At 41.3% G+C, this 288,358-nt stretch overlaps 2 protein-coding genes across 3 annotated transcripts; one reads left to right on the top strand and one right to left on the bottom strand.

Moving 5' to 3' along the window:
- Nucleotides 1-58,334: 58,334 nt before the first annotated feature.
- Nucleotides 58,335-60,119, top strand: BHLHE22 (basic helix-loop-helix family member e22). The gene has a single exon (XM_086742380.1). It carries the CDS (start codon nucleotides 59,201-59,203, stop codon nucleotides 60,116-60,118), a length of 918 nt encoding a protein of 305 aa, XP_086598506.1. The 5' UTR covers nucleotides 58,335-59,200; the 3' UTR covers nucleotide 60,119.
- A 7,236-nt stretch (nucleotides 60,120-67,355) lies between these two features.
- CYP7B1 (cytochrome P450 family 7 subfamily B member 1) lies at nucleotides 67,356-191,865 on the bottom strand. 2 transcript variants are annotated; one of them, XM_086740873.1, is made up of 6 exons: nucleotides 191,734-191,865; nucleotides 89,650-89,786; nucleotides 82,673-83,269; nucleotides 82,020-82,226; nucleotides 75,732-75,910; nucleotides 67,356-71,757 (listed from the first exon to the last, which is right to left on the bottom strand). In XM_086740873.1, exons 1-6 carry the CDS (start codon nucleotides 191,826-191,828, stop codon nucleotides 71,461-71,463), a joined length of 1,512 nt encoding a protein of 503 aa, XP_086596999.1. In that variant the 5' UTR covers nucleotides 191,829-191,865; the 3' UTR covers nucleotides 67,356-71,460. The 2 variants fall into 2 exon arrangements, with proteins under 2 accessions (XP_086596999.1, XP_086597000.1); XM_086740874.1 differs by lacking the exon at nucleotides 89,650-89,786 and having other exon boundaries at nucleotides 191,734-191,859.
- Nucleotides 191,866-288,358: the final 96,493 nt, after the last annotated feature.

Below are 288,358 nucleotides of genomic sequence, written 5' to 3' on the forward strand. Positions count from 1 at the left end.
ACAGCAATTAATCTAACTATGAACATTTTTTTTTCTGTTGAGAAACCTCTTTCTAGTTTCAAAAGCAAAACACAGATCTCATTTTGCATGTCACAAATGGACCTGGACTGGGAAGTGAGGAAACAATAAAAGACCTGTTAGTAAAGAGTACACATAATTTATCAGCTGAGCATTTCCTTCCAGGGACCCGTGTCCCTCTGCTACCACCAGCACAAGCAGGAGTGCAATTACTCCACACAACTGAAAGGCAGCTATGCACAGCCTCTGCCTCTCAACAAACAAATACTTCTGAAATGAAAGCTTGAAGGCAAAAAGCAAGGAGTTTTCTGAAAACACCTGTGCCATTTGCCATGTTACCTTCTGGTAACCAAAACTGCTGAGGCAAGAGCATCCTCCCTAACTCCAAAAGCTCTGTGTCCCTCCTGATATGCGTGCAGGAATCTGCCTGGCTTGAGGGACCTGAGGGCATTGCACAGAGAAGAAACAGCATAGGCCAAGTTCTTTAAAACTAATTGCAGCAGTCTGGCAAATTTTTGGCGTGCAGCCACCCCCAGCAGCCATTCAAAAGTGCCAGGTGGCTCCATCTTGCCAGCAAGATGATTTGGCAGAGATTTTGAAATGAAGCAATTCATAGTGAAAATCATCTGCCCTTTCCAAACAGAACTGTCTCAAACACTTGATTAGATTTCAGTCCAAAACAGATATTTTTCTGTTCAAATTAACTGACTGCAAAATAAGTCCTTTTTATCCCACCCTGTCTGGCTGATCGTGCCTTGTAAAATCTTTGTGATATTTCTGCATGTTACCTTTGGTCAGGTGTGAGCCATGTTATGGAAAATGGCAGGATATGTTGTAAATGAGAACTACATTTTGGTAATCTTGGTTAAAGGTAACTTCATGTTAATAAAAACTCTTTTAAGCCACAATGTGCATCTGCCCGCAGCTTCTTGCCATGTGATATCTCATCTTCAGCAACAAAACTTACTAGGAGAAAAAAAACCTGATACTGGCTGCTAAATATGAGCAGAAGTCGTTGAGAGGCTGTTAACAGATTTATTTTTTATTATAAAATACTGAATAACCAAAACTAAATCTGAGCTAGTTTTATAAATTTTCTAATCTCAGAAAGATTTCCTATGCTGAAACTACTCTAAGATCTTATTTTTCGTGTGTTTTAGTGACAAATTACTATATTCAAGAGTTTAAAACATATTTTTTGCTTGGGAACTTGATTTTATTTACACCACAAAGAATTTAAAAGTTTTAAAACAACTTACTCCACAGTACCATACCCCTCTCAGTGCCCAAGCTAATGAGATTTGCTGGAGGCTGCCAGCCCATTGGCGAGCAAGGTCGCCCCATTGCCCTCTGGCTTGGTGCTTGGTCATCTCCGAGTGGGCTCTGCTGCCCATGGGATATGCCAGAAGAGCCTAGTGTGCACACGTGGTATTCAGAAGGAGAGCCACCAAAAATGGCAGGGAGGAGACATAAAATCCCCTCTGGGGATGCCCCAAGACATCCAACCACCATTGGCATTTCATCCAACAAGGTTATTTCAAAGATGGCACGGTCACCCTTCCTATCTCCTCCTAACTTCACAGCCCACCCTACAGCAGGCAAAGATGCCTCGCAAGCCCTTGGGTCCAGAGTAGTTCATTTCTAGTCTTGGCCACTTTTCCCTAAGAAGAATTATCCTGCACTTTTGTCAAACTCAGCCCCCTACCTTTACCAGAGAGGCCCTGGGAGGAAAGATGTAGGATTGTGATTGCAGGCCTCATCCTCCTGCCCCTTACGTTAGGTCACTCCTCGGGACTCACCTACCCTCTTGCATCACAGTTCAGTGACGGCACCATGCATACCTACATGAGTCAGTCACCCAGGTTTGTTACATACAACGTATGTGCTATCCTTTTCTTCCTGCCTTTTTACACACAGACATTTCAGAGCTGTAAGACAAGGCAGAGAGGATCGCAAGGCAGATTTCCTGCATTTTTTTTCCTACACCACCAACTGACCTTCTGTGCAATCTCAGAGGAAGCCACTTCAGCTCTTCTACTCAGCTACCTGCCTGTAAAACAGGGGTAGTCATGTCTGGAGGATTCAATACAGGCTGAACATTGTTAGCTGTAATCCATGCTGTTACAAGGAGCTTTTTGCAGTCCATAGCACCAAGGTATCAGAGATTTACATGACTTTTCCCATGCCACAAGGCAAAAAGTATAATTAGCTCAACATCATCATAATGGCTTTCACAATTACTGTAAGACTGGAAAAACATCTTCATAGCTGTTTCAGGCCAATAGGGAGCTCTCTAGGCTTGTCTTCTTGCATAACAGTTTGTGAAGTTTTTTCCTATTAATTCCTACACCAAACTCATTCAACCATGGTTTAGATGAAGCAATTTTCATCCTTTTTGACTTGCGCTTTTCAAGGAGAGGCGTTAACTTCTGTCAAGCCTCCAGGCAATAAAGCTGCCTTTTTAAGCTCTCCTTTGAGATCTCTTAGAAACAGTCCACAGAGACCAACAGACTCCTGATTAAATTGATTAGAGCTTATTGTGCTCACTGCTTCAACTATTTGCATTCCCATCTCCAAAGAGCTATCTCTGCTCGTGCAGACCCAGGCGACCCTAAACAGAGCAGCAGAACTTCTGACCAGATGTGCTGTTTGAGGGATGGGGGAGCTGGGGAAGGACATTTTCCCTACCACTGGTGAAAGGGTGCCACCCTCTGGACAGTGGTCTGAATCGCCTTTTCCAGACCACCAAGATCTTAAGATAAAACTCTGTGGTGCCAGTGGGGTCCCATAGTTTGCAGACCCGAACCAAAAGCCAACTGTACTCATGTAATACTGAGTCCTGCTTAGCCCAACCAGGAGCAAAATGTAAGCTGCTTATTATTAGCTCTATAGCCCAGTGCTGAAAACAGATCTGATCCTGTGACATCAAGCAGGATGACAACAATTCATTTTCAAATATTAAAAGTCTACATAATTTTCTTCTGCCCTAGGACTACTGCCCTTCTTTCCATTGTGCTCATTGCAACTAGCAGAGACACAGGAGCTGCAGCACTATCCAAGTCAGAAGGTGTGCTAGCAGGCAAGGCTTTTTCCATTAAGGCCCTGTCCCTGTCTAATTACGTTTTCTACTTTTCAGTTAATTATTTTGTCAATTTTAAGGTTGACATGTTGCCTCAACTCCCTTTTCTGTCTTGAAGAGCACGAAGCTAGACAGCACCATGCAACAGAGGGTCAGTCTCTTTGGGAGACCACACAGAGTATGTTGGACTCTACCTTGCACTAAGAAGCAAGTCTTTTACAAAGAGTGGCAAGGCAAAATGCAGCAGGAGGCCACAAAAACACCTGTATGAAGAAAGTACACTGAGTCTCCAGACAGAGGGCTGACTTGTATTGTAAACTCTTTCCACCAGGAAGACAGACCTGTAGTCATAGAATCACAGAATAGTTTGGGTTGGAAGGGACCTTTAAAGATCATCTAGTCCAATTCCCTCTGCAAGGAGCAAGGATATCCAACCAGATCCAGTTGCTCAGAGCCCTGTCCAACCTGGCCTTGAATGCTTCCAGGAATGGGGCACCTACCACCTCTCTGGGTAACCTGTTCCAGTGCTTCACCATCCTCATTGTAAAAAAATTTTTCCTTATTTATAATCTAAATCTACCCTCTTTTGGTTTAAAACTGTTACCCCCTTGTCCTATCGCAACAGGTCCAGCGGCATCTCTCTCTGTCCTCTTCTGCTAGCTTGAGGTCCTAAAATCCATAAGCCCACTAGACTGATTTTAACTTTTAGTATTTATTAGTGTTCCCAGGCCAGGTCAGACTATTCCTTCTTGAGTGAAAATTCTGGGTTTTGTTATTAGATCCTCGTAATGCCATCTTACTCATAATTCTTGGAAGCAATGTGCCTCAGTGGGCAGTTTTATACGTGATCAGATTTTGATGGACTAAAATGTAATGGAAGTACTGCATAAACTAGGTTAAAATTGAAAGCCTGCATTTCTAAATGCAGCTTATCTAGTATTTGATAGATGGGGAAAAGACGTAAGGAAGAGAGATTCCTACTGAAGAGAGCTTTGTCAGAAACATTTGTTCTCACTGGACAGTAAATTGACCAGCAGCCTGTAGCAGAAGCTGCCTTCTCACAACTGGGCTGTGAGATTAAAAATTGTGTTAAAAGAAAACTAAAATTAGAAAATCAAAGCACTCAGTACTTTACAGTAGGTAAAAAGCTGCCTGTCCAATTTCGTCCAACTGTTTTGTCTATAAGCACTGTGTGATTAAATACTCCATTGTATGACATAGAGGACATAGTGTAACACCATCATATCCCAGGCCCATTCGGTGTGCAGAATAGCTGATGTGCAAACTCTTATTCAACCCTTCTCTCAAGGGATGGTCCGGGCGTTACTTGCAGTGCCACAGCACAATGTTCTATCAAGTATGAAGTTATTCATTACCTCCTGGAAGTTTCTGTGATGATGTAATTTCACAACAATTGATTCGCAGTCATTACAAATTTACCTCATCTGTATGCCCCAGAGATGAGAGCAAGTACGCTTCGCAGAAGGGAAGCTGAGGCACAGGGATATTTGAGTCCAGTTTAGCTGATTGTCCTTTAAGTGGTTTTCCAAAGTGTTTAACATTTTACAACATGGTGTGGCAGAGAAATCTAGAACAATTTTCGTACATGTAACTCCTGCAGCTGAACATCTTAGCTCTGTAGCAGAAATAGACATGCCACCTTGTTCTGCAAGTGTTCTGGTTTTGTTTAGTGAGGGGGGGCCTAAGGTGGTGGCTTCTGTAGGAAACTGCTAGAAGTCGCTCCCCTTTGTTTAGTGGACTTGGCTGGGCCTAGGGCAGACCCGCTGCTGGCCAAGGCTGAGCCAATTGGTAGCAGAATGTCCCATGATAACACCTCTGTGATAACGTAGAAGGGGAAAATAGAAAAAAAAAGATGAAGAAGATGTGAAGCAGCTGAGCGGGGGCAGAGGCGCAGAGGGGGAGGCACAGGCCTCATGGGCCTTGCAGGCCTCACCCTCTGGCCTCTTGCCAGGCGGCCAACTGGGCCCAACTCGGCCCAGCCCAGCTGCAAGAAGTGGAGAGGAGATGAGATGGATGATGTGAAGAGATCCTAAGAGGCGTCTGCCTGCCTGTTGTGAAGAACTTTTTCTTGTGAGAGGAACGGCTGCAGACGCCAAGGTCAGTGAAGAAGGAGGGGGAGGAGTAATGCGGCTCCTGGCCAAGATCCTCCTGCAGCCGGTGGTGACGACCATGGTGTAGCAGGTTGTCCCGCTGCAGCCCATGGAGGTCCACGAAGGGGCAGAGATCCACCTGCAGCCTGTGGAGGACCCCACACCGGAGCAGGTGGAGGCCTGAAGGAGGCTGTGGCCCATGGAGGGCCCGCTGGGGCAACTGTTCTGGAGAGACTGCACCCCGTGCAAGAGATGACCCACGCCGGAGCAGTTTCACGAAGGACTGTGGCCCGTGGGAGGGACCCCACGCTGGAGCAGAGGAGGAATGCGAGGAGTTCTTCCCCCAACGACGAAGTAGCGGCGTAAAACATCACGTGTTGAACTGACCGTGACCCCCATTACATCTTCCCCCCGGTGCCGCTCGGAGGGGGAAGGTAGTAGAGATAATGTTAAGCATGGGAAGACGGAGGGGTGGGAGGAGGTTATCTTGTTCCCTATCTCATTCTCCTGCTAGTTTTAGAAATAAATGAGTGTTTTTCCCCAAGTCGAGTCTGTTTTGCCCATAATGGTAACTTTAAGGATTTCTCCCCATCCTTATCTCAAACCTTGAGCTGTTTTTCTTATATCAACTACCTCTATTCTCTCAGAGGGTGGAGGGAGTGAGAGAGAGACTGTGTAGTCTGGTCCCAATCGGGGCTGAACTACGACAGCAAGTGACATTCCTGAGATGTTCTGACAGAAAAACCATTTGGTGGCCATTATTAGAGACTCCACATCCATTGGTGACTGAATTAAGGTTGCACAGGCAATGCTGGTTCAGGTATTTCCCTACATTAAACTTAATTGCACAGAACTGTATTTTTCATTGTGCATGAATTGAAGCAAAGCTGAGGGTTTCACATTCACTATAGACGTAGCTAACAATTGTGTCCCATATCCCTCATATCTGCCCTGTGTCACCTGAGCTTCTCCCTCTGCCATCATCATCTCTTTGCTGCAGACTAGTTCAGATCCTCAGTCCCTACCAGCTCTTCCAAACAGTTTTTTTCCATCCTCTACCTTTCCACAATTTCTTCAGCAATCTAGAAGAAGTAGCAAATCCCTGTTAACCATGCAGGCACTTTGAGAGGAAGCACCACGAGAGCAAGACCAGGTGTGTAACTTCTTCAGCTATGACCAGCTGAGAGCCAGAAACTTATAATGAAAAGTGTTAGAGAATCTGAAGTAGACAGTACTGCTAGCAGCTCCATCTTTAATGGTTGTGGTGGTGGCTGCCAGAACTGTGTCTTTTCATTTTAACACAAAGATGACAATTACCTCATTGTTACTAGGCACTTGCCTCAGTTATAACTCATGACAATGGGTAGCAACAGTAGTGCCGTAAGGTCTGGTATGTACTTCAATGCTTTGTCTAGGCAGTTGCAATAGCTAAATGTGCAGAGAAAAAGAAATGTGCTAGCAAAGAAGTTACTGCGTGTTTAAATGGTTTCTCCACCAAGAAGGCGCACAAAGCTCCCTACAAGACTTCCTAGCGCAGACCCGTACCATTAGCACGCTACGGAGTCAGTCACCAAGCTCTGTAGGGTTTCCTTACCTCACGATCCCAGAATAATAAACCCCAGAATAATCCTGAGAAGCACTTTATGGTCATGTCTGTCCTCTGGTTTTGAGGAAGAGCAAACAGCGTGTAACAGCTACACCAAGAACAGGATTTGAACTGCCTGCATAACTTCTTATCAATAAATTCAACTCTCTTCTCTACTGTGTCACCAGTAAATCACATAACCAGGCACTCCTCTTTTTGTAGCATGCATTGTAAAGCTTTCCTTTTGGCAAGCTCAAATTTCTTCTCTTTCGGTCTCAGTGACAGAATTTAATCCTTTAAATAATGGTGATCCTTTCCAGGTTAAAGCAGGGCCGGGAAGATCTGCCATAACTTTTTCTTTTTAACACTGTGCTGCAGAAAGAAAAGGATGAAATGAAAAGGTTAAACAAACTCTATGTCAAAAGATTATTCAGTGTCTGACACTCAGTGGTCAAAATCTAGTACTGCAGTTATAATCTGGCTCTAGAAATCAGTACTCACTCAAAAGTAGCCCAGTTCAAAAGTGATCCCCTTCGATACACCAGTAGAAATATTACAGGACACATCATCTGCCATTTTAATATTTTATTAGCATGTGTTTTGAAGCTATGAGATGAACACAGAATTAAAACCAAAGTTTCAGTTGTAGGTAATTAAACCTCAAGAGAGGGCAAAAACCCAAACACTGTAATTTAATTATTTCAGAACTAATGAAATAATTTCTGTCTGATCATAAATTACTGAGAACAGATTTTTTTTTCCATTTTTTTTGTATCTTGAAAAATACCAGTCACACTACTGATATATTTTATTAAAACTCAATGATATTTTAAGCATATTACTTTGGATAATTTTAGAAAAAAACCTAAAATGTTAATTTAATCCCTTAAAAATATATAGAATCATAGAATAGAATCATAGAATAGTTTGGATTGGAAGGGACCTTTAAAGGTCATCTAGTCCAATCCCCCTGCAAGGAGCAGGGACATCTCCAAACAGATCAGGTTGCTTTTGATGAATGACTTGCAATTGTGCTAAGTGTCGTGTATCCCCAAGCTCTGATTGGTAAAACTGTTGTACTATTCTACAATGTCCTGTGTGTAAAGAACAGATGTAACAAAAACATTTACAAGAAAATCTTTACAAATATTTCAGAGAATTTTCAAATGTCTTCTATTTGTCATTTTTTTTTTGTATGTGAAGTCCAGTTCTTGCCTTTAGATAACTATCTATTCAAGTAGAGTAATTTTTTTTTAAAGGGCTTAAAGTCTAAAAACAACAAAAGCAACTCATGTAAAAAAACATAAATTAAAATGTCATTAGGTAGGATTAGTTAAACTTTTTCTGTGTTAACTTTTTTGATAAATCAGACATGTTAATGAAAAGTCAGGGGCCAATGCCTAGGTATTTTTGAACAGGAAAAATGTAGTCAAGCAAAATGCAAACAAACAAAATTTCATTTATCACCCAAAACAGGATAGAAAAGCTTTTTAAAACTTTTTTTTTTTTTCTGAACTTTTACCTCAGATCTCTTTGAGGGCAAAACCCTGATATTAGGCATCCCGTGGCAATGCTAATATCTTTTTGCGCATGATATAGCATCCTGTAGTCTGTTGGGTCTCAGGCTTAGGGACTACCGCAGGCCTCTAACTCTTAGTGTTGGGAAGTATAATTTTGAATACAAAGTTTAATATTTTGAGGAAAGAAACAAAATCTGTAGCTATTTGAATAGATGCCTTTCTGTACTCTTGTCAAGGCAGCTGGAGTATTGGCTAGGGAAAAGTGAGATGATGAAAGGGAATACTGCTTCACATCATGTCCTATTCCCACATATTTACGTGTTAAAATCAGAGATACATACATACCTTAACATAGGCATATATATATTGTATTTCATGTATCCAACAGTAGAAAAACAACCTTCCTCTGCATTAGGAGTGAAAATGCTTTCTGCAAATCAAGCTACAGCCTTTCCAGCAACTATTTGAAAATAATATGACTGAAGCTACACCTAGACCTCTAGTTACCAGCTTTTGTGTCAAGAAAATCAAGGCTGCTAAAGTCTGTCATGGTATCATGGGAATATATTTGGAGGATGCTCTTTCACCAGTAGCTTTTCAGTGCGAACTGGTATTTCTCACTATTCATACCATCAGTGTCAAAAACTATAGCAGGTTTTACAGCAAAGTTTCTACGTTTGCCTTAAAGGCTGTCAGTCAGCCTGTGCTCTCAGCAGTTAGGCGGGCGCGTCAGGCAGCAGGGCTCCCAGCGGCACACAAACACAGTCTGCACAAACACTCGTGTTAGACGCCTAACCATCCTGACAGCAGCTCTGCTCAGAGGAGAGCATGCTTTTCCCTACACAGCTGATGCTTTCCCTCCCTGTAACTGCAATAGCTTTTCACTGGATGTAGGAGTTAGTGTTACTATGGTAGAGCGTTTCTGCTTGTGTTTGTTGAAAGGTGTTTAATAGTAAGCACAGGGTTGAGTGAATGTGTCATCTGCCAGGCTCTGTATGCATTGAGTAGAAGAGAGGGGAAGCTGAGCATTCAAGCTGTTCTCAAAGTGTGTCCCCTGATGATTACGGGGGGGTTGACTGGCTGCATCGTCTCATCTCATCTCATCTCATCTCACCTCATCTCAACACCTTGTTTTGAATTCTGTCCTTTGGAAGACAGGTTCCGAACGCAGGAGACGTAACAGTAAAATAGATATCTCAGTTTTCAGACTGGATCCTACAAATAAAAGATCATCCTTGTTTTACACCCTAAAAAGGTGTAAAACAGCTCATGACAGAAAGGATTTCAGGACATTTCTGTTCTTTGTTCTAATGTTTTTGTAAGTATCTGTCTATTTCATCTCTACTTGGATAGTGACAGATGCTTTGCCTTTTAATTATTATTTACTTATTTTTATTATTTTCTAAGCATATCGTTGTTCACCACAATCTGATAATGAAAACACCATATAGGTCCCAAAAGGGCAAGGTGTTTTGAGCTTGCACCTTTAAATGGGAAGAATTAGGAAGATGACCATTCCAAGATTTGAAAGTGAAACCTCATTGTTGATGGCACTAAACTTTAAAACCCTGAAAAACTGACTGCAAAGTTCAAGCTGATTTCCAGGTAATGAAAAGAACCACTAATTCCAACCTAAATCCTGTGCAACAAAACTCGGTTCTATCACTTGTACGACTCACATTTGACCATTTCTGTGTCTGAGGATGACTAAATGAGGTCCCAAACCGTAGATGTACTTCTAACACTGCTCCAGACAGAAACTTAGCTTTCCTCTCTGAGCATGAAATTTCCAGTGAGTTGAGTCCTGTAGTCTTCCACTCACCACAAACACCTAAGGTGGCTAGATATCCACCAGACCTTTCTCCAGTACAGAGAAGAATAAAGTATATACGGCCTCTACCATGGTTAATCAGAGGAAGAAAAATAAATGGCTTTCATCCTATAATTAGAAGTAGACTAGCTCCAAAGAAATTAGCAAAAGAGAACTAACGTGATAAGCAAGCAAGATTAATTTGCTTATAAGCTATCCATCTAGTCGCCATATAAAAGGAAATTAATTTTCAACATTTTTTTTCTGGTGAAAAGTGATCTGAGGGGAACAAATGGGAAAGAGGAAGATCCTACTATCAGTTTGGAAAATCTGGAGGGAAAGGTACCTTTTTTGTTCCTTCACCACCTTCAGGAGTAAAAAGAAGGGGAATGTACTCAAGATGAAGGAACATGTCCAACTCTACTCAGTCCAAGGCTGCTGAGGAGTAGATCTACTCAAACTGCAAATGAAAGTCAAATTTCAACACAGCTTCTTCCACAAGTCATGTCCAAATTGAGGAATGTTCACAGTATATGTTACAGTCGTTAAAAATCACACTCTTCAGGAAGTAGTTTGTTGTGCAAGTTTCCCAGTCTCTCTGGTGTTCACACTGGTGGTGCTGAACCCCACCATTTAAAGAACTCAATAGAAAGCCCCAGAATGCACAAGCTTGAGGGCTTCAGAGGATGTCCTGCGTGCTTAAGAAAGTGTACACAGTATGGCTGGAAAAGGAAATTCATTGATTTTTCTTCCATCTCATTTTTGTGATTCCAGCATGAGAGGAGCAAGATTTTCATACAGGAAGAGTGAGGGAGTTAAAGTGGTCTCTTCCAGCTATATTTGTGCTCTTTGTAGTACACTTATGTCTTTCCACTCCTTCCTAATGCTACAGATCTACAATGCCAAAGTAATGAATGACCTGAATTCACCTTTAAATCCCAGGACACTTGAACAGCCTCTATCTATTCAATAATCTGTTCAACACTGTTATTGCAACAGCTTTGGGTAATAAACTCCTAACTGGACTGACAGAAGTCTAGTCTTTGTTGAATACCTCCTCTAATCATCTCAATAGAGAACAAGCTGTTTACTTTAATGTTTATTTTCTGGAAACACAACAAGACTTCATTGTTGGAATTACTGCATAAATACAGAGCTGAGAAATAGTCACTGGTGAACATTATTCATGGATGTAGAGGTCTTAAATGATTCAGACTCTGATTCACTCACATCCTCAATAATTATTGCCACAAAAGGGAACACATTTTAAAGAACAAGATGTGAAATTAATGTTCTGAAGAATTTGTAAAACAAAATCTCTACAGATTTTTTTCAAGTTCACTATGAATTGTTACTGACTTCTAATAGCTCAATCAGGAGTCTTTCATTTTTAAACAACCATGGTACATGGTACAAAAGATAACGGTTAGGTAAATGAAAACTTTTTGAATTATTTTAGATCAGTTTAGACTCATTAGTGCTGTGCTTCTGCTATAATGTCAATATATGGGGTTTAAGCCATTTTGTAGAAAGACGAGCAACAATCAACATCCGTAAGTCTTCTGTGAGCATTGAGCCAAAGTTTTCGGGAGATTTATTGTAAAATTCTTTGGGACATCTATTTGAAAATTAGAAGTAGGTTTTTCATTCTGCTCTTGATTTTAATCAGCCCTATAAGAGAAATTTAAAGTGTCTTTAAAAGCACCATCACATGCAACCTAGAAAGCATCAAATCTGAGATCTGGATTAGATAACAAACATTTCTGTCCTCAGGTGTAGCAAAAATGTTCTACAAAGATCAGCTCAAGAGCTCTTTGGAAGTCTTAGGTATTTGAACAAATGCTGTGTACTGCAATTTTGTCTCAGAATCCCTGAGTTTGTTAATTGACTGGCCCAAGTGTCATTACATTTTCTTTGCCATGTGGTGTATTTCTACCTTAGGTTTTCAGTCATGGAGTCACGAGTGTTCACAATACAGGGTGGTATAAAACAATCACACAACAAAAAGTAAGTTAAGAGAATTTGTTTATATTAACTATTTGATTAATATTTCTGAGTAACAAGTACAGTTGTGCAGATGAAAATGAGATCCCAAACCATTAACTGGTGGAGAAAGGGGCTGACATTTTGACAAATGCTATCAGATAATATCTATTCACTTTTAACTTTGGTATTCATTTGAGCCTTTGAATGCTTATAAAATGTTTTAACAAGTTTTCTCAATCTGCTTAAGGTGTGCCCAGGTCTAATGGAGTGATGCTATAATTAAGGTTTGCCTCAGAGCTATAGGAGATTAATCTAAACAATTAAGTAACTATCTAGCATTTTTGGATATTTGCTTGAATCATCAGGAAAATAGCAACAAGAAATTTTATTTACCTCTTTTAAAATGCATTGAGGAACAGGTTGGATTAGATGAACTCCAGGTGTCCTTTTCAACCTGCATGACACTTTGATTCTATTTCCAGAGAAGTCATGAGGTGCATAATAGCGGAAATCTTGCACCTGGATCAACATTTGCGTAGAAGCCTTCTGTGTTCTTCCCTAGGTTTAATAATGTTCTACCTGATTTGCACAGGTTGTGTAATCATAGAAAATGGGGCTAAAAGAAGAAGGTGCATGTAGTCTGTTTCCCTCATATGGGTCCATCTAGTCCATGATAATCATTTCATTATGAGGCTGGCATCTAAAATAATTCAATAATGCAAGTTCTGTTAGTATCATAGGACTCCAAATTGGCAATTAAAGAGAAAGTTTATTCCATGTAGAAAATGTATCCATTTAATTTCTTACATTTTGGCAGTATACATCTTGATTATGAAAAGCTTCGGATGATACAAGACTCGTTTATTCACTAAAGATTATTCCCTAGGAACTGTCCTATCACAATTCAAGAGCGATAATGCTGCAGCTACTTTTGTTGAGTGGACAGAGATTTCTGATGACTGAAAAGGTGTTGGTTTTGGGTGGGTTTGGTTTGGTTTGGTTGGGGTTTTTTTGCTTTCAGAACATAGTCAAAACAGAGGGTAGAAAATACATGTAATGATAAAGAGGGAGGCAAGAGAGTAAGAATATGTAAGGCCGAGTGCAGTTAAAGGAGAAGAAAACAGCTGCAATTGTTCAGAGGAGAAAAGTGGAAAGGGAAAAAAGGTGGTGATAATGAAACTCAGATAAAAAAGTGTTGTGAAAAATTTAAACCAATGGATGTAAAAAAGGCTGCTCTAAATCTTTGGCAAGGCATCCAGTCATTACAGTATATCTAATCATCAGACAAAAATTCATAAATTCTCTTGCCTGACCATATGAGTTCTATAATTTAAGATATTTTGTTTTTCTTCTAGGTTTTCTAGGGCTGGCACACCACTGGGACAATGGATCCTTCCTGAGTGCATCTGTGTGTTTTAACATTGTGTTCAGATGCAGGCAGATGTCATCTGTCATCCTGCTGTCTATCAAGGCAAACAACACACAGGAAGATGTGATAAACTCAAAATTTACAGAGTGAACAGTATTGCTCAGCTTCAGTTCCTCACCAAAACCATAAGCTATCCCTTTCTCTTGTTTTTGTTCCCTCTTACTGATCCAAGGGCTCTTTGTTTCATATGAAGCGTACATATGTATTGAATTTGAAAGCCATTCTAAATAGCTATTCTGCTTCTAAACTTCTTAGTCTCACCACATCTTGAAAATAAAATATATACAATCTGCAGCCACTCTTCCAGGGATTAGAGAAAGGAAAAACATTCAAAAAACATGGGAGACTTCTCTGAAAATCATGTCAGCTTGTTCATGGATATTTTTAAATTCAATTCAGATTCATTGCTTAAAAAAACTCTATTTTTTTTTTGTTTGCATATAACTGTTGCCTTTATGTATGCTTCTATTTTAATAACAAAACTGCAATGGATCAATAGCCATAAGGTTTAACAGATTCCTAACAAGAAGTTATGTGTTCTGTATTTTTATCCAGAATTCCCAATCTGAGTACATCCAGAAAAGATGCACATTTGCCAAGTTTCCCAAACCAGAATTGCAGACTTGAACATTATCTAAAGTTAGATCATCATGGTATATTCACTGCCCCAGATCTTGTAATCTTAGAATCATAGAATCACAGAATAGTTTGAGTTGGAAGGGACCTTTAAAGGTCATCTAGTCCAACCCCCCTGCAAGGAGCAGGGACAGCTCCAACCAGATCAGGTTGCTCAGGGCCCCATCCAACCGGGCCTTGAAGGTTTCCAGGGATGGGGCATGCACCACCTCTCTGGGCAACCTGTTCCAGTGTTCCACTACCCTCACTGTAAAAAAATTCTTCCTTATATCAAGCCTAAATCTTCTTCCCTCTATTTTAAAACCATTACCCCTTGTCCTATCGCAACAGGCCCTGCTCTTCACTCTATTCCTATTATGAGGTAGCTGAACAGTAATTCCAAATCTGAAGTGTTGGAAAGTATGTAATTTACATCTAATGACACAGTTCAGTTCTTCTTTGTGTAAAGTCAGAAATTTGCACCTAGACAATGTGGACTTCGAAAAATGTGAAGATTTTGGCTGTGAAGGCTCTTCAGGGTAAAATGTTGATCCTTAAGTGAGCTAGTTGCCCATCCCTTTAGAGATCTTGGAAGAACCCTGGACTTGTACTGTTTGCTCAGTTAATGTAAGTTGGAGTATTTTATTCAATTTGTTCGAAATAAGTCTTATCAAGGTGAAATAGGCCACAAAGTGACACAAAAGTAGGTCGGGATAAGAAGAAAGAAATTGAACTGAACAACTCACCTATCCAAGTTCTGTAGTATATTTAAACTACACCTATCTGTAATAATATGACTGTTCCTGTTGTTACTGAACATTCACATATCCCATTTTGTCAGTAAAAGAGCAACAAACAGGATCTTCCCCTGGTTTTCACATCTCCCTCATACCTAGCAAGTCTGAGGGTTGCTTTTCCCCTCCCATCGCCACCCAGGACCACTCTCCACACAAGCAGGCTGTTCTGACTCTCGAAGCGGATACAGAACTAGGGCTGTCAAGTGTGCTTCCACCAGTTTCTTCAGCTGACAGACTTTCAGCTGTGATTCAGCCTCCAGCAGATGAAGTCAGATTTGCCTGGAACCTACCTTCCCATTTATGTTATCTGTTGTGGGTTTTTTTTTTAAAAAAAATGACAGAATTTGAGGTAAAAGTTTCAGAAGGGAGCTGTACGGTGGGACAGCTGATGCTACCGTCGTTAGTCTCTGCATGACAGTTTGTGCCTCACTCAGCCCTAGATCGTTTTCTTCCACAAAGCTGCAGCTAACAATTACTTTTGGTGTCTCTTGCAGAGCTGTCAGCCTTACATCAGCTGTCAGGAGGCTGAATTTCACTCCATCTCTGCCTTATCCCCAAAGCCCTGACTGACAGGTGTCCTGCAGTGTGTGCATCTGACTGACCCTCAGTACCAGCTCCCCAGTTCCTCCCCATGGGACTTCTTCCCAGGACTAAACCTGCTTGCTACCTCGGCTGGGCTAATCAGCAGCATTTAGTAATGGCAATGCTTGCCCCGAAAGCAATCCTGCCTTTGGGGCACACTAAGTGGAGGGATGTGGGTGCTGCTTCAGTTCAGCAACAGAGCAATGAACCGAAATGTCGTTACAGCAACAAGGAGAGGCCCAGCTGTCTGAAGCACAGGGAGCCCAAAACTTCAGAGCAGAATCAGCCATTTCATTCATTACATGTTTCTTTTTCTTTACAAGTTAGGCCCCTCCTGCTCTGAATCCCTGCACCCTTTCACAGCTGTCAGCATTGGCTCACTCTCAGCTGCTTTTGTTCTCCTCTGCGCTGCTACAGAGCGATGTCTGGGCACCTCAGATCCACAGCTCAAGTGGGAGAAAGAAATTAATGGAAAGTGCACTCCCTTCGAGACTGTCGATGATGGACACTACCCCAACACACACAGCATCGGCCGCATGGGTTGTACCCACACCCCGGCTGCTTTCTCAGGAAAGGGGGAAAGAAGCCTCTGTGCTACATGATGCCACTGCTTTCCTGCCTGAGCAGCTCTTGCACCCAGCTCTTATGAGAGAGGATGATACATGTCCAACCAGAGGTGCACAGTGCTCATCCTTGTCTCTCACTCAAGCTGACAACCCAACACTGCCAGGACAAAGCACCCGGCCGTGCTCTCCTCTCTGTGTTATCTTGAAGCTGTATATCATAGCAACATGACAGAATATATTTTTTTAGAAATAATTTCAGCTTTTAAAAAGATCCAGTATTAAATGTGTGATGATACCACGATGAAGACAATACTCTAAATAAATGTACACTGTTAACATTAGAGTTAAATATTTCCCAGTAACCATTTCTGATGTAGTCCAGTTCTTTGAAAAACACTAACTACTTTCATCTTTGAGATGAATCAACATTCTTTTGCAACTCTACAGAAAATATCTGTGGACTCTAAATACTCCTTTGCACATAAAATCTTCAGTATCAAGTCTAGCTACACATATTTTAAAAAGCCCCATACATTATTGGCTTCTAATGCAGATGACAGACCAAAATGACCGTGCTGAGCCGTGCTACCTTCGTGACTCAAGTGACTCCTGACTGACTCAAGAAATTGATGTTGCTCTCTATTTTTCACAAGCAGGTTTCATTTGGCAGCTAACCAGCCACAAAGTGAGATATTAAAAAAAAAAAAGCCATCCAAGATGATATAACGATGCTGCCAGCTTCTTCTCCTTTGTTTGTATCTACTGTAATCTGAAGCCAAGATACAAAAAATGTTATTTTTCCTTTTTTTTTTAATATGTAAGTGTATACATACACATATAGACAGATACACATAAATTTCTTTAAAAATTGTAAAATGTTAGATTACTTCTGCAAGTTGGTCATTAAGTACTTAAAAAGAAAAAAAATAGTAAGACAGTAAATTTGTCTTTTACAGCACAGCAGAATTAAAGGACATGGACAGGTCCTTCTCTAACCCCCTAAGCCTCTCTGCCTTATTCTACACCAACCTTTGGAATTACTGTTTTCCAAAATCAGCTTGGCTGTTATAAGAAAAGAAATAATTCTGTATTACCAGACGTAGTTTTGATGCAATTATTTCTGTAGTTGTTTGAAATAACAGAAGAGGGCCCATTTTTAGCATTTAGTTATATTTACTCATTATTTTCCTAAGAAAAGAATGACAGTAGCAATAAAAAAAAACATATTGGTGCTGAACATTTCCATTGTCTGGATTTTTTTATCCCTTTCAAATGAGAAAAGTAAGACTAAAGTTGGGAAGAACACTGAAGAAACAAGATGTTTTCTCTCAGTTTCTTTTTCCTGTGTGCATGAGTGGGTGTGCAAATTACCTTGCGCTCTTCTTTAAATCACATTTTTTCCTCTCCTTTAAATGAAATGGGAAAAGCATTAAAACAACTGATAGGAGGGGAGATATAAAAGCACTTTTTTTTTTTTCAAAGGTAAACAAGAGTGAAATTTGACTTCACATCACAAAATCTACGATGCAATAGCGATGGGGACAGTTCTCACATGAGATAGGAGTGGGACATGCCAGGGCTGGGCAGGTGTGATCAGATGGTGTAAAACAGAATGGCTTTGCCACCCTGGGTCATGACACCTCCTGGGGACAAACCAACCATGTAGCGTCACAGCTAGGAAAAAAAGGCCCAGCTTTGCCAGCTGCAGCACTCTGAGTCTGGTATAAGAGGGTGAAAAGTAGAGAAGTCGCAACAGTGGCCTGGTGGGATAGCAGGAGAAGGACCTAAAGCTGCTTAGAAATCCACACTTGATGCACAGGTGAAGGGCTGATTATTTTCGCCTTAAAAGAAAACAGTCGCAATGGAAAATGATCTGGGACCTCCAGGTTTTTGGGGAAAAAAACGAAAAAACAAACAAACATGCAACCTGTTTGCAGCAGCCCTTTGGTGAATAAAAGACTCTTGGTGTGAACTCGTGTTTGTCTGGGCAGCTGAGCTACTGCTGACAGTGAGGTGGAAGCGGTTCTTAGTCCATGCCACTTTCCCAGCTCTCGCTCATCTTAATACCTGGCTTTTACAGTGGTCTACATAGGAGTGAAGCTGTTATCTCATTGTTGGAGAGGGGGAAAACAAGGCATGGGTCCACGCTCACTAAGCAACTGTGGTAAGATGTGAACAGATGAGAAGTTACAGGCTCCAAATGCAACTTATGATCCACAGCATCACTCTGCCTCAAAAGGAGTTAGATCTTATGCATCATTTTGAAGGGAAGGATTAGGGTTTGCTGAACCCACTCATAGTTCTGAAAAGGAATGAAAACCATGAGCCAAAAGTATACTGTCCCAACAGAAGTAATCTCCAATTACACTGAAATAGAAGGAATATTTTTATATATATATAAATGTATATGCATACATACCCATCCGTACATATAATACATATTACATAATATATACACAATAGATACAATTATATATAAAGATTATATCATATATATTGTATTATAGATCATGTATGGTGTATATAACATGCTATATATATGCTATATATACAGCATATATGTAACACTATATATATATACATAACAATGATATAATATAAAACTCTGAATATGTTCGTCAGTGAGCTGGGTAAAAAAAAAAAGTTTAAAATAATTGTTAGGGGTTTACTTTCCCACTAATCTGTGAATATGTATGAAGGCAAAACACAGTGATAAGAGTGTCTGAGTACGGCTCAGTGCTGCTTTTAAGACAGTCAAATGCAAGACCATGTGTCCTAGGACACAAAGCACAGGCTAAGCTCAGAGGCCTGGATTACAGAAAACAGACCTTGAAGAAAGATGACTGGAGATAACACGTTGAAGGCGACTGAGTTCAATGTTATGGAAAATAGCTAGATTTGGATCTGTAGTGGGAATAACACAGGGGCACAAGGAAATGGCCCATACTGCGTGCAGGGCTGAAGAGGGCTCCTGCATCCCAGGTGCAGCAGGGCGATGAGTAGAGGAACAAGACAGCTCTGACCAACCTAATGTGCACAGCAGGAAGAAACGGCAGCACACAGGTATAACTCTCTGCTTGGTCTGCTGGACCATGCTACTGTTAAGATGCTCCTAACTGGGTGGATCTAAAGGACTGAAATCCAGTGCTCGATGGCCAACCTAGAGCACCTGTAGCTTCCCTGGGGCCAAGTCAGGGTGTCTATGCAAAAGTACCTGCCCTCATAATCTCTGTGCACCAGAATAATAGGGATGGTGGTAAGAATGGCAGAAAAAAAACCCAGAGTATTTGGAGAAAAGTAATAGGAATGACCAACATTTCCTAACGCCTTACATGAATGGAGTTATTTTATTCTTGTGCAGGCAGGCTTGTGAGACCAGAACACTTGTCTGGTTTCTCTAGCTATGCTAACTCAGGCCCTTGCAGCTGTGCCACCACCAGGCTCACTTCTCCTCTTCTTCCAGTTTAAAACAGCAAAAAAACCCACCAAACCTTAGAAGCCCTGAGGCAGTGGTGCCCAGAGCAGCTGTGTTGGATGGATCTGGATCAGAACTGGACAGAAGAGAAAAACAGGACAGAACAAACTGAATAGAGCGAAGGCTTTTTTTTTCTGAAAAAAAACCTTCACGCAAACTTGCATGACCTTACTTTTACATTGCCCGGTCAAGAAAATTTAACTTACAGTTTGTTGGACAGCTCTAGGCTAAAATTATAGCACCAAGAGCTGCAGTCCACAGTGTTGACAGAGGGGAAAGATTTCATGGAATGAGGTTGTGGCTGAAAAAAGTTACTTCTAATTAAGATCTTCTGAGGGTGAACCGGGAACAGCAGGATTTCCCTGGGGCTCCACAGCTGCCTTCCCATTTGGTGAGCCTGTGCACCAAGCCCTGTGAGGCCACCAACCCACAGCCCTGGGAAGCCGGGCTGTAGGCACCCTAAACCACAGAGGAAGCCAGGCCACCACACAGCACCACAAGCCACCAAGGGGTAGGGCAAGACTGAAGAAAACAAAACAAGATCCAGGAACATGAGTTTTGGTGGCAACAAGCAAGATCTGACAGGTCTGTAAATTAATCAGCATAATTCACCATCTGGGTGAGGTCTCAGCTTTGCTAGATATTTCATTGCTTATTAAAGGAGGTAAGAAAAGGAGCATTGTAGCAGGGGTGACAGTTTGTTCAAGCTCCGGGAGTGACTTGCGTTTGGGAACTACCATTAGTTTTGTTCCCTCAATAAAGAGCAAGCCAAGTCCCCGGTGTGATCCGGTTGCTCTGAGATATTAAATCAAGATTAGGTGTTTTTCTTAAAAGGGACAACCAGTTTCCTTGCAGGCTAGCACAGAAACTACTGGGTGAAATTCTGGACTGGATAGAGAAACCGATCCCAAAGATGCCTTGGTGTCCCTGGTCCTCTCCTTCCTGACTTTGGCCTCTGGAGTTATGCCCTGGTTCTCTCCCAGAACAGAAAGAGCAGGACATCTGCTCAGCAGCTTCCAGAGGCAAACACTTGCCCTTTCCTCCAACTGAAGATAGGAATCTGAAGTTCAGTGCCACCAGATGCTGAAAGACCTTTGTAAACAGGGCAGAGACAGGTCTGAAAGGAAACGGGGATGGGAACAGTGCGGCTTTGTAACCTCACAGACCTCTCCCTGCCAGAGCCACAGAAGAGGACAGTGCCCTTCCCTGTGCTCCCAGAGAGCTGAAACAGGAAAATACCTCTCAAAAACTCTGATCTGTGCTTTTCAGGCAGTCTGCTTCATTCTGGGTGGCTTAAATTCCTTACTATAAACAGTAAAGGAAAAGTATTATAGACAATACCTCAGGTATGGAGTTTATATGTCTTTGCCATCAATTTGCCAAGGACCTTTGTTAATTATAATTTTGACTGGAGTTCCAAATAAAATTGGGACTACAGGTTACTCTTACCCATGGTCCATTCCCTCCCCATGTCATCTTCTCACCCATGGCCTCTAGAGAGTAAATACAAAGGTTTTCAATACCGAACAGAAAGAACGAGCCTACAACTTTGCTCCTACATCAGGAGCAGTTTGTAATTCCTGTGTAGCTTTAAAATGGCAGGAAAAAAAGAGACTGCAAAAAGGTAATTTAGAAAGTCAGGTATCTATGCTGCAAACACCTGATAAAGCTGCCTCGCTAATTTGCACTGGAAGAGGTAATCTACAGCATATGCCAGAATTCCCTAATCTCGGTCTGGTTCCAAAATATTAGTCCTATTTATAGACTGCAAAATGAGAATGGACCAAGGTGATTGTTTCGTCTGATATTCTGTGTAAGAGAGACTTTAACATTCCCCTGCATTAATTCTTGATCCAAGTCCAAGAGTCAATTTAGCTAGTCCATTAGTTTTCAGCCTTTTACAATTTGCATACCCTTAAACTTTCCACTAGGTTTGAAGATGTTGTACAGAGATTTAATGCCTACTGACAATAAACTTGCTCTTTTTAGTTACCTTTCTTACATCCCTTCGGAGTGACCCATGGACCACCAGGTGTTCTCAAACACATAAAAAAGAACATATACTTTACAAGAAGCATCTGGTCTTAATTTTAAATAAACGAAATTACATTTTTTAATTGAGGAAGAAGGAGCCCTCCCCAATGCTGAGTAATAAATTACCCTCATGCATAAATCTCACCATTTCTTACCTGAATTTCTCTGTTTTCAGCTTCCAGACAGTGTCGTGTTTGTTTTCCACGTAGGCTGAAAAGCCCTCCATTACTGTGCTTCTCTCCCGGTGTGGACTCTCAGAGAGCAATCCCTTTGCCCTTTCGCCTTCCCGTTGATAAGTTAAATGGATTAAGCTTCCCCCAGCCACACTATAGGGTGTATTTCCCCACCCATTAATCATTCCCCATTATAATGTAAACAAACCCAAAAGGTATTAAGTACATCCTATGTATTTCTCTGTTCATACTTATGTTACTGCCTAGTTTAAAAGACAATTTTATCTAACTAAGTTATAGATCATTAAGCTGAAAAAAAGTTTGCCCGTTACTGCTGTTTTACCATCTTGCCCCATCTTGTCTCATTAGCAGGAACTGATTGAGCATGAAGGTGTTCCCTGGCTGTCAGTAGATAAAGTAGGTGCTCTTGGCTTTCATCTGTTCTGAATTCTCCTTGTCTCATTATCTTCACAAGGTCAGATTCTTTGACACCGGGACTGCTTGCTTAGCACTCCATTCTGGTAATTACTTGCCTGGCAACCCTAACCATAAGTAGATTGCATGTATATGGCAGCAATGAAAGTATCAGCATACAGGCCAACAGCCATATATCCATATAACACAAATACCATTAGAAATGTGTTCATTCTACTGATGTAATTGTTATGCTTCTATATTATGGCACTGCTGCAAGCACAACGTACACATTAAAATGCACAGTTTATACTGCAGCACTGAAACCAAAGTTGCAATTCAGCGCTCTTTTAGGGCCAGTCCCGTAGCCCTTTTTCCACTAAGTTCGTGAATAGCTTAATCGGAAAAGGTTAAGTTGCACTTCTCTGAATCTTCTTTCACCCTATATCACAAACATACTCAGCTCCTGAAATTATAAAGTTGGGAGAAGAGTTTGGGGAGTTCTGGAGGGTGACATCCATTGCTGGTCCAAAGACTATCCTCAAATCAGTGCACAGTCTTCTGCAAAATAAATGCTTCCCCTTAGATCTGTTCATTGTGAGAAAGCAAAAAAAAAAAAAATGCAGCCTGTGGTGAATGCCTCATACATCTCTCCTTTTTTTCCATTTTACGTTCACAAAATTACTTCCTCTGTGACAAATCTTATCTACACTGTTCATCAACAATAGTCAAATTGTATTTGAGTCACTTACTTCTGCAAAGTTGTAACAATAATATATGTGTTGTTTATGTTCCAAGAAAATCCAGAAAAAGGATAAAAATGTGATTGCCTCACATTTTGGCAGAATTCCTAGACAAAAATACCTTCATACCACTGCAGTTCAAACTCATTTATACCAGATTTAAACATACTTCTTCTGCTAATGCATTTCATCCTCTGATCACATCATTCTTCTTAATGTGTCAGCAATATTCAGATTTACGACAAGGCTTTCAAATCACCTATTCAATGTGATTTCAAAGGTGGTGGAGTATCTAAATAAAAATCTGTCCATGAGGCACTGGAGGTAGGTATCATGTCGCACTTACATCCTGAAATTTATTGATAGTGGTCACATCATCCACATTTCACAGATGGAAAAACTGATGCCCTGAGAAGTTAGATGAGTTGGCACTAATCATACAGCAAGTTACAAATAAAAATTAGACCTGCTGCCTCTTAGTTTCATAATATAATCAAACTAGCTTGTTGAGCAACCTGATCTGATTGAAGATGTCCCTGTTCCTTGCAGAAGTGTTGGACTAGATGACCTTTAAAGGTCCCTTCCAACCCAAACCATTCTATGATTCTATGGTCCTATGATTTTATTTTGACCCTTCTGACAGCCACAGCCCCGTGCTCAAGTACAAACCTACATACCTACCTTTCCAGTCAGGAAGCCCTTGGTTTGCTTCTGATCCTCGGCACACCTCACAGCCCTGCCTTCAGGCTCTGACCATTTCCTACCACCCCCTTCCTTGCTCACCACCTGCAGCCACAGAAAATCCGTCCTTGGCTCGTAGCTCTCTTAGCAATGGGGATCTTTCCTCAAACAGAAGTCATGCCCTCTTTCCACTTGATTTAAAAGCCCATTTAAAGGCAGCTGAGGACATCAACCCAAATTACCCCACAGTCCAGGTTTCCTCCCTTGTGGCCCTTTGGCTGCACCAACACTCTCTTAATGAGGCTCTGCTTTATTTACCAGTATAGAGGTGCCTACAGGAGCTGAGTCTCTTGGTTCTCAATATACAGGCTGTAGCTTTTCATCATGCCTCTACTTTTCTATCTGGAAATCTCTCCCACTTTAGCACAATAAAGATCAGGATCAACCTTAGCACCTGAAGCCCCAGCCACAATTTAGCAGAACAACCTTCTCAGCAGCTGCATTCACTGGAACATGGTCTGTCCAGGGCAGCATGAGTCCTGACATCCACACTACCTGGTCCACCCTTTAGTGTCTTTTACTGAATGCACTGGTGCTGCAGAGCACAGGGTGCTTATCTGTGACACAGAGCACTGCCTCTGTCTTGGATTGAAAATGTGCAAGTACCTGTTACATATTCATAGAGACACTAACATATTTAAGGACATTTTTCGCCTTGTTCCTGTTTCTGTAGCTTTTAATATCTAAATAGGGAGGTTTGAATTTACTGTTATAATCATCAGTACTGAAAGGATGAAAGCTGATATACAGGAATGTTCAGCAGACAAGTGAATCGTGGCAGGGGAAAACTATCTGTCTTTCCTTTCACCAGGAAAAGCAGCTCTGATAGGATCCACTCGTTGGTTGAAGATGTCCAAAGAGTCAGAGCACTAGCACTGAGTCTTAGGCTCTTGCTCAGCCTCTCACAGTCTATAGTTTACTGTGATAAATATATCATTGAATCGTTGAATATTTTTTGTTGATAAATAAGCAATGGAAAGAAAGCCATATATATATATATATCTACATTTATCTTAGGTCCAAGGTGACCTCCACGGTACAGCTGACAGGGTGCAGCATGTTCACAATCTCTTGGCAGATGATCCACCTTCCACTCTGCTCTTTCCCATGGATCCTGGGGAACTTTCTTCCTTCTGTACTCCACCTCCTTTGGAGACTAACTAGTTTCAAGCCTTTCCCACATTCTTCGTTCTTGAAGGATTTCTCAGTCCTTAACTCAGCTGGGAAGGAGTTTCATTTTTTTCTCACAGTAGATTATCATCTACCATTTCCTGCCTTGGAAAGCTGGTGCACTGGGCACCTTTTCTATTTTTTTTTTTTTTTTCCCCACTGAGTAAACAAAGTCAGCTAGTTACTGCTTGGCAGTCCCTTAGGCAGTCTTTTCCCATCAGTCTAGACAGCAGCCAAATCTCAGTGTGAATTTTTTTCTTATTCTGAACTTTATCAAAACATACACCTTGCTGACATATGACAGCCGCAAGAGGCGCCAATGCGCCTAGTGCTTTACTGATATTAGGTGGGATGGTGACCCTTGGGGAGACCCAAAGGCTGAGAGAAGGAACTAGGATGTAACCAGAACATACTAAAAAGTAGTGAGTGACTTATATTAGGAAGAGAGATTTGTCAGGGACAAAAGGAGAGAAACTCAGGGTGGCAGCCAAAGAAGGATGCTTTAATAGCTGCAGTTTGGCTGGAGAGCAGTCATGGAAAAAAAAACAATGGAAGATTTACAGTAAATGAAAACAGAAAGTGAAAAAAATAATGGCTCAGCATCTCAGATGCTGAAACCAAGATGAAAGCTTGAGATTTCAGACTGTTTGGGCTTAAATACTATAATCTTAATTTTAAGTATAGGAAGCAACATCCCAGAAAGCTCCCATGAAATGGAGCCCAAGCCTGCAGCTGCTATGAGGATTATTGTGGTAGACCAATTCAAGTGAAATGTTTTACCAGTTTTCCAGGACCTCTCGACCACCACTCTACTTGATGTCATCAGCAAACTTGCTGAGGGTACACTCAATCCTGCTGTCTATGTCGTTAATAAAGATATTGAACAGTACTCACCTCAATACAGACCCCTGAAGGACACCACTTGTAACTGATCTCCATTTGGATACTGAGCCATTGACTGTAACCCTCTGGATGAGGCCATGCAGCCAATTCCTTATCCATGAAATAGTCCATTCACCAAACCCACTTCTCTCAAATTTAGTGACAAGTATGTTGCATGGGACCATGTCAAAGGGCTTACAGAAGTCAAGATGTTCATATTTAATTCAGAGCTGTGCAAGATTCCCTGATGATAGTAACAAAATACACTACTTTCTGCCTCTCGGTCCTTTTAGTCTAGACCCTGTTTCAATGCTTTCCCTGAATTACAATCTTTGCAGCAGTACTGTTCTCCACTCATTTTGGGAAGTTCATGGTGTCTCCCCAAATGCATACACTTTACAGAGTAAGAAATGATAAAGAAATCCAAAGAAGAGGTGCAGTCTGATGACAACATCAACACAGCTTTCCCTTCATATCTCAAATCCAGTTTTAGGAAAGACAGTAGCCAAGCCCACGTTCTAGTTCAGCTCCTATTGCCAAGGTAGGCAAAAAAAAGAGAAGCTAGCTATGATGTAGATACTTGTCCATCAGCAAGTAATGGAATATCAACAACTGAGGACTTTGATCCCAAGAAAAATTATATATTTTTCACCTCTGAAAATGAATTTTAATTAGTTCACACTAAAATTGTCTCAGACAATGGAGGCACAGATTTACAGAGGAAGAAAGGTGTGATTAGGTCCCATAGTGAGGACTTTACACCTCCTGCACCCACTGGTTAGCCCTTGTCTCCCATTCCACTTTGGGAAACTGAGATCAATCATATTTGTAGTGCAGTGCTGAGCTTGAATGGCTCATTGGCCATTCAAGCAGAGGGAGACGAGTGCTGAAGAACCTCAGTGCTGTAGTTCTAAATACCATCACAAGCTTTCCTGTGAGAAAAATATCTATGATCAAAGTGAGGGTTTTTTTCTGATCTGAAATGAAAACTGCAAAGGTTGATACTGTGAGGGAAAATTGTACAAATAATTAATTTTAGAAAAATATATGCATTTCAGTCAGATATTTTTCACTGAGATAAAGAATAGTACTCTTTCATCAGTTAAACTCTTGGCTATTTCTAGGAAAGTCAAACATCCCAATGAATTTTTCAGTGTCCAAGTCAAACCCAACCTCAAACCAGAGACCATTAAGAACTAACATGTTTGCAGGTCTTCTTCACTGCTGCATCACCAGAAGGCTGGAGCTGTGAAGACCGTGGTTTGCTCTGTCCAGTTCCCTGAAGCCCTGGCTTATGTGAAAATTGTGTTCCAGAATCCTACTGCAGAGACAAGATCTAGCCCTGGCTAGAGATGCATATCCCAGGACCTCTCAGTGCTATGCTTGCTCCCTCATTAGCTGTAGAAAGGTTAGGTGATTGGGCTGCCCTGATATTGCAAACCCTGGAAGTTGTGAACTTGTCAACTCCATCATAATCTGAGCAGTAAATCTGTCACAAAAATTCAGTTCCTGGGAAGCCTAGTCTTCCACACAATCTGAGCAAAAACCACTGACATCACCAAAAGCAAAATGTTTCCATGAAATGCTTCATGGAGGTGGCATTTTCCAGCAAAATCTTTTTCTATCTGGAAATCTGCAGCCAGTTCTGCCCTGGAACAGCTAAAGTAATTGGGATTTGTGCAACACACTCAATATCACGTTGAGTTCATTGTAAGTTTGCCTCAGTAAAAATGAAGGGTGTATAAAGACAGAGATTGGATTAACCTTACTCATAGTGGTTAAAACTTAGCTTCTGTGAAGAGTAGCCACATCAGCCTCATGCACCGCTAAAGTCCCATCTAGGACGCTTTGTCAGACATAAGTAAGTGATGCATGAGCCTTCTGGTGGCATTCTGCACAAGGGTCAGTTCATCTCACATAACATTGATAAAGTGTGGCGCTGTATCCCTAAGTTTAACCTAGAACTGCAGATCCAGCTATCTCAGCAGATTCCTGAGGTGCTGCCTCTGCAGCACGTTAAGAGTTTCCCACCAGTACTAAAACCATTGACCCAACTCAGGTTGTTTTATTTCCTCATTTACCCAGGGAGAAAGACACTGATTTTTTTTTTTTTTTTTTTGTGAAGGACAAAGTATGACAAGTCTTACTGGGTCTTCTTCAATGTAAATAGGCAATAATTCTTAAGGTCAAACAAGTACAGATTCTCACGAATGAATAATTAATAGGGATATACAAAATGTCAGAGCTCAAGTTTCTGGGATTTGCTAAAACACAGACAAATTGGAATCTGACAAAAACAAATTGTGTTTAATAACCCTTAAAGACGTGATCCCTGAAGCATTCTGCAGTACCCAAGTCTCCCCTTGTCCGACTTCTTTCATCTTCATTTACAGCAGACAAAGACTAGTGAAAATAATGTTTGAGCTTTAAGTAACAATATTAGTTATAAAATCACTTACTTTATCACACATTAAATGCTTTTCTCCACTCTTGTTTTTTTCAGCCTTCCTGACTATTTTTAGTGACTGCAGTTTCCAGCTGCACAGAACTACTCCTCCCAAAGTAGCCCCGTGCCATGAGGGTGGTACCTTGCAGGCACAAAAAGAAGCACGTCTTTTGCCCTCTGCTCTCCAAGGTGATGCCAAACCTTATGACTGCAGATGACAACACTGAGCCCAGCTACTGAGCCAGAGACATGAGATAATATATAGACTCTAGCTAATTCAGTCAGATGGATTATAGTTGACTCAGAGCAAGGGCAGAGTGGGGTCACATATAGATAGACCTTATGGGGAAATCACAGATCAGTGTATAACTCTTAGTGTATGCCTCTTATGTCAGTCTTTAAACTTGTGATTTCAGTTTGACATTGGCATCAGTCTGACTTTCTCATCCGTCCATAAAAACTGAATTCTGAATTATGTCAATCCCAAATTATTCTCACTGAAAGTGCAGAATCAGGCCATCTACCAATAATGAAACAAAGGGAGAACATAAATTGTTGTTATTCATTCCACACTGGCCTTCTGGACACTTCTTGGTCAGATTTATAGATCAACCTAGACCTCTAAAACAAAAAGATCCCAAATTGCAGGCAGTGGGCAGTGAATCTGAGTATGTCCAGAGTGAAACTGAGAAATAATGAGGCAGGACTCTTCAAAGAGGAACTCTATATGTGGAAGTCTTCTGCTTTCAGGAGGAGAAAAATATACACCACAAGGATGTCAAGTGACGCAAGAATTTTTCTGAATTTTCATTTGCTCCTCAACGTGTGCAATTTACCCTGGCAGTGCATTTAGGCACCTCTGTTGTACACATGGCATTCAAGGAAAAGACATTTTCTTGTGAATATCACTTAGCATATGCATGGGAAGTATTTGCAGTGCATACCAGGATTAACAAAAAGAATTAATAATTGCCTCAACATAGAATCATTCAGAATATATAAATATGCAGAACATTCAGAATATCTGAGTTCCAAGGCATTTTTCACCACATGACATTGTTCTTTGATGAGCTGGGCAGATTCTACAGAGTTTACCCTGTATTTTTACTGCGGTGGCGTAAGTGGCAGAAGGGACTCAAGCAGCACCCTGGATACCAAAATCTCTTACTGCGGCGAACAGACACAGCTGGTCAGCCAAACAGCCAGCCAGCCAGTCGATCACATATGCAACTTTATATATAGACAGGAGCAGCCTTAGACCTTGAACTGCAAAATTGGAGGCTCCCAGGCAGAAAGCTCAATGACATCCTTGGAGACTGAACCAGGCATGGAGCAGTAGCTGCTGGTACTCGCTCTCCAGTGCCCCACTTCTAAAATGTGGACTATAATTGCCCCTAAAAATGTCTCCAGCAGAATTTATTTCATTTCAAAGATTAAGTAAAAGTTGAGGAGACACATAAAGAAGACATGAGAGGTGAGGTCGGTGGAAAGAGTATTTGCCTGTCCTGGACTACTTTTCATTAGAAGCAAAGGCTTGGCTTAGTCAAGCTCTTGCCAAAAGATGTGGGTTTTTTCCACATTCTTCAGTTTGCCTTAGCGTGTCAAATTAGCATGAACTCCCACTGCCTGCAGTGGCTGTACATGCAGTGACAAGTCAGCTGTACCCCTCAGAGACCTCTCTGTACCTGATCTGGATCCCCAGGAGAATTGGTATCCTCAGCTTGCAATAGATATCAAGTTTCTCATTAACTCTTCTCAGATATGTAAGACTTCAGACTGATATTTCATGTTTAGCAATTTGACATTTTTGAAGCAAGAAATTCTTCCCTCTTTTCTTGTTCAAGTGCTGGTTTCATACCTTCTACACTTACAACAGAAAACAAGGAATACAGTATTTCCTCTTTTTTGGGTCATTCAAAATTATATAGGAATTCATGCGCCAAACTGAAAAATACTCCTACTTGATATAAATATATAAATAAAGAAGACTTTTAGTTGGCATGATCGATTACATTATTTTCTTTTTTTTTACCTAGCTCAGGTAATCTTTTTCTGTGTTGTACTTGCTAGCTTGATTCATTATCTTGACATTCAGATAAAGGAAATAAACATATTGACAACAGTAAACTTTTCCCATGCTGATTCCAGTCAATGCTCTTTCATGCAGTTAAACTGGCCAGAGATCTTGCAAGGCTGCTAAATTTCAGATATGGATAAACCTTTTTTTTCAGATATGTATGCAATATAAAGAAACAGGCTAAGTTTAAGTTCAAGAGACAAAATGTCTGAAGAAAAAGAATCATGTCCCCCCAAATTATGTATTTTTAACTATTTATAAGTCTGGATATTGTTATATCTATAAACATCCAGTCCTGGTTAAGTTCCTAGTCTCAATAACACCCCATTACGAAGAATAATGGAAACTGTCAGTATCTAGGTTGGGAGCAGTCACATTATCACCCCAAAGGTAGTTGTGTTTTATGTGCACTCACTCAAACTATGAGGGTTTAAAGAATGCTTAGAGATGCAGAATATGGGATGAGTCTTTGATTTGAACCTTGCTCAGCCTGAGGCATGGGCTAACAACTTCTTTAGGGATTAGCCGATTTCCAGTTTAGCAGCTGGGCTAGTCCTAGTCACCACCAGCCATGCCCAGGGGACATTAGCATTTCCAAGGCAGGGGCAGCCCTGGTGTCCTTTGAGTGCTCCTCAGCAGTCCTTCTTGGAAGAGCTAAGGAGTAGGAAGCCCTAGAGGAAGAGAGAGAAAGAGAAGATTTCAGTCTGAATGGGATGACCTTGTGGAAGCCCCAAAGAAGGGGTAGCATCTGAAACCAGACTTGCCTTCCCAAGTCAGGGCTCTTCTCTTTCTGCTACCTGGAGGCAGAGGTATGCACAGTACCACATGGGCTTAGGAAAGCATCCACAGTTTCAATGCTGAACAAAGAGATGGAGAAAGATCTTTTATATCTGACCCTGTAGACTAAACACGACTTGTTTTGCTGCTTCTAACCTCTGACTTTATAATGGTCTGTTACATAATTTTATTCCAGTTTTTGCAAGCCCCACTTGATTTTCAGCATAGTTAGCAAAGCACCAAGGCCTAGCAATACTATAGGAGTAGCAAACCTTAAAGCCAAGCTGAAATCCTCTCTAAGTACAGTTTATTCGGTTTAACTAATTATTGTAACAAAAAAAAATGCCTCTGCTTAGTTGCTGAAAGCCCTTCGAGAGCTGGAAATGCCTGCTTCTTTATGGAAGGATTGTCTTCTGATCACCAGCAGAAGCCTGGAAAGCTTCCAGACTGTAGCAAGAATTAGTGTGGAGGAAACATGTTGTAAGAATGGGCCACAGATGTGAACGCTCACTCCCCCACTTCCATAGGCTGATCAATTAAAGGTAGTTAGCAGTTTCCTGACTGGTGTTGTGTCCTGGTCTTGACCATCTGCAAATGGCAAATGCAGCTGATTCCTATCATCTCCTTCCCTTAGAACGACCGAGCTGCTGCTGCCACAGTCTCATACAAAAATCAGTCATCAAAATGGGTGTAGCATTAAACACCTTAGTCTGAACATAGTTTTTGAGAATCAGTAGCCTGTGTGTTGAAAATATATAGGCCAAAAGCAGATTTTAATTTGAATGTTTTGACATTTACATGTTATATTGAAGGCATTAATTCACTGCTCCAGCGAGGTGCTCCAGTCAGCAAGTCAGCCTCTTCCAGGGCCCAGCTTAAGAGCCTCTAAGCTAACACGTGTAGCATGGAGAACAAACAAGAAGAGTTAGAGATGTGTGCACGTTTGCAGGGCTACAACCTTGTTGGCGTCACAGAGACATGTTGAGATGGCTCCTACAACTGAGGAGTTGGAATGGAGGGATACAGGCTTTTTAGGAAGGACAGGCAGGGGAGACGAGGAGGGGATGTTGACCTTTATGTTGATGACCAGCTGGAGTGCATGGAGCTCCACCTGGGAGCTGACAGAGAGCCTATGGGTCAGGATTAAAGGGAAGGCAGGGACAGGTGACATTACAGTGGGGATTTGCTACAGGCCACCTGATCAGGAGGATCGAGTAAACAAGGCCCTCTATAGACAGATAGGAGCAGCCTCATGGTCACAAGCTCTGGTCCTCATGGGGGACTTCAACCACCCTGATATCTGTTGGCAGGATGACACAGTAGGGAACAAGGAATCCAGGAGGTTCTTGGAATGTGTGGATGATAACTTCCTCCTGCAAGTGATAGAGGAGCCAACAAGGAGAGGTGCTGTGCTGGACCTTGTTCTCACCAACCGGGAGGGGCTGGTGGGGAATATGGAGCTCAAGGAGCTGCCAGGACCATGAGATGGTGGAGTTCAAGATCCTTAGGGCAGTGAGAAGGGGCAGACTACCATGGGCTACAGCCCTGGAAGGATAAGGAGCCCAAGAAAGATCATTAATATTCAAGGATCACCTCCTCCAAGCTCAGAAGTGATGCATCCCAACAAAGAGGAAGTCAGGCAAAAACACCAGGTGGCCTGCATGGATGAACAAGGAGCTCCTGGACCAACTTGAAAACAAAAGAAAGCCTACAGAGGGTGGAAGTAAGGTTAGGTAGCCTGGGAGGAATACAGAGAGATTGTCCAAGTGGCCAGGGATCAGGTTAGGAAGGCTAAAGCCCTGACAGAATTAAATCTGGTGAGGGACGTTGAAGGTAACAAGAAAAGCTTCTTTAGGCACATCAGGGATAAAAGGAAGACCAGGGAGAATGTGGGCCTTCTCTGTAAGGAAACAGGAGATCTGATTACCCGGGACATGGAGAAGGCTGAGGTACTGAATGACTTTTTTGCCTCAATCTTCAGCAGCAAGAGCTCTAGCCACATCGCCCAAGTCACAGAAGGCAAAAGCAGGGACTGGGAGAACGAAGTACTGCCCACTGTATGAGAAGAGCAGGTTTGAGACCATCTAAGGAACCTGAAGGTGCACAAGTCCATGGGACCTGATGAGATGCATCCATGGGTCCTGAGGGAACTGGCGGATGAAGTTGCCAAGCCGCTGTCCATCATATTTGAGAAATTGCGGTAGCCTAGTGAGGTTCCCACTGACTGGAAAAGGGGAAACAGAACTCCTATTTTCAAAAAGTGAGAAAAGGAAGACGCAGGGAACTACAGGCCAGTCAGTCTCACTGCTGTTCCTGGCAGGGTTATGGAGTGGATCCTCCTGGAAACTATGCTAAGGGACATGGAAAATAAGGAAGTGACTTCACTAAGGGCAAATCATGCCTGACCAGTTTGGTGGCCTTCTACAACGGAGTTACAGCATTGGTGGATGAAGGACGACCAACTGACGTTGACTATCTGGACTTGTGCAAAGTATTTGACACTGTCCTGCACAACATCCTTGTCTCTAAACTGAAGAGACATGGATTTGGTGAATGGACCACTTGGTGGATAAGGAATTGACTGTATGGCCCCACTCAAAGAATTGTGGTCAACAGGTTAACATCCAAGTGAAGACTGGTCACGAGTGGCGTCCCTCAGGGGTCAGTATTGGGACTGGCCCTGTTTAACATCTTTGTCAGTGACACGGACAGTGGGACAGAGTGCACCCTCAGCAAGTTCGCCAGCGACACCAAGCTGTGTGGTGCAGTTGACACGCTGGAGGGAATGGATGCCATCCAGAGGGACCTTGACAGGCTGGAGAGGTGGGCCCGTGCCAACCTCATGAAGTTCAACCAGGCCAAGTGCAAGGTCCTGCACATGGGATGGGGCAATCCCAAACACAAATACAGGCTGGGCAGAGAATGGATTGAGAGCATCCCTGAAGAGAAGGACTTGGGGTACGGGTGAATGAGAAGTTCAACGTGAGCTGGCAATGTGCTCTTGCAGCCCAGAAGGCCAACCGCATCCTGGGCTGCATCAGAAGAAGCATGGCCAGCAGATCGAGGGAGGTGATTCTTCCTCTCTGCTCTTCTCTGGTGAGACCTCACCTGGAGTACTGTGGCCACCTTTGGGGTCCCCAGCACAAGAAAGACATGAACCTGTTGGAGCAGATCCAGAGGAGAAGTACAAAAATGATCAGAGGGCTGGAGCACCTCTCCTGTGAAGAAAGGCTGAAAGATTTGAGGTCTTTCATCCTGGAGAAGGGAAAGCTCTAGGGAGATCTTACAGCAGTCTTCCAGTACTTAAAGGAGGCTTGTAAGAAAGATGGGGAGAATCTCTTTAACAGGGCCTGTTGTGATAGGACAAGGGGTAATAGTTTTAAAATAGAGGGAGGTAGATTCAGACTGGATATAAGGAAAAAATTTTTTACGAGAGTGGTGGAACACTACAACAGGTTGCCTGGAGAGATGATGGGTGCTCCATCCTTGGATACATTCAAGGCCAGATTGGATGGGACTCTGAGCAACCTGATCGGGTTGGAGATGTCCCTGCTCCTTGCAGTGGGTTTGGACTAGATGGCCTTTAAAGGTCCCTTCCAACCCAAACTACTCTATAATTCTGTGATTCTATCATCACCTGTAAAGTTGCAAGCAGACAGATGACCCAGAAGTGCTGTGCTTTTGGGAGGTTGACTTTTTAAGGCACTATTGGAACTAAATTATCAGTAACTAGAAAAGCATCTGAATCATGCAGACAGTTTTCACAGTTGCTGGAAGGCATTATATTACTGCCGCCTGTCTTTGTAGTAATGTCAGCCCTACGTGTAAAGCGGGTAGTGAGAGATCTGTTCCCTGGCTCAAAGCGCATACAGTGCAATACCATATGCTCCCATCAGATTGAACCGTGGGTGCTCACAACCGATCAAGATCAGTCTCTCAATTAGGCAGATCGTAGGGTTCAAAAACAAAGGGGAAGTGGTAACTCCCAGTGAGGCACTTATTCTCTTAGCCGTGTTGTTTCTGTGTTGGATTATTGCTGAAAGGCTTCGGTGGAAAAAAAACGTGTTTCAAGGAGGAGGTGTAGCAATATGTCATCTAAAAAGAGTGAATTATATTGCATCATACGCATTTATAATACAACCACGTGGACAGGTGCAGATACACGCAGGCTGCTTTGCCGGTGCTCTCAGATGGCTGGCTACACGCCAGCTCTAGTCTCGAAGCTGTTTAGACACAAACCGGTAATATACCCAGCCTGTCACCAGGCCTTCTTGACTTGAGTGTGGTGCAATGTTAACACAGTTATATAGACCAGAAACGGCTCACGTCTGGCCAGCTCAGAGGATGGGGAGACAAATGTCACAGGTACTTCCGTCCTCAGGAGGATGCACCCACAGATTTCCCTGAGCTCCCCTGACTTGTTAAGGAAGATGCCAACATCTGAGATACAGCCAGTGATGGGGCATTTTAAAAGTCAGACAGAATTTAAAATAAAGTCTTTGCTGTGAGAATAAATATCTATATGGGTCTTATCTCCCTCTGAGGTTTTTGGGCATAAATATCTGTATAGGGCCTATCTGTTTTCAAGATTTTTCTTGAATTTTTACAATGTGAATAGATACAGTGATAGGAAAAAAAAAAAAATCAGTGTTGCATGTCTTTCAGGCATATGGCTCTCCTTAGAGCCAGCAAGGCTTTGAATGAAAAATGAATATGAAATCAGGGCAAGATTTTTCTGTACTAAAGTAAATTTCCTCCAACACTATGTACAACAAATAAAAAGAGAAAAGAAAAAGTGGAAAATCTGTAAGGTGATCAAGCTACCAGTGAGCTCACTCAGGTCCACAGGCTACCTCAAAGAAAAGACACAAAACAAATGAACAAACAAACAAAAACCGTCCTTAGAGATCGCGCCAGTCGGCTGGCCAGAAAAAAATGGCAAAGCAACAGTGTGCTGGTGCCATCTGGCTACTTCTCCTCCCTCCGATGGCTCCCTGCCATATTCCTGACCAGGATATTGGAAGAACCAGATACAGGCCACATCCAAAAAAAAAAAAAAAAATTCCTCACAGGTTTTATACTGGGCCCAGTGGATGCTGGAACAGGTTTCTGGGAGTCAATGTTATATAAATGTCACGTAGTGTGAACATGCCTGAAACAGCTAATAGCTAAGTACCAAACCTCATGATGTTAAAGTCGCTCTGGGACTTCACAGAAGTAGAAGCAGCCCCACGTTCAAGATACTTCAGGTTAACGGGGCGCAGCGTGCAGAAACACACTGGGTTTTCCCCTCTGCAGCTACTTTTAGTTTCAAACTTCCCTTTCAGATCCAAAATGAGATTGTTGCCTTGAAGAAGACAAGATCTGAGGTCAGTTTGCCAGAAACCAATCTTTACCTAAGTTGAAGAAAGCCAGGTTGTGATTATCAGACAGTTGTATTTATTTTGCTTGATATAAATGTAATCTAGGGATTGAAAGCAAAACACTACATATTCAGAAGATAATTCACAGTTTTAGATATCAACTGAAAATCAAAATATGCACCATTTGCAGTCAGCAACATTCGCGAACCACATGTATGGGGTATGTACAGCTGGTGTAGAATTTAATTTGAATGCTATTTATGTGCTATGCGTGCTGCATATAAAGCAGACTGTCAACTGTTCACTTCCAAAAAAGGAAATAAAAGATACAAAAATTAAACCTACAAACCCTAGTAACCTCAAGTTTTCAGAACAAGAACAATGGTCAGAATAAGGTTTATATCCAGTTTTACTTTAATGGGCTTTTGCCAGTTTAACAGAATCTTTCACTCATTTGGTGTATTTCTCTAAAACATAGCGCAGTTTGTAATTGTTTATGTGTGGTTATAAAACTCATCTCTCTCTGAGGCACAGGAATGACCCCTGCTTAGTAAATCTATGTTCCTTGGATTTTTTCTGCTTCTAATATTTTAATACAAATAATTTATATCTGAAATAATTTTAATGCTTTTTAAAAGTGTGAGATTGATAGATTTTTAAAGGAGAAATGTTGTTTATTCATGCAACATATACAGTACAGTCCTCTGCGATGCAAGGATCCTGACACTGCCTTAATAAATAAGCAAAACACAAGACTTCAGTTAGAGTTTGCAAACTTTACTTCATTTGATCTGAAATAATACTACAGAAAACTGCAGCTTGCTGTATTACAAGCTAGCTCAAAATGACCAAGGAAGAGCTCATGCAATTCACTTTGATCTCAGAAAAAAAAAGATAATAATAAAACCTGAATCATTCCTTCCTCCAAATTCTTTCCCTTTCACCTTCTCTACAAGCATGAATTAAATTTAGCCCTGTGCAAAACCAATACCAGGGTCACCACTGCTAAAAGCAGTGATATGGATAGTAACAAAAATATGTGGAAAGGCCTCTGTTTAATCTAAAAGACTTTGGATGACCTTCTTTCAAGACCTACACAGAGCTTGACAGTAACAATAATACAGAGCTATGCAATAATACATTTTACTTCTGTCAGATGTGCTACATCTGTGCCAGTAAATAAAATAAATCATGGCCATTTGATGACCCTGAGAGCAACTGGAATAGCACAATTTGCATCTATGTGCCCAAACTCTTCTCCATCCAAATTGAGATGGCCCATCCACATTGCCTATTGAGAGTCCTTGCCACCTGCCAAGAGATGCTAGACATTCTCTGCAAGAAATTACATGTCCCATGTAGTGACCTCAAGGTGAGAAGGATCTCTGAAGCAATATGATCCCTCCACTGTCCTGTGATATTCAAGGAAGTAAGCATCCTTTCCATCACCACTGACAGTGGATATCTAATAACGTAACAAAGGTATGGAACTAATCTAAGCAGGGATAACAAGGTACTCAGATACACTTCAGCTGTCGGACACTCCTGTTTTGCTTCGAAGATAATTCTAAAATGATCCCTTTTATGTCCAAAACAGATGGCAAAATGGATCTTTTTTGTCCCTCAGTTGCAAAAAGTATTTTATAATTTGAAAAGTAAAAATGCATTAAGTTGATTTTAAGGAAATTCTACTTTGGCATAAACACAAATACAATATGCATTTATAGCCCAGAAATGGAAGTTACTTCCTTGAGCAATTATTGAATCTTGGCCTTTCTTTCCCCTCAGTTATTCTAAGAAGTGTACATTAATTTGGTACATCTCCATAGGAGTTCACACTCATTGGGGAAGATGAGTAGCACAATAAAGACTGCTTTTCAGGAGAGCAGACTTCAGCTTATTCAGGCATCTTAGAGGTAGGATCCTGTGGGAGGCAGCTCTGAAGGGTAAAGGAGATCATGAAAGCTAGCAGGTCTTTAAGGACAACATTCTCCAAGAACAAGAATGGTTCATGCTAATACTCAGGAAAAAAAAAAAGAAAAGTAAAGTAGATGTATTAGGGTACAGGGTTGGCTAAACAGGGAACATACAACAGAGCTCCAATGCAAAAAGGTGTTATATTAGAGGTAGAATCTGGGACCAGCTCCAAACCAGAAATGTGTAAATGTTGTCTGGGCATGCAGAGATTATGTCAGCAAAGCCAAAGCTCACTTGAAGTTGACCTTTGCAAGGGATATCAAGGGCAACAGGAAGAGCTCCTACCGCCACGTTAGTAGTAGTAAAAGGCTGAACAAGGAAAATGTAGGTCCATTTCTGAATGGAGTGGGAGATCTAGTGACGGTGGACACATAGAAGACTGAGATACTCAATGCCTTTTCTGTTTCAGCCTTTCTCAAAAAAAAAAAAAATATGTCTTCCAAGCCTCTTTTTTCTTGGGAAGTCTGAGAAGGAGAACTACCAGAAGTGATTGAGGATCCAGTCAGGGATTATTTAAAACTACTTGACCCATGTAAGCCCATGGGACTAATCAAGCTGCATCCAAAGATGCTGAGGGACTTGGTTAATGTCCTTGCAAGGTGACTCTTTATAATTTTTTCTGAAGTGGTGGAGACTGGAAGAGATCCATAACTTCTGGAGAAAGGTAAGTGTTGCACCCATCTTCAGAAAAGGTCAAAATGGCCATCCAGGAAACCACAAGCCAGTTAACTGCACTTTGGTTCCTGGGAAAATCATGGAGAAAGTCATCCTGGAAAACATTTCTGGGCACATGGAGAAGAAGATGATTGGGAATAGTCAGCATGGATTTACTGAAGCCTTTGTCCCCAACAGACCTGACCATCTTTTATGATGAAATGACTGGTGTAGTCATCAGTGTGACAGCAGTGGATGTCATTTATCTCTACTTTAGCAAGGCTTTTGAAACTGCTTCCTGCAATATTCTTACATCCAAGTTAGGATATTTTGGTCTGGACAGCAGACAAGTAGATGTGTTAAAAGCTAGTCAATGGTCGGGCTGGTTAATGGGGTGAACTCCACCTGGAGGCCAGTTACAAGTTGAATACTGCAGGATCTGTACCAAGACCTGTTCTGCTTAATAACTTTATCAATGACCTGGAGGCAACGTAATGCACTCTCATCTTGTTTGCAGATGATACTAAACTGGTGCTTGTCCATATGCCCGAGAGCAAGGCCAGCATCCAAAGGGACCTGGACAGGCTGGAGGAACAGGCCAACAAGAACTTAATGAAATCTAATAAGGACAAATGCCAAGTCCTGCACCTGGGAAGGAAGAACCCATTGCAGTGATACAGGCTGGAGATGCACTGGCTGTGGAGCACCTCTGCTGGAAAGGACACTGGGGTTTTGGTAGATAACAAGCTGAACACGAACCTGCAGCATTCCCTAGCAGACAAAAAAGCCAACAGCATCCAGGACTGTCTCAACAGCAGCAAGGCTAATACATCAAGGGGAGTGATTATCTCCCTTTGCTCAGCACTCCCTAGATGGCACGTAGAGTACTGTTTCCAGTTTTGCCCCTGGTAAAGGAATGTCAATGGTATGTCACAAATGTCAATTGCTTCCTGGTAAAGGAAGACATTGATCAGACGGAATGAGTTCAGCAGAAGGCTGGAAACATGATCAGCAGTTGGAGAAATTTTCCTGTGAAGAAAAGCCAAGGGTCCTGTGTTTGTTCAGTCTGGATAAGGCAACATTTCATAGCAGCCTTCCAGTACCTGCAAGGAGGTTCTCAAGAAGAGGGATCCAGGTCTTTACATATATGAGGGACTTCAGAGCTTGAGTAGGAGTTTGAACTGCAAATCTAAATTATTCTGTGGTTCTATTTTGTCATCAATACTGATTTAAAATCTAGCCATTATTATTTAATTTTAACATGTGTATGTGTAGGCCAAAATTATTCCTGCAAGGTGAACAGAAAACTTGGCAATCCTTTGAATATGTATTTCATAATCTCTTTCCACAGAAGGACTTACCCTCACAAAATACAACAGACTTCCTTCTCACTTCTCCTTGGCTACAAGTATTTCACAGCTTCTCCATCCCTTTTTGACAACAGCCTTCATATGCTAGGCTTCAGAAGTTTGTACACAGGTGCGTTTCTTCTGCGCTGTCATTCCAGGCTGGCTGATGTCTCTCCAGATTGCACTGAGCAAATGGGATATTGTCCCAGCTCACAAAGGGAGCCCTCTCAGTCTTTTAAATCTTTGGAGGTTTAGGGGTAGAGAGGGATCCCTAAACAAACACAAAGTATATGTTTCTCTCTGTTGTGTATGGTTCCCCACATTCCTCACTCATAAAGTTTAAGTCTTTGGAATAATGAACAAAGAAGTGTGGTAGGAATAGTAAGGAGATGTTATTATTTACACAGTACACAGGATTAGGGAGGCCATATCTGGATGGCTGCACCTAGCATTGAGATCTCTACTTGGAAAAGGATGCTGATTAGGATACAGATTGAAAAATGTTCAGAAAGTAGTTACAATTCATGGTCTGGAAAACCTGCCTTCTGAGAAAATAACACAATTTAATATAGTCTCTACAAAGAGGATACTACAGTTCTGAGAGCCAGGGAAAGATTTCTATTAGTAAGAAATCTGTTCTGTTGAGTAGTCAAAGGCATAACAAACAGGAAGAGTTGGAAGTCTGTGTGAAGTTACAGGGCTATGACGTCTGGGACAGAGGTGGGATGGCAGGATGGCTGACATGGCAAGAGTACTGCAAAGGAGCAATACAGGCTCTTCAGAGACAGACCTGGGACAGACCAGGAAGACAAAGAAGGGGAGTTGCCCCTTATGTGAAAGGTCAGGGTTCAACACTGGTGCCAGCACTGTTTAGCCTTTTCATTAATGACCTGGACACTGGGACAGACTGCATCTCAGCAAGTTCACCCATGGTACATAACTGGGAGGAGTGTCTGATACATCAGTGCTACCATTCAGAGGGACCTGGACAGGCAGGACAATTGGGCACAGAGAAGCTTTGTGAAGTGCAACAGGGGGAAATGAGAAGTCTTGTGCCTAGGGAGGAATAATCCCAGCCACCAGTACATGCTGGTGGGCAATCAGCAGGAAAGCAGCTCTGCAGAGAAGGGCCTTGGGGTCCTGTGGACAACAAGTTGACTATGAGCCACCCGTGCAGCAAAAAAAAGCCAACAGTATCATGGGCTGCACAAGGAAGCGATGGGCTGAGGGAGATGATCTTTCTCCTCCACTTGGCACTGGTGAGGCACATGTGTGGTAATGTGTCAAGTTCTGGATTCCCCAATATAAGAGGGAGATGGACTTACTGGAGTGAGTCCAGCACATGGCCACAAAGATGATTAAGGGACTAGAGAATCTCTTGTGTGAGGAGAGGCTGAAAGAGCTAGGATTGCTCAATCTAGAGAAGAGAAGGCTCTGGGTAATCTTATCAATATCTGTAACAAATATACGATGGAAATAAATGAAGGAAAGGGAGCCAGACTCTTCTCAGTAGCACCCATGGACAGTACAGGAGGAAATGGGCATAAATTAGAAACAGGAAATTTCATCTGAGCACAAAAAAAAAACCTGCACTTTTTTACTGTGAGGCTGGTCAAACATTGGAATAGCCTATCCAGAGAAGTTGTGGAGCGTCCATCTGTGGAGCTACTCAAAAGGCAACTGGAAATGGTCCTGGGCAAGGTAGTACAACAGACCCTGCTTGAGCAGTGGGTTTGGAACCAATGACCTCCAGAGGTCTTCTCCAACCATTCTGTGATTCTGTGAAGTTCCAATAGCCGGCAACAGACACTGAATACATTGCATTTAGAACTTGTGCAAAATGTTAATGGTGAGGGTAATTAGACTTTGGTGAAATTTTTCCATCAATCTGATACCTTCTCATCAGTTGAAGTCTTTGAATTAAGAGAAAATATCTGCTTCAAAAAGCTGCTCCAGCTCACGCAGGAATTAGATGTTATTTCTAACAAGCACTGAAAAAGATTCTGAAGTCTAAGTCAGGCGGAAGTTAGATCAGAACGTACAACTTTGGTAATCGGTCAGGCTGTTTCGCTTTGCTTCTTGCACTGAATCTGCTCCAGCATCCTCATAGACAGACCTAGATTAAATTATTATCATGATGTTTCCTGACTTTAAAATATGTGAGTAGCTTAACACTAGTTTTCTGGTCTGCAATGTATATTTAAATATAAGTTTTAGCATATTTGAAGTGCACATGCAAATTCTTGTAGATATAGCAGGTGCATTTAAATGAATGTGAACTCCCTGTCAAAATGTAGATGAGAGTTACATGGTAAGAAATTTTGTATACAAGAGTTCCAGAAGACTTGACAAAGAATCTCACTATTTTCTATTATCTGTGAAATACCTGAAAAGTTGAAGATGACTAAAAGGAAAGTAGTACCATGCCCACATCTTAAACAAAATTACTGAGTTGACTGTAAATCTGTTAGCTTGACAAAGAAAGAAGGTTTGTTATATTAAGGGAAAAAATGGCCAATGAGCTGAACATCATTCCAAGTGCAATTCCATGGATACTGAAATCTTTGGATACATAAACAAGAAATATCAAGTAGGGGAAAAGAGTCTGATATTCAGGCTCGAAATTCAAGCAGCCAATCAAGCACTGACTCCCTGAATGAGTGCAGTTGGAACACAGCATCCAGTTCTGCTGTCCACTCCTCAGGAAGGCAGCTAACAATATGGAAAGGGTTCAGAAATCATAGACTCATAGAATCACAGAATGGTTTGGGCTGGAAGGGACCTTTAGAGATCATCTAGTCCAACCCCCCTGCAAGGAGCAGGGACATCTCCAACCAGATCAGGTTGCTCGAAGCCCCTATCCAGCCTGACCTTGAGCGTCTCCAGGGATGGGGCATCCACCACCTCTCTGGGCAACCTGTTGCAGTGTTCCACCACCCTCATTGTAAAAATTTTTTCCTTATTTCCAGTCTGAATCTGCTGCCTTCTATTTTAAAACCATTACCCCTCATCCTGTCACAACAGGCCCTGCTGAAGAGTTTCTCCTCATCTTTCCTATAAGCTCCCTCTAGGTACAGGAAGGTTGCTATAAGGTCTCCCCAGAGCCTTCTCTTCTCCAGGATGAACAGCCCCAACTGTCTCAGCCTGTCCTCATAGGAAAGGTGCTTCAGCCCTCTGATCATCTTCATGGCCCTCCTCTGGACCTGCTCCAGGTCCAGACGAGGGCCATGTCTTTCTTGTGCTGGGGACCCCAGAGCTGGATGTAGTACTCCAGGTGGGGTCTCATGAGAGCAGAGTAGAGGGGCAGAATCACCTTCCTCGACCTGTTGGCCACACTTCTTTGATGCAGCCCAGGATGTGGCTGCAAGCGTGCATTGCCAGCTCACATTGAGCTTCTCGTCCTTCTCCTCAGGGCTGCTCTCAATGAACCAGAAAGAGTCACTGAGGGGTGTTTTATGATGATAAACTTAAGGAACTAACTTTAACCAGTGTGAAGTTGATGACTCAGTTGTATTAGTAAAAGTTATATTCAGTCCAGCTGAGGAAGGTATAACAGTGCAATGCCAAACCTGAAACTAGCCACATTCAAACCAGGAGAAAGTTGCATGTTTTAAACAGTGAGAACAGCTATCATTGGAACAATTCTCTAAGTTCATGGTACATTAACACAGGAAAATGAAACATTAAGATTTTTCTTTTCTGTAGACATGATCTAGTTTAAACAAATTAATTCAGTGCAGTCTTCTGTGTTGCACAGGAGGTCCAATTAGATGCTCACAGTGATTCCTTTGGGCCTTTTAACTGTAATCTGTACTTTACGCCTCTACCACCCTCCTCTAGACTGTCACACGCATGTAAATGCAGCTCACACAAGTGCACGTGCCTGCAACAGTTATGGGAGGATGAGCCGCACACTCCTTCCATGGCACTGTAACCCACATGTTTTATGTGGCAGCATTTGACTTTGGCCCAAAGAAAGAGAGAACAGCTGTTGTTTAGACTCATTAAGAGCCAAGGAGCCCGACAGAGGTCTGCTCCACGCATTGCCTGTGCGTGAGCGGATCGGCACGGCGCTGCAGGAGCACAACCCAACAGTAGTTTCCAAAAGGTATGTGCCAGCACCATCTTTGCAATGTGCCTTCCCTTAGCAGGCACACGCCATCACAGTCTTCATCACTTTCCTACGGTTAACACAGCAAAGACCTTCAAATACTTGTAAATGAACTATTAACTTAAAAACAGAATTTATGCTGAATTAGAGTCACATATTTATCATTTGGACCTCTGAATCTACCCTGACACAGCCTTTTCCTGACTGTGCCATATTTTGGGACTCAGTCAACTCTACCTGCTGGTTGTTGCCTGAAAATGTCTTGTGCAAAACAATTGACTTAATGCCTCTTGTCTGCTCTCCTCTTGGCAGAGCGTGTGTCCATCTGGAGTTACAACCTCCTATGACCACCAGGCTACCTGTCATGACACAACCGATATCCTCACAGACATGCAGACTGTTTTTATCAAGTGGTGGCAGCTCCTGGGGCATTCTGGTTTTGCCTTACCTCCATCTTTTATTTTTGCAAGTATCGATCTCTCCCCATAACAGATTTTTTTGTGTTGTTCTCGCAAGCAAAATCTAAAGTCCTGTTAACCCTCTTTCATTGACACTGTTCTGCAATAGAAGTACTAAACATAGGCAGAAGTTGACTTTGTAGCTCTTTTATTTTTTTCAATAGGTACTTTATTTTCAATAGGTACTTTCAGTAACAGTTTCCAAAGAATGAGCTGAAAAGAATGGGAACTAAAGGGTGCTCACCACAGCCTGCACTTTAATGCAAACTGCTAAACCCATGTCCACATAGCTGAGACTGTGACTATAAACTGTGCCTGCTGTTTCAGACAGAGCAGCAAAAATTACCTGAAATACAAAAATCTCCTGTGTAGTTGTAGCAAGGATGTTTCAGGGAAGTGAGAACAGGGACAACAGTGAGGTTTCTCAAACACTTCAGTGAATCATCTGTGTCAAGTTTGATTTAAAGGGATAAATCTTCCCTGCACCAGCTGTGTCACCTGTGGGGATAGTTAGTCTTTATGCCCTTTTGCTTTAATTGATCTATATGTTTTGCCTAAATGATAATCCTTAACAGTATTTGAACACTCAGTTTCTTTGCAGCCATTGTAACATCCCTTTTACATTTGCCTTGGATTTTCCAATTCCCAGATGATTTCTTTGTGGATTTATTTTTCAAACCTTTTTCTATAACTGCTTAAGAATCACAATACAGGCTGAAATAAAATCCTGTGAAATTGTGAAATAAATATTGTGAATATTGGGAAATACAATCCTGCCTGTTCTGGTCTCTTCCTTCATCTGACAATAATTTTTGGAAATAAGCTGTTCTGGCTACCCTATGCTAATCCTTTTCTTTTTTTCTTCCAGTGTTTCATTCCAGCAGCAGTTCTGGCAGCTGTTGTCCACCTTTTATTTGAAATTGGATGGGTTTCTGCTTTCCTCACAACATAGCATAAACATGATCTAGCACTTGACTTTGTTACACTGAATTTCTGTCAACTACCAAAACTCAGTCAGGTTTGTATTCAATCTGCAGAATCACCGATTTGAAGCAGAAAGAAAAATTTCTATAATCCCAAGGTAGAAGCTGCTAGGTCCTCCTTAGTGATGGCAGTAAGTGGTGTATGGTCAGTCTCTGACCATAAATGTCTTTACCATTGATTGTTACAGTAAAAAAAAAAAAAAAAAAATAAAATCAAGAGCTGAAACCAATGACATTGAGTTTCTGTTTGTCCCTAAAATTTATTGACCTTCTGTACCACCTGGTTGAACGGTTCATTAAAACAGACTTTCCTTCATCATTTGGCATCCCAGAAAAATTGTGCAACCTTCACTTGTCAGCTGAAATGGTCCCAGGTTGCAGCTTTCAGGCTATATCCATGCTCCTAAGCAAAGCGGGTGGGGAGCAGTCCCTAGTCCCCAGGGCAAAGCGGCACAGACTGATGGATACCCCCATCACTAAGGCCAGACCCCTCCTCAGGACACTGGCTTCACCCAGAGCCCAGAGCATTTGGCCTGTGTCTCCTCAAGCCCCTGGTGGCCCTAAGATATCATTATTAGTTTGTGTTTCTTTTGTCAGTTTACAATACCTAAAATAATACGAGAAATGTGACATAGGCAGCCCACAGAGTGTGTGCACCACCAAACTAAGAAAAACCAGAACATTCTGACAGACTGGGCATCTGGAAACACAAAGCCTTCCAGGATAGCCTGAGAGGACTAAGTAGCATGGAAAGAAGCAAACCTGATGCAGTCTGTATTGTCCTTTGGGTGTGAACTGGCATGAACTTCTTTCAGATTTGTAGAATTACAGAATGGTTTGGGTCAGAAGTGACCTTTAAAGATCGTCTAGTTCAACCCTTCCTGCCACAGACAGGGACATGTTTCGCTACATCGGGTTGCTTAAAGCCCCGTCAAACTTGAACACATCAAATGATGGGGCATCCACAACTTCTCTGAGTAACCTGGCTCAGTATCGCATCACCCTCATTGTGAAAAATTTCTTCTTTATTTCCAATCTAAATCTATCCTTTTTCACTTTAAAACCATTGCCCCTCATCCTGTCACTACAGGCCTTGATAAAAAGTCTCTCTCCATCTTTGTTATAAGACCCCTTTATATATTGAAAGGCCACAGTAATGTGGAGCCTTCTCTTCTCCAGTATGGACAGCTCCAACTCTCTCAGCCTGTCCTCACGGGGGAGGTACTCCAGTCCTGTGATCATCTTCATGGCCCTCCTCTGGACTCACTCCAGCAGGTCCATGTCCTTCTTATGTTGGGGGCTCCAGAGGTGGATGCAGTACTCCAGGTGAGGTCTCACAAGAGCAGAGTAGAGGGGCAGAATCATCTCCCTCAACACGCTGGCCACGCTCCCCTTTATGCAGCCCAGGATGCAGTTGGCTTTTTGGGCTGCAAGTGCACGTGGCTGGTTGATGTCCAGTTTTTAATACACCAGGATCCCCAAGTCCTCTCTGCAGGGCACCTCTCAATTCCTTCATCCCCAGTCTGTACTGGTACTGGGAATTGCCCTGATCCGGGTGCAGTACCTTGGACTTGGCCTTGTTGAACTTCATTAGGTTCACATGGGCTCACTACTCTGGTCTGTCTCATCTGAAACTCTATTTTGGAAGTGGTCAACTGGAATAGTGGAAAGTAGAGGCAGGATGTATATCAGCAACTAAATAATGTGCACAGCCCATGCTCAGGCTCACTTTCTGCCATTTATTTTCCTTTACCTAGAAGCATGGTCTACCTGCTGAATCTATAGAGAATATATCTTTTACTTTTACTTTTTACTATATTGACATCTTTCTCTTACAAAAGGGAAAAAAAAACGCACCTTCATAACTTTACAGTAGTGTTAGGTCTTTTATGTGAAAGCTCTTCAGGTCCTGTGATCTATCGTTTACAAAATATCTTTGAGCACGATGCAGTAGGTGCCCCCCAGGCTGACTGCGGCCACTAGGATGTTCCCATCTGGCCTACCATCTTTTATGTAGCAGACGGAGACCAGATGTTCAAGGAATTAAATTCACTGGGACAGCTGAATTGCCTCTCATGCCTTCAGAGCCCAGTACAGGGAGAAGCACACCACTACCCTGCCCATCAAAGCTGGAGTGAGGACAGTAGGACTGTTTCTGCCCATTCTCTGGTTTCTTTGTTAGTGTCCAGTTTAAAGTCTTAATTGTTCCCCCTGCTTTCTGATTGAGCTTCTGGACACACAAGCAAGTTAACATGAGGCAGAGCACAAACCACAATAACTCCTTGAATGCCCACTTGCCGCTGGTTGAAGCTCCCAATCCCACAGTACACAGGCAGTAACTTACCCAAACCCACATTCAGCACAGGGTGAGGTATTCGCAGCATGTGAACGCAGAGCTGACAGGATCCAAATGTGTACATGACCTTTCCCTACAGTTTATTCTTTTGTTGTTACCTTTGCAGTCTATTTGTCTCCTGCTAAGGAATTGCCCACTACCCCATAGCATTTCTGCAACTGCTATTTCTGCTGCCCTTCTCCTTGTCAAAATATCTTCAAGCATGATGCCCATCCCTCTTCTGCCCTGTTTCTGATGTGGTATGACTTAACCCCAAAGGAAGAGTCCTAGTGAAGCTCCTCTCTCTGCTAACCAAAAACTAGTTATACATTTAAGTGTTTTGAAAGCCAGGGCTGTCATTCACAAGGCTCACTGCTGCGTGCCTTCTTTCTCCTGCTTCTGCAAACACAGAGTTTAACCTTCTTCAGCTGCCTTGGGAAGAGCTGCAGCTGTGCTGGGGGTTTTAACCAATCTTGTCCAACTCAGGGTCCTGGGTTTGCCGTAGCTGCTGCATCCTGTGTTGTAACTGTGTAGTAGGGTCCTGACAGAGCCCTGCTCCTTTGGGGCTTGGGTCCAACTGCTCCACACACCGCACCGGGAGCTGCTGTACAGAAAAGCCATGGGCTCCCATGGGCTTATGCCAGAGCCTTTAGATATAGATTCCCTCTGGCAAAAGGCACAGATTTTGGATGGAGTGCTTTGTGTGTGGGCAGCAGGACAGGGCAAAACAGGTAAAAGGGCTCAGGAATATTCAGAAGTAAAGGATGAGGCAGGTTCTGGGTGTGTCTAATAGCGACTTCTAAACATGCCATACCTGGAGTGAACCTCTTCATGAGTAAATCCAGGAAACGCAGGACACAGTTTCTCGGTCTCCTAGCCCATGTGCCCTACCCACAGAGCAAAGTGCAGCCACATCTCCTTGCTGAAGGTCCTCAGATGAGGAGTATAAGCACGGGCACCAGAGGGAAATATCCTCCCTTGGTCCATCCTAGAACCAACTCGATAATGGATGGGTCACAAATGCAATAAAGTACACTTTTTTTTCTGAAGGAAATGCTGCCAGAGCATTAACTGAATGTCATTGAGATCAGCAAAGCTAATTAGAAAGGCTCAGGGAACGTACTATGTTAAGTGTAAAAAATAAAGTGGCTTAGGGACAGATTCTGATGTGGCTGCCCCAGGGCGATTGCACCAGTGCCACTGAGATCAGATACTGGCACCAGCTGAACAAGCACCATTTGTGCCAGTTTCCTGGTGGGAGTGATTGATTAGAGCTGGTTGAGCTTGCTCTGTCCAGAGCAGGTGTGGAGCAAATTTGCCCTGACTCAGTCAATTAACTTTATCAGAGAATCAGAATCAACAGCATGAGTATGATAACAATGTGCTGCAGGCTCCATGCTTCTCACTGTGCCTGGTCTCACACTGCCGGCACAATTCTGAAGTTATCGCTAAAAATGGTGCCCAAATCTTTGATGTGTGAGCACTTGGGTCCAGATTCTTCCCATGCATGAGCAGAAGGTTAGCGAGCACAATGAAACTACACTCCTCCGCACTGTGGGCTTCATCTGATACACAAGAATATTGCTGCTGACAGAATCGGAGTCTTTATTTTATCTTTTTTTTTTTGTTTTGATTTGGTTTGATTTTTACTTCAGGTCAGCACTACAGCAAACCTACCCTAAGAAATGGAGGAATCCTGATGGTACAAAGAAAGGAGGCTAAATTTAGAAAAGCAGAACATGGACCAAGTGGCCAGATGCCTGGATACCCAAAGGTTAAATCTGATGCGTATCATGGGACACAGGACATGGATCTCCAGAGTGAATTGGGTCTATCAGAGCCATCATCATTGTTAGAGCCTCATCACCCATCCTTCTGCCATTTCACTGGGAAATTCCTGCGTAACTTCCTGCAGCTACAGTTAAGAGAGGGAGGAAGAGAACATCCCATGTGTGAAAAATGTGTCTCGGGGAACTTTTGGCAGTTCAAGCAGCATCCCTCCGAGCCCAATAGCAGGTCAGACTACCATAAAGTGAACTCACCTCTCGGAAAAACTGCATGTCATTCTTCACTAAGCTCTTAATTGAGGGTTATTGACAAGAAGTAACCAACCACTACATTAAACAAGGCTCCTTTCCTCTGTTAAGATGCTCTGATGCTACGTGTAGATGTGCACAGGGCCAGGGATGTGAAAAGGCTGCCTGTGCCCTTTCCCTGACAGTGCCTCAGCTCACAAGTGCCCAGATGCGATTGTTCACGTTCTGTAGATCAGATGCACCTAGCCTTGCCTCAAGCCACGCTGTTTGTTTTCGCGCCCGTTTAAACTCAAATAAATCAAACCATTGTCCAAGCGGTTGACCAGTGAGAGAAATGAGAGAATAATGAAGTAAATCAGTTTGAAATATGTTCAGATCTCCGTGTAAAATTGCCTCTTCAAAGATGACTGTCACCTTGGTGGATTCAGCCTGCAGGTGCATGGAGCTCCTTGCCTCCAGCCAGGCTCTCCTGGAATAATCAAATAACTCTGCAAAGGAAACGTTGGTAAGTCTCTGTGACAGGCTCAGATGTGCCTAAGGAAGCTAAAAGCTTTTGTCAGCCCTCAAGCATCCTCTGGTCACCCAGTCTTACCCTCAGAAAGGAAGTTGTCTGTAAGCTTTGTGGTACCTGGAGTCTTCTCGGTAATTGAGGCTGTGTTGCAAAATAGTCTGAAAGCCAAAGTTCCTCACAAAACTGAACCGTATTTCTTTTTTTTCTTCAAAGATAGCATTTGGCCTCTGTCCTTAGCCCACCATGGTTTCTGGCTGACTTCTGGCAGTGGGTGTGCTCATCCTGGGTTTGAATGAAGAGCTAACCGAGAAACCAGCACAATGCAGAGCAACACCAAGGCTGCTGTAGGCACCTCCGGATGTCAGAGCTCAGCAGTTGGACCTCTCAGGAACATGGCAAGGTCCCTGCCTCACCTGCTCACGCCTCCCTGCTTTTCCTTCCCTTGCCTTTGTGACTGCAGTAAGGTAGAGTCCTTCAGTTTGCACCAGCAGGACTCCGCCCATGAGGAATCAACAACAGGACTGGGGGCATAGCTGGCAGCATCCTCTTCTCCAGAGCAAAAAGCAAGTTCAATTCCCATTGCAACGGTTTGGTTCAAAAATATTGTGAGTGAGTGTCACAGCTCTAATCAGAGCTAGGCACTGTTACAAAGAGCTTTCCTCTTGGTCGTGATCTCTGCTGTCATTAAAGCGTTCTGCCACTTTTAAGATGAAGCAAGGCCATATGGTACATGAAGTAAGCAAGCAAGCAAGAAAGCAAAAGTAAGCAAGCAAGAGAAAGAAAGAGGTAAAGAAAGCGAAAGAGAGAAAGAGAAAGAGAGGAAGGAAGAGAGAAAGAGAGAAAGAGAGGAAGGAAGAGAGAAAGAGAGAAAGAGAGAAAGAGAGAAAGAAAGAAAGAAAGAAAGAAAGAAAGAGAAAGAAAGAAAGAAAAGAAAAGAAAAGAAAAGAAAAAAGGAAGGAAGGAAGAAAGGAAGAAAAAGGAAGATACAGCCAAATGCCAATGAGCCATGCTGCTTCCCCATTTTAGTCAAATGCTATTTCCCCAGACCCAGCCTGTAGCCAGAGTCGCTGTATTGTACTCCAGCGAAGGCAAATAGAAATAATACCCAGGAGAAAAAACGTGATCTAAAAAAGGGAAAAGCTCTCCTAGCTCATATAATGTGCAATTCCAGGCACTGTAACAGTGAAACATGAGCTGATATCTCTGTTTCTGTGAGCATGCTATGTTTTAGAGGATGTTACTTTAGGAGCTTCTAAACTTTGTGACATAAACAGCAAACCTAATTCCGAAAAAAGCGCCTACCACACCTGATTACCATAACCAGGAGCACACACCTTTAAATCAAAAGTCAGTTGAGTTGGAAAAGGTTTAAGTTTTTTCAATAAATTACTTTTTATAATGACTATAAAAGTTATATAGTACACAGAGACTTGCTAGAGGTAGATACTTTACTGTACCTGAATTGCTGGGAATACTTCCTGAGACATAAAGCTGACAATCAGACATCTGAGTGTGTTTGAAAAACATCATCTACCAAAAGATTAAAGTATGAATTTAGTAAAGTAATCCAGGAAGGAAATTCTTTGTTTTTTCTTGTCACTTATCATGTCAACTGAAGGGATTTAATGGGAAATGAGCTTACATTTAATTCAAAAATAGTTGAAATATAGGAAGAGTTTGAGAACAAAATTATTTTTCACTGTTAAATATATGGATTTTGACTCTCACTGAACTGTATTTCAATACATTTTTGTGTTTTATGCCCATGATAAGTTATTAAACATATAAAATTGCCTTATTTATAGAGTACAGCAGCATTGCTAGTGATGGTGGTTCTATTTTTCAATGTAGCAACTACTTAGATGTGTATAGATTCTAGATGATCTTTTAATTACAAGGGGAAGAAAGGAATTGCTAGGAATAGAAGAGGGTTTTTTTTCTACAAAGAAGGGAACAAAAGGAGCGATGATTCTAAATTAGCAAAAGTATTGAGTTGCATTTTTATGAAAAATAAAGTACAATTAGGAAAAACAACCTTGTAGTTAGAATTGTTGAGAGAAGGTCATAAGGAAGGTTGTAGGGGGAGAAAACTAAGGATGCGAAATTGAGCATATCCCTGTGATGTGCAGCATGGGGAGGAAAGGGAATTAGCTAATGAATTTATCCAGACTACTGACAATTATTTCAAAGTGTTCCTGGAGAATTAGCGAGCTCTAAGAGGGCTGAAAAGAAAGAGAAGCATGTTACTGGTCTTTAAAAATGGCAGGGAAAGAGGAAGAGAAAGAGTGAACCTGTCATCTACCATCTGGTAAGCCTAACTTCAGTCTGCAGTAATACAGGGGAAAAAATATTAAAAGGTAAAAATCCTAAGCACTTAGGGGAGAATGGATCCACAACCAATAAACAGCGTGGATTTATAAAGAATGGAAGAAAGGCACACACAAGCATTTTTTTCTTCCTGTAATTGCAAAGTGGTGACTGAAGGGAATACAGTAGGTATAATATACGTGCCTACTAACATACAGATTTGGATGTACGGGCTTCAGTAAATTAAATAGGATCTAGCAGTGTGACCAAAAAAAAAAAAAATTCCAATGTAATTTTTGGGCTTCTAACACAGAGGCATTGTGTCATGTACCCGGGAAGTGATAGATGTCTCTCTCGGTATACAATACTGATGAGATAGCACCTCAACTACTGCTTTCAGATTTAAGCACTTTCTGTGCCAATAAAGGTGGACTGGAAGGAGTTCAAGAAGCATGGAAGGAAAAGGAAAGGCCTACAGAAATTGCTTGTTGGTGAAGTATTAGCTGAAAATAAACATCTACAGCCTGGCCAATCAAGGGTGGGAAGACTAAGCTCAGCATCAACTTCCTCACAGTGGAAAGTTTCCGACATTAAAAAAAAAGGGATCAGGTATGGAAGTGACAGCTGGACAGGGAGTAAGTATTAACTGTACATGGCCAGAGCTCTGGCCTCCGCTCCTGCTGAGATGCACCCAGACATTTCTTGGAGGGTGTTGGAAAGGAGCAGAAAGTATGAGGACTTACTCCAAGAGCTGCAAACAAGAGGGGAGCACTCAGAGCTAGATGAGGCAGAATCCAGGGTAAAATAGATAAATAATGGGAACAGGTAGCTCTGTCGACCCAGGAAATGGTTTGCTAAGGGCAGCTGTAACCCTGTTTTGGCCAAAGCAGAGGTGCACACCCGTGGGGAACCATGTGCCTGAAGAGGGGAATGGCTTGGAGGGCCTTAAGGGGCTTCTCTGGGGAAAGGAAAGAAAGGAAGGAGAGAAAAGAGGGAGGAAGAGAGGAAGGGAGGAAGAGAGGAAGGGAGGGAACTATCTCAAACTTCCCAAAACCAAAACAGAACACACTGAATTGTGGTAGGATATTCCAGTCTTTCTTCACAATCCTCAGTGTAACACCTCAGTGGGTTTGTCACTGCATATACACCCAGTGTTGTCCCTGAAAATGAAACTGGGATACCATCAGGCTCTTCCAGCCATACTGTATTTGAAGTACTTACAGCTCCTGGTGTGTGTGTCTATGTGAATGAATGCATAATACCTCCTGAGAGCCTCTTGACTCCCGTCCAAGCACAGCCCTCAGCCCATAGGCTTCATCTTCAAAAGCGAGACCAGACGAATAATTATTTCGTTCCCTATGCCAAAACACACTGCAGAGTTATTTTACGTTTTCATGTAATATTTTTTTAAACATTTCCATCTCTTTTTTTTTTTTTCTTCACATTTCCATCTCATTTTCTGTGTTTTCAGCCCCACCTTGGTCCTTCCTTCCCTGCCGCCTTCCAGGCGGGTTCTGCATTTCTCCCACTGCCCAGGAGATGGTGCTGTGGATTTTGGATCGGGAAAGTCAGCAACAGGGGCCGGGTGGCCGCTGGGTTCCCTTCGGGCTCCGCGGGGAAGCGCGGCCGTCGCCGCTCTTCCCCGCGGAGCCCGGAAGGGACCTACCGGCCACCTGGTTGGTCTCAGCAGGGACCCTCAGGTCAGCAGAGACCCTCAGGTGCCTCTTCAGCCCTTCAGACTTTTTTTTTTTTTTTTTTTCCGTTTGTAGTGCTCCGCTTCCGAGGTGCAGGGCCGCCCGTCTGTGGGTAGCATCCCTCACCTCAAGATGCTGCACCGTCGGGTCAAGTCCATCGATGCGGTTTTTTTCTCCTCCTGCGAAGGACCAGGGATGGCGGGGGAATGTTTTCCTTCTTTTCTCAGCCACAAAAATATCTTCTGAGCCCAGCTGCACACACGTCCCATCATCCCGCGTCCCTTCTCCGACCCTCCCGTCCCCAGGGAGCAGGATGCTGCACCGAGTGCCCCGAAGGCTGAGAGCTCCCCCCCCCCCCCCCCCCCCCCGCCCACCGCGAAAATCCAGTGGGCTGTCAGGCCCCTCTGCTGCTGGAAACAATTCCCAGGCTGGGAATTCACCGGTATCCCGGGACAGACATCTCTGAGAGGGTTTGCAGTAGAAGCGAATACAATGGCAGGGGTGGGGTGTCATTTTCTTTGTTTTTACGGTTTTTTCTCCACCTTCAACTTAAATAAAGTTTGCCTAAGAGTGAAGGAAGCAATTGTGGCGAAACGAAAGCCCTCTCCGACACCGGACTTAGAGCTGGAAAAGCCGGGCAGTCCCGGCAGCCGGGGCTGCTCCACGCTGCCCAGAGGGAGCGGGGGGCTCGAGGGTCCGGCTCTGCTCTGTCCCGGGCTGAGCCTCTGGAAGTGGGACCGAGAATCCATGAGTGATCCCAAACCCTCAGCTTGCTGCCGGAGCCGTCCTGCAGCAGGGGGCAAGCCGTGCCTCTGGCCCGAGCAGGCGGGGAGAGGCTGCCTTCGTCCTGCCTAAAAATCTGCCTCGCCAGCATTCAGCTCCCGGCCTCTTTTAGGGAGAATTTGGAAAGCATCCTTCCTCCCGGAGGCTTTTCAGAAAACGGGAAGCCCGGCACTGGGGAGAGGGGAAGGGGGTTTTTAACTTCTGGCTGGAGGATGCTCCAGGAGAGACCGGCCCAGTCCCTTCTGCAGCTCGGCTCGTTTCCCGAAATCACGGCCAGAGAGGAGCGGAGCCGGTGGAGAAGGGCTGCGGGACAATTAAAGCAGGTAACGAGACGCTGGGCAGATGTGTTTTCATTGCGCTGTAAGATAAACGCAGTGTTAAATGCCTGACAACTTCCCAGAAGCAATCAGCAAAAGTTTACGAGTGCATAAACCTCAAAGACCATTCCTCGGTATTTTTATAAGCCCCGCATTTAAAGCTTCTATAAATTCTTCTGCCTGCTTCCAAAACTAAAGTTCCCGGAGATTATCAGACAGCCACTTCTTCGGGAGTGGGGAGAGACAGAGGGGAGCGTAGGTCTCTTTTTGTTTCCCCCACTGTCCTCTCGCTATTCGCCCCCTCTCCTCAAGTCAAAGCTTGGTAGAAAGTTGTCATAATTGAAGCACGGCAAGTCACAGGTGAACGCGCTGGGATACAGCAAGGTTTCAAAAACAGAGAGGGGCAGACCCAGAAATAAAGGGAAAGGATGAAGGGAAATTAAAGGGGGAAAAAGCGAGGCAGGCGAATGGACGGAGCAGTGACAGGCGGGCAGCCGGCTGGAAGGGGCTGAGAGGAAAGCTCAGACGAAAAGAGACAAATTTCAGAGCGCAAATCTGAGCGATGGCAGTCGAGGGCCAGAGGAGGCTGCCGGGACCGGCTTAGGGGTGGCCGCGGTGCCCCCGTCCCCCCGCCTCGACGGCGCGGCCCCACCGCCGCCGGCGGAGCAGGAGCGTGGGCCACCCCCGAAATGGCAGGTAAAAAGAGGGGAGGGTAGCGCCGTTGAACCCGCAGATCAGCGGGAGAGATCGAGTCGGAGACCTCTGCCTTCGAAGGAATAAGCTGCAAAGAACGACGCGTTCCCCCTAACCGTCAAATTGTGAGAACGGTATCGGTCATCCCTGAGTGACCACATGACTTTTACAAGTTGGATATTAAACAGATTAAATAATAAAAAAAATTAAACTCCAAAAGCCCTACGGCGATTATAAAGCCCTTTGTTTATCATCCCGGGGAAAATGAAGTTGCTAATTGGGAAACAATAAACCCTAAAATGCCTCCGGATTGACAATGATAGAGGTTAACGGTGGCATCCCTGGGAACGGGGGAGGGGAACCAGGCGCTCGGTGACTGTGCGCTTGGACGGCGACCAGGGACAAGGGCAGCAGCCAAGTGGGGCTTGAGGGAGGGAGAGGGGGGTTTCACACACACACACACACCCCCACCCTTCGTTTTCGGAGGGCTCGGCTTGTGTGTTCGCCCCTGCTCCGGAGACACGGGGTGAGAAAGGTCTGCATTGTGGTCATGTCCTCCTCGCGAGATGAAATCTCAGTCAATTACTCTGAAATCTGCAGCTTGGCTTCTTTTCATTCTTTCCAGGTGAAAATTCAAACGTTTTCTGTTGTCGCCTGGTCCTTTCTTTCCCGAAACAAGGCACCCAACTGTTCTGATATTACCATTCAAAAACAGGTTCTGTGGCAAACCTCATTTGTGAATCTATTACAGAGATTAATAGATTATTTCTCCTTTTTCAACTAATTCTCAGTGGGGAAATTTAACCATATGGTAAGGAGAGAATTAGAATTTCATCACATTAGAGCAAAATGTAATGAAAAGAGTCCAACACCTGGGGCCAACTCTGAAAGACACAATTAAAAGGTTTTTAATGAAACCAGAGAAACCAAAAAATTTCATAGCCTTCAGTAATTCTGCCACGTAAGAATGATTTACTGGAAGTGTTGGGAAATATTGTTTTTACCGATGTCATAAGAATGAAAATCTGACACTAAATACTCCCCGCGCTCACAGGAAAGCGAGAACGAGCATCAGAGGAGCAGCGGGACCAAATCCAGAGCAACCGGCTCCGATGAGAAGCCCCGGGAGGAGAGCGGAGGGGCTGGGGGGATGTCCAGGGTAACCGGGGCGCTGGGGCCGCTCCCGGCCCGGACACCGGCCGCAGCATCCCGGGGTCTGCGAGCGGCAAAGGGAGGCAGGGAGGGAGCTGCAAAGAGTTGGTCAATCACAATTTAAAAAAAAAAAAAAAGAAAGAAAAAAAAAAAGTTTGGTGGGTTTTGCCCTTTCTCACCCGACCATCCCTTCTACCCAGACGGGTTCATTTTCAAGGTAAATGATGCGGCTTTATATATATATATAATTTTTTTTGATAGGGACACGGAGGATAATCACCCCGAAGAGGCAATCTGCTACTTGAAATCGGCTGAGAGGAGGAGGAGGAGGGGACACCCCCCACCCCCCACCTTAGTTTGATCTCTGTTTACTGGAGGGGGGAGAGAGGGGCCCAGGGACCATCCTCCTCCCAGGGAAGCAAGGTGGACTTTGGCGGTGGGCAGGAGCGGGCACGGCGGTTCGGCTTGGTCCGGGTCTTTTTAATTTTTTTTCTTTTTCTTTTCTTTCTTTTTTTTTTTTTTTTTTTTTTCCCCAGGAGCTTCTTTTCCCCAAGACGGGTGGGGGTGGGAGGGGGCTCGAAGTTAATGTAAATGCAGGGGGTGGGTGGGCGTGGGGTGGGGTGGGGGGGGAGAGGAGAGGGTGTCACTTCTGACTCCCCGGCGAAGTTAGCAGAAGTCTGCGGCAGCGCCGGGGAGGGGAAGCGTCGAAGCGGGCTTTTCGGCAGCGTAGGGCTGTAATTTGCTGAAGGAGGCAAAGAACATCCTTCGATCTAAGTAGGGCTTTTAGTGTGCTCATTGATGAGTGAAAGTCGCCACACATGTCAAGCTAAAGGCAGTTGTTGGGTTACTAACAGGACACAACGTCTTGCAAACATATGCGTTGAGCTGTGTATACAGATGGCAGGGAGAATAATGGAGCAGGCGCCTCTTATAAAGCTCTGGCTGCTGCCTGTCTTCAGACCTGGGAAATGAAACTATTCAGACTCAGGGCCAGATAGCGCCTGGGATTGTTTGTTACCGTTTTAATCCTATTAATTAAAACGTTAACCTGATTGGGTAGAAAGCTCTGTCCCAACAGGCGAGTCTTCTTCATAATAACCTACTCTCAGAGATAATGATGTAAAAGACTCCCCCGTCTGCGGCGGCTGCTGGTTGATGGGTCCGGAAATCTCTTGAAGGTGAATCCAAGCAAGATAAACGGTGGAAGCGGCTCCGTCGGCACATCACAATGCCCCAGCGCGGCGCCTGCTGAGGGGCGACCGGAGCCGCAGCCGCCACCGGAGCCGCCACCGCAACCGGAGCAGCGACCGGAGCCGAAGCCAGAGCAGCCCCGGCGGGAGGCGATTTCTGGCACGCCGGGGAGCTGCCCGCCCGAGCGGCGCGGAGCCTTGGAGGAGCGGGGCCGGCAGCTGAGGGGGGCGGCGGAGGCGGCGAGCGGGGGGCGCCGATGGAGCGGGCGCTGGGGCTGCCGGCCGAAGGGGACCTCTTTCACAAAAGCCTCGCCGCCTCGGCCAAGCGCATGGAGTCCGCCTTCCGCTCGCCCCCGGGGCTCGACCTCTCCCACCCCCGCGACCGCCAGCCCTCGCCGCTCGCCTGCTACGAAGCGGCGGAGCCCGAGGGGCTGCTACAGCCCGGCGTCGGCGGCGACCCCCTGGCCCTGCCGCCGGGCTCCGTCTGCGTCAAGTACGGCGAGAGCGCCAGCCGCAGCTCGGTGGCGGAGAGTAGCGGCGGCGAGCAGAGCCCCGACGACGACAGCGACGGCCGCTGCGAGCTGGTGCTGCGCGGCGCCGGGGGGGACCCGCGCGTCGCCTCGCCGGCGGCGGGCGGCGGCGGCGGAGGGGGGGGCGGCGGCGGCGGCGGCGGGGGGCTGAAGGCGGCCGAGGGCGGCTGCTCCAACAGCCACGGGCACGGCGGCAGCAAGAAGTCGAAGGAGCAGAAGGCGCTGCGGCTGAACATCAACGCGCGGGAGCGGCGGCGGATGCACGACCTGAACGACGCGCTGGACGAGCTGCGGGCCGTCATCCCCTACGCGCACAGCCCCTCGGTGCGGAAGCTCTCCAAGATCGCCACGCTCCTCCTGGCCAAGAACTACATCCTGATGCAGGCTCAGGCCCTGGAGGAGATGCGGCGGCTGGTGGCTTACCTCAACCAGGGCCAGGCCATCTCCGCCGCCTCCTTGCCCAGCTCCGCCGCGGCGGCGGCGGCGGCGGCGGCCGCCCTGCACCCCGCCCTCGGCGCCTACGAGCAGGCGGCCGGGTACCCCTTCAGCGCCGGGCTGCCCCCCGCCACCTCCTGCCCGGAGAAATGTGCCATTTTCAACAGCGTCTCCTCCAGCCTCTGCAAACAGTGCACGGAGAAGCCTTAAGCAGCGCCGCCGCCGTCCCCCCCGCCCCCCGCCCCGTCGCGCTCCTGCCGCCGCCACGGCCCCGGGGAGCGGCGGCAGCCGGTGGCCCGGACCCGGCCCCGGGGGTCGCGGGGGCGGCGAAGCGACTGACAGCGCCCAGCAACCGCCTCCTTCCGACCGGCCTGGCCTCCCTCCTCTTCTCCTCCTGGGTTTTGACGGGATGGGGGGGGGGGGGTAGGGTGCGGTGCGGGGAGGGAGCCCCGGCCCGGGGGGTGTTGCGGAGGGTCCCCTCTTTTCGGGCACCCGCGGCGCGTCCGGACAAAGGAGAGGCCGAGGAACTGCGAGGGGCTCAGGGACTGGGGGTGGCGGTTAGAAGAGGGACGGAGAGCGACCCCCGGCCTCGACCCCGGCCCCGGCGCGGGGAAGGGGCCGCAGCCAGCCGGGCGCGGAGGTGGGTGGGACAAATCAGAGAGGGCACTTGAACATAGAGAATTTTTTTTCTTTAAATTATTATTAGCAGTATTATTATTATTCTGAGCCAGGAAACAGACAAACTTGAAATGTAAAACTTATTATTTAAGCGACTTGCCGAAACAAAGAGACTGGACCGTTGCTATGGAAGACTTTGTATTTTTTATCGTCTCTGAACTTTGATCCTGTGAAAATGCGCAAAGTTTGGTGAGAGTGATTTAAAAAAAATAATCGAGAGAGCTAAACAAAAAAAAAAAAGACAAAAAATAACCGATCAACCCCCCCCTGCTCCGTGTGGCTGAAAGTATCGCATTTTTAAAAGAAATACTTATGTGCACCTTGTTTCTTCCCACTTTGCGATGGTGTATAAGCAAGACATGCCGTTTATTTGTTATTCTTTAAATGACCCTTCCACGCCAACAATATTTATCATGCGTTGAGGTCACGGGTCTTCTGTGCGGTTACTTTAAATGCTTCTAAAATTCTGTTTATGGATTAACTTAAACTGTGTGCCAAGTGTTTAAAACGTTTATTTGCCAACGACGTATAGCCAGAAATGTTGATGTATCCGAGCTGCTTAGGTTTATGAAAGGTCATCTGGATTTTAAGTTGCATCATCCCTGTATTTAAATTGAGCTTTAATAAATTGCTTCAGTCCAAAAATTACAGGAAAGGTGTATTCTTAATTGCTCAACAAACTGATTTTTTTAAAGGGCATTCTTTGCATTGTGACAGGTAATAGCTGTTTGCTTTTACAAGGCACCAGAGCAATAGCTGCTACAAGAACACTTGCCAAGCCAATGTTTTCCCAGGCGCTGTGTTTTCAAAGGTATAATTGAAACCGCTTTTAATGTGTATGTAAATTATTCTGACTGTGGATGATTATTTAAGTTGAAATACTTAAGGCTGGTTTACAGAGCGCGTGGAATTCTTTTTTCTTTTTTTTTTTCCTGGTGGGGGTGGGCGGGAGGGTGGGTTTTATTTGTTTTTTTTTTTTTTTTTTTGGAAGAAAAATGAGAGATGAAAAGCAAGAAGTAGCTATTTACCCAAAGTGAGCCTTCAGTTTGAGTTTGCATGGCTGGGTGGCTGTCTCTCTGCCATTTGTAAATCAAGATTTTTTTTTTCTTCTTTTTTTTTTTTCTTTTCAAAAACGAGTCCTGCTATTTTCCACTACTTGCAGATAATACAAATTCGGACTGTCAGGTTGAATGGCAAAATAGGAGCCATGATGGATCTGTTGGCAGGTCACGGATGTGTAAAGAGTGATATATATTAAATAGGTCAATCAGATTATGACAGCAATGTACGATCGTTTGTATGTGTATCTATGTCGGAAAGAATCTTTATTAAAATATTTTGAACAAACGCTTGTATTATGCTGTGCTTTGTTAAGCCTCTATCTCCAGATTTAAGGTGGGGGTAGTTTTCTTTCCTTTGCCTTGCTCTGGATGCTCTCTAGCACACCCCTCCCCCGAACCCAAATCCCGGCTCAGGGTGTCCCAAGGAGGGGATGGGGCGGGAGGGGGAATGAGAAGTTCTTCCCCGAGGCGCTTTTCTCCCGCGGCCGTGGCGGGGGGACCCCGGGGCTGAGCTACAGGACCGCCCCCCCCGCCTCCTCCCTACCCCCAAATTTTGGAGCCGCCCCTCGTCGACCATCCACCCTGCCCCAAAACTGAGGGACAGCTTTGGGGAGCCCTGCCGTAGACCCGGCCCGGGGGGTCCCGGCAGAACCAAGTGTCCCTGCCCCCGTGTGTGTTGTCCGTCCGTCCCCCCCCCCACAACCCCGCCACTCCCCTCGGGCGGCCCGGGCCGGTGCCGGGGGTCCGGGGATCCACCCTTCTCCCCTCCCCTTTCTCAAAGGCAGCAGCTCAGGCTGAGGGGGAAGGAGATAAATATTTTCTGCTCCACTTGCCATCAAAAAAGATGAATCAGAACCTGTAACTTTTCAGGAAAGACGGCTGCAAAGTGCCGCGGAGCTGCGGGAAGGCGGCCCGGAGAGGGTGGGCAGATGGCCCCCCAGGCGCGGGGAGAAGCGTCGCTCAGCATTTCCTAGACAAAGCCTGGGTGCGTCTAATTATGATTATTAAAACAATTTCCATGACGATGTCTAATATTATGTTAATTTGAAAACAACTGTGTATGAAAACTGTCGACTATAATACCTAAATTCATTTAATGAAACACATCGTTAAGGCAATTAAACCTCCTGGATGTGATTAAGGAACATAATTACGACACTGTTCTGCGCCATAATTGGGTGTCTTTAATCAAGGGGTAAAGTGATCAGCAACACAGCCATTAGTTTGTATTGTTCTGTCTCTGCTGTCCATCATCCTGATTAGGAATTAACCACTGCCACCAGCTTGGCGCGGTGCGTGCCTGTGTGCCCGCGTGTGCGTGGGTGTTCGTGCCTGTGACATCGCAGGACACGCTGAGCGGCCAGATTTACCGCTTCGCACCGGCGGCTACCGAGCAGGCTTCGCGGAGACTTTCTCCCCTGGACGGGGCGGGCCCTGCCGGGTTCTGCCCGGCAGTGGGGCTGTGGGAGAGGCCAGCGAGGTCCCAGCAAACTTCCCGGGAAGGCCAAGGGCCAGTGGGAGGCCACGCTCTGCCTCCCGTCTCCCGTGGGACGGGGCGGAGGAGCGGGTGGGCCCGCTGCCGTCTGTGGCACCTCGAGGGGGTTCTGCCTCTGCTCCGGAGCCACGGAGCAGAGGAATCAAGCAGCTTTCCCGGCTACCGCTGCCGCCCGACTTTGGGCTCCTTGCTTGCTTTGGGGTGGGGGGAGACACACAAGACAGGGGTCTCTGCGGGGTAGAGGTGCTGCCTCTCTCGCACCAAGCAGTCCCTGGGCGGCTCTTGGGCGGTGTGTGCCCGGGTGGGGGGCGGGGGTTGAGGGGGGAGGAAAGAGGTAGATCACTGGACCAGAAAACAACGTGTCCGTCCGGTCTTCCTCCATCCCTTCCCAAAGAGCCTCTTCCCCGTTCCCGCCCGCCCCACCGGACCGGGGTCTCCCCCGGAGGCACCCCCATGCCCTGCTCCCTCCCCCAGACCCCTGGTCCCTTTTTCCCCCGGCCCCGAGCCTGAAACCGTCCCAGCATGAGTGACATTGGCTTTCCTAATGTGATGACTTATGAAAGATATAATCATGTGTTAAATTGAATCCTCCGCTTAACTGTTAATGGTGTGCTCTGGGCACATTTACGTATTAGATGCTATGGTAACTAATTACCACTAGAAGAAGGGATAATACACTTTCCAGACTTTGACAAATAATTATGAGTGTTCACATCCCTGCTAGCAGCAGTTGCGGCGGATCTGCTGGAATGAGTAAGTGAATAAATGAATGGGTAAGTGAACTTGTGTGCGTGGAGGGGACCGGATAATGAATAGTGGTCAAGTGAGTTTTCTTATTAAAACCTTTAATGAAAATGTGATTTAGGGTGGAGGGGGGGGGAAGGGCGACGCTGCCTCTAAACGTAATTAAATCGCGTAATATAAACATCAGAAACATAAATAAGTTTGCTTTTAATTAAAACGCAGCGGTCAAAGTAAATTATCCACGTGCTCCGAAACTTTGCAGCAATTAACACTTTTTTTTTTTTTTTTTTTTGACGGCGGGGGGGCTCGTGGGGGAGATAAAATAAACGAGCCAGGACTCCGCGATTCTCTCTTCCTCAGGGTAGTTTGTACCTTTGGCTGCACCCGCAGGCCGGAGGGGTGCTGAGGTTTTACCGGGGTGACGGAACGGGACAAAACTTTGGGGAAGTCGCGCCGGGTTCCGGCGCCGGCCCCTGTCGGGCCAGGGCCGTGGGAGGCTTTGATGCTGACTGCCGCCGGAGACTTGCGCCGGGTTTAGGCACTGCAGGGGTTAAGCCCCTCCTAAGCCCACGGGGAAGGCAGGAGCCGGGGCTGGGTACTGGACCAGAGGGAGCCGGACCCGGGGGGGCTTCCCTTTGGTCACCCCGCCCAAGGGACTCCGCTAAATGAGCAAAGAGCTGCAGCCAGCCCCATTTCCCCGTGGTCGCTCATCAGCTCAGTGTCACCCAGTCGCCCCCCCCTCCACCTCCTCCTCCGCCACCGGGATTTGGTCCGGTTTGGCTGGTTCCCCCGCCCCGGGAAGGGTTAAATCCTTCCCCGAGCCCCGAGTTGCCCTTGTCCTCTCAACCTGGTTCAGAGACGTGCAATAAAATCGGAAGCAAATTTATGGTCTGTTTCAAGCACTTTACTGCTGTATTTTTAAAATTCATATATGCGCATAGAAGGACTATGATCTGTGAATAATTTGAAATGCTATAGGAAAACGGCGCGGTTTAGATCAAACATAACCGTTTTTTTACATAATTGTCTCGGACTGAAATAAAAAGAAAGATGCATTTCGAACAGAGACAAAGCTGAAAAATCTAATGACAGCCATAAACTGCTAGACAGCCATAAATTAACGTCTTCATCAAACACTGAAGGGATCAGCGCTTATCTAAATCAACAATTATTTCTTCCCAGAAGTTGCCGAACAGATTGCCCCTCTAATACTATTTTTTTTAAATCCTCATAATTGAGGATTAGGGGCAAACAATCGCTTTGCCGGAGCAAACCTCCTCTCCACCAGCAGAAGCCCTCCAAACTCACCCAGCACCCGGACCGGTTCCCCAGGAACCTCCTCGGGGGTCCCGTCCCCCTTTTCCCACGCCAGCATCCCTGGAAGCACGGGTTGCTTCAGAGAAGAAGCGGCAGCAGTTTTTCCTCACCTCCCCCCCACCTTTCCGTTTGTTTTTTGGGGGAGTCGGAGGGGGGGGAAGGGGGTTGCGCGTGAGGGTCCATCCCGGAGCAGCGGCATCCCACCCGTGCTTCAATCCCTTCAATCCCGAGCCTCCATCAACTGATGCCCAGCCGCTTCCCAGGTTCAAAGCTGCAGCGACGCGGCGTTTCCCTCGGCTGTAGCTACCTGGCGATGCCGATTTTGCAAGAGGCTGCTGTAAAGATTTCATTTTCAGAAGGCAGCTGGAAAAAAAAAAAACAAACAATCTACGTTGAGAGGATAGCCGATTCACTGTCTCTCACAATGGAAATTAGACAGGGAAAGGCACGCTGCCTGTAATAGCTTAGCAACTAAACTATTTGGAAGAAGGAGGTAGTTGGAAAGATGAGCAGATAAGAAGTCACTGTCAAAAGTCATCATAGTATATTTACTTACCGTCTTTTGCCCTCGCTGCAGCCAGAACCTAGACTTTTATTCAACTTTGCTGTGCTCATAGTTGCTGTTTGGGGAAAAAAGAAAAAATACAGACCAACACACTAGTGTCAAAATTGCTTTAACAAAACTGCGCAAGACAGAATCCTGCAAGGCTCTTAGCAGGAACAGCTGAAGCTTAGGCTTCTTCAGATTATTTATTTTGGTGTAAATAATTTGAAGACAAGCACATTTCTGCTCTTACGAATGATGTATCCACACAACCTCACATCCCAGGCAAGCCCGATGCGTAGCGTAGGCTACGTATACATGGTACAGGTTTATACGAGGAGAAAGATCCCACCACAGTTTAATTCTTTGCTTTAAATGAAAATGCAACATTTTCTGTTCTTTATATATTTCTTTACATGCAGCAACCATTTCTACGTACTTATTGCTATTTATAAATATAGCAATAACTTAAGGATCACAGTACTTTCCCAAGTGTGGTTTTAAATGGTGTTTTTGTAATGAGATTATTTTTCTGATATGTTGTGGGTATCAGGACACGACTAGCCTGGGTACATATGCAGGTTAGGTAATGGGCAGGAAAATACCTCACTTTCTATGGTCCAACACTTAAAATATCTCAATTCATACGGATTAAGCATATGTCATGCATAAATTGATGTCCCAAGTAATTTTAAAATACAGTGCAACGTAGCATCAAGAAAGCACCTAGAGTTAGAACAAATATTATATAAAATACAGTGTTCGGAGATCTTGTTAATTCTCCCCCAAAGCTCTCTTTCAGACCATCAAGGAAAACTCACTCAGAAATGTGCCTTTCAAAAAATCTCAAACAATGCTGCTTTTTATTTATAATCTCCAGTAACTTCTAATATAATCTGGAGTTAAAGCAATTGCACAGTTACAAACACATTTACCAAACCCAGAAAAATGCTGCAAGTCTACCTTCTCCATGACGTTACCTTCAACAACCTTCCCAGACACACCTGAGCAGCATTTCTGCGTGAAGGAATGAAGAAACACTGATGCCTTTAGGGTACAGCCCTTGTATTAAATAGCTACTTGTAGAACTCTGTAGCTACTGCACTACTTGGGAAAGCCAAGGTGGGCTTTGCTGGTGCAGTGCTATATATCACAACAATTTTCATTTGTTTCTCCCTTTAAAATGAATGATCTGAGAGGACAGAACATTTTACTCTAGGTCGTACATCTTGTACTACGTGGAGGTTTTGTAAAAGGAAAAGCCTAGGAGTTGCATTTCGGAATCACCAGTGGATTGCAGGTCTTGATACTAATTTTGAATAATGCCCTAAGAAAGTCCAAAGTAGCACTTTTTCTTCTTGTATGGTAAGAACTGGCTTAAGTTTGATGGGGTATAAAACAGACTTGGTAATTTCCTAAATTCAAAGGAGTTGCTCCACGCCAGTGCTGAATTAAAGGCTTTTTTTTTTTCTTTACAGAAATATCTTTCAAAACCAAGTAACAGAAAAATGCTGTATGCTAAGTAAATAATTTTAAAATGAAAGCAATAGTTGTGAATCTGTGAGAAAAGCGTAACTGTAAGCTTGAAAAAAATATGATGGACAGTCATTCAGTATTAAAATAGATATATTCTTTTTTTATTGTGTCCTTGAAATACAAAATTCACTTAAGATGTTAGATGACTAAAATAATGAAGTTTTAATTTTCTTGCTCAGAAATTCACAATATACCTTACTCGATCTAACAGCCTTAATGATGGATATTAACTATTAAAGTAAAACCTAACCGCTGTTCATCTACATACAAAATGTCAGTTTGCACAATTAAGAGCAATTCACAATCTTTTGAATGTCAGAAAGTTCAATGAGGATGAAAAAAAAAGATCATTTATAATTCTCCAAGATAAATTCACAGACCAGTAATTATTCACAAAATAGCAATGTTGAAAACAGTGACATGCAACTGGCTTAAAAGCATAAACTAAAGAACAACTCTTACATGGTTTTCTGTGAGCACATTGGGACATACTGACAGAGATGTGAAAGTCTAATTTGCAAATAGGGACACACAGATGAGCATGGTCTTTTAAGTGATGTCACAGTTTAAAAAGTTTACAATAGCTCATAGCAGTACTGAGTGCCAGCATGAAAACAGAGTACATACAATCTGTAAATTAAAATATAATTAAAAAAATAATATTTTAGCATTCACATTAGTTGATGATGAATTCACTTTTCTTCTCGGGTGCTACAAAGAGCCACATGGACTTAATAAACCTATTTTCTATGAGAAAAAAGGTGGGTTTTGTTTTTTTTTTTTTTTTAAATAGCAGAAGATATAATCAATGTAGCCATAGGCAATGACAACTTACAGCCGGAGGCTGGTGCTGACCAGCCGAGTCGCATCTCTGACTGCTCAGCGAGCGCACCATTTCACTAGGGGAACAGCAGAGCAATTCAAGGGGCACCTGCACACTTCTCCTGGCCCCCCGGATGCCAGCCGGCTCAGCGGCCCAGACGAGCAGGCACTGCTGGGCTCAATGGGGAGAGCCCCATACTAAAGCGGGGAGGAAGGATGAGGAAGCACAGGGTCTGCCTGCCTCCCACCACGCACCTCTACAGCACCACCAGCACCCGAACGCTTACGAACAGCGCTGCTGTTTCTCCTCAGATCATTTTGCCATCTTAGTGCCCTGGCGACACACACAAGGAGTTGGTCTCCCCTGGGCTCAGAGGCAGAGGAGGTCATCAAAACCTGTTATTGCTCCCTATGTCATGAAACGTGCTTTACTCGGCGCAGCACTTTGCAGCCAGCTTGGCTCCAGCTGGGACCTCCAAGGATGGAGCACGTTCATCCCATCGCGCTGCTACGGCTTATCAACCAGCAACACCCACATCGCGGGCCTTTTGCTCTGAGGAGCCTCAGTCACTCCTGGCCAGACCGGCTGCTGACTCTCAGTAAGTCACTCCGGACTACAAGGGCTTAACATGTCCTCTGTCCTGCTGTAGCAGTCGTGACTTTCCAGGGAGGGGTGAGACTTAACTCCTCCACAGCTGGGGTATGCCAAGCTGGTATTACCACCAAAACTAACCTACCAGGCGCATGGGTTACCAGGGACACAGTTCCAGGACAAGCTTGGCAGGCCCTGCTTTCAGTTTGATTACTTGGGTCCCTGAGCAAAAAGAGCAACTAACTCTTATCCCAGCAAAATGCTGGCCTCTTGCAGGTGCAACCCTGATGCAAGGCCTCCAAGTGCCTTCATGGAGGTTTCCTGCAACTCCCAGAAAAGATTCCGATATGTTTTTTTTTTCTTTTTTTTTTTTTTTTTTTAATGGAAGCATGCCCTATAGATTTAATTTGCTATTTTGGATACAATCTAGCTCTTCTTTTAATTTCAGGATAGATACTATACAAACTGATCAGCAATTAATCTGAAATTACTAATGATTTGCATGTACTTTTGGCACAGTCCTATTACATCCTACCAAATTATGCAGCAGCCTGTGATATTGTAATTCAAAATCCTAAAAATAGAATACAATTATAAAAAAGGTCTTATGTTTAAAACAAATACCTACTGTTATTTTCACAATTGCTTCAGGTTTGTTTCAAAGTTGGGTGCCAAAGAAAGATTTATCACAACTGTGGCATGAGACATTTTACAGCTTACATTTAAGCAATAATGGAATACAGTCAACAGTATAATGTTATCAACGTTTCCTCTCTCAATAAACCAGGCTCTAATGTCCAAACTGGATTGTAAGCTATGGCTGAGTACAGAAGAGCTCCTACAGAGTAACTACAGCAGTAAGCAACTTGAGTACAAGAATCTCTCCGTAAAAACAAATTTTATCCTGTGGCACAAAGCAATGATCAGCTTTTGCTGCTGATTAAATGCTGAAGAAAAGTTAAGGCATTTAATCAACCGCAAAGCCCATTTAATGTAAGCATACTCCAACACTGTGGACATTATTGATATTACATATGAAGAGAAAATGCTTATCCAATATATCTCACAAAACCACAATTTTCTCTTCGGAGGATTTGGAATGTGGCTGTGCTGATCTCTGAAAGCCTTTCTGCTGATGCTGATGCTTATTTAGGGTATGTGCTTTATGTGAATAACTAAACAGGCTTCTACACAAGAAACAATAAATAATTCTAATCCTTAGTACGTTCATAGCAGTTTCCATCTATAGGCCATCAAGTGCTTTAGAAATGAGTAATATTTCTGCTTTTAAAAGATGGAAAGTCTTGTTCAGGTACAGCACCATTATTCATCTGCTGGCAGTGCAGGCATAACTTACGCTGGCACATCCCAAAGAGAGATGTTTTTTGGGAACACAAGGCAAGGCCCACGGACATGGCTACTCTGCCATCACAATTATCATCTTGGCAAATTGAGACTGGACAGCCACGAGAATCCTCATCAGTCTCTGAAGTGATGTCTGGGAAGAGAGACAGGGTCTAAAAATCTCCGATCCTGCACACTAGGAAATTAATTTTTTAAACAAGAGCTGGTCACCCAGTGAAGGAAGTTGGGCAGTCAGTATACAGATAACTTCTGTGGCTGCCCAGGGTTGTCACTTGCTCAAATTTTTGCCCCAGAGAAGAGCCTGTTTTCCAATTTGTAGATGGACAAATATAGCTCAGGCAGCTCTGCCTATACGTAACTTTGGCACAGTGAAACACTATTAAAAAGTAGTTTTGGATCCCAATTTTGCCCTTGAAGCCCTCTTCTTCTTTTGCCTTTTTGGGGAATTGACAAACACAAGAAACGGTCTAAGTAAAACATACAGACATGTTACTAGGAAAACAGTGAGACAAACAGAAGGTAATTTTTGAGATAATAAAACAATTTTAAACAGGCTCATATATTTTCTCCCTGAAGAATATACTTTTTTTTTTGGCTCAAAAGCCAAAGCAGATAGTTTTTATTTGATCCAGAGCCTATTAAAATCAACAGCACCTCCCTTCTAACTTCAAATGACTGCAGGAAAAAAAATAACAGATTTTAATTTCTTTGCACTGCACCAAAAAAAAAAAAAAAAGAGGAAAAGCAAAGCATTCACCCTCAGTACATAAAACTGCAGTCAGAAATGCGTTACCAGCAAGACATTCTTGCAAGTCATCCCCCATCACCACACACAGCTTCCATTACATCTCCCAAATAAGGGCTAAGACACTCAAACCCATGAAGGGAACAGTGTAAATAAAAAGATAGAATAACTAAAAATTACTTCACTCTTTAGAATTAACCTCCTCTTTTCTTGCTTTTATGCTTCTGTGAGCAGATGCAGATGCCTCCAGACGGTGGGTGTATGAGACCTCCCAATCTAAGAAGGGGGAAGCCCTGTGACAGAGGGCTGCTGAGCGTGTTTCCCATATAAACAGCCTGAATTCACTTTGTCATTGTTCTCCCTGTAAATCCAACTTGATTCATGGCCAAGAGTATGAGGGTCCATCTTGTAGGGATGTTGGGCTATTTCCTTGGCCAAACTCTTGTAATCTCATCTCAGTACTCACAACTCAGGCAGGACAAATTGAGGTTGCATGTCCCTGTATCTACCTCCAGCCCAAGGGCTTTTCTCCTTAGAAACAAAGAGGAAGGAGGTAAGAGCAGAGAGGGAAAATCAAATGTTTCCAAAAATACAAAGCTGAATGAGGAAACAGAGCAAACATGGAGATTAGTAGAAGGCATATAGGCAGCCGCTCACTTTCTTAAGGACCTTAGCTTGTAACGAAAGGCAATATCAACGTCTGGCAGGAGGATACCAAGGCCCATACGACTGTTATCAAGTCTGACAGCTTTGTTTTCCACTAGTTCTACATTGAAACGAGCCAATAGTAAGAAAAGAAACATCTTCATCTCATTCATTGCGAGGAACCTCCCTGGACACATGCTGATCCCGGAGCCAAAAGGCATTAGGAAATACTTGAGTTTTCTTCCTGCCTTGTAGAACGTGGTTTTCTTCTTCCCATTCTCTATGTATCGATCGAACTTATACTCCTGAAAATAAAAGAGAAAAAGAGAAAGCATGTGATATATAACAAGGTTAGAGATACATGAGTTGCTTTGTTTGCACAACGGTTAACGTTTCTGAAACCCAGAAAATAAGATAAAGAGGAAGACAAGACAGCTTCTCCTTTTCAGCTGGTTCTCTCAAGTTTCATTAACTCACATTATCTTTCCTGCAAAGAACACTCCTTAAATCCACTTACTTAGCTTAGCCCTTTTACATCAAGCTCCCTTCAACTTCCACGTCTCATCCACTGAATGTCTGGCCTATATTGATTGTAATTAGATTTTGACCGCTTTGTAGCAGGGACAATGAACCTTAGTGGAAGGACAATTTTCTTGTAAAGCATCATACGCGCTCAGTGTGGTACATACATCATGAATAAGGATAATCTGCCAAATTCTGCAAATGTCTATGAATAAATTAATGCATTGCACCAATCTTGTTCTTGCAAGCTAGAGCAAAATCCATCCTTCTTTTGCACCCAGTGGTGCAGATTACTCGAAAACCAGACCCGGTGCTTTGCAGTCAATTTTCCCTTCAGTTGGAGATGGTTGCTCCTTAATTTGCCACATCTGACCTTCAAACGGTTTGCTCTGGAAGCTGTGTGCAAAGCAGGACAACCACCAGTGACTAACCATTCTAAAGAGGGTGCTTTCAAGTAAGGCTTGAGGTTGAGCTTGTAACCTACATTCCATAAATTGAACGTATTTCTGACTGTTTTCCAGTAGCAGGATCCCTGTTTAGAGATAATACATGTTTTTGAATGAAGGAGATCTGGCATCCTCACTCAGTCAACGGCAAATTAACCACTTACAAAATCCTCCTGCATGCTTTGAATAAAAATGACAGACACTTCTTGCTTATGGTCACTCATTAGCATTTGTCCTGCTTTGCATACATCTGCTATAGCAGCAGCCATTTGGAGCTGGCTGGGAACAAGTCAGTCAGACAGAAATCAACCTTAACTGATTAAAAAAACCCCAAAACCCACACCACAATGAAAAATACACTGGTATTGATCTACCCATTAGATTAAAGGCTTTGAAAACCATGCACTGCAGGTCAAGAAAAAACAGTGGCAGGGGAGGTGGCCTGTAAGAAAGGAGACAAGTACAAGGTGCACTGGTGGTGATGTAACTTTGGGTGTTGAAGAATAGGAGCTTGTTTCTCTAAATGGCAGAGGCCTGGATTTTCCACAAAGTTAAAAGTGATTATATGTGTGTTTCCACTGAGCAGTAATTCTTTTCAGTCTCTTTGAGCACCCCAGCCAAAAGGAAGCACACAATTATTTTTTGCCTGGTAAGCTATTGCTTCATTTGAAGAAGCACAGTAACAAATGAAAGCCCAGAATACCACTTCTTCTTTAAAAAACATTCCCTTTCTGAAATGTATACCCTGTTGGTCTAAAAAGCACTGCTAAATGTGAACTGCAATAGCTTAAAAAACCAACAAAGCCCAATCCAGAGCTCTTCACTCTGTTGGAACACTTCCACAAGGTGCACGCCTGGCGTCTGCAGCAATTAAGAACTGTGGTATTGAACACATAGACATACTGGGCCAAACCTTATGCTTTCTTTGTCATCTTAAGAGCCATCTGAGAGTCGTAATTGCTTTTTAACAAAAAATAAATTGCTGTCTAAGGAATTGGAAAAGCAGAAAACAAATGTGAGACAGGAATGGAGCCAATGATGGTGACATCAAACTCATGCTGAAGCCCCGAGGATCGGACAGCGTTTATTTAAAAGCTAGTTCACTGGCCATATAAAGACTAATTTTTTGACGACAAAGGAACTTTCAGCCATGCATGAGGCCTCTTTGGAAGGGACACAGTGGATGATGGTGAGGAAAAGGTGAAGATGTTGAGCAAGAACAAGAGGTTCTGTGTAGATGGCCTGCTAAAAGTACTATGAAAACTGAGCAATCTCCTGTGATTGATATAAGTCACCCTCTGTCACATCTCCTATTTAGCTTAGTTCGGGAAGCCACCATTCAGGGTTTCCTGATATTTCACCCTATGGCATTTGCAGAGTTCATTTAGTGAGCTCTATAACTAGCTCAGTTAGGATTCAGGGGTTCATTTACCCACTTCATAAAAAACGGACTCATTTATTTAGGCTTTGATGAGCAGAGAGAGAGGTCAACAATATATGCTTACACTTACACAATATGGTGCCAGAGCAGAAGATAGCTTGAACTTAAATTTATGTATCCAGGAGAAAAGCATTGCTACAAAATTATCTCGTCAAGCTGCCTGTTTTCCCAGGAAAGTTTTCCCTAAATACATGACAAGCTCAAGACTGCACCTTTCAAAAATTTCATTCTCCATCTCTATCTGATCCTCAGTAGTTATTGTTGAAAGCACACTGCATATTTTAAGAACCAAACAGAACAGTGATTTCCCCACTTTTCGAGAGGGCCCATGTGCTGAAATCAATGTACTGCAATGTGTGGATTGCTCATTCACCATCAAAAAGATAAAATATATGAACTAAAGCTGTACTGTGAAAGCTGAGCAGAGCTGATACTAAGCAGATATATTCAAGCCATGGAAATATGGTAATATATTCCGACAATTATTGGATAAGGGAGGGGATCAGTTTCCACACTGATGCTTTTGATCTAGGACCTAAACAAACAGATGGACTTCTGACAAATCAATAATGTTCTCCAAAATAAAGTGCTAAGAATAAAATGAGAAAAAGCTTATTTGCTAGTTGTTACTTTTTAAGGATAGAAATATTAATCGACTATTTGCCAAAATATGGATTATTTTTTAAAACCCTCATTTTCTTAGCAGGCTTTGTCTTTGTTTTTGGGTGGGTACAGCCAGCAGAGCCCTGCTGGACATCATTTCCATTTTCATGGTGCCAGGGTTCATCCCTGTGATCAAACCTTACCCCGCTACCTTCTCTCACAGAGGCTGGTGGGGTTCCTGCACAGTGAGATGCTGTCCCACACCAACAAGGCACTTGAATCTCATCTTTCTTCTGCAAGCTCATACCCTTAAACTCCCGAAAGGGACAGCCTCAGGGAGCAATGCCTCTAACATGAGTTTTCGACAAATGTGTAAAGAATTCCAGTTCCCTTATTTGGCTTAAATGCCAAGGATGGAAATCAGCATGGCTGGGAGACAGCCGTTTGCTTAGGAAAATGAGGATGAGGAATGGATTGGGTATAAGCTCTTGCTTTTTAGGCAGAGGAGGCAATTAACAGCCTCAGCGCACATCGTCGCGCGTCCTCCGTGGCACCCTGGGCTGGTGGCAGCGACCTGGGGGAGCAACCTAGGGGAGACGAGGACTATTCAATTTGCATGCAGGTGGTGAACTTCTGAAGCTGTATTAAGGCTGAGGCAGGGTGGATTAATTTCGCGTCTTTGATATTCATTAACTGAAGCGTCAGAGAAAAACACAAGGAGATGACACAATTACCCTCCGAGCTTCACTGCAGAGCAACAGCTTTACAGTCTCAACTTCACAACACTCTACTAATTGATCAAGAAGGGGTGAATCCCTACGAAGGGAGGAGAAAAAGCATAAGGCTCAAGTAAGACTTGCTATTATAGGGCTTCAGAGAGTCAATGATGCTTTGGGGACACTTAGCTAAATGGCCCACATTATTTGCTATTTAAACCACCTTCTATTATCCAGCCCTCCTTGGGTATCAAATGATCCACTGCCAAACAAAACCCACATTTAGCCTAAAGTTTATGGTAGTCAATGTGCAATTGTAAATTCCTTTGAAAGCGGTGGCAGTCAGTCTCATCACCATATTTCTCTCTTCAGGCCATGAATCCTTTGACCTATAGGGCCCTGGAAAATACATCTGAAAGTAGGAAGATTTGTTCCACAAGAAGGAACAGCAGTTTAAAAAAAAAAAAAAGGCAACAAACCCACGGATCACAAAAGGCTTGGCTGCTGCGATGTGCCTGGAGTAGGAAGAGTAGCACCAGCTGAATGTTTACCTTAGGATCTTCATAGACCTCAGGGTCCATGTGCAAAATCTGCGGGTAAAGGGCTATCCAGTCTCCCTTCCTCAAACTGACTTCTTGATTCCCTTCGAGCTTGAGAACAAAATCCTCCTGGCTGATGCGAATGTTCATGGAGGACGAGCACATTCGTAAACTCTCGTTTAAGGCACTCTCTGCGATGAAACAAAAGCGGAGAAGGAAGGGGGGGAAGCATCAGAAATATGGGAGATGATTGGAAGTTATACATGGCTGCAGCTGCTGAATCTCGACAGGTTTAGTAGGGCAGGCTAAAGGAAAAAAAAAGGAAAAAAAAACCCCAAACCAAACATAAAGCAGAGACCAGGAGGAGGCAATGAACAGCCCCGCAGGGCTGGGGCAGGCAGCCACGACGCTGAACCTCCGGATGTGATTCTCGTTGATGGTGCCGAGAAATCCTGTCGGCTGTAGGCAGCATTGAGTTTTGGGTGGAAAGTCATTATTCAGGCATCACGTTGAAAACATCGCAATCAAAAGACACTAATGCTTTCCATGTTTACGTGTATTTCAGAGGTTACAAGCAAATACCAGTGAAAGCATCCACGGAGCTAGTTAGCTTGCCTTTTGAAAGCTGTTGGATGTAATGGCAGGACTATATGTTACAAAAAATCATTTTGCCTGTTAATTCTGTAGTCATTCTGAGGACTTTTAAATTTATTTATTTCGTTTTCAATGTGCTACGCTGCCAAATGATAGTGTCTCTTATGGTCAGAGTGAATGAAAGCAATTCATTATTTGCCTGGTAATTTTAAGAGAGAAAGACATCTTTAATTGGCCAAGAGAAAACAAAACATAGTCCTTTCAGGCTTAGGGAAAGCAAGATTTCTGTCTCCACCATGACATCTTGGAAGGCTCCAGAAGCTGAATGTCCTTGCTTTCCCAGTGGCCTTCACCTTTTGCTCCTAGCACGACAGATTTTATGGCTAATTTCCGGCAATTTATCCTGGCAGTTTGAGGAGGAATTCCTTTGGGAATAATATGCATAATTTGCATAAATCATTCTGATAGCATGTATATCAGCATGTAGCTCCTGTCTAGGGCTGCATCTCTCACTTTGTAATCAAAACTGACTATTTTTCCACCAGCGTGTATGGGTGCTGTTATATGTGACTTGATTCCTTCTAATCATCAGTGTGAAAAATAGCCTAAAATAGCATTTCATTTGCACATAATAATCCATTTGTGCCTGCATTTATGTTCTGTGATATCAAATAAGCCTTCTCTAAGTGTTCACCAAGGCACTGTAACTGCTGCACCCAAAAGGTTAGTTTATTAGAGACAGTAGCTACCCAGTGTAGATGCCTCTGAAAAAAAAATAATAACAAATGTTCTTTCACTAAAAATTAAATCTGGTGCAGCATGCATAGCAAATAAAGTGGCCCTGGATGCTTTCTTGCAGGAGGTTTTTCCTTAAGCATGCATTTGTCTAAAGAAATGAGGCTGCGGTCAGCTCTGTGTGGCCAGCGCCGTGATTCAATGTGACGTACAGTGAGTCTGTGCATATTCTTTTGGACTGCCTTCGTTACTATAATCAGGCAGAGTCAAATCGGCTTGTTGGTGACGAAGCCAGAAAAGAACCCTGGTTCCAGAAGATGGCCTCTACTGCGGATAGCCACAAGGCACCTGACACGATAGATTTCAACTGGCAGTGCTCCGGCAACAAAACTTTACACGGTACAAAGAAAGGGTCCAGCCTCTGCTCCCAGACTGTCTTCAACCTGCAGAAAATGAAGCTGGTAACCCTGTGCTGGTCCACCATTTGGAAACTGTGGCGACATACATAGCTACACCAGAAATTGAATGAGGAAGAGGGAAAGAGGGGGAGAAACACAAAAAACAAAAAGAAAAATAATTATGAAAGCACTGCTGCGAAATAGCAGGTTTACGTTTAACCACCCAAGCGATGCGGTCACATCCTATCGGCGGACATCCTCCCAGAAAGTGCAGCAGTCCCTGCCCGCTGCCGGATCCCAAATGACAACTGGGCAGCATATCTTATGCAGAAGTTAATCACAATAATGGAGCACAAAGTGTGGCTTAGCGGTCAGATCGTAAATGACAAATCTGTTTTACCTTCCAGTACCAGTTATGTGTGGAAGGCGAGCTTGGCTCTCGCTCTGAGCGATCATGCCGATAATCATTAGATGACAAAAGTAATGAGTCACATTATGATCAACAAAGGAGAATGGAGCTTATATGGCTTTGCAGGCTCACATTAAAAAAAAATAGACAGTCAGCTTTCCACAAATGCTGGAGCTATACATTGAGAGGAATGACAACTGCACAATAAAAACTGCAGCCTTTCCTCGCAGTTGTCATAGTTCAGCAGACACCAGCCATCGCTGCTGACAGACCAGCTGGGTAGCTTGGGAGGCCTTCCATTCTGCACCGCGAGGTACAGTAAATTATCCAGCACGGTAGAGCAACATCTGTTTCTGTGCTTGTGCCGAACAAACAAGGCAATTTAAAGCATACCAAGGGATAACCAAGCAGCAAATGAACATGACCCTCATTTTTTTCCCCCTTTCTTACACACATGAGATGCTAAACTTCACTGTGCGAGTGCTACAGAAAGAAGCCAGGCTGTTGTTTGATAAGGTGTTGTCAGAGAGATTTTACATATTTTCTAGAGAGGGGGGGGGGAGAAAAAAGAGAGATATCTCTCTCATAGTATTGTTATTCTTAGAATCCTCCCACTTCTCCCTTCGTTTCTCTTATACTAAAGCTAGCACTCGGCTTCCAATTCATTCTAGATTTTTTTTTTTTTAAACTGTTTCAATATACTTATAAATATTCAGTCTTTAAGCCCTAATTTGCTATACTTAGTTCACATGCCTTCAAGCATTTGTCTTCCAATTTCCACTGAATAAATGCGTACTAATGAGAAATAGAGCAAGCTGCTGAGGCAAAGCTGGGTGACTTGAGCCTGGCCTGCCACCAGCTTGTGATAGGCAGGCAAATTGAGTTAAAATGAAAAGTCTTGTCAGCTGAAATACAACATGGTAGCCAAACAGCAAGCTGTCAATCATCCAGCCAAAACAAGGGACTGCAGGTAATAAAAGGTCATTGCGAATCATAAGTGCATTTGGCTTTCGTAGGCAAGTTAATTTTAATTAAACATGATCTCTATCTGTAAATGTTTTATAAAACTTATTGTGCATAATGGATTGTTAATTTTACACTAACACATAGCAGGTAATAGGGTACTATAATTATTAGAGTGTCTCTTTGGAAAATAGCTATTGAGTATGCAAATATTTTGGGGGGGGTCATTTATCCACAGGCATCACGGCGTGCCAACACAAACGATAATCTGAGACAAGTACATTTGCATCTTACTAAGAACTAAATGGTACTGCCCAGCCCATTCCAGGAAAATATATTCATTTCTCCCAATTCAACCAACGATTTTAATGCTCGGCATTTGTGTTACGACTACGCACTCTGTACTAGGTGGTTTTGGGTTCCTACCCTTTCTCGTGTACGATAGAATTTTTCAAGCTGTGCTCTTTTCGCAGGAAATCTCTGGGATTCAGCAATGACCTGGGGCAAGAATACTTCACCATATAAATGAATGGACTAATATTAAACAAACGAACTGACTCAACATGCCTAGCATTAAACATGCACTAAGTATATCTCTGCTTTACCCTTCGCATTTCCATTATAACCATAAAAACCGACAGACCATTCTCATGTGTCGTTTACCATATTAGAGCTCCGTTGTGAGCCGTAACGACTAATAATGTATGTTACTCTGCGCACACAAATACGTGCATTTGGATTTCGGGAAAAGCCTTACGTAGACAAAACACAGTGTGCTGTCCCAGAAATGCCATCGGAAAAAAATAATCAGGGCCAAAATCTTCTAGTTTTGCTGTGGGTTGAAAGCTTTTTTTTTTTTTTCTTTTTAAATAAAAAAATCACATACCTGTGCTTTGAATTTAGAGGTAAATCAGGCCATGTTGTTCCCTAGACCCAAAGAATCTGACCATAATAATAATGTTGCTTCCTGAGAGAGGCTTTTTAGCAATTCTTGTTTGTTCTCCATAGCATGAGGAATCCAAAAAAAGGCTCTTGTTATAGTAGGCCAAAAAGAGGACGGAGAATCAGAGCGCTTAAAACAGGAGAATGAGATGACAAGGTGACGAATGTACAAGAATCCCACCTGGTCTGCTTTACTCGAGAGCAGGGGCACAAATCCCAGTTTCCTACGCTCTGGGTTGGCACAGGGGGAGCAGGAAGAGGAAAAGCTCAGTCTTGGAGGCTGAGGTCAGCGAGCTGCAAAGGTAGTGCTGGCCCACAGCCCTCCTGCGACATGTGGGGATTTTTGGTGCGCAAGCAATGCAAATTGGGACCTTTGTCCCTCCTACACATTTATTAACAAAACATCCCTTTCCCCTTTCCACTGAAGCATGACTTTAATTCTCTTACGGTACAGATTTTTTTTCTATATTATTATTTTATGGGACAGTATCCAGCCCTTTATGACTTAAGTGCCAGAAGAATTGAAATCTAGCTTCTGTTCATATCACATTACGTTTAACGCGATTATAAAATTTAACAAAAGTGTTACAAGAATACTACAAAGTAGGATGTGGCACTTTCCTCTCAACACATAAATCAAATGTTACCAAGGTACTTCAAGATTTTAAGGAGTAGCAGAGGAATGACACAGTTAATGTTTGAAACTGTTCATACTGTTTTGCACCAGATGGTTTTAGTGAAATACATGCTTTTATTTTCCTTAATCCTACACTTCTGGGGTGTCTTTTTTTTTTGTAATATTTTTTTCTTTGCCTTTCCCATCTCAGTCTTCAACTACAAAATAAATTTTCTCTTGCCCTTCCTGATGCTCAGTAACTATCCTTTTCTCTTATTTTTTTTGTGGATGCTAACTCTGATGTAAAGCAATTTTACTTATGTGCTTTAAAAGTACATTAAATGCTTAGAATGTCACTTTATTCTTCAGAAGTCTCCTTGTCATCCAGTATCTCCCCTACTTCAAAAGCGTTCTCCATCCATTAGAGATAAATCTGCATCAAAACAGCCATGACTCCAGATGAAACCAACTTACTGGACTCACACGATTAACATTAATGCTCTGACAAAAAGTAACTGGATCAAACTCAATTTCATATTAGTACCATGAGAAGCAAATCAAGTCCAAACACAGATTCTTCAGACTTGCTGCATTGGATGATCCTGGAGAATGGCAGCTATTACTTAGATCCAAACCAGGCACTGCTCCACCAGCCTCTCTTGACACAGCTTCGTTGATGAGGCCCAGGCCATGAGCTACTGAAACATATAGACATGAGCTACCGAAACATCTAAACTTGAGCTGAGTTTTAACAGGGGACTGGTTTTGATCATTAAAAAGAGAGGAATATTAAACCTTTAAGCTTCTGTTCAGATGTTTTCTACCCTGGTAATACTACCTATGGAGATTTTCAGATGCCTAAAGGTCAGGTTCCTACGTACTACACCCTCTCTCCTTCCTTGGGCTAATTTTAGCACTTATCTTGCCAGTGCCTGTGCACTAGCAAATGAAGTGAACCCATCAGCTGATGCTCTGAAGGCCAATCCAGCTCTTGGATCAAACAGCTACCAATGGCCGCTGGCAAGGGTCTCCCTCTGAACCCCTGATCCAGAATTGGAAGATTTGTATCTCCCTTAAATCTCGCTATTTTGAATCAAGGTACTTTTTTTCAATGCTGCAAAGACCATTTCTGCTCTGCAAAGCTTCACCTTCTTATATTTCGTTTGGAGGCATCGCTCATCTGAAGCCCACTTTAGAAGTCTTTTTGTTTTGTTAAAGAGAGAGAAAGAAAGAAACTGCTCGTGAAAAAATTACATTTGTGGTTTAAATACATTATCCCACTTTCATTTCAGAAAAGGGTCTTTTTTGGCAGCACCATACAGAAGTATTTGAAATGCATTAACACTTCGGCAGATGCTCAGAATCAAACAACTTAATAGGCATCAACTTTTTTTTTCAAATAATTGCAAAGCTTCGATTTAGCCTTTTGCATACCTTGCATAGTTAATTACCTAGGCTTTAATGTTTACATGCAATGAGAGTATCTACAGCTATAAACTACATAATTTATAATTGATGTAAATGGGTGTTATTATGTCAATTAGGCAGCTGTGTCCTCCACCTTCTCAGTAAACAGAAATGAGTGATAAACCGAGTTTGCTGGGAGAGGCCCTCTTTCTTCCTAACAGATAAAAATAAATTACCTAGGTAGACCAGGTTGTCCAATTGTTCTCTGGTGAGGTGGATGTTATACGTGGGCCCTCTCTTTTGACCTGTTGACTGCAGCAAATGGTCAATCTCGTCACGCACTGCTGCAAGAGCTTCTGGGTGCCGCAGAAGATAATACATGGCCCAGAATGTAGCTGGAATCGTGTTTCCCACAGAGGCCCACAGGAAGGCAAAATGATGTGCTGGGAGAAAATAAGTGAAAAGGAAGATTAATAGCGTTTATTACACTGATTAGATTTGCAGTGTGCTAATTAAAAGATGTTAGGACACAGACCCAGCCAAGGATCAGTGAATGCTAATGAGGACCAATAGGCTTCTGAAGTCTAATTTTCTGCTTAATGAGAATAGTTTGAAATGTAATGTAGGGGGGGTGGGGGGAATAAGGGGAGGAAATGCAGCTCAGTTATAATCTTTCTCATTATCACCATTAAGTATCTTGTTTTACCACCTCAGCACAAAAAAAAAAAAATCAATTATCGTAGAGGGTTGTTTCAGAGTAAAACATTTTATCATTAGCCAATTAGAAAGAACATAAAAAAATTTCAAGGTCGCCATTTTGCCTTTTTATTTCAAAGGTCTATAGTAAATTATTTTATTTTAGACAAGCAATCATTCATAAGTTTCCTACCTGCTTTGTCATAATCTCCAAGTAGCTCATATTTCTCAAATATATCTTGTCTGGCTTGGACCACTTTTGACCCTCCCAGCCATTTTGTCATGTTCTGAAGTAAAAAATGATGTATAAGCTCTTTCCGAACCTTCTTGGTAGCTCCTAGCAACTCAATTGGTATGTTTGCAGCTAAATAGGGAAAGCTGGCATCAAACTTGATAAATTTGTCTCTGATTTCACTAATAACTTTGTGGCCATCTGCAGCAGGAACTCTTCCATATAGTGTTACAAAACTGGCTTCAAACATTACAGAGCAGCAGAATTTGTACATTTTTTCTGTTTCCCAATCTGTTGCATGTGAGCATTTCCATTCAAATATATCCTGGAGATTTTTCATCATGTGGTCAGAAATGACATCCAAAGGCTTGCCTTGGAGATACTGGTAGATTCTGTGCAGGTTTTCCTTGAGATCTGGGAATTTTCCCTTCGACAAGGCTGGGTAGTCAAAAGTTTTGGAAGCCATTTTATCAGCAAATTCATGAAATTCAAGTTGCTTGCTATTTCGGATGACATAGACATACTGAAATGGATCCATGATAAAGGTAATATATCTACCTGAAAAGAAGAAAAGAAAAAAATAGAGACACGTGCACTTTTATAATCTGCTGACACTTTTAGAAGTAATAACTGAAAATAAGCCAATGTCTAGAAAAAAAAAAAGAATGCAGAAAATCCCCAAGCAAAGATCTGAGATGAAATCTGCAAAGAAAAGGAAGAAGAAAAGAAAAGAAAAAAAAAGTAGCAGGTTTTATTTAGCTTTGGAAAAGTAGCAATACTGATTATCCTTATCAAGATGCAGATTTCACCTGCATATACTTTTATTGCTCTTCTAAAATCAGCGTGAAGCCATTTCCATGTAGACTGACTGGTTTTGCCAACAGTGGGGTGTGACCTACAACTGTGGCACTCCAGAATAAACCACTTACTGCTGTGGTATAATTCATGAAAATACAATATGGAGTCGTAGCAGCATTTGAAAATCGTAAGTCTTTACCAGCAGACAGGGAGAAACACACACATCTTACCTGCATGGAGGAAAGTGAACGCGAGGGCTGGAGTGGCAAACATGCCACCTGGGCAGCTTTTCTTCAAGCTGTGTCAAGATGACACAGAGACTCAAAATACGCTGGTTACGGTTTTAACTGCACACTGCAATCCCCCAGCGTCTAAAGCCCCTCTTGCATCTGTTTTTTTCCTAAAGTTTTGTGAACTTGTTGTTAAGAAAGTGCTAAGTATGCACAAAATGACCACTTTAGGATTTGATTTTGACGCCATAGCTTACAATGGAGTAAAACACCATTTTTAACACGAGTGTCATTTTGGGATAAGCACTGTCCTAGCACTATCAGCCATTGTGTCTAAGTGCACTAACATCTTCTTACCCTTCCCAAGGTACCAGTGAGCTGACATCGCCGTACCTTCAGCTGCCCGCACAAAGGGACAGGACTAAATCAAGTTTGATGCTTTTTCAAGTTGCCCCTGCTAGAAAAATCCTGCAATTTCTCCCTAAACTTTAAATTAACTACTAAAGAAGGGCATTTTGGTGAACTATCATGAATCAAAATGATAACGGTCCCAAAGCTCAATCAAATCTCAACTCTTTATAGATGATTCCCATGTTAAGTCTAAATTTAGAGTTCCCGATTCTTAACTTGAATGAAGAGGTGCATTAGGGAAAAGGGGTATCCATTAAAATGCACACATCCTCTATGAAATATCTCAATTATAAACTCAGGAAAACAGCAAAGCTTCCAGCACTTACAGTCTAATTCTGTCTCACTAAAGGGACAACTCTCCTTTGATTTTAATGGGAACACTACATGCTTAGCTGTGGACCAAATTTGGCTCTGTGACAGATGTCCTGAGATAAAGTAGTCACTACCACTAAAAATGTCAACAAGTATCCATGGTTACCATATAGTGATATTTGAATTATCACAGTTATTCTGTATTCTGACTTGTATATACACACAATGCTCTGTGGTAAATCTGGGTGTGCCCTGAACTTCCTCAGCAACTACCAAGCTGCCGTAATTTCCCCACTGATTACATCTACTGCAATCCCAGCAAACCAGTAAGGAGACACAAGGAATAAATTGAGATAGAATTTTTTTTTTGTCAACAGCGTCTGAAGGTTTTTAAGGTACTCGTGGAGTTTGCTTTACTGTAACACAATCAACTGTAGATGTAAATTGATTTTAAAAGAATAAATATATTGAGAAACCAGCATGAAAAAGAGATCCTCAGCTCCCAGTCCTCTTTTCTGACCTTTTCTTCATTCCCAGAACACAGAGGCTGACAGGAATTTTTAGTCTCAACCTCTGCAGGATCCTTGGTAAGAGGAGTCCTAGAATTGCTCACTCTTTCCAGCTTTCACCCACTCTCACACTCTTTATTGAGGCTACCATCTTTGTGATCAAAGCTGGGAAAGAATGCCCATTGGAGCAATTTTTAATAAATAGATTTGGAATGTTATTAACCCTAAAGATGAAAGCTGGCTTCCTAACTTTGCGTTTACAGGGTAAACAATTTAAGTTAAGATTTTTAATTAATATTAATTTAAACCATCTGTCCACCATCTGCTTATTTCTGATGCAAAATATGAGTTTCTTTGTGATCTTTAATCAGACACTTAGCAAACACACATCAATTCTTATCATTTTTAAGTAAGAAAATGATTTTCAGCAAATGAGTTTTCAGACAAACAAACTATTTTACCAATAATTTTAAATCAAAACTCACTCTGCACTAGCACATACTCGGGGAAAAAAGAAAATCTCTGAGAAACAGAATATCACAGATCCTGATTTTTATTATCCTCATCAGGTTCCTGGTAGCAAAAAGTAAGTATGTACCAAAATATAATCCATTGTGTAGAATCAGTTCAAGCTCCAGATCACATCACTGAAAGTCAACAATATATATAAACACAAAAAGCAAAATACTTTTGTTACCGCATGTAGGAAAGGTCTATACAGTCAGAAAAGTGGAACCCCTCTATAACAAAGGCAGCTTTTTACATACCTCCCTGAGAATCTAATTTTAGATCTCTTAATTAGGAAAAGACTAAAATCTAGAGCTAATTAACCGCAGTTAGAAAGTTGTTGTTATGCGAGGGGGTATGGGAGCCTTTAGCAATTACAATCACACTCGCACGCAGATGCACTACGCGGCTACACCAGTTACCCCAGTCTCTTCCACACAGGAACAGATTGCTAATTGCAAAACTGTGCCCCAACACCTCCTCTACCCTCAGCAGCAAACATCCCAACTGGAACAAACTTTCTCACCTCAAGTTATGATTTTAAATTTTTAAAGTGTCAATATGGTGCTTAATTTTGCTTTTTAAGTCTTGGCGTCATCCCTGACAAGGTCTCTTCCCACTGATTGTCTCTGGTGGTGTCAGAGACAAATGGACGCAAATCTTTCCTGAATTTACCAGTTATTATTTAGTATTTTAAAATGCAGCTTCCTCCCTCCCCTCCCATGCCTTCCCATTGCAGCTAATGCCAAGAACCACCTCTTAAAAGTAGCTTTTTCTGAAACCAACCCAAAATCTTGATGCTCACGAGTTTCCATCAAAGTAGCAGTAAAGGCAAACGCCAGATCAGCCAAAAGTGGAGGCATATCACATGTTCCACAAATCAGGAAGCCTTAAATATTGAAGGTATTTACACAGAGACCACTGAGGACCAAGCCTTTCCTTGTTAGGTCATAAAAAAAATCGTTCTACACAAAAAACTAAGCAGACATGTCCATACAGAAATGTCACACTCCAAATCCCGACAGTTTAAACCACTGAGCTGTTTTATTCAGTACTGTAGAAACAAGTCAAAATAAGAGATGTACACTTGTTTCTGTAAAAAGCCCTCTGAGTTTTTTAAAAATATGGCTACAGAGAATTCATACTTCCCCATTCAGTCCTTCAGTCTGCATTATGCCCATGGTGCAAATAGCCGGGTTATCTCCCTTCAGTTTATACAGTCTCCTAGAAATAGAAGATTGATGTGGAAAATATGAAAATTGTCAACTTTGGTAAATCTAAACACAGAAGCCAGTATTTGTATGATAGTTAAGAAATTAGTCTAATAATGCATTCTGGAGCTTTTTAATGCTAATGATAAAAGACAAGCAGTTCAGATGGCATCTAATGATGGATGTTACTTCGGTAATGCTTGCAGCAGGCTTCAGCTTGGTAAGGAGTTAATGTAAATTACCTTTTGTCTAAGAGAGAAAAATGTGATATGTTACTGTAGGCGTGTCATGATTTAAAATGAAAGAGTGACTTAGCAGCAATACCCTAAAAGGCAAGTGTCCTTAGTAAAAAAACCTAAGAATATTTTCTTAAAAATTGAGTTAGCCTCAGAGAGAGTGTTGTAAGGTTTGGTATCATTCCTAATAGCTTGTCAAGAAAAGGAGAGAAAGTTTAATACCGAGAAACAGCGACAAAAGTGTTTCAAGCTCATTAATTCTTACCTAGCCTATGCTGCTGACTCTTAACAAGCAGAGAGGTTGGCTTGGGAAGTATGATCATCTCAACACAACAGACTATCTCTCATCTCTCTTCCTCTCCTTATTTTTTTCTTTTATATTTTTTTTTTTTTCTGGAAGACTATCGCATTTACGTAATCGTCCTCTTATTAAGGAGATTCTGCTGAACTGCTGACAATGATGTACAGTGGTGCTTCGCCGGCATGACATTTGGGGAAAATGATTCTGCTGCACCACCACACAAAACCAATTAGAGAACTATTTTCTGCGACAGGTCAGGAATTTACATTGTTTCTCATAGAAAGATGTGCTTTTTAATTTCTTTATTAAGATGACATCCATGTCCCTTGTGACTTTTAGGGATGACAATCATTTGTTCATCACATGGGAAAGTACAATCAGCGAAATCGCATTACCGGTACGGGGCAATGCCAGAAACTCCAAGCATCGTTCTGCATTTTCCAAATGAGCTAGTTTGAGAACCAATAATTAGAACAATATATATTGATAGAATTTTTTGACAGGACCTTCAGACATCTACCAAGGGGGTAAAGTAATGATAGTCCATACACAACAGCCTACGCTATGTTTGCCGAACATATAAACATCGTCTTTGTCAAATCAGTAAGACATACAGAAATCCTGTATGTCTTCGGATCAGGACATGATAGGAGGTACTAACTAGATTTGGCTTTGTCTTTAACTTGTGGATGACAAACTGTTTCTCCTCAGTGAAATCTTGACAGTCAGTATTTTTATACTGAGAAACGAGAACTTGAAGTGGTATCTCCGATATGAAAACTTCACAAAACCAAAGATTTCCCTGCATAGGGCTGAAATGATATCCAGAACTCACTCCATTTCCCTCAGTCTTTATCAAGGAAGGCTTCCTCAAAATACCTGAACAGAGGGAGATTAGTTGAAACAGAATTTTGTTTAACATGCAAATAGAAACTTGTGAAACTAAATTACACTTATAGATTGCTTAAACACACAAATCTCAAAACTCAGTCTTGCATAAAATAATAAAGAGGTGAATGAAAAAAAAAAATTTGATTAAACACATTAAGGATTCTGAAGTACGACTGTATCTAGTTTTATGAATGTACTAAGGTAGTCTTTGAAGTACAATGATCATTCTGTATTTCTCAGAAGCCATGACTGTATATAGTGTGACTGTACATTAACAATAAAAAAGATGGTATTTCATCAAAAGTTGGTTTTGTAATGTGTCAAACTCATTTTCAAGATGGAAGAAAATCTGACCATACCAGTTTCCAAAGAAAAAACCCAGAATTAATAAAAAAATCACATATTTAACAGCAGTAAAAATGTTCTTCCAAAGGAAAAAAAAAGAACAGATTTCGTAAGAGGAAAAAAAATTATTAATCAAACATACAGCTTGCAATTTAATTAATTGACTTTTGAAGAAAGTAATTCTTTTCATTGCAAAATATTACTTATATGAAAATATAAAGCTAATGCTACTGCCATGAAATTACAAAGCAAACTTTACACTTCACACTTTTATTTGAAACTCCCTAAAAATACAGGAATAGCTAAAGCCAAGATAGACTTAGTTCTAAAGTTGATAATTTGAACAAGGATATTGTCATGCAAAGGAGCAAAAGATCCATTATGTCCACCTACACTAATAATAGTTTGCCTTTTTCTGAACAGAGGAAAATACTGGACTTTAAATGTATTTTAGTAAAAAGTATATCTCTGTGTGGGTATATATATATATATGTAAATGTATGTATTTAAGTTTCATTCAAGATTCCAGTTTCATTCTGTGTTTTTATTCTACGGCTAAGTGCCTACGTGAAATCACTCAAATGTTTGTATTCAAGCTAGTGTAGTAATACAGCTACAAACACAGAAAGCAACAAGGTTATATCATACTTTATTATATTGTTATTTTCAGCAAGCATGATCAGAGTAAGAGGCTGGCAATGGGAAGTTTCTGTGTTCCAGTACTGATTGTATCACTGAGTCAATGTGCCATTCATTCCCTTGTGTTCCTGTCAACCAGTTGTAAAATGTGTGAGAACATATTCTGCACTTTTTTTCTTAAGTGTTTTCTAAATTTAATCTGATATTTTTCTGTGCGGTGTCAAGATGATGTTAGTTCTCCCTTCTTTAGGAATAAAAAAAACAATACACAATTAAATGTGCTGGCAAAATCTATGTTCATACATTACATGCCTATAAATTCTGTCAATATGTGTATATACCTATAACTATAGATATAAATCCACATGGTCATAATTATATCCTACGGATAATTATTATGCATACAATACATGTTAATTTAAGTAATTTTTATTGGCCTATGCCACACAAAAATATTTTTGGTTAAGGAAGATTTTGACCTAAACATTTGAATTAGTACTTAACTTCACTCATAGAACAAATCAAGAGAAACACTAAAATATTCTCACCAGCAATATGTACAGTGAAAATATCTCCAAGTTTCTTTTGCTGATCCAGTAAGAATTTGAAAGCATCTTTTCTAAAAATCAAAGCCTTCCCAAGGTAAGGAATCCAGCCATTTACTAGCGGGGGCTCTCCAGTCTTCCTGTTAAAAATAATTAAAAAAAAAAAAATAAAGAATTAACTCTGGCATGAGAGCAACTCATCTTACTATCTATTTATATATTACACTTAGACTCACCATTACATATGTAATTCTTGCAATGTATAATACGTTGTACAGAAAGTTCTTCAGATATGATGGCAGGTTAAATCTAATCACACCTCTGAGCGCAGAAGGCTCTGTGTGGTGATTAGGAAAAATAAGTGAGAGAAATTGAGATGCATTTAACTACAGGTCGTCCAGCTATTGCCATCAAGTTAAGAACACAGAAAAATGACATTCAGTAGAAAATCTCCCAGCAAAGAGTCCTCTCATTTTCAATATTTGGCGTGTCAGAGGAAGACATATCGGAAGGCAATTATGACAGATTTAGGTAAATAGGACGCTGACATACCGCACAGAACAACTAGCCTTACAGATAACGTTCTAAGAATTTCAGTTTCCCTGCACACAGAACAGCTACCATTCTAACTAAATATCTTTAAAATATAGAATAATAATAGAGGCTGAACATTTACCATAATAAATCTTGGTTTCCATGTATTTGTAGTCCCCTAAACTACAAATGTGTATGAACTGTTTAAAATGAAATTCTAGATAATGATATTTGCATCCCAGCCTAAAAAAGCTGTCGTGGTGTGTTAGGTTATGTTAACGGAATAGTACAAAATACCTTTTAAGATTCTAATAAGTTACATTTTCTTTTAAAAACAGAAAAAGGTTCCCACACTGTCCTATTCCTGACTGCAAGTAAACATCTTTCCTTCGTGCTGGTTTTTATTTGCCTCAATCTGATTTACAACAAAGAAACATAAAGCATGCTTGCTCTGGAAAGGATTAAAACAAATATTCGTGAACAACTCTGCTGCTACATCCCATCTGTGAAGGTGACTTATACTACATGCAGAACAACTCATTCTGATTAAACACAAGATATTTACTAGCTTGAATCTAATCAAAGATCAAGGGATCACAAGCTTTACTACTATCATACACAGCACGGATTTTTATGGAGCTGGATTAACCCTATCATAGTCACGCTCTCCCTTGAACTGCTGTAACAGAAAAAAAAAAAAAAGGTAAATATGATATGCTGTATTTACATTTTTTATTTTCCTAACTAAAACTTTCTGAGCAGGAAATTACAAGCCAGAGATTTGCTCTCTTACTTTAAAAAGTTGCTATAAATTTAATTTACAGATAAACAGATGTGGCCAAACCAAGCTGCACATCTTGATCTCTTTATGTATAACTGACTACTAATCAGGAATGTTACTTTTCAAGAACATCCTTTTGTCTTCTGGAAAACCACAAAACTTGATGGTCCAAACCTGATAATCTCACAGTTGATGTGTTTGCCCTGGCTTTCTCGTTTCTTTGGGTTTTGTGGCTTCAGGGTTTTGTTTGTTTCTTTTGTGGTGGTTTTTTTTTTTTTTATTGTGGAGAAAGTGGAACCCCTCTCCTTTCAATAGCTCACATAAACCACTGCATTATCCATCCTCTAGCAGTCAAATAACAACACTGTTTACCCAAATGGTCCAGAAAACTTTGTAATCGTTAATTCTGTATTAAGTGAATACAAGAAAAGAACTAATCTGAGATTACACGAGAGGGATCACCAGCCTTGGAAGCATACACTCGATACCCTCAATTATCCCCTCCAAGCCCATAAAGAATCTGGATGATTTACTCATTTCTCCCCCCGCCCCCGAGACTATTAAGTCCTGAGAGCGGCCGCCTTTCACTTCCCAGGCTGGACACTACGCCCCGTAAGTAGCGTCCTGACAAATATTTAGATAGGCTTTTTGTCATCTTCTAATTGAATGCATCTAATTTCACCCTCCATGTTCTGTCATTCGGTCAGAAGCTGTATTCTTCACAAGCTCTCCGCCGGGTAAAAAAGAGGCAGCTCAGAAATCCAGGGGAAAATTAACTTAATGCTCCAAGTCTGCGGGATCACATCAGGGAGACATTTTGCTATCGCAAAGACGTGAGGGTCATCGTTCGCTTCAGACATGTTTAGCTCAGCAGCAATAAGCTTAACACTGTTAAACACCGTGTCAAGGCTATGCGGCTTTGAGAGGAAAATATAACACCAGTTCAACTTATGACCCACGGCAGACTGATAACAGAAATGTGTCTTCATTTCTAGCTTTCCTTCTCTTTGGAAGATGGAGGTCATCTTCATGACTTATAGATGGCTGCCAACACACAGCAAAGAAAAGAGCGCTGCGTATATTGTAGTGCCTCCAAAACACAACGCTTCGCCGCACAAACTTCTCAGCAGCGCAGTGCGGCTGACCCCGGCTTCCTGAAGGGCTCTCACCCACATCCCAGGTGTCTCAAGAAGTTCTCATTAGCTTCAGATGCCATGCTGAACCACTAGTAAAGCCCATAGAAACTTTTACCAGTTAATTAATTTGCTTAGGAACTTTAACTCTGGACTCACATTTCACAGCCATTGTGAAATTTGGTAATTAGGCAAAAATACTACAAGTGCTAAAGTTACATTTATCTCATGATACAATATATATTGTTGTATCAAATGTAAAATACAACTGAGAAATATAAAAGAGCAATATGAAGTGTTTTAATGGCAACTTAAGATTGCAACTTTTTTAATTGAAGCATTCAGAACATCTCACCAGATTACGTTTCATTCAGACATAGCTTAATTGCTTAAATTCTAATTCACTTAGCACACCTCATCATATTCCCAGGCCTTTTTGTTCCACATTCCTGTTTGTTACAGACTGGGCTGGTTTTGCTTACGTACAGGAATATCTTTACTTATCTGAGAAGCCTCTCTGAAGCCAGGAAGACTTAATGGACAAATTTCTCACATATGTGAGTGAATTTTGCAAATAAAGCATCAGCAACATGTCCAATGCAATCTACAAGTAGACAGCTCAGTTACAAAGTGGAGGGAAAGCTACGCAGTTGTATCATCCATCATTGTTAAATGGATAATTTCAAATGGCATTATGCAAAAATCAGCTGGCTACAAATACAGCCTGTAAACAGAATTAACAGATTTTGATAACTGTAATTCTTCTTTGCTTTCACAGAGAAAAGATACTTTCTTGTTAGCAAGTAATGAAGTTGCAATGTCTAGTCAATCAAAGAAGGAAAGTTTGGGAGTTTGTTTATGGTTTCCTTAAGGGAAATTTTCCAGCTCACCCAAAACATAGACATCACTGACTCAGGTGTGATTATTTAGCTGCTGAGGTAAGGGAGTATTAAAAAATGCGGATGTTGTACCTATGTCTCACTTATGCTAAGCAGCAGTGATGCAACAAAGCAGAAGAAAAATGGGCTGCAACATAAATCATGTGAAAAATAGATTATTTTTTGTTTTTTAATTCGATGTCTCTAAACATTGTTTTCAACTAGTGAAAGGGAAACCCAAATAAGGTAATTTGTTAAGCTCTGTGACTATTAACATTTTTTTTAATTATAAAGAAAAAACCCTAAAGAGTCACAAGCAAATAGACTTTGCCAACATCTCCCATAGAAATACTGTTGCTTTATAAAAGCACACAAGACTATTCTTTTGCTGGTTAGACCGCTTCAGCTCCTCTGCAGTGTAGGGCACAGGATCAGTGTAAACGAGAGGAGAATCCTTCTAATTTCACTGGTTATTTGTATTCCAAAGGAGCAGATGCCTTCCAAATTATGCAAAAATCCATAGCGCATCTCGTACTATAGCAGATGAACAGGTTAATTTTTCTCTTTGCACATAATAAATCATAAGTGCTTTAACACCCATAGTCGCATCTCATGAACATAAACCTTCTGTTTAATAATGTCTGTTTACAACTAGAATCAGACATACAGTAATCTCTTGCCTGGGATAAACATTAATCCAGATCTGTCTAGAAAAATTATACAATTCATTACCATAAGTAATCTCTATTGTGCCCCATGCTTAACCTTCATCTTTTTTCCTGTCCTATAATCTTGCAAATCCACCGGTGGTGTATGATTGGCATCTGGTGCTAACGCAGCCTTCACTGCACACAGCACAGCCGAAAAAGCCCTCCATGAACGCGTCATTCTGCAGGGTACCGCCGGTTCAGCTGACCACTTTTCAATAGCTTTCACCAAAGGGTGAAAAAAACCCGCAAGCCAGGGAGAAAAAGGTCTAACAGTATCATTTGGTCATTTTCACTTTCCAAACTATCGTTACCATCCACAAAAATTAAAGGTATTGGTCTGATTTTCCCATAGCATCTCTGGTCAAACTATCACATACCACGTCCCAGCTGAAACACACTCTGCCAGGGGACTTTAAGGAATGGAAATGGACGGGTACAGAAGTAGAACAAAAACTATTATGAACATGTCAAAGCAGTTTGAGATTATTCACAGGCTCGATCACAATATTTAAGCAATAAGACATGACAGACAGTGTCTTTCCAAGGGCTTATGAACACTCTAACTGTGAGGAAAAGAATGAGGCCAAAGGCTTCAACCCCAAGAGAGGTAATCCCCATAAACGTGGTGTCTGGAGTGTCTTCTTGTATTATGAGAGAGAGAACATAGGAAACTTAGGACAAGAGAAAGCTAATAAGTCTATCTTTCTATTTCTTTAAATTTAGCATTTACAGGTTTCCCCCCAGACCTGCTCATAGCATTAGGTGTTTTCTATCTACCAGGACAGAAAAAAAATCCTATCTTCCAAATATTTGTCCACAACACCACTTTTTGAGACTTATAAAATTATGTGTGCCTTAAATACCTCATCTAGATTATTTGCCTCCGTGACCTCCTGGAGCTCTAAATTTTCCAGGTTGAATACATGTGGTATGAAAAAGTACTGCCTGCAGAACAGCCAGACGAGTGGTTTAGCAATATACAGTCTTCTACCTTCGACTTCTCAGTTTACACACTTCCTGTGGAGGTAAGGACCAGATGCTCCTCCTATCTGATCACTATTTGGAAGCTTATATGGAGTAAATGGATGCATTGGGCCAAGTCTTGACATAGAGATGCAGACATGGCTTGACTCAGCGAAGAAGAAGAAACAAGAGCCTTGGGATGGGAAAAAACTCATGCCGCCACCGCCTACACTTTCATCTAGGTAAAGTGATTTCATGCTGCCGTACTAATAACTTCCTCTTCTTCATTACGATAAAGATCACTTGTAAAAGAAAAGGAAAACTACTCAGGAAAAAGTAGCAAATACACTTTTGAGCACACCAAGGAGAGAAGAGTTTATCGGCGCTCCCAAAAAGAGCAGTACAGCAAAGACAGACTCTACTGGTGATGTGAGACAAACTGGGAGAAATGCTGACAAAAACAAACCAACGAACCAGTTAATTTTTAGAGTGATTTTTTTTTCAGAGAAAAATGCAATTATTTTGTTGAAAGTTTTTCATGTCAAGAACTTCTGGGATTTTAATAAAAATACTTTTTTTTTTTTTCTGTAAAAGCATACAGGCTTTTTGTTGCTAAGATCTGTAACTTGTGTTGCAATTGGTTCATTGCAGAAGCCTCTTACTTTTTTCCTCTCTTTAGTAATTTCAAATGGGCCATCCCCACATATAAAAAAAATACTAATACTCAACAACTCATTCAGTAGTTCTGAAATATTGCTTTCTAGGAAATCTTATTCCTTTGCCATTTTTTAGGCTACACTATCTCAACAACTGTAGGTTCACCACTTATCACCTCTTCACACTTCAAAGTTGTATGCTGTAGGATACATTCATAAATTCAACCACTACTTGTACTGACCACTTAGGACATTGCCTAGAAAGCCAAAAGGTGGGCGAACACCATTGTGGGAGTCATCGGAACAGTTTAAAAATGGAAACCCACTGAAAAAGCCCTTTTGGCTCAGCTTTTATCAGAGGCTGAAAATTCCCAAAAAGGTCCTACACAAAACGTAATGTAAAATTTCATAACAGCCAGGACAGGAGTCACCGTGAAGACAAGGCCTTGCCAATGCAACAGTAATTCTGCTACATTAAAAGTTAATAAAAATTCAGTGCTTATAGCCTCATCCTTGAAATTCTACTTTGTTTCTGCTCTGGGTGAGGTCAGTAAGAGCAGCCACAACAACTCAACACTTTCCCTGTCCAAGCCCAAGGTTATTTTATTACATCTTACATTTGAGATCATTTGTCCAGACCGCAGCTTTTCCTTCCTTAATTCAGCATTAACCAAAGAAAAATAGGCTAGGAAAGGATGACTATAGGTTACTCATTCCATGCCTCGTATCCCAGGTAGGGTGCTGTGAAACCAGTATTTTCCCTCATATTTGTCTATGCTGTTCTTGAAGATACTCAGTAATGGAGGCTCTACAGCCTCCCCAAGCAATCTGTCATTATTGTTAGAAAGTTTCTCCTCGCATCTAACCTTTATCTTCATGTTGTACCTCAAGCTCACTACTTCTCATTCTGCCTGTGAAGGATAAGGGAATAAATGATTCCCTTCAATTATGCAGGAGTACTTCATACATTTAAAGGCACTTATCATGTTTTCCCTTGTCTTCTTTAGGTTCAATTTCTTCCAGTATTTCCTCATAACTATTTTCTAGACCTCTGCATACTTGTGTCATTCCCCTCCTGATTTTCTAAAGTTTGTCCACACCCTTCTCTATGGCCGTGTCCAGCACTGAGTGCAGCAGCGCAATTACCTCTTCCATCTCGAGAGTGACGTAGTCCGCTTTGCCTCCCAGCACAACCTCAGCTTTCTCTGCAAAATCACCATGGTATGGATAAAACCCCAGCTTGGGAACTATTACAGCCCTCAGCCTTTTCCCAGAGAAAAGATTGTGGTCCTGTCCAGATGCCGTTGATCAGTCCTCTGTGTTTTCCAGTTCACCATTTGGAACGCTAATCTCTCCTTCGCAGGCTTGCAGCCGTTCTTCTTTTGGTATTATCCACAAACATAAACACTTTTTTTTTTTTTTTCCTGTATTCATGTGAGAAGGATGGGATTAGAATATGAAGTCGGCCAGTATTTCCTTTTACCACTATCAGGAACATATTTACGCTGCACATTAACTGACTTTCCCTAAGAGAACCCAACAACTCTCATCTAATATCCATCTCTTCCCTCAGCCATTTCTGCACTTTAATATACTGCCTCACTGCAACACATGTTAAAACTGTATGCAGTAAGTAGCTCATAGTAGGAAACCACATTAACCGTCTGGCCTAGAAATGACAAGTGAAGTGTGGATAAGAATGTCAGCACTCCCCACAGAAATACATTCAAATAGGCAGAAATCGTTCCTTATGTAATAAAGAGCAAACAAATAAATTCAGGAAATCTCAGAAACAGTGGTGGGACATTATCACTTTTAAAAAACCCTGGTAACAAGGAAAAAAGAGGAGAATGTTAGATGGAAAGATACTGCTGCTTCTGTGTGCAGCAAGTGTATTTTCTTCTAGTATGTAGTATATAATTTCAGAAGTAAAAAATAATAATTGAAAAAAACAAATATTATTTCCTAAAAAACTGCATGAATGCTAAATAATGTAGGATGTTCATTAGAACAAAACCAGTAACAAAAATAGACCCTTCATTTCACGTAACTGAGCTGTCCAGAAGTTCGGTATCTTGCTTGAGCCGGTTGTCTTTCAAGTTCTCTATCATCACTAGAGAGAGAAAAGGAATGAAAAAGGCTTTTTGGAAGTATTGGTCTTTATTAATGATGCAGAGAGGTCAGAGTTGCTCACTTAGGTAGCAAAGGGAGGATAACTTCCCTACATTTCCCTAATTCTGTCATCTCTTCCCACATTTGTTTTCATACGTCAGTCTTCTTGGTCCACTCATCTGCAAACCTTTTTCTCCTCCCCATGATCCCTCCGCATACCCCTACCCTGGCTGCCCACCCCTCTTGGGCTGCCTCCATGGACCTGCAACCACCATTCAGCCCCTTCGCTCACCCACTGTTAACTTTCTCCTCAAACCAAGCTGCTGTTCAGACCTGGGCAACCTCTGCTTTCATCTCCCTGAATAAATGCTTACTCCAATTATTGTCCACCTGCTTTCACTTCCAGTTCATCTTCAGTCAAATCCCTTCTTGGATCCTGAGCACCACTCCCACCGCTATGAACCACGTACATACTGCATTGTACGTATTGTCCAGTCTCCCCACCACGCTCTCCTGCCTGCCTGTACCCATCTGTTGTCTCCTACCTTAGACGGAGATAGACACAGCCTTTCTACAGTGTATGTGTACACTGTTCATTGCAAATTCGATCTTCACATGTGAGATCAACTGGTATCGATAAAATCACTGCCTGTCTCCATTTCTCCTTCCAGGGAATATTAGCCATTCTCAAGAAGCAAGCACAATTAATTCAGAATGCACGTGTGTGTGTGCACACGTATTTATGAACATAGATGATGCGTATATAAGCATACTTATTTCTACATATGCGCACACATATGTGTATATGCAAAGAGGGAGTAATTTCACCCTAGGAAAAATTAAGTGGTGGTGCAATTTTTTTTTTTGTAACAGTAACACAAACATTTAGTTTTATTGCAATATTTACTTTTATTGCAGTAAACTTCTGATGTTATAGCCATGGTGGTATCATGAGTATCAGTACCACCCCTTTTGACCTGAGTGCTTTATATATGTTATAGGCCAAGAACAGAAGGCTGCAGAAAACTTTTCTCTCCCTCGCTCTGTCTACTACGCACAGGATTTTCAAATACCAGCAGCCCACTCCTGATTTATCGAGGTAATTAACTAGAGAAACGGGGCCACTTACTCTGTCTTAAAATCTGCATGTACATAGCTTTAGATGAATAATTTTTTTTTCATTTTATCTTCAAAAAAGGATGCAATACAGCTATGAAGTTTTTAATTAATGACTTCATGACTCCCACAGTTCTGGCCATGCACTCCTCAAACAGAAGCACAGTGGCACGTGGCGATCTCCAAGCAATTTCCCTCCTCTCCCCCCAGAGCTTCAGATGTCAGACATTTAATGAATCGCATTACAGGATTAACAGTCAGGACATATATGTTTTGCTCAAAAATGTACTGAAAAGCTCCAAAGCACAGCCTGAACAGTTCAGTAAATACAAAAATATCCCAGGTACTTTACTTAGTTCACTTATTCGTAAATACAGCTCAAAGTTGAAATTATACACTGAGAGAAGGCAACTAATCCTGTCACTAAGGCATGTATCACAAGAAAACAGCAACTGAATATTGTACTCAGGTGAACGTTTCAAAAGCCTTAATGTTTGTAAGATGGACATAGTACTAGTAGGTCTTCTTCCCTTTCGGAGCATTACGCATACTTGCTTTCCAGGTCCTTGTTTTCCCTCTTTTCCTTCCAGTGCTACAAATCTATTGCACATGTGAAGAGAAACAGCCTTGTAACCGGACTCTCCGCTGCACATCCATTCTCTCCTGCTTTACCTCCTTCTTCCACCAGCCTAGATTAACATCTCAGTTTCTCCCCCTGAACGGATTTTACTTCTCTCAGCAGAGACTACAGGTGATTTATTTCAGCAGAAAGCACGTTGCAGTCTGTGCTCTTTGTATAATTGCGACAAGTCTCTCCTCTTCCCTCTTCCTAGATGTGCTTCTGCGCTTTCCTCACATCCCTCCTCTTCTTCCAAAACCACCCCACTGTTTTCCATTTCACCTGTACCGCTTCTCTCCTTCTCCTCTTTCCCTGATCTCTGCTCTGGCTCTGCTCCATAAGTCTTTCTCAAGCCAGACTTTCTCATAGTTCATAGTTGAAGAAGTCCTGTCTCTGCCTTAACAAGCTGCCAAATTTACGGGGCAACAAACCTGATTATTTGCAAATTTATTTTTCTAGGACTAGGTAGTATTACTATGCATATGAGCAGCATCCTTCTATAATTCATGCTACGTGCTATGTAACAGCAACCCCACGGAGTATTTAATCTGAAGTGAGTGGATATGAAGCGCAGATTTCTGCAGAGCATTTCTGGGTAAGGCTAGCCTGAAACTAGACCTCTTATTATGAGGGAAATTCTGAAGTTTCTTAAAACATTTTTAAAGATGAAAAAAAAAAATCTTAAATATATTTCCCACAAAACACCTGCTCCTCAATTTTATTTAGCAAATATCAGAATAAAGACAGTCGTAGCCTTCTCAGCATGTCCACAGCTTTTCCTAGGATGCTGAATGGACAAACGAGAGGGATGGTTGTGTCCTCTCCTCCTTGGGTGGATTTGTGGAGCATCCTGCAGCTGCCCGCAGCCCACGCAGACACCCTGTGAGCTGGGCAGGGGTCGCACATCCCACAGGCAATCTCTGCCCAGCCTACCCCTGGGGTGCTCTCATCTGCTTTTCCCTCTCCTGAGCCTAAAACTCTGCTGAGCCTGTAACAGATTTAATATGTATTAATTTAAGAGCTTCAGTGTATTGCCTGAAAACAATGGTTTGATGCTTGGAAAATATATTCCTTTAATTGGTCTGCAGCTGCCCTTCTTAAATATTTATGCAAACTCTATTGTATTCAAGGGCACAAAGGTTAAACCTAAATGAAACTCCTGGCCTTGCATTTGTGTGAGTTCTCTGGAATATACAGCATCCTTGACAGTTTTAGGTAACCTCACTAATTCGAGTTTTAGGTAAATCAAGAACACATTTTCATCCTGCAGTCACGGAAAGTTAAAATATTATTAATTGAAGATCGTAAGATGGAACGGTAACTGGCACATTGTAGGTCTGAACATGTTTTAAATCCCTCTGCTGTGAACGATGGAGTAGAAAATATAAATACAATTCTCAATTTCTTTAATTAAATTGAGTAAATGTCAACTTGGGGACTGTAATCAGAGGCATTACAATTGCAAATGAATACTTGTTTCATTGTTTTCCCAAGTCATTCCCTGCACAAAATAATACTTTGGTTATAAAAGGATCATCTTTCTGAAGAGTTCAAGACTTGCCTGTCCTAGATTTACTGAAATATATTATGGTGGGTTTTGTGGGGTTTTTTTTTGCAACACCAAATACTGTTCAATTGCATAATTTCCTACTTTGATCAAAACTCCCTGGTGCAGGTAACAAAAATTTCCATTTTCCATCAAGTCAAAGGCTTGAATTTGAAAATTATAAATTTTATGAAAGGAATGTCCAATATTTTCCAACTAGCTATTCCAACTGAGTCCTATTACATCTGTTTTGAAGTCCCACATAATCAAATGCTGAATCTGAAACAGCAGATGAGGCAGCCGTCTATACACTGGACACAAAATTCACAGAAGTGTCAAAGTTTCACGAACTCTTAAAAGTTTAAAACACTTTTCTTGGGGAGATAATGAGCTTTACAGATGCCAGTAAAGAGAAAACGGATGCAGCCACAGAAAGAGACAAAGATTCAGGACACTTCATCTATGTTAATATTACTGTGCAGAAATGGATGCAAACTTGGGACTACAGCCTGGCGGCTCACCCATTCATCATTCTCCTTTCTGAAATGCCTCCGAAACTGGTTGTACAGCCACTCATCTGGCACAGAAAAAGCCACAGGTGTGGGTGTTTTTGAGTACACTCTCTCATGTGGTTGGCTACTTGACCATTCAGCTAGCACAACCGCACCTCAAATTTTGTCAAATGACTGATGCTGAATTAGCAGAACAGCCCAGATTTCTTCCTAGAAAGACCTTAATATTGCTTGCCAGAAGACAGTTGGATCTCTAAGAACTCTGAAAATCCTCTAGCTCAAGTTGCCCATAAAGTTTATATGAGATGCTGGGTCTTGGGAATGCCTTGGGTGTCAGACCCTGCTGGGACCAGCCACCTCAGACAGATCATAGATCCAGCTTGCAATCTTATTTCCATCTGTATGCCTGAATCCTGAAGCAGGTATTTCCCACTGTCACAGTATTTGGATATTTGGAATTCAGTCAGGTTCTGCAATTTTTATTTGCTCCAGCCGAAAGCTGTTGTGTCTTACAAGTGCAACAGACTTGCACTATATCAAAGGGTGGACAACAACAGCATCGTAAACTGATGGAGAAATGTAAAAAAGATGGACTCACTGAAGTCAATACTAGCCTGACTATTAAAATCTACACACCGTCCTGTTGTTCATAAACAACTGGTGACATCACAGGGATGATGAGGAGTGCACCAAAGGCACAGACAAAGGGTCCGTTGGCCAAGCTGAATTTTGTTTTGAGAGTAGGTAGGAGTTCTGGGTAACAGGTTTTCCTAGCTATAGCTACACTTTGGTCATAAACTTGAGTCTATAGAAGGAACTGGAGTCTCCATCATCAATTATTGTTCCATTTAAATGCTGTATTATGTACCTTTGGCTTTATTATTTTTCAATTAGAAAAAAAATCCTGAGAAAATGAAAATTAGAAATGAAAGGTTATCAGTAAAAGATTTTAACATTTCAATTCCAAGCATTTGCACCATTCTGATCCAATGTAGCCTTCTGTTAATCATACATCTGTCATTTTATTGACACCCCTAAACAGCTTTATTCTCTTTTCTAATTAAGAGACAAAGCTGATTATGTCAGTCTACGAACTGACATCTGAGTGCTTTTGTTATAATGTAAGAAGCAATGAATATGACTATTGTTATGCTAAAACAAAAAACTTGGGAATTTTAACTGGAAAACCCAAGATAGGAAAATATATAATGGCTAAATTAAAACAGATTCTTCCTATTCATGCAAAATGCACATGTGATTGTGTTATATAATTAAATGAAGACACTGTGTGAAAAATTAATTCCCAGTAATAGAAAACATAAAGCAACAATGATACATAATATGCCTGACTAAAATATGTGAGGAGAAATCATCAGATCATAAAATATCTCAAACAAATACATGACAGACTAAGCCATCAATCCTCAAGGAAAAATTAAGCTGTTAAATAATCCAAAATGCTCGCATGTCAGGACATGATTTTAGCTCCATCCTGCTGTTAAATCAAAGATACCTGCTCAGTGGGCTCTCCCATGCAAAGGAATACATCTGGAAGCATTGTCCAGTACTGCCCAATGCATTAATTGGGAATGCAGAGAATATCCAGTTTTCACCACTTCCCCCAAGCTACCATAACCGTTCCTCTGTTTCGTGAACCAGAACTGGCTGCAGTGACTGCTCAACCTGGTGAACTGATAGGTATTTTTACGATAATACTGTGGATGGGATGAAATGTTCACCATTGTAGGAAGGTCTTTATGTTTGGATGGAGACAGGTAAGACTCTGGAACAATCTCCCACATGCCAGCATTAATTGCTGCAATCTGCGTTACCTGAAAAGGCCATGGAGAAGATGGCAGCAGCCAAATCCCACAGAAACAGAGGAACTTCAATATTTTGAGATGTTAGCAGTTATTAGACTCAAAGATAACACAAAACAGTTTTCCCCTCAGTTGTGATTAAAGCCAACAGATAGAGGTTATACGTCTCTTCTGGCAGTACTAGATCTTCAGGACCACTGCTGGTGCTGAAGGTCCTGGCAGGAAAGCACTGAGTGCTTTCCAAGGAACTCCACTGATCCCGTGTAAAAGGTTCCTGCCAATGGTACGGGATGTCCTCAGGACAGAAATTAAAGTACTGCAGACCGATACAGCTCGCCTGGCATCAACTGAGCTAAATGAATTTACTCCCTGAAGATCTAGTCCTCAGCTGCCGACGGTGTCAACCATTGTTGACATGAATACAACCAACATATTTTATTTTTTTCCTTTAAAAACTTCTAAACTATCACAGAATCATAGAATGGTTAGGGTTGGAAGGGACCTTCAAAAATACAAGACATTACAAGCTACAGTATCAACGGTATTAATTTTAATTGTGGATTACAGCATCTGCGATCCCTCGCACACCACATCTGTCGTTGCAAACTACCGTTCTTCTACCACTTGCTGGTCAATGGGTTGTATCCTTTTCCCTCAGATTAACTAGAGGCAGTGACTGGTTGAATGTCTGTAATCTCACACTGGGAAAAGGCTTCTATCTCTGCCTTCATGGAGGTTTAGTCAGCGGCAAAGGCACCTCCTTACACTTTTATTAAAATAGATGTGGAAGCATAAACTATATCCTTTGCATTGGATATGCAGGTTATGCATACGTCCCTGCAAAACTGCAGAGATATGCAAGAGAGGAGACGTCTACTACCTGTAAGACCAATGGTCTTTCTCAGTACTTCAAAAAAATAACTCCTTTGCACACCATGGAATACTCAGTTGACTGAAAAATAAATTTAGAGAACTACTTTTAAGGAATTTTTAAAAGGGATAATAATTTTTCCTCTGCACCAGGATCTCCTCTAACAGCTCGCTAAATTACCTGTTGTTACTAATCAGTCTGATAGCATTCCAGTTCTGACGCCTACCAGCTAGTAAGGTTGGGCTGTTCACTGGTTAGTGGGAGAAAGGAAAGGGAAGTTTGCAGAATGTATGCCCTTTGGTTTGGTAAACATCATGATCTTCTTCTAAGCCGCAAATATTTTGCTCACACTGAAGTAGCAAGATTGGGACACTTATGGAAGAGTCTGAAAACCCATCACACTCTTAACTGCAGCTTCTATCACACACAGGGTCACCTCAGAGGTGACTGACAACAGCACCAAACCATCCAAATCTAGAGTTAGGAATACTGAATAAAAAAATTGCTGATATTTGATATTTATATTCTCCAGAATTTTCCTCTTAAAAGAAAAAAAAAAAAGGAAAAAAAATCAAATCACAAGGTCATGTTTTTCTCCCAATCTGGGATATGTATTTCGTTTATAAGAGCAGGTTAATAAAGAAACAAATTAAAATCAGGAGTTAGACTAGTGGTATAAATCCCCATAGCGGTATTAATTTAAATATTTCTATTGCTAGGCCAAATAATACCGGGTAAGGAACAGTATCTGATTAACATTGGTACGCTAACAAAACTGACCACAGTGGTCACAGAATATGAACGTTGACCAATGCGTAGGACCTGCACAACAGTCACCATCACGATGAGATTCCCAGGGAAAAGGGACTCTGTATCATCTGAAGACCTCTCCCAAAATGCCTTTGAAAAGCAGATTATTAAAAACAAGCTCTACCACTGCACCTGGCCATTGCCCAGCCACAGAACTGCCCTTGCTCGTGCTGGGACCAGTTCCCTATGGCACGTCAAGAGCCACAACCAGTGGCTGGACCTCTGCCAGCCAAGCAGAAGCCAGCATCTTCCAGCAGAACAGGCAATCACAGCCGTTTCTATGCTTTCCCTTCCCTTCTTCCCCCCAGTTCCCCCTCACCCTCCTCCCGACAGCTCCTCTGGCCGGGCTAGAGGACACGGCCAAAGGAAGAGAAGTACAGCCAAGGCTTTGCTATGCCCCAGCAACCCCTCTCTGCTGTTACAGGGTCACTGGCAGCCAGAATGATTTAGAGCAGCCTTCGGGCTATTCCAGCTTACAGTGAGGGACTTGACTGACTCATTGCTGCTCCAGGACTGTGGGAACATAAAGCTACCTTAAAGCCATTTTCAGACATCGCTGCTTCTGAGCTGTGCTATTTTATCCTTGCCTGCAATTGAAAAAAAAAAAAAACAACCTGAGAGCACGAGTTGTTTACAAGTCTTCCAGTTGCAGCAATGGGGTGTTTTCCTTCTTTCCTTTGCCCTTCTTCTGCCTTCATTTTTTCCCTGTCTGTTTTGGCTTTACAGATAGCTCTGGTAGCACTCATAGCCCTGTGCTCCACCCGAGATGGTGATTCATGGCCGTCTCTGCTCTATTGATCGGGCATCGAGAGCTGAGGCTCCTGTCAGGCATAACCCTGCGCTGGAGTTTGCTGTCTGCAAACAGGACAAGCGATGTTCTTGTGGTTCACACACGTGCCGTGCCCATCAGGAATCATTTTGTAATTTAGCATCTTAATTTTTGAAACAGCAAATGCTAGTGACAGGCTAAACTGAAGAGAGATCAACTGTTTAATTTCACCGCTTATATTTTAATTCTGGAGGGACTTTGGTTTAAATTTCTGCATCAATAATCTATTTCATTAGTGCACAGAAAATATCAAACTACATTTATGCTACTAATTTCTGTAGTATTCATGCACTTAATATATACCTTCTATTTTCTCTTCCTTTTTAGAGCTGGCATTTTAATTTAATGCTCGTGATTACATATTTTTCACACTTAGCCTCTCTGTCCTTTTCTTCTGTAATACCTTTATTAAATTCAGTCTTTTTATAAAAAAGTACTTCCATTTTTTAATATTATTGCTTCTTCTCTATCGCTATCTTGATTTTACATTTCATTAAACAGACAGTTTTAATTTTACTTTTCCTCTGATTGTTCTTATCATTAGACTGCTTCTTGTCTTAACTCTTTAATTTTCTTTTTCTCTTCTGTAATTTCCTTATACCGACATGTCTCTTGTCAGGTGTGCTTTTATTCCCTGTTACTCCCCTTGTGACTTCTCTTTGTTGCTCAGTGCTAACAGTGTTCTTCCCCATCCCCTGTGAGTGACAGTGACAGCATTTGAGTGGTAGCTGGCAGATTTAGGGACAAGAAGTATCTGTCTGAAAAGATTTTATTTGATTTTATTTTTTATTTTGACTGCAAAATCAGACCTCTCGAATCCTAGAGCACCAGGGGGCATTGTTTCATTTAGAAAATAAAAATTGTCATGATAGCTATTAACTTCCCAGCAAGTCCACTGCAACACCCATCAGAGCCAAAGGACAAAAAAAATATCAAAATGGAGCTATTATGTCAAATGCAGCAGTCAAGGTGGGTTATGGGTCAAACGTTTTAATGCCTAAAGATGGGTATTATTCTGGAAAGCTGCTCCACGGTGAATCAGAAATATTGTACCCCTAACCTCCAGCCCTGTATACCTCAATGTTCAACTATAGCACCAAGGGGGAAGTAAGAGACCAGAAGTTACAATGACAGCTCCTAAGCAGAAACTTGAATTTAATCAACAGTAGAAAACATTAACTGAGTATCTGGAAGGAACAGGCAGTGACAGCCAAGGGAAATTACGCATAAACCTAAAGAAACAGCCTGAACTGCCATTAAAAGAAATGGAAATGTAAGGCGGCAGGAGAAAGTGGCCTATCCCCCAGGATCGGGCCCAGTGGCTACATTTTAGTGAAATAATTAATAGGTTGCATTTCATAACCCAGTGCAGGGTAATAACAAACTTAAGTGCAGCTTCACAGCTGGCTAAACTCGCAATAGCAACAGGCAACTCTATTACCACTAGCGAAACAATCCTGTTTGCCAAAGAAAAAGAGAAAAACAAGGCAGCAAAACTGACTACAATTATGAGGGAAATCATCTATGTAACAACTTAACTAATGCCCAGAAGCCGAATGACTCACAGCATTAAGAAAATTAGAAAGGGTGCTCAGTAGTATTATGTAATTCAGGACACGTACATTAGAATATCGTGGTCTTAACACGCCAGCAACAAATTTAAGCACTGTGCAATACATGGCTCCAAACCCTGCAGAACACCAGCAATCGCTTAATTCAAAGCATGCCACAGAATTAAGCATGCTGCTATTTACAGAATATGGATCTAAACGTCCAAAGGTGGAATTTTTTAGAATTTTTGTTGTTGTTATGAGCAACGCCTTTATTTTCATGTGAGTTGATGCTTGGGTGGCTTGAAGAGTTTTTATGCTATGGCATGGGCTCTAAGTGAAAAAGGAATGAAATGTAGCTACTTCTGAACCACCTGCTACAGGTGATAACCTCCTGATCAAACTGATGGATGGCACTGTTAAACATGCACTCCGCTCACAGTGATGAGTCCTGCTACAGCTCCGCTAGCTCAAGTCATCTTGACTCAAGTCCAGGGCCAGGCATATACAGACCATAAAGAGAAAGTAAGAACAAACTTGATGTAATTTATCTAATCCATTTATCTGGGATAGTTTCCAAATAAGGCTAAAAAAGATTCTTTTTTGTTTGTTTGTTTGGGCCCCATTTCAACTATAACAAGAAGAATCACAGGCTCTCTTGACAAATACCTGCTGAAACCCACAGGAGGTCCTGCAAGTCCAGATTTTCCCAGGCAGAGGCAGAGCCTTGGTGACACTGCGTGCACCACAGCGTGAAGTCAGCCGGAACGCAGCAGAAATCAGGTATCAAGTTCAAAACTCATACAGTAAAGTTCTTAGAGAGCAACTATTTCATCAATCTTCACTCCCTCGTGTTGCCTTCAGCTTCTGAGCCTCTGCTGCTCTCCACCCCCACAGCAGGGCACTGCCTGGCACACCATACTCTTCCTCTGAACGGCATACCGAATCTCCATAGGAAAGAGAATCACACAGTGGACACTTCATGGTTTGCTGTAAAGACTACTTAATATTAGAGAAACATGTCTATGTGTATATACATACAAATAAATCAACAACTAACACAAAAACTTCCTTTTACCTTCCTATATTTCATGTAAACTTTTCCCTACTATTGGCAAAAGATATATTTAGTTTATTCATTTTTACTAATAAAGCTCATATCATAGAACCATAGAATCATAGAATAGTTTGGGTTGGAAGGGACCTTTAAAGGTCATCTAGTCCAACCCCCCTGCAAGGAGCAGGGACATCTCCAACCAGATCAGGTTGCTCCGAGCCCCTTACCTCTCTCCTTTATAATGAATAAGCAACAAAGCATATACTCACATTTTATACAAAAACGTATACATTATTACACACATCTATGCAGAGCTAATTCAATTCCTGCCATTTTCCTTACCATCAGTGCTGTATTTTACCTACTTGTGCGTTACCATTTCACTATTACAACTGATACGACTTTAAATGCTCATTTTCTTCTTCGAGTATAAGCAACCTGTTGAAGTCTAACTGAATACCAGACAAGTAATTTAATCTTAAGCTTCTACTGCCATCTGTAATATCACCAAAAAACTGTCGGTAAAATAACCATACACCCACTGGTTAAGAGTTTACAGTCCTTCAAGAAAAAGCTCAGCACAACAGCTTGCAGTAACTGCGTATTGTTTTCTGTATCTACTGTCAACAATATATTTTATTTATTTTCTTGTAAACCAGCAATTTTTAAATTAAATGTTTATGCTTATTGTTTTCTTCATTAAGGTTTGTTTTGGAAATAATATGGCTAAGTTTGAAATATAATGTTTACAATTAACAAAAAATCAGTGTTCAAAGAATGCTTCCTTGTGGAGGTAATGTACTTAAAGCACAGGTTAAAGCCCAAAAGGAGGTGGATACAGCATCATTAACCCATCACTGAGATACAAATCCACCTGTGAAATTTGGGAGCATTGTTGCAATGTAAAGCCTAGGACTACATTTTGGGTAAGTCTTAAAATCTCTACCTGAAACATCTTTTTAGGATATACAGAGAATATATAAAGGATATATTGAGGATATATAGAGACAGATCTTCTATGAATATCTACCGATGAATGCAGATCTGCATCTTCAAGAACTGCTCTGAAATCTCAACCTAAGCAACTCCGTAGGGCTGCAGCTATGTTACATCTGTCATTTCCTAGACTGCAATGATAAAGAGAATGTTATTGTTCATTTCAATTTAATGTGTGGATAATACTGTCCCTAGGCACCGACTTTGCACCAAGGAAATAAGATTATTGTAATATCCACATAATTAATCACATTATCAATTTTCTTACTTCTTAAACATTTGCTTTTGGTTAGAGAAGATTGTTGCATTGCTTCTAAAAATGTTTTTACAATTAATTATCTTTCACTGCAGCAAGCAACTAGGAAATGGATATTAATCATATAAGACTCTCAAATTGCTGGGATTATCTGATTTTTAATTACAGGTGGCATAAATGGTTATTAGCCTCGTTGTTTGTGCAAGAAATGTGGCAAAATACTTATAGCCTCTTATAGCCATTTTGCACAGCATTCAGTCCACTTACTTGTTTACATAAAATATTCCAGCCTGCCTGGGAAAGGCTCTTCAGCCTTCAATATCATCTAAGGGAAGTTTCATTGCAGAAAGCAAACATCAGCCATCAGTTCAACTCTGCCTTGCAGCCAGTGAGTCAGGGATGTCTGCCTAGGGGCTTTAAACCCACTGTGCTCCCAGACAACACAGCAATGCCAGCATCTTGTTTTAAAGACATCACTGAGATACTAAAGGTCCATGTTCTTAATTAAAAGCCCTTCTTTACTCAAAAATTGAGCCGATAATCCCACTAAAATGCCAGTTTTCTAACCACCAGAATGTGCTTGGTCCTGTGTTGGTAGGATGCTTGTCCCCCCTGCCCAGCTTGACATTGTGGCTGAGCAGAGGCATGATGAGAGAAGTTCCTGCAGAGGGAAGAAGGAAAGGCAAGACGGAGAAAGGAGAACAGGATCAAGAATGAAACAATGGGGAACATCAAGCTGAAAAAGAAAGGAATAGATATAGGAGGTAGTCAAAGGTCTAGGAAGGCAGAAGAGATGAGAAATAGAAATGTTGGACTCCAGGGTACAAGAAGGCAGTATCTTAATCAACTTGGTCCAGATCTTTTAAAGGGCTATCCCTTAACCAGAGTCTGGCAGGGTGTCTGTGGAGACTGGACAGTAGAAACTAAAAGTTTGACATGTTAACCAAACAATCAGCGAAATCCATGGATGCAAAATGTAAAATTACAAAAACACTGCTCATAGCCCAGAAAACCCCTGAGTCACAGATTCCCGGAAACTGGAAAAAGGCATGTGTCTGTGCATGCTTCTCCCCGGCACACACCTGCTGCTGGCCCTGGAGTCAACACGAAACCCAGACAGGAAAGTTGTTAGTCTCATCTTGACCATTCTTATCTTTAAACATAAAATGAGAAATACAAAATGTTAATAAATCAGGCTTCTGACTTGGGGAGGGAAGGAAGCAAACCAGAAACAGACATAAGAGACTATATAGTTTTAATTCAGATATACCCCTAGACCAAAAGCTTTCTCATTCTGTATTAATACATAGTAAAAATCTACTTGCAAAAGAAAAAAAACTAGATGAAAACACACAAGCCAATATATGCTTTTTTTTTGCAGCTAGTGAAGCAGAAGTCTCATCTCACAGCTGTAGTGCTGAAAACTGTACTGCTTAATGTGTGTGCTCACTGCACTGCTCAGAATGTTATTTTTCATATAAATTCATTCCTACCTAGCTTTTTACTTCATCAGTTGAAGTAAAGTTGAAGTTTTAACCATATTTGAGTCGTATGCAATGAATAAGATTTATCTGATTCTTTCCTTTTTTTTCAGGTCTTTGTATTCCTGGAGAGTTTCTGTGTGAATATTTACTTGTTTTTCATAAAACTTAAAACTAAGCAACAAGGAACTTAGGGCTTATATAAAGGAAGACTATTAGTTCTAGCTAATATGATCTTTTAGTGCAGTTAGCCTTCCTGCTACTCAAAACCTGTACCACCTCCAAGAAGGAATCTCCACAACTCATCTCAGAGTGTGCTTCAGCGCTTCTGATGACCAAACCTGCTTCATTTTTCTCAGAAAGCACCTATGTCTTTCTAATGTTAGCACTAATAACAGCACAAACCCCTCTGATTCTTGCAGGTGATACTGACTGCAGCTATTCTATAAAAACACCATGGGGCAAAATTCCCACCCAACAGTCTTTGCTTTCTTATGTCATCTCCTTCAGCTGAGATATTGACTGAGTCAAGTACTGTTTGTAAATGAATGGAGGGGACTATCACTTGTTATCACTAATTCAGCCTTTCAGCAATGAGATTTTATTACAGTAGACAAAAAGAATAGATAAAATATCGCTACAAAGGAAGATGAGGACTAAACAATGTACAGTTAAAAGCAGTAAGGTGCAGGAAAAGGAGCATGAATCATACTTCCAAGTGGACTTGAAAGATTACGCAGAAAGAGAAACTGCAAAGAAAACATCATGACACCAAGTAAGAGATAGAACAGAGAAGATGTAGGATCGTGCAATCAACCCATTTCACAACATTGCTCTAATAAAAAGCAAGATTTGGGCAGAAATACCCTGAAGTAATCTATCCAAAGCAGTTCGTACACTATCAAATGTGCTAGCTGGAATTTAAATTCAAAGCCTACATTTCTTTCACAGTTACTATGGAAGCGCCTACCCTCTGTATATTTCAGATCTACAGTCTTAGACTTGGCCTTCTTTGCATATTAGATTATAACAAAATGTTGCCACTTCTTCCTGAAAATATCTCTGACCTTTCTTCTCTTCGCCACAACTAGAAATCTCATCAAGTGTCCGTGTCATCTTGCCCCTCAAAGATACTGGACATGGTTCAGTAAGGATTAAGTTCTTCCTTCTGCGTTCTGAGCTCCTCAGAGGTGGGGTGTTTTGGTGGGGAAGGAGGCTGCACCTGCCCTTTGGCCTTCTCCTCTCCCCTGTGCTGGCTACAAACTTGTCCTCTCTGATGCTAAGACTCCTCAAGTTGCAGCAGGGGAGGTTTAGGTTGGATATTAGGAAATACTTATTTACTAAAAGAGTGATCAGGCACTGGAACACGCTGCCCAAGGAAGTGGTGGAGTCACCAGCCCTGGAGGTGTTCAAAGAATGTGTAGATGTGGCACTTCAGGACATGATTTAGTAGGCATGGTGGTGTTAGTCTGACAGTTGGACTTGATGATCTTGGAGGTCTCTTCCAACCTTAAGATTCTATGATTCTATGATGCTATGATTCATGGCTTAGTTGTAATCTTGGGGAAAACAGAGTTTTCAACTAAAGCTCCAATCCACCAGCAGTACCGCCCCACGCTGTTCAGGGGTCCATTTCTTGTTAAACTACCAGCAGCTAGGCAGAGACCCCTCCATGCACCCAATGCCCAGGATAATGGCACCTGAAAGAACAGCGGGGATGTAGCTCCCTCACTTCAGCCATTTGATATATGCACTCCCATATCATTTTATAAAGCTAGACAGTGCCCAACTAAGATTTGTCTGCTCTCAGTTTTCACATATGGTTATTTTCTCACACTTGGCTGATGATGGTCAAAAGTTTTAGCTATCTATTAGCTGTCAATAGTCTAGTTGAAATGAGCTCATGGATCATTTCTGTCTAACAGATGGATATATATCAATAAAACTACCATTACAGAACAGAGGTGACTGTTCATGGCAGATGTACAGGACTAAGTCCTTTATGTGTATATTTATTTAAGTTCTCATGCAGAGAAGATGAGGAAGCCTGAATGACTGATACCATGCTGTACCAATTCCATGGAGTAACAAGGACTCTAGGACTGTCTGCAGCATTTGCCACAAACTCTGGAAGTGCATAAATAAAAATTAATTCCACATACATATAATTTTTTTTTTTGCGTTCATGTTACAAATTGTGTCTATCCCTGGGTTATACATCTCCAAACAAAGTGGGTTTGCTGAGGATAGGACCATAAGACTCCATAAGACAATATGTCACCTGAGATCTTCTCCATCATCGTACAAACTAGACTTCAGTAATGCTCATAAATATCATCATTCTAACACTGTCAAAGACTGCCAAATGTTTTTTCAAAGCAAAAGATCAGGGTAAAAAGAGCCTGTTTATTCTTGTCTAGAATAAAGCAAGATGTTCTGCATTGTTTTGAAACAGTAGATCTAAAAGTAAAACTAAAGTTAGTTAAGGGAAACAGGGAAGCAATGATACTTCCATTTTTTCCATGATTATTTATAAGAGAAATACCTAAAGACATAGAAGCATATATAAACCTTTATGGAATAGGTAACTCTTTGTAGGAGTACATAGAACAGACATACCAGAGAGAGTTAGATAACATGTTACTCAAAATAGACCAGAGCTAAATATGCCGGCTCTGCTCACTTTCCAAACTTTTTTTTTAAATGCTGACCAAGCTCAGCTGGGCAAGACCTGCTTAGTGTAGTCATTTTCACATTCCCACTGAACATATCAGCTCTGACAATATTTTTTTTTTATCTCAACAGCAGAGATTACTACATAATTCCCTCTAACTCGGTCAAGAAAAAGAAATTAAACTTAAAAATGAAAAGTGCAGATATAGTATTATATGAAATTGCACTAAATTTTACAATGGTCTGATGTTCCTGATATTTTTATCTTAACACATCAAGGGTGATAGAAGCTTCTTTTTGCTGTCAAAGTGATCAAAGAGAGGTTGAGAAAGAATCTATAAACAGATGCTGCGCAGTGACAAACCTTAAAGAACAAGACTGTGGGGCCAGATGTTTGAGTGACCTTCGGACTACAGAACATGTTGGCATGGTGTTGATTTAGATAGCTGTTGGCAGGGGCTTTCGATCCGGCAGCTGAAAAAAAAAACCTAAATTATGGAAATATTTTTTCTCATCTTTCCCCTAACTACAAAAACTGAAACTACTGGTCAGTGGGGCTGATGGCTGTCAAAGAAGTTGAATTCACCACACAACCCTGCCAGTAGGTATCACATCAAAAAGGAGTTAGCTGAATGAACAAGAACATCTTCAGGCTGTGCCATTTTGCATCCCCCTCAACTTTCAACAGCTGTTTCTTGAGTGAATACAGATGCAAAATAATTATATGAAATGTTTTACATTTTCAATATACTACATAATGTAAATACGGAATAAACGAGTACCTGTGGGTGATATAGCATAAACCACCATCAGAAAGGGAATTGAGAAGTGAAACAGGAACCAGAATGACCGATCAATAATGGCGATTTTCCTAAATTACATTCTTTATACACCCTATTTGTAGAATTAAAATGGCATTACAAAAAAACCCAGGAATAATTGATCACAGACATATTGTTTATGTCAAATACTGGAAGATCCTGGAAATTATTATTACATGAAACATCAGTTGTGCTGCACTTTTCTGGATCTCAGTCGCAGCAAGCCCTTTCAATTTTCAATCAGATTGGAGAAAATAATGATGTATTAGGAAATAGAAAAAGAAAACAGAAAGTTCTCACTGCAAAATTCCAGCAGATACTCAAGTCTGAGCCACTGCACGCTACTAGAACAAATGGAGAAAGCAGAAAAAGTCTTGCTTTGTAACATTAAATGTGATTGAAGACTGTACAGTTCTTCTTACGCTTTTAGACATTTTGTCACTTTACCTGGAGAAATATACACTGCTTATTCTGAATTGCTGCTGATGTCCAGCACTTGTCAAAACCGCTATCTGTCAAGCACTTCACAAAGTGTTGCAAAATGACAGATCAGGATGTCTGAATAGATGGAGCCCCAGGAAAAACAGAACAGATAGAAAATTCATGACTCTAAACTACATCAAAGCGACTTCTGTCAACATCATGTCAAAAGAAGGAAAAAAAGAACTGTTCATTTTAGAGGGTTTTTTTCATTATATAAACACTTTTTTCACGTATGAGCTAAGTGTAAGGAAAAATTAACTTGGTGTACAGTATGATCATTTGAATGTGCCAAAAATACTCTTTAAATAATCCAGGAATAAGGAAAGTTCTAACAGTAGATACTGTCTGGCAGTTAAAACCAATGACATCCAAAAGAAATGCACGAAGAATCTATCAGCTTAAAATAGGACAAACCATCTGGCTCCAAAGAAATAAAAGTGCTGTGCATGTTTGTTGGGTTTGCAGAATCCTACAACTGGATTAATTTTGTATTTCCTCTCCAATCACATTTGATCATCTCTACTTAGTCTGTCGATTGCACAAGTCTAATGCAATGTTATATTCTAGGCAGCAGATTTAGTAATATTAAGGCATTACTTTAATTTAAAAAAAAAGAAAAATAAGCATCACTTGCACTGGACCTTCCCTTACAGATACATATTTTAAACGGTTCCTCAAAGGAGACAGAAAATAAGTGGGTTATGATACATGACTATATACATTCAAATTATACATAATCAAATTTCGCAAAAGAATCACACAGACTCGGAACGCTACGACTAGTGCAGATCTAGAAATGCTTTTTGTCTCACATGCCTTTTGCCATAGGCAATTGCCATCAGTACTGAATTCAAAGAAGTTTACTAACACTGTGTAGACCTCTAGAAACAAAGATGCTAAATGACTCTGTACAATGGTTTAGGTGGCTTCTAGAGCATTGGGAAATAAGAAGGACGCAGATACACAAACTTGGAGAATGGAAAGCGACGCTTCATGCATAGTCAAGTAAGCATCAGCAAAATACGGCATTTACATCAAGTTTGGAACTCCAGATTTTCTGCATTTACTGTCTCTGGTGTCATCTTTGCTTGCTGGTATGTGGCTTCTGGAACCTTACAGAATGGGTTGGCTTGGAAGGGGCTTTTCAAAGACCGTCTGGTCCAACCCCCCGCCCCAGGCAGGGACATTGCTCTTCCACCCGCTTTTTCAAAGGGCCTATAAAGCTGCTGCTGCCACCGCTGCCGGCTCTGACAGTAGCGACTGCTGATCCAGAAACCGACACTTGCTCAATGGTGCAAACAAGCTCCAATTTTCCTCGGAAAAGCTGCCCATTAACTGCCGGCCAGCAAAGTTTTGCCAGCTTCAAAACATTTGCAAGATATAAATGAGCATGAAAAGGAACAGCGCCTTCTGGTTCAGAGATGTGCTTTAGGATGTCCTGTTGAATGCGTACACACGGTTGGGAATTGCAATCTATTAATACCGGAGTACGGTAGAAGGCACGTCTGCTCCTTATTGTATGCAGAACTCAATATATCTTGCTTCCGACTCACAAAAAGATGTTTATTACCTGTAACTGTACAGAGGTGTGTGCTTCACAGCAGCAGTGATTGGTAATAAGCCTCCTTTTCTCATTTACATTGATAGCAAGCATTAGTGAAGATATATGCATTTCATTTCATGGTTCAGAAAGAACAAAGTATATGTATATGTGATAGCAGTGGGTGGTTAATGAAATGGTCTGACAAACATAAGCTAATACATAATCATACCAGAATGTGGACTGGAACACCTGTTCCTGCTTCACAAGCTTACAATTCTTAAAGAAAAGTTACTATTCGCAAGAACTGAAATCACTACTATTTAGACATCAATATGCTCCGAGGAAATTTTAGTCATTTTTTGCAAACACTAAAGGGGGGGATTTTAATGATATCAAATCTCTTTTGCTTGTGTCCTAAGAGTAATGAAAACTTCACACATGCATGAAGCTCCAGTAATTATTTTAAACTGCCTTCTGTTGTCCCCCTGAGGAACACGGTGGTATTTGTTTGATGCAGTTTAATTAGTGTCAGGGTAATTAATGCTATGCTATCTACATGAGATCAAAACCCTTTCTTTGTAACACTCTGGTAACTAAGAACTAAGAAAAGGAAGTGGTTTGAAAATGTGCAAGCTTGGCAGGCTAGATTCAGAACGAACCGAATCGCTCAAATCTGCGTTTACGCACTTGAAATATTAAACACCTCCAGCCAAGTCCGCACCTTCGAGTGTGAGATTGGGATCATAATGCATTAGAACGGTGCCGTAAGACAGGAGACCCACTGCCTCCCATGTAAGTGAAATGCTTTTTCTATGGATGTAATCAAATTAAGTGAAACATTCATGGACACCATGCACTTTGTAAGGAGTTTAAATCCTTTAATAATGAAATTATATACTTTTGCACAACCGGATCACCATAGCTATTTATAAGCAGCATGTGGTGCTACCATGTGCTGATATATTTTTCTAAATAAAAGCATCATTTGAGTTTAATGAATGAATGTGATTCTGCTTTAATGCCTGAATAAAATTTGCATTTAATTGAATGTTCAGTCTCCACTTCAAAATAGTGCCCTCTACTAAAAGGACCAAGGAGATACCAGAGTGCAGAAGTTGGGAACACACAGAGGAATTCCAGACACACACACTGCACACACTACATAAATCCTTTTTAACTGTTTCTTTGGTAATAAGGAACTGCGGTATAAATCTCCCAACACACAAACTCGGGCTGATTACAGGCTTAAGGAAATAGCTACAGTTATCTTGACTGGATAAATTATTATATCCTAGAGGTTATTCTGTTTTTTCTAATAAAGCTTCAGCAGCAAATAGAAAAGAAGGGGAAAGAAGGAAAGAAAAAAGAAAGAAAGAGAGAAAAAGAGAAAGAGAGAAAAAGAAAAAGCTTGTGATTTTTTGCTCTGTAACCAAAGAAATTGTGGGCTTGCATAATGCTTTTGACACTATTACTTTGAAGAACAGGAAAAATTAAATTTTAGAGCCACACACATAGCCTGGAAAACACGTTTTATGCAACAATACAGAGTTTCTGTGAGGCTTCTTGCAGAAAACGAAACCTTGATTTGAAGGCACACAAAGTAGCTGGTCTATGGCTTGCATGTCCTGAGGGTGCAAACAATAAGAGCCCTGTTCAGAAATGGCAAATATTCTGCCAAAAAGCACAAGAAGTAGCCCTACAGCAGTCTGCAGACTGCGTTGGTATCCATTGCCATTAAACTCATGTTTATCTTTATCACAAGAGATTTCACCAGCTTACGCTGGTGGCACAGCAGGCTCTGCGGGTCTCTCCGCAAAACGCTGCTTTTGAGGTCATCCCTGAGCGAACACCCCCGCAGATCAGCTGACCAGCAAAATATGCTCCTTCCCCTCTCCAGTTCTGCCTCCCGCAACTCGGCGGTTTATCAATTAAAGTGATAAATACAAATGACTTTGATAAGGCAGGCGACATAGTAAAGCAACCCGCCGAGAGCCTGCCGTAAGAACCGCCCGCAAAGTTCAACAACTGTGAAAGAACTATTAAAAAGGACACACAAACAAGTGACCTTGACTGACAAGCGCACTTCATCCCAGCAATAAACAGCGGCGGGGCTGATAAGTGTTCATTGGCGCAGAGAGTAATTACCTATCTGTCAGCGTTGCTGGTGTGTGCGAAATAGTATAAATGAAACATACATAATGTACAGCAATAATATCGGGCATGCAGAACCTAATGCATTATCATCATTCTCAGGGCTCAGGTTTATGTGGCTGCCACCACTGAGTAAATGCCTCCTAGCCATGATAATTTCATTCTAATCTCTGTTCCATATTATAATTTTCATAGCTAAAAGATACTGAGGAGCAATACGTTTCAATCAAGGGCTAAATAGAACACAACCTGTAACTGGGTATTTTATACACCTATATATATTTTTTTTTCTTTCAAAAAAAATTTAGTCAATTTATGAATAGACTGAAATAAGCTGTAAATTTATGGATGACAAACTCTGTCTGTAGCAATGTCACAATGTCTGGAGACAGGCTTTACATATCTTGTACAAGGGATGCCAGCTTTGTCCATCATATCTCACAAAAGAACTCAACCCTCTGGAAGAATAAAGGTTTCTCTGCCCCTTCCTAGCACGTTATCAAACAAGGTTAACTTTTAAATGAACAAAAGAAGGGTCCGACTGAGTGGAAAATAATAAACAAAAGCTTTTAGACAATCTACGTTATTATTTAAAATGCTTTTTAAAATTTTATTTTATTACATAACCTTCACAGCTAGACCACCACTGCGGTGAATAAATCTGCCTGCTTCCTCCTTAATAATCTATTTTACAATAAAGGCTTTGTATATTTTGAAATTATTTTGGGACTCTTTATGAAGAGGAAGGACAGTGATTTAAAGGCAGGCTCAGCCTCCCCTCCCCATCATGCCAGGAGAAGGGAGAGAGAATAGCGTTTGCTGTTTTATCAAAACCCATTGGACTGGATTTTAGTACCAGGGGGAACAGCACAGTACAACGTGCACCGGAGCCCACATGGGGTTTGCCCACCTGACAAACTGTTGCGTGGCCAGCCGCCCTCCGCACAGCGGAAGGCACGTGCAGGCCTGATGTATTCACGCTCAAGGAGCCTCAAATTCTGCCTTCAGCCCCACCTGATAGCACCCCAGGAGGAAAAATGGTTCCCCTGGGAACACTTTGGAGTGAGAGTGAGTCTCCCAGGGCAGAGACCGCTCTGTACTGGCTGGAGTAGAGGTACGGAGGCGGGTGGCTAGCCCAAACTGCGGCCCCCGTCCCAGCAGGCTCCCGCCCCACTTCCAGAGGGATTTCCAGGCACCTACACCCACCTTGGTCAGCCCCCGCGCCTGCCGGGATTCATTACACCAACACCCTTCCTCATTAGATAAGCGACGCACGTCTGGGCAGACAGGCAAATGTGAAAGCTCAGTGATTACGATGAGCAGGGGTGGGAGGTTTATGCAAACCTTCATTTCAATTTCCATCAGCAGCCTGTCTCATCATTTGCTTTTTTTGACCTTCCATCTGCGAGAAACCCAACTCTCTTCCAAGGCTCACCTGGACCCAGCCCTGGTTTGCCCAAACCTCCCCGGCGGCGTCCATAGCAGCAGGCAGAGCCTTCGCCGGCCTCCTCTGGAAAGCAGCCCGCGTTCGCCGACAGATTTCATGAGCAACCCCTCCGACAAACCCAGACGAAGTTTCAAGTGGTAGGGAAACGTGAAAGCTGGCATGTTTTGCCTGGCTGGGAGTTTCACTAGAGAAATTTCACATGGCTCTAAATATAACTCAACAGCAATATTTATTTTATTTAAATGTCGCAGAACATTGCATTTGACAGAAGACAACAGACTGGAAAATTGCTTATACAAAATGCAAGAGGTAGTTGCAGTATTTTCTGGCACGTGGCATTGCTCTGCACTTCGCTGACACCCGTACGGCTGCAGCCGCTCCTCATCCCTGTCCCGGCACCCTCCTGCTCTCTGATTTCTGACACGAGTCCTCAGATGATCACATTCTAAATAATTACCCAGGACCCAGGGGATCGGCAGACACGGGGCAGTATTTTGGCTGCCGAAAGTCATAATTTTTGCCATATGCCGACGGCTGAAAGTCAGGAGGGTAAAACTTTCTACTGAACTCAGAGTTGGGTTCAAGGGTGGAGATATCACAAAGATATCATGAACTCAGCCCAGAAACAGTTCACTCGCAATCTGCCTTATAAATGTAACAAAATCTTACCAATACAGAAATGTTATACATTTCTTGTGAGGCTATAAACAGAACAAAAACGCCCAAGGAGGTTTCTGTGTCCATCTCACAGGATTAAAGTGTGGCCCAAAATCTGTTAAGCCACTACTCCCGGATTTATAGCCGGGATGAGTTTTACAGGAACAAGAGTTTAGAAACAAAGGGCTTTTTCTGTCTGTTTGCAACAAAACGAAACAGCCTCTTGGAGGGGGAAGGAGAATAGTAATGGGAGGCTTTTTTCTCTGAGAAACGAAGTGAAAATGAAAATGTGTTTTAGCCCAGCTCAGCATGCTGGAGTGAGCAAAACAAACCTGGAGCTATTCTGTCCCACTTGCATCAGTTTGCTAAGCTGAACCGGCATCCTAACCGGAACAGAAAATCTCTCCTTGCGACGCTCACTGACATCCAGACGGTATACAGGATTTAGTGCCTTGCTCCCGAGTACTCCTTGCAGGTGCGATAAAAAGGAAATACAGCGTGCTTAGAGGCAGCAAGAGGCAGGGTCCCCATGAGCCATCGCGCCACCAGAACCCTCCTTGGTGCTGCCTGTGCATCAACCTCAGGAAAAGGCAAATCATTCAGAAAGCAAAAACATCCTGGGCTCAATACACCCTGTCCCAGGCTGCTGGGGACTGTCCCCCCAACTGTCCTCCAGCCCTCCTTTGTTCCTTTTTCAGTCCCACCAGATAGGGCACTGTTCAAACGTGATGTGCATACCCTTGTAATAGCTGGTGCCTAAAGGATAAAAAGCTTATTATGCTTTCAGCTAAAGTTGTTAATCCCCTAAGAAGCTAAAACAGCATGTGCCACAGTCTCGGAGGCCCGGGGTTGGACGAGCGATCATCACCGATGTAGGAAGTCGCTGCTACAATGGCAAGCAGCATGGTTCCTTTTGGCTTCCCGAGAATACAAAGGAAACAAACAAACTCAAGGAATGACACTTTGAATCTCAAATTAAACATACACTGCTTTATCAAAGATAAAGTTAGTAAGTACCACAATTAAAACTGCCTCGCATTATTGTATCCCATTCCCTTACTTTTTATACTTTAGAATCCCATCGTCAGCCAGAAGCTTGTGTATGCTCTCTTCTCCCACGGCCTCAGCGTATCATAAGGATAGTTTTCAGGGAGCAAATTAAGACTAGGCAGTAAATGAGGTTGTTTTTAGCAAGGCTCCTGCCTCTAAATGGTTCTCAGGGTCAGGGATTTTCCAGCAAGAGACAGGGAAATGAAACCACGTTAGGGAACTGGAGAGAAGCACTGGTGAGGTCAAGAGAAATGAACACCACACCAAAACCAGTAATGTGGCCATGGTCTCCCAGATTTCTCATGTGTGGCAAGGCCTTCAAACCAACATTTTGACAGATATCTTTAGCATATATCTCATTCTTCTAATACAGAATTTGTGGTACCTGGAGCTTAAACTTGAGCAGGCTTGAGGCACTTACAGTTGGCATAGGTATAAAAGTGTTCGGAGACATGATACGTCTGGCAGTAAAACAACACGGTTTGGAGAAGAGGCAGAGGGCTAGGAGCTGGGAGGTGTTATGCTATCATCTTCGCTCCATTGGTGGTTCACCACATAGAAGTGAGTTGCCAGAAACTATATCTCAGTTTCCCCATTTGTAAAATAGGACTACGAACAATCTTTTATCTCCCAAAGTAATCATAAGAATTAATTAAATTTACATTTAATGGCCTCTAAAATTATCTACCTAAAAGTATGAAAAAACCCCAGATAAGTCTGGGTTGGTTTCAGTTGCTAATGCAGTGAGGCACATTTCTAAGAAGTTCTTAAACCATCCTCACCCCCTCTATCACAAACCAACCCATTACCTGAAGAATAAGAAATCAGACAGCAATCACGTGGCAATAAGAAGTTCACTATTGCTTATCGCATTGTGTCTTGAATTGAAGAGAGGCAGGAGGGTCTTGGGAGGCTCAAAATGCCCTTAGACCTGTGTGTTAGTCCTGCTGAGCCCAGCATGTCCTCAACATGGAGGGAGGCACCACGCACGAGTTGGTCTTATATTTCAGAGATGACAACTTGAAAATCCAGATGGGCAAAGCTGTAAAGGTACTCTGCCCTGTATCCTTCTTGAAAAAGGATGCCAGGAGTTAAGCTGTTGTTATTCTTTATATTTAAGACAGAATATTCACACTGTTTGCTTTTTTTTTCTGGTAAAAATAAGTACTCTTAGCTGTGACTCCTCCACCATGTGAAAAACCAAGAAAATGCAACAGAGAAGGAGTCTTGCCAGCTTTTGATGTTCCTCTTCCCAAATTCAGGCTCTTCCCAGTACACGGATCGAGCAGAAAATATGACTCTTTATTAAATTAATGCAACACATTAGTAGCTTCCCCCAAGCCTAATGATGCCAGAAGGATTCTACTGTTTTTATTTAATTATTATTAAATTCTCTGACTGTTTGTATTGCAGAAGCAAATAAAAGTCCAATTAAAATTTGGAATCCCTTGTAGTAGGTGCCTTCATACCTGCCTCTAGTGTCTTTTTGTGTTACTGTCAAACACTAAATTTGCTCTAGTATAAATTTTTCTGTTAGAAACCACTGGCATCCTCCCTCCTAAACAGCCTTGTCAGAGAGTGGACTAAGGCAAATTACATTGAAGCCAAGAATATGCCTATTCTGGCTATATACTTATTTAAAGTCAAGGACATTTTAAAGAGCAGCTCCGAGCTACTGTAGAGATGCCAGCCTATGATATTTTGTGAAGTATGTCTATGAAGTAAATAAGAAAACAACACATAAATAATATTTAATCAGAGACATAATCCATTACAATAACCCTGAAAACTGTTGTATATCCTAGCTGTTACCGCGCAAATAAAATATAATACACTACAGTTAAAATGTTCTAATATGCATTATCCATCCCCAGAGATGAATTATTTAAGAAATTACAAATTGTTACTTTTTTGCTAGGTGCTTCATACTGACACATGAATAGTCCTTCCTCCTGAAGTAAAGTGAATTACTCCAGTGAGCAAGAGTGGAACATTTGGGCTTTTGTTAACAAATATCTATGCTTCTCTAATTCCCTAAGAGGTCATTTTCTTGTCCATAAAGGCTGTCTTATGCAGCTTCCAGAACTGTAAGGATTCCTGACTGACTAGTGAGATGTTATTTTTCTTCCAGGAGAGAACTATTAATAAAATATTGCCTCAGCAATGAGAGATGATAATACATTTCTAAAATAAAATAAATACATAAAATAATATTTATTTCATGCAGTTAGAGATACCTACTGAAAGTTGTATCTCATCTTGTCTAGGATATAGGTGTTCTGTCACCTATACCATGTACAAGATCGTAATCGCAACAATGAAAAATACCAGAGCTTTTCTCCCAATTTTTATGTAACATTATTCAGATCTTTGTAACTTTCTGATAGAAGAAGACCGTATGCCACAACCAAACATACACGCAAAATGGCTGAGTTATGGAGCGTGAGAAAAGCATAAACACGGAGCTGTTTCACTTTTATGAATTTACGACGTGGTATCATTTGAATGTATGTTTTATGGCTGGATTTTTGAAAAAGGCCTCACATGATCTCTCATTTTGCATCCACAGCTTAACAGTGTTAAATTCAAATCCGCACCCATAGTATGTGGAGAAGTAGGGTTATCTTGTCAGTATAGCTGGCTGTGCTTTCAAAGCATATGTTGTACTGAACTTTCAAATAACATTAGCTACATCCAAGTCTAGCTATTATGTGAAAAGGAAAGATTAAGGGTTTAAGGTTTTTAAAAAGAGACAATTCCCTTCATTAGTATTTCTATTATAAATAAAGACTTCGTTTACACACATACACACGTGAACTCTTCTTACATAAATAAGAGAATAAAAAGCTTCCATATTCCTGTAAGAATGCCCACACTAAAACAGTTGCTTTAATTTCAATAGCTGTGTTTTGAAATATTTTAATTCAATTAGGACAAAGCTCTTCTTATAAAAATTCTAATTAATGTTGAAAATACATCGGGTTTGTAAATTTACAAAGCAATAATCCCACACTCTGAAATGGAATATAATGGAAACACTTTCCAACTGAAGAGAGGCACACACAAGAAACCATGGCCATGCCCTGGTAAGGATAGAGTTTAAATCACTCATTTTTTATCAGCCTGCAGCTTGGCATGAGTTTGAACCCAGTGGCTGGAGGTGAAAGATCTCTGTACTAATTTACTGCACCACTGAAATGCCTCCTAATCCCTTCTGTGACTCCAAATTAGTTTACATCTGCCTTTGTAATTTTTTTTCTTTCATCCAAACACATTCAACAACAACTTTTACTAACACTGAAAATTTCTTTTCTTTCCCTTCTTCTCTGTAAGCAAAATGAATCTGAATGGATGTCAACACCAGCACTGTTCCCGGGATAATAACAGATTTCATCCTTTGTACCTGAACCTAGCGCGGTGCAGCAGTTCACATCCACAGTCATGCAGGTTACCAGGAGCACCTTGCCTTCAAGTCTTTATATATAGTTTGCATTGACTCCCTGATTTCAAAACCTTTGAGAGGCTTGCACAGAATTCATAGAAGACAGCCTCCTCCCCTGTAAACGTCAACCACTCCTGACAGCTCTGCCCCTTGGGAACTACAAATCCTGAAGGATGAATCTTGTGCTCTCAGAACAGGGCTCCTACAGTACCCGATTTTCTCCAAAACAAGCTCAATGTACAACCTGTGAGCATTCATACTAAGGGGAAAAAATAAAGAGTGGAGCATGCTCCTTTAGGGACAACTAACAGGGTAACTTTCCTTAAGATGCAAACCATCTTATGTTTTTTCTTTTCTTTAAAAAAGTATATATCTATCTGTCTATAAATATATTCATAATATATGTCAATATATATGTATACATAAGATATATAGATACACAATGAGTTTTAATACCATATTCTTGGGCACTGTATGGAAACGTGGAGGAGTACTTTGACTTGTGTTTCTCCTTGAGCTTTATGATGATTTCTGATGACAACCTACCTTGTGCTCGGTTCCAAGAAGTCATTTTACCCATTGAAAAAGTTCCTAACTTTGTAATTAGAAGCAGTAGAAGAAACATCCTGCAGCCTCCCATGGATTTGGGACAAATGTTTCATCTGGTCTGCCTTTAGTATACCTTTTTCCCTAAATCTCTACTTGTGATTTGTTTTGGTATCTCATTTTATTTTGTTGTCCTGTGGAAGAAAACTGAATTCAGTCAGGGATATCCTGGCCATGCTGAAGTCAAAAGGAACCCCTTCAAAAAGCAGGCAAGCTCTTGGCTTCCAGGCCATCTTGAGGACAAATGGCACTGGAAACAGCATAGAAGATGTTATTGCACCAAGGCCAGAGGCACCTGAAATGACAGTCTTCGGGATCTTCAGTTTAGTCTAGGGCAGCCACTCCTCTGAGCAAGCAAACCCTCGCAGTACTGGAGAAGGGTAGTTTCAGTCCAGCGGGTTGTTGCTAAACAGCTGGACCTGGAGAGAAGCTGGGACTCCAGATGCTGCCTGCGACTAACCCCATTCTGCAAGGGCAGAAGGAACGAGGTTGCTTATTCACTGGGCCACTCAGTTGATTAGCAGAAATGAAGAGAGCAGTATTTGTGAGTTAAGGCAGGATGGGCTGGGTGACCAGCAATGCTCTGCTGATTTACACTGCCCGATGTCAAAGGAGCTCTGCTAACTTTCAGCCACAGAGGCCCTGTCCTATTTATCTAAAAGCTTTCTGCATCTGAATTTTGTGCACACTTATTTCAATGGCACGTCCACGTGACTGTGTAAATGGGTCTGGCGCAATCTCTGTATGTGCACATTTATTCAATGCGCATGCCTCACACAAAACGCACACAGCAGCACAGAGGTGACAGACATGTTAAAGCTCCTCCTCTTACTAAGTGTCCCCAAAAAGTAATCAGGTCACTAGTGGTTTCAAAAACCATAGCATATTCATCAGATTTAGGAAATTTAAAAGCTTTGCAGATAATATGCAGCTTCTCTTTTTTCTTACTGCATCTTGGAAATCCCCCTTTCCTCAGATTTTATCACTTGCAGTGCAAAATTATGGTGACACAGTGAAGACCATCATCATCATCCTGATTTAGGTAAAAAACCATGTTTATCAAATCCAACAGCATATTGCTGAGGTCCTGATAAAGAAAGGAATTAGGTCTCCACATAGGGAATACAGTGCCTGTCTAATCTTTCTTCCTCTGTTGCTGTGTCAAGAGGCAGATCTTTCCAACATACAGCTCCTCACTGGACTCAAAGCCATCGCAGGAAGCTTTAAAATGAGATATATGGGCCATTCTGCTCAGCTCCTCTGAAGTCTTTAGGGCCTTGTGTGTCTGCCAGATTACAATTTGCCTCTGGCAAAAAGGCCACTATTTTTTGAGTCAAAACTAAAATCTCTGTAAAAGAAACTAAAAACTCATTTTCTAGGTAACTATTCTGGTGATGCCTATCTTGTCAAACAAAATCTGGAGTATGAATTAGAAGTAAAATTAGAAAAAAAAACCCCAATCATCAATTAATGAATTTAGGATTTCTCTTTGCTACTTATATGAGGTTGTTTAAAGGGAAGTCGACTTTAAATTCAGTCAATTAAGAATATGATTTAAGCAGCTTCAGGGGTCAGACCTGCCCCCAAGCCAATTTACCAATTTTGTGGCTTTGCAATCAGAGTTGTGTATTTTTGTTAAAAAAAAAACCCAACCTTCCTTCTGTATCAAAGGCACAAACAAACATGGCAAATCTGACTAACGCTCCACTGGCTTCAACAGGCTTTGGATTCATTCTCACCATTTCCTTCAGGGAAACAGCATAACAGTTTATAAACAAAGTACTATAAAACATAAGCAAATGGAGAAAAAAATATTTTCATTTTTTTCCAAGACAGTTTACTGTCTTGGAATAACAACAGAAATGCAGCTTAAATTGCTGGTCTCCTTTATTTTTGTGTTCAGTAGTCCTGAATGTTTATGTAATATTTTAGCTAGGGATGCTCTTACTTAAAATCTCAGAATGAATTGTTTTGACTTTGAAATGTAAAGTAATTTAAAGGTTACTGCTTGCAAATAAAATTATAAAAAAGACAAGACATAAACAATGCTATTAGAGGTGATCACTAGAACAAATTAGTTGCACTTCATCATTCTTGGAACTATGACCACAATCTAAATTACAGATCAGAAAGCCATTGCATTAGGCACTGCACAAAGCCTATGCAAATGAAGAAGGCATTTTCTTCCTCAAAGATCTTACTTTGGACAACAGCTAACAGCTGTTTAAAGACAGAAGGAAATAGTATAGGAAAAGCATTCCGTTAGCATCAATTAGCAGTCATCTTGACACATAAGCAGATAAACCATTTTTTTTGTGTTATCACAAAGAAATGCAAGCTCTGAAAGTAATTTTTCAAGGGAAATATCCTCAATAACCTCAAAGATGATCTAGCATTCTGGGCTGATAGGGAAGAGTGTCAGTGAAAGGTCAGTTGAATCAGTGAGAAGAAAGACCATGAGAGACTGCAAGAATGAGACTAAGCATGTTGAATTTGATGGGTTCATCCTTGGTGGTCATGTGCTGAGGTGCACTAAGTGAGGCATAACAGAGCGGGGAACTGAACAAGCATGAGAGATATACAGATGGACAAGAAAGGTGATCTCTTGAAGATGATGTGTAAAATAATCACTAAGATTTGGCATGGTCTGGCTAGAAGACGTGAGTAAATGGTAACGACATCTGCATCACATGCCTGATTCAGAGGAAGACCGGTAGCAGGGGCTACCACAACAGAGGAGAAAAGGGCAACAAGAACAGTAGGGGCTGGAAGGAAGGTTGGAAGAATGTAAAGCTGTTTCTTGTAGCAAGGGCAGAAATGAGAAAATGAGGCATGCCAATTAAAATCAAGCATGTGCATATTTACGCCTTTAAATAAACCAGTTCAATTCTATTACTGGCGTTTAGACAGTTAGGAATTATATTTGCCTACATAGCCTAAGTGATTAACTGCTGCAAGTTTTTTGAAAAGAACAACTCTTTACTGCCAAAAAGACACTGGTTGTTCATCGTAAGACCAATAATAAATGTTGAAGCACTAAGTACGTTTTCCATGGCATGTAGCCTTACAGTAAACTTAGAAAACCAAACTCCAGTTTTCCTCATCTATAATGACAACTATTGGTCAGAGACTGAACAACACTCTCCAGAAGCCTGTCTTACCTGGGAAATAATGAAAGTGCTATTTCCAACATTCATTTACACACAGGCTGGACCTGAAAAGGTGAGTGACTTGAGATCAGGAATTAGCCATTGTTTCCTCATGTTCTGAGGACGAACATAGAAATAAAACAAAGAAAAGTTTCTTTCATCCTTCTTGGAGAGCTGCTCAGGCTGTAAGTGAATATCAACTAATACCTGAGCTGTTCACTCTCTGGCCAAAGGAGATCTCCAAGTTATAAAAATTTTAAAAAGTGAAAGAGATACTACATTGCTCAAGGGTCAAAAATCTCTACCTTGGCAAGCTGAGCATATGCATGTCTTGACTTCATTAATTTCATGGAAAAACTGTACAAGTCAATCCACCCTGAGAAGTGAGACTCGGGGTTACAAATTAACCCCTTCAGTGGCTGTTCCGCTACTTACCATTCCTGGCTTACCTTGAGTAAGCTGACCTAGCTTATGAGCAACTACCGGATACCTTGTTTGTTTGCAGCTCTTGGTAGATTTAATTTTTTTTTTTCCCAAACTTTTTTCAACAAACGTTAAACAGCTTTGGACACATTCTACATAAAAACAAATTTTTGCGAGATGCTTCCTAGTGCGCATAATGCCACATCCCTGTTTTATGTCTGAGGCATCAGACAAGGGACAGTTTGTCATCCAAGGCAACGGCATTTATCTTAACTGAGACTGCCATATCTGGGGCCAGTTTCTGAACCACGCTGTGATGCCCGTTCTTTACCAGCTATAAGGTGTGTCACAGAGTAGAAGAGACAATATACATCCAAGTGTACACAATGATGTGACGCAATCAGGTGTGCTCTGACTTAGGTTAGGATAGGATATTTCAGATAAAGAGAAATTATTATGATTATAGCAGCAGAAACAACTTACATATTTATACTAACAGTGTCCATTTTAATTCTGCCTTCAGTTTCTCCCAATTATCACCTTCCTTCTGAAACCTCCTTTCTGTCTGAATATACTTTTTAAGGAAAACTTGAGCTTCAACAGCTCAGCCATCCATGAGAAGTGAAATAAAGTCTTGCCATAATGAAAAAAAATCATTGCATCCTTGCTTTAAATAGCTCTCTAGTCAAGATGGCCACAGTTGGAGAGCCAGCATTTGGCAAGAATATGTCTCTCAGTGGGAAGGTATCTTGGCTTCTTTGAAGGAAAACTTGCTTTGATTTGGTACCTTCTTTTCAGTATATACTGTAAGTTCACAGTACAAGGTCTGCTGGAGTGAAATCTTGTCACTGACTTGTTTGCTTTCGTACTAAGCCCTTGTTTGCTTTTTGTACCCAAGTAACTAAGGAGCTACTTGGTATACGAGCCCACTTGAGTACTCTAAAACGTGCACCGAAAAATGTGGGGAAGTCACTGTTGTGAAATGGCAGGGATAGCAAAGCTCAAAGAAAGAGCTCATGCAGCTCTCAGAAGCTATTCAGAAGTACTCCTGTCACCTTCCATGATCTGAAGGTGCTACAACAGCTGAAAGAATGGCTCCACCGACATTCAGTTACACTGAATGCTTGCATTTTAGCTATTATCTTACCTACAACCAAACAGATTTATTTCAACACCTCAGGAAACACCTGCCTAATAATGAGTGAGAGACCTACCAGTCCCCACTCCCTTATTTTAACACGTGTGGTTTGGCTGCTATTGAAACCAAAAAACCAAAACCCATGTAATCAATTTCAGCTGAGTCAGACCTTGCATGCTAAATTTTGGAACCTAATTCCTTTTAAAACCGAAGCTGTAGTACCTTGAAAGCAGAGGCTCCAAGAGAAAAGCTGATGTATCTTAAACAGTAGTGCCACGATCACATTTTGAACACCTTGGAGTTTGCCAAGCTTCAGATTTCTCTATGCTTTTGGGCTTTGTCCTCTTGCGTATCAGCTATGCAACTGCTGCATCTGAATTGATAAGGAATTATTATGCCTCTACATACAAATCCACTTACACTTCTACTTAAAAATCACTGCCCAGACCTCTGCACGCATGCCTCCAATTCTGCCGTAAGAACAAAAGCATTGCAGAGCAACTGTAATGGTGCTACAGGGTGTCAGGGCGTGAGTCGCAGAGCTGGACGGGTGTCAGGAGCCAAGAGAAAACCGCTTTCCAGATGCCAATCACTTTACCTGTCAGTCTCTGAAATGAGCCACTGCTTAGATGAAATTAAGGCTTAAAAGGATGTTAACAGCCTTGATTATTTCTGGAAGACAAACACAGTGTAACTCCTTCTGATGTTGCTTTCTTATTCCTCATCAAAGTAGTTTTACTTTCCAGACAGAAAACTTGAGAGACAGGTTGTGCTGTCTATAAATCATGACTTCCATAGAGGAACTAAGCCTTTCTTTTAAGGGAAGCATTCCCCTTAAAAAGAAAACATGGCAGAGGTGGGATTTGCCCTGAACTTTGAGGAGTATCTCCTTTTCACCATTGGATCACTGGATGTGTCTGCTTGTCCTAATCTCATATTCTTTTTCTGTCTTTAGTCTCCTTATAGCACATCCTACCTTTTCCTCCCCTAGACCTGTCAGACTGCCAAAGAGTTGCTTTGAAAAAAAAATTCACCAAGGTATTCTTTCCAGGGAAATATTTCTCTATTTTTCCCCAGTACATTAATAGAACTAACAATAAATTACATCTTAAAAGCATTCTAAATAAAAGATGCACCCACAGATTTTTTTCATATAATAAAAACATTTGGATCCAATGGGGTACAAATCATCAAGTTTTTTTGCAATCTGGACCTGGGTACAGAAACCAAGCTGTTGTGCCCGGGAGCACTTTCCTTACAATTAACCTAGTGCTGGAATGGTCACTCAACCAGCATGTACAAATGTACAGCAATGGTTTTTAAAATGCTACAATATATTAGCATTTATTTCTGCACTAGCTTGCAGTGAAATCCAGACCACAGCAGAAATGGTTATTTTGAAAAAACACACGTTAGAGCTGGGCGAGAAGGGATAGAGTGGAATGTGCTGCTTCCCTTTCAGCAGTACACTAAAACCAGTAATAGGCAGGCACTGGAGCTAAGCTCCATCTTAACAGGCTATCTATCAAGCCAGTATCAACAGTTTGAATGGAATACACAAATGCAGAGTCCAGGATGCAAACACACATTGGTCTCATAAACAGGCACTACCCAAATTCAAACATGATCGTACAAATCACTAATTACTGCCATAAAAGGCAATTTAAAATATACCCCATAGACTTTCAGTTAAACAGTAACAAGATGCTCAGAAACAAAGCTGATAAATGCGGCCAAAGCATAGGACCTACAGCCACCCGATGAAATTCAGACTTTGCTGATGGCAAAACCAAGCATCTCTCCAGTTAGAAATGCACCTGCATCTTTACACTGAAGGACTCCAAAATGTACTTTTCCTGAAAAGGTCAATGCTAATAATCTGTGGGTCTCTGAATGGAGAAGTGTCTAAGGTAGGAACTGATGCATTACAGGCACTGGGCACACCCATGAGATGTCCTCTGTGGAGATAACCTGGGGGACAGGAGGAGACTGGGGCGGGTGAGGAGGAGACTGGGGCGGGTGAGGAGGACCTGGAGCAGCTCCAGCATTGCTCAGCCTGGTTCCCTGTTTCTCTTGCCTACGCACGCGCGAATGAGGACAATAACCAGCTCTCCTCTGGTGGGAAACCAAGGGCCATCGAGAACATTTATATCACAGGCTCAGACAAAGCCTGCAGACGCAGTCTGCCAGGGGAAGGGTTTACTGTCCATACCACAGCCTGTCATTATAAGTGACTGTATAGATACTGCACAGTGATAAATTAACAGAAAGACTATCAGCCATGCTGTTAGGATGCTTAATTTCAGAGACACATTATCGTGGCTGTAAAATGCTTTCTGAGCATAAAGCTCAGGATTGGTCTGCAACTTAAGGCACTTCTGCTCTGCTTGAGCCCTGCCTACCTAAGACACCGAAATGTACTTTGTGACAGCCCAGATCAGTTAACATTTCTGTGCTGGTCACTCCTTGATTTTAAGGCTGATGGCACTGCATTTTCAGTTCCTTTTAATGAAGAGTCAGGACTGTGATGATCTGAGAAGCTGTTGGCGTTATCTTTTAGAAACATTATGAGAGTGGCTGTTTGCCTGCCCAGGTTTGCTCAGATGCCTGCTTATCTGTGTGACTGTGCTCAGAAGCAAAGGAACTATAGAAGTGAATACGTAAAGGAAAGGTTAAAAAAATAATGACAGCTACAGGTACACAACTTCTGAGGAGGTAAAAATAACCATAGTTGGTTTTCTTCAAGCTACAATCCTCCCAAGATCAAGCCTGCGATGGATGGAAACCTGACATCTTCAACGGCTTGAGAAGGGAGAGGGATTTTTCTAGGCATGTCAGAAAAATCAGAGGGTATGTTAGTGAAATAGCCAACAATTTGGAAAAACTGAAAAACAGAAAGCAGGAGTATGTTCTGAGCTGAACAGGCTCCTCCTTCCAACTCAAACATGAGGACTGAACTGGACCCATCTGAACTGCACCAGAGAGATCACATTTAGGTAAAGAAATATGTATATTTTTTTGCCACTGTGAATCGTTGGTCCAGAGTACTTGGTAGTTTTGGTAATAAATATCTTTTGTTCTGAAACAGTAGTTTTGAGTAACTTTAATCAGCTGCTTCCAAAAGAAATGCCTGGAGGTCCCATTGCACTGGATTTGCTCATACTGTGAGGAGTCTGTAAGAAGAGTAATGTAATATATTTGAAAAAAAAAACAACATTCTATTTTACATTCATAGATTAAACTAAAATATACATAATTAGTACTGGAAGATAGCTTAATGGGCACTTTGGAAGTCTCTGAAGAATATAACCTAAGACTACTAGTCGCAGTTTAAACTATTAAAAGGTTGACATTTGCTAAAATAATTCTTTAAGTGTACACTAACTCCAGACTGCACCAGGAGAAAGTCACACACTTCAAACAATGGAGTTTTCCGTGACTCCTGCCTAACAAAATTTTGATTGAAATCAAAGCGGCAGAACTGAGAACACAGGGTTGACATAACAAATGCCATAGCCAATTTGAACAATTATGAGCCCAAATCTGCTGTCATTTACACATACATGTGATTCCAGCTGGTGAGCTCAAACTATGTATGCACAACCAACAGAGAATACTTTTTTATATATCTCCAAGTTTCACCACAAAAAATACAATGGAAACTCAAGTCAATAGCATTCAAATAAAACGAAAGATGCTTTAAGGAATATGCTAAAAATCACCTTGCTCCATCTATTTGTCCTAAATTCTGCAAGAGTTCGATAATGATGTGTGTGTGTGGTTTTGCATATAAACTTGAATTGTAAATACAAAAAGAATGCAAAAGGATGCACTAAGGATGTCAAATGCAGTGATGAGTCAACATTTTTTTTGTATCTATCTCAGCTGTTGTATTTCTGTTTGTGCCGCTCTCCTCTGCGGGTATGCAGCTCAGATTGATGACAGCTAGGCTTCTCAAATGGGAGCGTGACTTGTGCAAATCTCTCCGGTGTACAAAACAGACGGGACAAAATGGTTCTTGAATGTAAGTGATTCAGTCTGGAATCTAAAACAACCAAAGATGAAGATGATCATACTGAGCTTCTCCTTCCAAGTAGGAGATGGAAAAAGTTGTGTTCACACACTTGCTGGGGCCAGCTTTGCCCATATGAGGCCTGACCAACAGTCCAACCACAAAGCTTGAGTGGCAGAGCAACTTCTGGTGGTTCTGCCTAAACCACCATAGCTCACCACAGCCACAGAAATATCAGCCACACCGGTCACGGCCACCACGAGCACTGCATGATCAATGTATAATTATAGCAACTCAGACAGTAGGTAAAATGAGATGACGCTGCCCTCCAAATGCCAGGAGTTTTCAAACAAAGCATAATCCCTGAATCTTGGAGAATCAATCAGTTGCATCTCAGATGCCTGTAAAGGTTAACTGAGAAAAGCAAGTCTCTTGCAACCAGGAGAGGTCTGTATTTCCATAGGAAAAACAAAATAGGTGATCACAGATCATAGAATCATGGAATAGTTTGGCTTGGAAGGGACCTTTAAAGGTCATCTAGTCCAACCCCCCTGCAAGAAGCAGGAACATCTCCAACCAGATCAGGTTGCCCAGAGCCCGTCCAACCTGGCCTTGAATGTTTCCAGGGATGGGGCATCCACCACCTCTCTGGGCAACCTGTTGCAGTGTTCCACCTCTATTTTAAACCAATTACCCCTTCTCCTATCTCAACAGGCCCTGCTGAAGAATTTCTCCCCATCTTTCCTATAAGTGCCCTATAGGTACTGGGAGGCTGCTATAAGGTCTCCCCAGAGCCTTCTCTTCTCCAGGCTGAACAGACTCTCTCAGTCTGTCTTCATCACAACCCTTTCAAAATGAAATTTCTAAGCTCATGAAAAAGCCAAATTTAAACAACATTCATATAATCTGTGGTTTAACACTTGGATACTACCTTAAGACTCTACAATTAATTATATTTTCCCTTAATTACTCACTTTTTCCTTTATATGCTGCTTCAGCACTATTACAATACTGTCTTGTACAAAGATCTGTTCTTAATTAGAAAAAAAACCTTCTGAAAGGGAAGCTTCTAATAATAAGAACATATGGTTTGAAGCTGTCTTTTCATTAAAATAATAAATGCCAACTTCAGTACTGCACTTAAAATAGATAACTGCATTTCTATGTTTCTTTAGGAAAACGTATAAATCAGCCACAAGTGGAACACACGCCTGCTTGCAAAGCCAAGGCACATGTCATCTGATCCTTTCTGAGGTCAATGTGCAAGTCTAGCAAGACAAACCAGGTGCAATACGGTATTCTTCCATTTATGTTACATTTATTGAACATTGTGTGTTTCAGCAGCAAATATTTGCAATACAACCAGTCTGCATTTGCTGATCAGCTGTTTCTCAAGAAATGGACAGAACAAGTCAGGGCCAAAAAATGACCACTCATCTTATAGGGAAGGGTTGGAGCAGAATAAAGTGTGTAAAATGGGAAAATAAAACACGACTCCGACTTGCTATGCTACAACACATCACTTGCTCTTTTGCTAGCATACCTAGAAACATATATTGAGAACAAATGGTGCATTTGACCTTACTGACAGTAGCACCGGAGGGAATCCTGTGTTGTTTCAGAGCTGGTAAACGTGTGTATATCATCACTGAAGTGAAATTTGCCCTTATTTTTCATAGAAAACAACCACCCCAAACCCCTAAAATCCCTACAACATTAAAAAAAAACCCTATTTTTTTTCACCAGGCACTGGTATTTTAAAACACTATGTGTTAGTACATATACACTGACACTTTCTGGAAAGGAATTAAGGACTTGCTTGACACCGTGAGGGTAAATTAAGTTTACGCATGTGTAAATACAAACCACAAAATACTATGCTTATGGTGTGATATGATAAATGAAATCAACCTTGCATGATTCATGATGAATACTTTTTCTGAACTACATTTTTTTACCTTATGGGCACAGGCATTAACCCATGAAAAGAAAATGATTCCTTGGTGCTATACTGTTTTGAAAAGAAAACTCAACAGCACCTGCTCCTGTAACCAAATAATGTCTGAAGATGTGCGTGCTGGGGCAAGGGTGGGGACGTTAAACAGCAGCAAGGGGCAGATAGAGACCAGGCTGAAAGATTTTCACCCCTTCAAGTCAACAAGGGAGTGTTCCAGCTGACATATGCAGCCTCTGCTTGCCCTTTGTCATGTCTGTGTTTCACCTCAAAAACTGTCAGTGACTTGTCAGAATCAATCAGAAAAGCTAATGCAATTCTGCAATGATGTACAAGTTTGGACAGCATGACATCAAATTTCTGGTAGTGTGTGTCAAGTACCATATGAAAACAGATGTCCTCATTACTCCACTGCTTTGGTACAAAAGAGTACATCTTACCTTTTTGACCCATATCTGGCAATTGGGGGATTATAATAAAGGACAGCAAGCAATACAGCCTCTAGCCCGTGCTTCTATCATATAAATCGAATTCTAACACTCCTTACCTTCTGGCAAAAGAAGTTTGCTCTATCAATTACAGTTTTCCTACTGGATGCTGCTTTTGGTTCCAAAGACTTAAGAAGAGTCAGTGTGCCAGCGCTGTGCGGACCTGAGACAATCCACCATCTTGCTCAACGCAACAGGAGTTTCTAGAGCTCAAGCCATTGACTGCTACAGCTTGACTAGGACAGGCAAAGTCTGTTACTGAGCAGTTGTGCAGCTTCTGGATGGAGCCCGAGCTCTGAGCATGCTTGAGGGACCTGCAATGCAGCCTCACCGTGGGGTTATGTACATCCTAGCCCTTTCCTACAGCCAGAGTAGGCACCTAATACATTCCATGGTCCTCATGTGCCAAGCTGTAGGTGATGGACCTATGGGTGCAAATTATTCAAAATACAGCCAGTATTTTAAGTGAACATTTTATTTCATTATCTTAAATGATGAACAGCACTCTTCCAACAACCTTCCCTTTCATTAAACGAGGACATAAAAAAACAAACTAAAGTCCTCTCTAGCTACACTTCTGCTCTTCAACACTGTCACCAAAGCTTTAGTGATGCTATGTAAGAGAAGAGACAATGGTTTTTAAGAAGGCAGTAAGTCAGAGTGCCAGCAGACTCTAACTGCCCAGGACTCTTTTGCCCAACATGTAACTGCTGAAAATGGTGAAATCTCCAGATGAACTCTTTATCCAAGGCAAAGTATGGATAATCACGCTTCAGGGCATCCTTGTGGGAACAACAGGCAGATACTCTAATTCCATTAGTAGAGGAATTAAGGGAACCCTATAACCTGAGGTGTGTTAGCAGGTAAAAGAAGCTTGATATAAAACCGATTTAAATGTAATTAAAAAAAAAATTCCTACCATATGTAATTAGAGGGAGAGGAATAATTTTTTCTCATGAGGAAAATGCAAGCACGCCTCCCTGTGCCAGGTAATAATACCCAGGAACAGACTCATAATTAGATGCCTCAGGAAGGAGCACCGCTTTCCCTGCTCAGAGAGAGCTCCTGAATCTGAATCTTCCCAGAGAATTCCCTTCATGCTAACAGGGAATGGCAACGTGAGTCTCTGAATTACTTTGTTTGCTGGTTGTGCCTCTTCCTCTCCCATTGGGCTCTTTGGGGTGCACAGCCTGCTGCTATTTAGGATGTCTGTACAGCCACAAGCCCTCTCTGGGGAAGAGCTGGCAGTGAAGCTTCTGTGTAAGGGTGGGCATCAGCCTGAGATGAATTTCATCTGCAAGAGCTCACATTACGTATTCCCCAGCAAGGAGATCTGTTTGCACAACGCCACTCAGCATAACATAATACAATAATATCCAGAGTTCTGTACTGCATGTTATGAAAGAGAGGCAGGAACCAGTAACAAGAGCTGGCTCATGCAAATATACTATTCCCAGTTCCTGGAACACAGTATTCTTCAACAGCAATGGACAGATAAATGTAGTAAGGATGGAAGTGTCATCAGTTGGAGTAAGATGGAATCAAGCCTTTGAATCCTTTCAGGTAGTGGCTTATCTACTGAGAGAGCCAGAAGAGATTCTGAACAGTACAAGTGAGGCTGCAGTTAGTGCACTTGCTCTCACAAGTGCCTGAGCAACTCATCTTGGGCACTAAGTAACTTGGGTCAACACTAAATTAGCCTGACGTTCAATTTGCCATGGAAATGGCTTCATCTGTGTCCACTCTTCACAGACATTTTAGTAGCTGGCATTCCTCCAGGTGTTTCAGAGCTTCTTACTCTAAGTTCAGCCTTTCCAGCTACCCACATCCCAAGAGTCATACACACAACATTTTATTCTATTACTATATCTAACACACTTTGAGTTAAAGCGCGGTTTCCAAGTGTACGGTATTATCAGTATATTTAGCACATGAAAGATATGAGATCTTTATGGCTATGAAGAAAAGAGTTGGCATATTGCATTGCAGAAGTATCTACTGTAGTGCATGTACTACAAAGGGCTTCATCCAGTGTCAGTTCTTAAACACATACTGGTGCACAGTTTAGAGGCACTAGAGCTACAGTCCAAGACTCCTTGATATACATCTATTTGACCTCCCACACCTTGCACATTATTTCCTCTTTCTGAGCCACCTCTCCTCACAAGCCCAACTTCTTCTAGAAGATGGACAAAACACAAGACTTTGAATGAAGAAAATAAAAAGTATTTTTATCCCCATCAAATGCATGAGGGAAGGATGACCAACATTGTTCAGTGCAGCATCAGATAGTAAAGCAACTGTATCAAATATTAAGGTTGAACAGAGATTTTTTTTTCAGGCATAATAAGCATGCACCAAAAAGATTTACCCACCCTCCCCATGTCCTGTCTATGAGCTGATGTTGCTTTGATTACCAAAGCTCAGCATCAATACAGGAGAGGAGTTTTTTGGCAGTCAATCTGAGAATGACCTCCTATTCCATATGCAAGCTGCACCTTTCTCTCCTCTCTTTCCTGAAACATATGCTAACAACAAGGAGTATTAGAACCCAAGCAACATGACTACCAGAATAAAATACTGCACAGTACACAAAAACTTGCCATCGTTTAGGTTGTGAGGGACCTTTTGAGATTGTACAGTCCAACCCACCTGCTTGAGCAGGGTCATTTACAGCTGATTGCCCAGGACCATATATATTGAGAGATGGGAGACTCCATAACCTCTCTGAGCAACCTGTTCCAATGGTTGACCATCCTCACAGTAAAAAAAGTGTTTTCAGATATAAGGAATGTTCAGATGTAAGGAATAACAGAGAACAAATCACATATGATAAATATTACCCATGTCACTTCAGGTGCCACCGAAAGATGTTCTGATACTGAGACCCTGAAGAAGAGTAAGAACATCAGAAGGGCCAGATTTTAAGTGATCTTCAGGCAAGCAGACAACAGACATTCCCAGAGAAATCTCCCTCCTGTTTCCCCACAACCTTACCCTCTCCCACCTGCCACTCATCCCAAGGGTACCCACACCTGCACTCCCTCCATTTTCCCAGCTGGTCAGGGTTCTTCACCCCCTCTCTTTCCCTCACGCCCAAGAACTGGGAAACTCCAGGATACACGACGCACCCCTAAGGCCAAATATCTTCCGCTGTATCTATGTGACACCTCCAAAGTGAGGCAGTCGCTAGCTGCTACACTCTAAGTACTGCTGCTCAGGGAAAACCAGTGATAACACAAATATTTAACAGATTTTCTCCTTAAAATTGAAATGAATGACATTTCTTCAGTAAATATGCAGAGCATTTTAATTGAAATTGTATTTGCTCTTCTGTTCACTGAGCTCTCTTCGGACCAAGCGACAAAGAAATCTGGCTGTAAGACTGCTCCATCTGCAAAAACCTCAAAATCCTAGGTAATATTCTGTTTTCTTACTATACTGAATATTAATCTTTCCATGGTTCTTTTGCACTTGTGACTCTCAGCGCCGTCACAAAAATATTTTACTACTTTCCTCAAACATTAGTACAGGCTTCCAGTTGTTAAAATTGTTCTTTCTGATATTTGCTTTCTAAAAACATGATCAAGGACAGCACAATTTAACTTCTGCAAACATCAATTTTTATGATAAATCAACAGGGCAGCAGATACATGCATTATGAAGTTAATGGTCTGTCAAGATATTAACAGTGTTGATTCCTGAAGAGAAGTCTAGAATTTAAAAGACAAAACTGGGTTTATCGGATAGGACAGATTGCTGCTTGTCTGACCGATTTAGTCTGTGTGACAGAGCTACGAGCTGCCTTTGGGTTCACAAGTCCTTCAAAACCAAAGATTCATGGTAATAGAAAGCTTTTCAGCATAAAGCATCCAACAATCAGAGTTAAAGTTTTATTTATTGGCTCTGACCATCTACTTCTGTTATCAACCATAAGGGCCCATACACTTCATCAACTCCCAACAATAGCCGCAAGCTTGGACAATCTGTCTTGTGTCTTCATTGGGTAAAACTTCAATGGAGCAGCATCGATTAAAGAACAGCCCACGCATAAAATGGAAACTCATTAAAATAAACTTTTTCAAAGGGGGAAGAAACTTCAGTTCCAATAGAATTGAACTGTTTTTATTTCGGAGATGAAAGCTCCATTACCCAGCTATACATTCATGTGCTCTTGGCTTAAGTGCTTTTTATTTGACTTAAACTTTTGGTTTCTTTCCATGTCTTTTTGGAGGCTTGAGAAACATAATAGGAATTCAGAGCTTATTGAGCTTGATTGGAACACAGTATCTGTGAACCTCATCATAATACCTCCTGGACCTTTATGTTTATCGTCTCACTGTGGCCTCTTTTGTGTGTTTTCCTGGCCTTTCCTACAAGAACAATTGTCTCTTTGCAGAGACGTTTTTAATGCATGTATTTGCAGAGACGTTTTTAATGCTTTAAACATTTTTAAATGAGCGGCCACAAAATAATGAAGAAATAAAAATAAAGCAGGTGTAGTCATTTACATTATAGATGGAACACTGCATAAGCTGCTGATGTCAAGCTAGCTTTTCTAAAGTGTTTATATGAAAACTGACTTGCAGCTTACTGCCTGAAAACCTCACCTTGAACTTATTATGAGGGCAATAATAATATGAAAAAATACAGATGGTGAACTGTGCTATCTGGAAACTTCAGTTTAAACAGAGCAAGCTTAATACATGGTAGATTACTCATTTATATCAAAGCTAAGTAATAACACCTCAAATGCTTCGATTTGAGATGACTGGACACTAAATGAAATGAACTATATTCTCAGTTACTTACATATACTGAATGTCAAGAGAAATTTGTTTAACACTGCAAAGCTATACAGAAATATTCACTGACTGTGCCACCAAACACTCTGTGCTGCAGAAAATAAGCCCACAAATGCGTTACAAAATTTCATCACACTACATGCTTTTGTCTTCATATATACTTCTATAAAACATAAGGTAAGCCAACTATATTAAAAATATATGCAAATATTTATTAAAGCTTTCCTCTTAAATAATAACATACAACTTGCATAAAAATTAAAATACAGGAGATGAATATATGTTTGTGCGTCAAATTCACCACCAATATATTTTTCACCTAAATTCTGGTTTTGGGTGAAAAAATCTAATCACCTTTGATTTTGACTAGACGCAGAAGCCCACAACAGAACTTGGTTCCTCAAGTTTACATATGGCCACACAAAGGCTGAGAAAACACAAAAGTCTATTAACAATCATCTCCCTAGAACACAAAAAATGTACTTCATGCAGCAGATCATTTAAAAACAAACAATGTGTGGGAATCAGACAGATTTAAGACCTGCATTATTCTAAATTTTTGCATAAAGACTCAGTGTTGATTATAAATTAGTTTTTCTTATCAATGTGTTCATTCTCACACATTTAACTCCTGAGGCTGATAGACATTAGTCTAACACTTAGACAAGACAAGGAGAGTCTGAATGCTCAAGAGAAAACCATGCAAATCTGGGAGTCTGGGACTCCCAAACCTGATAATAATCTTACAATTTCCATATTGTGTATGTCCTTAGGATACTGAATGAAGGAACAGTTCACTGTCTAGCTAGGCAAACCGTGATTAGCTTTCATCTTGGTACTATAGACAACATTGGTGAAGATCTACCTAGGTTGCCCCCGAAGGCCATTTGTGGATGGCAGCCTGAGCTTAATTTGCTGCATAGAGATGCAATCATATAACATATACTTAAGCACACCTAGAAGTCTTTTTTTTTTTCATTCTCTGCCTCAGTTTCACTAGCTGTAAATTTAGCCTGCTCCATGGAGATACTGCACTCATTGGTTGGTGCTTGTACTTCATGTCGTCAAAGCATTACACAAAGATCAGTTTTCAAAAACATGTTTTAAAGGATTCTATAGCTGTTTTCCACTGTAAAAGCATTTTTAAACCCTGAAAAAAATATCTCAGCATTAGCAAAACTTATTTCCTGTATTTCTTATTTAAAATCTCAAGCTAAAAAGTCATTTGAGACAACAACCCCAGATTGCTCAGGCCACCAGAATCTGCAGACTGGGTTCTTCTGTACAGAAAGTCACCCTAGAGTAGAGTGGGAGTTTGGGTACACAAGAAATGTGGGATCAAGCACAGATATGTTAGACTGCTTTGCTACTTAACAGTTTTTCATGCAAAATTCAAAAGGCAATTTAGAAAAAAAAAAGGTGTACATCAAATATAGAAATGTGTAATTGTCATCAAAACCAATTATAAAACAGGTAAATTAAACATGTGAAAAATACAGCGTTTTTACTAGTGCGCTGAATATTTTCACATATTTCTTGATGGACTTCACAGTTCAAATACACTTATGGCAAAAGTTAAACATACAAACCAAAGCAAAAGTCTATAAAACTGAGCGATGCTTCTACATTGCCGTTCCTAGCATTTATGTTCAGTATAACTCATAAGGATTGCTATTCCCCATCAGACATTCTCAAGCCAATTTGAGAGCTTTTAAGAATAAAGCAGAATAAGAATAAAGTAGGAAACAGAATTCTTGCTTACACTGTCTGCACAGGCCATTTCATTATTTTGCAGGGTGGTTGCAATCTGCTTACATTTTATGAAGATAATATCAGATATGGTCATATTCATGTTCAAAAGTGTCATTTCCAGTCCCAAACTGAACGCTGTAGTTTAAAAAATAAAATATGGATACATCAAATTATTATACACACACACACACAACTTTGCTTTAGTATAAGCAAACTATTGTAACTGCTGGCACACAGCTCTATCCCAATTAGACCTTACAGAAATGTACTGTCCTATTATCTGAGTGTGTTTTTGGAAATGGCAATCAAAGAAATATTCTAACATGAACAAGTGTTTCTAAGTGCTAATTATTCATGGTATCACTTGCTGATTGGTGCCTGCGGCCATGAAAATTTATTTCTAGGCTGTATTTACAGTAAAACCAAAAGTGCTTAGTGGCAAGTAGCTTAATCAAATTTAAGAACAGCAGACAGATAACATAGGAGAATTTTTTTTTTTGTTGCTTTAATCCTCTCATTTGGTTTTGAAACATAAGGCCCTGTTCACTTCATTTAAGTCTCACAATGACTGGAAGCCTGATCAATCTGTCTTGTGTCTTCTTAGGGTGAAACTGCAATTGAGTGGAAGCAACAGATGAACAAAGCCCACATTCAAATCTGTAGCTCATTAAAATAACGTTAAAATAGGGTAAAATCGCAATTGTAAGTGAATTGTAGTTGGCTTCTTTCAGCTACATACATTTGATTAATAAACCATACATTCATTAGCCATGAACCGCTGGTCTTTAAAGTAAATTTAAATGAATGACCCTGCTTTTTTGATCTTCAGACAGTTTTGAAAACATTTATGAAATAAAGCTTAAAAAAATAGGTCAAGGGCTGTTTCCTACAAGCCAAAGAGCTAATGGGATACGATCCGTCAAATCCCATAATCAATTTACATTCTGATACAGAAACTTAGAAAGCTACAAGTTTACAAGAGACATATTGTAAAACAGCTTTTACAGAGGGGAAAAAAAGAAGAAGTATTGTTAATTTGCTTTAAACTCACAAGCAGTCCAACATTTCCAAGAACATATTTAAAAAAAATACTGTAAGAAGGCAACTTTAATTAAGGATACGGCAACTCAAACAACAATGACAGAACACAGGGCTAGCAGAAACCTCCTGAGTCATGAAGTTGAGTAGCCTGCAGGTATTCATCCCAGAAACCTAAACAAGGATATTTCCACCTCGAAACAAGAGTAGAAGTTAACCTAGCTCACACAGGTATTTTTACTCTGACTTTTTCTCAAGATCATCACTGGTGAGACAGGAGGTTCCTGCAGCCCCTCTGCCACCATCAGCCAAGCCTCAGGCCCTGTAATGACCCCTCACAGAGAGACATGGTGTAATACAGGTGACAGTATTTTGTATTTGGAAAATCCACATCCTCCCCACTACCTTTCAGCTTTGATTCTTGATCTTGAAAAACACTCAGCACCATTGTAATTAAGTGAGCAACTGGTTGTCACAAGGTTGGAAATACAGTGGAAGAAAGTGCCTGCAGCCTGAAGTTGACCCTATATGAGCAGAGCCGTGTCCCTGCAAGAGTTATTTCTTCTTGTGCAGCTCTTCCACAGATCCAAGTGACAGCAAGCGCCCAGCCCCTACTAGGGGGACAAAACTTTGGGCAGGGGTCTCTGCACCAGGGACCCCTGCACAGTGGAGGTGCTCTCGAGGTGGAATGGGCCTGTTAGGCTTCTCTCTTTTTGGCCACCTTTTATTTCCCAGAAGAGCTCATCTTTCCACTTTCCAGAGAGAAGATAACTAAAGGAAGAATAGATCTTTGTTCCGTGAACAGAAACCATTGTTGGAGGACAAAAAAAAACCCTACCAAGAATTGCTCCTAAAGAACATTAGTTTATTGTAGGGACAGTATTCCTGGGAATTAATGAGTGCCTTCCTTTCCACTGGAATAATTCCAACTGTCTGCCATTCTTCTAGGAATTCACCATGGAGAAGACACAGACTGGATGGAGGTTATGGTGACAGCGGGAATTGCTAATTCCATTGCTAATCCCATCCCTGACACAAAATCACCAGGCCATGCTTTTAAAGAAGACGAGCAAGAAAATAATTCCTAACTCAAACTCAACACTCAGTCCAACACCTGAGTCAGCCAACCACCAAATTCATTTGCAATTTGCCTGTCTCCCTAACATCGCTGAGGTATCACTCCACACTCCTCGCAGACTCAGTTTACTCTAACTGTTTTTACATTTTGAGGGCTCTCTCTGAAGTTATAACATGAAACAATTTACTTCAAGATTAAGCTTCCTTAAGTTAAAGCAATCAGTAAGGACCCTAATCACCCTGCACATCCCATACAGCTGATGGGAAAGTATCATTCCTAGTGCCTCGTGCCAATTCAGGTGCTGAGGGTCTGAATTCTTCTATAGAGATACCTGTCTTACCTCCCTTGGCGGCAGAGGGACAACTGCAGTCTTCATTTAAACTGATCAGGTGCACAAACTTAGTACGAGTGAATGTATCTTACACTTTATTTACCAGAATTTCACATCTAAAGATGAGTCTGTACCACAATGGCTTTAGGTTGATAGACAGTGGCATGGCAACAGTTTCCAGCCTGCATCCCATGTACCAAAGAAGACAGTAAGTACCCTGCTTTTGGCTGAACACATAGAACTCGGTTTCAGATTAAATTTAGGTACCTGAACGTAGGCATCTAAAAATGCTCTATCTATGCTCTCCCCTGACCCCCCGCCATCCTCAACAGCAACCAGTGCAGTCAACGGAGCTCAAACTGGTTTATTTCACCTGAAGTAAACAAGCAGGGCTCAACTCTGTTGCCTCAAGACAGGCATCTATGGAGTACCATGAGAGAGACACTCCACGGTATTTAATCCACATTCACACAGAGCTGGCAGGTCTGGCGCTGCCACGGAGGGAGAATTACATCCTTCTGGACCCACAGCTGGAGGCCACACAGGACAGACGTCTCTGTTTAGGAGAATGAATGGTGTCCTTAATGTCTTCATTACAGCATCAGTATAAATGATTTCCACAAAACTATTAGCAGCATCTCAGGAGAGGTGACCAGGGAGAGAACAAAAAACAGAGCACAAACTCACACTGGAAGTGCTCTGAATGCCCATCTGCACTCCCCGGAGGCTCTAAAGGTTAAACACACTGAGGTACAAATACCACCGCACTCAAATTCGGGGTCTGTGCATGCATCCCACCAAACCCCAGGTAGGATCATGTTGAAAACTGGACATCACATACAGACTATCCAGAGCAGAAGAGCACCCCCACTTCCTCACGTGGCAGCATTGAATTTATCCTTTAACAGAGCATACGCTTTGACTCGTTTTCTAACAATATCTAAACAATGGCAACAACCATTCTATCAAAAGCTGCTGCAACTCTGGCGACCAGTTTTAACTCTCCCTTAATATATGCCATAACATGGTGATTCCCCTAAAGGTAATTATCCAGTTTGATCAAAAAGTATATCTCAGTTCAGCTGGGCGTGGGGAGTCTTTAGTTAAACACTTAATATTTTTTGCTATAGTGGCAATATAAATCAACAAGATTAACCCTTAGTGAAATTTTTCATAAAATTAAGTAAAAAGTTAATTTTACTGCTAAGCCTTTTTGAAAGAAGCTAAACAAAACTTGTGTTTTTTTTTTTAATCACGCCAAATATTTATTTCACTATAAACACCCTCCATTGGTTATCACTGTATTTGAGCTATCACTGTGCAGCATTTTCCATCAATATTTTATGTTCTATTTCTTATGTTCTCAGTGCAGGAGAGAAACTGACTTAAAAGTGGAGGTAAAGATATCCACCAGTCAAAACCAAAGGGATAGTAGCAGAAGGTTTTTGACCTAAAATGTTTAAGATTCTGGAACTAAATTGATATTTATAATCTTTCATATTTATTTCATGCATAAAACCTTTAGCCTCATTACTGTCATTAAACTTTGATTCACTCATTGCTGGAATGAGAGAGTTAACACGTCATTTAAGAAGAAAGCCTTTACTCCAAGTTGAAGGCTGAGTACACATTCCTCATTTGATACTGATTGCTGTTATGCATGCATGTGAAGGACTGAATGTGCCATATTCATCTGCAGTGAGTACTGAATATCAATTTTTTTTCTACGAATCTATACACAAAAGTTTCGAAGTCTTTAAAAATGCCATATCACCCACTATCCCAAATACAAAAGTCACAGAGGAACTGAAAGATCAGCAACTCCTCCTAATAAAACACGAGAAAGCTGCCTGAGAGCCGCCCTCACTTGAGGAAAACAGAAATAACTTCCATTTTACTGGCCACCAGCTCTGTTTCAAGGGCTCAGCCCACTCAGATAACACAACAGCTATGGCAGTGCAGCCACTCAGAAGCTGCTTTCACCGGTTTGGAATTAAACCGTGGACAGCTAGTAAAGGGAAGGTGTTTTCTGAGATGACTGGAATACGTTACTTCGTAAGCATCTAAAGCAGAATTTGATGAGCATGCCAGGACAAAGATTGCTATGGGATCTCTATTAACCACAAGCAGTCCCCTTTTTGAAAACTCACTTGCAAGAAAGTAGGATAATTTTTCTCTCAGTGTGAATGGGTCTGTATGTGTTGGCTTCTGCTTGGAAAGCTGGAAAGACACCTTTCAGGACTAACAAGTTTCTAGTGAAAAACCATTCAGAAACAGAAATTCTGCTTACTGAATTGCTGCATAAAACTCCTTCTTGTAAGACATAATGTCCATAAAGTGCAACTGAACTTCATTTCCAAACACTGAAAAACATTAAAACAGTCGGCTTTGAACAGATCACTGTGCTATTTGTTGTTGAAATAAGTGCACTTGCCAAACAAATCAGGAGTTACATGGTATGATTATGCCTACTTCTTTCGAATGGCAATACTGAAGGAAAGTGGTCCTAGGTTACTGCACACCTTTAGAGCTGCTGAAGTTTTCAAACAATCTTTGAAAGGAGCCAGCTCCTATTTTAGATTAAAGAACAAAACCAGTAACTCTAATCTATCTGGAACTCAGCAAAGCATCTCCATTAGTCACAACCAGTTCAAACCAAGAACTGGGATGAGCCACAGAAGCCAAGTTTACATAGAAAAAAAAGGATGATTCATATGGGAGGGAGGTTACTATTGAAGTACTGTAGGGACTGGCTTCAAGACTAGTTAGGTTTAATACTTTCACCAACAAAATATTAAATATAAGGATGCTCATGAGAACACATTGTTGGGACTCACTGACAACATAAAGAAGGGCCAGAAATCATGAAGAAGTGTGGGACACCAGTAATGGCAGATCTGTTAGCCTCAGCTGAGAGGTCCTGTGCTTCAGGATGGAGACAAGAATTTCTGCTGGGTGCTGGGCTTCCACAACCAGAAAAACAGAGGAGGCCAAGGACCAAGAGCTCTTCATTTCTTCTAGTAATGAGATACAGAAACACAATAGTACTGTCAATTGACATATTGTCAACAGAAATATTTGTATCATCCCCAAAAATCTCAGATGAAACCTCATCTGGAATTGCAAATAAAATCTAGTGGAAAATTAAAAAAAAAAAGAGAAAGATTACTTTATATGGTAGAGGAATGAGACCAGTGCTTTGGATGGGGAGATATATTTATTTAGCATAGTACAATTAAGGCTTCCTAAAAATACAGTGGGAAGAAGTGGAAGGTGACAACAGCAGATTTATTCAAGCTAGTATAAAAGTGTAGGCACAAAAGTCTGGGTGCAAATTACCTATGAGCTCATTTGAGGTTGAGATGAGAAGTCTATTTTTTTTTTTTAAGCTTTTCCCCTTCTTTCTCTCTCTGTTCTCTCAAACAGAAGAATGATGCTTGGGACCACAAGTCAGGAAACTTGTTTGTGTTCTTATAAAGATGAAACTCCTATTCAAGCATTTAACTTCACAAGTTGAATCCTTCAGACCAACAAACTCAATCTTTCCTATTTTCTGAAACTTGTCGTCAAATGACGACACAGTTTGCCACAGGGAGATTGAAAATCAAATTTCTGTAAGAGAAGTCCTTCCACGTCACAAATTAGGCTTGATAAATTAGATGCCTTGTCATACAAGTCTCGAATTCATGTGCCAAAATGAGGGTAGCAGGCAGGGCTGCCTTCCCACCATGGTGAAAACCTGTCTCTGCCTGAAGTCCATGGGTGACGTGAGGATTCTTAGCAATCTGACAGCTAAAAACGTGACCCACCTTCAAAAAAGAAGCATATGGCTTCCAGCACCCAATTCTGACAACATTTTGTCCTTATTCCAATTTTGTGCCAAATTCTCTAACTCTACTACATTTTCGCCTAACATATTATTCACCTTGTGAAAGGATGTTAATCAGTATCATTGTTAAGATGTTTCTTTGGGAAGAAAATTTTCACCAGGAAAAGGAGACTGCTTAAAAAAAATATTTTTAGGGGTTTGTAACAACACACGTTATAACAAAAAAATAGAGAAAGAAAAAAGGTGGATTCAGATGACTAAAATCCTAAAGGAAACAAAGCAAAATAGGCTTTATTTTTGTGTGCCCACCCCAAAGAAACATGATTTGTTTCAGACTATCATTTCCCTGTCTCCATTAGGATTTAAAGATTTGAGTCTTCCATTGCTCTAAAAAAGAAATTCCCACTTTTTTTCCCGAATAAAAAAACCAGTTAAATAATACACAGACACACAGTTCTAATAGGTCTGCACTATTGTTCGCATTTACCTCTTTCACAACCCATGTTCATACCGGGACGTGCACGGCAGACACGGGGATGCGGGGTTGACCAAAGCAGTCTAATTCAGCCTGAGCCCATAGACAAATGATTCCCTCAGGTAACTGCAGCATACACCCACAACCCTACACCTATACCCAAGTGCATCTCCACAGTTTTTCTGATGAAAACTGGTCATGGGAAAAGGTTCAAGTGCAATACACTACTGATGGATTATTTTTTCAAGGCATTGATTTCTGTCTGTCTATGTATTTATACTGCTCTTCGTCAGAAGGACTATATAACCAAACACTGATCTTCTGTGGCTCCTGTTTCTGTAATTCCATTTGAAGTGAAGTGGCTCCAGGAATCGCACTTGGTAGAATCTCCAGATTTAACTGAACAATAATTTCATGCTGCCAATACCTGGTGAAACTGAACAGTAGGCACTGGAATAAATCACTGAAGACGTATGAAAAAAGGAGCGTAATAAAAGCCTACATCCAGAAAGCCACGTGAGAGCAAATAGAAGATTAAAAGAAGAGAGAAGCTGCTAATGCTTGAGAGCAGAGGGGGCTCCTTCAGGCTGGGAATGGGTCTTTTCAGTATTTTGCATAGTGCACTGCAGGCAGCTGACAGCATCCTTAGGCAGATGACTTTGACCTCCACCACAACACGAGGTGTGACAAGCGACCCTGAGTCTGATGTGAAGGGTGAAACTTTGAGTAGACTTTCACAGATGCCACAGAGAAGAACCTGAGAATGAACCAAGATTTCCAGGATTCCTCCACCCCAGCCTTTCCAGGAGCTGAAGATAGCAGGTGTCTTGGCTCCTCATCATCCCTGAACTTCGCTGGTGGCGCTGCAGCTCCCTCTGTCTCTCTCCTGCTCAGAGGTTTGGTCCTCTGGCAATCAGCGAGTAGGTGTCTGATACATTTTTTTCAAACTTTATGGCAAGGATTGCACTTTGTTAATACTGCCAGACATGTATGATAGCTGTCAAGCTGGTGAGTTATTTTAACACTTGGAGAACTGGCTCTCAAACAGTCAGGTAGCAAACTGCTAATGAAAAAGATAAGCAAATGCGTCAAATCAAGCATGCTACACGGTCTGTCTTAATGTTGCTTGGTATGTTTGGAAAGAAAAACAACTCTTCTTACTGGCCAAATTCATTTTTCTAACACCCAAGAGCTTTCCTGTAATTCATTAACTGACCTGACTCCCATCTCTCCCCAAGGGCTCACTCTTATTCCCAGGGAGGGAATTTGCAGGTGCCATATTTTGTGAGTACTTGGGGGTTTTATTTCTCCTACGCACCTGCAGTTATTCTCTGTGGAGTTCTCCTGCCAACTGCCATGGACCTACACGCATTCACAAGGACAAAAGTTTCTGAAGGATATTATTCTTTATTATTTAGTAGAAGGAAATGCTTAGAATTGTTGTATACCCTGTATGTGCTTGAAAATGAACCATTTAATGCAGAATTTGGTCCTCACTTGGGAAAGTGGCCATTACTTGAAGGTAGTACAATTTCTTGCCCATCTGCTTTGTCATAGTCTTTTTCTCCAAACAACTGTATGATCCAAGTGAAGGCTTCATTTAAAAAAATCTATCAGAGAGCAACTAGTACAGGAGCACCACCCTATTCAAGGAAATGAAGTAGTGCTTTTTTTTTTCATATTGAAGTGTTATTAGTCAAGTGAGAATTCATTCTGCTGCAGTGAGGGACATTTATACGTCAGATGGAGTATTCTGAAGACCAAAGAAATTCAGACAAGAAGGAAGCCCAGGAAGGAAGCATTCATATACACTGCTAAGAAAATGACTCCCAAACAAGTTAATAATGGTGCGAGGGCAAAGGGACAATATCACTATTTTTACTTATGCCTTTCACTTTTTTACAGAGAGTCTGATACTGGTTTAGTAACAGTTTAAGTTAGGGTGTGGTGTCCCTTCAGAAAATTATGCAAGCAGCCTGAGAATAGAATACATTTGAAAAGCTACTCAAAAACTGTGAAAGGAAACGTGTTGCAGCTGGTGCAGGTGACCATCTTTTAATCCAGGCTACATTCCTCTTCTTGTTTGCTCCCCTCCTACATGCACACATACATCACTGTTAATTTTAAAAAGACATATCCTTAAATGTATTCCCTCTGCAGATTCTTTACTACCTCATAATTTCCATCCATGAATCACAAAGAGACAGGAAAAAAGACTCTTACACAAAGAAATAGGTATTAAGCTTTACGTGACTGTGATGATTTTGAAAGACAGCAGTCCCCTAACCACAGTTGTTGACAATTACAGTACGTTTTCTAAAGCATAATTACAACTTAATTGTAAGTTCAGATTTGGTAATATCACAAATAAACAAAAAAAAAGATGTATCTGTGTATTGTAATTGGCTGATCATACAAATACTTATTAAATATAAACACATATGCTTTTGTAGATTTGTTAGAAAGATTCGTTAATTGCTTAATGAAAGATGTCTTTCAGATACTAATTCCTTCATTTAGTTCAACAGATTAAATTTTATATGAGGAGATATTAGCATGCATGCAATGAAGTGACAAGGACAACTAAAAAGCTTAAAATGTTAATGGATGAAGTGCAGCTTTCTCAGTTGCTCTAAACTAAAAGCTATAATCTTCATTACATGCACTAAAGATCATCTTTTCCCCTGCTTTCTGCAGAGATAAGACAGCTATATTTAACACAGAAACGAACACCACAATATGTTTCGATTCAGCTGCTATATTTTCATCATCATAAATAAATTATGAAAACTTTAAACAGTGCATGAATGATTCCGCATAGAAAACAACAACAAAAATGCAATTAATTTTTATAGGAGAGAAAATTGATAGTTGACATCCAGGCAACCCAATTGCTCCTATATTTCATTGCAGTAGCTTTAGGTAGTTATCTTCTTGATAAACTCTCTTCACAACGTGCCTGCAGAAAAGAACTCCAAAGAATTGACTTTAATTACTAAGGCACTACAGGGTTAATGGCAACCATTGCTGTAAAAAGCGAACTGCCAGCAATACCAACAGTCCAGAGCCTTCCTTTTTTTTTTGCTGTAGACTGGAGTTCAATCTGGCATCATCTTTTCTCTTTCCCCAGTAGGGTGCAGGGAGCCCTCTAGCTTCCATGTGGGTCTCCTACTGTGGTACATATTGGCCAGCATACAGCTGCTCTAAACACCCATTTGCATCGACAATGCGGTCATCCCACCACCTTCTTTTCAGATCAATATGATTGGGACAAACAATAGTTTGATTTTGATTGCTCTATAGTACGCTTGGGTAGAGCCTCTGAATGCAAGCGAATCGCTCAGGAACAATGGGCTGGTTCATCATCCAAAGCGTCCCTTTTCAAACAGCTGCCTCTGCCACACTCACCCTGACAAACGTCCAGAAAAACAGATGGTTTCAGCATTCATGGGCAGTTTAGTGAAAGCCCTAGAGTCAACTATTCAAGACATTTTATCATCTAGCTGATAATGGAGCGCTGCTCGGAGATAAAAATTAAAAATACATTTAAAAATTCTATTAATTCGCACCCACGTACAGCTCCCCTTGCACACACACAAAACAACTTCTCTGCGCCCTGTAAGACTGCAAAGTGCGAGGCTAAAGGAAGCTTCACTCTTAACCCCTTCTGTGGGATAGCCGCATTGCTACGGAAAATGACAATCAGCAGGTAATCTCACAGACCACATATACCGCAATACCCACAAACAAAAGCAACGAATTAGTAATTGAAAGGGAAGTTTAACTTTAGCTGCCTGGGGTTTCCTGTGGATTAAACAAGGTCTTGCTTTTTTTTTTTTTTTTTTTTTTTTTGGTCTGTGTTTGTATCTGAGAGAGAGATTTTGTTTTGTTTTGTTTTTTTTCCCCAGCCAAACACAAATGCTTTCGAGGGATTGTATTAGGAAAGGCACAGGATGAGTCATGATACAGATTCTGCTCGTACCTATGGACAGTCACATCATTTCCACTCAAGTGACAGGTATCAGCAGCCTCCGAGGCCGAGAAGCTGTGGTACTACAAAGCCAGGGGTCTCTGCTCCCTTGAGCACAGCTGTGCCACACCTTGGCCTGGAAGGACAGGCTGAAGTGCAGCCATTACCATGGCTCCTGAGCTCCACTAGCTACAAAGCCTGACCTAGGGACCATGAACAGGCAGTATTATCCCTCAGAGGAGGCAGGACTACGTCCACTTGCTCCACAGATCCCTAAAACTTTGGGGAGGCTTAAACTCCCTCAAACCACATTGAAAAGTCTAACTTCTTGAGGCACGATAGGAAGATTTGGCTTCTAAGAAAAAAAATGAGTCATTAGCAGCTTACAAAGATTCATTATCTACAGATCTATTAATATTTTGTCCATGTGAACTTTCTGCAGCAAAGACAAATGCCATACCTGGCACTGCAGTAGTCCACAGTGTTAAGCTGCTCCGCAGTTAATCAGGACATGCTTGCTCCAACTCTACCTTTCAGCAGAGCACACGGGACTGAATCCTCCAAATGCTGGGAACTTTCTGGTAGGTATATGTAAGTATGTGTCATACCGCTCTAAAGAAAAGCTGAGAAACAGAAAGCAAGGGCCAGCAATCATTTTTGCCAATACCTCAATATCTAAATGACACAATCCAGCAGATGTATCTTGCAATTGAAAAATAAACATAAAAAAAAAAAGAAAAACCTGACCATATACTGCAAATGTGGACTTATTTCCTTCTTAAATTTTTTTTTTACTTTCTAAAAACATTTTCTTACTCTATTGCATTTCAATTTAGGAAAAAAAAAGATTCTGGATCCAATCAGAAACCTCCAGTGAAGAAAACTTTACAGAAAGGAAAACTGCAGACTGTTGAAGGGTGGTACCAAGCTGTCAAAAGGATGATACTTAAATCCATGTTGTCACACACAAAAATAATCAAAGTGTATCAAGTAGTTTTTCTCCATATTACTAATGATGTCAGTTCTGAACACTGCCTTCTCCATTTCTCCAATAAACTCCTCTTCCTTACTGCCGTGCTTGCACAGAGAGATCCTCTGAAGCCACTCCAAGTATCTGCCTCCTCCGTCAGATCTTTTCCAATGTCTCTGCTACGACATCTCTAAAGATGCCTCTGCTATGACATCAGCTAATCGTGACTGAGATGAATATGTCACTCAGACAATATTACAGTTAGGACTACAAAAATACAGGTCTCTCCGAGACCTCAGGAGACTGTCTAGACCCTCCTGCTGCATAAAAGGGGTAAGGGGAATAAATATTCAAGGCGAATCGAAGTCCTTCAACCTTCCCTCTTAAATCATGCTTTTTAAAATTCTTCATTTCCTCATGATTTCTTTTGGAAACTCTCCAATTTATCTACATCTTTCTTTATATGCAGTCCCCAAAACTGGATTCAATACTCCAGCTGAGGCCTCACCAGCACCATATGGTGCAAAATAATTACTTCCCATGTCTTACACATGACACTCCTGTTAAAGAATCCCGAAAAAAGAGGTGCTTTATTTTCAATAGCATGTCCTTTGTGAGTTATATTTCACTTGTGATCTCCTAAAACCCCAGACACTTTTCTGACTTCCAATTACTTATGCCTTTTGTCTCTGTGTATTTATCATATCTTTTCCAAGGGCAGGATTTTGCTCTTCTTTACCAAATTTCACCTGGTTGATTTTTATCTCAATTTATATAGATCCTTCTGAACTGATTCATTCCTCCCAAGTGTTGCAACTCCCCTGACCTGACCCATTATCCATGTTTAAAAAAAAAAAAAAAAAGAGGTGTATTTGTGTATTTTCTCATTAACATTTTGAATGATGGATTAGTGAGCAGAACTTTCCCTGGAAGAGACCGACGGGCGATGCCAGGTGAGCTGCCCTGGCAGTTGGAAAGAGCACCACTGGTAACTTCTCTTTGAGAACACTTTTTTTTTCAACTGCTGTGCAGCCACTTATGGCGATTTCATCTAGGCCATATTTTTCAAGCTTGCTGATAAGAATGTCATGTTGGACGGTGTCAAAAGCCTCACTTAAGTCAAGACACATCACATCTCCTACTTCTCTGTTATCCACTAGGCCAGTTACCCTGTCAAAGAAGGAAATGAGATTGGTTTGACACAGTTTGTTCTTGACAAATTCATGCTGGCTGTTTTTTATCACCTGATTATTCTCTAGGTGCTTATGAATTGTTCTAACATCTCTCTAGGGGATCAAACCAGGGCCAAACTGGACTTGGCAACTGGAAAAAGGAGTTAGGACAACTCCTAAGCCTGACTTTCTTCAGCCCTTCCGGGCTACTTCTGTTTACATTAAACATAGCTTATGTTTTAAGATCAAACCTGGCCACCTTCTACAGTAGAACCACCTTGCAGTTAACCCCTGTAGTTGCACCACATTTCTACAGTGCAAGAACCATTTAGAAACACCCGAGCTAATTCCTGTTCCAGAAGCTGCAGGGCTAAAATCCTACTCCCACTTTCTCCAATGAGGCCAGGACTTTGGTCTTGCATCTTGGGATGAATTACCTTAGACTTCTCCTGCTCAGATGTTCAGAGCTGGCTTTCCGTCTCCTAATGACATGTTATTGCAGTATGCAGACACATACTTAGTTTTCTAGCACATTTAAAATGTTAACCACTCATTTACATCAATTGGAGTCTTCACACTGCTTCAGAACACAAAATTTATCTTGTTTTCATAGCCTCTCTCCCAGAAAGGTCTTGACCTTGTTTGAGACTTTGGGTGGTACTGCGACAACAATAATAAATATAGACGGGAAAGCTGTCAATCCTACCTCAGTTTATAGAACGAGAAGAAGTTGGGAAATCAGTAGATTTTTAGCCAGAACAACAACAACAACAAAAAAGGGCAGCAATCTGGGAGCATTCTGTTGCCAAAAAAATAAGAAAGCCCTTTCCCTCTCTGTTTTTCTTCCAGTTTAATGTTTCCCTGGTCAGCCTTCCCGGTTCTTTTATTTTGCCAATGTTCAAGCGAGCTTTTTCTTAGGCACAAGTTTTTATGCAAAAGACAAACAAGAGATTCTTTTTGTCCTCCTTTCTACCACTTCTTCTTAGGCTTCCCTTCGCTTAATTTCCTTTTTGCCCCCTCAGTCTCCCATACATTCATCCTCCCCACAGACTCATCTCTCATCCCCTGTCATGTATCTTTTTCTATCCTACTACACAGTTCCAATTTCTTAGTTCGCTTCCAAGTCTTCTTAACCATACAGTTTTTTATACAGGTATTAAAGTGTTGAACATCATCTTGCAGTCACATCTGGGTTACCTCAACTCAGCTTTCCATACCGTTGTTTCCATTCATGTCTCCTGAAACACATCTCACTCATTGCATCAGGGAAATTACGGAGGAGCATCAAAGAGAAATGGCACAAGAAGGGCAATGCAAATAGCCACCAGCACCTCTGCAGCGAAGCGAGTGTAAATGGAGAAGACTGAGCACAAGAATCCACAGCACTGAATGTGGCTTCAGCAGAAAGAAACAGTCTTGAAGGACATCTCACACTTGACTGTTGTCATGGCTCTTCTGAAGCTTTATTTAGATACATGGTTGTGCAACTGCTGAAGACCCTAGGTGGTCCATACACCATTTCTAAGGGGGCTATAGCAGACAGCTAACAGACGCTACATGGCAGCCTACATGCACCAGGGTCTTAAGTCATAAAAAACAGGGGTAAACTAAAACAGCGATTCTGATTTTTTTAAAGTGGTACTGAAGACATTCAGTAAGACCTTGTTCCAGTACTCCTCGATGAAAATCTCTGACCTACAATCGAGCAGGCCATTCCCGTTCATCTCTGCTTCCTCTATGGCCATCTGTCTGTCTTGTTTTCATGATGCAAGTTCTTGAATGAAAATTATTACCAGCTTTTACCATGCTCAGCACTAACGTAATAATAAATAGGTCTGCATTTATACATAACACTAATAACATAATTTGATTCTCTAATCTCTGTTTATTTTGTGAAAATAGAATTTGTGTAACAATTTCATAAAATAATTTGTGTAAAAAAATAATTTGCTTTAAAGTCTGTTTCATTGTTACTCTGCATAAATGGATTTTCCTCTGCTTTTGTGACAGCCTTGCAGTCCAACACAGGAGATAGAAGTCATTAAAGAATAAAATACAACTGTAGAATTACAGAAACTGGCAAGATAACATAGAAATAGGAACATTTCCTGAAACCACTAGCTCTTTTTTTATGAAATGACTAGGTTTCAAGTTGATGTTGTCAGTGCAAGTAATCTTAAAATTTACACTACAGCAGTTTCACTATCTCAAGTCAAAGGCAGAGATTTTAAAGGAAAAAGTCCTTTTTGAAAGCTTATGCATTGAAACTTTGAAAGTTATTTGTTGTCTTGATGAAGGTAATTGCATTATCTACAGAAATACCTATTTTTTTTCTTGAGACCCATATGACTACAAATATCTTGCTGCAGTGTCATCATTGTAACAGAACAATACAAGATAAAGTTTTAGATTTTCTATCCAGTTTAAGTGCTGGTAAGTCCAGTCACCTAAAAGCATTAAGGTTTAAGTTCACTTTTTATACTTAGCATGTCATAGGAAACATAACACTACATCATTCAGGGGTTAAGCGGAAGATTAGAATAAATTATATCCTGTAAATTTCGTATATGATATAGGCTGCATATGGACAGTTCTTCCATCTGCCTAGATGACTACAACAAAGATACAAGCAGATAAAATTGCAGTTAATTTAGTAACATGTACCCACATGATAGCAAGTCCAATTTTGATTGAAATAATTTGAAGGTTCTAACATTTGCATCTCTTCAATCAGCTTTCATTTCTTACAGAGATTCATCATCTCAGTATCTAGCAGGATTGCACAAAAATATGGACCTCCATTAATTTCTACAATGAAAAACTGAAGCTAATCCCGGAGACCATCTGGAAGGCTTGAGTAGCATAAAAATTCTGCTCCTTGCCTGTAGGGCCACATCACTTCTTTAAAAAGAAAAAAAGTAATTGCACAAACTTTGTTTTTTCAATAACAAGTGCGATTCAAGGACCTCTGTACCTCAGCCACACACGTCTAAGCCATGGTTGCCATGAAGGCAATACGGCACCTCAACTAAGAAGTCCAAAGCCCATGAAGCTGGAGCCAACCCTTTTCAAAGCATTCACTTCTTTTACCTGAAATCGTTCTGAAATACCATTAAGACTTTCTCTTTGATAGATACAGAGAGGACTAAGTGAATGCAAACTGCATATCTGGGGACAAACCTTAAAACCATTTTTGATCCTAATTAAAGGTGTCTATGTGAACATCAGCCTTGCCAGAAAAAAAATGAAACTGTCAAGCCTTAGAAAGAAATGGTAGATGGCATAACCCTTGTCTCATGTTACTGCTACACTGTGTAGCTTCACTGTAGTGAGTTTGATCATACAGATAAATAAAAGTTCATATATGCTTATGCACTCTTACACACAGGTTAACAAAAATTTCTAGTCTTTTACACTGTCAACATGCATGTGTTAATAATTCATTCTCCTTAAGAATAAATCTCATTACAAGACTTTAAAAGTTGTATACCATAACAATGCTAGAGATGTGTTTATATTGATGGGTTTCCTGAAAACACTCTGTCTACATTTTGTTTCAGGGCTAAACTATATTTGGGGAAGAACAGGCTCATTCAGAATAAATGCTTCTTTAAATCCACTTTATTTTTTTCTGTTGAGTTAATGAGATATGACACTGATTTTATCCTGTATTCAGAACCTGTTAGGTATTCTGTCCAGCTGAAATACAAACACTGTTTCAATTACAGAGGAAGGCAGGTAGAAATTAAAAGAGGCATTGCTCCTTTAGGTTTCAAGTCGCTTGGCTAGTCAGATCTTCAAGAAGAATCTCTTTTACTGAGCTGAAGACTTAAACAATCGTGACTTTCAAGAGTGTGTTTCCACCCCATTAGTGATATAGTAGTTCACATAAGAAAGAACTACTGCATTTTACAGAATTCACAGAGAAATGATTCTTCTCTAGTACTCGGTAGCGGCAATATTTCAGGTTTTTTATGCCATGGTTTTTACAATCTAAACACAGAAATTAAATGCCTGTAGTCATAACTCATATCCTCCAATTGCTTTAAAATGGACATTTAGCTCCTCAAAGGGGTTGACAATGTCTTTTTAAATTATAACTGCTGATTTATATCACTGTAATATGACAAAGTAGACTTACACTCCTCAAATCTGAAGACAGAACAAATATTCTATGCACACAGTAGCGGACAAAGGTTCTTCAGAAATAAAATATGCCTGCCCTCTACTGACCATCTAAGAAACTCCTTTTTTTAAAAAAAAAAAACAAACAAACAATATTTGCACCAGTAAAATTTTTAAATCAAATTTTAAATTTAAGTACTTTCCTCATTTGAACCGTCTCATAATGCCACATCTCCAAATTAGATTTCCAGTCTTCATGTACTTGTTCAATACCCTCAGAAAGCTCAAAGCCTGTTGACTTGCACAACATGTTATATGCATCCAAATTTTTTTGTTTGGATTTTTTTTTTTATTTACCGGTCCCCTGAGAAAATCAGTGAAAGAGAATGGAGTAGCCCACGGTTTAAAATCTGACTGTCTGCCCAGAACTGTTAATGTAAAAGACTCCTTTTTTTTGCGGCAGCTGTTACAAATCAAGAAGCAATTTTACTTTGGACATTCACACAGAATGAGTTTTATCCTCAGGAGAGCTTAGAAAAATAGAAAACTGTTTGCAAAACTCATTGGATACCAAATTTCCAAGATATTTTTAATCCAATTTGAAACACTGTGCACATGTGTTACCAGTTTTGAGGAGTAACAAATACAACGAAGTCCTGGCTAGATGTCTGTGGACAGTTCTGGCAGAGACACGCAAGGACACATCTGGATTAGCCATCTACTTTTAAGTTGCAATCTGTTTTCAATTTACTTAAAACAAGATGAACCACACTATAGAAGTGCTCCCTTCACTCAAATGTACACGCAGTCATATGAACCTCCAGGAAGGTACTCTGCATTAACATTTACGCTAACTACAAGCAAATGTAACCCACATTGAAGAATTCAAAGCACAAGAAGGAAAAGTTCAGCCCAGTGCAGATTTTACTGTTGGACTTGGGGGATGACTGGCATTCCAGATAATGATCGTACTACCCTTTCTTTTGGGCTAGATAGGACCAGTACTTCCTCCAGCACAAGCCAGTGCTAACTGCTGCTGTTTTCAAAAGCTTTCAGAACTTGTCTGTGCATAGTCAATACGAACAAGTTAGGCTACGAACTCCAAACAGACCAGTTATTCATCACCAGCTCTCCATGTGGGCACTTGAGGATAAGAAAGCATCCAGAAAGTAAGTTAACCACATGATCACACAAACAGGACCTCAGTGTCAGGCTCGCCAACCCTCACACTGATTTTAGCAGTGATTTCAGTAAGAACTGACTCAGACCAACTCATGAGTGCTACTAAAAGCCAAAAACATACTATATAATTAATCCATTGCTCTTGCCATTGAAAACCCATAATAATTCACTAGGTGTAATCCTGGGACTAACACTATGCTTTACTTTTTATATTAATGCTATGACTTTCTATGTTGCCCAGCAAGTGGATCTATTCGGGTCCATGTTTTCATCAGGCTTCGCAAGTGAGTTGATATCTTCAGAAGCTGTAGAATGGGCTTAGGCACAAAACTCTGAATAGGTGTATGAATAGCATGAGAGTAGATTAGTAGCGAATTTCAGAAAAAAATTCCATTAAGGAAATAATTATCTTTTCCTATGTATATCTAAAACTGTGCTATGTAAATAACCTGGGAAGAAGAAAAGCAACAGAAGTTGTATGCTTTAATAAGCCATGTGGACAGCTTGCCCTTTTCTGAATATATCTCTCTGTATATGGTATACAAAGATACAGAATATGTAGAGATATATCTTTTTCCCCAATAAGAATAATAAATAGCTACATCTTTATGGAGATGTACAATAATGGTGCTTCTGCTACTGCTGCTAGATAGCTGCCTAATGCTTGTCTGCTACTGAGAACCAAAAATGGTTTGCAAGCAGCAACTTTCTGAGGATGAATAAGAAGAAGCATCACTGGAATAGAGTATTTTTAAAATGGAATCATCTGCTCATGAGTGAGGGTTGAAGAGCAAAAGCTTTTATAATCAACTTTCCACCTATCTTTGCATTTGAATGTTCTCCCATCACTGCAATTTACAGAGCCTTGTTTTGAAAAATTCCTCTACTGGGAAGCTGAGGCTTCGCTCTGGAAGTCCACATGGCAGAGGCAGAAACACCAGCATCACGTAGGCACTGGAAATCAGTCCCTGTAGAAATGAAGGTGGAAAAGAGAAGATACTCCAACCATCCTTATATCAGCCATTCAAAGATGAAATTTCATATAAAAACCTGTAATGACACTAGTGATCTAGTAGAATTATTAATATGAATTAATAAAGATGAATTATTAAATATGAACAATATGAATTATATTCATATCGATTGCTTCTAGTTCCTCTGATAAGACCAATAGTTCATGATCGAACATAAGTTTCAAGTAATAAAAAAGGTTATGTTGATCAAATACTGATCATTAATAAAGTGCACATGCTCCTTCGCACACAAATCCAAAAGGATTACATATCCACGTGGAGACAAGAGGCAATTATTAATCCTCACAGCATTTACAGCAAGATTTCCTCTTGGAATTTTGATCTCTCTTTCCTTAAAAGTCACAGACAAAACAGGTTAGCATTCTACCTTACACTAAAGTTAATCACCACCTTTTGGAAAACCTAACTACTGCAACACTGAAAAACTAAGTCCAGAGACATCTTCGCTATCTATTTCTTCCCTATCAACTTTGCTATAGATACCATCACAACAGAGACAGATGCACAGTATCAAGACAAGCAGTTCTGAGCGCTGCCGCTGCCAGACTATTGAGCCTCACAATGTACATAAAAAAGTGTTACCCCTGAGGCAAATAAACATAGCAAACACAGTCCTCCAAGAAATACTACACAGTATTGGAAGTCTACGCTATATTTAAATCTTGTCCTCTCATTTTAATAAGGCAATATTAGTACTGCAAGAGGAAATTACTCTTCCTGCTAATTTAAAGCAGGCTGTTGATTTTCGCAGTAGGATTGAGGTTCCCCTACTCCACAGAGCCTTGGGGAGGCAGGAACTATCTTTGGAGACAGAGGCTGAGCAGACCAGAAAGATGCAGCTCTCTTGCTGACACTGGAAAAGTTTGCATCCCTTTCTCTGGGAGATGATGTCCTCTTTCACCTTAGCACTGAGACAAGAGTCCCCAGGGTTATGCACAGTGAGGAAATGTGGGGTTTTGCAAGTGGAGGTCCTAGGCAAGAGTTAGGCATCGCCACCAGACACCACCTCTTAACCAGACAGATGATTAAAGAAGGAATGCTGTTCTGCAATTTATGGTTGAACACTTCCCAGATTAAAAAAAAAGAAAAAAAAGTTGCCTCTTTAAAACCCTCTTTAGCACTTTCTTTTTTTTCCTGCATGCCATGACACAAGATAGGTACCTGTCTTTTAAAAAAGATCTATCATGGTAGCTTTCACTTAATGTTACACGTTTTAGTTCTGATCTTCAATTTCTTCCCTTTCCTTCTTCCTTTCAGCTCTCTGAAACCATCTGCTTTCTGTTAAGATGAATTCTTAAAATCCTGTGAGCTACTCATACGAAGCGAGTAAAAGTTGGATTTTCTAAGACAGGCAGCGATTTGCAATGTAAACAACCTATATGCATCTTATATCTTCATTCAGGTTTACAGCAAGTGGGTGGATATATCGCATAACTACACTTCAGAAGGGATAATTAGGTGCTGAAATATGCATTTACTTGTGGAGTGAACCAACCGCACCTGTACGCACTAATGCACACAAGCATGCATATTTTTGTGCTCATAACTGTGTTTCTTTACCTTCTGAAAATGTGATCTCTTATGAGAATGAATATTCAAGGTTATAAGAGCCTACAAATCCCTTTCACTACTGCCTATAACTGCTAAGCTTTGCTGCCTTTAGTTACTTTTCACCACTCAGGAGACTGTAGAGCCCCAGTGAAAATATTTACAGTGTGGTTAGGTAGGGCTGATAAGGTTTAGGAACTGTTCCATCAATATTAAAAATAATAACAAGACAGCAAACTGTCTTATTTGGTTTCTTTAGGCACGTTGTATGGCAAACGAGCAAGCCGCAGCCCAGAAGCAGCCTGACTGAGGCTGCGTGAGAGCAGCGTGTGCTTTACAGGTCAGTTACTGCCACATAGCCCCATGGAGCATCACACGGCCTCCTCAGCTCCTACTTGTTTAGCCAGTGTTTCTGTTCCCACTGTGTTGTTTCTTTTTGACTGCAAATTAATTGAGATGGTCTGCAGGTTACAATATCAAGAGAGCAAATTAATAAAGGCTCAGCTGCGGTGGTCAGGGCCCATTATCCGATCCAACGCGTGGGAGATGCCCTTGCCACAGGATCAGACACAGTTCCCATGGCATCTAACTCTGCTGCACAGCCCAGCCTCACGCCAGATCAGAACCCAGTAACTCTCTTTAACAGCGTCTTTGAAGTATCTATCTGTGCCTCAGTCCCCTCATCAGCAGGTTATGGACAATAATGCTCTCTAGTCCCAAATTTCTGTAACAACAAGATCCTCAGAAAGAAGGTGGAATATGACTGCTTTATTTTTTTTTTGCCCCTCTGCTCTGCTCTGCTCTCATGAAACCCCACCTGGAGTACTGTGTCCAGTTCTGGAGCCCCCAACATAAGAAGGGCATGGACCTGTCGGAGTGAATCCAGAGGAGGGCCACAAAGATGATCAGAGGGCTGGAGCACCTTTCCTATGAGAACAGGCTGAGAGAGTTGGGGCTGTTCAGCCTGGAGAAGAGAAGGCTTTGGGGAGACCTTATTGCAGCCTTCCAGTACCTAAAGGGGGCTTATAGGCCCTCTTTAGCAGGGCCTGTTGTAATAGGACAAGGGGTAATGTTTTTAAAATAGAGGGAGGAAGATTTAGATTAGACATAAGGAAATTTTTTTTTTACAATGAGGGTGATGGTACACTGGAACAGGTTGCCCAGAGAGGTGGTGGATGCCCCATCCCTGGAAGGCCAGGTTGGATGGGGCTCTGAACAACCTGATCTGGTTGAAGATGTCCCTGCTCCTTGCAGGGGGGTTGGATTAGATGACCTTTAAAGGTCCCTTCCAACCCAAACGACTGTATGATTCTATGAGATGAAGTATAGGTTTTATCCGCTGAGCTGATTTCAGCCTTTAATCACACCCATGTCTCTTGCTCTGGCATATTGGCCTAGTTCAGCCTAAAGTTAGTGACGATGAATATTTTTAGGTACCAGAACACCACAAAGATATCACTTTTAGACCTTTTGCTTTTAAATACAAACAGCTACTTCTGTCTTCCCAAAAGGAGTGATCACATTTGCAACACGATTTTGTCCCTGCACACTTAACAGCATTTTGATCACCTTGGCTTAGAAAGACTAAGCAATGCTACTCAGACATTTCAAGCGAAGGACAAGTTCACATCCATATTGGAACCACAGGGTTAGATAGGACCTGTAGATCTGATCTTGGTTTGGAGAAGAAAGGATGCAAATGGGATGGCTGCATTCTCAAAATTTTAATTAGTAGGTTATTATATTATCAAACACACACAGGGTAAAATGTGTCCATGTGTCCCATTTCATAAATGATGAGCAAAAGGAAGCCTCAAGTCTCATTCTGGGAAGAGCCCAGACATCAGCAGCAGCTTTAACAGGATAACACAGGCATGGTAAATACAGCTCTCCAGAAGAGCACCCCAAATCCTAAAAGGTGATATAATCTAAGGGGTTCTGGGTCTTGATCCCATTTAGTCCTGCAATAAACATACAAAACTAAAAGGAATATCCAATGCCTGAGTTATTAAAATGCCTGTGGTGTGATGTACCTCTGGAGACACTCGAGAGGTTAAGCATTCAAGCACAAGGCAAAGCACTCCTCACCAAACTAATTGCTCACCATAAAAGCACTAAATTAGGTAGGTATTTGAGTTTCAAAGAAAAAAAAAGAGGAGCTGGTGGGGAGAGGATTGTTAATAAATCTGCCCTCTAATAAGGATATTCTATTACAAAATCATTTGTAAGTATATTAACCTGTAAAAACAAATTGCTGATGGGTTCATGGGTTGAAAGAGAGAGTTATGGAGAACTATTAAGTATGAAAAAGAGTACTCACAACATGGAAAGGGTGGAAAGCATAAACTGCAAGTTAGGATTGCAATTTTTGCATTACATCAACAGCATACATGCTGGTGTACAGATACTAATTTACAACAGCATTTACACTTTGTTTTAGAAATTTTACTTTGCACCCCTTTCTCCCTCTTCACATTGTGCAACCCCCCCCCCCTTATTTTTTTTCTGTTCTGAGTTATAAATACATGTCCTATCTGTCTTCCCTATCTCTTTGGGAACTTAATGGATGACTGAAGAATTAATAGGACTGTAACATCAGAGGTCTGAGCCTGAGCAATGTGCAAAACAGATTTTTAACCACACTTCTGAGTGTTACTTTCCGTTCAGCTCCAGTTAATTCATTCATTCTATAAATCAAATTATAACAATCACACCAGACACTATCTTTTAAATCATGTTTTGTATAACTGAGGCCTCTATCCTGGGATAATCAAGAATTCTTGTAAGGCAATTTTTGACCACAAATAAATAGGTCAAAGCCTTAACAGATATTTGATGGGAGGAGAAGGGAAGACGGCTTAAGGTCTGAAAATCTGAAAACAGTGAATACAGAACGAGAATGCTGCAATGCACACTTGAGTTTTAAGGAGAATCTGAAGAACACTGACCCAGGAATGCCAGACCTGACACTACGGAGACTCTCAGATAAAACACAAACACCGTAAGGAAATACATGAAAGAAGACAAACAGGAAGAAAGAGTCCAGTGACACGGAGATGATCCTGGTGAATCAACTAGCACTAGTTTTAGGTCCTAACTCAAAATTGAGGCTTTTCTCCTTAATATTCCTCCCATGACAAAGACACAAATGAACAGAAAACTGGCAGGCAGCTGAAGACACTGGCTGTGCAGGCACTTCTAGCGTGTGAGTTTTATATTTACAGTGTATATCGCTCACACCATCACAAAGGCCACTTTCTTGCAGCGTTGTCCCTACAGCTTATAATGTCTCCCTTCTATTTGCTTTGTACCATCCTTGTGATACATTCTGAAGAAACACTCACAGTTTGCCCGGAGCAGGCCACTTGACCACAAGTCACCCTGCCAACAGAAAAGCACTTCATTTTCTGATTTTTAGTGTTTGCTGCAAACAGATAGAAACAAGAAATAAGCTCAGCATAAAGTAAGAAAAATCCAGTGTTAACACCAGAGCAACTTCAGTTGCTCTAGTGGAAACCGTAACACTTATTATGGTCTTTTTTTTTTTCTTTCCTTTTTTTTCTGGGCACACACGGTCTCTTCCCAAGCATGTACAGATAGCTGTCTGTACCAAACATGAACATCCTCCGACCAAGCACTACATTCCGTCTTCTCTGTGAGTGGAGAAGGGAGATGGAGAGATGCCATTCTTTGTGGTGCAGTTCCAAGACCAGAGCAGCTATCAGTGATGTATACTGAAAGGAAGAAGGTGAATAATTTCTTGCTATGAAAAGAACTGCTACTTTGCCATGAAATCCTTTGTTAAAACAAAATTTCTTTAGTTTCAACCTTATTTAACAAGCAGAATGTTCTAAGCTGGTATTTTAGAATTTGCATAAAAGGAGACCTCTTGGACACACTTCATCATTTCAAAATATACACTTTACACCTAGGAAAATGTATCAAAGCCACAAATGCTTTGGTCAAGAAGTTTCACCCCTCTTGAATTGACTGATGATATCATATGTTCTAGGAATATTTTTATCATCTGGCATGTTGCTCGGCACCATATGGCACAGCACACTGACAAGAGAGAAAGGACTAGTTTTAAATATTATATATATATAGGTAGATAAAAATAAATGTTACACTTCTATAGAAGTATAAAGACACTATTGCACATTTCTGTAATTCTTATTACAGTAGGGGCTCATTGTGGAAGGTATGTTTTTTGTCCTCACACTGAAATACAGAAGTAAGAACTACAGAAGTAGAACACAGAATAGTTTCAAAAAAAGAAATGCAACCCCTCAAAGAGAGCTTGAACTGAATGCAACACTTATTTTCTCACTTAGTAATGCTTCTTTTTCCAAGACTTGTAATTACTGTAACAATGACATATTAACCCTTTCTCTTGGAATTAATTTCCTGTAGTTAATTCAGACAGACATATTTTATAGTCACTTATAATTTTTATATAGAGCAATAGCTCCAGTTTTGTCAGTACCGGAAGGGATGAAGTGTGCTAGTTTTCCAAGAAAACTTTTTAAAGGGAAGCTGCTGTCATTTGGTATTAATATACATACATATTATCTCTTCGGTTTTCATCATTATTTGCGGTAAAATGACATTATGAATTGTACTAAATACTGTACTGAATATTTATTTAGATAGAGATTGTATTTTTTTCTATTTGACAAAGGAAATGTGAACTTCTGGGTTTTTCTAGGTGAGCTCACTAACTGGGTAAGATGGAACATTTAGCCCAGAAAAGTGTTCACCCTTTTACTGAAAATCCTCTTTTCCTTTCCTCTGTGAAATCTTCTCGATATTTCTTGTTTCAAACTCACATACAGCAAGATCTCATCCTCTGACACAATGATAACCCAGAATGTGAAAATGTGTCTAGAGAAACAGAAATTTTAAACATATTCTGTACTAATACAAGAGCAACTGAAACTCCATGACCACCTCTTATTCATCTTCTGCTGCAATTTTTACCTTCATAATTCACCATTTTAGGAACAGGATACTAAACTGAGCACAAATCTTCTCAAACCTTTGAGGACATCTTCCTGTCCATTCCCTGTGCCTTCATCACACAAGCATTTGTTTGTGTTAGGGCATTTCCAAAGTACTTGCGGACAATCCAAGCTCGTAGGAAGCCTGACCTCAACAACTGAGTGTTCATCTTCCTCCCACCTCCAGATCCTCCACCTTCTCCCAAGCACATGCACGTAAGTCTACCCCATCTCCATGAAATGCTTGTGCATATAAGACAGTACTTTTCAACTTTGCTGCTGTTCAAATCTTTATTAACCTGTCCATGCCCACAAAGATTTAGAGCTAGCCCATCCCACAAGCTGCACTGCACTCTCCTCCTGCCTGCCTGCCCTGGCACTGCCATGCTCCCCATCCTTCCACCTGGTCTCGTTGTTCTCAGTAGGAAAAACTCCCCGTTCCAGACCTTGGAAATAGTATTTCACTCTCTTCCTCATCAAATCTCCACATCATTGAAGATCTTAAATGAAATTACTGAGTTTGCCTTACAATTTGTCCTATTATAGGATATCTGGCATTAGCATAGTACAGTATGAAGACAGCAGAGAATAAAACAAACCTGCTAGTGATCCATTTTGAGTATTTTTACAAGTCACCTACTCCTTAGAGTTGAAGGTTCAAAAGAGCTTGAAATAAATAGTTACAAGCCATACATTAACACTGTATCAATACTAAAGCAGTCTCATTTGCAAGAACTACAGCTGCCCTTACTCCAGCCATTTAAGATCAATGAGGCTGCAAGGCAGTGCAAAGCACAGGAATTGCAGGGCTCAGGACAGGCTCTGGCCATCAGCAGGGCAGATGCCAATGCGTCTGAGAGCTCCTGAAGGCTGTCTCTGTGCTTGCTCGATGCCCTGGCCACCCAGCTGTTCCCAAGCCTCAACTCTTCATGCTGGATGGACCCTGCATACGAAGCAGCGGGGTGGGGGCTCATGGCTGTGTGTGGCTTGCAGACCCGGTGGCCCAACAAAGTTACGTTATTGCACAGTTTCATTGTAGTTTCATAGCTACAGCTGTGTGCTTGAGTGGTCTGGGGATGAAGTGATGTTAAAGAAATTGTGTGTTCTTATTAAAGCCTGTCTCACACTTTAGGGATGCACTCATCCTCCTGTACCTATCCAGTATGTGAAATAAATTTATTTTGCTGTGAGGGGCTTCTCTTTGGGTGCAAGGCAGACAGTCAGAAGACATCATTAGAGTTCCCACCTCTTATCACCACCAGAGATATCCTGTTGAAGACAGAGTAACTATGCAGACATACACAGATGAAGTAAATCTTTGGGCTGGAAGCTGCTGCTGCAGTCACCAGTAATCATGTCCTGGATTATGTCCAATGAGGACAGTTCCAAAGTCAACAGCTTTGGAGAACACAGTTTCCAATGCTACAAGAATGCCTAGTAATTGTAACTCGGAAAGGCAAAATTAGAAAGACAAAACGTGAATGAGCTTTAGAATTCTTCAATAGGACTTAGATTTCTATTAGCCAAAGTGGCAAAAGCTGGAAAACCATACAACTTGGGTCAGTAAAGAACGGAAATCAATGTTTACTAATAAAAATTAAGGACAGAAAGGGATGTCCTATGGATATAATGGAACATACATAGTCTTACTTTAAAGATTATACTTTATATCCTTTACTTCTAATGTGTATTCTCTTCTGTATTTAATAATTCTCTGTAACAACCCCTCTCAGCCCCTAAGTCAATTAGGTTGTTACAGATGAGTAAAGGCAACTAGAGCCCTCAGAGGGAAAAATTCAAAACATAGTAGGACTAAAGATGAGAGATGAGAGAACAAGCATATTAGAAACAGTGGCAATTATGAAAAGAATGAAAACTGAACTCTGAAAGAGAGCATATTGGCTTGGAAGTACACACAAGGTAATTAGTAGTCAGCCTGGGAGGAGCTTGAATTCCAGCTGCCAGACATATTTAGGGTTTTAGCCCAAAAAACCTCTCATGAAGATACCACCTCTAAAGAAGGAAGGGAATCAACCACTACACAGGTAAACAAAGAAGCTTCCAAAAAACTCAGTTAAAACTTAAGTGAAAAAACTGAGCCTCAGCAGGCTTTCATCTTGGAGGAGAAACACATAGCAACCACTAATGATAAGGAAACAACAAATCTTGGTTATAAACATGGTATTTTAAATACAAGGATGAGGAACAAAAGGAACTGGCTACCAAGAAAGCCAAAGGGATGGTCTGGAAGATGCATACTCTCCAAGGACATGTTGGCGTGGCACTGCCAAGTGAAAGGCTAAAGCGTGCTTCAAGCAAAGGGTCAGAGCAGATGCTCTCACAGGCTCTTGAGATGTATAATCAAAGAGATGATAAAATCAAACAGATCATGCTCAGAACGAGGCCTAAGAATAACAAGGCAGCACAGAAATGTCTTCTCAACAACAGTAACTCAGAAACAACAGCCCTCTATCTACCATTAACTCTCAGTTTGCTTTGTCCCGAGTCCCTCTCCCTGCCACGGAGCCCACCATTTTTTTCAGTTCTCCCTCATTGTGACTAATAAATCCCATTATCTTTCAAATATTTGCTCCTGATCACTTTTTCACGCAGCTCCTGGGACCTCCAAGTCCCTGCAGTTTGGTTCAGTAAGGAGGAGAGGTGGTTTCACAAGCAGTTATGATGCTGAAGTCTCTGCATGGGTCCTAGCCACCATCCAGGGTTGGCATGAAAGGAAACCAAGCATTTCAATACGCAGCTTAGTAACACAACATCAAAGCTGACTCCCAGATCAAAGTCTCAAGAGTGCATTTACAGAGCAGTGGAAATAAGCAAAGTTATCCACAAGACCAACTTAACCTCACCATTTAAGGAAGGATTTGGCATACAGCAAGTGTATTTCAGCAGGCTTAGCAGACTTGAAAATCTGCCCTCTAAGGAGTTTTTTTTTTCTATAAAGGCCTCATTAAAATAAAAATCAGACTTCTGCTCTACTGACTGCTTTTTCTTAAACACCTTCTGTAAATATTAACAACCAGAAGTAATATCCAGAATAAAACCTCACCTCCACTTCTAGAATATTTGTAAAGCTACCAATGTAATTTTACTATGAAAGGACAATTTAATTAATCTTTGATTTTTCAACCTTAGGAAGACCTCAGTCTAGTTGGTTTATGAAATGAATTAGTGTGAGAGAAGCCTGTTCTCTAATTTTTATAACTTCCCTTAGCACAGTTAAGTAATGCTGGTGTGCAAACAGCTATGTCTTCTATCAATTAGCTTCTAAAGTGGTGGAGAAAGGCTAATGAATTTATATAGAAAAAGAAAGTGAGATAACTTAATTCAGTATTATGGGTGCTCAAACTTCAGTTTTGTTTCAGAGCAGAAACTTTTGTGCATCCAGTGCAGCCAAACATCAGTAATATCCAGGTTGAACAGGAAGAACTGAGCCTGCTGGAGAACTGAACCCACAAGAGGTGGAACCCATCAACTCCCCGGAACGACCAGCGACACAGATGGTCAGGATTTCAATGACAACGGCAGGATTTCTCCTGTCAAAATCACTGGCAAAACCTCATTTTGATACATAACAGGAGCATCATCAGGCTCAAGGAATTTTATTTATAAAAATTATGTAAAAAATTACATGAAAACTAAAATTAAAATTTTCAGTAGCTCTACACGGTTGTTCAAGTGAGTGGAAAATCTAGCTGTTTGCTGAAATGAAGGACAGATGCATGATAGCTGAAACTCCGTGAAATACTCTGCAAATCTATGAGTATATATTAGCAACAGAATAAAACACTCCCCTCCAACTTCTGACAAAACTGAAAACATGGAAACAAAGATGTTAGTTAAACAACCTCCTTCTGGAAGAATGCTAATTAACTTTTATAGGTTACATTTTCTTGATATACCGAAATCAAAATGACACAGCCATTTGTTTTCCCTGGCAAAGTCATGAACATCACTGATTATTCAGGTTTTGAAAACTGTGTATAATACATACTACCACCTACACAACAGCACAACGCTGACATTTCAGCAGAGAACATGTTGAAGCAGTATTTCTGTACTGGAAAAAAGAACAACTAACAAAGACACTTCCTAGAAGGTATCCATCGAAGAGAAGAGAATAATGTATAAAACATGGGCTTTCTCTTGAGAGCCTGAGGTTACAGATGCCTTTTACACCACATCATGTTCCCAACATAACAAATCTGGCAGAAGCACCAGGTTGAAAAATGGAAAGTAATTTCGCTTGGATTTTGTGGAGCAAAAAAGACTTATCAACTTCTTGCAGTCATTTTTGTGAGGCAGAGTGCATCTACGGGAATTACAAACAAGTTGCCTGAATGTCTTTGTTGCATATTCTTTCTTACTTTAAAAATGTATTAATTATTGCTGTCATCACTTTTAATAAGCCAAGATAAAAAGACTGTATTCTTAATACTACATCAAACATCTTCTACTGCTGCTTATGAGACAGACTTTCCTTTTTATCCATGAGAAAATTCAAGTGATCCTACATAATTGTCCATGAGTTTCACCCAGATAACTTTTTAATTACTCAGAAAAAAAATGGACAGAGCCTCCTCATATAATAGGAGGCTCTGCAGGAGCCAGATACACTGGACATAACTCAAATCTTTGCTGTAAATGGGTGACTTGAGTTAAGTCAGCAAAGTCCATCAGTCCAAAAATGGCACAAAGGACATAAAAAACAGCGCTCCTGGCACTGGCACAAGGGTGAGGAACTAGCTATGCTTTCTAGGCATAGGCGTATGCCAGGTGCTTTCACACACCAAGCAAAGAAACATGGTAGATGACCCAAACCAGGAATCCCAAGTGTAGACTCCTCGCTGAACTCTTGACTAATCAGCCTGTAAAAAGAGGTTAAAGTTTCTGCCAACACTATATGACTGTGCAATAATAAACTGAATTTCTCCATGAACTATAGTGGTGAACACTCAACATTTTTATTTCAGCGAGGTCTTGTTGGAGTAATAGTGATTTGAACCCCAGCGTGGCTCCATCACTGCTGATACCGAGTGAAGATGACCTCCTGGGACCAAGCAGCATCACACTCAACCACAGATGACATGATTTAGAGATCATCAACACAGCACACACACAGCAGGCTTCCAGCACTGCCATAGCTGCAGCAGCACAGTCATGCTGGGAGAGTCAAACCACAAATCTAAAGAAAGCCAAAGACTGGTAACAGTTTGGTTCCCCTAACATTTTTTTTTTGTTAAAAAAAAAAAAAGGGAAAAATGCAAGCTCAGAAGATCATATGTGAACTGAGAAAACACATTAATTTCTACCCATTAATAAGAAACAAACTCATTTTATAGGATTTGGGCTTTGCTTCCAGTTTCACCCAAAGATCTCCAAGTGTCCGAATTGATGATAAAAAGTAATTGATACTAAAGAAAATGGCAACCAATATAAATCAGTTTTAAAGAAAAAAAAGGAGGTTTTTTTCTTTTAAAAGTTATTGATTGTCATAAAGCAGTAGGCTGACAAGATAATTGATATTATTTAAAAGGTATACATCGTGAAACATACATGAATTTAGCTAAATTTCATTTTTGACACCAGACAGTGCAGCTAAATGAATGTAAGGCTTACATCAAAATAAGCACCTAAAATAGTATCTTCAGGAGTTAAACCAGAGATAAAGGAAAATTACTTATTTACAAGCATCCATAATATATCAGTTGTGGGTAATTAGTATGCTAAGATTGAAGGAACACTTGAATCTGGTAGTAATCAAAGGATGGTTGGGGTTTTCAGTCTACCATTCTCTTCTTCTTTTTGTTTCCAAAAGTTTTACCACCTATTACACCCAAATTAAACTACCTACCCTATGCCTTTTCCACCATACACCCGGGAGTTATCCTACCATTTGCTCACAGTCCCCAACAATTTAAGAAAAACTGCCTAGCTAAAAAAGGAACAATTTTAACGTTGAAATAGAAGCTGCCAATTAAGAATTGAACATCAGGATTAGGAGAAGTGATACTCCAGGTGGTAAGGAAAAAATAGAGAAGAGGATTTAAACTCTTCATGATTGCAATGGCATTATTATGATAGCTGATTAGGCAAAGGTCCTTTCTTTTGAAAAAAAATTAATTAAGCTCAGTGTGGCTTTGTCTGTGGGGTAGGACAAGGATCACTTCCCAGGTACTGGGTCCGGTCACACACCTCGATTGTACACAGCCTCCCTTCCTTCTCCCCTCGCAGTTGGTTTCTGTGGGAAGGAAGACATGCACATTTCGCAACAGAAAAAGCACATTATTTTTACTACCCACAGCAATTTTTTTTTTTTTCGTACTAGAGGAACCTACTTTGTACTAAAGTGACCAGAAGAAATTCTTAAAAATCCAGTGATAACAAGCTGCAGCCAGCTCTGTGTGGCTGAAGGCTACCAGAGGAGCTTTTCGGGGGACAACTCACTCAAAAACTCAGGATGGATTTTTTTAAAGACGACTATCTCAGTTTCCAGATGCCCAAAACAAAGAAAAAATACTGTAATATCACAAAATCTTTGTGGCTCAAAAGCGACTTTGTAACTTTTAACAATTATGTGATTAGTTTTGTCATCATGGTTCCAGAAAATTGACATCCTGTGTGGTCTGCAGCTGGAAGACAGAAGTCCTTGACTGTATTCTGCATCTTATTGCTTACAAATTAAAAAAGGTTCTAAAGGCATCAGAATGCTCAAACACTGAAAAAGACTTTTACTTTGTATAAGTCAATAGAATTACACCTATCCATGTTTTTTATGAAAGGAGAATAAGCTTCAGATTGCTTTTAAAAGGCTAATCCGAGTGGAAAGCATCAAATCGGACTTGTCAGCAGATGTGGTTAAGCACAAGCGTGCAAGTTTATGGAAAGAAAAATAAGGGGTGGGTTTAGCAGAGGACAGTGAGCGTGCCAACTCTGGCTTGCCACATGCAGCTGCTACCATTACAGACCCAGAAAGAAGTCTGAGATACAAGTCACTGCTTCGCAGCGTTAGGAACATGATCAGGGCCATGTGGCCAGTATACTTCCAGGCAATCCATACAATTCAAGTACGTGTAATTTTTCAGATGAAAGGAAACCTAGAATCAGCCCCAGTCTTTTAAGCTGCCAACCAGTATGAGTATGTGGATGGAAGTGAAAGTTCTATTTTTAAGCAGCCTCAGTCACCAACAAGAAGTGGTCTCATCCTCCACAAACGTTTAGGCAATCAAAATTGCATTCCAAGTACTGAATTTAAACTCTTCAAGAATTTATGAATAAAGGCATTTTAACTGTATCAAAACTGAGCTTTGAAATTCTCTTCAAAGCATAAAGTTAGTACCACATTTTTTTTCCCCCAGGAATTAGTAGCACTAAGGCAAGGAAATACTACTCTATATTCTCTATCATACCATCAAACCAGAAATTCACATTAGCTGCAGCAAGAAAGTGCTGATCTGTCAAAAATCTTGGGCATCTGCTCTACTTACAAGCTCAAGTCCCACTGAAATTGGGAGGTATGCAGAGGCTTAAAAGGAAGCCACTGCTTCAGCAATTCACTGAATCAATTCACAACATAAGTGAACTCTTATGAACCCCAACTAAACTTGCAAGTATTATCCTTTACATGGTAAGATAAGTCACTACATAAAGGTGGTGAGATGGTAAAGCAAGGCCCAGCAGAAGCAAAGAACTCATGCATGGTCGGGCTGCACGTCTTTAGCATCAAGGTTTACACTGATAGAATCACAGAATGGTTAGGGTTGGAAGGGGCCTTCAAAGGTCACCTAGTCCAACCCCCCTGCAAGGAGAAGGGACATCTCCAACCACATCAGGTTGCTCAGAGCCCCTTCCAACCTGGCCTGGAATGTTTCCAGGGATGGGGCATCCACCACCTCTCTGGGCAACCTGCTGCAGTGTTCTACCACCTTCAGTGTAAAAAATTTTTTCCTAATATCTAATCTAAATCTACCTCCCTCTATTTTAAAACCATTACCCCTCATCCTATCACAACAGGCCCTACTGAAAAATCTCTCCCCATCTTTCTTGTAGGCCCCTTTGAGGTACTGGTCTGCCCTACTCGTCAGTAAAGCCGTGTGAATGCCATATGAACAAACATGCCTCAAAGAGACACACTAAGCTGGTTCCTCAACCGGAAAGAGTTACTCTGGCAATTCCCCCTGCCCCCCAGGTACCACTGCTACTGCCGGAGGCCTTCTGCAGGCACAGCTGTGTTGGTGAGAAGAGGGACAGATCACAACCCCAACTAATGTGGCCAGGCTGGGTGTTTAAAATGTCACTGACAAATTCAGGGACTGTGACTCTCCCAAAAGCACCCTTAACAACCATGTATTTTCATCCTGCAGAGTGAAAATGCCAACCTCCCTCTGCTACAAAATGCAGAGCCGTTTCTTGGTAGAAGCAGGATCGCAAACCAGAGCTCTGTTCCCTTCTCAAAAGCCCAAAGCATCAGGATTTGCTGTGATTTTGAACAGTTTTTCTTATGCAGAAGTATTTCAGTTGGTACTGATGTGTTACAAATCACAAAAAGGCTAAATCTACATGCACAACTTGCAGAAGAGATTATTTCATTTGGCTATATGATAAAGCTGCAGCCACCACAGAAGCTCTATGGTGTGAGCAACTAGCTAAAGTAAAACCCTGGGCTTGCTGAAATTAATGGAAAACCTCAAATGTCTAAAGTCAGGCCAAAAAGTCATGTCAAATACTGCAATAATACAAAGTCTGATAAGGGTCTGTTACCAGCCATTAACTGCTTTAACATGAGATTACAAGAATTAGAGGCCTAAAGGTTAGAAAACACCAGCTGCGGTAGATATTTTATAGGGAGGAAGATAAGCACAGTAAAAACCAAAAGGGACTTGAGATAAAGAAAGAAAATCTTAAAATGAATGACAGAGAAACTGCCAGAAAAATCAAGGAAGACTTAAATGCACTAATTTTTGACTCTGTCTAAAACTGTTGAAAATCAGTTTGATCAGCCAGTCAAGAAGATTACGCTGGTGTCAGGACAATGACAGAATCATATAAATGAAGAGAATAGTGGTGGCTCTAATCCTTTCCCTGGATGAAGGAAGGAGCCCTGCAAAGGGAAGGTGTTGCAGGAAAGGCAAGAAGCTTTCAACCTACTCTTGACCAAGCTGAAGATAAGAAGGGACTACAGCGTAGCTCAAGGGGAAAACTTAAAGCTAGACAAAAAAAAAAATCCCAATATATCTTGCTTTAACATAAACCTAGTGAAATTCATAAACATTAATAATTACAAATCCAGTGGTTCAGTAAACTTCATTAGGATTCAATGTAAATTTTCTTCAAAAGCCAGAGAACAGGCCTACCTGGGACTCATGGAGGCTGTCCACTCCTACATATATTCAACTAACAGCTGCCATCTCATTCTTGGGGCTTGATATTCATTAAATCATATTTTCTTAGGAAGTTCATAAAACCTCATACTATTTTTATGTTTGGGGAAGAAGATGGATACAAATGGATAACTGGGGGAGCTACCATGAGCCTTTTGGAAGGACAAAGTGTTGAAGTCCCTGCCCCTTAGGGCTACAGAAATGGCAGGCTCCTGGCATGAGCCAAGCTGTAAGGGAAGTGATGATACAAGGATGAAGTGGGATGGGGAGAGATCAACCACAACCACAGGAGGTAGGATGAAATTTCTCTTCCTGCTGCACGTTGACTGTCCTAATTTGCTCTTTCATTCTCCCTACTGCTGACTGGAGATGCATTCCATCACAACTTGCTCTTGGGTTTCATCCCATCAGTTAAGAAATAAATCCCACACAAGGAGAACAGAGGGGAAATAAAGGGCAATTAGAGGCACTGGATGTTAAGGAGCCACTCATATCTGCTGACAGCTATGTTGAGGATCCAGGCGGAATTGCCAGGTGACTTACCAACAAAAGCGCTCAATTTTTTTATTGTCATTTTGTCTACAGAAAATCCCCTTACAGGTTCCAATGTGATAAAAGCAATTAGCAAAACCCACTCAAATGAAACAAAGAAGAGTCTCAATAGCCTACGTTCCCCCCTGAGCAGAGCAATGGGAATTCATGAGGACAGTTCCTACACAGCACAGTGAATTTTGTGAACAGTAAAAAAACAAACTGAGAAATCAGAAAAAAAAAAGTACTCTAATATCTACCAGAAACAAAGGGATGATACAAAATATAAAGCCTGTTGAAAGAGCAAAAAGTGACCAATACAGACTTTATCCTTTACTGACATAAATCTAGCAGTACTCACCAGCCAAACTCTGCAGTCAGGTTATGATTATCAGCAGAATTGCAGTAGGGCCCAAAGACCTTATTTATATTACAGAATCCAACTGTGTTGGTTGCTTTTCATATACAGAGCAGTTTTGAGAAATTTAGCATACAAAGTTATGTTTATTGAGGCTGCATTGACCAGTCCAACCTTGGAAAACAAAAGAGATGATGTCCATATTCTGTACTGATTTGCTGTAAAATTCATACAATCAGCAGATAAATCAATTTATTTGACCCTAACACAATTTTGAGAAATTAACTGAATGCCATGAGCAGGAAAGACTTTCTACTACCTTGCTCCCTTTAAGAAGATTATTTGATATTTGCCTCAAAAAGTAAAAAAGAAGCATCTGATACAACAGGGCTGAATCTGTAGCTGTATCTGATCAGAATGCCTGGGACTAAATAGGACACCAGAGGTAGAAATGGTCATGGGTGGTAGCAGAGGGCTTTTGTCTTCCAGAACTTTGGGTCCTGCCCACTAAGAAAAGCCATCGGGTGTGGCAATGTCCTGCATCTCTGGGAATCTGAGGACAGATTTCACTTTGGAAGTGACCATCATCAGAGCACACGTGGGGACTTCCATCTTCCTGCTGTCTCCAGTGCTGCTGTCCTTCACTGAAAACTGAGCCTGTTGTCTTTAATTCAACCACTAATGAGGGACCAAAACTGTATCTCTAGAGAGCATTCCTAACACTGCCAATTACCTACAAAGTTACAACTATAAGCTTACTGAGTTGTTGAGGTTTTTTTTTTTCACATGGTCTGATGACAGAAACCATCTGACCTTCCAAATCAGCACATTATATTTGTGCTGGAAACAATTACAAGAAAAATCTTTCTGGGCTTTCATTTTGATGAAATGAACTTTATCATTATAGTTTTAAGTTGCTTCATCCCTCACATTTCTACATTTCATACAGTGCATTTGGGTCTCTGGAACTGCTGAGACACAATTTAGAGGCATGAGATCACACATATTCCTGGCCACTAAACAATCATCTCAGAGGTATTACTAATAACAAGATACATCGAAATAGTGTGCGAAACAAAACAAACAAGATTTTTAATGTCTAAGCGGAAAAAAAGAAGTACTGATTCATCTGGTCCCATCTGAACTGTCTCCGTTTTTTATAGCTTTGGTTAAAAATACCTGGCTGCTCTTCTCCTTTTTCCCACAACAAGCAAGCAAGTGTCCAATGCAGACCATGGAGCAGCAGCAGGCAGCACACATACATCGATCCACCCAAATGTTCTGGGGGTGGGAAGAACGGCTAGACAGCAAGTTGCTTCAGTCCATACTAACTTGCCATGGAGGTACAATTAAAGTCGTGTGAGCTGAGCTTGCCAGCACCTTTAAGCAGTTATTTATTTGCAACAGCAGTACTCAATACTTTGAACATGAGATGCTCATTTGTTAGTTTTGGATGCCATCTTAGGATATCTTTCATCACTTTTAATTAATTTTTTTCCAATGTTTAAACATACATACGCATCCACTAAAGAGACTGAATTCACCCTCCTTTCTTAAAATGAAGACAGAATGGTAAGAACAACTTACAGGATAAGCACTGGAGCACTCACCACTCAAAGGAAAAAATAAACCAAAGGCAGGACATCTTTCCATGCGCAATTCCAAGGACAATTGTGTTCAACCACAATTTAAGGTAGTTGATGCAGGAGACACTGCAATGGCCTAGTCTACACAGGACATAAGACTGTACTTTATTTGACATCTGTTTGGGAGGGCGAAACATGAAGGTATGTCCTAATTCTGCAAATAAGATCACAAAGCCAGGAAATGTGAACTTTTTTCTGAGCCCTACAGATCTCGCTATTGTCTGGTTTGGCTTCTTACCACTGCAGAGCTTACAGAAGTAGCATGCACGGTTTTATTTTAAAGTCTTATAACAACAGGTTTTTGAGACTCTAAATTTATTACATCTGATGTGGTTCTATCTGAGGAAGCCCACAGGTTATGAAAAAAATCCCTTCTCTCGTAATGTGGTAATATCAAGTAGGATCTAGCAGCATTTTCACTACATAGGATGCAAAGAACTAAACAGCTTACAGAAAAAAAATATATAATCCTGACTCATTCACATATGCAAGATTTGTTTGAAGCTTAATTATCATTTTTATATCTTAAAGCAGCAATGCCAGAAGTTCAGCTGTCTGTTCAACCACAAACCAGACATTGCACAAGCAGCTGTTTCCCAAGCCACTGAACACTAACACACAGGAGGAACCTCTCCAGTCCTGCTGTGAACAATTCTGTGTTGCTCCTTAGCAGCGACCGATAATTTAACCTGGCTTTAGAGGATATTACCTGCAAGCTGCTAGGACACAAACTGCGAATTTCTGTCATTTGGTCCTCAGAAGGAGCCTAGGCTCTGAACCCAGCTTGTTGCACTTGTTCCAGGGCCTGGAAATGAATCTGCATCAGTCACGTATGCTCTTATGGCAACTGTTACTGAAAAGCTCAAACATCTTTTGTGTAGTGTCATGCACTGTAAGCTTAATTTCATCATCAGATACACACATCTAAGTCCTACTGCTGTTGAATGAGAATCTTCCAAGCATGTATTTGAGGTTAAAAAGAGCACCATGTACAAGCCTACCCTTCCAGTACTTTCATTTTTCCTCCCCATTTTGCCTGAATATCAATTCTATGGGTTCATCGTGTTTTACAATTGGTTCTTGGATGACTCCTGAATCGAGAGACATTTTCACTTCTCGTACAGCTACACAGCTGCTCCTTTTTAAATGGGAATCGCACATGAGCGTTGCAGTGCAGGCTCTGGCAACCTGCCTCACCCTCAGCTGTAGGGCTTAGAAATTTGCTATTTAAGCAAAACAGTTATTGTGCTGAAAACTAACCTCGACATCTGAAAATCTTTTTAAAAAATTGAAAAAATCTCATCCAACAAAATAACAGAAGTTTTCGAAAGGAGTAAGAAAGAAACACATAGTCCATTGGGAACATTTTACAAATACTGGTACCTACCAAAACAAAAGCAGACCTTCCAGGGAGGCTTTTTCTGTCTTTATGAAGTATAAGTCTGAGATGAGTACATATAGCAGATCAATTCCTGAACAACTGAAGGAAAAAAATTGTACCTTGTCATCAATTCACTGTTTCAGCTATTTTCAGAGAAGCTTCCCAAATGGGACTCCCAAAGCCTCTCATACTGAAAAAACAGCTGGAGAGAATTAGTATGGCTACGATCTATCACACATCAGAAGCTCTGAAGAGGAGGTATTGTAACCTAAAAAAACATACCAGCACTGAAGAGATAAACATGGAGCAGTACCTCCCTGCTAGGGAAGCAGTGACCCAACGCTACAGCAGCATCAGCTGAGTGGACCAGGAGTGGAAGTCACTCAAATTCTCTCCGAGTAGACAGCAGCAACTGTCCTGCCTTCAGTAAGCATCTTGCTTTCCTTAACCAGATTAAATGAGAGTATCTGAAAATACCTTGATTTTCCTTGGAGCCCTATGAGGAAGCTGGAGACTATCTCTCTGAAGCCTGCAGTATTACACTATGACAAAGGGGCAAATCCATCCTTCTGCTGGCATGCATACAAAGGGAAAAAAAAAAGAGTACAAAACCCCGAAATATTGACTTCTCAGAAACTTCACTTGAATCACCAGTTCTCCGTCAATTCTGTCTACTGTCCTTTAACAGTAGCAGTTTGGCTTCTCAAGCAATATACAGGTTCCTTTTGGTTTTGTTTTTCTTTTTTTTTTACTGCCAGAGCTAATAATAGCAAAACTTCTGCATTCTTAGTTTTGAAATGAGACCTAAGTACTACGTAACTTCAAAAAATAATGAAAATGCAGCAATTTTCTATGATCATTTTTTCAACGCATCATTCAAAATTTCACATTTTGTTCAATCTTTTTAGGCGAGGCAAGTGACATAAGAATTTTTAATGACCACTCAGGAAAAATCTGAGGACAGGCCTTCTGAGAAGCAAGGAATTGGGGTCAGGAAAGAGCAGGCCGGTAAGTGGTTTGCTGATTTTTCTGAGGAACAACAAGAAATCAGATGGGCAACCACACTTAGCAGCACTGTGCTCTGTTTTAGGCATCAGTAGCAGATTGACTTATACAAACAAGAACTCCATGGGTGCAGAGTGAGGCTGTCAGCAAGCAACATGAGCAGCTTGTGACAAACGTGCACCGGCTCTCTGACAGGTTCCTGGGATGCCACAGACCATGAAGGAGATGCTTCTTCAACTTCCCACTACGAACATGAGCCTGCAACATGCAGTGCTGCAATCTGGGTTTTCCCTGCAGCGTCAAGAAGGGACAGCTGTGTGACAGAGAGGACACTCCTCCAACATCTCATTTTAGCTTAATTTTGCTCGTCAGGTCTTCCTTCACGTGCCTCCACAGGGCTTGAGCAGGTCACCCTGTCAGGACACCACACAATACTCTCCCAAATCAACAGGGATGTAATCGATTGCATTGAGCTAGAATCTCCTACCACCAGGCCTACATTTTTTTAAAGAACATATTGCTTAGGAAACTACAAGATTAAATCATGAGAAGCACAACCATAGCATTTTTCTGCTGATTTGAATTACGAATAGAAAGTACGAGCAGTTAAGAGGAAACAAGATATGTTCTATACAAGAGCCAAGATTTTTTTTCCTGACATGTGCCAAACAAGGAGAAGAAACAGAAGAATCTGGCACCATTAAAAACAGTTTGTGGAGAAAGGAACTGAATATCTACAGCCAAGCTCCATGTGGTTTGTAAAGAGGAAACTTTTGTTTTATGGGACTCTCAGTCAGCCAAAATTCTCCCAGACGGCGTGCAAATGGATATTAGCCTAAAAAGCTACACGCATCTTGTAGAAGGATCAGTAAATGGTGGAGAAAGAAACAGAACACTACTGAAGTTTTAAATCAGAATTCAAAATCTGCCTCATGGTTGAAAAAGTTAGTTTATCAGACAGCTATAATGTCATATATGGTAAGCGTGTTGGAAAAGAAAGGCAGCAAGTTAAAGCATAAAACTAGAAGTCAGGAAAATGAATTCCAACCCTGGCTCCATTACCAAGTAGCTGTATAAAACTTGGATAGAAGAGAAAAAGACTGCCAACTTAACTGTGAGTTTTTCCTTAACTTCATATAGTGTATTAACATTGCACTTATGCTGTTTCTTTTAGCTTCTGTATTTCCCCTACTCCCTGGCATTACTATGCACTAAGTTAAATAAGTGACTAGATGGAGTACTGAGAACGGTTATATTATTATACCAAAACAAGCTCTGCCCAACTTCTTAATTAAAATACTTGACTGAAAAAATCCCAAATGATTTTATAGGGGACTGTACTCATAACTGGGCAAAACACTAAAGTGGCTGACGTGATCCAACAGCTTAGCTGAATATTGCAATAAAATGTGGCATTTCTGGCTTAGAACTTATACTTCAGCATACAGGAGAAAGGGAATGGGCAGGCAACAGCTACTCAGCACATGTTGAGTGTTTATACCATGACAGAATTTTTTTCATCTTCTCTGGTAACTGTCTACATGCCCTGTGAAGCATTCGGCTGCGTTATCCGCAGATGAAGAGGAGACACATTGACCTCCAGTTGACAGCGGGGGAGCCAAGGCAGAGCCCGCAGGCAAGACTGCAAGCTCGGGAAGGATCCAAGCCCCTGCATCCCACAGAAGTCACTCTTGGCTGGGGGAGTCGAAGGCCCAGGTAGGACTGTGGGACAGACTACAGTCTGTCCCACAGTCGTCTGATGATGTAGCTCTCTAGTTATGTCATCAATGATTAAAACATATGAGGTGGCAAATTTTGCCATCATGCTTAAAGGAGAAGTAGTTAATATCTCCTGTGACGGGATACCAGGATTAAGATTTGTGTCTTCCTTCACACCAGCCTTTATATGTAACCTTTCAGCTAAGATTTACCAACTAGCATGCTTTCCTCCTCTAAATATAGTAGTAAACATGAATCTCATTTTTGAAGCAGTCTGTACTTGCATGGGTTCTCCTCATTCATACCTTTAGGACTATCAACTTGGAGCAGGAACAGAAGGGTTAATCGTTCAGTACTTTCTGTAAGCTGTGTGCATTTGTGTGCAGTGCTTTTGATGGGTGCTCCATGGAGCATGCTTCATGTTGCACTGGAATAATAAAAAGAGCTGAAAGCAATTCCCTTTCATTCTCGCCCTTTAATTTTATTTCCTCCAAAGAAATAAACAGAAGAAAGGAAAAACCAAGCACTTCAAGGAAAAAAAAAAAGATTACAGACATTTTTCACAAAAACATTGGAAGGAAAAACCACTGTAAAAGTAAAAATCTTTGTATTTTAGTGAGAACTTGAAGCTAGCAGTTCTTATTGCCCCTAAAAGTATCTCCACCCCACACCCCCATACATTTACCAGGATGGCATCTACTGATGGGTTCTGGATGCTAATCAAGACCAGACCAGGTATAAACTAAAGCTGAAGAACCCCTGACAAAGTAGGTCAAGAAAACTGGGAGGGAAGGGAAACTGTTGCTAGGTGGCAGCGTACCTTAAGCAAAGAATACTGTAAATTATAAATTATGGGAAAAGTTCATTATCTACTAAAAGAGGTGTCATCTTCAGTGTCATCTTCAAAGCCTTGGTAGGAAGCAGAACCCAAGATGTACATGATACCCAGGCTACATACCAGAAGGATGACAAGCAGCATTAAAAAAGATAAGAAAAACCTGTCTTGAGACACGCTATCTTGCAAGACCCGTAATGTAATGGCTCCCCAGGTCTATTAGTGCCGTAAGAGAACCCAGAAGTCAGTGAACTGAGCCTTGTACATCTTGATAAGGCTTACTTTCTTTTATTCGACCTTCACTAAGCTCTTACTACAAGAAGCAAGTAGAGAAATAAGCCTCCATCGCATCTTGGCACAACAGCGAATAGTTGACAGAAAACCCAAGTGTGGTGGTGAGAAGGAAAGGTTTTTTAAGGCTACTTAAGAAACAGAACTGTTACTTTTCTGCCTTAAATAGTTTCAGTCTTCAGGCCTAATCTTTCCAGCATGGCGTAATAGTGGACAATGACATTTAACAAAAGGAGGCCATGAAAATGCATGCACTCCCTAGGACTCCAACCAAGAGGATGGAGAAAACGGCCTCTGTAGAAAGCCAAGGTAAGTCGGGGAAGGCTAGATTTTTCTGGTATCCTTCTATCTGTCCTTCCTGATGTTCCCTCCAACAGAAAACTACCTTAACATATTGCCTAAATTAGCAGAAGTGGTAAAAAAGACAGGCTGATGACATCTTGTGAACTACAATTCGCTTGGTAAGAGAGCTGTTAGCAAGCTCACAGCTTGTCACAGAGAAGGATAAGATGTTCTTGAAGGCAAAGAGGAAATCTATATTCTTTTCAACAATATCTATCTGGGTTCAAGAGAGTGATTTTTTTTGAAAAGTATCTTAGATTAATGCAATTGTATAGATTGGAGGTATTTTAGAGGACAGAATAAAAGAGAAAAATGAAAGACACTTTGTTCCCACAAGGCTTTAAATCTGTAACTCAGGCCATAGCAAAATCCTTTCTGAGAAATTTATCAAACACTTCTTCTTATGTTGACTTTAATCTACAATTATACTGTTTAAGTTTTTTTTTTATACCATGTTCTGACACATTGAAGCTAGTCAGAAATAATACATTAGAACATATGTGCACCGTCTAACCCAGCATGGGAATTCCTGTACTGCTGTACAGTAAAACCCACACAGGTTACACGTGCCATATATTGTGTCATTCCTTGCAAGCAACCTTGACTGTGAAGCTCACTAAAAATAACCAAAATACCAACCTTACTAACACATAGAGTTGCAGAGGGAATAATTTTTACAAATCCTATGTAGCTCCCATAGGACGTGTGTAAACTTCCCAAGCAGACATAAACCTCTCTTGAGTATTTCCAGGTTGGGCCTGTATCTTCTTTATCTGAAAGACTTTGGGATGCAAACCTCAGGACAGCAGGATCCAATTTCAATGGACAAATACGGATGCAACAATCTTTGTTCCACTTCTCTGCACTGTTCCCTTCTCCAAAGCCGCTGGTTTTAATTTGTGGTCAGTCTGAGCCTCTTCCTGGTAATTTGCAGTGTCTGCCCCACAAGGAGAGAGGCAGAGAGCATCCCAGCCTTGTCCCCAAACTGCTGGGGATGATTTGGGATCATTTTCAGTCATGGACATTCAATATAGACTAGCAGCCAAAAAATAAGCATCAATTTGAGCAAGAAAAAGTGGAATAGTAGCACAGCTATAGAAGTCACCAGGAGCCAGCCTGTTGATCTCGAGGGCCCTTCCCTGACTGGGGCAGCGTTCCTTCTGGAAGACGAGCAGGAGCTGGCTCTACTTGCCATCCCACCTCCTGCTCTGTGAGACTGTGCACAGCTAGTGGAAAACGCTTTGAAAACAAACAAAAAAACCCCCATAAAGCTGAGGCTGACTTAGACATTTTATGAAGACAAAAGAGAATAATCTGTACAATCTCCAGGCTAGGAAGTCATCAGGTTTTGCCATAGCAGAAACGCTTTCGTGCGACAACACAAATGAAGCTCTCTCTGGAGAAAACACATTCCTGAGCAAACAGCCTAGACAGGCTTTTCTTCATTAAGCAGTAAGAGGAAGATCTTTCTGTGGCACGCAGAAGGCACTGAGCCTCATTTGACATTGAAGTTTAACACAAAATAAAATTTTCTGTGATTAAGGAAACTTTTGTTCTACTTCTGTTTCTTCACCATCTGTGAAACGAAACCTGGCAAAGACTCCAATTAGCTTCCTTTGTGTTATTACTGCCACCAGCACTCAAATGATAAACATTTATACAAAAGGAAATTCCTCTTCCTTTCCTTGCTGTCTCCAAAGAGTAGATACTTTAATAAGAAAACCTGTATTGAACTCACTCTGAAAGCTGGTAACACCAGATTACACCAACCGCACTACAGAAAAAGGCAACGGCAGATTAAGTCAATACAACATCTCTTCTGACAAAATCTTTTCTCCAGTAATGAGGACTCAGGCAGAGAGGAAACAAAGCACAAGCACCTCACACCACAAAGCAAAATCCTGCAACATCTGCTTAAGGAACATCAGGGATGGATTTGGGGAGTTTTCTTCCCTAGAATATACAAACCCTTGTTATGCTCCTGGATGCGTAACTCTCAGAGATATGTAGGTGCTTCTGCTTCGCCTCAGTCGAGCAGGACAGAGGCATCACATGGCAAAGCTTACCGAAAGCTTACCGAAGTCTGAAGAGCAAGTTAACACTTAATGGTGTATATTTACTTAAAGTCTTCATTTATATACAGGCACATTTGACCACTGTTGCTACTCTAGATGGAACCCACACATAGTTGTTGTTAAGATGTTAAATTTTATTATTCTGGTAAAGAACAAACAATCTCCTTGTACAGAGTTTGCGCACTGGTACAAGCATACCAACATATTAATTTATACAAAAACATCTGCATAGGTGAAGTAGCAACATTTTTTTCTAGCACAGGCAAGCTCAACAAAACCAGAATTGTTTGTGTTTCTGTCCAAATGTTAATAACCCTTGATCAGGAGTACAACCTTGACTTTGGCATTTATTGACACAGTAATCTGCCAACAGCCTCTATGTCAACAAGTTCCCAAATGGTTTTTGTGGATTCCTGGCGGGAGCAGCTCCGCCTGCTACTGGGTTTGTTAGATACAAATAGAAGAAAGGGAAAGAAGAGAGATGACACGTGGAGGACACATGGGGATGGATAAACAGATAAGAGTCAGATAAGCAAAGGGAGATCACAAATTTGCACCAAATCTGACGGGCATGAACTAAGCCTTATCCCCCCTTTTTAATCCACGGCACCCTTAGCATGGCTTTTTTTTTGTCTGCAGATCAGAAATGGCTGCTGAAGACAGCCGGGCTGCTGCCTGGCATCTCTCGAGACCACGCACAATTTCTTCTCTTCCTTTATGCTAAAAAAGAAATAAATAATTGCACATTTAACGGGAGCAGGATAGCACTTCTACACCAGGAACTTATGCTGAGGGCTGTATTACACAGCGGTTGACAGGGTTTTCCACTTTTTATTTCCAGTTGCTTACACGCTACTTTGAAGTGTACAAAAATTTAAAGAAGTTATTTATTAATCAAACAGCAGTTTTGTTTTTTTTTTTCAGCAAGACAGTATGCCTTCTTGCTGAGGCACCCTGCATAATATCATTCTGTTGTGGCAGAAATGTCCAGACAATTTTTGCTATAGACTCTAAAGAGCTGGCTTTAAAAGCTCTACAGCCACAAGGGTTACGAAAATAACCTCAAACGGGTTCTTTGATCCTTTTTTGCCTACCACTCACATCTGGCTGAAAACTTTGCAGCAAGAGCTTTGCCTGTTTCCATGTTCAAAAATTCAGCCAATTACAATTCTACTGCAATTTCTACTAATCACAGGCATGATTTTACAATAACGGCTGAGCCAGTACAACAGCTTCTAACCATAAAATGACACCCTATCCCACTTGGCCTGACTATGGCCTCACTGCTCCCCTTTTGTTTTCTGTGTTGACCTTCTTTAGGGAGCTAAACTTGCAAGAAAATAAACCTCTCAAAAGAAGTAAACAGTTTTTTGGTGGTTTAACTCCCAGAACCAGCTCACAGGGGATCAGATAAGCATAGGGAGAAGGAGGAGGAATAACCAGTTGAGCAGCAGCTATCCATTCAGTAAGCTGAGCTGAAACATGAACCCATACCCTAAGCTACTCTGTCAAGTAGTTTGTCTTACGGGACGATCCCACTCGAACACTGGGATGGATGTCTTCCACTTAAGGGATGGATTTGGCTTTCTAACTCAAATCATATTAATAATAGTTCCAAAACAGACATCATGGACGTAATCCATCTCTATTTACAGTCAGTGACCAGATGCCTTCTGGGATCAAAATAAGAATTTTCACAGTTTTTGTCTGTTACTTGATTAATTCTACATATGGTCCCAAAGTTAGGGTTATCGGTCTAAAAACTGCCAGTCTGACTTTCTGACCTTTTTTCAGAGACTAGTACTGCAATTTCTTTTTTGCATTTGTATGTCTACCCCTTCCAAAACCAATTTGTAATGATTAGGAAAAGTTACTGTTTACTATTTAGAATTAAACTTATTATTTGCTATGCGTTGAGTTATGCGCTTTAAAAAAATAAGCAGACAATACAGCGAATAGCGATCCTTCCCCTTCTTCACTCCTCCTCCACCAAACCTTTACACACATTTATTCATCAGCTGCGCAACAGACACTGAGGAGCATAAAGTATTGGCAACACAAGGGAAAAACACCAAGGAAAAGGTTCGCCTATAAAGAAACAGGTACTGTTCAGAAAGAGGGAGAACAGTTCCAGATGGCGCTTCTCTCCCCTCAAAAAACTGCATCTTCAGCCTACTTCAAGTGTCCCAAAATACACGTGCACCTTCTGTGAAGCTTTAGACCGCAGAGTTGAAAGAAACGAAAGGCAAGAGCAGGTGAGACCCTAACAGAAGTCACCGCCATGCCCACGACCCGACTTCTAGGGGCTTTGCTAACGCCCCTGAAAGCTACCCATCACACAGACAGCTGGCAGCGGAGGGCCGATGCTGCAACCCAGCAACACCAGCAGCACCGGCACTTGTCAGCCCAGCCCCTGCGGGTACCTGGGACCCCCCCAGGCGAGGCCGTCGAGTGCCGCACCGGCTCTCTTCGGCTACATCCGGCACCCAACAGTCAGGTTTTTGGCAAACCCTAAGGCTCGCTCATCCTCGCATCCCAAGGGGCCAGGCGACGTGCTTTCGCGCACCCCTTGTTTTGGAGCACGGACTCCCACGCACCCACGACGGGCGAGACCGGCCGCGCCGACCGCCCACGTGCGAGGAGCGGCGACCCTCAGCTGAGGAAGAACGGCCGCCGTCGCCGCCCGCAGCCCCGCGCAGCCCCACACCTCCCCGGCTCCCCTTCGCCCCCGGCCGCCATCCCCGGGGGCTCCGCCACCGCCACCCACAGCCCGGCGGCGGGCGCTGATAGGGCTTCCCGGCGCGGAGGGGCGGGCGGAGGAAAGCGCGGCCCAATGCGCGGCTCCTGCCTCGCAGCCCCGCTCCCCCGGCCCGGCCGTGAAGGAATGCGGCGGCCGCCCCTCGCCCCCCACCCCCAACCCGCCGCTCCGGTACCTTTTCCTCCGGCAGAGCATGCACACGGCCCAGAGGAGTAGGGCGGCGGCGGCCGCCCCGCCATAGGCGCCGAGCTGCAGCGCGCCGTGGCCCATGTTGGGGCAGAGCCCGCCTCGCCGCCGTCGCCGGGGAGGAAAGTTTCCCCCGTCTTCCCGCTCCCCCGCAGGAGAGGCTCCCGGCCCGCCGGCCCTCCCCCGCCCACTCCCGAGCCCAGGGGGCCGGGTTTGGCTGCACGGAGTCGGACTTGGCGAGCGGGCCCGGTGCGACCCGGCCGGCTCCTCCCCGGGGAGCTCCTGGCGCGGGGAGGGTCGCGCCCGCCCGCCCCCGCGGCCTCCCGGCGGCGGCGGGAGGGAGGCTGCGGATTTGGGCGTGAGGGAAAAGGCTCTGATCCGGCGGAAAGGTCCCAGGACAGAGACCTGGGCGGGAGGTCCCGGGGTCATCCCACCGCGCCCGAAAGCAGCCCCTCGCCCTACGAGCCGCTCCAGGCCTTCCCGCACCCCAGGAGGGGCTCGGGGCCCCCACAGAGCCGGTGCAAATGGTGCTAGGCCTGGGCAGGTGGCGGGCACTTTGACCACTGCTTTGTTTTGGTACAAACACCCGATGTGTGTCTGTTGCTTAAAAAGCAACACAAGAACCCCTCAGCTTCACAAAACTTAACCTGAGGTAGGATAAATGGGGTACGAATGGTGAAGGTTGGCTCTCGATGCTGTGCCGTGTGAGAGGAAGCCAGGTCCCGTCCCCGAGGTAGTCCCCAGTCCTCCCAGTCCCACCATGCCAGCCCTTCTGGCATGTTACAGAGAGGGGCAAAAGAGGAGAAGGTGAGAAACCAGCAACGGAGAGATCCCCAGCTTGAAAGATGGAGTAAGATGCTTCAATTTCTGGAACTGTGGTTTGGCTGAATGCTGATGGAGAAGGTTGTGTACCTTACTCATTCTCGGCCATGTGCAGTATACGAATTATGCCTTTCACAATATTTGGTGATTTATACATTCCTTTCTTGCTGGAAACAAGTTGTACAACACTCAGTTTTCTAATTGCCCTATTTTAAGTTTTCTCTGAATTGCAGAGACTCAAATGTATCTTAGCAGATAAAAAAGCCAGTTAGTTAGCTAAAAGCCTTCCTGATTTTAGCAGATGTCATCATTTTTCAAGGCCTGACTCACATCTGAGGGTTTGATGTTGGCAGTGCTGTGTGTCCTCTTCCTCAAACATTCCTGTTGATTTCAGTGAAATAATAAAAAATGTAATTGTATTAATCAGAGAAATTCTAATTAATATGTCTCACACTAAAGTGTCTCAGAATCTGGTCACTACTGCCTAAAACCATCAGCTGTCCCTCCTAAGGTCAAAATAGCAGCCACCCTTATTGCTCAATACAATGCACAGAAACCATAAGAGAAACTAATGTTTTACTTGTATCTCTGTAGGGTTTTTTTCCAGGAAACTGAATTTGAAAACCCCAGATTGGGAATCCCAAGGGGTTTCTTAGCTACTAGTGCTGTTATTTCTTGGAAAAGGAGTAATTTAGAACTGAAAAATATTGCACTGTTAGACATTATACAGTGTAAAATATTACTCGTTTTACAGGTGACCTCAGCTGTGAAAATTTAGTGTTTGACTTAGTATAATGAGAAATAAGTGTTCACATACAATTAAATGGCTGTGACAGCTAGAGTAATCCCTTATCCCGATACGAAATTCCAGAACCTTGAGAAGCCCGCTGTAGTTCTGGCGGAGGGTTACAACAATATTTTTTAATTTCCACTGTTTGTATTTAAGTTACTGTTTCAGATCAATTGCATATGAAAAAACACACCGCCGCACACCCAAAACGACCGCACCATGAGCAAGACTGTGTTATTTTAAAATACAGGGAACGCAACTTGAAAGGTCCTAAGTACCCTAAGAGTGCTGGGTACTCCTCTGTGTCAACACTTTAAAGAGCCCAAGAGGGTGGACTGATTTCTCCTCAACTAGTAAAGGAATCTCAAAAACATAAAAGCCCAAACCTGTTGAAGTTTGGTGTCTTATATATAGTATGAATTGCCTCAGTGCAGATCTGGCTGGATGGTATTTGCTCGTAAGGTACACAATTACAATTGTAACAGATGTGTCTGTACGTATTAGCATCTCGGCTAACAGGGGAAAGAAGGTGAGGCTGATCAGTCCCCTTTAACATAGCTGTAGCAGAAAAGAGGAAATCTATTTCATTTTCAGGAGGTGCTAGCCTAGTCTTACAGTGAAAGGGTCTCATGTTGAAAAATTACTCTTTTAAGAATTGACAGGATTTTCGGTTTCAAGCTGTTGTGAGTTCTTTATGGAGCTGTTGCTGCAGCCTGGTCATAAGTGAGGAGGAAGAATGAAAATGCTGTTCTATTTGGAAAAGGGTAACATTACTCTCCAGCTGGATGCAACTGTGTCCAGTTGTTATCCTTACTGGTGTGGTGTCATTGCTGTTGTTCCCCTACAGTAGTATTGGATCCTTGGCAGATTTCTTCAAGTGCAATTCCTATGCTTAGAAAGCCGCTAGAAACAGCTGCAGGCTGGAGAGAGGTGAAGACAGTTGCAGATATAGATACTGGGATGGGGGGAGGGATGGAGAATTCATGAGATGAGCTTTGAGGGGTTGTCAGTTGGAAGACACCCAAGATTGCAGAGAGGTTCCTAATACCATGGTAGTAAGCCTAGATAGATAGATAGATACGTAGATAGATGCTCAGCTACATTTCTCCTGTTTAAATTGTGAACATTCTGTACATATGCTACAGTTCAAAATGCATACTGTGTGTATGTTTCGTACTGCCAATGTTGTAAGATGATATAGATCATATTTTTTTGTCTTATGAAAATGCAGAAGACTCAAAATAAACTTCGAACAGTATATACTGCAATCTGTACTGTATGTTACACATCACAGTGTGATTTTGCTATATGCAGCACATGGACAAATGCCTGTTCTACTGGGTAGCTTTCGTGTGCACAAGGATTTAAACTCCCAGGCTGAGACAAGAGCAGATTCTCCATCACTGAAGCACCGGTGCAGTATGTCTTATAAGCGACGGCAGGAACAAGCCTTATTTTTCTGGTTGCCCAGCGCTACTCATTCTAAGGCTGTTTTCAACAGCTTATAGCTTTGCTCTGCTATAACTGTTGCAGTTGCAATAGTGCAAGCCCATTCTTGCCTTCAGTTTAAATGTGCATGAACCAAAACAGTCTATGTATTTTTGTGAACAATGCTACGGAAGAATACCCGTCCTAACATTTTTAGTGGTTTTGAAAAACAGCAGTGGCATCAGACTTTGAAACAGGGTCAACAAATTAACCTCTGTGTCAAAGATAATCTGTCCAAATTTATTTAGGTTATAAGCCCCGCAAGAAGAGAGGTTTTGTATACTCTTGTGACCTGTTGGACCTTTGGAGCTTAATTCCATGAAGATGCCACTGGAACTGGGTCTGCTTCCAGCTCTCAGCTCAGCAGCTGTTTTCTCTGAAAGTGAAGCCCTGAGCTAATAGAGATCAGGCTGAATTCAGGGCAACGAAACTAAAAGCCTTTTTGTTCACTGCTCCCCGTCTCCCTTCCTGCTGGAATACAGGCAAAGGGAAGTGCAGTGATTTAAGTGTAGGACAGAAAGGCTATAGACCTCTCAAATCTCACTCACTAGACTGAAGACTAACACATTTGATTCTCACTTTGTGTTCTCTCTTTCGTGAACAGATCGATCTGCATTTAAAGCTTTTGTAATGCAGCGCTGCAGCCTCTCTCCTGTGACCTCCTGTGTCAATCACGGCCGATCGGCCTGAGCTCTGAACAAGACCCCACACTGAGAGCAGCGAGAAGTCCCACTCATCCGCCCCTGAGCTTCAAATGTCGTAGTCCCATTTGCCACTATCATGCCAAATGCATACCTGTTACATGCACCAACACATGGACACGTATTGTGTTCAGGGAAAAAAAGAAGCCTAGAGGTCCACAGGGGCAGGGGTGGTGGGGCTGGCTAGTGCAGATGGGGAACTGAATAGACAAAGAGATCACAATGGGAGCTAAGAAGGGAAATAGGAAAGAGGATTAGGAACAGATGAGTAGAAACTGGGGATGAATGAGCAAGATGAAATCTGGGAACCAAAGGAAAAGAGAGGAGAAGAGGAGAATAAGAATAGGAAAGATTTTGAGGAGCAGGACTGCGAGAGAACTGACACCGCCTCAGTGTTGGGATTTGCAATACAGCTCACAGGTGAAATCCAAGAACAGAGGTGGAACTGGAAATAAGTGGGAAGGACAGTATGGGATAGGAGAAGCCAAGAGGATTGAGGTCAAAACCACTGAGATGGTTCCTACAGTTTGCAGGCTGGGTCTCAGTAGGAAAGAAGGAAGGGATTTGAGTCAAAAAAAGACCCTGGGAAAACATAAAAAGAATAAGCAAGAGAAATCAAAAGAAGGGACCAGCAGAAGAGGCTACATCTTCCTGGCTGCAGTTTCATCTTGTCTAAGATGGTACAACTGACAAGAGCCTCAAAAGACAAGGTCACGTTTCTCCTTACTGCCATCTGTGCAATCATGCAATCCTGTCATTTCTCTTGTTTTATCTAACATTCATGTGGTTGCAGTGAGAAGTGATTACTTCCTAATCTGGCAGAAAACGCACTCATTGAAGGAGAAGAAGGAATAGCACACTATCAGATAAGCCATTGATTCAACTCATCCTGAAGCCATTCTGTCATTAGTTTGTGCAAGGAAATGCGGTAGCAGTCTAAGATGTGGTCTACGGGAAAATGAAACAGGCTATTCTGGGAGTTAAATGAAAGGAAGCTGTGCTACAGCATGAAGATTGTCAGCCCTGGTGATGCTCAGAGAAATGCTGCTATAATGCTATGTGGGGGAATTTTATGTTTTGCTCTGACTTTTTAGTGAAAAAAAAAATTATGTGTATAGATAGCTATAAGGAAGTAATTTGGGAATGAGCTTTACAGATAAAACTAGATTATGCAGACAAAGAGGATGTAGGGCTTCTGCTTCTTTCTTGTGGTGGCCAGAAACATGGTGAGGCAAGGAGGGGACTACAAAAGCAGTGGCTGTCCTGGCTAAGTTAACTGTATTCCATCCCTTTCTGTGGTAAGTCATATACCATACCACTCATAGACTAATTATCTGATAGTCTTTAATTTTCTCCAGGCTCGACCTGAAAGCTTGCATGTCATTTGACAATATAGTAAGGTGCTCAGCTGTATGGCCTGAATAACATCACAAAATTCTGAAGAATTCCCTGCGCAGGATTATGTGGACAGAATTTGGGAGAGTTATGATGAAAAATAAATGGAACTACATCATACTTACCTTCATTAAAGGCCTACAATTCTGGGATTTCCTAACTTTCTTATAGCTGACTTTGTAACCTTCAAAATGTACTTTCTACTTTTTGTTGCTATAATTCAATTTTATTTGCCTTGGGAATAGTGCAGTCTTTGCTAGCAACAAATATTTGGGGCAACTAAAGAGTGTTTGTACTACTGTAAAAACAAATATCATATATTAACTCATTAACTGGCAGGTGTATGTATATAAACAACATCTGGACGGTTTTCATTTCTCTGGAGTACTGAAAATAGCTATATAACACATATTGAAAGAAAGATGAGGAAGAAAGAGGAGAGGAGAGTAGAGGAGCGGAGAGGAGAAAAAGGATGGCATGGGAAGGAAATGTAAAAAAATAAACTCTCACAGGCATATCCAGTGTAAGGATGAATCAGCAGTAAAGAGAGAGAAATATCCTGATTTGCAAACAGAAAACAATTCAAGAGAAAGTCTTAAGAGTACGCAGTTACCTAAGTGAAAAGAATGAATGACTGAAGATTTCAGATGAAAAATACTAAAGTATTAGCAAGTTTGAATGAACTGTGGTAGGAGAATATTATATGAGCCAAGTGGTTAGACAGACGCAGCACTGGGAATGGAGACAGTAAAATCCAATCAGGCTTGTCATCAAGGATGATAATACTACTGGCTTCAGTGCAACTGGGAATCCACCCACAGGCATTTCTGAAACTGCACGTAGGGAAATGTGATCACAAGCAAACGAAAATCTTCCTAAAGTGATTAGCCGCTTACGTCAGGAATGCTAACCATTGCAAAACAGGATAAATACATAGGACAGATAAATTAAAAAAAAAAACCAAAACAACAGAAGAAAATATTTAAAAAGGATACTAGACCTCCTAAAGTGAAATAGGATCAGTAAAACCCTCAACACCTTGCTAACTTTACTCTTGGTAAGAGCAGACAAGGTGGAACAGTGGTGAGCAGGTCAAAGTGCAGAAGAAAATTTTTAAAGAGTTAGGACTATGCAGGAGTAACCATGTATGCAGTAACTCCTAGTTACTGTATACATGGACGTTAATTAGCAATAAAACACAGGGTAATTATCAACTAAAGTCACATTTTATGTCAAAAAGCAGAGATGCACGCAAGTTCTGAATGCATGCTTGTGTGTTCACATTCACACTGAAAAGAAATGCAGTGAACAAATGAGATTTCAAGGAGACCTGAAATGCAACTTGAATAACATGACTCAGTCACAAAATTTCTAAATCCTGATATCTTAGACTGGAGCTGACAGTAATTCCCAAGGTGCTAACTATACTCCTGCACAGTCAGTTTTTCTTTCTTATTAGCCACTTCTGGACCACAGTTTATCAATACAGTAGTGCTACAAATCTTTTAAACCATGACTTTGAATGTGATAAATTTGTACTCTTTGGGTTTTGTTAACTTACTGCATTGCTTGTTCATCTGATATTACTTTGTATTACCGGTCTTGCTAATGAATCATGTCGTGATTAAGGTATTATTTAAAGCATTTGGGTTTATATTTTATTGTATTAATAATTTGAATTAACCCTAACTGTAAAAAACAAAAAGCAAACATCATAGCACAGTAAATTCAAGCAGTGTATGGTGAGTCCAAAAATTGGCTTAGCAGCCAATATTCAAAGTCAATGTGTGATCTGTGAAGTCAAAGGCCTCAAGATTGCTTAGCACTATTCATGACTGCCTTAAAAAAATTAATCAGATGTACTTCAAGATGATTTGTACACTGCTTCTTTCTTTTCTGTTAGTCTCTGGTTTTATTACCTTTGTTGTTTCTTCTCCTTGGGAATCTCTTGATTTGAAGCCAACACAGAAGTGTTTTGAACCTCAGAATGTAGAGTTCTGACAGCAGTGCACCAGGGGATTAAAATCTGGAGCTGTTCTCTTCCACCTATCTGTGACCCTCTCTGACCGATTCTCCCACTCTTGAAGTGAAGACATTTGATTTGCCCAAGAATCAGCCCCTGATCCATCAGCTTTCAATTAGCCATATTAAAGTAAACCAAATCTGAATTAGTCCTTTGTCATTTAATGAGCGACACTGAGCTCATTCACAGGGGTATGTACGTTATTGCCCCAGAGATGTCATGACAAGGCTGGGGCAGACACTAGTAGCCATCATTACATCAGTCAGCTGATTTTAATCTGTTGAAGCCTGAAGTTGGCCCATAAAGCTATTTGGGTTGCTAAATATGTGCCTTGCTATGCGTGGGGCACACCTATGTGAGGTGTTTTGATTAAAGGAATTGGATGGGGATAGGGAAGAGCCTGTACTTTGGACTCCATCCTAGATACTTTTGCTCTATTAAATCTTCCCTGGGTGGATAGAAGCTAAGCTCAAGCAGCTCTAAAATCAGAAGTTAACTTATTTCTCCCAAAAGTAAAGAGTGGAGCAAGCACAGATCCTTTAAAAGGGGAAGTGGGAAATATGTATGCAGCCAGCATATGCCCACAGTTACCTTCCAGATTTGTCACAGGCTAAGTGGAAACTGAGGCCATGTGTGCTTTATTATGAGTCAGCCCAGTTAGCATGGATTTATGAAAAGCAAGTCCTGCTTGGCTAACCTGATCTCCTTGTACGACAAGGTAACCCACTCAGTGGATGAGGGAGAGGCTGTGGATGTTATCTACCTAGACTTTAGTAAAGCCTTTGACACCGTTTCGCACAGCATTCTTCTGGAGAGACTGGCTGCTCATGGCTTGGACAAGCATACTCTTCTCTGGGTAAAAAACTGGCTGGATGGCCGGGCTTAAAGAGTTGTGGTGAATGGAGTTAACTCCAGTTGGTGGCTGGTCACAAGCGGTGTTCCCCAAGGCTCTGGCCATCAGGACTAGGGAAATGCTGTACTCAGCACTAGTGAGGCCACATCTTGAATATGGTCTTCAGTTGACACTGAGGTGCTGGAGCACGTTGAAAGAAGGGCACCGAAGCTGGTGAAGGGTCTAGAGAACAAGTCCCGTGAGGAGCAACTGAGGGAACCAGGATTGTTTAGCCTGGAAAAAAAGGAGGCTCAGGGCAGACCTTATCACTTTCTACAGCTACCTTAAAGGAGATTGTAGTGAGATGGGTGTTGGTCTCTTCTCCCAAGTAGCAAGTGATAGGGTGAGAGGAAATGGCCTCAAGTTGCAGCAGGGGAGGTTTAGATTGGATATTAGGAAAAATTTCTTCACCAAAAGGGTTGTCAAGCATCGGAACAGGCTGCCCAGGAAGGTGGTGGAGTCACCATCCCTGGAGGTATTTAAAAGACGTGTAGATGTGGTGCTTAGGGACATGGTTTAGTGGTGGACTTGGCAGTGCAAGGTTGATGATGATCTTAAAGGTCTTTTCCAACCTAAATAATTCTGTGATTCTGTAGATTCTATGATATTAGAAGGCATTGGAGTTCCCTTCTACACATGTACTCAGGTTGGCTTCCAAAGGTGGTCAATGTATGCGAAGGGAGATGATAACTTCCTGGGTGTCATCTCCACAGGCAGAACTGATGCTACTGTGAAGATGTAGGAATAGAAAGAGGAATATAAAAGTAGATGCAGCCCTACGAATTCAAGCACTGGGCTTTCAAAATAGAAGAGAACATGTTGTAATTCATAAGTAGAAATACTGAGTTGGCTCCGAGAGGTAAAACAATTAGGATTTGTTCCTTAGCACACTTGTAAGTGAGATGGTAAAAGCAGCACAACATTTGCGTCACCAACCTCTTAAAAAAACTCCATACATCAGCATGTAATGCAATTTTGCTGGTTTTGTCTGGGGTAGAATGAATTGTCTTCATAGTAGCTAGTATGGGGTATGTTTTGGACTTGTGCTGGAAACAGTGTTGGTAACGCAGGGATGTTTTAGTCACTGCTGAGCAGTACAGAGTCAAGGCCTTTTCTACTTCTCATACCACCCCACCAGTGGGTAGGCTGGGGGTGCACAAGAAGTTGGGAGGGGACACAGCTGGAACAACTGACTCCAGCTGACCAAAGGGATATCCCATACCCTATGACATCATGCTCAGCATATAAAGCTGGGGGAAGAAGAAGGAATGAGGAGATGTTCAGAGTGATGGCATTTGTCTTCCCGAATATCTGTTACACATGATGGAGCTCTGCTTTCCTGGAGATGGCTGGACACCTTCCTGCCAATGGGAAGCAGTGAATGAATTTCTTGTTTTGCCTTGCTTGCGTGTCTGGCTTTTGCTTTACCTATTGAACTGTCTTTATCTCAACCCACAAGTTTTATCACTTTTACTCTTCCAATTTTCTACCCAGTTCTGCTGCAGGGGGAGTGAATGAGTGGCTGTGTGGTGCTCAGTTACTGGCTGGGGTTAAACCATAACAGCAGTCTATGGGTCATTACAGTAAGTAGCTGATAAGGGAAGGCAGCAGTAGATGGAGGCTTTTATACTCTCTTGGATATCTAGAGTCACTCAGAAACACCCTTTCAGTGGTTTATTTGTGCATAGACACTTATGCTATAACTGAAATTAAGCGGTGGAGTTTGAGCTGATTATAGTGTTGAAATGACGGAAGGAAAACTTGAAAGTTATTCTCACTGTTATTACTTTGCATCTTCTGCTCTGGTAACATAGGCTTTCTAAAATCAGTTTAAAATGGCTGTACTTAGAAAGCTTTGTCTTTGAAAAGTGTTTTGTTTTTAAAAATATTCTCTATAGCATGCTTCTGGCCCAATCTTCAAAGCCTGGTTAAGAACTGTGAAGAGCGTAGTGTTGTGCCTGTGAGGGGAATGTATTTGAATTTGTGGACTTGTTCACATTTTAATTCAAATTCAAACGATTGATTCATAATTTGAGTTATACTCTGCAAATGCTGGAGAAGCTAAAATAATATATTACCAGATGCACATGTGTCGTGGTTTTGCTAGTGAGGCGGGGCCTAAGGTGGTAGCTTCTGTAGGAAACTGCTAGAAGTCGCTCCCCTTTGTTCAGTGGACTTGGCCAGGCCTAGGGCGGACCTGCTTCTGGCCAAGGCCGAGCCGATTGGTAGCAGAATGTTCCGTGATAACGCCTCTGTGATAACGTATTTAAGAAGGGGAAAACAGAAAAAAAAAAGAGAGAAGATGTGAAGAAGCTGAGCAGGGGCAGAGGTGCAGAGGGGGAGGCGCAGGCCTCATGGGCCTTGCAGGCCTCACCCTCTGGCCTCTCGCCACGCAGCCAACTGGACCCGACTAGGTCCAGCCTGGCTGCAAGAAGTAGAAAGGAGATGAGAAGTGAATAAGATGTAAAAAAAGATCCTGAGAGACATCTACCAGCCTGTTGTGAGGAACGGCTGCAGACGCCAAGGTCAGTTCAGAAGGAGGGGGAGGAGTAATGTGGCTCCTGGCCAAGATTCCCCTGCAGCCTGTGGTGATGACCATGGTGGACCAGGTTGTCCCCCTGCAGCCCATGGAGGTCCACGGAGGAGCAGAGATCCACTTGGAGCCCGTGAAGGACCCCGTACCGGGGGAGGTGGATGCCTGAAGGATGCTGTGGCCCGTGGAGGGCCCACTGGGACAGCTGTTCTGAAGGGACTGCACCCGTGGAAGAGATGACCCACGCTGGAGCAGATCCATGAAGGACTGTGGCCCGTGGGAGGGACCCCACGATGGAGCAGGGCAGGAATGTGAGGAGTTCTTCCCCCAACCATGAAGCAGCGGCGTGAAACAACGTATGATGAACTGACCGCGACCCCCATTCCCTCTTCCCCCCTGTGCCGCTTGGGGGGGGGAAGGTAGTAGAGATAATGTTAAGCTTGGGAAGAGGGAGGGGTGGATGGAGGTTATCTCGTTCTCTGTCTCATTATCCTGCTGTTTGTAGTAATAAATGAATAGTTTTCCCCAAGTCGAGTCTGTTTTGCCCGTGATGGTAACTTTAAGGATTTCTCCCTGTCCTTATCTCAAACCTCGAGCCATTTTTCTTATATTTTCTCTCCCTGTTCTCTCGGAAGGTGGGGGGAGTGAGAGAGAGACTGCATAGTCTGGTCCTGATCGGGGCTGAACTACGACAACATGTCAGTGGTTTAACTAAAGCAGCAGTGTCTCCAGGTCATATCACACACATGAGCGTGATGAGGCCAAGATGGAGTTCAGAAACATCAATCAAACTGCGTACTGCAAATGTAAGCCGGTAGAACACAGCAAGAAACTCCTAATCCAGAAAGGAAGTGTTAAAAAAAAACCAAACAATTGTTTCCCCGGAAAAACATTGGTTCTCTTGGGATATTTTTCCCTCCAGGAGGAAAAATTGGTGGTGGGTGGAATCAGACATTTACCTAATGCAGCACCATTCCTCTACAGAGGGCAAAGGCTTATTTCCAGCTTGGATGAAAATGAGGTGTTACTTTTGTTGGCATTTCCAAGCCTTCTTCTAGCTATTAGTTTTTCCTTCTGCCAGGTCCTCTGCTTCCTGCTTTTGCTGTCTGCTTGATGTTTCTGACTGTTTCTCTTTTGCACATCACAGTTGGCCTTTGCTTCCAGAAATGCACAGGTATTTCCACCTAATGATACCCTCCTGCCTAGTTTCCCCAATTTCAGTTTCTGGGTGAGCTGTGTTTTGGACTGTGGCTTCATTTCTTTCCCCTTACTCCAGATAGAAGAGTCCCTGAACCTACATTTGTAGGAGAACTTGTGAAGGTCAGTAACCAGTCACATCAGCTTCAAAGATGTGTCATGCCAACATCCATTATACTCTTTTATTATATTCACAGGCACTAAATGGTGATACATGTATTTAACAAGCCCCTGTAAATTTCAAACTTGTATATATTCAGCATATAAATTGTCATCTTTCCTTCCTTATTTTGGAAAAGGTCCCATTTAATTGAAAAACAAGTATTTCCTATTGCTTTATGTGATACCTTATAGAATTCTCTATCATCTCAGGCACAGTTTTATTTTACATGGCATAGGCTGGTTGAAAATGTAACCATAGCATGATTATTTTTTATTGAATTCTGTATTCATTTCTGTTACACCTAATTACACTTCTGTGATACTATATTGGAGTTATCCCTAGAATTCCATGCATTTTTTTTTCCTAGATAAGTTACAATAAACTTTTTAAAAAGTAACAGAAATACCTAATTAGTGGTACCATATTCCTGGGAAATTTTGTGCTTCTTGAGCTTTTCTCAAAATTAAAGTTTACTTCTGTTTGCATTTAGATTTCTGACCCAGTGCTTGGACTTTAGAAGAGAATAAAAAATAGTTTGCTTAAAGAATCTGTTTATATCTGGTTACTTGCTTAAGTACCCCTACCAATCATTTCATTCTTAAAACTTTAAGTTATATTTTTTATTATATATCTATTTTAGAAAAGAATTGGTCTTCATCCAGAATATCACTTAAGCACATGCCTAACTTTAAAAGCCTGAACGGTTTCATTGAACTCGAACTGTGAGACCACTTAAGTTCAGTGACATAGTGAGAAGCATCTGCTGGAAATTTTGTGCTTGTAACAGATACAATTTCAGCTCTGAAAACAACACCAAGGACTTGAGTCTGTAAGTCTTTCACATTTAGAACTCCTACCAAAGTCAGGGGAAATCTTCATGAAGCAGAAAAGTGTAATAGTGCAATTATTCATCTGCTGCAAGACGGCATATTATTCTAACACCTATTAAAATAAAAATGATACCTTTACAAGTTTCTGTCTCAACAACTTTGAAAGCCGTAAAATATGTGCAGGAATTGTTAAGTATTTTTTTTCTTTTCTGAATTTTAAAATTTCATCCTTAAAAGTTTACATAAAGTTAGATGTTAGGGAAATATTTTCTCCACTACAATGGTATCCTTCTTCCCATAGAGTGTTTTTGTAAGAAAAAAACTCAGGGAATTATATTAGTGATAAACTACTAAATACAATTAAAATGTCTCAATTCACTTTTATTTTAAAAATAACTTTAACTGATAGTTAACTGAACAGTAAAGCAAAGCATTTTGCATTGTGATTTACTGTCAATGCAAAATGTTGAGTTTCAAGTGTCTTCTGGAATGATCTGAAGAAAAGACACTCTGAAAGTACACTCAGAAGATGTGACTAACTCTGGTACCTCTCAATCATTTGTTGTTTAACAATTAGTGTTAGTTATTGCATGAAAATAAGGAATTATATTTAAAGTGTTAGCAAAAGTAACTTTTCCCTTTCCTGATTAATATTCGTGCTCTAGATGACAGCAAATGGAGTGAGGCAACAATCCAGTCAGTCATGATCTGGTACGAATGATTCTGTCTTTCTCGTGTCTCCCATACAACTATGCCAGGCTGCATCAGCTGGGGATATGACCCAGAGCTCTGAAAAGCAAGTGTCATCTTCCTGGCTATTGTGAGTGTCCTACTCTTTTTTTTCTGGGCAGTAGTTGGCATTGAAGGGGGTGGTGTAAGTGACAAGGTCCTTGCGGAAGTTGGTTAGAGAGAGATTTGTATTTGTGTAAAGGATAAGTCTCCTTCTAATTCTGAGGGAAGTTTTGTTTCTGCTTGGAACACTGAGAAGGCGCAGTCCTTCCCAATCTCCTGATTTTACTGTAATATTTAGTATTGTAACTACAGACATAGTTGTTACTATTATTACCCTATTAATATCCCCCCATACACATTTATAGATCTTGCTCGTGTGTAATACCTGATGATTACTTTTAGAAATGTCTGATCCTGCTAAACACTTATTCCTTATCCTTCAGCTTCAAAGGTTTTGTACTCATATTTAGCTTTGAGCATGTGAGTCCAAAGTGCACCCATATTCTGGCTCCAACATCTTGGCACAGAGCTGCTCTAGCCTGTGGGCTGGGGGCCTGAGCTCCACCTTAAATCCTTGGGTCTGGTCCATTTGATGTGTTCTAAGCATTGTGCATTTGAAAGGTGCCAGGTCAGTGGCCCTCAAGGCTGAAGACTTCTGTATATTCAGAAAATGGCAACAACACAGGCAATAGCAATGTAAGGTTTATCATGCATCTTAGCAAACAGTGCTGCACAGAAGTAACCATGTCAGCCCTGAGAAAGGTGCTTCAACAACTAGATCATTGTGGTGGTTTTGTTAGTGAGGGGGGGCCTAAGGTGGTAGCTTCTGTAGGAAACTGCTAGAAGTCGCTCCCCTTTGTTCAGTGGACTCGGCCGGGCCTAGGGCGGACCTGCATCTGGCCAAGGCCGAGCCGATTGGTAGCAGAATGTCCCGTGATAACGCCTCTGCAATAACGTATTTAAGAAGGGGAAAACAGAAAAAAAAAAGAGAGAGGAGAGAAGATGTGAAGAAGCTGAGTGGGGGCAGAGGTGCAGAGGGGGAGGCGCAGGCCTCATGGGCCTTGCAGGCCTCACCCTCTGGCCTCTCGCCAGGCAGCCGACTGGGCCTGACTCGGCCTGGCCCAGCTGCAAGAAGTAGAAAGGAGATGAGAAGTGAATAAGATGTAAAAAAAGATCCTGAGAGACATCTACCAGCCTGTTGTGAGGAACGGCTGCAGACGCCAAGGTCAGTTCAGAAGGAGGGGGAGGAGTAATGCGGCTCCTGGCCAAGATTCCCCTGCAGCCTGTGGTGATGACCATGGTGGAGCAGGTTGTCCCCCTGCAGCCCATGGAGGTCCACGGAGGAGCAGAGATCCACTTGGAGCCCGTGAAGGACCCCGTACCGGGGGAGGTGGATGCCTGAAGGCAGCTGTTCTGAAGGGACTGCACCTCGTGGAAGAGATGACCCACGCCGAAGCAGTTCCACGAAGGACTGTGGCGCAGGGGTGGGACCCCACAACAGAGCAGGGGAGGAATGTGAGGAATTCTTCCCCCAACCATGAAGCAGCGGCGTGAAACAACGTATGATGAACTGACCGCGACCCCCATTCCCTCTTCCCCCCTGTGCCGCTCGGGGGGGAAGGTGGTAGAGATAATGTTAAGCTTGGGAAGAGGGAGGGGTGGATGGAGGTTATCTTGTTCTCTGTCTCATTATCCTGCTGTTTGTAGTAATAAATGAATAGTTTTCCCCAAGTCGAGTCTGTTTTGCCCGTGATGGTAACTTTAAGGATTTCTCCCTGTCCTTATCTCAAACCTCGAGCCGTTTTTCCTTATATTTTCTCTCCCTGTTCTCTCGGAAGGTGGGGGGAGTGAGAGAGAGACTGCGTAGTCTGGTCCTGATCGGGCCTGAACTATGACAATCATTCAGCTTGATCCAATGAGTCAAGAGCCTCAATTCTTCAGCTAGACTGAGCAGGCTACTAATTTATTTGACATTATACCTCCATAAACAGCTGCCTAGCCCAGATAGTGCTTATTTTGACTAATAGGTAATAGAGGTTCAACAAAACGTGACACTAGATTCCAGGGTACCCAAAACAATCAAAACAAGTCAAGTGTCTTCCAAAGCCCAGCTCGCACTGTCCCCCTCCCTTGCTGAAATGCTCTCAGTGCTGCAGCTTGGCAGTCAGCAGGTTATTGAGCTGAGAGAGAATTTCAGATTCAAAGACCATCCAGATCTTAAAATGTCAACAAAACACCTGCTCTGCCAGTTTCAGGAGGCCACTGATAAACCACAAATGCCGTTTTTAATTATGTACAGATTACTATATGGGAAGTTTAAATCACTTACGTGAAATTTTTGGTGTAAGCTGATAAACCAGTGAGTGCTTAGTCTGCCAAAGCACGCAGGAAACCTCCCTTTTAAAACAGGTTGCTGATAATACTCAGCAGCAACAAACTCACTGGTTCCTTGCTGTCCTTCCTGTGACAAGGAGGGTATTCATCCCTGACACCTCTACGGTCTCCCTCAGTCTCTCTTTTTGATGTATGGTGTTTTGAAAAGTAGTAACTAACACTAGATGATCATCCTTTCTGAAATGGTTTGCAAGTTGGAAATGCTTGTGGACACAGTGCTGCGTTCAGTAGTAAAGTGCTGGATTCAGAAGACTTGGATTTTAGCGCCAATGGGCAGACAGACCTTGTGTCCCCTTAGGTTCTATCTGACTTTTGTTGATCAACCTTATCTGATACTTAAATGGTTCTTACAGCCTTTACTGGCTCTCTAAATTATACTGTTTTATGGAAAGCAAACAGTGAACTCAAACTGTGGCTTAGGAGGCTCAGGCTGGTCATTAGGGAAGAGTTTATCACCAGGAAAGTAACGCAGCAGTTGAAGAGGTTACCCAGAGAATTCAGAGTTTAGCTCACCTTTGGAGATTTTCAGCAGCTGCCTGGAAAAAGTCACACCTGACCTGATGTCAAGGTGATGTTAGTCCTGTTTCAAGTGAGAGGCTGCACTACAAAATGACCACAAATTCCTTTCAACTTATATGACGTATTTGTCCTTTTTTTGCAGCATTCTTAGGACTACTGACATTAACATTCTGCTTTGAAAAGGAAAAACAGTTGTTAAATCTGGATATTTATACTAAACAAAAGCTTTTTTTTTCAGTAGTGACTAATAAAAAAATGACAATGAATATAGAATATGTTAAAATGAAAATATACATGGCCTCAGAGAGCTCAATGAGAATGTTTCCCTCCTCACCAGCCCACAGAGGTTTGCACATATGGTAACCCTCTCTGCATTGCTCAGAAACTTTATCACAACATTTGCAAAAAGTGATTTGTGTTTTGGGACGATAATTCATTTTTTAGAAACTTTCTTTTTATTGACTGCTGGAGATGGGCTGAAGCCAGTTGTGTCTGAAATGAAACCAAAAGCTTCATGAGCAGATGGCCCAGCATGTTCAGCAAAAGTGCTATCTGGAAATGTGGTGTATTCTTCACTAATGAAGAACCTCAAGGACTATCCTCTCTGTTTATCATCAACCTCTGAATGTGTACCATTCCCTTATTCTCACCAGCACTGCTGCAAATGAGAAATAACAAGTAGGCACGGCACTAAGTTTTGAAAGTCACACAATATTTGTATTTTTGTTCCATATTAATAACATTACATTTGGGGGTTTTTCGCCCAAATCTATCAGCACAAATACTTCTAAGGGCTGACTTGTCTATATAGATATGAACTGGAATAGATAGAAGCATAGAATCATTTGGGTTGGAAAGGACCTTTAAAGGCCATCTAGTCCAACCCCCCTGCAAGGAGCAGGGACATCTCCAACCAGATCAGGTTGCTCAGAGCCCCATCCAACTTAGCCTTGAATGGCTTCTGGCCTTGCTCCAACAGGTCCACATCATTCTTATGTTGGGGGCTCCAGTGCTGGATGCAGTACTCCAGGTGGGATCTCACAAGAGCGGAATAGATGGGGAGAATCACTTCCCTCGACCTGCTGGCCACACTTCTTTTGATGTCACCCAGGATGTGGCTGGCTTTCTGACCTGTATGTGTAAATTGAAACCACACTAGATCTATAGATTAACATTTAAATTTCACTTCCAGTTTCCTTAGCTTAGGCTACCATGTCTGATTTTCCTCCCACTTTATTCACCACATTCTCACTTTAGGGGTGAGGAGGAAAAAGGAGGCATAGTTCCTACACGCTTTCAACCAGTTTCAAGGTTACAGCCACTTTCTCCATTCACTACATCCCTCTGGTTAATGTCATGTTTGCCTGCCTTCTACTGCCAGGTTCTCAGCTTGCCTCCTGTCACATCATTACCTGCCATTTCAACAAAGCCTATTATGTTCAAGATAGGATACTTAGATGTGTTTTAATGTGCAAATATGGATACATAGGTGTCTACAGATGAGGTAGGTAGTTAAACTCCCATTACAGTCAATGGAGACAGTTACCCTCAAGTGGACAGACATTACCGTGATTAGCTCTGGGCTCCATGCAGCACAGCGTTGCTCTCCAGTGAGCACCGAGGGGAACTGGACACCTAAAACATGTGTAAACTCCTACAAAAGAAGTTTAAGGTGACTTAATATGGAGCTGAGTCTCACCCTGGCTCTTTCTCCCCGAGATTGCCACTCGTTTATTTTTCCTCTCTCTGTCTCTGTTGTTTTGCTGCCCTCCTTGCTCCTACATGCCTTGTTTAATTCCTTGTTTTGTTGTCTCATCTCATCATTTGTTCTGGAACAATACATTCAAAATCTGCTCTTTAACGACAACCTTTGTTCATACCTGGTTTAACTGCTGCTCTGAGAGTGCGGCTTCCTCCTCCTGGCATTGTTTGGCACAAATAATTTATCCTCTCACCAGTTCTGTATGAGACATAGAGACATATTGGTTGGTTGGTTTGTTTGTTTGTTTTTTTCTGAGGGAGGAAGATGAGTCATTAAATCTAGGTTCTGTTAAAGAAAAGGGAATTTGTCATGACTGGTTATTGTTTTAGCTATCCATTTCCAAACAAACACTGCCTACAGAACTGTTAACATGCCTGATTCTCAGGCACGCTGATTTTTAAAAGCCTTTAAAATCAATGGGAGCTGTGGCAGCTGAATCCATCTCCTGATTTCTGTGAAAATTTTTCTCCACGGTGGTTTGTGACTGTGTCTGTATGAGCGGCATGGCAACAACAAAGCAACCAAAGAGTAGAGCATGTGTACAATACACAAATTATGACAACACTGAAAAACCCTGAAGTTCCCCAAAATGCAGCTCTCTGAGCAAATATGAGAAGACTAGCTCACATACAACAAACCTATGGGCTATATTCCGAGCTTCTTTGCACTGGTTTAAATCTGGAGTGATTTAATTTACCCCAGCCTAACTGAGATCAGGATCTGCCTGTATAATCAATACAGTCGGCATATTGACCTAAACCTTCTGGAAATAAATAAATACTGTCAAGAACAGTCCTCTCTCAGGGAAACAGACAAAAACACCTGACTTCAAACAGACTTTTAAAAAACACATCTCTTATGAAATCTCTTGGGAGCAGGAGTTCTTTCAGTCTCCCAGGGCATAGCAAGCAAAGCAAGGTAAGTTATCCTGACACCAAGTCCTCGAGCAGCAGATCTTTTGGGGAATGAACAAAGTGCTCTGTAGAGCCAGCCTGGCTTATCATCGGAGTCATCTGTATCCTTGAAAAGTACAGCTGGGGTTAGGGAAGCTGCAGAGAACACTTCTGTTCCTCTGACGTGCTTCTCCATGCAAAGGAATTATCATGACTTAAGTTTCAGGGTAAGTATTTTTAGTGTTCCTGCCTCCTGAGGAGGGTCTCTATCATAACTCATTGATTTGCATGGAGCTTATTGTGTGATACAGGGCTTTTAAATTTTTTTTTTCTTAAAGAAGAGGGAAACACACTTTAAAAAAATGCATGCTTTTCAAGAATTTTCTTTAATACAGTAGCCCTGTATGAGTTATTTCCAGCAATCTTGAACTTTGAAGTGGGACTATTTATTGTATTAAATAGTTACTATGTTACACAAATAAATGTACACATATGTATATGTACAACTCTCAGAAAATATTTCTTTCTGGTTTGGGCATCTCAAATAAATCGTTGACACTTTGGGAGTCATATGACTTAATGAGAACAATACCCAGTTGACCAGTCTGCCAGGAGAAATAAGTCTGTATTGTGAAAAAAGAACAAAGATTTTTTTTTCTCCCAGAGTTCTGATTCCTCATTAAATAGTAAGTTACTTTTGACAGATGTGCTGTAGTTGTATTCATTTTTAATCTTGGCCATATGGAGGCATAGTGGAATGATGTTTCAGACAGTCTACCAATCCAGAATTACTAAAGATGAGGGAAGCAAATGTCAAATTCACAAAACCATACAGAAATAGATTTTTCTTTTAAGATTTTTTCCCCAAGAGAAGGTCAAAAAGAGAATTTCCCAAATGTACCAACTGCATTTCTCAGAAGCCCTGGCAAGACTGTGCTAAGTAACTGGAAGGAGGAAAAACTCTTGAAATCCTGTGGTGACTCAATAGGATTTTGAGGAGTAGGCGTTCTTGGTTCAAATGAGGATGCTATTATTTGTACTTCCTCCTGTCATCCATGTTGACAAGTAGCCCAGGAATGTGGGCTAAGGAGAAGAGACATGGGTAGCCATGCCCAACCAGTATTTTCAGGCTGAAAGCAGCAATTCTAAATCTAACATTTCATCTGTTTATTTACTACATGCAGGAGCCTGGTTTTCTCAGTTGGTTGTTAAACAAAACAGCTGTCTACTACACATCTGTTTACAAAAATATTAGCAGATTGTGCAATGAAAGATTAGGGAAGCTTATTTTAATTTGAAATGAGATAATGGGACAATCTTAAACCCAGGATCTGATCCTGAATCTTTGTTTTGCTCTGGAAAACAGGGCAAGTAACGCTTAGTATCTGCCTACTGTCCTGCTATTAATCGTGCCTACATGGCAGTAGCCTTTGGTCACATCTCTTTGGAGCTTGGGGAAACCAGTGGTCAGAAGACAAGTCAATCGAAGATTTCTCCCAATTTAGAAAATTATAGCAAATGCTATTTGTAAATTTTTCAAGTCGTGGTTGAGAGACTGAAGCATGGGATTTGAAGACCTTGTGACAAGAGGAACGTTGCTGTGCACAATCATCTAAGCCACTACGCCTCTTTCACCATGGACTGAAAAGGGGCTAATTAAACTCTCCTCTGCCATGGACTGAACATGTGTTCACAGATGGTTATTGCCCTTCAGGTGATGTGGGATAAATAGGAAAGTTGTAATAATTTGACGGAATGTTTGAGCCCTGAGTTCTCATTTGAGCCTGGCTTCTACCTGTGTAGCTTCTCACTATGTCCCTTCATTTCTGCCACACTTTTTAATGGGTTTAAAATAAGGTCTTCACTTGTGAAGGATGTTGTGCTAAAAAAATACCTGTGTGGTGCTTTGAAGACGTAATGCACTGTGCAGTAAGTTAATGACCCAAAACACAATTGAACTAAGGCCTATCTGGGTGCTTTCTTTTGAGTGGTTGAGTTGTGACACCTTAAAAAAGCCCCAGTCATTAGAAAGCTCTCAGCAGCTGTTCTCTGAAAATCAGAGCCACTGAAGACAGTCACAATACCAGTTGTGTTCAGATGGGTGTCAAAGCAGATCTGACAATGCTTACTTGAGGCAATGAGAAGCAGTGACTTTCAAAAAAAAAAAAAAAAGGAAAAAAGAAAAAAAAAACAACGCACAAATCGACATGTTAAATCGTCAGAGATCAGGGGAGACCTAATCTTCTCCTGTAGTTAAACTCTCTCCTTCAGATGAGCTCTATTAGGTCCTTGCCTAAGATCTGAACTTCTTGCAATGTGCAAGGAAATGTATAATCAAACTGGAATGGCTCTTGCTATGCAAAGCTTCCTATCTCCGACTGTGCAGAATTTCTGTATGACAACAATTGTTGTTTAAGTATGAAATTTACTCCTTTTTGTTATGGAAAATTCCCACAGCTTCTCATTTCTCAAGGGGAATTCCAGGCACACCAAGTGAAAATTGTTTAAAGGAACATCTGTTTTCTCTCATAAATTATATGACAACATCTTAATAGAAACGCAACCCGCCTGTATATACTTCTGTGCTTTCACCCATTAATTACAGAGGACATTAAGGTTCCATTTTACTGTGCTTTAAACATCTGCTGCCAAAAGAAGCAGCAAGGAGAAGGGAAGCGTGGTTGTATTATTAGACTCACCAGTCCCAAAATACTGATCAGCACTCATTGTTGTCTGTTGTTTCCATGTGAAGCTAGTCTTTAATGTGTAACTCACTGACTATATATCTAAATATCTTATCAAATATCTCTTTAAAATAAATATATAATCATAGATACTGTTTTATCCTGTTGTGCAGTATTTTTTAAATAATCTCAATTAATAATAGTTAGCAAAAGCATCATGTGGTCTAAATTAAGCCAACTTGTATAACCAACTTGGTAGCACATCCAAATTTAAATTTAATGTCCCTGAAATACCTGCAAGACTTTCTTAGAATCCTGTACAACACCAGGAAGAGCGTTGCAGTCGGGCTTTTAATTCAGTCCTGTTGTCGTCGTGTGCTAAACAGCGAGCAGAGGCGGAACAGCCAGCCCTAACTCAGCGGGAGTGATCCCTCCTTTGCATTTGTGTTGACTATAGGCAAGGCATGGCGTTGAGCACAGTGTGATAGTGAGACCAGACACTTCAACCTGCCTTCCCTACCTGAGCTGGCCACAGCAATGCCAGCCGGATCAGCGTCCAGGAGAGAAAAGCAAATGCTGTTGAATATCCATAGATTTCAATGGGAGGCTTCTACTTTATTTGAAACTAAAGCAGCTCCAAGTTCCAGCATCTGTTTTTATGCTTTAAATTACCCCGAGCAGTTTCTTCATTTTCCAAAATCGCACTTCTTTAAAATGCTTCCTATTACACTATCACATTTTACTGTGCATTAAACATCTGGTATCAACAGCCTAAACAACAAGAAAGCATGATTATGCTGTCAGACTTAATAATTCAGAAATATTAACCAGCTCCTATACTATCAGGAGTTTTTCATGTGAAATTGGCCCTTGATGTGTATTTTGCACTTATGAGACTTCGCACATACCGGCATAAGATAACAGTGTTCAATCTTTCATGTAACTAACAGAGTTCATTTGCCTAAATGAAATCACTTTATCAGCAATACTCTTGCCCTGCAAAAACCAAGAGATTATCGTAGTTTGTTAAAACATACCAAGCTGCGCTCTGGAAAATGGGGGCGGGAGGGACTTCTTCTGTGCACTAATAGATTAGGAAAGCTATTTAGCCTTAAGCAAACTTGAGAGCTATGGAGGCTGAACCATGTGGAAGGAGACCATAAAGCTCCTTGCCTGTTCAGTAACCAAATGACTGCTGCTTAGTTAGCTGTAAGCTTCAGTTTGAGACCTTTTGCTCCCATATTTAATTAAAACATCATTGTCATCTTCTGTGAGTACTGAGCTGTAATACTGCGGGCCTATTCAAGATCTGTTTCTTAATTGGTCTTAAATAGGTTAATTGCAATTCAAAGAACAAGTCATTACCAGTGGGACGCGAGAGTATGATGCAATGGGACAGAGCATGAGCTATTGGCTGGAATGCCTGATGAATAGCATAGTTAGTATTTTACGGCTATGGTTGGAAACATTTTCATTTCAGAGATTTGTGGAGTTTCTTTCACGAGCTACCTCCTCCTCCTCCCTACCTTAGCTCTGTGGGATCTTCCCCCACAGCTGTTCCAAACTTCACATCCGCTGCTTGTGTGTCTCTGCGCTAATGAGAGGGCTGGGGACCTTTGGCGAATGGGACAATGCCAATAATAGGGGTCTTTTTAGGGATTTTTTTCTTCTGCTTAGTAATCAGTTACACTCTTGAGACAACAAAACTGATGCAATTCTGCCTACATATGAAGTCTCACTGCCTACAGAAAACAGCTCTTGAACCCTCTTGGGGTCCCTGAGATGTCTGTGTGAGAGTGGTATGAACACGTATGTACCCAGGATTTAGTGGCACTGTCATTACACTGCAAACACTTTCATAATCGAAGCATTTCAAAATGATACTGCAAGCGTTTTCTAACTTGTCCAGTAGCACTGGATTAAATAACTTCTCTACAGCTTTGTTTCCCAGTTACACCAACAGATTCTATTAATATATTAACGCTTCTGTGTGGTGGGCTCTGGATGGACAGCCTTTTCAGGTAATCTCCTTGAAACAGTGTTATATATGGAAAAGTATAGTTATATAATCCTCCAAAAGTCAAAGTAATTTAGGCATTCAACTAGGTAGATACAGATTTTGCATGAATGTTTTAAGGAAAGTTGCATTTTTAATCCTTTCACTGGCTTCTAGTCGTGCCAGGCACATAGTAACATCCCCTGGAAATTGAACAGAGGATAATGTAAACCTCTCCAACAGGCAGTGCGACTACTGTCTTCCTCAAATAACCTGAAGCACCAGGGGCTGGCATATTCCTTGGCATAAGGAAAGGAAATAGCTGACCAACTTGTCTGACACTCGCCTCCATCTTCACTCACCTCTGCTTCGACCTAAAGGTCCTGGTGCAATTGCACCACCTGCACACTCCATAGCTGTATTCCTGGGATACACAACAATATTTCTTCTGTACATCTCAGGGTTTTATACTGCTGTCAGGAGTCCTAGCACTATTTGAAGGCATTTGCAATAGCAGAGCACACAGAGGGATTGAGGGAATCCCCAGTACACTGAAGGTCAAAACTCTGTTGGAATATGGCTTTCTCAGATAAGAATTTGAGATGGAGAAGAAGAAAAGTGTTCAAATTGTGCATTGTAATTTCTGGGGCTGAAAGGCTTTCATGTGGCTTTTGCAACATTTCCTAAAGCTGTTTTCCTCTGGACTCTTGTTCCTTAGCCAGATGCCCTGAACAGAGAACACTGTGTCCCCAGCTTCGCTCTTAGCTGTTGTGGTCAGTGCAGTCTCCGAAGAGCTTAGCTGTCAGCAGGATTCATAGATGCAAATTTGATGCAACTGGGGGTTAAACCATGAATTATTTTCAAAATTAGGACAAAAGGTCTTAGTTGTCATTGAAAAATGGTATCAAGGCAGTAGAGGACTTGAGTGCAAACCTGTATTTAGGCAGTCCCTGTTTTCTGATATCCTGTCTGATTGGTACTAGCTCTAGACAATAGAGTTTACTGTAAAGATCAGGCAAATCTTCCTTATTTTTGCATTTGGCATAATAATTACCTGAAGAGCTTGCTTTCAAGGAGCTACAAAAAAGCAAATTTAACATGCCTGAGCAAACACCCCAAGCGTACAGGCAGTGGCAAAGGAGCAGGTGGATGGCAAAAATAAAGTTATTTTTAGGACTTTGCAAAACCGAAATCTGAAGACTCAAAGCATGTCACATAGGTCACTGAACAGCTGTTAGACCGTGAGCACTCTCAGTCTGCATTCAAATCAGTGAGCTAGAGGTAAAAGAGCAGATTTTCATGTACTGTATCTGCTCCTTCTACTGTTTGTGTTAACGAAATTTTAAAACTCAGAAAAAGTGACAGCACAGTCTGGATGGGACTGTTTGACCACATAAAGATATCTACAGAGGAGATATCGTATGAGTTACTTGCCTTGACCTCTGTATTAGCAGCAGAGAGACATACTCTGCCAAGGTGTGATTCATCCCATCATAAAACAGATGTCTAAAACAGGGCAGATACATTTTCCTTCTCGCTGTTGACCACCAAAGAAGCCAAGGGAGACAATCTCAGATATAGCCATCAGTCACTGCAGATGCCCAAATTTTTTGAGATCAAAACCCCCTTATACCTATGCTGAGAAAGACAGAGGAATGACCAAATTTTTCATACATTAATGTTCAGGGAAACTGGATTCAGGAAAACACTAGGCAACAAAACCCTAACAGAACATTTACACCAACTAAAGAGAGTCTTTACAGCTCCATTTAGCTGATGACAGTTATTCCTGTGTGCAATATCAGGACTGAAAGGAAGACTTAATCTCAAACTTTTCAGAGGAAGTGTAGGCAAACAAACTACTGTTAGTCTTCAGTCTTTCTGCAGTGGGAGGGTCAACAACCTCTGAAATGGTCATTGAAACAAGTGATAGAATTACTGCTGTTCACTATCCAAACAGGTTTAAGGACATGCACAAATCATGGTTTGCAGGTAGAGGTAATATCTGCCAGCAGAACAGCTGAAGTCATAGAGAAAGCGACAGTCTTTTTAGGCATACTGACCTTTTCTCAACTCTAAAAAAAATTGACTTTTTCAAACAGAGATGGATAACTTCTGAGCTAAGTACAAATGGAAAACACTTTCCTGGTTGCATATTACTTATAAGGCCTCATTTTAGTGTACATTTAGTGGTACCCTATTCTGTGAATAATCTTTCTTGTATCAGTTGGGTATTTTTGGAATGTGGTCCTTATTAGTCAAGTCTGTGTGGCTGTTAGTCTCTTGCTGATAAATAACAACACTGTTTGATCATATATGAAACTTTAGTCACATGAAAAGAACAAAAGCTTCACAAGTGAGTTTTATACAGAAAAATACTATGGTAAATCAGCTGTTGGGGCAAATTGAAGAGTCAAGTAACTTGGACACGTTGGTGTCTATGTGAAGGTCTTTTCTGTGTTTTTCCCACACTACTCTTCATATTTCATCAATTTCCACTATCCTCCACTGACAGAGATGATTGAAACCCACATTACAGCTTGATAAATACCTCTTCTTAAAAAGATCTCAAGACTGATGTAACATGACAGAAAACAAATCCTTACACTTGAAATCTAAACACCATTCTTGTCCAATTCTTCAAACTACTGTGAGCTAACAAAAGAAGGATGAATCTGGGATTGTAAATAATTTCTACTAAGCACAAGATTTCATTCTTTGTATACCAACAAATTATTTCCCCTTGATAATACTTGAAATACAGTAAATATTTGGGAAAAAAAAAACCCTCAGACAAACAAAGCTTTCCCTGCAGAAATCCAAGGTTACCTGGCCTCATTACCGATACTGATTTGGCAGATGTGGACTGTCTGTGTTGTCAGAAGGTAAATACAAGGCATTTTTATATTTTCATTTGCTCTTTTCCTTTTATCCTAATTATTCAAGATGTTAGTAGCACTTAAAAGGAAGTTGCATACTGCAGTACCTTCTTATTCTGTACTGCATTACTTACAGCTGTAATTTTGTGATTTTACAAGCCAATTACTTTTCTATTGCTCTACAGATTCCCTGTATTTCTGAATTATTGTGTATATAATTATAATTGTTAACTTAGAAAGAAACCTATGTGCACCAAGACATAAGTTGTCTTGAAGGACTGGAAAAGAATCGGAAGAGAAGACTCAACAGAATAGAAAGGCAATAAGGAATAAAAACCTTCTTCAGGTTTCAGGAAGCACTCTTCTGGTCAAGTGTCCAAAGATGGAAAAAAAAAGAAAGCATAAATTCTAGCACTAAAAATGTAAATGCTAATAAAGAAAGCAAAAGAAAATATTGATAAATAATTTGATAAAAGCATAAAAAGAATAACAAGAATGTTTTTCATAGCAGAGATTGTGTGAAACAATTTTTAAGGGCTAAGATGACTCAAATTTGAAAAGAGCAGTCAAGGATTGTAAAACCATAGCAGAAGAGCTGGATGAAATCTCTGTGTTGATATTTGCTCTAGAGGAGCACACACAGGTTCCTGTACAGGAACTTTTCTGTAGAAGGAACAAGTTGCAGAAAGAAGTGATCGGTTGTCACAGTGAGGGGACTCAGAGAGTCTTGCAAAGGATGTGAGCTGGAACCTCTGCTGTCTAGATTATAAATAATTTAGAAAGAGGGGTGGCAAAGGTGCAGATGATTCAAAACTATTAATGGTAGTAAATGTGTATAAAGAGATACAAAAGGATCTCGCAATACTGAATGACTAAGAATAATATAGCAAATTCAATATCCATAAGTGCCAAATAATGCACATAGGGAAAAACAATTGTAAACTATACATATACAGTGATGCGCTCTAAATTAGCTATTACCACTCAGCAAAGAGATCTTGAGTCATTGTGGGTATGAAATGTCAGCTCAAAACTCAGAGGCAATAAAAAAACCACAAATAGATTGTTAGAAATTATTAAGAAAGGAATCAGAAACCAAACAGAAAAATCGTTATGCCTTTGAGGATCCCTGGTGTGTCCCATGCATGTGGTTCTGGTCCCCTCTGTACCAGGAAGATGCAGCAGCAGCAGAGTGTGAAAACAGTGATCACAAGAACAAAGAAAGACTTCCTTCATGAACAGGGATTAAATAGACTCAACTCTCCTCCATTTGGAAAAGGAAAGATTGAGAGCAAGTCTGTAAAGTGACAAATGGCATGGGAGATGGAGAACTGGGAACAACTAGTAATTGTTTCTCTAATACAAAAGTTAAGAGGAACCCAATTACCTTATCAAGCAGCAAAACAAAAGGCATTATTTTTTCACATGGTAATTAAATCATAGAGCTTATATCCAAAGGATATCACAGAATGCATACATGGGTGTAAAAATAGGGCTGTTTACATGGAAAGATGTGTTTGGCATTTCCACCTTGTAAAATCCATAAGACTGCGCAAAATGGGAGTGTATTTGAAGGTGGGTTGCACTGCGCGTGCTCTAGCACTCTCCTGTTTATTATTAAAGATCAGATACCGGATACAGCAAAACTGTGGTCTGAACCAGTACGAGCAGTTATGTGGTGAGCTACATCTTGGAAGCTTTCCAGGCTTTCACCATCACTAGTTAGTGTCAGTTTGTGCCTGTCTGATAGATACAAGCGTCTAGCACTAACAGGGAGTTTCTCTGTTTAAGAAAAAACTTTAAGAAACAACACTGCCTTTATGTGCCAAATATCATTGCTTGGTGAGAATAAATAAGAGGATTTATGAAAAGAAAGAGATTCAGTGTGAGTGTTACTGGCCTCATTTGTGGGGTTGGAAGGAGGTTAGGAAATCTCAGAAATTTCAGAAAGCAGACTTTTCTTTCACTCTCTCAATACGCATCCAAATTCTGTAAGGCAGTAAGTCCTCCTGTAAGTTGCATATCTTACCTATCTCTGGTAATAGACACAAACATCTCTCTTTATGGTCTCTCTTAATGATGGGCATTCTTCATTGCAGACAAACATTTTGCTCATTTCTGGTTGTAGCAACATTATAAATCTTACCTTGTGCTTAGTGCTGTAAAACTGCTTGCAGCAGGAATGGGGAAACAATGGTTGCAGGAAACATTATGCTTCAAGAAATTAAACTAACATACTACCCAAGCCTTCTGTAGCAATAATTTTACTCTGTCCCAATATTTGGGGTCTTTGTGCCATGTTATTTCCCACATCTGGGCCTTGGCAGGTGGAGAGGTGCACTTAACTTCCTTCAGCTCCATGCCATTACGCTGTATTTGTTTTCACTGTTTGCACAGATGTAACTGTAAAAACTTTACTCTAATGAGAGCTGTGAGAGCTTGGGAAAACCCACCTGGAAAACCAGCTTGTTTTTTAATATATTTTTGTTCAGAAAAGCTCACCAAACTTAGAAGCTTAGGGAGAGATTGAATAAAGCTGGTGGAGAATTTTAAATCGGGGAGAGGGGAAAGGGGCATGAAGCAGAAGCACGAAATCATAACAAACAGAGTAGATGACAGAAAGTTAATGGGGAGTCCGAAGTGGACAGTCCCAGACATTACTGATTCGGTAGATGAAATGTATAAAGAGTGGGGAATATCACAGTGAAATCACCAAAAGTTTGACTAAGAATTCCTCTGACCTCTCTGCCCTGGAAAGACACCTGTCCGCCAGCCTCCTGCTAACCTGAAAAGGCTGTGGGATGCAGCACAAAAAATGCACCGGGCTCTGAAAAATGACAGCCTGGGACTAAGCATTCAGTGGGATTCACAGATTCAGTACTGACATTTTGTCTGCTGTTGACAAATGAAGGGCAGCTCTTTTTAGCTGATAGCTGTGAGACATCACAGCTTTGTGGCAGCAGCAGTATAGACTCTCCGGGCCAAAGATAGGCTTTCAAAGTACCCACACAATTCTTCTCACATGGAGCAAGACTGTACAAATGTGTGGTAGAAATGTAAAGGGATACTGAGAGGTCTTTTGTTCCTGGCAATAATTCACCTGGGGGAAAGAGCAGAGTTTCAAAGTCCAGAATGAGCCTAATGCACTTAACAGCTTCCCTATCAAATCAATGGGAGCAGGAGCACCTCTGAACTCTGTATGTACAGATTTACTGTTAAAAGTTTAGCATGCTTGGTCAGAAATATTGCAAAAAATTCTGGCCATGGATTGGGGAGGGAGTGGTTTTTTTGCCATAATTTGATTTGGAACAGCAAATATTGCTAGCACCCTAGCCATGTCAATATTATTTTCATTCCTCTGAATCCTCGTGTTTACCAAGTGAAGCAAGAGCTAACACTTCAAAACTGAGCTGGATGCCAAGCAATAGTAAATAGAAGGGAAGATTGTTCAGCACCCTGTAAATTTCTGAATACTGACTAATACTACCTGCCTTCTTTGGAAAATAAGGTTAATTCTAAGATGAAAGCTATAAATTGATAGTGTACCTTTTGTTTTTGCAAAAGTTACCTTATTTGTAACTAAAGCCCCTGTTTTAGTTTGTGTGACTATTCAGACAATTGCTGCTAACAAAAATAGGAAACTGAAAACCTCAGTAATTTTAGCCCTTGAGGAAAGAACGAATTAAACTCTTACTATTTGTAAAACAGAATTAGCCAAACACCAGCATGATACATGCTTGCAGAAAGGCATCAATGTCCCAAAGAACTTAATGTTGATGAAGATAGTAAAAAATATTCAAAATATAAGGGAAGAGTTTGTTTTCCATCATAAGTAGACAGAACTGATAATTTCAAGGATTTATTGGGTTTTTCCAGCACGGGAGGTATCCTGTATTGCTCTTCGGGTAGATAATTCTTAGCTGGATGATTTCCTAAAGGTTTGGAAACAGAAGAAAATCTTCAAGTGATCTGAACAAAGTAGAATTTGTAGATTATATTTGAGGTGGCTAGAGATTTACCACATACCAATACTCAAATGCCATCTAATGGTTGATGTGATTGGTGGATAAACTGGGGAAAAATGAGAGAAAATATTTTTTTTTCCATTTCTTCAATTCACTCAGATCTCCACCCATAATTTGAGTAAATGTGGTTGCAGGAGTCAGTCAGTTACATACCTGGCTACAGAGAGAAAAATCAAAAAACAACAAAGAAGTCAAGCTCTGAAGCCATATAATCTGATGTAAGTCTTCTGATTTAAGTCTTCTGGCTTAACTTAAGCTAGCTTGGACCTAGCTATCTGGGAAGATCTTCAATCCATCAAGCACCTAACCTGAATTTAAAAACTAGGCAGACTTATTTCTCTTCCATCCATATTTATCTGAAGCTTCAACATGTATTTTCTGCAAGAGGATACATAAATTAAACCATAAGATCACATCATCCTGTCAGAAATATGCTACCTCTGATGTTCTGATCTGCCTGGGAACCCTTGTTCTTGTCAGCATTCCTTCTGGGAACAAAACCCCTGAATTCTTAATAGAATGTATGACTTAGCATACTTAGAATCTTGTTTTGTCTTTTGTTGGATTTGTTGACATGTTTCCCAAAAGCACAGCTTTCTACAGCTCTGGTGATGTCTGTAATATGGAACCGAGAGCATCTGTTATTGGAGGTGAATGCTTTTCTAGTTATACCTTGCTCTGTATCAGGATGTGAACACCACATCATTTTCATCAAGAAAAAAAAACATGAACAGCCAGGAAAGAGGCGTGGTGATGTAGTCCCTACACCAGTAGAAGACATCAACTGGAATCTGAGGCATGTCCATAGTGTGACTCAGAAAGTAAGTAAAGAGACAGCTTAAACCAGATACAACTTGTAGAATATGCATGTGATGCTCACAGAAGGGTTACAATGAACCAAATGAGTTTATGGCAGCTTCCCTGGAAGCTGGGAGGACAGAGTCAATATGGTCATATCAACCCATTCCATGGTTGTGTAATGGCAGGGAGATAGATAGAAGCAATTAAGTAGTGCAACTTGACTCATCTAGGGTCAAGATGAAAATAAAGGGAGGTAGATTTAGATTAGTTATTAGGAAAAAATATTTTACAGTGAGGGTGGTGGAACACTGGAATAGGTGGCCCAGAGAGGTTGTTGATGCCCCATCACTGGAAGAATTCAAAGCCAGGTTGGACAGGGCTCTGAGCAACCTGATCTGGTTGGAGATGTCCCTGCTTCTTGCAGGGGGGTTGAACTAGATGACCTTTAAAGGTCCCTTCCAACCCAAACCATTCTGTGATTCTAGGATTCTATGATTCTAGTTCTTCAGTTTTACAAACTAATGATTGGAGCAAACTGGTCTATAATATCACGACTAGTTTTTTACATCACTTTAATGAAGAATAAGACCACTGCAGTCTGTTGAACTACATACAAGTAAAATTTGTCTGTGTCAACAGAATAACTCATTCACTTCATTGGCATAATCCACATTTGCAGTGATACTATTTGGTAGAAGCAAGTATAATGTGAATCTTGTAGCTGTTCTGGAGTACACACCAAATTTAATCCATAGGCTATTGAAAACTTCTTACTAGGAATTAAGGAATGTATTTGCAACAAAACATTTATGATGATAGAAATGAATCATCAGCAAACAAGTCCACTGTACTACATCACTAATTGCAATATAATACCATACAATGTCACCAGCGACAACTGTCCTCCTGGTACCAGTAAGGGCATAAAAATCTTTGGTTTTTTCCTTAGAGAATGATTCACCTATCAGAGGCATTTCCTTTTATCTAATTTATCTGTTGCTGTCAAAGATACGTATTTTTAAAACTTTATTTCTAGAGAGTCATTAAGTGATTAAAACCAAATGAGAGGAAAGAAGACAGTTGGTAGAAGAGTATAAATCATAATCGAGAACATCCTGGTAGCATAACACCGCCAGACATTTTGAACGGTTTGCGAGGCTCTGAAGAGCTCCATGATAGTATGGCTTTTTAACATCCTGCTCAGTAGTTAAAGGGTATTCAACCTGATCTGCCTTTGTTGATAGCTGATATTATTTGACATTTTAACAAGGTTCTGTATTTGCAGAAGCATCTTATGGCACCACTTTCAACATCAGAGTCTATCACAAAAAACATTTTAACTGTTTTGCAAACAAACTTTCTTCCAGTTAATAATTAAACAGTGGAACAGCTTGTGGTATATGCTTGGAACTAATTTTACTATATATAGTTGGAAATGACAAGAGCACATGAAGATGTGACTGAAGCCTGGTAGCATTTAAATACTCAGTACTTCCTCTGTTACCTTGACTAGTGTAAAGTTGGTTCCCAAGGTAAAAACTAAGTGGTCTGCTGGCATATGGTATAACCTCCATTTGAGCGCTAAAAGCTGGATACTGTTTTTGTGAAACAGATGTTGCTGAGTGCAGCAATGCACAACTGACTCTGTCTAACAGCTGGGAATCCTTCGTGACCCATATAGCTAGAAATAAACATGGTCCTATGCTTGGCAGAAGTGTAAGGAAGCAAATTTTCATTTGTTAAGGGCTTATCAAAATGAAGAATAAATGTTTTTAGCTATAAACTGATTTTATTCACAAGAGTAATCTTTCCAGCAGCTTATGCGATGGCCTCATAATATTACAGGCACCCTTTGCCAGATGAAGGCTGCAGTTGCGCTGACATATAGTGCAGATGGAAAATAAACATCTGCCTCAATCAAGAGAGAAGACCAAAGACAAGGTTGACGAATATTATCTGGCATGACTATCTTTGCAGGAAAGCATATAAATGCTACAGGACCAAAACCACTGGCATCGTCTGGTGTTGTCCTTATGTGGTTACTGACCATGAAGAGAGATGATTAGTATGCACTCTCCAAGGAGGAGTAGTGCAGATGCTCAGGATGATATGATTCCAATTCACCAGTATGCGTTTTGCTATAGCTATACTATGCTAGCAGGAGAGCAGTTCGAAATATTTTTTTTCTCAGTGTTTCAATGACATTTTGTATCCTCCAATGTACTTCTTTTCTGGGGGAGATGGGGGCAAAGAGGAGCTTTAGCAGCAATTATGTTGTTAACATAATTAAAAAATTGATATAGCGGCGATTTTCAGCACTTTTTTTCTTAAGCCACTTTATGAAAAAAAATATTTCTGTTCTGCTTTAAACACAGTCAGTTTGTAGAGAAGGAGTTAGATGTGAAGATAACTCAACTGACAGCAAACTATTCAATTGATTCCCATTTTACCTTTGGGAGAGAGATAGTAGCGTACATTTAAAATAACTCTGTATACGTGCATGTATGCACATACCTACTCTGAGCTGACATAGGGTTCATCTGATTCTCCCACAAAGGATTACATGATGCAGGACAGATGCAGCATCACAGGTTCTGTTTCTCTAGGAGTATTTTTTTTTTTTTGGCAGTTTAAAATAGGAAACAACAGTTTCTGGTCATTTCAGTGGTGTCTGATTTTGTATTTAATTTTTGACTGTATAAGTTCAAACTGCCTCTCTTTGCTCTGGAAGAGAGTTAGTTAGGAGGGGTATATTAACTATTGTTCAGTCTTAATTATCAGTGGTTTTGACCTCATAAAAATTAAATGCATGATATGTGTTAGGTAAATTAATGGGAAATTTATTATAGATGGAAACCAAATTTAGCATTAGGATGCAGGTATAAACTTGAAAGTTGGAGATATCAAATCTAACCATATCCTGGAGAACTACAGGCAGTGTGCCCAGCAGAGGAAAGAAAAAGATCTGGAGTGTAAGGCATAATACTACACGCACCCTTTGCTGGGTGGATGCTACAGTTGCACTGACAGCCTTTTAACTGTATATAAGTCCAAAAATCACAGCTCACCGTAGTCTGTTGGACACAATTTCGGGGGCATGTACACACAGATCACATCAATGTGACCTTTCCTATTTGTCCCTGAAACTACATTAGGATTCAGGCTTGGGTTTCTTAGGTGCCTCAGGAGCCAGATGAGGCTGCTGAAGCTGCTGATATTAAATATTCACAGGACAAGTGCAAGGAATTGGAATGGGCATCAAATATCATTTGAAGGTGAGGCAACAGCATCAACTCCTTTGACCTAGGTGAATATTTCTATTAGAAGGACCTTGTTCAGGAATGTCCTGTACTACCTGTCCTACTTGCACCTGACTAATATGAGGGAGCTCCTCAAAGGGACTCAGGACGTGAGTATAGTCAGAGCTACATGATCTGGACAGACTTTTAGCCTCAGCTTTGCTATTTCTCAGTGACAGCATGAGCCTTGTGGAATTAGATGGTGTTTCCTTTAAGATCTTGGATCCACAGAAGAATCTAAACTGTCTTTAAGAAATAATATTTTGCTTTGGAGAAAATAACTGAAAAGTGAGTATTCAAAGTCCAGAAAGGAAAAGGAAAAGGAAAAGGAAAAGGAAAAGGAAAAGGAAAAGGAAAAGGAAAAGAAATAAGCACATATGATCTCAGAGCATTTACAACAATCTCCTGGTTGCCACATCTGCTTTGTTATCCTTTTCTACTTTACAAATAAAGATTTTCCCCTTTGGGAAGTTCTGGGAACTCAGAATTTGACTTGCAAAGTTTAACGGGTGCACAGAGTTGTACACAAAATGACATTTCCCTGTCACATGCCATACGAGATGTACCAAACAGAGGAGTGCTAAAGAGGCAACTACAGCACCCTCTGACCCCACCTCACCAGTGGATATTTGCCAGCGTGCAGGGTGCAATCCCTAAAGCATTTGCAATTTTAGGGTTTTTTCGCTAGTACTTCTCAAAAGTCAACCACTATGATAAGAAAAATGTGTAGGATAGGCTAAAACTGGCAAATCATCAGTCTGAGTTTGGGATATTAAAGAAGATCTGGACCTTTTTCCCAGTTTTGATTTTTTTTTTTTTTTTTTTATTTTAACAAGAGTTATTTCAACTGATTGACTCCCACCTCTCGCCTGCTATTCAAACAGCAGTATGTTTCCTTTAGGCAGTTTTCTTCCCTTATGTGCTGTTTTTATTTCATAGTCTAGCCCTCAGAGTTGTATTTCCAACAGTAGCCCCAGCAGACATACTCTCTAATGCTCTAGCCTTAAAAAATTAATATGGAGTAATAGACTAAAACAAGCTTGTTACGGGTGGTGCTAGCAGAGCCAGTCACTAAAAGCTCTAGTTTTCAAAAACATACATGTGTCTTAAAGTGTGTATGGCGCAGGGACAATAGGAAAATGACTTCCTCTGAACACGCATGGAGGTTCACAGGCTATGGCAGATGTCACAATGGACAACAATATCATAGCAGTACCCTGGATATCAACCAAAATGCCTGCTCCATAAACTGTTTTGATGACAACAATTTGCAACAATGAAAGTGGGTTCTCAGTATGTGTACATGAGACAAAGGAAAACTTGGATCATCAGGTAACGGAAATTAAAAGATGGAGGTGATGCTCGTCTCCCAGTGACATCATCAGTGAGGGCAGAACGGCTCCAGTGACTTCTCTAGATACGAGTAAGGAATGACCTTCTGGATCACGAACTAAAATAGCCCTAAACTTGTTCCAGCACAGAGTCATAGAATGATCTTTAAACCACTTCTGTCATGTTGCCATTTGGCGCTTTCTTACTGCAGGTAGAGCACTCACTGCAATGCTTGTTTTTTAGCTTTTTCAGACATCTTGGATCTATGTTGGGTTTCAATGGTTTTATCATTTCAGTCCCAGCCTAGTTTTCCTTTTAATCTGATACATAGACTAAGAATCAACAGACTGAAATGGCACAGCCAATCTCCTACATCTGTCAGTAAAAAATGACACTTGGCAAGTAGCGTCAAGATGTGGCCTTTCCTACTAACCCAGACAAAACTTTAACAAATTCGAATGTTTGATATGGATTCAATCCTTTGTACAGTTAATGCAGAGGAAGGAGGATACTTACAATGTTTTAATATTTTTTCAGTTATGTGTTATTTTTTTTGTCCCTTTTCTTAGGTGGCTCTATCACAGCTTGAAAAACAAGGGGAAATTTCAGTTTGCCCTGACCTGATGTTTTCTGAATCATTTTATTCTTTCAAAATGGTAAAAGTTTTCCTCTATTTTTATCTTCTACATTCCATAGGCTTTCTATTTGCTACTAAATAAGCAGCACTGAAAAACCATAGTGAGATGCTGATAGAGTGAGATGGCAGATTTTTGTCATCCCTAAGATGTTAGTCATTTGTTTGGCCTAGTATTTCTGCACAGGATACCAGTCTGTTCAATAATAGTGGATTTCTCACATGACACACCATCAGACAGAAATCTATATGGTTCGTACCCTTGCCAGCAATTCTGTATTTTCTATCAAAAACCAGGCATTTGAAATTATCCATAGATATTCCATAACATTAATGATCTCGTTCTTTGTGGGGCTGAAAGTGAATTATGAATATATTTAAAACCATTCTGCTTATTTACAGTTCTTACATACTTTTTACATTTTCAATATTTTCAAGCAACCTGAGGGCTGATTTAATTTTGCTCCAAGCTACTGTATCTTATTCCTTAATTTTAGACTAAAATGGTTATCTAGGCCCCTATATACTCAGTGGAAAGCTAAGTGCTTCCAAAGGACAACATACTACACCTTCCTAAATACTGATTTTCAGACCAGAGGAAGTGCTGTGTTCAGGTTCAGCTGGCTTAGACTGGAAAATTAAAGTTTAGACAGTTTGAGTTAACCCAGACATGTAAGTATCCAGCTTGACAGAGCATACTACAAGATGACTCTATGTGGAAGATGCTTTCCTGGTTTCTCCTGCATTGGTAACATGGCAGGTAGTGAGTTCTTTTTTGTCTTGGCCTTTAAACGTGGAAAGGATGAAGGATGTTTTCTTTGTTAGGCTTTTCATATGTGTGTATATATATATACATATGCACAATATGTGTAAAATGAAAAAAAATCCCACCTCTGGGTAGTTGATCTTGTGGTCTTCTAAAGACTAAATTTTTTTTTGCTTGAGAGTGCTTAATCCCATGTTGAGCACAACGCTGCACCTAGGAAAAACATTGAATTATTGCAGTCTCAAAATGGAGTGTTCCCAACTCAGTCTGTGCCTTATTACACTAGGTGCCACATTCCCAAAGGAGCAAAGGAGAGCAGGCACCGTCTGTGGCCTTAAACACACATGCCATGGCCATTTTCTCAAGTTTCACCTCATTTCCAGCAGTCAGTCTGTGTACAAAACAAAGAGGCTGTGCCCTTTGTGTGGGGGAGGGCATGGACAACACTGGCTACACTCCTGGTTTGTCCTGAGAGATGAAAAGTATTGCTGGCTCCATTTTACAGATGAAGACCCTGAGGCAGGGGTGTGACAAGCCCCTTGAAACCACGCGATGAATTAGTGACAAAGGCAGGTTTAGGAGGCCTGTTCTTCAGTGCCTCCATCCTGAAGACCATGGATTTCCTGGTTCCTACAAAGCCATGGTTTGTTAAGTATGTTATTTTTGCCAAATAATGTTTATGGAAACAAAAATATGCCCCAGTTACCACTATCATAAGTTACATATGAAAACCTGAACACAGGGGAGCCAGTTCTACAGGCTATTTTGATTTCAGTGAAATAAGGACATTAACAAAAGAATTTCAGGGCTATATCAGAAATTCCTTTCATAGGAAGAAAAGGAAAAAGCCCAGTAATAACACATGGAAACATAATCTTTTATTTTTAGAAGAATGGCAATATTTCTCTGCAAGTAACACCTGATTAAGCAAACTTATTGAATAAGGTCCATTATGTCTGCTTGAAAAAGCTATAAGTTGAGACATTTTAAGATAATCAGATTGTAAAAGTGCACTAAATTCTCACCATTAAGCTACTTCACCTTCATTGAATCCGGAATTCTCATTACAACTAATCATACTTCCATACAAAGTAAAAATAATTCAGGTACTTGAAACTGGGGTATGTTCTGCTCTCAGTATCCACGTGCATCTCCTGCTAGCAGTAATGGCAGTCAGGCACAAACTGGCAAATATAGATATGTATCCCAAGGTATTTGCAGGGTGACAGGCACAGCGGTTGTTTTGGTGAGCAGATAAAAGTGGAAAGAAGCCTCTATATTGCAAACACAGGTTTACCTTCACACCTGAGACTTTAGGCAGAGCACTCGCATCTCTCCAATTGGCAGCACAGCTTCTCTGAGGATGGGATTCATCTCATTTAACCTAAGCCACCAAAAGTTCAATGCCTACATCTAGAAATGTCTAGTGGTTTTAGAAGGGGTTGAGTATGTCTTTTTCTTTTCAAAACAGCTTAAAATTTGAAATAAAAATTAGGTGAGGCACCTGCTAGCCTAGATATCCTTTAAAGAAAAGGTAAGTTTTTATGTGGGTGCATCTTTCTGTGAAGCAATAGAAGTAAGAATGGGGGCAATCTCCAATTTCCAAGTGAAAAATAAGAATGTTGAGGGTTTTTTTTTCCCCATTTACGAAGATTGATACAGGAGAGAAAGGTATTTTACTTGGCAAAGTAAAGAGATGAGATGTGTAGTGGCTATCCATGTGTTTGTAGCTGTTGAATCTCTTTCCTAAGGTCCACCCTCACCTGGAGTTGATCAAACAATTACTTGAAAATAAGATTTATATTAACCTCCTTTTTGTGAACCAGATCATTTCAGTCACCTTAGCTGATATCTAAAGAAAGTCAGAGACAACATTCTCAGCTGCTTACAGCTCTTGATTTCTTTATTTGTCTCACGTGATGGGCCAGTGAAACTTTTCCTAAAGGAGGAGTTCCAGAGGCTAACCCCCAAATTTGCTCAACTTCAAAGACATTATCTCAGTTTAAAAATGAATTCACATTTCCACTTCAGCTAATATAGTTCTGTTATTTTTCTACTTGTTTCCTCACTAAAGTCTGAAGCTTGGTTCTTACATGGGATACCTAATTTATCTGCTGAATTAATCTCATCATCTGCTTAAGACTTTGCAATCTTTTTGTTTGTTTATTTTGAGTGTTGATTTCCTGTTATATTTTAGTGTGGGATTTAGTTCAGGAATTAATTTAATCTGTGTCTGAAGATTTTATATTCACGTGACGCACATTGGTCACTTGTGTTTATAATTTCTGGGAAACAAACTTTGCAAATAGGTTTTTAGCATTTTGGGAAAGGCTAACACAATAAAAAACCACTGTGATCTTACAGGGTGCTTTCAGGGGTGGAATGCAGAAGTGAAGTTGTGAAGATAACCGGCTCTCTCAGTGGTGCGCTTTTAGAGTCCATCCTACTGTAAACAGAGCTGCACTGTGTAGCCTTACAACTTCCATGGTGGAGCCGATGCATTTATTTTTCTGGCTAAAAAGAGACATTTTTACCACTGAAATGGAGCCTTCCTGTCCTGCAGCATGGCTGCAAAGAAAGCCAAGCTGGTTAAAACCAAAACAACACAATGAAACAAAACAGCGTGCAGCTGCCTCCTCAGGAATATCCCTGCAAGGCAGACAAATGGATACATTTATTTTCCCAGATTTATTTGCTAATGTAAAGATCCCAGTGCAAGCATTAGCATTTCAAATCATTATATAGTTCTGGGGCAATCTTGGGAGGAGTTGAATTTTATTAAAACAAATTAGTAATTTGAGATTGCAGTAACTGTAGATATAATCTTGTTCCCATATATTTCATGATGTAATGCAAAAGAAATCATTCCTCAAACAAAGGCTTCATAGCTAAGCATCACCTTACTATATGAGTAAACTGAGCAAAATACACAAAAAGTATCTTGGCTTCCCTTTAAGTTTGCACCTCTATTGACCAAACAAAACGGGTAGGACTTTCGTATTTTCAAATGCTTTTGAAGTAGTAGATTAAATAATTGCATGCTATTCAGCAGGAGAATGCACCATATTTAGTAATTTAAAAAGAAGAAACAGGACACTTTTCCCTACTATTAAAGATCTATCTTGCATTTCCATGTCCAGCTGGCACCAAGTGATGGTACCCGTCATGTGAGGTGTTGCATTGCTGTTGGAGCCAGAGGAAGGGACAGCATCGCTCAGCAGGGCGTGGGCCAGACCACCGCCAAGGGCATGGCATCCTTCCCACCTCCCCATGGCTGTGTCAAGCTGCCTGTTGCACCCCTTCAGCCCTTACCACACACAGTATTGGCTCTTGGCGTGACCCTGGCCTGACTCCGCTGCCTGAATTTGGCAAGGAGCAATCGCTGTAAGGTATTGTGTGCGACAGGCTGGTGGCTGAGACAACTGAACAAAGCTGCTTCACGCTGCAGGCTGGAGGGCCACGGCTTCTCTGTAAGGGGGAAGGTGGGATCAGGCTTTCTCTCCACAAGCACTGGAGCTCACTAAACGTCCATACCACAACCTGGGCTTTTGTCCATATGCTCTGGGCTTAAGCACAGACTTGGTATGACATAGCTATAGCCAATGAAACTCAAGTCTCTCCAGAGAACATGTTAGAGAGGCTCAGAAATCTGCATGTAAAGCCACAGCAGATTTTCAGCTGTACTTTTTTAGTGTACCATCCTTAAGCGATGGGAGGCAGATGAGCAGGATGGTTTTTTCACTGATGTGTGAGTGGGAAGGGCAGTTGAGACCTCCAGTGAAATGTGGACAGTCCAAATCGCCCTTCCAGGCAGGAGAGAGCACTTCAGACAATGTCTCTAATTAGATTCTGGTGATTTAGTTTGGACAGTCTATACAGATAAATAAATCCCACCCTGGGATATCTTTAACTCTACATTGTATGCTCTACGTAGGTTAGACGTTGCTTAGGCTGTACCAGTTTTTCCATGTCCACACATGGCCTGTGTCACTGCAATCTCTGAGATGTTGCATCGTACAACCTAAACCTCTGCCTTCTGTCCTCTGTGCAAAACTTTCCAAGCCACCCCCAAGAAAGAGACAGCACCATGCTTTTCACCTAGACTATAAAGGAGGAATCAGGTTCTCATTCACATCTGCATAACCATAATATGCAGAGAAAATCAGCAACAGAAAAGCAGCTTCCACGTACTGAGAGACAGTCTAAATGTGTGTGGAATGTACCACTCAGTTCACTAAGCCTAGAAGTAAAATTGGGTTTTCCTGCATAGAGAAATCTCAATATCTAAAAAAGTCTTATTTAAAACTTTGTTTTGCAAGAACTGGTCTGCATAGCATTTTAGCTCCTTTTAGCTCCTATTTAGCTCCTATTTTTGTTGTTGTTGTTGTTGTTTTGATAGTTCGAGGAAGGCTTTGTGAATGAATAGCAGGAGCACACATCTAGCCCCAGCCACTGACTAATCTGTGTTACAGTAAGGGTTTAAGCATGCAGATAAGTAAGTCAAGAGGCACAGTTTTCTTTGACATGGGAACAAACAATTTAATCGTAAAATACATAGCTGAGAAAAAATACAGCTTCTTTTACAGCTCTTTTTCATGAATTAGGCTGTTCATGTTGTGTATTTGTGAAATCACAGAGGGATTTAATAACTTTTGTCAATACAGAAAAAAATCATTTGAATTACACCAGAAGTGTCAGCCCTCAGTCCTTGTTCAAGTGCACTTTGACAAATCCACTGCACAATTTTTGTCCTTCATTTCAAAACTTTACAGAGTGTCTTACTCTGCCTAGACTAAAAGCACATAAATAGTGTTTAAATAGAAAGGAAAAAAAGCAAGCCGACAACTAAACACCAGGCTCCAACAGAAGGGTAAGGGAGCGCAGAAGTTGAGCCAACTGTTTCCATGAAACCTGGGCAACTACAGGCCGGTCAGCCTCACCTCTGTGCCTGGCAAGGTCATGGAGCAGATTCTCCTGGAAACCATGCTAAGACACAAGGAGAGCAAGGAGGTGGTTGGTGACAGCAAACATGGCTTCACCAAGGGCAGATCATGCCTGACCAGTTTGGTGGCTTTCTGTGATGGGGTGACAGCATCGGTGGACAAGGGACAAGCAATGGATGTCATCTACCTGGACTTGTGCAAAGCTTTGGACACTGTCCCGCATGACATCCTTCTCTCTAAACTAGAGAGGCATGGGTTTGATGGACGGACCACTTGGTGGATAAGGAGTTGGCTGGATGGCCGCACTCAGAGAGTGGTGGTCAACAGCTCAACGTCCATGTGGAGACCGGTCACGAGTGGCGTCCCTCAGGGGTCTGTGTTGGGCCCGGCCCTGTTCAACATCTTTGTCGGCAACATGGACAGTGGGATAGAGTGCACCCTCAGCAAGTTCGCTGATGACACCAAGTTGTGTGGTGCCATCAACATGCTGGAAGGGAGGGATGCCATCCAGAGGGACCTTGACAGGCTGGAGAGGTGGGCCTGTGCCAACCTCATGAAGTTCAGCCAGGCCGAGTGCAAGGTCCTGCACCTGGGTTGTGACAATCCCAGGCACAAGTATAGGCCGGGCCGGGAATGGATCGAGAGCATCCCTGAGGAGAAGGACTTGGGAGTGCTGGTGGACAAGAAGCTGAACATGAGATGGCAATGTGCTTTTGTGGCCCAGAAGGCCAACCGCATCCTGGGCTGCATGGCCAGCAGGTCAAGGGAGGTGATTCTCCCCCTCTACTCTGCCCTGGTGAGACCCCACCTGGAGTACTGTGTCCAGTTCTGGAGCCCCCAACACAAGAAGGAGATGGACCAGTTGGAGAAGGTCCAGAGGAGGGCCACGAAGATGGTGAGAGGGCTGGAGCACCTTTCCTATGAGGACAGGCTGAGAGAGTTGGAGCTGTTCAGCCTGGAGAAGAGGAGGCTCCGGGGAGACCTGATAGCGGTCTTCCAGTACCTCAAGGGGGCTTACAGGAAAGATGGGGAGAGGCTGTTCAGCAGGGCCTGTTGCAATAGGATGAGGGATAGTGGTTTTAAAATAGAGGGAGGTAGATTCAGACTGGATATGAGGAAGAAATTTTTTACAATGCGAGTTGTAGAACACTGGAACAGGTTGCCCAGAGAGGTGGTGGAGGCCCCATCCCTGGAAATGTTCAAGGCCAGGCTGGATGAGGCTCTGAGCAACCTGATCTAGTCAGGGATGTCCCTGCTCCTTGCAGGGGGGTTGGACTAGATGACCTTTGAAGGTCCCTTCCAACTCTAACAATTCTATGATTCTATGAAATCCAGGAAGAAGGCAGAATGCCACTTGACAATTTTTATTCTTCTGGAAGAAACAGTTGGAGCTCATATGCTCTCTAGCAGTTAGAATACCAAAATAAGTATTCCTTTTGCCAGCAGCAGTAGGAAAACACTTTTTTGTCCCTTCTGTACTTTACCATGTTTCCTAAAATCACATACTGATATCACAACCATGTTCAACCTGTGAGATTTGAACAGTACATTAAGCCAAAATTTGATGTTTCTACTCTTCCACAAGAAACAGTTTCCTTGTACCATTTAAAAAGAAAGAAAAAAAAAGAGAAAGCTTATCTCATTTTATGCATCTGATGTACTTAGGAGAAAACAGTTCTTCAGAAGTGCTCGTATGAGTCTTGAGAGTTACTCACGTCTGGCAAGGATGTGGTGTTTTAATCATTAAAAAGGGAAATAGGCCAGCTTGGGCTCTTGGAAGTTCCCAAGCATTCCCCTGGTGAATGACTGAGCTAGAGAACCACAGACATTCTCAGTGTGTGCCACCAGGCTTGAAAAGCTGGAAAATTCATTACAGCTTCCTTTGTTATACGTTAGACACATAAGATAAATCGCATGTCAACGGAGATGTGCTAGTTCTCAGTTGCCCTTAATAACCTCTCACCTGTGACTGGGACAGAAAACCTAGCTCTGGAGAAATCCTTCCTAGCTTGTTTTTAGAGAGTGAGGAGGCAAACAAGCTGAGGCTGGAAACAGAAACACTGCCTTAATTCTTTGGAGCCACGTGGAAAATTCAGATACTTTTTTCACCACTGGCTCCTGGGTCCATGTTATTACAGTAAACAGCAGCTTGCTGTATGAATACTTCCTGAAGTCCCTCTTCTTTTTCAGACCTGACTCATTCTGTTTTGGTGGGGACAGTAACTGCAGCCTACCTAAGAGAAGAACAAGTGAAATCGTATATTCTCTGCCTATGGGAACTCAAAAATAAGGACATTTTTGGCAACAGCAGTCAAAGAGTTCTTTGACATATCTTTTTGCTCATTCAGAGGCTGATTTCACCCTCTGACTTATGCTTTGAGTGCTGCTGCTATTACAGAAGCCCATTTAGCACGCTATCCATTAACTAAGACAGAGACCCAGTGTAAGCATACAGAGTGCTGCTTAGGTGGGCAAGCTGATCCAGTATAGAAGACCACATGAGAGTATGGCAATCCTTCCAGCATAAAGAGGACTCGCCTAGGCTAAAAACTGGTCTCAGAAAATGTAGGCATTTCTGAAGTCAGCATACAGCAGAAAATCAGCAGGGTAGAGGGGGAGTTCTGAAAGGTTTACTAAGCTGTCTGCTAACAAGCATCATTTCCCACCACCTCCAGTGAAGTTTGGCAATGAAGAGTATTTTCTTTCAAAAGATGCCTGCTGTCAGGTAACGTTTTTTTTTAAGCTTCCAACAATTTGCTTCTTCTTGATATTCCTGTTGAGATGCTAGCTCAGGGTTAACAACAAAGAACAACCTCTAACTTAAAACATCTGTGGAAATGGACACAGCCTGCAAACACTGTATGCTACAGATGGCCAATTTATACCACAAAACTTAAATAACAGTAATGGAAAGCCACTTGTTTTAGTGATCCACATCGTACATTGTCCTGGTTCACTGTCCAACAGATTGCTAAATGATACTATTATTATTAAGAAGTCCTTCAGCAAATATGGTCTATTTGCTATTACAGTGTCTAACTGCAAAGACAGTTCAAACACCAGCATTTCTTGTTTTGCTATCGACACTCTTCTTTTTAGCACTGCCAAATGAAAGAATTAAAGAAACAGATCTGTAATGCAGTAACTCCTCCATCTCTGATATCCCTCCTACCGCTGCCCCCACGTTTTCCTCATTTTCATGCTATAATCCTCATCCAGCTAACTCAAACGGACACATTATTTCCTTGAATAAGTCTCTCTTTATTAAGGTTTTTCCAGAAGCCTTTGATAGAATGAAAAAAAAGCAATATGAGGAATGTCACTGTAACAATGTAAATTGTATGCCTGCATTTTTTATTAATAAAGCGAGGCTCTCCAAGGGACTAAGTTACATTGTTTTATGAGATTAAATTATTAGACCTGGAACTGAGAAGGGCCTTGTCCTATTGTTGAAGAGGCTGCTGGGGAGCATGGAACTGCAGGGAGCATTGGCGAGTCATGGTGATATCTTATTTCTCCATAGAGAACTAATATCCCAGCTGCTCCAAATGCACCTGAATGGGTACTAGAGAGATGAGGAAGCTAACTTGTGGCAGATGGGACCAGACCAAATGGTCAGTGAAATGAACACATTCAACTAATGCACTAACCATCTCTAAACTGTTCTTCATAAATAATTTAAGGCCTTATGTCATAGTTTGTTAAAAATTATCTTTGATTAGTTATGTTATTAATACAATATGCATATTACAATAGTGTTACATTTTCTATCCATCAAAGTCAGAATAAGTCAATATGAGTGCATCAATAATTTATATTGGGTGTACCAGTCAATTTTCTGCATGCAGTAACATTGACTGCTGGCAATTACAGGATGCAACTGGTGCTTTTACCTCTATATTCACATTTTAAATTAGGTCATATTTGTTTTCCAAAATCATGTAATACTGGATCATTTGAGTTTTGCTGTTGATTTTTAAAGGCTGAAGTGTTTTTTTTTTTTTTACAGAAGGCTCCAAGCAGAATCAAGCAGTGTCTGTGATATTTCAGAAAAAATCGTATATATGACTTACTGCATGTCACTCCCGTAAGATCTAGCAACGAGCAAACCAGTTGTTTTTTTTTTCTGGCACCAGTGTAAGTAGGAAGCATTACAGAATCATAGAATAGTTTGGGTTGGAAGGGACCTTTAAAGGTCATCTGGTCCAACCCCCCTGCAAGGAGCAGGGACATCTCCAACCCAATCAGGTTGCTCTGAGCCCTGTCCAACCTGGCCTTGAATGTTTCCAGGGATGGGGCATCCACCACCTCTCTGGGCAACCTGTGCCAGTGTTCCACCACTCTCATTGTAAAAAATGTCTTTTTTATGTCTAATCTGAATCTACCTCCCTCTAGTTTACAACCATTACCCCTTGTTCCATCACAACAGGCCCTGGTAAAAATTTTGTCCTAATCTTTCTTATAAGCCCCCTTGAGGTACTGGAAGGCCACTATAAGGTCTCCACAGAGCCTTCTCATCTCCAGCCTGAACAAGCCTCTCAGCCTGGCCTAATAGGAGAGGTGCTCCAGCCCTCTGATCATCTTTGTGGCCTCCTCTGGACTTGCTCCAACCGGTCCACGTCCTTCTTATGATGGAGGCTCCAGAGCTGGAGCTCCTTAATTTAAATGCATTTACAGTGTCACAGAACAGAATCCGTACCACTAGTTCGCGATTCTTATGCTTTTAGTTTCACATAAAATAGTACCCCACTGAAAACCTTATTTGCATTACAGTCTCAGGGGAAAAAAAAAGAGATTACTTACAACATGCATAGGGCTTCTAAATAGCCATATATCTTTTTTTTTTACGATGCCATCAGACTTGCATCACTAAGGAAATATCTTCCAGGGCTCAATGGAAATCTCCCTTTAAGGAATTAAGTCCCTCATCTGAAAGATCAAATCACTCTGTAGCCTCTATTGCTATGTGCAGAGCAAAGTTGTTTATTCTGCTCCAGCTTGAGCTGAGTGCACTATTGTCCATGTCAGCGCTAACAGAATCTAATCCTTAGCTGTTTAAAACAAAAATTCTTTACCTGTGATTCAACAGGTTGTGGGAACTTGTTTCTGAAGGCATGTTTTGTATGTTGATAACCTCAAGCATTTTGTCTTCATGACACTTTTAACATAGTTTTGGATTCTTCTGTGAGGCTTCTCCCTCATTCCAGTCAGTCAGACTTTGACTTTTGGAAACCTGGAGCAGTTTTTATGGATTGTGATGGGAAGATACTTGTGTGATTCCATATACTAGATAATAAAAATGCACTTCAGTAAAATAAAAATCTGTCAGAGCCAAATTCTTTCCACTGCTTTTTGTTTTACAGCGAAAGACAAGGGGCAGATTTTAGATGCAAAAGACATGGGGTCTGGCAGAACGTGGAACAGCACTTGTGAATCAGCAGATTTTCCTGGTGGCATTACTCATGGAGGATCGAGAATTTCTGCTGTTGTAGCAGCCCACTCCTTAATTATTTTGATATCATAGGCTCCACAGAGGAAATAATTAATTCTGTTTATTGAATGAAGGATAATTTTTAAAATGTAGCAGAAATACTTGGGCAGTTTCAGTCTATACTCCAGTGATAAGGCATCTTCATGTCACCACAGTAACTCTGAGCTGCCTTGGGATCCACCACAGTTACAGCTGCCTTCTGCTACTGGAGCCGTAGATGTGCTTGAAGTGGGGTTAAGGTGCTTGGCCCCCGTTGCTTCCCACCTGCTCCCTGAGCAATTTGTTTTCATACCATGAGCCCTACACTTCATGCTTGTATTGTGCTCTTTTCACTCTGAATGGTCTTCATACTCACAGCCACAAAACTTGACAGAGTTCAAGATACCAGCTGACACTTGTGTACCATGGAGCCTCGAGAACTCAACTTAAGGAGCTTGTTCTTGCTCTCTCTTTTACTGCTGGGATATGCAGCTTCCCAGAAGTCATCTCCTTTGTCTTTCCCATGTCAGGTGTGACCTGAATTTCATACAAACCTCGGTAACCTGGTTTACATGCTAGAATTCCCCAACTTAGGAGGATGACATCAACAGCATATACTATCACCGTCATGTTCATCAAGAGCAACATGTATTTCCATACAAAGGCAGACAGGTGTTGTGCAGTAGAGATGTGCAATGCAGCACCTCTCTGAGAGCCAGGGGCCCTTAGTCCCATGCTGATTGCTTTGGCTGCTTCATTTTACTTGTAACAGAATCATCCTGTAAGCCAGTTGGAGGTCTTGTGGCATGAACACCAAGAAAATGAACTCTTACTGGCTGTATCAGACTAGTAGCATACACCGTACCAAACTTCCATTTTTTCCAGATGTGCATATTGCTTAAAAATATTTAAGTAGTTTTCTAAAGCTTTATGACAATTTTAATTTCCGTTGATTATGAAAGCAAAAGTGCGAGCAAACAAATCACCTCTGGTGTAAATGCTGAAGTTCTTAGGATTTTAAAAACTCTTAATTAAAACAAAGCTATCATTTAGGAAGGAAAAAGTGAAAACTTCTATAATAAAGAAACTGAGATCAACAGCCTGTTCCAGTCATCATTATGAAAAGCCACTTAATTTACAGAGAAGTATCCACTCAGGTGCAAATTTTGGCTAAAGGGTGGAGGGTTCCTGTTCTTCTGGTAGTCTCTATGGATCACCAGCCAGCCTGAAATAAGTTTTTCCAAATCACAGAGTGAGTATTTTGAACCCAGTTGCAAACTCAGGATAGTTGCAACTGCTCTGAAGCCCATTCTGAAATTTGTAGCATAGTAAAGAAGAAAAGACCTACGAAGAAAGTGAATGATCTAGAGCAGAACCCTGCACCTCTCCAACGCCCCTATGAAAGCAGATGGCTTAATTGTTTGAAGTAATAAGCAATTGTACTAATAATATCAAAATTAACCTAATTAATTTGTGATTACAGATTCAAGAGTTATCGCAGCAAAGGGAAATTAAACCTTCAGTGGGAAACAGCCATTTCTGTTCTTCCTGTTTGCTTATCTGAAGAACATGCAATGCCAGTTCCAGATCGTAGTGAGCAGCTATTAAACACTGTCATTTCATCTGGATTGTATATTTAAGTGGTCTGCGCAAAGCTGGACAATCACAGAGATAACTGTACTGGAAATGCATTCTTGAAATAACTCCTCTGCCTACAAATAGTATACGAGATTGTAGGGAGTCTCTGAATATTTTAAAATATTTGGTTAATTGATCTCAATTTATAAGCATTCTATTCCTCCCTTCCTCAAAGATGTTTCCACTAAACATCTGCTGGTATGAACTACACTATAAAGAGGAGCTATTAACAGAAGGGAATTTTAATAAACACACTGTTCTTTGTTCCTTGTATTTTAATGACTGATATAATTAGAATGAAGGTTAAGGGAATATTTGTTTTCCTTCCCCTCAGGGCTACTTTGAAGCAGTTTGACTTGCAAACAGCATTTCAAACTCTTGCAGCTATAATGCTTAAGCATTCTGATGTTGTATAAGGGGAAAAAAAAAAGAAAGAAATGGTTAAGCAGCAAAAGCACCACTCAAACTCTTTTTGCCAAGTGATTGTAGCAAAGGACTACATGGAAGTTAGCAGTCCCAAACTGTGTTGCTATGTTGTCGCCAACTGATCCAGCTTTGTAAACCCCTCTTCCAGAATCCAGGCAGTGATCATACCTGTTCCTGAATACTTAATAGCTCAGGTTTTTCAGGAATTTCCCAGGGTCTAGTTAGGAACTAGCTGTGTGTTAATATTCATCTTCAGTTACATAGGTAATTGAAGTAAGTTAGTGTATGATGTGTAGTTCAGCAAACAGCTTAAACTACACATCATCTTCCACTAATTCAGATGAACTGGCATTAGAAAAAATGAAATTTTTTTTTTTTCTAAACTTCACCATTAACAGATCAGAGACTGTATTGCACAGTCCTTCATACCAGCCATCTTCATGATAGAATCAACTCCTAACAAAATCTTGATCTATCTGAAGTGTGGATTCACAACTGTCTGTCAAACTAGTCAGAATACAGATTTCATTCTGTCCGTATATTTTTATGTTACTCTGCGGGAGGTTATATGATGCCTGATTAAGCAAGCAATTGCAGCTGCATGCATGGACAGTACTTGATCTCTCATAAAACCTGCTGTACAAAGACAACTCTCAAAACAAATTTTAGAGAGTTTGAATTAGTTGAATGAGTTCATACCAGGTCAGCACTTCAAAAGCTGTAGATGACCCATAATTTGGTTTCAGTCAAGAACCAAATCCTTAGGCACTCCAAAATTTGTGAAGCACTATCAATCCATGTAGGATCTGGCATGGGACTTCTGGGTACACGACCTACAGAGTCAGGAATCCAGATTTTTCTCTTTTGTGCCTGAAATCTCCATGAGGATCTGGAGAGCTTCACATTTTTATAAGTGTTTTGGAGGTAGAGTGGTTCAGAGAGAGCTACCATGTGGCCCTATGTAGTATTTATACTGAAGTATATCCAGAAACTTCAAATATACTCCTTGTACCTGTGCAGATTAACAACAGTACCTAAGGCCAAACGTTTCAAGAAGCATTAGATGAATCTTGCGTGCCAGAGACAATTACTGTGGTCAGGCAAGAGCAGAGGATTTATCTCTGGAGTGGATGGTGCAAGCAAGGCCTACTAGTAGTAGATAGACAGTTTGCTGGTATAGTCATCAGGGAGGAAAATATCCCTATAAACTGACAGGTAATTTTGAGAACCAGATCCACTACAAAGCAACTTGAATCAACTGACCAAATTGCACATAAAATAAATACTCTTCCAAGGCTTTACAATTAGCATAGGCCAAAGAACACATCTGAGCTGAAATGTAGAAGCACAGATTATAGCATTGGGAACAAGTCGGCCTGTTATAGCCATTATAAAGGAGGTGGCAGGATCCCTTGGTGAGAGAAAAGGCGAGGATTTGGAAACATGAGTAGATCAAGTTCATTGCAGAAGCCTGGAGATGTTGAGGTGGGATTAATGGATCATAGATGGACAAGAGACAACAGATGATGCCACAAAGCGTGTTGTCAACAGTCTTCTTCACATACTAGGAATTTTGGGTGGTTAGATTATTGAATATGGACTGCTTCACATCCACATTGAGGGATCAAGCCCAGTGCACTGGTGATTGACTGGCACATATGAAAAACTTCATGTGTAGTGTGAGTACAGATCATGGTAGAACATTTACTTCACTACATCATTTTGAGTCACTGTCGTAGTTCAGCCCCGATCGGGACCAGACTACGCAGTCTCTCACTCGCTCCCCCCACCCTCCGAGAGAATAGGAGGAGATGATATAAGAAAAATGGCTCGAGGTTTGGGATAAGGACGGGGAGAAATCCTTAAAGTTACCGTCACGGGCAAAACAGACTCGACTTGGGAAAAACTATTCATTTATTTCTAAAACTAGCAGGAGAATGAGACAGAGAACAAGATAACCTCCCCCCACCCCTCCCTCTTCCCGGGCTTAACATTATCTCTACTACCTCCCCTCCCGAGCGGCACGGGGGGGGAAAAGGGAATGGGGGTTCATCACGCGTTGTTTTATGCCACTGTGTCATCGTCGGGGGAAGAACTCCTCGCATTTCTCCTCTGCTCCGTTGTGGGGTCCCTCCCACGGGCCACAGTCCTTCGCGAAACTGCTCCGGCGTGGGTCATCTCTTCCACGGGGTGCAGTCCCTCTAGAACAGCTGTCCCAGCAGGCCCTCCACGGTCCACAGCCTCCTTCAGGCCTCCACCTGCTCCGGCGTGGGGTCCTCCACGGGCTGCAGGTGAATCTCTGCCCCTCCGTGGACCTCCATGGGCTGCAGGGGGACAACCCGCTCCACCATGGTCTTCACCACGAGTTGCAGAGGAATCTTGGCCAGGAACCGCGTTACTCCTCCCCCTCCTTCTGAACTGACCTTGGCGTCTGCAGCCGTTCCTCACAACAGGCTGGCAGACGCCTCTCAGGATCCTTTTTACATCTTATTCACTTCAACTTCTCATCTCCTCTCCACTTCTTGCATCCGGGCCGGGCCGAGTTGGGCCCAGTCTGCTGCCCGGCAGGAGGCCAGAGGGTGAGGCCTGCAAGGCCCATGAGGCTCGTGCCTCCCCCTCTCTGCCCCCCGCTCAGCTGCTTCACATCTCTCCCCCTTTTTTTTTTTCTGTTTTCCCCTATTTAAATACGTTATCACAGAGGCGTTATCACGGGACATTCTGCTACCAATTGTCTCGGCCTTGGCCAGCAGTGGGTCCGCCCTAGGCCCGACTGAGTCCACTGAACAAAGGGGAGCAACTTCTAGCAGTTTCCTACAGAAGCTACCACCTTAGGCCCCCCCTCACTAACAAAACCAGAACAGTCACCTTGTCAGGTCTGCACTGTCTAGACCTGCTTCTGTGAAATTATAACCATGAGCTGAAAAGACTTGTTTTTGTCTAAATTACAATATTTAATGTGTAGAGATAAGAATCATCATTTGATAGTTCAGTCTCAGGTTTTGGTCATCAGGTTATTCAGCCAATACTGTAATTTACCTGACACAGCAATGACACAAACAAAGGCAGATATTGACGATCCTTTTTGCAAAGCAGAAATTCTAATGATTTCAGTGGCTCAGAGAAGTAGAATATTACATAAGAGAAGCAGTGAATGATCTCCTTCAACATTTGCATGCACCAGTCTGATACGCATCTCTAAGGAAGATTTTAACTGTATATCAAGGAACAAACAGAACCAGATCCTGTCTCTATAGACAAGACCTTTTTTTTTTTTCTACTGAGGGAGTATTCAATGCATCAGGGCCAAGTGTGATTTGCTTTTGTTTCTATCTGATACAAAAAAAAATGTTTATAAAAAGGCTTGATATGAACATTCCTAGTCCAAAATTAGGTCCTTTAAGTATAATGAACTTTATATTTGAGGTTTAGAGGGAGGAAAACATTTATTACTGTGAAATTTAAAACAGCGGATACAAGCTGCTTCATACAAGCATGGCCAGCAGGTTGAGGGAGGTGATTCTGCCCCTCTACTCCGCCCTGGTGAGACCCCACCTGGAGTACTGCGTCCAGTTCTGGAGCCCCCAACATAAGAAGGACATGGACCTGTTGGAAAGAGTCCAGAGGAGGCCACGAAGATGATCAGAGGACTGGACCACCTCTCCTATGAGGACAGGCTGAGAGAGTTGGGGCTGTTCAGCCTGCAGAAGAGGAGGCTCCGGGGAGACCTTATTGCAGCCTTCTAGTACCTCAAGGGGGCTTATGAGAAAGATGGAGAGAGGCTGTTCAGAAGGGCCTGTTGTGATAGGACGAGGGGTAATGGTTTTAAAATAGAGGGAGGTAGATTCAGACTGGACATAAGGAAAAAAAAATTTCCCATGATGGTGGTGAAGCACTGGAGCAGGTTGCCCAGAGAAGTAGTTGATGCCCCATCCCTGGAAACGTTCAAGGCCAGGTTGGACGGGGCTCTGAGCAACCTGATCTGGTTGGAGATGTCCCTGCTCTTTGCAGGGGGGTTGGGCTAGATGACCTTTAAAGGTCCCTTCCAACCCAAACCATTCTCTGATTCTGTGATTCTATAAAGGTGCTCTGAGAGCTGGCTGAAATCAGAACAATCAGGAGTAACAGTAGAAATTGGATGGAGTTTTCCTGTTTGTTTTTAATGGAACTACTTCAGCTTTTCACCTCACTACACACTTCCATTACCTTTTTTTTCACATTTAAGCAGTCTACGGCTTTTGCTTTCTGTTTTTAATCGAGTATAACTTATTAGTATCAAAAACACAATTAGAGGTTGCTCGCTGTTGTCAAGAATGAAGTCACTGCAGTTTAAAGTAAGCAAAACTGACCCGAAAACAATGTTAAGGAAATTGCAACTTCTGTGAACCCTGCACCACAGCCAAAGCTGCCAGAGCACTGGCACACTGAGATTAGAGTCTGGGGCCACCTCACACTCCTGCTCTGGTCACAGTCCCTGGGCGAAGTCACTTTGATGTGCAGCACACAGCAGCACTCACTTAGGGAAACTGGATCCCAAAAAATAAATAAATAGTGGCAATGCCAGGAGGAGCTCCAGAGAAGCAGCATCCTCACGCTCAGCTGCCGGCTGCACAAGGCTCACACGCTGTGTGCTCGAGCCTTGGTGGCGAGAGGTCTTTACCTCCCAGCAGATGGTTGTTGCCTGTGTCAAACCCTGTCACGGTGCCTGTGCTGCAAAGTCCCTTCGAATTTACAATAAATTAACAAAAACAGACATAAACATAAGAGAATTAAATGACTGAGTTTAACTTCCTGGGATTAGATAGCACTTGCCCTCCTGGCAGCAGATTTCACTGTCTTCTCTGGGAGCAAAGGCTGAATTTTGCAGGATCCTTTCTTTTCTGATCTGCCTGAGCGCTTTGCAGAGAAAGCCCTCCAGAAACGCGAAGGTTTCTCCAGCTTTATCCCTATCCTGCAGCTGATCACACTTTCCTTGGTTGTACAAAAGTCTGTCTAAAATGCTGTACCAGGAACACAAAAGGCATTTTTGTTCTCCATCTCATCATCCTGAACATTAATCATTCCTAATTTAAGGGATTACATTATATCAGTGAGTCCCCACTGAAATATTTATGACAGTGGTAATTTGTAAGTAAATGTTATTAAAAGTATGTGAAGACTGGAAATACCTTCCAGCAAGATCCAATCAATAATAGCAATGGACTATTGCTAACCCTGTTGCTTGTACAGTCTCTTGGACTTATTGATATATGATGCTGCCATTCAGGTTTAGATTAATATTTCTAGACTTTCATTTCATGGGGCATTTTAAATTAGGGGAATGACAGATGCAGTTACAGTTAAAAGAGCTCAGAGTATGGTTGGGCTAAGAACACTTGCCAGTCGGGGTCTTTTAAATGAATTTCAGCAGTTTATCCAACATCTGAGTTTTGTTGCACACAAATACAACTTTACCCAAGGCCAGTGATAGTTTGACCTTACTTCATAATAATTTTAAACTCTTATCTCTTTGCAGTAATAAGAAAACATCATTTTGCAAGAACACAATGGTCTACCCAGCTTATCTTCTGAAGCGTGTTTGGTAAACATAGCCTCCTACTTTAGATTACTTTTTCTCCTCCTACACAGTGGCCTGAAAGGGAAATTCCAAAAGTTACACAACAAAAATAACCCCTGTGTTGCCATTGTATAGCACGGTGACCTTCAAAAAATACGGTCACATTTTTAATAGTCTTTTGTTTGGATTTTTTTACATGAAAGGTTGTACTTGGAATATTCAGCTCATTTTGGTTATTGTTAGAGACAGTTTGTTAGCCAGGATCTCAGCTGGTGCAAACTTGTGTCGCTCTCCTAAGACCAATTCAGCTTCCCTGGTTCATAACAGCTGGAAATCTGCTTTTTTCTCAATTACCCTGTCCTGATTTTCCAAAGTGATCTGCAGAGCCGCTCTCTCTGGGGAGCCCTGCACTTCAGTGGGTCTGTGTCCACTGGTGGCGTGCAGCTGGCTGGGTGCGCAGTCGGCCCCCGGTGCCCTCACTGGCCCTCCAGGTTTGGCTTGGCTTGGAAGCACTGCTTGGGTGATGTCCAGCTCTAAGGTTTTTCTCGCACTTTGCTGTAAAGCAGCCTAGTTTCTGCTATTATTTACGCTGTAGCATCTTCTCTCATATACCTCAGGCTACTGGCATGAAGAAGCATCACTTAAAAAGTAATTTAGCAAATAAGTATAGTTTCCCTAGGGTGCAAATAAGAGGAAAAGTTGTAGTAAATAGCTAATGTAAGCAAAAGGTGCCTTGGGGGAACACTAAGAATCACTTCTTTGAAACCAGCAATAACTTCTGGTGCTATTGGTCCTGAGGCAGCAACAGTCAACATTGTTTAAAAAAGCTCCCTTATGGTGTACTCATTAATTAACTGCACTGTTTGTTGATTCTAGATTGATTCGGTTTGTTCTCAGGAGAGCGTTTTTTGGAAACTCGGTGATGCCTTGATGTGGAATTTCGTCTTCAGGCCCTAAATTCCCAGAATGCTGCTTTACTGGGACATACAGAAGATGAAGTAAAAAGGAGTATTTGTTAGACAAAAATGATAATCAAAATATTTTAAATTCAGATGTAATTTTTGAAGATTTTCCCCACAGAACTAAAAAATTACCTGCAGCAAAGTTTGACTGACAGGCAGGCTTTATCAAACAGAGAACAAGACAAATGGCATGCAAAACAGATAGGAAAGTGTTTGCTCCTAATTACTCGAGAAAGCATTTTAATTAAGTTGTTTGCCAATTAATGCCTCATTTTTAACATTCCATAAATATTTAAACATATTTCATAAACTTTTTTTTCACGGAGAAACATTTGTGAATGTTGTTAAAGAGATTCTTTGAGATCTTTTAATGCAATACGTGTTACGCTTTAAGTTTTATTCTCTCTTCTTATGAAAAAATAAGCGAAGAAATATGTCATTTTGTGTCAAAATGATATATCAATATGTCTGTATCAAATCTATATCAATAAGATATTTGAAACATCTTTGTGAGATGATTCTCCTTCTATTGTATGAATGAGAAACTGGGAAATTATGCTGAACCTCAACTAGAAACAGCCTAGTGAAATACAAAAGCAAATAAACACAGATATCTCTCCTTTTTCATACTCCTTCAGGCTGATCACTCAGAGCTGTTTCGAATCAGTCCCTCTACTAAAAATATTTAAGTAAAAAAAAAATTAAGAAAAAATAAGAAGCAAATGTCAAGAAGGGTAACTGGAATTACCCGTAGTAGTGCTTGAGGCTTGATTCTGGCTGCATTCTAACCCACGTGCAGCCATACCCTTCATCCACAGGGACTTGTTCAACCTACAAGCTTAAACACTCTCTCCCCGAGTCTCGTTGGAGCAGACACCAGCTTCTACACTCGCATGCACCGTGAGTGGAAACGAAAATACTCAGACTCAAACCACTGCTCTCTCCATCTCAGCAAGCCTCTGGTTTTCTGCATACAGAAAACAAATACCTCTTTCTCCTCATATTTTAAAGGCTTCCTGTTTTTATGAAGCAGCTGACTCTTTATATAGAACTTCACACAGGCACTTTATCTGTTTATTTATTCATTCATTTGTTCTCCCCAGACCTTTCCTTACTCGTCCAAGATTTGTTTGCTCAAATGACCACAACTTCCCTTATCTCGGAGCTTTATTTTAGATTTTGAAACACAAATCCTGCCTCACTCCACTTTTGCTGTCGTTAGTCATTTATGCCTGGAAACAGGCTTTGTCTGAAGATGCAGGATAGAGGCAGCCTGGGCCTAAAACACCAGTGGTCTGCATTGAAGGGTACACAGGTAGCAGGGATTATGTACAGATGGGCAGCAGGCCAGGATGAGATGCAGGGGAGGAGGATGATGCAGCTGGGAAGCCCACTGCTGGGTGAAGTACTATGGCCTTGGCGCATCGCAAGGGCTTTCCCAGCCCTCTGGCATTCACTGGGTCACTTCTTGCAGAGCCTGAGTCCTCACTGAACCCATGTCATCCAGAGCTGCTGTTCACCCTGTTTGCTCAGCTCATGAAATGGCAGCAAACTCTGACCCGGGGGCAAGAGTGGGCCAGGTCTGGAAGGAGATGCTGTGGTTTCACCTCCTTCTCGCCAGAGGGAAAATGGGAAAAATCTGGAAAAAGAAGGGAAAATCTGGAGATCCTCGGCCATGACTGTCTAATGGACATCACAGACTGTCAGCTCTTTCTTCAACAGTACTTACCTCTAAAAGTTTCATTCCTAAAGGCTTGTCAGTTTACACCTATACTCAATTACAGCACAGTGGAGCTGACTGGTTCCACTTCTCTCAGGTTTTTCTCAGTTCAGGCATCTGTACCACAGAATGAAAGCCTGGAAATGATGTCTCCTTGGATGTCTCAGCCAAATTTGTAACTAGCCATCTCTTATTTTCTTGCCCATTTCTCTCTGTCTCCCCCAGTTTCTCACTCAGACCTGGGGCAATTTATACCCACTATGAAGCAGCACTCACTTGTCTATGGAGATAGCAGGTCAAGGGAGGTGATTCTGCCCCTCCACTCTGTCCTGGTGAGACCCCACCTGGAGTACTGTGTCCAGTTCTGGAGCCTTCAACATAAGAAGTACATGGACCAATTGGAGAAGGTCCAGAGGAGGGCCACGAAGATGATCGGAGGGCCACAAAGATGGTGAGAGGGCTGGAGCACCTTTCCTGTGAGGACAGGCTGAGAGAGTTGGAGCTGTTCAGCCTGGAGAAGAGGAGGCTCCGGGGAGACCTGATAGCGGTCTTCCAGTACCTCAAGGGGGCTTATAAGAAAGATGGGGAGAGGCTGTTCAGTAGGGCCTGTTGCAATAGGATGAGGGGTAATGGTTTTAAAACAGAGGGAGGTAGATTTAGGTTGGATATTAGGAAAAAATTTTTTACAATGCGAGTTGTAGAACACTGGAACAGGTTGCCCAGATAGGTGGTGGAGGCCCCATCCCTGGAAACGTTCAAGGCCAGGCTGGATGAGGCTCTGAGCAACCTGATCTAGTCGGGGATGTCCCTGCTTCTTGCAGGGGGTTTGGACTAGATGACCTTTCAAGGTCCCTTCCAACTCCAACCATTCTATGATTCTATGGTTCTATAGCTGAGTTACAAGGGCAGGATGAGGACATGTTTGCGAAACAGAGTAATAAGTCATTAATTAGGTTAGAGGGTAACTTTTGCAACTGGTGCTCCTAAAGTCATAAGGGAGTCAAGCAAAAAAAAAAAATTCCAAATAAATGTTTGTTCAGAAAATGCCTTTAAATAGAAAGAAAAATACTAACAGTTCAAACTGGAACAAAGGAAACTTTCCCTGGCAGGGGGGTTTCTTTGTCACCAAATAGAGTCTGGGAAGCCCATTAAGACTTTTTCTGCTTTCCCTACTAATTTTTAGAAACAGGAAAGGGGTGTCAGGTCCCTGAGAAAGAAAGGACAAAAAGTAAACAAAGTTATAAGAAGCTAAAAAGCGATGAGAAGCCCTATTATTAGGTAAATAGGATAAAGGACAGAAGTGAATGAAAGTTCGTACAAGGGAGTCCTAAGGCTGACTTAGGCTCCTGGGTCCTGCCATACTATGAAGGTAAGCAACAGCATATCTTTTCCTCTGTCTTGCGATACACAGCTCCTTTCAGAGATTTTGCCTGTGGAGATATTAAGACAGGGCTCCCGATCATACCTAGAGTCCAGAGAAGGCACACATCAAAACAAGAAGCACTCCTCTTTTTTCCCCCACTGTTTGTAGTGAGGTGTTACCCACCCCCCCCCCCCACCCCCCCCCCAGGAATCAGTGGCTCCTGGTTAGATTGCATTCAGAATGGGGCACAGATGGTCTCCACAAAGGTCCTTCAGCCATGCTGAATAGGACGCCGCCTTCCAGAGCAGCAAGACCTCCCTGACCAGGGATTGTTTCACCTCTGATCTTCAGAGCACTGGGATCAAGACTTCGCCTACGCTTATAAACATCTCACTGCTAAACTTAGCTGGAAAATTATGTACACGTGTAGCTACACACAAAGAAAATACAGTCTGGCTACATGGCGGGAGCTGACAATACCCGATGACCTTAGTGTTTCACAGGGGATGTGATTCCTGCAGTTCCCAAGTCTGTGGGAGGAACTCATTATGGCTGGGGAGACTGTCCACCACTGTGCTCACCTCGTGCATCTGGGGGAAGCAGCTGTGCTTGAGCTCAAAAGCTTGCCTCTGCTTTGAGGACAAACAGAAATAGTAGAAATAGAAGAAATATTGTATTTGCCAAGACACTGGCCATTGTATTTGAGAAGTCATGGCGGTCTGGTGAGGTCCCCAATGACTGGAAGAGAGGGAACATAACCCCCATTTTTAAAAAGGAGAACAAGGAGGACCCGGGCAACTACAGGCCGGTCAGCCTCACCTCTGTGCCTGGCAAGGTCATGGAGCAGATTCTCCTGGAAACCATGCTAAGGCACATGGAGAGCAAGGAGGTGGTTGGTGACAGCAAACATGGCTTCACCAAGGGCAGATCGTGCCTGACCAATTTGGTGGCCTTCTACGATGGGGTGACAGCATCGGACAAGGGATGAGCAATGGATATTATCTACCTGGACTTGTTCTCTCTAAGCTAGAGAGGCATGGGTTTGATGAACGGACAACTCGGTGGATAAGGAGTTGGCTGGATGGCCACACTCAGAGAGTGGTGGTCAACGGCTCGATGTCCAGGTGGAGACCGGTCACGAGTGGCGTCCCTCAGGGGTCTGTGTTGGGCCCGGCCCTGTTCAACATCTTTGTCGGCGACATGGACAGTGGGATAGAGTGCACCCTCAGCAAGTTCGCCGATGACACCAAGTTGTGTGGTGCCATCAACATGCTGGAAGGGAGGGATGCCATCCAGAGGGACCTTGACAGGCTGGAGAGGTGGGCCTGTGCCAACCTCATGAAGTTCAGCCAGGCCGAGTGCAAGGTCCTGCACCTGGGTTGTGACAATCCCAGGCACAAGTATAGGCTGGGCAGAGAATGGATTGAGAGCATCCCTGAGGAGAAGGACTTGGGAGTGCTGGTGGACAAGAAGCTCAACATGAGATGGCAATGTGCTTTTGTGGCCCAGAAGGCCAACCGCATCCTGGGCTGCATGGCCAGCAGGTCAAGGGAGGTGATTCTGCCCCTCCACTCTGTCCTGGTGAGACCCCACCTGGAGTACTGTGTCCAGTTCTGGAGCCCCCAACATAAGAAGGAGATGGACCAGTTGGAGAAGGTCCAGAGGAGGGCCACGAAGATGGTGAGAGGGCTGGAGCACCTTTCCTGTGAGGACAGGCTGAGAGAGTTGGGGCTGTTCAGCCTGGAGAAGAGGAGGCTCCGGGGAGACCTGATAGCGGTCTTCCAGTACCTCAAGGGGGCTTATAAGAAAGATGGGGAGAGGCTGTTCAGTAGGGCCTGTTGCAATAGGATGAGGGGTAATGGTTTTAAAACAGAGGGAGGTAGATTTAGATTGGATATTAGGAAAAAATTTTTTACAATGCGAGTTGTAGAACACTGGAACAGGTTGCCCAGATAGGTGGTGGAGGCCCCATCCCTGGAAACGTTCAAGGCCAGGCTGGATGAGGCTCTGAGCAACCTGATCTAGTCGGGGATGTCCCTGCTTCTTGCAGGGGGGTTGGATTAGATGACCTTTGAAGGTCCCTTCCAACTCCAACCATTCTGTGATTTTATGAAATACAACACTGACAATTTTTCTTTTACCGGTGTCATGTGGAGCAGCCTACCTGCTGCCAGCAGCACAAGTGCACTGCAGAAAGCCGGGTACTGGAGCCCATGCTTTCTGTATTCAGGGCAATCAAGTTTTCTTCCATTTGCTGGTTTGAATTTCAGCTACAAGCAATGAAGAGTCTCAAGTGAAAGGCAAGCACGGGGACATCTGTGTGAGTGTATCAAGCACAGATTTACCACTAGGCAGACAAGCAAGTTTTAATGTCAGACAGTGCTTGTCTGAAGTCTTTCCTTCTCCTGCAAGAGCTGTATGAAAGAGACAAGTTCTTTGCTTAAGGACTTGTTTGCTGAGTCTGGATTTTTCTGATGGCAATAAGCCAAGACTTCTGGTTTTGGAGGGCTGATTTTGCGTGGTCCTTCAAGCAGAATGAAGAAAAGTCATACACAACATAATCACTTTGCGAGGTTTTGATAAGATATGTAGGAAGAATATTTCCTGTCACACGCTCTGCTCGTGGATGCTGTTTTTTTAAACTTTGTTCTATCACTTGCCGAAACTCAAACAAAACAATTCAACAAAATTCAAGGAATTTAAGGAAAGGAAATCGCACTCTGTCCTTGTTCACAAAGATCACCCAATAATAAGTTCAATGGCTAAGGCACTGGATGGGAGCAAACAAGGGATCTTTGGCCCCGCTTACGTATGTTTTACCTTTGTCTGCACTAAGGAAGACAACTATGAGGATCGGGAGTAACTCCAAACATTTGCCAGCTGGTTTTGAATGTTCTCAGCTGTGTGTGCTGTTGGATAATCTTAGACTTATTTTGTGCTGTTTGTTGTTGCCAGATAGTGTTACTGTTTAATGACAGTGTTAGAGGAGGCAAAAGTAGGTCCAGCTTCTGAGTGAGAAATAAGCCTGCATAGCTCTGGCCAAAAGTTAATGCGGTCTGCAAAGAGAAAAAAAATAATCCTCCAGTGTATTTGTTTGGCTGCTTCTCCTAATACTTGTGGGAAAATAAACAATTTTTAAACCTTTTGTTTTGGTTTTCTTCCCTTCCATTATTAAGGCCAGTACTTTTCTCTGATGTGAAAAAATCTAAGTACAGACTGAAAACCCTTGCAGAATTTCTGTCAGATCAGTCTGATCACCAGGAGAACTTATCTCGGTTACTTCCCTTAACCTTGCAACAAGATTTGATGATTTTCCATTCAGGTTCATGGAATTTTTCTGATCTAATCCTAGATCCAAATGGAAACTTCATAGGCAGTCAAGTACTCCTGCTTTCTGAACACCTACCCAGCGGTTCAATGACCAGCTATTATTCTTTCTTAAAAATAACCTGCTCCATTTTGACCACTAAACTCACAGTTAGCTTCTTCCCAGCACAAGGTCTAATTAAAGATCTGATGGAAATTTTGCCAAGCTCTGTGGAAACTATGCATCAGAATTTGCTTAGAATTTTATTCAGTGAATTAATTCAAAACAGCTGAAACTTTTAGTTAAAAATACCATGGGTCTGTTCAATAGCATATACTTTGGAATTTTATCTACATTTATCTTAAAAAAAATCTCCCCCTCAGCTGTTTTTTTTTTTTTTTTTAATTTCTCCTTCAAATTCTCCTCACACTTTCAGTTATCACTTTCCTTTGCCTTACAAAAATATTCCACTCTCTTATTTTAAATATAGACAGTAATCAATAATTCGGACACTGTTCATGTCTCTTGTCAGTCTGATCTGTGTGTGGGACATTTATACCAACAAAATCTGTAGTTAGCTAGGAATAATTAGCTCACTTTTCTAGAAATGTCTAATAAACCACCTACATTTTAGTTCTAAGAGTCCAGAATTAAAAGCCTGGTTAGAAACCCATTCTTGCAGACTCAGACCTTCTAAACTTAGAGCTTATGGACATTTCTCGACAGACAGATTCCATCAGAAAATAAAAATATGTCACAGGCAAAAACTCTTTGTGGTAAAGAACCATTTTGTCCCAAATCTCAGCTGGTTTTGGATTGTTGGAATGCTTCATTTTGTTCCTTGGAAACAAACAAACAAATGTAAGTGCATACTTACTTCAAAAGTCTTTTTGATTACAAAGTTGTGATAAATAAGGTAAAAAAAAAAAAATTCCATATGATGTTCCCCAAAATATTCACAGAGGTAGCTTTTGAATCTACAGGTACTATTCACACTGAATCAAGATCCTGTCAATGTGTGGGGTTTGGACCAGGCCTGCTATTTGGTGGAGTGATGTAGGTAGAGCTCCAGAGCTGGTCTGGGCTTAGCAAGACCCTACCTAACCTGTGCCACACGGGCCGTTTCCTGGAGCGAGCTAGGTCTGTCTGGGTGAGATTCAGGGGTTTTATCTTCTCTATTTCACCATCTCAGAGCCTCTTTTTTTTTTTTTTTTTTTTTTTTTCGCAGAAAGGCTACCTATGTGCAGAGGCTGGGCAAAATACAGTGTGTGCTTCCGAGAACCTTCCCTGCTCAGAGGACCAGGACCCCGGTGTGGGCATACATCCACCTGTCAGTTTACGTGCAACCTAAGAAGGGTTTCTGTGGGCTGGAATAACTCTTATGGCAATGTCACTGAGATAGTTTTGAGAAGGTCTAGAAGCACCCTTATGACTGGGATTTCACTCTTACCTCCAGGACATGTCCCATGCAACAAGCAAGTATCAACATGAAAGAGCACAGTGTTTTGCAAGAGGGACATTCTCTCAGAAGGACTTGTAATTTTGTGTGCCGTCCTTGTCCAACTGACATAGACTTAAGAAGTGAATAGCAGCCTCGTTTGAGTAGGACAGGAAAATGGTTCAGTACTGTGCTGTTTCAGCTGGCTGTGTAGACACCTTGAAAGCTCCTGGGTGCGTCTGGTGCTCTGGAGATGTGCAGCTGGTGCAGGGGGTAGGACGAGCAGCAAACAGCTGCTCTCTGAGGTATGTTCCCCTCGGGACTCAGCATATCTCTAGTCAGAAATATGTCAGGGAGTTAGAGCTAGCTGAACCAGAAGTCCCGCCCAGCTGAAACAGCCAGCAGGGACTGCCTGGCAGTGCTGCCCAGGGAGTCACACCGTGGAGGGATGGAGGAAATGATAAGCAGCGTGGGATGCCTCTTTGTGAATGCAGCCTTGCGCTTCAGACCCTCAGAGCATAGCCCACGCAGACAATGGGGGACAGGCAGGGGCCAGCCCCTGTCTCCCCCCTAGGCTTTCCTCATTGCCCTGCTGCTGGTCCCTGGCACGAGGGAGCTTTGTGCCCAGCAGCTTAGACTGTTCAGCACCATTCAGCACCTTTGAAATGGTGCTTTCACCTGCTAAGGGAAAAAAAAAAAAAACATGCATCCACAGCGAGACTTGGAGTCCACACCAAAAATCCTGACTCACCAAGGAGCCTGGGGGAAGTTTAAGGACTCATCAAACAGAGGAAATATGGAGAACCTGGGCCACCTGCATGCCAGCTTCTGCTGTGCCCCAGGAGTAGGGGAGAAGGGAAGTGCCACCTTCTCCAGGTCATGTCATTTAACAAATCTATGCCCTGCTCAGCTGCTTGAAAGGAGACCAAATCCATGCTTTCATGAGAGATTTTCATGACCTGATATTTGATATTATTCTCATCATAGATATTCCCTTATTTGCCTGAGTGTAAAATGTTGTTCCATGCCCTGCTCGCTTCTGGCAGCTCCTTCCTTTGAGCAGTGTCCCTTTTAAACCCCACTCCAATACATTTGACTCATCCCACTTATAGCACTTGGATTTAAGTGACTTCCCAGTCTGAAGGCTTCTGTCATTTTTAGCTGCAATAGTAGACTTGTCTTGTGGGCCAAAAATATAAACTGGACATAAAGCAACGTTTATCTGAAAGAAGCTAGATCTCCCATGGAATAAATGCACCCTTTGGCAATTTTAGTTTCCCTTTTAGATGTGCTTAGGTTAGTGTAGCAAAAGGACCTTTCTAAAAGTATCACGGCTTGGTAGTAAAAAGAGTCCTTATGAGAAGGAAAAAGAAAATCCATGCCTAGCTTTGCTGTAGCATGTAGTTTTCAGTCACTAACTCACAGAATCACAATAAGGCTCCCACGTCCTGGCTCTCATTAGAAGCAGCCTACAGTAGTCCCACACATAGCATGGATTTACTTCCCACTCCTTTCTTGCTGGACTCTGGTAGATATGACTATTTAGGGCTGTCCATTTTGCAGACACATAAAAGACTAAGAAGAGGCAGTGCATATTCTCCTTGTCCCTCAGCATCTCTCTCAGGTCCTCCTTGTTTTTAAATTGCCTCACCTGCATCCATTGATATATAGGCAAACATATGTCAAGATAAATCTCTCCTCTTGTTCTCCACTGGCACATTACAAAGATAGCAACTGCCACTAGATTTTTGTTAACCTTTTAAGAAGATCTTTTACTAACCTGTCCGCAACCCAAATCTCTTACTGCTAAGTGTAACTTGTTCCACATCCAGAGAGCAAAAATATCTGTGTTCCAGTGAAATCTGTCTTATGTAAGTTAAGAATTTTCAAGTTGGTTTTAAGAACTAGATGTAAAAAAAAAAAAAGATGCTGAAGCATATACAATTGCAAAGAGATGTTCATCTGCATCACTGTCCTTTAAAACTTGTCCCCTGAGTCTCTTAGGTGCATCTAGGAAGAAAATAGTTTATCTCATATCTGAGTATACTTGATTGCTCTCTGGGTTTTGCTAGTGAATACAGTTTTTAGGTAGCAAAGCTTAGTTGCAAAGACAGGCGCACACAAATCCATTTTTATATATGTCATCCACTTCTGCAGGGATAAAGATCAAAATCCTTAATATCCTTCCTCTAGCCCTCTTTAAACAGGTATTTACACACAGATTTATTTCAATTCCAGTTGATAATGACTTATAAGAGTCTTGATGTCTTTGGAAAAATCAGCCTTGGCAGTTCTCCATTGACCCCCATAGTCAAGAGCAGCACATCAGCTTGAAAAAGGCTTATTTGTGTGGCTGAAAAGAAAATCCAATCTACTTACATATTAGGTCAATTATTTAAATTAAATATTGTCGTGAGTCTTCCTTTTAAGTGTGCTTGGCAAGATTTGAGTTTGTTATTCTCACAAAACATCAGCTAAATATTTGTCGTACTGTTTTTTCTATTTAACTTAACCTGCTGTCAGCACTGACAGTGGATTTACCTTTTGTGTTATGGGAAACCAGCATGTGACGTGTATTTCAGCTACAGAAAGTGGAACTATATTCATGAAATAGCAGAAACTTTTGTGCAGCATAAGTTATTTAGAGGAGGAAAAAAATCAATACAATGTAGAAAATGACAAGAGTAAACATGGAAATTAACTCCTGGCACATCTTTTGTTCTGGGCTGTAATGCTCATATTAAGATTGCCCCTTTTTAATAGCTTTCAAAAGAATTTCTTGCATAATGGCATTTTAGTCTTCATGTTAATGTCAACAAACAAGGCAGATTAATGCTTATAATCCTGAGCCGTCTCACACTCTGCTTATTAGAACTGTAGGCAGATCTTCATTAGGATGAATGACATCTGAATCTATAAGCTCGTCACAACAGAGGCACCTTCGTGCTGTGGTGTCACCCTGCAGATGACAACGTCGGCCATTATGAATGACACTCCACAATTCGTTACTTCCTGCCTCAAATTGCAGTTAATCTTTCATCCAAACTGTACACATGTGCAGCTTTAAGTGGGCTATCACAGCAAGTACCCGGTAATGCTGCAAGCACATGGAGAATGACAGAAGGTAAATTGCTTGTCAGGAGGTCTGTATTTCAATTCACAGCATATTCCAGACACGTTGTGGTGAAAGCTCTCCTCAACAGCTGCTTTCATTGCTAACTATTTTTGATGTAAATGTCAATAAAGCTCCAGGCCCTTTCATATTTTTGGCCAAGACTGTCCATCTTTCCCTGCGCAGGCTGGCAGGTTGAGCTCCATTTATCTACTCTTAGGAACATGTCCTATAATAATGATTGTCTCTGGAGACCGTTTAGAGTGATTGAAAGCAGTGATTGGGACAATAGGCTGCTGAATTTCATTGCTGGATTGGGTTGACAGGTGACTGCTTTTATATCCTCTAATCTGGAAGAGATGGAAATAAAAACACAGTTATATCTAATCAACAGACAGACATCTACTGATTGCAAATGTGTACCTGCGGCTTACCCTTCTCATCAGAACGACTTAACCACGAATTATTACAGGACCCTTGTATTTCTCCGGTGGTCAGAGGGTTTTCAGAAGAAGGGAAGGTGAAGCATATATGTGTTGCCTCACTAGAAATGAGAAGTAAGGGAAGAACAAGTCACAGGCTGTATGACTCTACCAATGGAAATGCCAGCTGCTGCTTTTAGTAACTGCAGTTAAGATCTTCATTTTGCTTAATGAAAATTCCTGGGTGTCACAGAAAGAAGGAACCTCATTTTTAATCAAAGAGGCCTTGAATGTTATATATTTCCAATGAATTTGAATGTACTGATTGTGACAATGTACTTTTTTGTTTTCCCAGCTAGTCTGGCATGCTTTGTCTTGCATTTCTACAAAAGTTCTGCAAACTCACTGAGCTTACTGTCGATTTTTTTTTCTTTTATGAAGTTGGTAATTAACACACCACTGGGTTTTCCGAAGGAGATGGGAAGATGATCAGGTAGAATTCTGAAAACAGTATGGCAAACGGTCTAAAATATTCACTCCGCACCAGCATCTGGCTCCTTGGCAGACCCCAAAGACAGTTGTGCTGGCACCTTTGAAATTCCCTGTGAGTCCGTGTAGTTGCCCATGGTTACATGGCAGCTGGGCTCTGGCTCCCTCATCTTCCCTGCTACCACGTCCTCCCCACCTCCGTTCACCTTTGCTGCTGTAAATCATACGCACTTCTGCCCATTAGCGATGCCCATATTAAATCCATTTCCCTCTCTTCTTTGCAGCTAGTGGGTAGAGGGTAAGCGAGAATTTGCCCTTGCCCATCTCCTTTTGTCTAAATCCACGTTGATGTAGTTTTTTCACATTTTACACTGATTTTTGTTTACTCGAATCTCAATGTCTACAATATTGAGCAGGTTTCTGTAGCTCTAGGCAATGCTGACACAAGTTGTGAGAGCAATATGATTAAAAGCAGTTAACTACCAGCCCCTAGCTGTCAGAGTCAAAACTCTGACAAAAAAAAAAAAGAATTAAAAAAAACTCCACACCCTAGTGTCTGGGTTCTGGCCTTCAATTAAAAAAAAAACAAAAACCAACAACAAACAGAATGCTTTTTTACTTCAGTAATCTTTTAATAACAGCAGCTTTGTTTTGGATTTTTGAAAATATCTACTATGTGACAAATATGCATAGGAGATTTTATTTCTGCAAGGAAATAAAATCAGCTCTTTTGAACAAGATTCATATTAGAGATTTAATGCAAATTTTATTTGGAAAGAGAAAAAGAAGCAATTCTTTCCAATTCTTGAATAATAATTTTGTATATACTCTTGCTTAAGTAAGAGTAGCTGACGGATCACCAAAGCAACCCTTTCTGGTTTAAGACCCTAAAATCAGTTTGTAATGCTTAGGGCTTGGTTAAAACTGTGAACACTGGGCACCTCGTATCAGATGTCAAGTGACAGCCTCTTAGTTTGTGCAGACTTCCACAAATCAGGGATAGAAATAGTTCACATCTCACAGGCCATGTGAGTAGGCTGGAATGCCAGCCTCTTTTTAATGAGGTAGTTTTTAATAAAGGCAAAAAAAACCTTGATGTTTTGATAAATGTATGCAAATAGACTACTACAAATTTATTTACAAATGCTACTTAAACTGACAGACTATAAAGAACAAAAGGAAATTAAAAAGTAAAGAAATAGAGTGTCCAAGAAGAGAGGATATATGAAACGAATAACCCGTGCTTTGTTTACATACAAATGTTCAATTTCTATGCTATGGGAGGTTAACAGTTGGGTTGGGAGAGCCTACCAAGAGTAGCCTGTTTCACACAACTGATAATGGAGCTGTCACTCAGGATCTATCTTTCCACATCCTTACCCCAAAAAAATTGTGTGTGAATCCAGACCTCAAATCAGTATTTTTTTTTCTTTTCCTTTAAAAAGGTACAATTTCTTGCTAAAGGGAAAACTGGATGAAAAATTGATTGCATTGCCAACAAATGCACAAAAATGCAGCAAATCGGTAGTATCTGGAAGTTGAGAAGTTTTCTGCATGCAGTAGCATCCACTAAGACATAAAAATAAAAAGTTACTGAGTTTCACTACATTACTACAGAGCCAAAAACACTGCAGTAAAAATGCAGAATCCTATTCTAATTTATTATCTTAAAAGTGATAGATTATTTTTATTCACAGAGATATTGAAATACATTAGCTTTCCATCAGCAGGGAGAGGATTGCCATGGGAGGACACTCAGAAAGGAGGAAAAGCAGGGAAATTAATACTGGATTATTTAAACAGGAATGGTAGAGTCATGTTGGTCGATTGTAGAAGCATGACTGTTCCTCAAGTAATAGTTTTTAGAAAAATACTGTCCAGCTACTTGGACTAATTGTTCTTGGACTGTTTTTATGGAGCAAGCTACCAAAGAAATCTGTCTCTTGTCAGCCAAGGTAATTGTCTATTAATTTGGAAGCATTTTTTAAAAGTGAATAAACTGTTTACTGGCTTGCTTTTGTACTATGTAACTTCCCAGGACATGAGTTGTTGTCAGATGTCTTTTGTAAGCAACTTTCACCTCGATTCTCTCTGCTTATCCAGACATATGGTCTCATGTACATTGAGCAACTTCAGTTTGCTAAAATCTTTTGTCAAAATGTAAGATTAAGCCTGATGTTCTGCTCTGCAAAGTGACACTGGAAAAGCCAGGTAAAGGTATACGTTTGGATCGTTATGAAGGTGAAATAAATGTTCTGTGCAAGTCCAAAGTCTTACTGACTGAATCAGCCGAAAATTGTATACAGTCTCTCGAAATGGATGTCCACATCCTGGATTTCACTCTAGCTCACACATCAACAAGTACTTTGACTTTCATGTGTTTGCTACAATATCAAACAAGGGGTGAATTCGAACAGTAGGTGTAAAGTGGTGCCAGAGCCTTCTACAGGCCCCTCGCTCAAAGGTACAATTCATTGACTCAGAAGGAGTCCTGCAGAAAATATGAACATGAAATACCTTTTCTGACTAATGGTGTCATTCCCAGGAGACTTTCTTCTTGCTGCTTTCAGACTCTGGAGGTCCTTGCTGGAAGATCTAGAGAGACCTGAACCATGCAGATGTAAAGCTGATAATAAAGCCTTCTGTGCAAAGGCTCTAAGTTGGAGAGTTCTGTGTTGGCTAGACACCTCCCTCTTCATTCAGAAATGTCCTCATTTTCTACATTTTCTGCTTCTGAGGGTGCCCAGAACTGCCTTACCAGCTGGTGCCCTCTGAAGCCCAGCTGGGCAGAGCAGAGCAGAAGCCCTTGTAGGGTCAGGTCCAGTATCTGTGTTCAGAACAATTTGGATGTGCCAGCCCAACAGGACACAGCAGGATGGCCAAACAAAAAAAGCCAGCAGGCTTGAACACGTCCTGTACAATAGGTAACTTGAGTTTCCCAAACTGATAAGAATCAAGCTGTATCCTCCTGACAATGCTGTAACAACCAAGACCCAGGAAAAGCTGGTAAGACAAGATTTATTGCACAGGTCATTTTAAGTGTGAAGTACAAGAGGAAGACCCAGGAACTGAAACTGGATGCAGTTTGGCCATCTTGTCTCCTGAACAGAAGCTGTACCATTGATGGATGTGTTCACAGAACTTCAGCCATATCCTACTATCATGTCTTTCAGGGTTGATGTACATGTCCATAGCAGACATACTCAAGTTTTCCGAATGTCCAGTGTGTCCCACGCAGAGCCGTTACCCTAGCCAGGCTCCCAAACATCTGGAATTTCTAGGCAGATTTTCAAGATCCTTAAAACCTATTTGGACATTTTTTTTTTTTTTGGCAGGAAAAGGGAATGTATCAAGGGAAAAGTTCAATATGTGGTAGTCTTTCATAAAATTCCAATTAAGAGCAGCATGAGCTTCTGCATGGAGGCTTAGATCACGTAGGCTGCAGCTAAACTGCATGTTGAGTACATACAAAACAAAACTAGAGAGAAGGAAAATGTGCTGCACAGTTTAAAAGTTCACGGTTGAAGGGGAAATACACTCCAGCAGATTTCAGATTCTAAATACAATTCACAATGTTATGTTTAAAGTAAATTTTTAAACTTTTTATGACTTAAAATTAATTTTTCTGTAAGAAGGGAAAGATCTTAGATATGACTTGTTGTTTCTAGAATTATGGTTTCTTCCTTAACTGCATGCTATGTTGTGTATGCTAATTTTCCCTTCTTCAGCATTGTTCTCGCTTAGACAAACCCTCTCTTGAACAAACTGTATACAGAACTCATTCAGTAAAGATTTACATTAAAATAACTGTCACAGAATAAATGTCTACCAGGACTAGATGACATTTTTGGTGTTTTATGGAGTTCTAAGTGGGGTGGAACATGTTAGGTAATGTGTGTGTGCACCCACCCCTCTCCTCTGATAAAAAGAACGTGGTATCTGTTGAAAATTTTGAAATATCGGTGCTAGTAAAAGCCTAATTAACTATCCTCCTCATCAGAGGAGCTAAGATCTGATATTCCTTCTGTTTACAGATATTCTCCTTTAATAGTCTTATGTTTTTTTTCAGAATGTAATTCAATTTTAATTTAGTTTAATTTATCCCATGTAGCTTTTGGCGCCTCACTGAGGTAAATTAGGCTCAGTGGAAGGAGAGAGGAAGGAGGCTCAGGAGTGTGAATCTTAATGCACCAGCAGGTAACCCAATCAACATAAGTTGTAGGGCACCTAGATTGCTGGCTTAGTCACTTCAGTTACATATCTAAAGTTAAATGGGATGAATCATTCTCAGCCAAGTTAAAGTCAATGTAGATATAAACCTACTTCACTAAACCTACCCTGGCATATGGGGTGTCGTGCACTAAGCTGATGTGAAACATTATCAGCCCTGAAGAGTGGATGGTTTATAAGATATTTCGTACTCCATAAAGCACTGTGTGAAACAGCAGCCTAATGCACTGTGCCAGATCTACAGTTTTCCAGTGAAAACATTTTTCTGAGGAAGGCCAACACTCCTGGCCCTTCCAGGCTTGGAATCCACCTGGATAAAAACAATTTAATATAAAACTATTGTTTTAAAATTACTTCTGTTTAATTTTGTTCTTCAACAGAGTCCACAATGAAAAACTTCAGTAAGATATTAATTGTGTTAAAATTAACTCTGGCTTATTAAAATATTTGGTAATCCAAAGAATGCTCTAGAAGACCTGCTTGAATGTCTGATAATAGTCTGTGTCACATCAGCAATGCTACATCTGTGCTGTGGTATAGGAAAAGTGTGGGGCTTTTGGTGAGCGTATTTAGCTTGCAATATTAGATGAATAATTAATCTAAACTTCTCTTAAAGAGAGATACAAGGCATAACCTGAAAAATGTCACAAGCAGTAAAGCAAATCTTTGATATATGAGGATATGAAAAAGTCTGTTAGGCATAGTATGTAATAATGTCCTTTTATTTACAGTAAAGTGACTTTTTATTGTCTATAATTTTCCCCTTTAATTGTTCACAATGGAGGAGTTAATGTTCGAGAGAGGAGTTCCAATTAGCTCACATCAAAAAGTCAGAAAGAGAGTTTGTCTCCAGAAAGGTGTATCGCTATCCTGCCATTCCTGCAATTCAGCGTAGTGTCAGATATGTGTCTCCTGAACTCTCAAACCAGCTTACCGAAAAACCCATCTACCATGGTCTTACAACAAATCATTGAGGAAGCAAATTTATGCGATAGTGATTGACTGTTACAAATTAAATGTGATGGCATGAGGTATCAGACTAACATGGAAAATTTGTCCATTGCTATATGTTATGTAAGGGATGATTCATCCCTGAAAATATCTCAGAGAAGAGGTGCAACTCAATCATCTTCATGCCAACTGCACCTCTGACATGATTATTGCTCCTTTGAAAGCAGCTGAGTTCTTTTCTAGTGGCATCATTAATTTGTGCTATTATAAGGCCAGTATGAAATTTATGAAGACGAGTTGGCATATAAATACACATCCAGAAGGAATGTGAAAAGGAAATACGTTGAAGTATGAGTGATTTCAGGCATCTATTTCATTGAGTAGGGCATGTCTTGAAAAGAACATTTATGAAAATGTTCCAAATGGTAATTGCTGGGGCAATAGTGGGGTTTTTTTTTAGTTTTTAATGTTTTATTGGTTGCTGTCATTGGCATGATGGTAAGGAAGTAAATGAAGAAATGTGAAAGGAGAAGCACAAAACTGACAGCCCATCTTTTCTAACATTGATAAATATATTTACTAGTCTAATATCCTATGTATTGTTACAATGGGAATTTCAATTGATTAATCCTTTCACACACTTGGAGAAGGTGAATTTGAATAGTCTTTGCTGGCATAGAACATCGCAAGGAACCAGCATGTGATCTGTTTTCATGACTAGGCGGAGGTTTGACTTTCTAACATCTGTAACTGGACTGCAGTTTTTAACCCCAGCATAGATCCATGCTGGAGAATTCAAACAACTATTTCACAAGTTTGTTTGATTGCAACATCCTTATGAAGTTTTCCTGCTCTGCTGGTTAGTTGCTTTAAGATTATCCAGTCAGAGACTGGAAATAGAAGAAACATTATCAGACAGAAAGTTTTAAGTTGCTAATGCTGATAAAGTTTTATAAATGTGTTGGAGAATCCCATGACTCAGTCATGGAAAACCTATGAGAGAGAAAATCATCACCTTGTGTTAAGAGTCAGGAAAAAAGTAAACCACATAGAAATTCCAGTTAGGTTCTGAAGTTCACAATGTCATGCTTGGGTCTCAGGCAGATCCTCTGTATGAGTTTGAATTGTAGCCTAAAAAAACCAAAGCTGTACTGCAGCTTTGAATGAATACCACAATAATTGACATTATCTATTTATTACTTGCAAGGGCTTTTGTTTTCAAGAGATGTACTGAACTCTGATTAGAATCAGTGGTAGAAACAGGGGAGAACAGAATTCAATAATGTTTCAGGCATGTTCTTTTTTTTTTAAGGGCATGATAGAGTAAGAAAATATTTCACACACTTTTTGCATCTTGCTGGGGTATTGCTGAACTTTTTGCATCTTCAGTGCTGTCAGCATCATCAATAAACAAATTCAGCCATTTTAGACTAACAAAGCTTCTTGCATAGGTCAGAAAGACCAGGCAACTGGTGCTGCACAGAGAGCTTGGAATGTGTTTGCCGCAAAAGAGTGAAAAAGTTTAAGAGCCACAAAGGGGAAGTGGCGAGGAGTTCAATACCTCGTTGCTCAGTGTATGGGCGTGGATGAGTCAAAGAAACACGCAGCAAGAAGCTGGCTCCTAATTTTCCCAGTGCATATGCTTGCGTTTATTAGCAATTCATCCTCACTTTTGTGCAGGCACCAAGTCCATGCTGTTCAGCCAGCCACTGGTGGGACAGTAGGTTGGGATGAGGAGGGAAGGGTTGAGGAGCGGAGCATGGCAGCCCTTGCTCTGGGCCGGTGGTGTGGGGTTGTCAGAAATGAGCAGCCAGCTCCGCAGACAATTGCGAGCAGCGGGGAGAGCACATGCTTCACTCGTGGCTCCCTTTGATGCCTGGATCAGATCCTCTCTTGGACCAGCAGACTCTAACACCTCTTCTGAAATCAGCTCCAACTGGTGATGAGCTACATCTGGCCTGTGAAATGAAAATAGCAAAACCTTTGATTGAGTCCAAGTTAAGTGGATCTTCATCATCTGCTCAGTCAACTTTTGCCAAGATGAATGATACTATGACAGTTTTCTAATAATTTCTGAGGTGGATTCCCTTCTTTTTTCATCCATCTGAAAAGAACAAACTGCAAACACTTGGAAAATTTACTACTCTGTGAGGGAGGAATTTTGCTCTTCATTTCAAATACATACATGGCATTTCACTGAGTGAAATGGAGTGCTACGTGGAAGCCTGATTCAACATAAAAATACAGATCTTGGTGTTCAAAGAGAGACCAGACTTTTTTAATATGTCACAATGCCTGTTCTTGCATCATTTGTATTTCAGGGTTTTTCCTATAAGCTGTTGTTATATTTGACAGGACTTGGGTATTTTCTTTTCAAAGAGCTTTATCTGTGGATAAACTAGCCTGACTCAGAAAGAATGGTCTCTCTTTGCCACCTCTACTGCAAGGCAAATAAAAACATATCTTTACTAATATGTACACAACTGAGGTTGTCAAACACACAGAAACTTTGGCACTCAGAGGGCAGCTGTACAATGATCATTTATGCTACCCTGCAAATTTGCTGGTAAGCGTTGGATTTCTGTGCTTACCTTACAGTGCATTGACTCTCCAAGTGCTGAAGACAACTACTAAGTGACTCCAACGTCATTTTCCATGTATCAGTCTTTCAGTACGTGAGAAGATCTTCAGCGGTCATGCAAAGCAGACACCTGAGGCTTGCTTGCTACGGTGCTTGTCTGTGGCAGGCACAGAGCGCGCCGGGACTCTGCTTCCCTCCTGGCCTTTCAGTTTCAGTGTAGGTCCCAGTATTTTTCCAAATGAGGTACCCAGATGTCCACATAGTGATAGGAAAACTGCCATCTCCTAGTTACGAGGGAGAAACGTCCTAAAACCCAAACTTATCTCCCTCTGGGCTCAAGCATCAGTGGACTTTTCATCTTTCCCAGGTCTGCAGAACATACAGAGCACATTGGCTTCACAACACATTATTCACTATGTTAGAGCAAGACTAAAGCCACGAGAGGCCAAGCAAAGTGGTCTGGCTAACTTTTCATCACGCAGCCATGGTAAGACTTATTTTGTCTCGGGTCCTCACTTTACTGCAAATGAAGAGTTTTATCGTCCTGCAAACCAGCAGCTGAGCTGGCGTTTCCCTTTCTCCCTCTCCCTCGCAGTCTGATGTCTGCCCTGGCTGATTAAGCACTAGCAGCTGTTTCCTGACATAGGAGAGCAGAATAATGCTGTGCCCTGTCACAGATTTCAGTAACAGAATGTTTCTTTTCTCTGCATCAAACAAAATCACGTTGAGCTTTGTCTTCCTTCAGCTGATAGGTAAGAGATCAGAGAAGATGTCTGATTTTCTAAATATCATGTTTAGCTCTGTCTTTCCCCCTTATCTGTCCTCTCATCAGCTTTAATTCCTTTATTTTCCTCTCTCTTTTTTTTCTCCTGTCTTCCCTTTTCTTTCCACTTTTTCTTTGTGTTCATTCTCTCTTCATCTCTTACCTGATTACCTTCACCTTCTCCAGACCCACCTGCTGGCCCTGTCTCTCTGAAGTAATTTCTGAGGGGCTGCTGGCCACCCCTCTCCTGTGCTGACTACAGCCATCTACTTTATTTACTTCCACCTGCCCCAAAGACGGACTGCATCCAGCTTTTAGATTTGCGCTATTCCCTTTTACAGATGCCTTGCTGCAGCCACGTGTCAGCGCTTCTTCTGGATCGTGCTGCCTTTTGATGCCGTGAGCCGAGGTACCACCTCACCAGAGGGTGTACAGTTATTTTGTACTGCTAGAATTGTTCCAAACTGCTTTTAGGATTTTGGGGCTCAGATGATGGGTTTGAAGATGTGGATAAATGCTTTGAAGAAAGGAATAATAGTTTTGAACAAATCAGATTTTTGTCAAGCTCTAACCTCCTATAATGCAGCCTCCAGCAATGGCTGCAGAAAACAGACTTGGTTTTGCCCGAGTCTGGCCTTCAGGAAATCTGAAACAGTAGTACAAATAGATGATTAAATAGATAGTTATGCATGACATTTTGTTATGGAAAGGGAAAGTATAGAGTATTTTATCACTGGGATTATTCAGAGCCAGATTTTAGAGGGAAAGACTAGTGATTAGTCTCAGTTTAATCGCTAGTGGGAGATGGTTCGCATTACCAAATGATTTGATGTTTCAGCACAAATGACAAACTGTGTTCAGAGAGGTCCAAGACTCTGCCAGCGTGGCTGGAGACTAAATCACCTTTCCTCTTTGTAGTAGATTGAGTTGTCCTTCCAAATCGGGGTTAAGGTCATTGGCAGGGCAGTCTGAGAATGAGCATCTGTCTGAAATATACCTGGACTGCAGATGTATTCAGAAATTCAATTTCTGATGCTGCCAGTCCCTTGACCTTCATAAGCACACATGCTTACCAAAACATATTGAAAGGAAAAAAAAAAAGAAAAAAGAAAAAAATCTGAATATTTTTATCTGACTTCAGCTTCAAACTCCTCCAAGTGGACCAGCAAGAGCTGCTGGATAGCATACATTACAGAGCCAAAAATAATCTTGTGCTGCGGAGAAAAAATAAATGCCTTTTATCTTTGTTCTAGAATAGATGCTCTGTTTCCTTTCTTCATATGCACACACCACTCTGCCTGCAAATTATTCGATGTCCCCTCACACGCCGTTGATGACAGCTAGACATTTTCTAAAGTCCTTGAGCAATCATGCCTTGGAGTAGATATACTGAAATGGCCACACCAAAAAGGCAAGTGCAGGAGCCCTAAATACACTTTTGAGCATTTTTTTTTTTCCCCACAAATTGACATTGAGAGGCATGCTTTGCATATGCTGATGAAGTACAGGCTTCCAACTGCCTGGGGAGCCGGTGTCCCTCACAGGCGAGTGGTGCTGGTGGGTCCCGGGGGGCCACGGGGCTCCGGAGGGTCGTGCTCGCAGGGGCTACCTGCTTCAGCTCCGCGCAGCAACAGTGAGAGCCATATGTGGAGCTGCAGGAAAACAGATGCTGTTTTTCCATTTGTGAAATCAAGTTGTTGGAAAGTAGTCAGCTTTCCGATGTATGAGAGAGAGCTCATCCGATCAACCTGCAGAGACAGTGTGAGCTTTTTTTTTTTTTTAAGAAATATTTGACAATATTTCTGCATTATTTGTGGCTGGAATGGTATAAGAAATAATAGTATGGAAATAATTAGCCAATAAATTGCTTTGATAATAGATAATTTTTGGATGGCTGGAAATGGAGCCTGTGATTTTCATAAACAAAAGGGGGTGTGCAACCTGTTTGTTGACTGCTTCCAGGCATACATCTCTAGATGTACAGTACTTTACTGTAACATTTTGATTTATTATATAGCAAACATAACCACCCAGTTAGATTTCTTTATCCTCGAAACAATTAATAACATTATTCCCCTAGGATAAAAAGAAGACATTGTTCTGTTGTCAGATGAGTATCAAACATGTTTCTGCTAAACCTACAATAAACAGCTTTTAGTTGTTTATTACCAACTGAAAATAAGGATGCTATAATAGCAAAATACCTGATTCTGTGTCTTAAAAAAAATCAGTTTATAATCCAAAGTGGTTTTCTAAACCACAGTGAGATAGTGAAACATAACTTTACGTAATTTGTTGTCCTTTAAATACACAATTTATTTTATCAGAAATGCAAAGATTTAAAGTATCAGCTGGCTCCAGTGGCTCCAGACTGATAAAAGGCATCTTTTCTATTATTCTGAATAACAGGACAGTTTAAGATACTAGAAACAAGTAAAGAAGACTTACTGGAAAAAAGCAAACAAGGACTAGTGTTATTTTACCAGGATTATGCTGTTTAAGAGTCTGTGCCAAGGTCTCTGGGATATTTTGTCAGTATGTTAGAATCCTTCACGTTTCTCTGCAGCATATCTATTTTCCACTATTTCAGAACTATGGAAGTCTGTCGTACCTTCAGCATCAAATCTGCCTCTTTTCAGCAATAAATCTCTTCCATTGATTGTATAAAGAATTTAGGATATTAGTTGCTCTGAATTACATCTTGGATGTATAAAATAGATAGGGTAGGAAGTAGGCAATCAGAAGTCAGACTCCAGCCTGAGTTTGTGTCAGAATTAAAAATTATTCTGAGACTAACTCTAGAAGTTTTAGCTGCATGCAGACTTTGTCCATGCCTTCTGAATTTCTTTAGGTAAATAAACTGTATCTCACTGTTTTAATGCAGTTCTTGTTTGAAGGTGAGGATCACGGCCACACCAGTGCAGACTTTTACATTCAAACATGGGCTCTCGTACACATCATGAATTGTGCAACAACTCAGCTTACTTTGTCTTGACTCCTGATCAGCAACATTACACAAAGTACGTAAATTGGGTAAATTTCATAGTAGTGGCTGCCTTCTAGCATAATAACAATTTCTGTAGAAAGGATACAGATAATCTTCGCAGGGAAGGGAGAACTTTCTCTGAAGCTGGTCCAAGACCAGCAGTAAAGCTCTCTGAGGCTTTAAAGAGCACAAAACCCAACTCCTTTAATTCAGAGAACATGACACTTGTCACTGACTTGGCTTTCTCTGAACAGGAGCAATTGTAGTCTGGGGAGCTTGGTATGGCACTGTAAGTGAGTTTAGCTATTTCTCTTTCTTGAATAGAAACATGCACAAACATGCCTAGAACTAAAGAAGATACCACGTGGAGGTACAGAGGTAGGCTGTTTTAACCACTATTGTTACTTTTAAAAATAAAAAATATTCTGTATCTTCACCCTCTGGGGAAAAGAGAAGAGAAGGAACACTGCACATCACCTGTGCTGCTTTTTGTGCTGTTGGATGTTGGTCAGAGGTTAAGATTAAGCAAGCTGTACGAGAATATAGAGTGACAACAAGTCTGTACAGTCCAGGTTTCTTCAGCTGCACATTCTTACAGCTCCAAAAGCAAATCACCCCTGTTCTTGTGATTTTCAGTGACTTTGTCAAATCAGAAGGAAATGCAAACTGAATATTCAGAAATGTTTTCTTGTAAGTGATATACCTTTATCTAAACCCTCAACTTTTCCACTTCAGCCATTTGAGCACTTGATGAAATTAAAAAATGTGATTAGAAATGGGAGAAATATAATCCATATACTTGCCTTAAAAAAGCAATTTCAGGCATAGGCTAGATGTCTCATTCCACAAATAGAGGACACCCCCCACACAAAAAAAATCTGAAACTCTGTTTAACTTTGTTTAACTCAATGGTTTTTTATTCTTTACCAAATGGTAGTCATGGTAGTCAATGCACATGAAGAGCCAAACTTCAGACCTCAAAGATCTTACAAAATTCTGTTTATTTTTTTCTTTCATCTGCAATTCCTACTTCTCTGAAAGTGGAGGCAGAGGTGTAAAAAATTTCATTAAAAAAAAAAAATTGCTCCCCCAAATTTCCTAACCTTATTTACATAGCTAAAGGATGAACTGTTTAAAGAAGCAACAGAAAATTGAGAGAGTGTGGATTTGAAAAGCAATGGCAGTTCTGCATGAGGTCTCCACTTGGCTGCATTTGTTTCTGGAAGAAGAACTTTTCTACGGCTGTTTAACCCTCCTTGAAAATTGTGTACTGAATTTTCACATATGCTTATTTTTTCAACTGTAATTCATAAAAGCATCCAAACTTTATTCATGTATTTAAACTCATGGAAATTGTAAGTCAATGGAGGTTCACCCATCAGATTTTTTTCATATATATAATACATTCTCAGTAAAACACAAAAACTTCAGCCAACATGGTTGCAAATCTGGTCATCACTTTGGTTACAGAGAGGTCAGGTGAACCAGTCACTTGCAGCATAGGATGCATTTTTCCCTTGACAGTGTGTTCAGAGCTACTGAAGGACAAGCTGTCTGTCACAGTGTAGTGCAGTGGTGGATCCACTTGTGTAAGTCCCTTTCCGTGCACCCAGCCATTGAGTTACATTGAGTCAGTACCAGTTTTACCTAACCCAATGCCCAGCTCCATGTGTGACTGCCTGAATACCCAAAACCATCTGGAGTCTGATGTGTGTCGTACCTAAGGCTGTGCAAAACGCACTGCCTTACTCTTGCCTACATCACCTTAAAAAGGTGGCAATTTTCTTTGTGGCAATTTTTTACATGATAAAATATCTGTGGAAATTTTGAAAATGTGGAGAAAGTGGCTGATGGGTAAGATTCACAGGCCTTAGAAACCTTTGTCTGTAGAAAAGTAGTTTTTTTTTTTTCTCAAAATATACCTTTATCACAGAGTCCAAATCTTTCTCCCTTTTCAGCAGTGTAGTCAATTACAAGTTGCTTGTAGATGAAATTGTGTCCATCCCAAAAATATGTGAGAATAATTTACAATATCCCATGGATGGGTCGCTACCCTCACAGGAGGTTATGCAGGGTAGGTAGAACTGGTAACCTCGCTGTCAGAGTGCAGCTTGGTGAGCAGTCAGTGCCAAGTTACTCCTCATGATTAATCCTGACTTATAGAAATATTCTTGACCTTGACTGCAACTCTTAGATTTTGTTTCTTATTGTTGTATGTGCATGGGGTTGGGGTTTTTTTTTGTTTTTCTGTTTTAACTTTACGTCATGTTGATTTGTTTTTTTTTTTTAATCTAATAAGGAATAAAGGAAAAACAGTTTGAATCATGTGTCCTGTTGTGGGGACCAAGTTAATTAAAATCCTGATGTATATATACAGCTGATACTCCTCACCCTAATGAAGAACATTAATTCTAGAACATGTGTGGCTGTAGTCACATTGCTACAAATTACTGGACTCTTTCCTTTATCTGTTTCCAAGAAAGTCTCCCCCGGTTAGTTAGGAAAAAAGAAAAATATGACGCCTTAGTTCTAAGCAGCATAAATTACATGCATCAATCAGAGGAAGCTTAAATTAAAATACACATTTGGCAAACAAATATGAATATGTTGATCTCATCTGTGAATCAAAATGATTTAATGCCAGTACTGACCCCCCACTGATCAACATGAAGGTCATTGCAAACTGCTTGATTCTCATTGAGAAATGTTGTCGTGTCTGTTAAAGATGCAGTTTTATACATTCCCTAATGCTCAATCTAATCGGTAATTCCAATGTAGCAGAATTGATTTATTTTAGAAAGAAAATATAGAATTCATTATTTTTATTTATGTAATCCAGAACAGATAGCTAAATTAAAATGTTAAAAAAATACATGTGGTTTATGGGTCTGGGCTGAAGGTTTTCCAATGTGTTTATGATGTTTTCCAATCTAGGGGAATACTATTTGTTAAATAGAATGCTACACCTTTCAGATACCAAGTGATCATAAATCAGTCTTCCCTTATCATCCTGTTCATGCTTTCTGGGTATATGAATAACTAGTTGTTTAACTCAATTATGAGGCGAACTGTTGCTATGAATGGCGAATCCAAGGCCAGTTGGGTTGTCATTGCTCTCAAAGGTCTCAAGCAAACAGATGAGTGGGATGTCTTAATGAGCCACTCTTTGCCTTTTATAATTTCTTTGCCTGCAGTTAAAAGATCTTTGAAGTAGGGCTGGAGAAAGTCAGCATGGCCCCCAGATAGATGGCACCGGAGCAGGAGAAGGGCCACGCTGTGGTACAGTGGTACGCAGGGTCAGCATCTCCTGTCACTGGGTTTCTGTGCAGTCCCTGATGGGAGTGGAAGAAACAAGGAACAACATCGGATTCCACTCATGGGGCATAGTCTCCAGTGAGACACAGGGGAAGAGGTCAGTCCAGGAAATATTTCTTCCTGCATCAGACTCAGTGGATATAAACTAGGAGGTTTAGATATATTCACACATGTGTGGAAACAGGGTTTTCTCACAGGTATGAATGTTTTTGCATTGTCGTTTGTGAAGAATTGCACTTTCTAAGTAAACATTTCACACCTCTGTAACTGGGGACTACAGTGGTGAAAGCCAGCTTCTCAGTTTTGCTAAAAACCAGAGTCCTTTGTGGTTACAGTGTGAAATTACGACTTCCAATATCCAAGACTAAACGTTTTTTTTTTCTTAGATAATCCTTGCCAGTCTCTCTACTTAAGAATTTTTTTCCATTGGAGGTTTTTTGGTTTTTATTTCCCTCTTCTTCTCCATGTGGAGCTGACACATTCTCTACAGCTATTCAAAGATCAAGTTTTGCCTTCTAAAACTCCAAATAGCCCACCTGCAGTGTGAAAATCTTTTAGACCATACACCAAATTAAACTATCTACTGGGAAAAAGCAGGAAGAGACAGCTTAAAAATGCATTTTGACAGGAACCGATCAGATGTTCACGAAGGAGAAAAATCCTTTTGAAATTATTGTACACCTTGAACAAGGCTTATTTTGTGAATCTTTGGATTTCGGCTGAGAAGAAATAAGAATTCCCTCATCTTTTTGTTTTATAAAAAAAAAAATATCAAAAGCTCATGCTACCTTAGCATTCCAGTGCAAGCAACAAATCAGTTGTTGGCATCCTGGAGTTTATTTGGGTCTCACTGGCTTTACTGAAATTCTCAAATAAGGTATTGCAGAACAATACTTTAACGAGGGATGATACTTACTTTTCTTCTCTCCCTACCACGTAAGCACACACTACATAATGTAATAAACCACAAAATTATGAGAACTGCAGTTTATTGTACATTTTTTATTACCTTCTCTACCTTCATTTGCTATCTTACGTACTTTCCTTCCTTGATCCAGCAGTCAAAAATCCCTGAGCAGCCATAGGTAGCTTCTATTATCAATTTTGAGCAATTGGATATAGAAACACTTTGTGTCTCTCTATACAGAGACAATTTAGGCATTCATCAGCCCTACACACCTGTGCATAGAAGTTAAATTGGATGGCCTCTGTTCAAGTGAGACATCTCTCAGTTCTAGGGATTAAAACCACTAATGTTTGGTTTTAAAGTTGGAGAGCAGGTGGCTCTCAGGTGGTTTCAGGTACTTGCTTTTAGACCAAGGCATGCAGTAATAGCAAGCCACTGCAACAGTGGCCTGGATTGCTAGAAAGGCTGTTGTAGACACACCTCAGCAAGAAGGAGAGGAAGTGGATATACATGATAATGCAAGTCTACGTATGTTCTGCACTTTGAGGCAGAAAGACTTTTTCAATGAAGAAATCAAACATGAGAATCCACCTAATATGACAGAAAGAAGTAGGGCATTACTAGACTACTCCCTCACACCTGGAGTTACTTCACATCAAAGCCTGCTGAGACAGATGAAGTATCGCCTTACCTCAGTGCCTGGGAAAATTTCAATGTCCATAAATTCTAACACTTTTGACAGTCCTGAAGGTCATGAAGGTTATGTAAAGGAACAATTTCCTGATCTCAGTTTTGATTAAAAACTTCCATCATAAATGTATATACTGCTCTTTCCAGCTCTATGTCTTCAAAGCCAAAGTTCCCCCATTACCAAGATGTCAGAAAAAAATGAGTATTGATTATTTGCTAAGAGTCATACTTTGACATCTGTATGGAGTCTTTTTGGTTCAAACTAATCCTACTTCTGATACTGAGGAGTGAGCAGGTCTCACTGTTTTCCCACATTCATGAGTGATTGACTTCAAATGAAGTGTGAAGACACAAACCCAACTCTAACAGGACAAAGGCTTAAGAGAACAGTGTCAACATGGCCATCTTCTCTGCTGCAGCATCTGCCGAGCTAAGGGGAGAAGCAGAGCTGACTAACTTAAAACATTTTTTTTTTCTTTGAAAACTTTATTGCCCTTCTCTGAAGTAGACAGCTGACCTGAGAGAGCATCCCTGATACGATTATGCTGGAGCAGAAACTGATGGTCCTTCTGCCATCTGTGATGGAGTTTGATGCAGTCACAGACACACCTAGACAATCCACAAGATCTGACCACTGAAAGTGAAATAACTCCTTGGATGATACTGCACCTGTAGAAAACTACGGCCGTTGCCACCACTTCCACTTTAAACAGTATCAGTACACTGTTGGTATAGGAATTTTATTCCTATTGAAGTTTAAGATGAAAGTGCCAGGAGCCAGAGACATCATTTCAGTGTACAGGCAAAAAGAGAAGAGAGAAAAGACAATGGCAAGTCAGTACTAGCTTGCAAATGGGCAATAATGTTGCTATAATTTTGCTTCATGAAATTCCATATCATTGTCAAAAGTAAAAATATTGTAGTGTCAAGTGTCTCTACTTTGTATATGCTGCAGTATGAAAAAGGAAATGAACCTTTCCCCCATATCATTTCAATTTCTCTCCAAAGGTTCTGGTTTAGCCAAATTTCAGACTTCTGTTTGAAAGCATATTTTTTAACTTTATTTGCAAGAGGAAGAAGAAAGGCAGATTCTATCTGCTATGACATACTGGTCACTTCTTGATGAACAAGTGCATCAAAAATGATAGTATGATCCTTTTACTCAACACGTCCACTTTTGCATGAGTTTCGAACAGCCTTTTCTTTGCTATCATTCATAGATTTAGCCAAGACCGAACAATTTCTCACAAAATAAACATTATCACTTGCAACATTGATGGATATTTATTTATCAGTAAAGAACATTGCTCTTTTAATATATTCAGATTAGCTCCTAATTGAGAAACAATTTCCCAGCTAAGCAGCTAGAACTGGTTGATCAGAAATAGATATATGTGTTTGAATGTGTTGACCTTCATCTATTGATCAAGGGTAGTTGGCAAGATCTTAAGTAATAGCGTTCTTGGCTTTGCACATCACTTTCGTATTGATAGTGTGGAATTGTTTCCGAGTCCAATACATATCTGCTGGTGAAATACGGGAACATATGAGTCTAGTCAGTCACACCCAAAATATTGTGGAAACTAGAAGCAACATATGTACTTCCTTGAATTTCTCCCACTGGTATGGAGCATTTGGAAATCTAGCGACTCTTTGGATAGGCGCTTCCTCAGTATGTAGCTAGCGTGTGGCATCCCATGTTACAATCTGGAAATTGCTTAAACCGTTGGGGAAAATCAGCTGGTTCAGTGACACCACAAAACAAAATGAGTCTCCCAGTTAAAGTTTCAGTTCTAACCTTTAAAAATATTTCTGTTAAGCCTACAAAGGCAAAATGAACTCATCTTCCTAAATGCATTAAAAAGAGGGAAATAGGATCACCCTTCTCTTGGGGTGCAAAGTATCCTGCTAACAAGGATTGGTCATCTTCTCTCACTTTTGTCCTCAGACAGACTGTTCTGTAGAGTGTTTTCTCTCTATTGCTGGAGAATAAACGAGTCTTTAGCATCCCCCCTGGCACCCACACTGTGTGGAGGAAGAGGAAGAATTGCTCACTGTAGAGTCAACTTCTTACCCTTTCCTATCTTTTAGCAGAAGAACATCACCATGCTTCTTTAAAATATATTGAAAATATTTTTTATTTGTTCCAGTCTCTCACTGAATACAAATCAGGATAAATAACTCTGCAGTGGCTCTACAGCTAAGAACTATTTTCTATGTGTTTTGATCAGTTTTAACAGTGATGGTCTGTAGACCTCAATTTCCTGTTCTGCAGTGCTGAAACTTAAGAAAATAAACCCCAAGGCTTAGTAAACGTCCTTTAATCAAATAAAATTGTCAGTGTGAATCTACCTAACCTAGTATAACCTTATGAAAAGTGTTTGATAGTAGCTCTTTGCTACTGTGAAATATAAAACTGCAATACACTTCAAACTCTGTAGGATAAGTTTGATACATCACTGATGCTTTGTGTTTATTTTTTCTTTATTTATACCCTTTCTCTTCCTTTCTGTCTGTTTTACAGTGTTTTCTCATCCCTCTCTGTGTAACCCTCACCATTTTCATTAGCTGTCTGTTTTATAAAATCATGTCTAATTAGAAGGTTTTAAATTCCTCATTACAGCATATTCTCATGCAGAACTTGAAATGGGAGTGATTATGAACTGTTCTAATAAGCACCAGATTTGCACTCTTTAAAAGACTGGAATTGTTGTTTATATCTGTATGCACATTAGTTTACCTCAAGATGTGTTAGATTACATTAATTATCTTTGCATCTGCAAGAGACAACATTAATGGTGGATGCAAACATCATTCCTCTGAATTTTTTAAAAGTTGTTTTTTTTTTTTTTTTAAAATGTGTATTTACCATACAGGAAAATTTAAGAGGGATGAGAAGAGCTTGCTGCTGGAATCTGCAAAACCAGTTTCTCATTTTGCTGCAGACTAATTGTAAGTGTGACATTTTTTCTCGAGGAGTTGTCAACCCGTGCTACTTACCTGGAAAGTTTGGAAATGTTTAGTACAGAGCAGAAGGGATAAATCCTATAATGATCAGTTGATACTGTGAGGCAAGAAGGTTGACTTACATCTACTAGTCAAAATAATGGTAGATACTGTTTATGTACTTGCAAACATGTAAATATTTATGGCCCTCAAGCACTGCATACAAAAATAAGATAATGTATTCAAATACTTCTCTGTAAATGATCTAGTCCCCTCCCTTTATAGGTAAAATTTTAGGGTTCACAAGCTTAAACTCTCATACGAAACATTCGCAGGGATCTACAGAAGAAGAGTCAGGGTGATCTGGGTTCTCTTAGAAGCATGAAACTTCCTTGTACAGGGTGTGTGGATCTCTTCCAGTTACGTTTAGGTTCATTCATAGTCACTATGTTCATAAATGTTTTGCAAAAGACTCATAACCGCATAACCTGGAAGTCCAAGTGCTGTCATATTTGTATCATGACTAAAAGCCATTTCATGGCCGTGATGTAAGTATTTTGGGAGAAATCAGGTGAGAAAAGATTCTCATAATCAGTTTTGGTTTACAACAGTGATTCGAGTAACTTCTGGGTCCCTCAACTGGAGGAGAGAGTTGTGTTTCACTGGCGTTTCCACCCCTAACCTGTCAGGTACAGAAAGAAGCTTCACCAGGGAGAGTTCAGTCCTCCACACAGGAGGAAAGTCTCTGCTAACCACCACTGAACTGTGTGTCAGGCCTCAGTAGCGTAGGTGATTCAGCAGATGTGTAGGCAGGTAACTCTGTTTGATTTTCTAAAGGGCTGGGGAAGCACTTCTTACGGAATGCTTTTAGAAATGAGATCTTATATTTAGGCTATAAAATGATATAGAGCTTGTCTGTATGGAAGCTGGGAACAAGTTTGTGAAAAAAATCTGATTTTGCAGCTAGTGGTATTTTTATTTCACTTCAATCCTGGTCTGTCTCAAAAGCAGGCACATTTATTGCAGCAGTGTCCCCATGTGGACTTGTACCAAAACAAATGTGGCCAACTGAATTTTGGTTCCAGTTTTGATGCAGACAAATCCTTACTAAGCAAAATACAAATAAATGGTTTTAATATTTTTTAATGAAAGTGACTTAAGTAGGAATTGAGAGAAGGTAACTGTCAGCCAGTATGTGGAATTGGCCTTCTGGAGGCCCTGCTTGGTCCCTGCCTGCTCAGTTCAGGCTGTACAAATCCCCGTAGCGAGAGGACGCAACCCTGCTGTCATCAGAGGCAGCATGTCCCTTACATACACAGATACAGATCAGGCATCCCAGCTGACCTATGGACATGGTTTTCAGACATCCCTAAGGCTGCCCAAGTGTAGAGAGGATCGATGAGAGAGGTCTGCAGTATTCAGTGGACAAGCTTCAACTCCTTAACACTTGGTGTACATTTACAAACAGACTCAGAGACACAAGCAAAGAAATTTGCTTTATGGCTCGTGACCATAAGTGCATCTTTTCAGGTCCTTCTAGGCTATGGCCAGAAGCAAAGATACTAGGTCAAGCTATCCAATTATTTTTCTTTTCTATTGCTCAGCATTTCCATGGCAAAGTCTTTGTATTGCAAATCATACCAGTACAGATCATCTCACTGAAATCAATGGGAAAAGTTATAAAGGAACTTGCTGCTCAGAGGATCCAAGAGTATAGCAGTCTAAATCCTAATTAGCACCAAAGAATTTATTTAATTCATTTTATCTTATTTGCCCCTTTGTGAAGTGTCTGCATTCAGACTATAATTCCATGGCTTTTATTTGTTACTCAAAGCAATTTGATGAATAATTCTGTAATAACTTGTCTCAGCTTATTGTGAATATTCAGGATTTGAAACATGAACCATGATTGCTCTCCTAAATCAAATGGTGTGTTACTATTCCTTCAGTGAATGACAGTCTTAGAATCAAGTGAATGACTGAGGGGAAAAAAAAAAAAGAAAAAAAGGAAAAAAGAATTAAACTGGATTATTCTCCAGAATTTGCATTAAATTAATTCTTAATTTGGGCACTCCTGCCATGACATAAGCAAGCTCATTTATGAGAACTAAACATAAATGGCAGACATATTGTTAAAATGTATTTGATTAGCAATAGTTCATGCAACCTGGAATTATATTTTTATTTCTTATATGTGCTATAGCCTATAATTTGATGGGAAACAAAAAGGGGAAAAGAGAAGTGACAGGTCTGAGGAGGCATTAAAGTGAGATTTCTTAGAAAGGAATTTTCTGTACAGTGAAAATCAGTTTAGGTTTTCCCCTCAGGCTCTAGAAAACAGACAGCACAAGTTTGCACTCAGGAATTTCAGTATTTTAAGTGAATGCAGATTTTTACATGCCCTAAATGTAGTGACCTCAGAGGCTCATGTTTATAGGCTGATCCTTACCTCCCATTTGTTTGTTAAATTTCTAAACCCTGCTAGTTTCTCTAGCAAGCCCTCCACTGTTTTCTGGATAACTAAAAACCACAGCATAGTTTGAACTTGGCCTGTGAACAGTAGCGATGTGGAGATGATGCTTGAGGGTGCAGCTGACACTGCTGCAGCTCCGGTGGCAGAGGCGTCTCTGCAGGCATTTCTGAGCCTCCCACCAATGCCTGTCCCAGATGAGGAAACAAACTGGCTGTGAGATACCCCAACTGTTCGTCCTTGAACGTTACTGTGAGAGGGACTCCTGTGCTGTTGTGTCGGTGCAGATCCATAGCTCTTCAATAAGTGTGAGGAGTTCCTTGGGAAAGAAACCTGACAGAGGAAAGCTGGAGGGATGACACAACTGCAGGAAATTAAATGTACCAGGAAGAGAAAATTAAATCAACCAGGAAGATTTAATGAGGAATGTATGTTATCTCGGGACTCTGGCAGATATGGCCCCACAGCACCTGGGTAAGTTTCTCCTCATCTTTCCTGTAGGCCCCCTTTAGGTACTGGAAGGCCACTAAAAGGTGTCCCCTGAACCTTCTCTTCCCCAGACTGAACAGCTCCAACTCTCTCAGCCTGACCTCATAGCCTCATAGGCTCCAGCCTTCTGATGATCTTCGTGGCCCTCCATACTGCATCTTGGGAATCGAAGTGTTTAAAGACAGAAACACGGTTTAATTGTGGCTGAAGAGCTTGGTCTGAGATAGTGTTTGAGCATCTTAGCAGTGGGTAGGGCATAAGTACTCAGAACAGTGACAATAAAAACTCAGTGCCTGTCACAGGCCAAAAAAATAGACAAAAATTGTTGTAAACATATTAATAAACATATTCAGGTAACTGGTGGAGTGACATAGTAAATGGTGCTTAAGAAATTAGGAATCGGCTTAGACAACATTCCTTTTTTACAGGAATCCTGCCCGATTACAGGATTTGCTTACAATATCAAAAAATCCCATCCTGGAATCTACAATTCCAATTCCCTAAAATTTGCCTACCCAAATCCCACTTAGAAAAAGGGCTCAGAAAGGAAAGTGCTACAACTGCTCACTGTTACCTCCTTGGCAGGGTCTTGTGAAAGCAGCACATCAGTGTTACAACGCTCTATCCGGGCTGGTTGTCAGTGCTGCTCCTTACAGCAGTCGTTCACTTCATTTCAGATACTGTCACTCGTGAATAAAGTTGTGGGGTTTGGATTAGGGCTTCCTTTATGCTTGCTAACATGCAGGCAAATGCTGATGCAAAGGCTGGGGAATGGGCTGCTCCTTACGAGCTGCAAGTTTTGCTCGCTATCTGCACCTCCCATGGGGATTTTTGCATTGTTTCTAGTGGTGGTGCTTCACACTGAGGAACAATGCTTCCTTTCAAAGTGTTTCCCAAGGTCAGTATTGTTACCACCACTTCCAAATCAGTAGTTTACCCAGAGTGCGGCGGACAGCTCTCAGACCACACTTCTCTCCTGGACATCTGTGGGCACCAGCTCATTACAGCATCGCACCTCATTTTTCTCCTTGCAAGAGCAAAAGTAAAATCAGACCAAAAACTTTGCACCAGGATTTCAAAATTTCAAAGCCTAAATTTAGGGTCTTAGATACACATAGGGGAGTTTAGAGGAGATCCTGGGTGTCAGCAGTTCCCATGGAAGCCCATGGGACCAGAGCTCTGTACAATCTGCTGCAGGCTGGATGTGGCCCAGGACTGTTTGAACACAAAGCTTCATATCCTTTCAGAGCGCATTAAGGGAAACAGGCTTCTCACAGTTTAGATGCGATTCACGGTCAAAATGATGTGAGCCACAAAAAAAGGTATGACCAGGTAGCAGGTCCCTGCAGCAAGCTGGCGACTCTGGGACTGCTGAGGACACAGAGACTGAAGAAACATCTCTGACAGCCTTTAAAATGTGTTACACGATGGTGCTTGTGACCCTGCCTTTGCCCCAGGCTATGCTATAGCTGCTAGAATTTCAAATCTCTTTCAGTGAAGACTGAATGGTATCTAGGCGAAGAACAGAAATAAATAGGTTTGGACATTCCACATTTTCCATTTGGGGAAAAGTTAGCTTTCCTTAACGTTTGTTCCTCTTGTTTTATTTTGTTCCTTTTCCTTTCTAATATTTGAAATATTTATTTTCCTCATTTTAAAAGTCATGTGACTTCTGCTATCTCAGGTTACAGAATCCCAATGGCATCCACATTTTGCAAGCATACTTTATTAAGACCAAAACACTGACTTTGAACTTGAAGGTCAAAGTTTTTGTGTTAGAAGGCAGAAAAGTTGTGGCACAACCAACATGATGGCAAAACAGAATATCTTGTACCATATCCTACTTTTATCCTGTTCCTTTCATCCACACCTTTGGTTTTTGTTACATTATGTGTTCTTGGTGGGATGTTTGTAGAGAGGGGGTGGAAGGCTGGAGGGGGTGGGTTTTTTCCCTTTAAAAATAATATCCTACTTCCATAAAAGATATGAAGCAGAAGACTGAACAGAAAATCTAGCTATTTTATTGCCCCAAGGCATTATTCATTATCCTGACACATTATGTTTTTAATTAAAATTGCACATGAGTTAATTAAAATGTTCATTCAGCCTTTTTTTTTTTCTTTTTTTTTTTTGTTTTGCATGAATGCCTTGTTACTCTCCTAGCATTTTAGTAGAAGGCCGTTACATTTCAACAAACTGCTGGCTTTATCAGCTCAGACTTCTACTGACAGACTGTCATGTTCTCTACACCTTTTTATCTCAGATGTTCTAATTTTTTTAAATACCTCCTCTATCGAAGGGGTTGCTTGGTTGTTTTTTTTTTAAAAATATTATTATTATTCTGCTACCAGCACCTTCCAGTAGTTGGTTGAGCTCAGATTTATTAAGGAGACATTGTCAGGAATGGGCAGGAGGGTTTCACAAATGGGGGTCACAGAAGCGCTATCCCACAAGAACTGGTGAACATTGTCAAGGCTCACTCTTACGGAAACTGCTCAGATTAATCTGCAGTATGAGTGCACGGTAACTTGGGAAGCAGTGCTAAAAAAAAGGAGCATTCAAAGAAAGTAAATATCAAAATCCTGCAGACATCTTGCTTCTACCGATGTATGAGGTATCCTTCAGATTTACAGATTACAGGTATTGAATGTTTGATCAGTAATTTGGAGAGGAGAAATGCTGTGAGATGGACACAGACTTTTGTCTCTCTTACCAAGTCTAAACTTCATTTTTGAAAGATGTACAAGGATATGAACAATTTGAGACTGGAACAGTCTTGATGGCATCTTAGGAGGTGCAGGAGAGATTTCTTAGGCTGTAGACTAGTAAAAGCTGCTTTACTCAGTTTTCAGGGATGCTTGTTTCTACTCTTAAAATTCCCAAGGCATGAGTGGAAGTCTGTCCTGCTTCCTTTAAGGTGGCTACATAACATGTCAAAATGCAGTTATTTTCTCCAAGCACTACCAGAGGCAGTTTTGAGAAGGGAGCCATTCTAGGATGTGTTCTTTGTCCTCTCCATGCAGTTACAGGCATGAGTCAGTTCCTAGGAGGGAACAGGCTTCAGACCTGTGGGTCATCTCTGAGTTCTCCAGAGGTTTTAAACTGAGATGGGTGCACTTAGCTTGTTAAGCATTATCTTTATTGAGTACTACAAGTTAGAAATACATAAAAAGCCAACAAAATACATCGGGGTGAATGATAGAAAGCAGGTAAAACAAATGTTTTCTGAATAGGTGTACAGCAAGCTGTGGTGCGTTGGCCAAAGCCTTTGAAGCCTGTGGAAAGGCGTCGATGTTTGCAACCAACGTCTTGCGTCCCGCCTGCTGTACCAGCACGTGCCTGGACAAAATGGAGCTTTTGGAGCAAAGATTTATTTTGTGTCTTCTAACAGCAATACCCAAGCCAAATATGAAAATCAGACCTCAAAACAACAGCTCCCGTAACTCAAATAGAGAAGGAGGGATGGGCCGAGGGGTTCAAATTCTGAGCTCAGCTAATGTGCGTTAGTGACATTTGCGTTTTTCACACAGCATGAGTTAAGGACAGACTGTCAGCCATAACTTCCAGCTTCCTGGATGCTGTCAGCTCATTTCACAACCTTCATATTATTGAAGTGGAGCTTTTTGTATTTTATTCTTTGACTTCTTGTTGTATCTTCATAAGAATAATGTGATTTCAGGGGAAGTGTTGAAAGATTTGAATGTAGTAACTAAACATTTACAAAAGATCTTTAGCCTTAAATATGTAAATATATTCCAGTCAGTGGTTCAGATAGCAGTGTTTAATTTTGCAGAAAAATTGCAAAGGTTTCTCTTTATTTTTGTACGGAAATTATGCTCTGATGGAAAGCACTTCACTTCAGGAAGTGGAAAAAATTATTTATTTTTAAAACTCTCTTAATACGGCATTTTAGATATCTTGCAAAGGGTGTGAAAGATAAGGTTACCAGTCAGGAATAATGTTTTACAACGTCATTACCCTGATGACACCCAAAGCAGCTCTACTTGCATGGTATCTTTTGGTATATAGTATATCTACATTTTGAATCAAATAATATCCTCCTTGGTTACCTTAGCATTCCCATGTGATAATTATCTAGGCATCAAGAGCAACTTCACTGAAACACAGCTAAGAAACCCTATTGCTTTCCAAAGATCAGGATTTGACTCCTTTGGTTTAAAATATACTTTGATGCTTCATTTATAATAAAACTATACTTAGTTCACAGGTTATTAAAAATTCACTCCTTCATTACTATGTGTTCTCTACCCAATGAGGAGAAAAAAAAGCAAAATATTTCTGTTCAATTTTAATCAAAATTTCACATTAGTGGAAATTTTCTTGCAGAACACGAAAACAGGAGAGGGGAAGAATATACCTTATGCTTATTATACAGCCATACATAAGCACAAAAAAAATGGCTGATGCATTTATTTCTAGGCACAGGCATGAGAATTCATAAATGCACAAGCTGCCCACTCAACTGGTTTCTGAGCAAGGGGTTTCTGTTCCCCTGGTCCAACCTTTCAAGTAATGGCATTGTTGATTTGGAAACTTAATTTTCTTCTGAATTTTTAAAAATCTTTCTGCACTTAAAATGCGACATACACTGTTTGGGGAACTAAACCAAAACCAGCAAATCCGGGCCCTAGTGAAGTCAATGGCAGAACTCCCACAGAGTTCAGAACTGCAACTGAGCCAGGATTTCACCCAGAGTGAAGAAATGAATATGTGTTATTGTGGAACATGTATGGGCAGTTGGCTTGCACAGCCATTTCCAGCTGTCATTCCACACCCTCTCCACTAGCTCTTATTCCTTTTCTTTCACAGCCCCACTCTTTGGCAGGTATGCTTTCTGATCTCCTGTCATCACCAGTGCCCGAACGTGATCTTTCTTCTTCTTTTTTTTGCTTCTTAATGTCTTTCTCCTAAAGCCTTTTAAGGCTTCTCTCACTATGCCAATGCAATTCATTGGCTTTCCATCTACAGTTCATATTCTCAATAGCTCCTTCATGTCCATTGTTGAGTCTCCTTTCATGTTACTGACCTTCTTCTTGGTGTCTCCATTTTCCACTACTCTCTGACTTGTGCTGTAGTTTCTTGACTTTCCTGTCTTTATTCCCTACTTTTACTGCAGTCTTCCTTCACAGACCAAGTCTCTGTCCCTACCACAGATGCCTGGGTGAAATGTTTACAAATTCGTGTCAGCAAAACTAAAGGATTTTGTAAAGTTGCATTACTTTTACCAAATTGTTCGTTTAGGAAAATTAAAGGGCTTTAAAGATACTGTAGGACAAAGTGAAGTCTTTTTCTTCAGTGTTTTTAAACATAAATCTGAAATTTTATGTTTGTAATAATTAGTTCCTCTTGGTTTATAATTTTCTTTAACACCAGTGAGCCATTTTAAAAGCAAATATTTAAATCCATCAGTTTTTAAATAATTTATTGTGTTACCAACATTTCAAAAACACTGATTTTGAAATGGCCTGAAATATTTTCCCAGCATTTTAAAACGACCCTGAAATGGGGGGAAAAAAAATCCTTTTTCTCCTTATTTTTACACCCTGTAATCTGCTTTGAACTTCCCACACAGCATCAACATTTTGTGCTTTCATGTAGGAAAAGTCAATGTCTAATCATAAATGGGTTTGAGAGTCTATATTAAGAATACAATCTAACTTGTTAGCTGTTGTTTGAGATCCTGCACGCTATGAATTTCATACAGTAGAAATTAAAATCTGGTATCATTTCATGACCTGTATCACCTTCTTTCTCACAGATTCCGACTGTGTGAAGATATTTCCATAAAGAAATGAGGGGGAAATTGTAGGAAGCAAACTGGATTTGCCAACAGTTCAAAGCAGTGGTGAATATTACATTTAAAACCAACTC

This window comes from Chlamydotis macqueenii, chromosome 2 (assembly GCF_036417535.1).
Source record: "Chlamydotis macqueenii isolate bChlMac1 chromosome 2, bChlMac1.mat, whole genome shotgun sequence".
Classification (NCBI taxonomy): Eukaryota; Metazoa; Chordata; class Aves; order Otidiformes; family Otididae; genus Chlamydotis; species Chlamydotis macqueenii.

What these genes read in the sequence shown, in the direction of transcription:
- BHLHE22 (XM_086742380.1), top strand. Translation starts at nt 59,201, where the DNA reads ATGGAGCGGGCGCTGGGGCTGCCGGCCGAAGGGGACCTCTTTCACAAA.
- CYP7B1 (XM_086740873.1), bottom strand. Translation starts at nt 191,828, where the DNA reads ATGGGCCACGGCGCGCTGCAGCTCGGCGCCTATGGCGGGGCGGCCGCC. An exon ending in GGACAACCTGGTCTACCTAG is followed by an intron (nt 75,911 to 82,019) that starts GTAATTTATTTT and finishes GTTTCATCGCAG; the next exon opens with AGAGTGCCTTAAACGAGAGT. An exon ending in AGGTCTATGAAGATCCTAAG is followed by an intron (nt 71,758 to 75,731) that starts GTAAACATTCAG and finishes TTTTATTTTCAG; the next exon opens with GAGTATAAGTTCGATCGATA.